This window comes from Neodothiora populina, assembly GCF_041146345.1.
Source record: "Neodothiora populina strain CPC 39397 chromosome Unknown canker_contig_12, whole genome shotgun sequence".
NCBI classification, from domain to species: domain Eukaryota; kingdom Fungi; phylum Ascomycota; class Dothideomycetes; order Dothideales; family Dothioraceae; genus Neodothiora; species Neodothiora populina.
In genome coordinates this window covers 1-243,007 of record NW_027191404.1, presented here as the reverse complement: position 1 = coordinate 243,007, position 243,007 = coordinate 1, and the positions used below count along the sequence as shown (strand labels likewise).

At 51.1% G+C, this 243,007-nt stretch overlaps 58 protein-coding genes across 68 annotated transcripts; 33 read left to right on the top strand and 25 right to left on the bottom strand.

The window, feature by feature from the left end:
• Positions 1 to 9,958: 9,958 nt before the first annotated feature.
• AAFC00_000812 (uncharacterized protein) lies at positions 9,959 to 13,565 on the bottom strand (the record flags this gene model as incomplete). Its single annotated transcript, XM_069347531.1, has 5 exons — positions 9,959 to 10,114; positions 10,172 to 13,138; positions 13,201 to 13,341; positions 13,405 to 13,431; positions 13,530 to 13,565. 5 exons carry the CDS (start codon positions 13,563 to 13,565, stop codon positions 9,959 to 9,961), a joined length of 3,327 nt encoding a protein of 1,108 aa, XP_069203377.1.
• A 769-nt stretch (positions 13,566 to 14,334) lies between these two features.
• Positions 14,335 to 15,934, bottom strand: AAFC00_000811 (uncharacterized protein; the record flags this gene model as incomplete). Its single annotated transcript, XM_069347530.1, has 3 exons — positions 14,335 to 15,275; positions 15,344 to 15,809; positions 15,902 to 15,934. 3 exons carry the CDS (start codon positions 15,932 to 15,934, stop codon positions 14,335 to 14,337), a joined length of 1,440 nt encoding a protein of 479 aa, XP_069203376.1.
• Positions 15,935 to 16,348: 414 nt separating this feature from the next.
• Positions 16,349 to 18,495, bottom strand: AAFC00_000810 (uncharacterized protein; the record flags this gene model as incomplete). The annotated part of the gene is made up of 2 exons (XM_069347529.1): positions 16,349 to 16,865; positions 16,925 to 18,495. 2 exons carry the CDS (start codon positions 18,493 to 18,495, stop codon positions 16,349 to 16,351), a joined length of 2,088 nt encoding a protein of 695 aa, XP_069203375.1.
• Positions 18,496 to 19,204: 709 nt separating this feature from the next.
• Positions 19,205 to 20,761, top strand: AAFC00_000809 (uncharacterized protein; the record flags this gene model as incomplete). The annotated part of the gene is made up of 1 exon (XM_069347528.1): positions 19,205 to 20,761. One exon carries the CDS (start codon positions 19,205 to 19,207, stop codon positions 20,759 to 20,761), a length of 1,557 nt encoding a protein of 518 aa, XP_069203374.1.
• A 3,026-nt stretch (positions 20,762 to 23,787) lies between these two features.
• On the top strand, positions 23,788 to 24,414 carry AAFC00_000808 (uncharacterized protein; the record flags this gene model as incomplete). Its single annotated transcript, XM_069347526.1, has 1 exon — positions 23,788 to 24,414. The coding sequence occupies one exon, from the start codon at positions 23,788 to 23,790 to the stop codon at positions 24,412 to 24,414; it is 627 nt and encodes a 208-aa protein (XP_069203373.1).
• A 604-nt stretch (positions 24,415 to 25,018) lies between these two features.
• AAFC00_000807 (uncharacterized protein) lies at positions 25,019 to 26,191 on the top strand (the record flags this gene model as incomplete). Of its 2 annotated transcripts, XM_069347524.1 has the most annotated exons (3): positions 25,019 to 25,042; positions 25,097 to 25,537; positions 25,583 to 26,191. In XM_069347524.1, the coding sequence occupies 3 exons, from the start codon at positions 25,019 to 25,021 to the stop codon at positions 26,189 to 26,191; spliced, it is 1,074 nt and encodes a 357-aa protein (XP_069203371.1). The 2 variants fall into 2 exon arrangements, with proteins under 2 accessions (XP_069203371.1, XP_069203372.1); XM_069347525.1 differs by lacking the exon at positions 25,019 to 25,042 and having other exon boundaries at positions 25,253 to 26,191.
• An 870-nt stretch (positions 26,192 to 27,061) lies between these two features.
• Positions 27,062 to 27,509, top strand: AAFC00_000806 (uncharacterized protein; the record flags this gene model as incomplete). The annotated part of the gene is made up of 2 exons (XM_069347523.1): positions 27,062 to 27,164; positions 27,259 to 27,509. The coding sequence occupies 2 exons, from the start codon at positions 27,062 to 27,064 to the stop codon at positions 27,507 to 27,509; spliced, it is 354 nt and encodes a 117-aa protein (XP_069203370.1).
• A 1,815-nt stretch (positions 27,510 to 29,324) lies between these two features.
• Positions 29,325 to 32,154, top strand: AAFC00_000805 (uncharacterized protein; the record flags this gene model as incomplete). The annotated part of the gene is made up of 2 exons (XM_069347522.1): positions 29,325 to 29,563; positions 29,631 to 32,154. 2 exons carry the CDS (start codon positions 29,325 to 29,327, stop codon positions 32,152 to 32,154), a joined length of 2,763 nt encoding a protein of 920 aa, XP_069203369.1.
• Positions 32,155 to 32,668: 514 nt separating this feature from the next.
• On the bottom strand, positions 32,669 to 35,256 carry AAFC00_000804 (uncharacterized protein; the record flags this gene model as incomplete). Its single annotated transcript, XM_069347521.1, has 6 exons — positions 32,669 to 33,228; positions 33,291 to 33,595; positions 33,657 to 33,747; positions 33,807 to 34,536; positions 34,592 to 34,976; positions 35,030 to 35,256. 6 exons carry the CDS (start codon positions 35,254 to 35,256, stop codon positions 32,669 to 32,671), a joined length of 2,298 nt encoding a protein of 765 aa, XP_069203368.1.
• A 9,260-nt stretch (positions 35,257 to 44,516) lies between these two features.
• Positions 44,517 to 46,532, bottom strand: AAFC00_000803 (uncharacterized protein; the record flags this gene model as incomplete). Its single annotated transcript, XM_069347520.1, has 3 exons — positions 44,517 to 45,511; positions 45,564 to 46,367; positions 46,520 to 46,532. The coding sequence occupies 3 exons, from the start codon at positions 46,530 to 46,532 to the stop codon at positions 44,517 to 44,519; spliced, it is 1,812 nt and encodes a 603-aa protein (XP_069203367.1).
• Positions 46,533 to 47,619: 1,087 nt separating this feature from the next.
• On the bottom strand, positions 47,620 to 49,420 carry AAFC00_000802 (uncharacterized protein; the record flags this gene model as incomplete). The annotated part of the gene is made up of 3 exons (XM_069347519.1): positions 47,620 to 47,925; positions 47,994 to 49,009; positions 49,066 to 49,420. The coding sequence occupies 3 exons, from the start codon at positions 49,418 to 49,420 to the stop codon at positions 47,620 to 47,622; spliced, it is 1,677 nt and encodes a 558-aa protein (XP_069203366.1).
• Positions 49,421 to 52,108: 2,688 nt separating this feature from the next.
• Positions 52,109 to 57,751, top strand: AAFC00_000801 (uncharacterized protein; the record flags this gene model as incomplete). Its single annotated transcript, XM_069347518.1, has 2 exons — positions 52,109 to 57,379; positions 57,440 to 57,751. The coding sequence occupies 2 exons, from the start codon at positions 52,109 to 52,111 to the stop codon at positions 57,749 to 57,751; spliced, it is 5,583 nt and encodes a 1,860-aa protein (XP_069203365.1).
• An 874-nt stretch (positions 57,752 to 58,625) lies between these two features.
• Positions 58,626 to 59,675, bottom strand: AAFC00_000800 (uncharacterized protein; the record flags this gene model as incomplete). Its single annotated transcript, XM_069347516.1, has 1 exon — positions 58,626 to 59,675. One exon carries the CDS (start codon positions 59,673 to 59,675, stop codon positions 58,626 to 58,628), a length of 1,050 nt encoding a protein of 349 aa, XP_069203364.1.
• Positions 59,676 to 60,246: 571 nt separating this feature from the next.
• Positions 60,247 to 62,676, top strand: AAFC00_000799 (uncharacterized protein; the record flags this gene model as incomplete). Its single annotated transcript, XM_069347515.1, has 1 exon — positions 60,247 to 62,676. The coding sequence occupies one exon, from the start codon at positions 60,247 to 60,249 to the stop codon at positions 62,674 to 62,676; it is 2,430 nt and encodes an 809-aa protein (XP_069203363.1).
• Positions 62,677 to 63,819: 1,143 nt separating this feature from the next.
• On the top strand, positions 63,820 to 64,341 carry AAFC00_000798 (uncharacterized protein; the record flags this gene model as incomplete). Its single annotated transcript, XM_069347514.1, has 4 exons — positions 63,820 to 63,862; positions 63,957 to 64,030; positions 64,128 to 64,186; positions 64,284 to 64,341. 4 exons carry the CDS (start codon positions 63,820 to 63,822, stop codon positions 64,339 to 64,341), a joined length of 234 nt encoding a protein of 77 aa, XP_069203362.1.
• A 1,298-nt stretch (positions 64,342 to 65,639) lies between these two features.
• On the bottom strand, positions 65,640 to 67,055 carry AAFC00_000797 (uncharacterized protein; the record flags this gene model as incomplete). Its single annotated transcript, XM_069347513.1, has 1 exon — positions 65,640 to 67,055. One exon carries the CDS (start codon positions 67,053 to 67,055, stop codon positions 65,640 to 65,642), a length of 1,416 nt encoding a protein of 471 aa, XP_069203361.1.
• Positions 67,056 to 70,147: 3,092 nt separating this feature from the next.
• AAFC00_000796 (uncharacterized protein) lies at positions 70,148 to 74,193 on the top strand (the record flags this gene model as incomplete). Its single annotated transcript, XM_069347512.1, has 4 exons — positions 70,148 to 70,170; positions 70,296 to 70,425; positions 70,772 to 70,920; positions 71,205 to 74,193. The coding sequence occupies 4 exons, from the start codon at positions 70,148 to 70,150 to the stop codon at positions 74,191 to 74,193; spliced, it is 3,291 nt and encodes a 1,096-aa protein (XP_069203360.1).
• Positions 74,194 to 74,946: 753 nt separating this feature from the next.
• AAFC00_000795 (uncharacterized protein) lies at positions 74,947 to 75,524 on the bottom strand (the record flags this gene model as incomplete). Its single annotated transcript, XM_069347511.1, has 2 exons — positions 74,947 to 75,343; positions 75,412 to 75,524. 2 exons carry the CDS (start codon positions 75,522 to 75,524, stop codon positions 74,947 to 74,949), a joined length of 510 nt encoding a protein of 169 aa, XP_069203359.1.
• An 869-nt stretch (positions 75,525 to 76,393) lies between these two features.
• AAFC00_000794 (uncharacterized protein) lies at positions 76,394 to 77,202 on the top strand (the record flags this gene model as incomplete). The annotated part of the gene is made up of 3 exons (XM_069347510.1): positions 76,394 to 76,785; positions 76,840 to 77,048; positions 77,114 to 77,202. The coding sequence occupies 3 exons, from the start codon at positions 76,394 to 76,396 to the stop codon at positions 77,200 to 77,202; spliced, it is 690 nt and encodes a 229-aa protein (XP_069203358.1).
• Positions 77,203 to 78,281: 1,079 nt separating this feature from the next.
• AAFC00_000793 (uncharacterized protein) lies at positions 78,282 to 79,520 on the bottom strand (the record flags this gene model as incomplete). Its single annotated transcript, XM_069347509.1, has 2 exons — positions 78,282 to 79,088; positions 79,152 to 79,520. 2 exons carry the CDS (start codon positions 79,518 to 79,520, stop codon positions 78,282 to 78,284), a joined length of 1,176 nt encoding a protein of 391 aa, XP_069203357.1.
• Positions 79,521 to 80,257: 737 nt separating this feature from the next.
• AAFC00_000792 (uncharacterized protein) lies at positions 80,258 to 82,204 on the top strand (the record flags this gene model as incomplete). The annotated part of the gene is made up of 2 exons (XM_069347508.1): positions 80,258 to 80,705; positions 80,766 to 82,204. The coding sequence occupies 2 exons, from the start codon at positions 80,258 to 80,260 to the stop codon at positions 82,202 to 82,204; spliced, it is 1,887 nt and encodes a 628-aa protein (XP_069203356.1).
• Positions 82,205 to 84,298: 2,094 nt separating this feature from the next.
• AAFC00_000791 (uncharacterized protein) lies at positions 84,299 to 86,772 on the top strand (the record flags this gene model as incomplete). The annotated part of the gene is made up of 5 exons (XM_069347507.1): positions 84,299 to 84,433; positions 84,495 to 84,570; positions 84,626 to 84,747; positions 84,802 to 86,546; positions 86,607 to 86,772. The coding sequence occupies 5 exons, from the start codon at positions 84,299 to 84,301 to the stop codon at positions 86,770 to 86,772; spliced, it is 2,244 nt and encodes a 747-aa protein (XP_069203355.1).
• Positions 86,773 to 88,580: 1,808 nt separating this feature from the next.
• Positions 88,581 to 90,496, top strand: AAFC00_000790 (uncharacterized protein; the record flags this gene model as incomplete). Its single annotated transcript, XM_069347505.1, has 2 exons — positions 88,581 to 89,611; positions 89,677 to 90,496. The coding sequence occupies 2 exons, from the start codon at positions 88,581 to 88,583 to the stop codon at positions 90,494 to 90,496; spliced, it is 1,851 nt and encodes a 616-aa protein (XP_069203354.1).
• Positions 90,497 to 91,016: 520 nt separating this feature from the next.
• AAFC00_000789 (uncharacterized protein) lies at positions 91,017 to 91,979 on the bottom strand (the record flags this gene model as incomplete). The annotated part of the gene is made up of 2 exons (XM_069347504.1): positions 91,017 to 91,321; positions 91,457 to 91,979. 2 exons carry the CDS (start codon positions 91,977 to 91,979, stop codon positions 91,017 to 91,019), a joined length of 828 nt encoding a protein of 275 aa, XP_069203353.1.
• An 8,732-nt stretch (positions 91,980 to 100,711) lies between these two features.
• On the top strand, positions 100,712 to 102,010 carry AAFC00_000788 (uncharacterized protein; the record flags this gene model as incomplete). Of its 2 annotated transcripts, XM_069347503.1 has the most annotated exons (5): positions 100,712 to 100,785; positions 100,839 to 100,932; positions 100,990 to 101,026; positions 101,091 to 101,258; positions 101,340 to 102,010. In XM_069347503.1, 5 exons carry the CDS (start codon positions 100,712 to 100,714, stop codon positions 102,008 to 102,010), a joined length of 1,044 nt encoding a protein of 347 aa, XP_069203351.1. The 2 variants fall into 2 exon arrangements, with proteins under 2 accessions (XP_069203351.1, XP_069203352.1); XM_069347866.1 differs by lacking the exon at positions 100,712 to 100,785 and having other exon boundaries at positions 100,909 to 100,932.
• A 1,584-nt stretch (positions 102,011 to 103,594) lies between these two features.
• Positions 103,595 to 105,066, bottom strand: AAFC00_000787 (uncharacterized protein; the record flags this gene model as incomplete). Its single annotated transcript, XM_069347502.1, has 7 exons — positions 103,595 to 103,959; positions 104,040 to 104,069; positions 104,127 to 104,194; positions 104,254 to 104,334; positions 104,385 to 104,501; positions 104,561 to 104,751; positions 104,815 to 105,066. 7 exons carry the CDS (start codon positions 105,064 to 105,066, stop codon positions 103,595 to 103,597), a joined length of 1,104 nt encoding a protein of 367 aa, XP_069203350.1.
• A 2,937-nt stretch (positions 105,067 to 108,003) lies between these two features.
• On the top strand, positions 108,004 to 108,998 carry AAFC00_000786 (uncharacterized protein; the record flags this gene model as incomplete). The annotated part of the gene is made up of 2 exons (XM_069347501.1): positions 108,004 to 108,076; positions 108,151 to 108,998. The coding sequence occupies 2 exons, from the start codon at positions 108,004 to 108,006 to the stop codon at positions 108,996 to 108,998; spliced, it is 921 nt and encodes a 306-aa protein (XP_069203349.1).
• Positions 108,999 to 109,890: 892 nt separating this feature from the next.
• On the bottom strand, positions 109,891 to 113,285 carry AAFC00_000785 (uncharacterized protein; the record flags this gene model as incomplete). Of its 2 annotated transcripts, none has more annotated exons than XM_069347499.1 (6): positions 109,891 to 110,260; positions 110,322 to 110,620; positions 110,684 to 110,981; positions 111,031 to 111,447; positions 111,498 to 112,367; positions 112,417 to 113,285. In XM_069347499.1, 6 exons carry the CDS (start codon positions 113,283 to 113,285, stop codon positions 109,891 to 109,893), a joined length of 3,123 nt encoding a protein of 1,040 aa, XP_069203347.1. The 2 variants fall into 2 exon arrangements, with proteins under 2 accessions (XP_069203347.1, XP_069203348.1); XM_069347500.1 differs by having other exon boundaries at positions 112,417 to 113,276.
• Positions 113,286 to 115,890: 2,605 nt separating this feature from the next.
• On the top strand, positions 115,891 to 117,894 carry AAFC00_000784 (uncharacterized protein; the record flags this gene model as incomplete). 2 transcript variants are annotated; one of them, XM_069348527.1, is made up of 3 exons in its annotated part: positions 115,891 to 116,575; positions 116,626 to 117,790; positions 117,840 to 117,894. In XM_069348527.1, the coding sequence occupies 3 exons, from the start codon at positions 115,891 to 115,893 to the stop codon at positions 117,892 to 117,894; spliced, it is 1,905 nt and encodes a 634-aa protein (XP_069203346.1). The 2 variants fall into 2 exon arrangements, with proteins under 2 accessions (XP_069203346.1, XP_069203345.1); XM_069348412.1 differs by having other exon boundaries at positions 116,350 to 116,575.
• A 1,880-nt stretch (positions 117,895 to 119,774) lies between these two features.
• Positions 119,775 to 121,295, top strand: AAFC00_000783 (uncharacterized protein; the record flags this gene model as incomplete). The annotated part of the gene is made up of 3 exons (XM_069347498.1): positions 119,775 to 120,215; positions 120,576 to 120,670; positions 120,746 to 121,295. 3 exons carry the CDS (start codon positions 119,775 to 119,777, stop codon positions 121,293 to 121,295), a joined length of 1,086 nt encoding a protein of 361 aa, XP_069203344.1.
• Positions 121,296 to 123,650: 2,355 nt separating this feature from the next.
• On the bottom strand, positions 123,651 to 124,148 carry AAFC00_000782 (uncharacterized protein; the record flags this gene model as incomplete). The annotated part of the gene is made up of 1 exon (XM_069347497.1): positions 123,651 to 124,148. One exon carries the CDS (start codon positions 124,146 to 124,148, stop codon positions 123,651 to 123,653), a length of 498 nt encoding a protein of 165 aa, XP_069203343.1.
• A 1,699-nt stretch (positions 124,149 to 125,847) lies between these two features.
• AAFC00_000781 (uncharacterized protein) lies at positions 125,848 to 127,109 on the bottom strand (the record flags this gene model as incomplete). The annotated part of the gene is made up of 3 exons (XM_069347496.1): positions 125,848 to 125,910; positions 125,973 to 126,287; positions 126,345 to 127,109. 3 exons carry the CDS (start codon positions 127,107 to 127,109, stop codon positions 125,848 to 125,850), a joined length of 1,143 nt encoding a protein of 380 aa, XP_069203342.1.
• A 943-nt stretch (positions 127,110 to 128,052) lies between these two features.
• On the bottom strand, positions 128,053 to 128,711 carry AAFC00_000780 (uncharacterized protein; the record flags this gene model as incomplete). Its single annotated transcript, XM_069347493.1, has 3 exons — positions 128,053 to 128,268; positions 128,322 to 128,588; positions 128,670 to 128,711. 3 exons carry the CDS (start codon positions 128,709 to 128,711, stop codon positions 128,053 to 128,055), a joined length of 525 nt encoding a protein of 174 aa, XP_069203341.1.
• A 6,372-nt stretch (positions 128,712 to 135,083) lies between these two features.
• On the top strand, positions 135,084 to 136,951 carry AAFC00_000779 (uncharacterized protein; the record flags this gene model as incomplete). Its single annotated transcript, XM_069347492.1, has 6 exons — positions 135,084 to 135,190; positions 135,247 to 135,370; positions 135,427 to 135,585; positions 135,643 to 135,901; positions 136,005 to 136,167; positions 136,267 to 136,951. 6 exons carry the CDS (start codon positions 135,084 to 135,086, stop codon positions 136,949 to 136,951), a joined length of 1,497 nt encoding a protein of 498 aa, XP_069203340.1.
• Positions 136,952 to 139,313: 2,362 nt separating this feature from the next.
• AAFC00_000778 (uncharacterized protein) lies at positions 139,314 to 141,785 on the bottom strand (the record flags this gene model as incomplete). Of its 3 annotated transcripts, none has more annotated exons than XM_069347491.1 (4): positions 139,314 to 139,996; positions 140,076 to 140,500; positions 140,559 to 141,420; positions 141,485 to 141,785. In XM_069347491.1, the coding sequence occupies 4 exons, from the start codon at positions 141,783 to 141,785 to the stop codon at positions 139,314 to 139,316; spliced, it is 2,271 nt and encodes a 756-aa protein (XP_069203337.1). The 3 variants fall into 3 exon arrangements, with proteins under 3 accessions (XP_069203337.1, XP_069203338.1, XP_069203339.1); XM_069347865.1 differs by having other exon boundaries at positions 141,485 to 141,746; XM_069347490.1 differs by having other exon boundaries at positions 141,485 to 141,728.
• Positions 141,786 to 146,753: 4,968 nt separating this feature from the next.
• Positions 146,754 to 147,173, top strand: AAFC00_000777 (uncharacterized protein; the record flags this gene model as incomplete). The annotated part of the gene is made up of 1 exon (XM_069347489.1): positions 146,754 to 147,173. The coding sequence occupies one exon, from the start codon at positions 146,754 to 146,756 to the stop codon at positions 147,171 to 147,173; it is 420 nt and encodes a 139-aa protein (XP_069203336.1).
• Positions 147,174 to 149,689: 2,516 nt separating this feature from the next.
• AAFC00_000776 (uncharacterized protein) lies at positions 149,690 to 151,437 on the top strand (the record flags this gene model as incomplete). Its single annotated transcript, XM_069347488.1, has 2 exons — positions 149,690 to 149,882; positions 149,954 to 151,437. The coding sequence occupies 2 exons, from the start codon at positions 149,690 to 149,692 to the stop codon at positions 151,435 to 151,437; spliced, it is 1,677 nt and encodes a 558-aa protein (XP_069203335.1).
• Positions 151,438 to 151,785: 348 nt separating this feature from the next.
• Positions 151,786 to 152,874, bottom strand: AAFC00_000775 (uncharacterized protein; the record flags this gene model as incomplete). The annotated part of the gene is made up of 3 exons (XM_069347487.1): positions 151,786 to 152,184; positions 152,280 to 152,785; positions 152,865 to 152,874. 3 exons carry the CDS (start codon positions 152,872 to 152,874, stop codon positions 151,786 to 151,788), a joined length of 915 nt encoding a protein of 304 aa, XP_069203334.1.
• A 2,957-nt stretch (positions 152,875 to 155,831) lies between these two features.
• AAFC00_000774 (uncharacterized protein) lies at positions 155,832 to 157,385 on the top strand (the record flags this gene model as incomplete). Its single annotated transcript, XM_069347486.1, has 1 exon — positions 155,832 to 157,385. One exon carries the CDS (start codon positions 155,832 to 155,834, stop codon positions 157,383 to 157,385), a length of 1,554 nt encoding a protein of 517 aa, XP_069203333.1.
• Positions 157,386 to 158,579: 1,194 nt separating this feature from the next.
• AAFC00_000773 (uncharacterized protein) lies at positions 158,580 to 160,573 on the top strand (the record flags this gene model as incomplete). The annotated part of the gene is made up of 3 exons (XM_069347485.1): positions 158,580 to 158,843; positions 158,903 to 159,127; positions 159,182 to 160,573. The coding sequence occupies 3 exons, from the start codon at positions 158,580 to 158,582 to the stop codon at positions 160,571 to 160,573; spliced, it is 1,881 nt and encodes a 626-aa protein (XP_069203332.1).
• Positions 160,574 to 167,985: 7,412 nt separating this feature from the next.
• On the bottom strand, positions 167,986 to 170,275 carry AAFC00_000772 (uncharacterized protein; the record flags this gene model as incomplete). The annotated part of the gene is made up of 2 exons (XM_069347484.1): positions 167,986 to 169,044; positions 169,109 to 170,275. 2 exons carry the CDS (start codon positions 170,273 to 170,275, stop codon positions 167,986 to 167,988), a joined length of 2,226 nt encoding a protein of 741 aa, XP_069203331.1.
• Positions 170,276 to 173,305: 3,030 nt separating this feature from the next.
• AAFC00_000771 (uncharacterized protein) lies at positions 173,306 to 175,426 on the top strand (the record flags this gene model as incomplete). Its single annotated transcript, XM_069347483.1, has 3 exons — positions 173,306 to 173,972; positions 174,103 to 175,085; positions 175,172 to 175,426. 3 exons carry the CDS (start codon positions 173,306 to 173,308, stop codon positions 175,424 to 175,426), a joined length of 1,905 nt encoding a protein of 634 aa, XP_069203330.1.
• An 874-nt stretch (positions 175,427 to 176,300) lies between these two features.
• AAFC00_000770 (uncharacterized protein) lies at positions 176,301 to 182,333 on the bottom strand (the record flags this gene model as incomplete). Its single annotated transcript, XM_069347482.1, has 1 exon — positions 176,301 to 182,333. The coding sequence occupies one exon, from the start codon at positions 182,331 to 182,333 to the stop codon at positions 176,301 to 176,303; it is 6,033 nt and encodes a 2,010-aa protein (XP_069203329.1).
• Positions 182,334 to 184,635: 2,302 nt separating this feature from the next.
• Positions 184,636 to 186,798, top strand: AAFC00_000769 (uncharacterized protein; the record flags this gene model as incomplete). The annotated part of the gene is made up of 4 exons (XM_069347481.1): positions 184,636 to 185,901; positions 185,953 to 186,044; positions 186,108 to 186,412; positions 186,464 to 186,798. The coding sequence occupies 4 exons, from the start codon at positions 184,636 to 184,638 to the stop codon at positions 186,796 to 186,798; spliced, it is 1,998 nt and encodes a 665-aa protein (XP_069203328.1).
• A 2,898-nt stretch (positions 186,799 to 189,696) lies between these two features.
• On the top strand, positions 189,697 to 190,701 carry AAFC00_000768 (uncharacterized protein; the record flags this gene model as incomplete). Its single annotated transcript, XM_069347480.1, has 1 exon — positions 189,697 to 190,701. The coding sequence occupies one exon, from the start codon at positions 189,697 to 189,699 to the stop codon at positions 190,699 to 190,701; it is 1,005 nt and encodes a 334-aa protein (XP_069203327.1).
• A 1,588-nt stretch (positions 190,702 to 192,289) lies between these two features.
• Positions 192,290 to 193,515, bottom strand: AAFC00_000767 (uncharacterized protein; the record flags this gene model as incomplete). 2 transcript variants are annotated; one of them, XM_069347478.1, is made up of 4 exons in its annotated part: positions 192,290 to 192,880; positions 192,941 to 193,147; positions 193,209 to 193,368; positions 193,433 to 193,515. In XM_069347478.1, 4 exons carry the CDS (start codon positions 193,513 to 193,515, stop codon positions 192,290 to 192,292), a joined length of 1,041 nt encoding a protein of 346 aa, XP_069203325.1. The 2 variants fall into 2 exon arrangements, with proteins under 2 accessions (XP_069203325.1, XP_069203326.1); XM_069347479.1 differs by lacking the exon at positions 193,433 to 193,515 and having other exon boundaries at positions 193,209 to 193,301.
• Positions 193,516 to 194,431: 916 nt separating this feature from the next.
• AAFC00_000766 (uncharacterized protein) lies at positions 194,432 to 195,711 on the bottom strand (the record flags this gene model as incomplete). The annotated part of the gene is made up of 5 exons (XM_069347477.1): positions 194,432 to 194,788; positions 194,851 to 194,967; positions 195,022 to 195,505; positions 195,594 to 195,616; positions 195,685 to 195,711. The coding sequence occupies 5 exons, from the start codon at positions 195,709 to 195,711 to the stop codon at positions 194,432 to 194,434; spliced, it is 1,008 nt and encodes a 335-aa protein (XP_069203324.1).
• Positions 195,712 to 196,481: 770 nt separating this feature from the next.
• AAFC00_000765 (uncharacterized protein) lies at positions 196,482 to 199,547 on the top strand (the record flags this gene model as incomplete). 2 transcript variants are annotated; one of them, XM_069347476.1, is made up of 2 exons in its annotated part: positions 196,482 to 199,384; positions 199,439 to 199,547. In XM_069347476.1, 2 exons carry the CDS (start codon positions 196,482 to 196,484, stop codon positions 199,545 to 199,547), a joined length of 3,012 nt encoding a protein of 1,003 aa, XP_069203323.1. The 2 variants fall into 2 exon arrangements, with proteins under 2 accessions (XP_069203323.1, XP_069203322.1); XM_069347475.1 differs by having other exon boundaries at positions 196,668 to 199,384.
• Positions 199,548 to 201,319: 1,772 nt separating this feature from the next.
• On the top strand, positions 201,320 to 202,528 carry AAFC00_000764 (uncharacterized protein; the record flags this gene model as incomplete). Its single annotated transcript, XM_069347474.1, has 1 exon — positions 201,320 to 202,528. One exon carries the CDS (start codon positions 201,320 to 201,322, stop codon positions 202,526 to 202,528), a length of 1,209 nt encoding a protein of 402 aa, XP_069203321.1.
• Positions 202,529 to 203,917: 1,389 nt separating this feature from the next.
• Positions 203,918 to 205,101, top strand: AAFC00_000763 (uncharacterized protein; the record flags this gene model as incomplete). 2 transcript variants are annotated; one of them, XM_069347473.1, is made up of 4 exons in its annotated part: positions 203,918 to 204,026; positions 204,101 to 204,376; positions 204,434 to 204,526; positions 204,605 to 205,101. In XM_069347473.1, the coding sequence occupies 4 exons, from the start codon at positions 203,918 to 203,920 to the stop codon at positions 205,099 to 205,101; spliced, it is 975 nt and encodes a 324-aa protein (XP_069203319.1). The 2 variants fall into 2 exon arrangements, with proteins under 2 accessions (XP_069203319.1, XP_069203320.1); XM_069348411.1 differs by having other exon boundaries at positions 203,921 to 204,026.
• Positions 205,102 to 207,157: 2,056 nt separating this feature from the next.
• On the top strand, positions 207,158 to 207,987 carry AAFC00_000762 (uncharacterized protein; the record flags this gene model as incomplete). The annotated part of the gene is made up of 4 exons (XM_069347472.1): positions 207,158 to 207,184; positions 207,279 to 207,498; positions 207,565 to 207,830; positions 207,889 to 207,987. The coding sequence occupies 4 exons, from the start codon at positions 207,158 to 207,160 to the stop codon at positions 207,985 to 207,987; spliced, it is 612 nt and encodes a 203-aa protein (XP_069203318.1).
• A 7,074-nt stretch (positions 207,988 to 215,061) lies between these two features.
• Positions 215,062 to 216,785, bottom strand: AAFC00_000761 (uncharacterized protein; the record flags this gene model as incomplete). Its single annotated transcript, XM_069347469.1, has 2 exons — positions 215,062 to 215,736; positions 215,793 to 216,785. 2 exons carry the CDS (start codon positions 216,783 to 216,785, stop codon positions 215,062 to 215,064), a joined length of 1,668 nt encoding a protein of 555 aa, XP_069203317.1.
• Positions 216,786 to 218,545: 1,760 nt separating this feature from the next.
• AAFC00_000760 (uncharacterized protein) lies at positions 218,546 to 223,048 on the top strand (the record flags this gene model as incomplete). The annotated part of the gene is made up of 4 exons (XM_069347468.1): positions 218,546 to 218,716; positions 218,776 to 218,961; positions 219,057 to 222,732; positions 222,786 to 223,048. The coding sequence occupies 4 exons, from the start codon at positions 218,546 to 218,548 to the stop codon at positions 223,046 to 223,048; spliced, it is 4,296 nt and encodes a 1,431-aa protein (XP_069203316.1).
• Positions 223,049 to 223,884: 836 nt separating this feature from the next.
• Positions 223,885 to 225,616, top strand: AAFC00_000759 (uncharacterized protein; the record flags this gene model as incomplete). Of its 2 annotated transcripts, none has more annotated exons than XM_069347467.1 (3): positions 223,885 to 224,115; positions 224,184 to 225,160; positions 225,211 to 225,616. In XM_069347467.1, 3 exons carry the CDS (start codon positions 223,885 to 223,887, stop codon positions 225,614 to 225,616), a joined length of 1,614 nt encoding a protein of 537 aa, XP_069203315.1. The 2 variants fall into 2 exon arrangements, with proteins under 2 accessions (XP_069203315.1, XP_069203314.1); XM_069347466.1 differs by having other exon boundaries at positions 223,939 to 224,115.
• Positions 225,617 to 225,755: 139 nt separating this feature from the next.
• On the bottom strand, positions 225,756 to 226,696 carry AAFC00_000758 (uncharacterized protein; the record flags this gene model as incomplete). The annotated part of the gene is made up of 2 exons (XM_069347465.1): positions 225,756 to 226,605; positions 226,677 to 226,696. The coding sequence occupies 2 exons, from the start codon at positions 226,694 to 226,696 to the stop codon at positions 225,756 to 225,758; spliced, it is 870 nt and encodes a 289-aa protein (XP_069203313.1).
• A 1,827-nt stretch (positions 226,697 to 228,523) lies between these two features.
• Positions 228,524 to 229,474, top strand: AAFC00_000757 (uncharacterized protein; the record flags this gene model as incomplete). The annotated part of the gene is made up of 3 exons (XM_069347864.1): positions 228,524 to 228,603; positions 228,652 to 229,141; positions 229,196 to 229,474. The coding sequence occupies 3 exons, from the start codon at positions 228,524 to 228,526 to the stop codon at positions 229,472 to 229,474; spliced, it is 849 nt and encodes a 282-aa protein (XP_069203312.1).
• Positions 229,475 to 230,338: 864 nt separating this feature from the next.
• AAFC00_000756 (uncharacterized protein) lies at positions 230,339 to 231,934 on the bottom strand (the record flags this gene model as incomplete). Its single annotated transcript, XM_069347464.1, has 3 exons — positions 230,339 to 231,253; positions 231,307 to 231,863; positions 231,919 to 231,934. The coding sequence occupies 3 exons, from the start codon at positions 231,932 to 231,934 to the stop codon at positions 230,339 to 230,341; spliced, it is 1,488 nt and encodes a 495-aa protein (XP_069203311.1).
• A 6,506-nt stretch (positions 231,935 to 238,440) lies between these two features.
• Positions 238,441 to 239,731, top strand: AAFC00_000755 (uncharacterized protein; the record flags this gene model as incomplete). The annotated part of the gene is made up of 2 exons (XM_069347863.1): positions 238,441 to 238,899; positions 238,955 to 239,731. 2 exons carry the CDS (start codon positions 238,441 to 238,443, stop codon positions 239,729 to 239,731), a joined length of 1,236 nt encoding a protein of 411 aa, XP_069203310.1.
• Positions 239,732 to 243,007: the final 3,276 nt, after the last annotated feature.

Sequence of the window (243,007 nt, the reverse complement as noted above, 5' to 3'; positions counted from 1 at the left end):
TTAGCAGGGATAGTCAACGGCATCAGTATTCGATTGTCGAAGGTGAAATTACTGGCTTTGCTGGAAACTAACTACTGCGAAAGCATTTACCAAACTTGGTTGCCATCCAAGTCTTAGGATTCCGGAACGAGTATGGTTGCAGGGCTGAGGCTTCAAGAAATTGACGGAAAACCCATCCCCGAGAAGGGCGATACATGGCCACTTCAACGCGATACATCGCCCTCCTCTGAGGTACTCGTAGCATCGGTAAGTCTGTATTCTAGGGTGTTTCTGTCGGCATCCACGGAATCGTAATGACCAGCAGCACTCGATGCTGGTGTTGGGAGATGGTTTGTCGACTGTTGCTCCTCATCGGAGACCCCGACTGTAGTACAGATTAGCGTGGCCCGTCCGAGATAGAAGACCGACTTGGCAGGATCGCGTCATCTTACGCTCACGGCGTGAATAGTAATGTTATAGGGAAAACAATATACTAACGCACTCTCCTCGTTCTCCCCATTTCCCATTGAAGCCAAAGTCCCACGACGCCAATTATAGTAGAGACCAGACCAAATGCGATCGAGACGGCGACATCGCTGGACAGCTTTGCATGTGTGGGACTTGAATGGGCATGCACGGTCATTGTGGTGCTGCTTCATCATGAATTAAACGGATCATGATGTGAAATCATTGAACACATACCATCCTAGAGCAGAGCTTTCCATGTAGCGATTCATGGCGAGGATTCAGTTAGATGCTGTGAGGGTGATGCCCCACACTCAGAAGATAATAATTAGTGACACTGGCTGAATGCTCCCGAGTTCGGAGGCGCCTGTGTGTGTCGGATTGTGTGACCTTGTGTACTGTGCACTCTGGAGTACACGATGTGGACAGGGGATCAGTCTGAAAGGAAGGCGGAACAAGGTCGTGGCTAGCATCCTAACAAAAGCACGAATTGACGAGTGATCTTGCGCCGCAGAGGCTCAGACGAGTGCAGCAACCACATGATGCGATCGATAACTATCATGCATATATGCAGTGCTAAGACTCCACCTTCAATATAGAAGTGTGGACATGACGCAGTTTGACAATGACTGTCTCTATCTCAGTATAGATTCAGACCACGCTTTCTCTTCTCACGAAATGCGATTCAGTTTCGACATTCAGATATAATTGATTCTCTCAGTAGCTCCATACGAGTAGGATGTAGACTCACCCGAGTACCCTACATATCCTATTGTCTTTCTGTAAGCACTCGTAGCGTACCCAAACGGACACGGACTTGATTATTCGATTGTAGATATGGGTGGAGCATGATGAAGTGAGCGGTGCAATAGTGTCGAGGCGTCGGAATCAGCTGGCCTCCGCGGCTTGCCACCCTGAGTACCTTTGATATGATATGATGTACGGTGCAGTAGCCATAAACGATCAGCAATATTCCTCACAGTGCCATTGACTAAAGCCTAATAGTGCAGGACAACACACCGTAGCAGCAAGCTAGGACCTCTGACTCCACTTTATACCAGAACATGATCAGGTGTACGCCGACATGGAGTGGCTAGATTGAATGTGGAATTGTAAGGTTCCGGACGAGCTGGGCCCGATGGGGCTCTACGTTGGTGGTTGTGGTGCAGACGTTCTTAGCTCCGTGTGTTCATCAGGGTAGATCAATCCCACGTGGTACCTGAGTTAGTGGCTCATTCTCCACCGTGTAGCTACTTTGCCGCGACGTAGCTACTTTTCCTGCAGAGCAGTCTCCCCAGAATCTCCAGGAAGCGAAAGAGTCATTCCCTCGTGAAATGAACGCTAGCTGCGACTTCGGTCATCGCTTTACCAAAAGACCCTGCTTTTATGTTGTCGGATTGACCTCGACCAAGGATTGTTCTTCGCCGCGTACGTCTGGAGCGCGTCTATAATCATACAAACAGGATTTATACTGTCGCAGTTTGGTATTCACGGTGGACTGTTAGTATCATGGGTTGAATTATGGTTGGGATAGACGCAAGCAGTGATGATAGGATCATCGGCGAAAAGTGACCATGGCGCTGAGACTGCTAATGATTAAGTGCTGTGACATGACTGCAGTATATGATAGTGACACGATTTCTCAGGACGTCACGTCCACTTGTAAGTCAGGCAGGCCTCCATAGGGCTATTTTATACTCTGCACTTCTAATCAAGCATGCTAAACAACTTCCTCAACGCACAGCATCAAAACGTTGTACAAGGATAGTATCGAGATGCACTACAGCAAGCACACGATCCGTACGGCCCTGTGTCTTTCTACCTATCCAGCCATGATCTCTGGACCAAGTGATGAGATGGACGTGAAGCCTGGGAGCGCCGCCTGGGACGACCGATGTTTCCGCCCTACACTATACCAGCAGTCCCGGTAGAAACATCTTATTAAAAATGATGTAGCCACGAGCGGGATGACAAGCTCGAGAAGATGGTATGACCACCAACAAAGTCGGGTGTTGCATCGAGCCATAACAGGTTTCGAAGTGCACGTATTGTGAGATTGGCGGATACCACTTTTGCCTTCACGGTGCCGACGTAGATTGGCTCCTGCACATCCCAAAGACCTCAGATGCATGCGGTACGGATGGCTGGTACTCAACCCTACCAAAATGGCAAAGATCATATGAAGACGGTTATCGCTTGGTTACTAGGATGTCCGACGAACTTATGGGCTTTCCCAGCCTAGGCAGGGTCTGGCGCTTGGAATCGCGCTCCGAGCCCGCGAACATACTTCGAATTCATCAAATAATGTTGAGTTTGACCTTTGGGAAGGATTGACTGGATTCTATCTTCTATGGTGCTTGCACGAATAGAGATCTACGAACATTACTCACTGAATGGAGCAAGCTCGGTACAAGCGCGCCAGAAGAGTAGTCAGGGAACATGGATTATATAGGGTAGCTGATCAAAAGCTCTTTTGCGTTCATGCATTGAGAAGCAGTGACGCACGTGAGGGGCTGTGCAGTCGCGGCGCACTGGGGTCATGCAATGTTGATGTAACACTAGCGACATCCGGCGTGTTTAGTAGACGCATGGAAAGATTCTTGTTCTCATAAAGATGCCGGTATGAGACGATACGTGAGGTAAGGCACCCTGTAGATGTCTTGCACTATTCTACCCCTTCATGTTGAGTTTCGCGGACACGGGCCGTAGTAGCGAGCATTGGGATTGGGTTGGGTACAGTATATAAGTGAGGTACTCTCGAAAGGGAATCTCACGCTGCTGTAGAGCTAAGGCTTCGTCCACGACGTCATCGCGCGCGCGAGCCTCCAATGACAAAATATTGAGGATGTATGCTGAACCTAAACAAGGTCCTTCTTGTGTTCTTCCTAAAAACTGTTGGCGATGACACATTCACATACATCTTCTACTATTTTTACGGAGCATCAATGACCTCTACAACTGAATGACTCTGTAGATTGGAGTAGTAGTAGTTCCTACCAAGAGGCTAAATCTGGCATCTTCGAGGCTTTTTACATCATTCATGAGCAACTATGTTTATTCAGTGCCCTTGTCTACCGAATACAACGAGATGCATAAGGCTATTCGAAATAGACCTTGAAAAGTTACACCTGATCATTGTACATGAGATCGATTGTTGACAGCATGGCGATGTGGGGTTACACCCGATGAGTGTTGCGAGGCATGAGGTGGATCAATTAAACTAGCGCGGAAAGCGCGGGTAAGCTTCGGATAAACAAGCGGCTGCACAAGTCAAATAGACTTCTTCCGATAGATTATGCAGTTACACCTAATCAAGTCACATCATTGATTCAAACAATGAGGTGTATTCCAGGTCTGGGGTACCGATAACCCAAGGGACGGAACAATGCATAGACCCGCGGCCCGGTCCGTACCGCCCGAGAAATAGCGTCCTCATTGACGACTTTATTATTGAATTCAGCTCTGACCATTGCGACGCATACAACTGTAAGGCAACGAGGGAGACAGGACGAAGAGCAGCTTCTATGCTGGTTCATGTTGCATATCATGATACGATCAATCGATATACGGTGCCTTGAAGAATAACAAGATATGCCAATATGTCATTACTCCCCCTGCGGTCTTAGTGCCCATCGCTCTGTGTATTCCTTGTGTGTCGCAGCTACCCTCTCATGACGTTTCTAGTACTCCAATCCATACCTTGTCCCTGTCTATGATGCATCTACAAGGCGGGTGTCTCGTCTGCCTCGATTTCGCATGTCTGCGTACCTCTGCAGATAAACTGCTCATCGTCAGTAGCACCTGTGGTACAATTATGAGCGGATGAGATCAAAATTCCTAAGGTCGGAAATATACCTACGTTGACGTAAAGAGCGGCTGAACTGCCACTGAACCCAGATGCCTATAAGTCCTATGATTGTTGCGATGATTCGGAAGACAACGGAGACGATGATATCGGATCGCAGCATAGCTTCTGGTTGGCAGCGGGGAACAAGATTGGCGTTACAGAGTCGTAACGTGGAGGGGCACTGGCGATGAAGTATCCGAGTATCCTCTAAGTATTCTGGACGTCACAAACTGATGATTGTTGAACCGACCCCAAGGATACAGAGACTTGTGGTATCTTAGAGAATGTTACTCGAGTTCAGGTCTATGAGAAGACTGCTAATATGTACTCGAGAGATGCCTTAAGGGGTATCAGAGTTATGTATCCTCCTGTCTACTCTTTACACAATACGATTACCCGCTTGGACCAGGAGGGGCCATGCGAGTCGAGGTGAGGGCCGCATCCGCGGGCGCAAGCCTCAGAGTCTTGCATGGGTCGCCACGTTCAAATAACGGCGTAGCGGCTGCGAGAGGTGTCCTCGCGGTTGAATGCCAAGAAAAACATTGAACGTCGTTGGACGGGGATCTTTCAGATCATAACATCTCCAATAGGAAGTGATGCATGAGGCTATTATCGTCTGCGATGACAGTAGCCACGATAGAACCAGATGACCCTTACAGTTTTCCCATCGAAGAAGGTCCCATAAGAGTGTGGCAATCTCTTCAGGAGAAAACATGGAAGCTATAGTCAATCTATGACTTTTGGGCGTCGAAAATTGGTTCCTGGGTCCCTGTAGCATACTAGATACGATGATTGGCGGAATTCCCAATAGGGGAGAAGCCGGCTCAAGATCGATGGCCGCCACTGATAAGTATGCGAAGCTTGCTAACCTCTCTACAGCAATGGATCAGATACTGCGTCGCCCATACAAAAATTCCATACAAGCAGGTACAAGGTTTCAAACCTCGGCTGTCGCCATGGCATCAATGCAAGCTCCCAGACGCTGCTGATAGACCGGTCAGTGTTGAGGATAGTGTTCATCGACAGCTCAAATTGACATCGTGATTGGCTAAAAGATCGCAAAAAAACGAAGATATTCGACCACTCAATCGCCGAGGTAGTCCATGGACACAGGCGAACCCAAGCGAGCACGATTAATTGTCAGATATATGACTACACAGCACATCGAACTAGTCCTCAAGTTCACTGGTTTCTTGTGGAGCTATTAACAATGTTCATTATATGTCAGAGATTAGTGATGGTGAGAGATCAGCTAGTCCCCATCTAATCACTATATTTGATGCTCCTCCAGTGAGGATGCATCTTGGACAAGAGCACAGATGCTGTCGAAGGCCTTGGAGGCGCTCAGTCGAAAGGCAAACCCTGTGGCGCCGCCGATATGGGAAGAGACAACGCTCCTGATATTTTGAGGGTGTGAATGGCTCAGATATATACACAACTTAGTCGATTTCGCCAAGGTAATGAAATCAAGCAAGCTTGTTAAATGCTCGAGATGATTCGAGACAGAAGCACTTGAAACGACATGGTTTGCCTCATAAACTCGACCCTGTGCTTTAGACTCGGGCCTGTACATCAGGTACCTTAGTACAAGAACCTGATGTACGAGCTTCCACGTGCTGAACCGAACCTTATAAAGTAAGTCAGAAAGTTTCGAGGTCAATTTTCGAGAACTAATAATGAGCTTGCGGCCGTCTCTCTCTGGAGTGACTGCATATCTCCCAACACATCGTAATACGTGATGAAAGCATGAAGAAAAAGCAGCCGTCACGCTATAATTATACTTCCCTCGTTACTAATCTAGCCCCTCATCTGACAGCTAATCGAGTTCTACCTCCAAACATGTTCTACGTCACTAGATGTGAAATGCATATACTCTCATGATCATACTTATGCCATGGAGTATGTTGTGACCTCTTTTGCGACGATATCTTCTCCCATCATGTCTTCTTCTTCTACAATATGATCGGAGATCAGGGTAGCCAGAGTGATTGCACTAACGCAAGACTCTTCAACAACCACGCTTATGGTTTAACATCTGATCAAGATCCGAACCAGATCCGAATGCAAGTGATAACCGACACTAATAGATACTACGCGGCTGACAGGAAGATTGTAGTATGGTCATATGTAGAACGGCATCATTGGAACGATGTAGATACCCTATGGAACATATAATTATCACATGAGTGCCGAGAAGAAATGTAATGATAACATTAGTCGAGCGATAATCGATGGAAGGTATGATGAACCAAGGCAGGGTCACGTCAGGGACGCGTACAAGTTGACAACACAGAAAAACTTGTTTACTGGTACATGGGCATTCTAGAAGAAAACGAAGGTAGCAGACGACCCTTAGCAAGGGATACGAATGAATAGGTATACTTGAGTTAGCACTGGGAATAATATGTCCCTTGATGACCAGGTTATGTTTATGATAGTTGCACACTCAAACTTTTCGGAATTACACTCGAAATGCTCACTTGTCGTATGAAGAGTAGAGATCTTTTGAAATCTGCCAGAGAGAGCAAAGAAAGACGTGTCTACGTGATACGCTCGGAAGGACTCTCTTCATTGGGCAGAGAGGTAAATCAGGTACTATAGCTAAGGTGATACAGCGAGATTTCGGAATCGCATCGCGTCAATGGGATAGGCTAAATGCTCGTCATCGATGAAGAGGGGAGAAGGGAGCAGAGATGGCTCTTTACAATGATCCACGCTGCTATGCGTCATTTTTGGACGTTTGCAACCTCACACAGCATCTCGAGTTACCGTCGTCTCGGACAAACCTCAAAAGCTCATGGACGACGGGATACAAATAGAAAGTGTACAGGACGATCTTCCATGTTTATCTTGATATCCCACATCTTGAAATTATGGCAGTCTTTCGATTCTCAGCTTCAGTATCGCTGTATATGGAAGACAACACATGATTGTAGACATCGAGTAAAATGACCAGTTCCGTCCTCCAATAAGGAAGCATATTCCGTGTTTAGCAGAACAAAGAAGTGCTTGAGCTCCACATTTCGGTACTCGGAACACGGCAGCGGGAGATAGGGTAAACCTTATCTGCCGTCCCGCTCGTTTCGGGCCGTATAAGCGGAAACGTGCCGCCCGCGGTGATTCACCGTCAATGCCCACGCTTACCACACTAGGTATGTACCGTTTGACACGCAGTTGCTTCAGTACTATTGTGTGACTCGGCTTTTTTATTAACTCCGTGAATTGGGCTAAATGGTACGCGGCACTTATGGCTTGTTTCTACAAGATCCCAAGTTTAGTGCGAATCATAACATAAAATAGTCCTACATAATGCCACAAATGATAGCCAAAGGAACACATTTAGTCTTCAGTTCTCTCTACATCTCGAATCCATGATTCATTGCTTCGTGAACGTCCTGTAAATCTTGCTCGCGTCTCCGAGGACCACTAGCTTGACGGCGACGACGTAGTAGTATCGCTGGCGGTGGCATGCTCCACAGGATTAGACGCTTCATCTTGAACAATCTGGCCAATTTCTTCCATGAGTCGTTCTTCGTCGGCAGGGCCTGTCGTATAGTTGTGAGCAGACCCCTTACCACATTGATGTCGGCACAGCAAGAACATACTTACTTTGCCGTATTGTATCAGTGAACTGCCATTGGAACCAAATTCCTGCAAGACCGATGATTGTTGCAATGATCCCGAAAACCAGCGATACAATGGTATCGGGCGACATCATCATATGTCTGATTGCGGCTGTCTAGGTGCTCTAGAGGATGGGCAGAAGATCGCAGGTGATCGTTGTGAATTATGTTCCCGAGCAATATGATAATCCGAAGACGAACAATTTGTGCATATGAAACCAGATGTGTAGCTGTAAAGAAAAATATGCGAGTTTCGTTGTCCTTATGTCCTTAAGAATGTTACTTAATGGTGCTAGGGTGTGGAGGGGTGGCACCAAGATCAGTGGAAACTATAGGATGGGAGTTAAAGTTGATCGGACCTGTTACGGAAAGGTACAATTGTACCTTAGTACGTTAACAAGCCTGGTAGAAGACGCAGGCGTATGCCTGACTTGCACAATGTTACGATCACTATGATCACGGAGACGTCACGTGACCAGCACGGACCAAGCGCTCAGTAAACACCTGAAGCTTGGCACTACTGAGCAAGACCACGACCCACGCTACCAGGAGCTATACTTAGCACTGAGCGACTTACTCGCTCAGTGATCAGTACTGCTTAGTCGCACTGATTAAACTGATCACCACTGAGCAGTCACCACACTACAGACACTCACTTACGATACCGTAAGGTATATAGCAGTAGACAATGTTCCCCTATGGAACATTGTGTTCAATTTCATATTCGTTACCAGTGATTGGAATTACCTCTTCACGTGTACCTTGATACTCCTCTTCACGAGTCCAACCCAGGAGAGACTATTACGTAGCCTCACAACCAATCCTTAACACACAGATTCACAATGTCATCGCAAATCGTGACACAATCATGTCGCTATATTCTCAAAACCACGTTTACTTTGTTTACTCCAGCCCAGAACTGAGAGCGAAAAGTCAAGTAAGCAAAAGGCTGCCTAAAAGACTGTAGATTCAGGAAAACAAGTCCCGAACGCCGGACAGAACGACTCGAGATACGTCCAGTTGTAGAACTGTAGATTGTTCGCCCTTTCGCGGTTTAATTGGTCTGGTTTGTCTAGTAAGGTAGGTCTACTTTGCCCCACGGGAAAACCGCGGAGGTCTCTTTTTGGCCACTGGTGAAGCTCGCTTCTGTCCTTCGATGCGCTCTGATACCCAGACGTCAGTTCGGCACAGGGTCACGAGGGTCAAGTGTCATCGACCAACCGTGTGAGCGTGTGTAGAATAGACGTCTGCCACGCCCCACAGTATGCTGGTCTGTGCTGCGAGATGCAAGGCGGCGAGGGTGGATTCCCGTGTGTGGACCAGACGTCTGACACGTCCCACAGTATGCTGGTCTGTGTTGCGAGATGTAAGGCGGCGAGGGTGGATTCCCGTGTGTGGACCAGACGTCTGACACGTCCCACAGTATGCTGGTCTGTGTTGCGAGATGTAAGGCGGCGAGGGTGGATTAGTTAAGACCATCGCCCTTAAAGCGGGGCAGTATGGTCCAAAGCGGACCAAAGGTAGGTGGGACCAACCTCAGGTTCCAATCAAGTCACATCATTGATTCCAACAGTCTGGCACTTTTCAGCCGTGACTGGTCTCTGTGGGGATGTTGCTACAAATCCTCCCAAACACAGCACGACTCGGCATTTATGATTGACTAGCAGGAAAGAATGCAGCGAGGTACTCGAGCTCGATCACCCGCAATCTCGAAGGTAGGTATGAACATAGGAGACAATCGTGCAACTAGAACCTTGCACCAGGAAGTATGAAAATTGATTCTTTGTCTTTATCTCCATTTCATCCACCAATCATCCTACCCGTGATCAGTCATCCGATGATTTCTTCCAGTGAAACGCCTCATTGCCAGATGCCGTGATTTATTTGTATGTTCCTACAGCGCAGACCATACCGTATTGTCCAGCCCCTTTGGAACAAGACCGAGAAAGAAAAACGCCCGCAAGCCCATGATACAGAGTGAAAATTTAATAGCAGTAATCGAGAGTCAAGCAAAACCATGGCCGAAATAAGAATGCTTCAGGCCCTACTTGCGACTCGTCCTTCTACTACTGCTTCCGCCGGATTTAGCTTTGGACGTGGTCGCATTCGAGGCGGTGGTACTCGTCACACTGCCCGCACGACTAGTGTTGGTCGATGAACCCTTGCTGGCAGCGCCCTTGACATTGTCCAAGGTCTTGTTCTGTACGGCAACGAGTCAGCATTTATACGGTTACGATGTTGCTGCAGCGATCCTCACCTTTGCAGTGCTGCTGGTCTTGGCCTTCTTGGGCTTGACATCTTCCTCGCTCAACTCCTCAGACTCAGTAGTAGCTCTCTTGCTACCCTTCACGCCGTTCTCTTTCTCGCCATTGAGATCCATCATCTCACGGCTGACAGTAGTGATAAGAGTGTTACATCTGCGGCCGATCTCCTGAGGCGTGCGAGACAAGAAGAACCAGTCGAATCTGAAGAGAGGACTATCGCGAATCTCGTCGCGGATCTTCTCGTACAGGCCCTCGGTCTCCAGACCGAACTTATCAATCTGGACGAGTAGGAACCGATCTTCTTCTTCGGTATAAACCTTCTTGTTGGTGGTTGACACAGTGTAATTGATCTTCAACTGTTGCAGAGGTACGCGGTACATGGCCATTTTCTGCTTGAGCAGTTGGCCTTGCTTAACGATCTTGGCTTGACGCTCTTCGCCTTCCTCGATGGTCTGAATGTGCTTCTCCCAGTTGGAGATTTCCCGGTAGCGCTTCCAGAAGACCTTGGCGTATTTCTTGATGTCATTAGTCGTTTTGGAGTCGATCTCTTGAGCAATGCCCTCGTGATTGTTCCGACCGTACTTGGCACTGCCATTGATGAATTGCTGGAAGTCGCGCTTGTTCCAGTCGCCAAATCCTTCCTGGGCAAGCCTTTCCTTCTCCTCCTGCTCTTCAGCAGTCAAAGGCTCAGCGTCGTCGATCGCCTGCTGTTCAAGTTGCTGGTCCTGGGTGCGCTGCTCGAGATCCTCTTCAGTACCGTCAGCCAGAGGTGCCTTGATCTCATTCTGCTTGCGCCAATAGGCGGTTTCCTTCTCCTGCAGGTCGGCTAGCCTCTCGTCGAAAAATTGGTAGTCGTGCATAGCTTGCTGCTTTGGTGGACGGGGGACCTTGGGCTTAGGGTCGACCGTACGTCCACCGGTGTGTAAGACGCCCTTGTAGTAATCGTTCTCGCTCATGTTGATCACCTTGCGCTCACGCTTGGTGGGGTTGATCCATGAAAGACCAATGTCCTTCTTTTTGGCATTAGTGAAGTCTTGACCATTCCATTCGTAGGCAGAGTCGGAGGTGAACTTTTGCAAGTCATCGATACCGAGCTTCTCGTACTTTGCGTTAAGCTGCGCGGTACGTTCCTCTCCTGCCTTGAGGATAGCATCAATCTCATCGTCTGTGATCTGCCCTTGCTTGCCAAATTTGTTGTCGGCATTGCCCTCGAAGACCTTTTCTGCACCATGTTGAATCATGTTCAGGAGCTCGTCTTTTGAGGCAGCGGTCTTGGCTTGCTGCTGCGCACGGCCCTGTTGAATGACAAGTTGATCAAGCCGGAGCTTCTGTGCAGCTCTCTCCAGCACCTTCTCTTCGATTGCATTTTCTGTAATGAATCTGAAGACAACAACTTGCTTCTTCTGACCGATACGATGAGCGCGGTCCATAGCTTGCAGATCTGCCTGAGGGTTCCAATCACTGTCGAACAGGACAACGATATCCGCAGAAGTCAGATTGATACCGAGACCACCAGCACGAGTCGTAAGAAGGAAGAGGAACTTTTCGGAGTTCTCTGCGTTGTAATCGTCGATAGCGGCAATACGATCCTCGTGAGCAGTTGAACCGTCGATACGGCAGTATTGATATCCGCGGAAGACGGAATAATCCTCGAGGATGTCGAGTACTCTGCTCATCTGCGAGAAGATCAAAACACGACTGCCTTGGGCTTTCATCCTGGAAAGTAGCTTGTCAAGCATGACCATCTTGGCGGAGTTGTAGACAAGATGCTCGTCGGTCGTGTACGGGGGACCGGGTTCGGCACCATCGAAGAGGTACGGATGATTACAGCACTTGCGCAACTGCATGACAATATTGAGTAGACGCGTCTTGGACTCTTTCTTTCCAGCGGCACCGTTCACAGCATCGATATCCTTCTCGAGAATCTTCTTATACCAGTTCACTTGCATCTCAGACATGCCGATGTACAAGTTCAGCTCCTTCTTCGGTAGCAAGCTCTTTTCCACGTCGCTCTTCACTCTTCGCAACAAAAAGGGTCGAAGCACTTTGTGAAGCTGTTGTACCACGGTCTCTTGGTCGGACTCTTGGTTGTTGAACCACTGATCAAAAGCTTCCGAGTCACCGAAGACATCAGGAAGTAAGAAATTGAGCAAAGCCCAAAGTTCGTGAAGGTTGTTCTGCAGCGGAGTACCTGTGATGAGCAAACGGTTGCGGGAGTTAAACATGCGAATGATCTGCGCAAGGGAAGACTCTTCGTTCTTGATGCGGTGGGCCTCGTCGATGATAATGTATTCCCAGGCGAATTTCTTCAAGCTCGACTTCTCGCGCAAGATCATTTCGTAAGATGTGATGAGGACATCGAATTTCTCCTCGGTCAGTCGCTCGTTGATGATCTTTTGACGCTCTTCCTTGGTTCCTTGGAGCACTAGGACGTCGATCTCTGGAATCCATCTTGCAAACTCACGCTTCCAGTTGTCCAGGGTCGATTTTGGGACAGCAACAAGATGCGGGCCGTTGATGCCGCAAACAAAGCGCAAGTAGCCAACGAAGGAGATCGTCTGAAGTGTCTTTCCCAGACCCATCTCATCGGCCAGGATACCAGAAATACCGTTCTCGTGTAATGAGACGAGCCAATTCAGACCAGCAACCTGGTAGTCGCGCATCTCTCCCTGGATGTAGCTTGGTGACTCGCGGAAGATAGTAACTTGCTCGTTCGTCTCGGCTTTGCCGGTCTTGAGAAGCTCGGCATCCTCCTCTTTTTCTGTGCGCCTTCTCCTGTCGCCTCCTGCGCCACCTTTTCTCGCAGTTGCCTTGCCAGCCTTTTTCGCGTCTTCCTCGTCTTGGCGGTCAATTTCGGCCATGATCTTTTTAATCTCGGGGTTAGGGTTAGTATCAATAAAGTGACGGAAAAGATCAGTCAGGCCTAGGAGATATCGGAATCGTCGAATGGAGTCGTCTTCCTGTAATGGCATTTAATTAGTCAACCGCTGCATTGAGCTGGTGAAGAGGCAGGCCCATGTACCTTTGATTCACCCAGTCTGTCATGCTTCTTGCCGAGCACGCTCTTCCGGAGAGCATTGCCCTCCCATCTACGCTTTCGGCCATCTGCTTGTACATCACCGGCAATACTACTCTCGGTGGTGTCTGCTCCTGGCTCGGTGTCCTGAAGTAACAGATTAGTTCCAGTCGCGTTCTGAATTGCGCTCTAGCTGAGAGGTCATCCTACAGTGTAGTCGGGGGTATCTAGCGCGTCCTGTGGCGAATTGTCAGTCCTGGAGTTCATAACAATCATCTCCAATGATTGAGATTGATGATAGTAGAGCAGGATAGATAAAATGCGCCAGAACTTACCGTCATTTGCTCGTCACGGTCCTTGCGGCCGTTCATGATGAAATACTGCGCGCCTCGCCGATGCCAGATCACGCGCTATGTGATGGTGTTGTGCTGCGTGTCCGTAGGGGGTGCAACACGAAAAGAAGTTCAAGTTGCTTTTCCGGATGAGAGGAAAGATTGAATCTAGTGTTTATATCCGCGCTTGATCTCCGGGAGGATGCGATAGTCCTTGTCCTCTATCTGGGTGTTGAATCTATTCACTAGGTATGCATACAATTCCTCAATCGGATGAAGAAAAAGCAACGAGATGTAGATAACGGTGGGACTGGTGGGGGAATGAGGGAAAGAGCGAGAGAAGGGCAAAATAGAAAGCGCGACTCAGAGCAGTGCAAGCACGTAGCTGCCAATCCAATCGCCAGTAGTGGATGGCCGACAGGAAAGAGCCAAGACTTGGAGTGCAATTGCAGCAAGTCGCGCGCGTTCGCTCTTTCCTCTACTCTGAGAGCGCGTCACTGCACGGTCCACTGCTTGAATGCTTTCTTGGCTCGGGCCGGGTGGAAGCTATAATGTCTGCACTGCTCGAGATGTAATTCAATCACAAATATCGATGATTATTTACTAGCACAGTATAGTCGAATGCACTACAGAGTGCTGTGTGTGATCGAGTCAGGACATAACGAATCAAGCTTCTTTTAGTCGTACAACGGCAGCTTGTTAAGACGGCTCATGATGTGAGTGAACTTTGCTTATGAGAGTGCCGACTTCATCTCGGTCCACATGAAGGTGCTACACGTACGCCACCGTATCCTTGCCTCGCTTGGGTTCAATGCAGCTTAAACCCTCCAGGCACCTGACGCTGGGAGAACCCCTTTGGATCATAGCGCTTGCTCACGCCCTTCAAGAACCCATAGTTCTTCCATCCGTAACTCTTCAACGGCTGCTGCCAAGGTCCAGCATAGTTTGTGTATTGAAACTTATGCAACAAGCCGATCTTGTCAGCTGCAGCATCCAAGTTCGCGAGAAGCTCTTTGTCCTTCGCAGTGACCAAAGTCGATGAATTAGAGGAAGTCCACAGAGGCGATATCAGCAATATCATGCTATTGCCGTCGGCAGGAGAAGTGCCCAAGACATTTGCTCCTGCACCCTTTGCTGTGATTGCGGTAGGGAATGGCTCGAAAGCCAGGCTCCAGACGACCCACCCCGCTGGCGCGTCAAAATCATACAGAGTGCTGTTGCAGATGTCGAAGAATTGGCTCATCAAGCTTGCAGATACACCATAGGTGCCTGTCTCAAAGAGCCAGTTGAGAGGTGGTATTGCAGGCTCGGCGGAAAAGGTAGATGCGTTCGTCACCTTGATTGTATTGGAAAGCTGAGGTACAGCAAGCAACTCCTGATATACCGGAGGAGTAGCATTGGTGGTAATATTGGGACCAGTGTAGACTGGTGTGCTGGCAACACTCCAGCCCTTACTGGTAGAGTTGAAGCTGATGCTAGTCACAACTGACGCGTACTGATCGTAGTTTATTGCTCCAGCGATATCAGTGAACGCCTTGAATACAGCCTCCCTGTCAAAGGTGTTGTGTGCGACCGAGCCACCCAGAATATTTCCCTGAGGTATGGTAGCCAAGTCGACTCGAGTGACAAGGCCAAAATTGCCCGCTCCACCCTTGAGCGCGCGGAAAAGATCAGAATTGACACTGGCGTTAGCATTGACGACTTTGCCATGTGCGAGTACGACTTCGAAGTTCGTCACGGTATCGCATGCTGTCTTCTTATCAGCTTGCATGACCTCCAAAACACAAAAGGCTGTTCATGTAACTGCCGCGACTTACTATAACCGACCCTAGGCGAGAAATAAGATATTCCACCACCAAGTGTCAATCCACCAACGCCCACGGCACCATTTCTGCCTCCAGCAACGACCAAACCATATGGATCCAGATAATCATAGACTCCAGACCAAGAAGCTCCAGTACCCACGCTGACCACTTTCTCATCTGCACTCAACACAGTCTGGTTCAATCCCGTGATATCAATCGTGACGCCATCCTCGATATTTGCAAAGCCAGCCGCTGGCGCATGCCCTTGGGACTTGATAGCCAACTGACAACTCGGTCCCAGAGACGAGAGGATATGTATGATGGCCCCTGTGGTATTGGTGTCGAGCGGTGTGGCGATGCAAGTTGGAGTCAATGACGCTTCTTGGATGGACCAGTATGAGGATTCCGTTGTCTGGTAACTCGCGTTTCCAGGGAAGGAAATTACTGAGGGGCCAAGAGCTGATAGTAGCTGGTCGCACTGTTGTGTCGCGTCGAATCATAGTATCAGTTCACTGTTACAAAAGACATCTAAAACAAAATATGGAGAAGACAAATAGACGATAAGCTTACACAGTAATTCACAGACGTCGCCACAATAGCCATAATGATCCCCTAGTGGTGAAATAATTCCTAGTCTTTGAGATAGAGTAAAACAAGCTTATCGCCAAGGTGTCTCTCACAAAGCTTGTCCTCTGTCTCCGATGAGCAGATCTTATTCACTACATATATATATGTACAGAGATCGGGTACATGCCTGAAGTGCGCCTGTAGATCGTTACCGACCATCTCTTTGTCTGCCTATTTCCCCGGATCGCACGGCCAGACAGCGGGGTAAAGATGACCTGTGTGGCGCGCCGTTACACGGGCTAGGAGCAGGGAATCGGAAGGATTGATGTATTAGACGAGACTCTAGACCAAGTGATGGAGCCAGAGTGGGTATTATTGGCAAGGTATCAAGAAGATCATCTGCTGCTGTTAAGCTGTAGAACGGTATACGACAAAGCCCCGAGATTGACTTCATATATGTTCAACCCCCACAGGATCACCGGACGGATTCCGTCCTTCTGAACTTTGAAAGCCACTGCTACCACCATCTTGGTCATCGGTACCCAGGAACTCCTTCCTTAGCTTCGCTTTGTCCTCTTCACACAAATCCCTGCCCTCTGGATCTCTCATCTCTCTTCTGCCCCATGTGTCGCCGTCTCCCCACTCGCCCTGTCCTTGGAAATTGATTTCCCTGTCCATCTCTTCCATTAATTCTTCACCGGGCAATAATACAGCTCGGTCGACCGCGTAGGGCAGACCTCTGTGTCTGCCTCTGAGCATGACGACAATGAGCACGAGTTTTGAGAGTGTATGCCACACACCGCTGAACGAATAGTCATCGAATGGGACGCCCAGCGAGAGTCCAACGTTTCCGTAGCCACTGAAGACTTCAAACATTATGGTCCATATATTGAAGAATTTCATGTCGTCGTTCTGGATCTCGATTCGTTCAATGATTGAGATTAGCCAGATTGCTAGCGCTAGCCACCTGCAGTTTTCGAGATTAGCGTGAAGTGTTATAGATAGATTACCTCAGACCATACATACCACAGATCGTAGGCCAATTGCCTTCTGACATGCATAGAAATACTGCTGCCCTTGTTTTCGTTGCTGGGATCATCCGCACTTTGATGTTCAAGTCCCAAGCTGCGCTCCTCATAGACGTTCGTCTGCCTCAGAGACACAATGATAGGAAAGGCAGAAATGTACATGGCAATCAAATACATGATCTGCAATGCAGGTGCAACGTTGCTGAGCAGTACCACGTACATTCCACCTACACGCGCACCCAGAGCTTGGAACAAGCCCAAGGCAGTCTCGCGACCTGCAGACATCGCCTCGAATTCGGGAAGACCAATGTTCAAGATGCCGAAGAAAGCCCAGAGTACATTGCCAAGCGTGAATTGTACAGCCAGAAGATACCAGGTATTTATCGAGGGAAACAACAGAATGAAGCACCGACGCGGATGCTGGAGGAGGAATGCGCAAGTGTGGTGAAGTTGAGAGTCGCGTGGAACCATCTTGAAGATTGTCCAGATGAAGAGGCGTAGGAATATTGGGAAGAATTGGTTCCCTAGAAGAATAAGAGCCCCTGTTACAATCAAGATGAGATAATATCCTTGAAAAGGGACCAGATTTGCGTCCAGAGGGCTCATTCCACAGTTTCCGAAGGCAGAAATGACAGTGAAGGTCGCCCACCAGCCGGGACTTAGGTTCCCAGGTTGTGATGTTTGAATGATGTTCTCGACATTGCGATCCACGGTGCCATAAGGCACCAGGATAACGATGCCTATAATGACCCAGAACAGGATGTATGCTGGTAGAAGCCAGCTGAGAAGTTTCAAGGCCCGGTACTCGACGCCTCCTAATTCTGTCTTCTGTCTCTCGTCGAGAGAGTAGATACGTCCCTTCTTATCTAAGACTGGCTTGAATGATAGATAAGGGTGCGTTGCTGTCTCTGGTTTCATACTGAGACTCCGGAAAGGATGCTGGACCGCATTTCGAAAGCGTTGGGTCTGCCACGGCAGCGGAAAGCCGCCGTGGGCTGGGGCATGAAAGTCCCCAGTTCTCCTCTTACGCAGAGTCTCCGCGCCAGTGGGTGCTCGTGAAGGCCTCTCTGGCCGGAAGTCGGTCTCACTCGCTGCGGCAGCTTGGGCGGCGCGATAGTTGGGGGCTCGATGGCTCCCAAGGTTAGCTTCTTGTCGCTCAACATCTTTGGCGATTACGCGTCCAGTTCTTGAGTGCTCCAGAAATTGGTCCATCTTCTTCCGAAACCAGTACCGCCTGATATATACCATAGATGTAGACACTATGATAACATTGCCAAGAGGTATCAAGGTGAACAGCACTGCTTGCTGAAATCCTGTGAGAGAACCAAGATTTATAACATTTAATCCAGCGCTTGTCATAGCACTGGCACACAAGAAAAGTGCATCAATGTAGCGGAGCCTGAACTCCTCCTCGGCGTTCCCGCTGTTGCCATTTGTTGTGCTGCCATATAGAATGACTGAAGATAAGAGAATCACGAAAATGAAGTAGATGAGATGTAAGCGATAGAAGTTCAGCTTGACTTTAGAGACTAAAGACAAGAGCTGTTTGATGGGGGAGGTTTGCTTCATGGCAGTCCGAGCCTGGCAAGGGTCATAGATCGATGTAACAGAGCATCGCGAATAGGCGTTGGCTAATGTATGAAGGTGAGATACGTTGACGTCGAAAAAGAGGCAGTGCAATGTATGAGAGCTAGCATGAGATCTCAATGGTTCGAACGGTATCTACAAGACCTCATTTAGCTTTGCCTTGGTTCAGCCATCATCCTTGGTCGTCCGAGGTTCCGATACAAGTAGAAGCGGTTTCATCCCAAGGCTTGGAAGGCGAACCTCGAGTCAAGCAGTGACGTCAAGCGTTGACACGTGTTTCCGAGCTCATCCATAGTAAGGTAGGAGTGAAATTGCGATGGGACACTGTGACGCTGGCGGGCTGCCCAAAGACATGACACATGGACTTTTCAATTAACGTCAGCGTATAGGTGAAGGTATTTCAGTTTGTGTCGTTGTTTACTGACGTCGAAGTAAAAGTATAGTAGGACATTGGAGAGTCGGCAAAGATGATCGGACTGTGACTGAATAATGTCCGACATGTTCTGCCAAGACTTTCGGCGGGGTGATTTTCCAGGGACGGAGGGTCGAGGTGGTCTGGGTCATTGGGCACATGCGACAAAGATCATTGTGTGACTCGTATATCACAATCGAAAACCTATACTCCCAGCAAGATCGCTAGGGGTCAGAGAGGAGGTCGTCAAACAAGGTCAGCTAAGGAATAACGGAAAGCATGGCAGCCCCAGCGGAAGGAGCACCGCACACCGAGGAAGCGGTGGGAGCCCCTCCTGCCGTAGAAGAAATCAAGAAGGCTGCGGCAGAGCAGCTGATTGATCCTTATAATGTGTCTGGTGGAGTAGATGACGAGGGAAATGTCAAGGCTATAGATTATGAAGCGCTACGAAAAAGATTCGACACACCTGCCCTGACTGAGGAGCATCTGGCGCGGTTCGAAAGAGTCACAGGAAAACCACCGCATCGCTTGATGAGAAGGAAGCTCTTCTTCTCCCATCGCGACTTTGATAAGATTCTGGATTACTATGAGAAGCATAAGTTCTTTCTCTTATATACCGGTCGTGGCCCGTCCAGCGGTTCCATGCACTTGGGACATGCTGTGCCCTTTCTCTTCACCAAGGAGCTGCAAGAGATATTCGACGTGCCACTTGTCGTTATGTTGACAGATGATGAGAAGTTCCTGTATACTCGCAACAAGAACCAGGGCAAGGCGACAAAAGGTGCTGCTCTCGGTGACTTTATCAAGTATGCACATGACAACTGCAAAGATATTATTGCTCTTGGCTTCGACCCCAAGAAGACATTCATCTATACCGACTACGAGTACATGGGCGGCCACTTCTACCAGAACATCTCTGAGTTCGAGGCTCTGCTCACCAACAATCAGATCCGCGGTGCGCTAGGATTCGATGGCAGCACCAACATTGGTCTTAACGCATATGCCGCAAAGCAATGCGTGGCAGCGTTCGCGTCGTCCTACCCTATCCTCTTCGGGCAGCCAGACTTCCGTGCTCCTGACTATGCTGCTTCTCGTCCACAGAAGCGCATTGCTGCTATTCCCACGCTGATACCTTGCGCAATTGACCAAGAGCCTTACTTCCGTATGCTGCGCGAGAACTGCGACAGGATGGAGAACCCTTCGCCCAAAACCGCTCTTATCCTCTCCAAATTCCTGACTGCTCTTCAAGGCCCCGGCGGAAAAATGAGTGCTTCGGATCCCAACTCCGCAATCTTCATGAACGACCCGCCCAGCACCATCAAGAACAAGATCAACCGCTACGGGTTCTCTGGAGGTGGTGCTACGAAGGAAGACCACGAAAAGTACGGCGGTAACCCTGATGTTGACGTAGCTTATGCCTACCTGTCTTACTTCCTCGACTCGGACGAAGAGCTCGCCGAGATTGAGACTTCATACCGAAAGGGCACGCTGTCGACCGGCGAGCTCAAGAAGAAATGTATCGAGGAGCTTCAAAAGTTCGTCACTGCGTTCCAGGAGCGCCGAGCCAAGGTCACCGAGGATATCATGCGCGAGTTCATGACGCCGAGGGAGCTCCAGTTTGCCGGCAAGGAGAATTTGCTGGCAATGGTCACGCCCGACAACGTAGGAAACAAAGGTGGAAACGCTGGGAACGAGAGGGGAGGCAGAGAGAAGAGCAAGGGTGAGCGCAAGGCAGAAAAGATCGCTCAAAAGAAGGCAGAAAAGCTCGCAATGAGAGAAAAGGGTGGAGATACTACACCCGACGCTGAGAAGGCAGGCGAGAGCGTGCAAGATTAGGGTGGAATTGAATTTAGAATCGAAACAAAATGCTGCAAAGAACGAGAACAATGAATCATTATTCACATCAACATGATTGGTCCAATCAATAGATCACAACTCGAGGATAATCACTTGTCCGGTACCACCCGACAACTTCATAGCTCCTAGGAGAACAAAGGAATGGCTTTGATCTCTTTGTACTTGCCTTAATAATTGAAATACCAATGGGAGATGGAAAATTGTTCCAAACAATGATCGCCGCGCAGGACCAGCCCACGCGACATATCGGATACACAAGCGCTAAACGAACGAAAATACTAAATCAGAGACGAAGACAAGAGCGCCTAAGGAAACATGCTCAACCTGCCCATATCAAGCCTCGACCACCTCAAGCCATTTACCCAACAGTTGCAATCTGTCTCCATGATGATGGCGAGGTTCTTAGGTACAATACCGGGCACAGACATGTCTATGCCGTGCATGATGACATCCTCACCTTGGATAGCAACAGGATGAGCCTTGTGATGACAGGTCTCACAACACATCTCGAAGCCTTTGTAAAGTAAGATACCTGCTGAAGGAACGCCGAAGTAGTGACCTAAACCATTAGCGACATTGTTCCATAGTCGAGTAGAGATGTTTGTGCCGATTTGCACGCCCAGTTTAGCAAGGTTGTAACCTAAGATATGGTCATCCAGATGTGTAACAGCACGAGGCATGACCTCGAATGTACGAGTCGACTCACCCGGATTCGGGTGCTGACAGATGTCGTGGGAATGGCCGCGACATCCACAGGAGGCGCACATTAGTGCTGAGTTAGACCACAGGATCTTACCGGCCTGATCACGACACTCATAGGTGTTATGCAGGATGCTATTGCAGTGTTCGCAGTATCGGTAGATGGGACATGCTTTCGACGAGTGAGGTGAGATTGCGTTCAGAGCACCACGAGTTTCGCAACGCTCACAGCGAGGAAGCTCCTGCTGTTGTTGGCTTGGCGAACGTGCCTGGGGAAGTGCTAAAAGTCGAGACATGGCAGTCAGATCGTTGCTGATCGGTGCATCGGGAAAGACGATCTCATCCATTGGTTCGTATGCTTGTCCCTTCGAGAGCGGGTTTTCACATTCGACCTCCAAATGTCCTCGAACATTGCAGTTGAGACAGACCTTCGTGCCATGTTCGCTTTCCCAAGCGATTTTTCTGCTATTCCTAGTGCAGTCAATAGACTTGTGGTTCGACATGTTACAATACTTACATCTCGAACATTGGTCTAGATTGTGCGTAGATTCGTTGCAGTCCTCGCAGTATTTTAGCACCTTCTCATGATGATGAACAGCTGGGGTCGGGCATTTCGACACTGTGTGACCTCTAAGACCACACTTGCCGCAGGGAGCATAGCACTCTCTTTGGTAGTGCCCAGGTTTGTTGCAGTTTCCACATACGCTGATGTTGTTGCTGTTATTAATCTTCTTCTTTTTTACGATGTTCTGCTTTTTGTTGTTAGTGTCCCTTGTGTTGGAGTTCTTGATTTGGCGTCGATCTTGTTGACCTCTACGGTCCCTACCGTGGTGATCATGCGCACCCTGGGTGATTCTCTTACGGTTCATGATGACGGTTGGCTTCGTTGACTTCGGATCTTTTGGGGGAAAGTAAAAATAAATAAGATTGAAAGAAGTGACAAATGAAATAATGACTATCTGCCGGCAGATGTCTGATACTTACTACTTTCGATGTAGATAAAGTGAGATATGGAAGGTGGTTTGACAGAAAGATGCAGACTGCAGCGAACGAGCGGGATTAAATGCACAGAGGTTCCTTTGTCCAAAGCTCTTTGCATTTCAACAAAGCTCTTTGATCTTCTTTCATCTTCAATCTTCCAAGTCTTGAAGACAAGGAAGTCTTTGATCAGCCCATACCTCGTAAAGAACCTGAAGGTTCATCTACGCGGACAAAGAAGCGCTTTCATTTGCTCAATGGATTGCCGCCAAGAGGGTGAGGTTGTCAGAAACGTTATCTGGTCCCTTTATCAAGCGAGTTGAGGTTCGCGTAATGCAGTGGATGATAACGAGGGATGTACTGTCTGAGGTGAGATGTCAAGATCAGGCTATAGTCGAGTAAGGTGGAGTTGGAGAAAGACCCATAAATGCATCTCAAGTGGGGAGGAATTTGCTATTCTTAGCTGGCTTTACCGCGCCAAGTATGCACATAATTAATGCGCTTTACACCACTATCGCCGCAACCACTTCACTTACTATCATCCGTTAGCGAGAGCAGTGCCTTGTTGATACTTCCATCATAGCACTAGCTGCTATCATATTCGAGTATACTACGACAAAACAGTGCAACGAAGTCTTCTCTTCTGAACACCACAAACGACGATTGTTTGTTCGCTGCTACTGTCCGGCTCTGGGATATCGACGATTGAAACGGAAAGGCTGCAGAAGCACTGTATGAGTAGATTTAAGCGCCGCTAAGGAGCATAGTACATGTAGCACCGGTCTCTCGGGCTTGACATTGCATGCACCTGACCCAGATCTAGTGAGATTGACAACTACTCAAGGTCACTAAATTTAATACCAACGTGTGGAGGAGTTGGACCACCTGGTCTAGGTCTACAAGAATCGACAGCTATTTCTGGCCAGTAATCTAATCTACGAAAGCAAGCAGGCTTTCGGCTCATCTACCGCTTCCTCAAGATAATCGCTTAACATCGCATGTCAGTTATAACCTCCCATATCAACGCCTGTCTCTGTCCGTGTTAGGAAGGCTGGAACGCTGGCCATGTGGAAGAAGCGGTTCATGCATGTAAACGCGCGAAAGTGTAAGCGTCCTGTACCTACGAACGATTTCATATCCGTGTCTATTTTGGATGACATTGTCCAGCCGACGTTCCTGCCACTGCATAAGGACCGAGTGCCAATCTAACACTGAGAACTGCGTATATAATTGCCATATCACCTAGCTAAGTATTTTGTGTCTTTCATCATTTCCAATCGATTCTTTGTCTTACTCGAACTACCAATCAATCTCCGAGTACCTTCAAGATGTCTGCAGTACTTTACTTCCTCACTATGGCAATGGTAACTTTTTCCGATGCATACCCGGCATCTTCATTACCATACGGGTACACGAAAAGATCCGTAAAGCTATGCGATCCTCCACTCAATGGACTGCCCTCTCCCGTGCAACTGCGTTTCAAATATGTTGCATTGGGGCTTGGAACACAAAACTACACATGCGCCAACACATCTTCTTCGCCTGTTGCCACAGGCGCTGTGGCTACTCTATATGATGCTACCTCACTCCTCAGTAACGCTCCTGAGGTAATCCCCGTGCTACCTCCACTTGCTTATTCGACCTCTTCATCATTGGGTCTCCCAACGCTTGGCCACCACTTCTTCAGCGCCTCATCGGTACCCACCTTCGATCTTCAGGCAGCAAACCCGCCCGCATTTCTCAGTGCAAAGAAGGTGGCCTCAGTGAATGCTCCGTCAGCGAGCGTGCCAAACTCAGTGGCCTGGCTGTATCTTGCGGACGACGGACGGGGCGTTTCGAAGGACTTAAAGGCTGTATACAGAGTGGAGACAGCGTCTGGAAGTCCTCCCGAAACCTGTACGAAAGTCGGACCTATTGAGGTCAAGTACTCTGCCGAATATTGGTTTTACGAGTGAAAGGTTATCGACGATTTCATGTTAGCTGGGTTGGGCTGAGGTGTAGATATCGACCAAGTATATATTCCATTCGCTCTCATAGAGCGGTTAGATAATGTTCACTCCATAATTGGCAACAATTCTTCTTCCCGTCAATTGAACGTGTTGTCCTCGTCTTCTTCCAAGCATGTCTTTGTTCATCATCTTTGCTGCTGCCGCTCTGTGTGTTGGAAAGGGAAAATACAGTACTACAAAAGCGAGGCGCCAAGCCTGCGTAAACTAAGGCACCTCACACGAAAGCGTCGAGTGGCATTCGAGCCGTCGAATTTCTCCATTTTTTACAGTCCATGTATTAATTGCCTGCAGGTCTGTTACAAGTTCTAGATTTCGTTGCAAGTGGACTTGTACAATTGCATGACTGTCGCGGTCGACTAGCACGTTCTTACATTAGTGCCAATCCACTAGAAATATGAGGCTTCTTTAGATGAGGCGTTCACGCTCTATCATCATTACCGCGTTGTTCCCCTGGGACCAGACAAAATCACGTATGGTGTAAAATAGCCTGTTTGATCAGGTATAATCACCATTAGTGAACTCGATCATTTCCGTATAAGTTGATGAGCCAATGGCACCCACGCCACCTTCTGCAGTAACGCTCACCCTTATGCTAGACGGAAGCCATATTCTGATATTTGTACATTAGTCTCACAAGAAGTCCATATTCAAAAGACCGGACAATATTATTGAAGATGAAAACAACGAAGATGATCAGCCTAGGGATGGGGAAATTGCGACGTACTCAGCCACCCAACGACAAGGTGCAACGCAGTTTGCCTCCATTCCTCGGTTCGCAACACACATGACATCGTCCTTTAGCCCAGCGCGTGCAAGCTCTTTTCCACCACGATTTCATACTCCGATAAAGGCTGGTCCGTACAAATCTATACTTGCCACATCGTCCGCTACGCCTTCGTACAAGCGAGAAGATGTCGACGACGCGGGAAACAGCGGAGAAGACGAAGATGAAGAAATGCTTGACAACGATGTTTATTTCCTTGATCTGAAACCCTCTGAGCCTTCATACACAGCCTTTCAAGAACCCGAGGATCCTTCAACCGTACAGCTGTCACGAAAGCGCGCTCGCGTAAGCGTGGTAGACTCAATTGCGACCACTGATGCCTCCATTAAGGCTTCAGAGCTATCTGAGCCAATGCCTGAGCCAATGCCTGAGCCCACGTCCTCTGTCAAATCAGGTCCTGCACGTTTCCTGATACCTCCGTCACGGACTCCCTCGACAGCGTTCCGCAGGCCTGAAGGGTCCAGCACCTCATCAACGCTCAGTCGGCCTGCTTTTCTTAAGCCATCTCTACCGAAACCGGAGGTGTCTTCAGCCTCAGAACCACTACCCGAGGCCTTTAGTCCTCACCGGAGAGGTCAACGATACATCCCAGGGGGTATGGCTGGCGAGCTATCAAAATGGGTAATCGAAATTGGACAAGCTGCAAGTCTGAGTAGTAGAGACCCAGGGCAGTTCCAGGGTAATCAATTTGTCCGGACGGTCAATATTCAGAGCATTTCCGGTGCTTCTCGAGGCTTAGATGGCGGACCAATCTTCGTCGAGGGTGTAGATGGCAATCGATTAAGTATCAAAGGTATGCTCATACAAGGCGGGATGAATACGAAAGTGCAACTACAACCCGGAGACACCATTGGCATCAAAACACCCACGTGGGATATTCTCACCGACCTCAACGAGACATGGGCAGTTTGCGTGGACTGGAGGATCATCAATAAATGAGACAGATTATTGTTTTCGCAGCTTGGGTATTGTGTATCGAGTTTCCATCGATAGCACGAGAACATCAGTCGGCACCATTGATCAGTCATACCTACGAGACACTCGGTCCAAGACTGTCTGTCAGTGCCCATGTATGAGGCAGTTCAACACGTCGGGATGCGACTATAAACGAATCACAATCACATTTTAGGATACAGGAATGTGAAATAACTGCTTACGATCTGGGGAACCACTGCGACTGGCACATAATCCAAGTTGACATCGCAAAACAAGAAGAAGGGCGCAGCGATATCAGAGCAACTCCACAATGTGCAATGTCACCATCTGCTCCACTACAATGATCGCATCATCACTATGAGACTTGATATCCACAACCACGGACAAGGAACGATCATATCAGCGACCGAGATTTCGCCACTGCGGAGATGATAATAACTGCGCCGCGATGCTGCGAAGAATCCACTGGATGGGTAAGCCACATGGCATCTTTGCGGCTGCCCGTCAGTTTTGTGGACCTACCTACCTCAAGTGTATTCAACGGAAAAAGACACCGCATACAAATCGTGAGATCGGCTTTACAGAAAATTATCGAATAGCATAATAGTGGAGAGTCGAGGTGTAGCTGGTAGAGAGAGACTTCAGTATAGTCTTGGCGTTGACGTGGGTCTGACATCAACCGCTGCAATGATGCCCTCATGTGCTCTCCGTAGTAAGTGGGACCCTGCATGCCACCAATGGAGGAGATCCTGATGGATATATTATATGGTATGAGGATGTTTCTTCTTCCAATTCAAACCAGCATTTTATTACCAATACAGAAAACAAGCTTTACACTTTTGACACCCAGAAACCCATCTCATCAATCTCAAAATGTCCGGCTTCGAAGGAAAGAACCCCATTGACATCGCCAACGAGGCTGAGAGAGATCTCAACTCGACTGCTGCAAAGACTGGAACTCCCGCAAGTGATAGCAGTAAGTTTGCTCTACTTCAATGCAGTGCACCACGTCACCAAGTGGCGCTTGTATCACAGATGGTTGTAAACATACGGACCTGACCTTTCAATAGCCAACGAGTCTGGTGTCGACCAAGGTGTTTCCAACAAGTTCCCTGGAGCCTGCGTAACATATGGCAGCGCAGCATCTGGGGCCGGTGACAACCGTGATATTCCTCTTTCCGAGGGCGGCGACATCGACCCTACGACTGGCAAGCTGTTCAAAGCCCGCGATTTTGAGGGAAGCGGAGGCCCTGAGGACAAGGCTCGTCAATACGTCGAGGACAATGGCGGCAACAACGACATCAGAGAGAACATCAGGTAGAGCACCAACATGGACACCTGCTGGCTCTTTAGCTCTGTCCAAGGACATCGACAACAAGTGCCTGTTTTAGAGGCAAACAATATTGCGACACGATTTGATGACCTATCAGGATTTTACTTGTAAAGCGAGAATTGAGGCTGGATGAGCAGCGTCGAGCTCATGTATGCTCCGCTGGGGATCTTGTATGATATTACAGACGAAAAATATATTATACAGAAAAGTATTCAAACACTGACATGCCTTTAATAATCGCATACTGTGACTTACCACTTCTCCGTGTCCCCGGACTTTAACGAAAACACCTTTGTGGAAGCAAATATGTTGACAGACGGAGTGACATGACCGGCAAGACGAGCCAAGAATATTGGGTATGCCGCTGTGGTGATGGTATCGAATATTGACCGGTGTAATTGATGATCCTCGGCTCATGACTTCAACAACAACCAAAGTCTCTTTGACAAATATCTGGACAGGGCGTACGCATCGGACATCACAGTGCCTATGCTCATGTTTCGCCATTCAGGCCGCAATCGTCAGTAAGTGACAAGGATGATGACATGGTCAGCAATCACTGATCGCATGGACGCGATCCTCGACCAGTGCGTTATCATACGGTTGGAGATGCCGATGCATGTCAGCAGAAGATGAACACAAAGAATCAATCAAAGTTGATCGCAAGGATTGATACGGTCCCGAGGAGTGCCCAGACCAAGCATAAATTGAACCTTGGAAGTGATAAATGTAAACGTGGGGGGCGCGCCACTGCAACGCGTCTCGCCAATCTCTTCTGCAGACGGAGCAACTCTTCCCTGCGAATATATCGCATGATGCCTTGGCATTAGATGTGTATTTAGAGTAAATGTCAGCCACAGGATTTATATGATATTCGATTGCCGGACGAGCTTGAGCCAGACGTGGACTCTTGCTGTGTTGTATGCCCTGTGTCTTGATTCGTGTTGATTGTAGAGGGTTCCGCGCTCGGGGATGGTTCACCAGCCACGGATTTTAAAGGTTGGTTGGCTGCATGAGAAGCGCAGGTGGTTCTGCTCTCTTTATACTGAGCATACCTGTCAGAAGCCATTGGAAGCAGGGATCACTCAACCTTTTTGGGCTCATGCTTTTTTCTCTGCTGAACTCGAAATTTGTGTATCTTGTGCAACATAATTGTAGAAATCTCGAGGAGAGAAGATAATTACCACGACCATAACAACAGCCTTACATCAGGGTTCCCGCAAATAGACAGGGAGGACCGAGCTTTGCCAACGTCCCGCGACGAAACACAGCACCCCCAGAAGTAAACAGAACAGACCAGACCTTTACGAAATCGAAACCAAATTACGCTGTCGACAATGCTGATGACAGCAGCCTGAGTCCATTACGAAGGCACAGACACACGTCTGACACCATTCCCAGCCTCAGGCACAGGCGCGAGAACAAATCAAAGCTGTAGCTGGGCGACCGGTGTATTCATGGCGTAGATCCACAATCATTTCATCCCCACATCTTTGCACACATAGACCATCAATCATTTGGTCGACATCATTGTTAGCATTACCTTCGCTTCGATACATTACATCTACCAGTCAAGCTTGAGGACACTCCCAGGATCTCTACAGGGTCTCTCGCTTCACCTTCTGGATAACTGGTCGTCTTGTCGTGTCTCTCTGTAACAACAACTGAAATCCTTCGCAACACCAAGCCTCGATCCAAGCCGGCCGCGTATTGAGGCTGTCCGCTCCTTCCATTTACAACAAGACCTTCCTTCGAGACCACAAGTCTGACTATACCGCACCTTCCACAACGCAAACATCCACAATGACATCGATAGTACCTGATTTCGCCGCTCTTGGGGGAGGGATGCACACAGCGGGCATCTTCTCAGACATGACCGTCGATGGACCTGAAATAGGCACGCTGGTCGTCATTGTCGATCGAGCTAAGAACTTGCCCAATCGGAAGACAATGGGCAAGCAGAATCCCTACTGTGCTGCCAGACTGGGCAAAGAGGCGAAGAAGACGGAAACAGACAAACGAGGAGGACAGACGCCAAAATGGTAGGCAGCAGCTTTATCTTTCTGGGTCCTCCCAGCTGGCAATATCTGCATACTGACAGTATACTAGGGATCAGGAACTCAGGTTTACTGTGCACGAATCACCTGATTATAATAATCTAAAAGTCTCGGTGTTCAATGATGACAAGAAGACGGATCTTATCGGCGAGATGTGGGTCAATCTCGAACAAGTAGTCATCCCGGGTGGAGGCAAGAAGGACGATTGGCATCAACTTAGCTACAAGGGCAAATATGCTGGCGAAGTCATGCTTGAATTAACCTACTATGACTCGCGTCCCGACGAACGGGGAGATAAACCCAGAGAGAAGGCACATGAAAAGAAGATCAAGAGACGACCTCTGCCCGCCGAGCTGCATACCACACCTCTGCCTCATCAGATGGAGAACACACGGACTGCGGGGCCTAGAGCGATGGGCAGTAGAACTAGAGCTTCGTCTTCGATGACTAGCGCATCGCATCCCAATGCACCACCTGTGCAGTATCCCAATGAACACCACTATCAGCAGGAGCAGCCCCAACAGCAGCAACAATATCCACCAGATATCCCACCTTACCATCCGCAATCACATCAACAGTATCAACCGTACCCTCATCAGCAGCACCATCAGCCGGCAGTAGAAGATCTAGATTATCATCCTGGCTATCGACCGCAACACCAGCAGCTGCAACAACAGCATCAGCAGCACCACTCTATGCCCTCTCTGCCTGAGCTGCCACCCTCAAGATCAAGCAGAGGAGCTTTGCCACAACAACTACGAACCTCAATCCCGGATGCAGCGTCTTATCATGCACGCTCACAAGGTCATCCGGAACTTCCTCATTCACATTCAGCACCCACCACAGTTCCTCAAACTCACGATCCCTATGGCTATCCACAGGCTCGTACTCCGCGAAGCAGAGCTTACGATGCCTCCCTGCAGCCAACGGTTGAAGACGAGATAGAGGACTTGCCTCCACTACCTCCATCTCATCGTATGCGAGGTCCCCCGCCAAGAAGCCAGTCCGTCGACGAATACGGCCCTCCACCCTTGGGCTCAAGTCAAAGCACTCCTAATTTTCGAAAATCATATTCTGGTCCACCACCGCCGCAAAGTGTATATGCACCGTCCAACGCTGGCTCATCTCCCGGCTATCCCCGTCCTTCCTCGTCGAGCCAGCGAAATCCACGTCACATCATGGCAGACCCCTATGATACCGTTACACCTCCTCGTACTCATCCGCTGGCAAGTGAGATGCGTCGCTCTGCCAGCCCAGCCCCTTATTATGCGGAGCAGCAGCAACAACAGGGCTTTGAAGATCCATACCAGCGTGGCTATCCTCCGGACGGTGCCCCCATGATAAAACCCAGAGCCATCTCACCCGCACCTGCTCCACAGCCGCGTTCGTCTCTTGCATCAATCCGACACCCTGTACAGACATATGCGGCCCACGATTCAACATCTGGGGCCTCTGCACCAAACCCCAGCCCTTCTCCCTTGCAGAAGATGCCAACGCGGAAATCAGTCTCACCTCGACCTTCCACGTCAGGTAGTGGCTCTGTGCCCTTTTCACCTGACGACTATGGCTCTTTCAATCCGAATGCAAGTCAGACATCTCGCTACACGCATTCGCAGTCTACGAATCCTCGAATGCCCTACCACATACCCAACTCTCCACACGTCGGAACAGAGGAACAGGAGCCGCCGCGACCTCTGCCTGATCCTGATGGACCCATCACGACTTGGGATGGTCGGACGGTGGACCCTAGCGATCATCTCCCTGTGCATTCTTGGGCACCCGAACCCGTAAAGAAGACACCAGAAAAGCAGTACGGCGCTGGTGCTTACGATCCAAACCGTCCTCGTGGTCTCAGCGGTCCTCGTCACAACATTCATAATGTGCCAGCTACTGGCGGACGTGTTGGACGTGATGTCGTCGTCAATGTCCGCTCCAAACACGGTAGCCCTAACCCCAGCATGAATTCGTTCGACTCTCCGTCGGCGAATGGCACTCCGCCCTCACGCAATCGACTTCTTAAGAGGAGAAGCGATATCCCGCAGAGTAGCCTCCCACACGATGCGAGCAATTACCCTCTTAACGAGATCGAGATACCGAATCCGTATGCTGGTGGACAACACCGCTACTCTGAGGGATACGCAGACAATCAGCACGTCCGTCACAGGTCTCGAAGCCCAGCCCCTCCTGGTTACCAACAGCCTCCGCCTCCTCAGCAACAGCAGAGACATTATGGAGACATCTTCGGCGGCGACTACGAGAACGCGAGCCAGTACGGAGGACGCGGGGCCGACAAGGCTAGCCAATACGGGGGACGTGGGGGTGACGATCAATATCACAACGGATACGGCAACGAAAGAGGAAGAGCAGCTCCACAGGCGGGATACTATGGCCGCTCTCACGCCTACTCGGAACCTCCACCTGAGCTGCCCCCCAAGATACCTTTTGACGACCACGCATATGGCGTCTCGGCTCTTGAGAAAGAGCTTTCTCGAATTGACATTGGTGGTTCGACGCTGTCGCAGCGAGGTGGTGGAACCGGCACGGTCGTTGCGAGGAGGGGCAGATGGGCCCGTTAATTGTTGAGTATCTGAAACTATAGACATTTATCGGGCAGGCGTTTTTTGTATGATTCAGGAAAGGAAACGGAGGAATTAATAATGGCTTATCATGTTTGTCATGGGCAAAATGTCATGGACGAATAGGAAAGTGGTGTCAGGGTTTCTAGAAAACGAGAACAATGGATGGGAGCCAACTCGGGTTCCACATAATCGAAGCTCGACGACGAATACACAAAGTAGAAGCATTCCAATCATTTGATGTGTCTCTGCTGTGGAAATTGTTCAGCCTCAAGGGACATCGTAATACGCGAGATGTAGCTAACTGATCGTGTGACTTGTGATGTGCTCAAGCCGTCAACCCTCCATTGGTTGTCAAAGAATGATGATAAGGATGAAAAAACCAAAACGATATACCAACAAAATTTGCACGACATTCATCAAGTGCATATCAGGTCAAGCCCTGACCGTCGCCCAACCCCTCATAATTCATAGCTCGAATCAAAAAAATTCGAATACTCAACCATCCACCCCCTCAAGGCTGCGCGCCGGCAGGCAGGTTACCAGGAGGGAAACACCTATCCGTGTACCCACTCGCATCATTGCCCCACCAATAAGGCATACTCTTGCCGGCCAGGACGACCGCAAACGTCAGAACCGTAGTCATGAGCTGAGAGCCACAATCCAGTCCGACGCCTAGGAGGTAATTGTATTTCCTCCACCAGACGGGCTTGTATCTGTATGCCCAGCCCATGAAGACGACGGAGAACAGTGCGGACGTGACGAGGTTCGTGGTCTGGTAGACGGGGAACAGAGTGCCGCCGTAGAAGAGCAGGACAGGGTTGAAGCGGGTCTCGAGGTTCCATGAGGGGAAGCGGCGGTGCAGGAGCCAGACGGCGGCGACGCACACGGGTCCGATGATGAAACCGTAGTATACGAAGGAGTAGGAGCTTCCCGAACTGAAGAAGCTGTGCGGGCCCAGGATGCCCCAGAGGACTGAGGTCGAGTAGAAGTTCTTGGTTTTGAGCGCTAGCCAAGTCGTGCTGTGTTTTTCGCCGGTCAGAGTCTCTGCTCCGACGCTGTCGATTATGACGCCTGTTGGTTGCAATTAGCTATGCTTTTCCTTGATTTCAAGGCGGGGAGTGAAGTGTACATACGCATAAGTCCGTAGTTGACAAAGGGCCCCAATAGGGTTCCGTAAACTTGGCCCCAGAACATCTCGCGCTCGGGAATCTTCATGTAGAACCCGAATTTGTAGTCAGAGATGAGGTTGAGATTTTGCTCAAGGATTTGTCGGCCGTATACCATGCAAGTCAAGACGGAAAGAGGTTGGCCTGGAAACAGAGAACCTGCGATGACTTCACTCAAAAAAGCCATGCCGACTTGCATGTTGGCTACACCCCAAAGAACGCCATTAGGGAATGTGAAAACCCACGAGATGAGGCAGATGACGATGAAACCCCTGCGGCAATCAGTATGTGGTACTTGCCAGGCCGATGAAATTTGTTTAGGCCATGACTTACCACCACGAAAGCTGGAATCCTCCTTGGTAAATCGTAGCAAATGAGAGCGCGAGGCAGATCACCAGAAGGGCAATGTACCACCAGTGTGGAACTATATGAGTGTCAGTGAAAAGCATGGACGACAAAACGTTGCCAGGGCTCTTAGCTCACCTCGAGGGTCGAAACTCATAACTTCCAGATAAGGATCATCCTCGTGTGATCTCCTGTTCTGCCAGGCATTCTTGATCGCGATGTACGAATCATATCCATAGTACAGAGCTGCATACATCATTGCTCCAGTGCTAGCTGCAAACCCCCAGAAGAAATACATGGCATAGGTCATTGACCAATGTGGTTGAGAGTATTCTGCCAGCGCAGTAGCGTTCAGCGTCAGATTCGGATTGAGGATCCGAGATGTGTTGAACTTGTTGCCATCCGAATCAAAGGTGCCAGAGGACATTGGAGCAAAGGTTTTCGCGCCGAGGACGTTGTAGAAGTATAGAATTGGATAGAGACACCAGCATAGGAAAAGAGCAAACCCCCATTGGTGTGCCGACGCCCAGAGAGGGGTATAGAGTGGGGAGAAGAAAGACGCATAGTTCCAATCTAGACTGATATCCAAGAGGCCGAAACCATAATTGCCGGATCCTAGTATGTATGCGATCCAGTTTCCATGGCCAAAATAGCAGAGAAGAGGAATGGTCGTAAGCAGAGGAAATATAAAGGAGGGGAACCATTGCCACACGAAGGTAGCCACTGCCACTATGCCGAAGAACTTCAATGAATTTTTAGCCATGCTGGGGTTCTTGTGCATTGCATTGAGTAGAGCAACATTTGGCAGCACACCAGGATAATAGAGCTTTGGGGGTCTGACAAGGATATCACGATAGATACCCGCAAACTGTCGATACGTATATCAGTGATGGCTTGGAGTATCAGACGTGACATCGACTTACACCATATCCAATCAATTGAGTACTGATCAAGAATAGTATGCCCCAGCCTGCGTTGACCTTCTTGCCATAGTACATTTCCATTGCCGACAAAGGTCCGAGGCCGTACGCTGTATAGCAACTACCCCAGTATGCTACCACGACGAGAGCGTGCTCCTTTGGGTTGAATGGGGCGGGATTGAGGGACCACTTGTATCCGAACGTGTTGAATTGACGTGTAGGAAGATACTTGGCCATTGCTACACCCATGCCCCAGGACAAGAGTTGTACGGCATAGCTAGTCAAGGTCATGGAGTAAGGCTTGAAATAGTAGAATGTTGCAATAGCACAACCGACTACCACCCAGAAGGTAGAGAGGAACCAGAACCTGAAGGTCAAGATAGGCTCCCTGAGAGAAGTCAGTGGACCTGAGTAATTGTCATAATAGCACAGGGTACTTACGTTGGATCATTGTGCAGACTAACGGTTTTGGCGACAAGCTGAATCGGATAGTTCTTGAGACGAGGATCGATGACCTCGTCGGTGTCGTCAGGTACAAAGATCTCTCCTTCCGAGACGTCGAAGTTCTTCTTCTCTTCATTGTAGGTAGGAGGTGGAGGATCTGACTCCTTGAAATCTACAGGAGACAGCTTCGAGTCATCAGGTAAAATCTCATGTACAGCACTCATGGCGACTGGCAGTAGACAAGGAGGAATTGCAAGTGCCTGGATGGTTTCAGGCTGGACTAGTCGTCTCTTTTATAGGACCCATACTACACCTTTTAGACTGTCCAGAAGATGCAGATCAACCATGCGGAAGCTCGTATCTTCCCTTAAGGCCAGAGATAAGAATGAGTGAGAGTATAGTCTACTTGCCGTCGGGTAATCACATGCTGGGCAGAGAGTCACTTGGACTGTCACCATCTCAGATACCACTCAGATGCAGGAGAAATCGTATCAGACGGTTTTGTTATATCATCTTTACAAAGCCGAACAAGGAAGGTATATATCCAGGGAGCATACGATGGCTGGAGTAAGGTTGGACTAGCGTTGCAGCTTCTCGATTTATCCTCCGCAGTAGACTTTCGTCAAAATTGATTAAGATTAACGGCTCACCAAGTCCCATTGCCACAGATAGCCGTTTCGTCGCGAGTAAACCTCGTTGAGGTTGCCCGAGTGTGTTGCAGTAGCTTCGATTATTCCAGATACCGTCGAGCGTGGACCGACATTCAGTCTTGGATCGTTGCGTACGCGGTGATCGGGAGATGCAGTTTCGACACAATGGTGCCATCGATATTGACTATCGTGTAATCCAGATGCTGCCAAATGGGGCGGGGTTCATCATTCGGGATATTCACTCGCCATTGGCAAGTGTTTTTCCTATCAGTCTGTGCCAGCGACACATTGCGACGTCGCGAATAACCGATATCAGTGCTACATTAGAGCTGGGAGATCAAATCATGTTACATCGGGAGCCATTTGAACAGGCTGTCTTGGATTCGTAACCCGAAGTCTCGCTTCGGAAGCATTGAACTGCAAGATTTAGAGATAGTCCTGCTCTTGGCTCGCAGAATTGGCTTCCTTGGCTTCCTTAGCTTTGGGGCATTGTTCGACTACTCGTTGTTGCATTGATATGGTGATCCGTAGCTCTTTTGTTGAGACTACTGCTAATCTCGGTGTCTGATTGGTTGGTCGCTACCTTGACTCGACTCGAGATCTGGCCAGACTACAAGAACTGGGGGCAGACTCAGCGGCATACTCGCCATATATGGCATGTGCCTGAGATAGGGCGGTCTTCGGGTGGGTCAGATAATGCGAGTGAGAAATTAACAAGCGCGCGATCAACAGTTCACGCTGGAAAGACAAGGCGAAGTCTTACGCTCAAGTCTGCCCTGAGAAGTCCCCATGGTGCTTATCGTCAGAAACTGATCTGAAAGATGTGGAGAAAAGGACCAAGCGAAGGTGTACGAAAGCCCGTGCGCGGCCACAAGATCTTTGAGCTACCACGTGTGACAGAGGCATAGTACGTCGTCGAGACTTGTGTTGAACTTCCGGTCTTGGTGTACTAAAATCGGCTCTCCTTCATGTGAGTACAGTCCGCTCCTGTCGTGAAGTCGACAGCATAGCCGTTAACTATGATTATTAGCTGATGATCGTGGACAATATCACACGATCTCAGGCTATCAACCTCGTTTAAGTGTGCATGTATTGCACTTCTTCAATTAAGGTGCGGCACACCAATACTCGCAATAAGCCCGAGTGATACTTGGTTGGGGCGTAGACAGGGTTACGAACATACGTGCAGACCTAGAATAGCATGCTAGACGCGGCGGGTTACGAGCTTTTATGTAGTTTACCATGGAAATAGGCAACCATGTCTGATAGCGTGCGGACCACAACGCAGCTTATCGGTACCTAAGGTACTGTACCTTACCTTACTGTATGCAGACCATAACTCCGTATTCTTCCTTCATCATGCCTCATGATAAGCCCACGACATCTCCCATCTCGGGATTGTGTCATAGTATCTTCTATCAAAAGGTCCCCCCATATCTGCTGTATACAGTTTGTTGAAGACATCAGAGACATTATAAAGACGGTCTATAGTAACCTGAGCTTTTACGACCAGGCTTCGAGACTTTCTACTACAGGACAAGTTCTTTGTTGTGCAATTACCAGCGTTAATAATTATGCTTGTAGTAATTCTCTTGTCTCCGCAATAACCCAAGATCCGAACAAAAGAGTAATACTTAGCATGCAATCTTTCCAGCATAAGAGATAATCATGCTACAACCCTAGGCTGAACGACTTCCTTATTAAAAACTGACGGGGAGTGAATCATATAAGCGACTATCTATTTTACTGTCTAATTTTCTAACGGGAGTCTCTATGTTGCTTCTAGTCGCGAAGTTTTCTGCAGTTATGCATAAGAAACAGCTCGAGATGTTGCCTTTCAATAATAAAGGTTGCGCAGGCTGCTTTGTTTAGGACAAAGAACAGCCGCAACATAAGAAACTCGTGTCCGGACCTGAGTCTTAATAATAAGCCTGTGAAAAGAAATGGTCGGTACTACAAATCGACTGACTTGTCTGATTGATAAAGAGGTCGATAGAACAAAGGGAAGATCATCCGAATAATCGAAACACAGACATAAATTGTACGATAAGTCTCTGCCTTCACTTTATAACCTCACCTTAATCCTTATTTTCACCATAATTACCGTCTAAGAACCTAAAAAGGCTCCAAGACCCGACAATAATGTATGCCTACGGATCCAGTACCCTTATCGAGCTTGCGACACTGACTCTGCTCTGCTATGCAAGCTTTGTTCACTTCATTAGTATGGTTCTTAAATACCAGAAACAAAAGGACGTAGACGATGCTGACTTATTCCATAAGAGTATGATAGAGATTATCGATTTCTTGCCTCTCGATTAGAAAGCAATAAGCACCCTTGGTACGAGTCAACATCTCTTAAGCACAAAGGTAAGCCCTATGAGCAATTTCATCATCACCGATTACAGCCATCAGTCTAGAGAGCAAGGTGCATCAACGATCAGAACGGTGTATACACTCTGGCCGATGAACTTCCACCTTTGCTTCTTAGGAGATCTAGGCCTTTTCTTCTACGGACTCGAAATTAATCCATACAGTGGTCTGAGCATTTGTATTCAGGTAATCCAAGGCTAGACCCTACCACAGCCAGTGCTCATAGCGATAGCTACAGTATATAGACACTGGCGTCTAGACAAGTAGCGAAATATTAGGCGACGTTCTTTCTCTATGAACATCTACTACCCCATTTTTCCTTATGATCATGATATTTCTTAAACATCCGTAGATTATCACTATCACATCAGTCACATTTGCAAGAGCTAATAAGGCTGTCGAGTCCACTAATACTGTCTGAAGTAAGAACAAAGAGCCAGGTCATTGTTCCAACCTAACAAAGTGATGAATGTTAGTCAATGGTCACAAAGGCAGTATGCGATGCTTTGTCCCACTCGAGGAGTCCAGTCTATAAATACTCCTATCATGCAGTCATACTTTAGTCTTCTCCTTCTCACTACCGCAAAACCCAAGGCTTACACAAGCGAGATCATACCCAATCGAAGATGTCTATCACCCACGTCGAAGCCGTATGGCATCTCTTCCGCAGGGTCCTGGGAATGAAGAACCGCTACGCCTACCGCATGGAAGCGCCTTTCGAAGACCCCATTGAATGGGCTGTCTCGCGTGCAGGCGTTCCTCAAGACGTCGTCGACGAATTGGCTAATCTCAAGCGTATCGCGCGTGCTGCTCTTCTCGTCAGTCGCTACTACTCGTACCGCATCCAGTACCAGCACGCCATTGGTACCCGTTACCAAGGCGATTCGCAGAGATTCATGCAGGAGGCTGAGGAAGAATTCAACGAGGTCTTTCGCGCTCTTCCAAGCATGGAGTTGTCTGTCATGAGTACCTACTACAGTAAGCTTCTCGATGAGTTGGAGAAGGTCGATTAGACTGACACTCTCACAGCGGTGAGCGTCCGTGTAGGGAAGCCCATCAGGTCGCTATCCAACCTCAGCAATCTGTGAGAGGCATGTTCTCGCCTGTAAGGTTTGTGTATGATCAATCAGATTGCCATTTAACATAGTCAATCACGGGATTTGTCTGGATTTAGAGCAGCCCACAGTACTGGCACGATCTATTACTAGGCATACATACTTGTCTGGAGACCTTTCGGTCACTATGTAGTCTTGCATCCACGGAGTTTAGGTATCAGTATCGAACTCATAAAATTTGCAAAACATTCATTATATGTCTTTCCTTGTAGAAAAATTCTTCTCCTTCATAAAAAGATGAATTCGAGTATCGCTAGACCAAGTACTGTGGCCATCTACCACGACTCGTCCCAGCGCATTTTGTCAACTTCCCTTCTCTGAGTCTATATCAAGCATTATGGCTTAAGTGAAACCACTGGCCCATGCTCAGGAAATACCTCTCTTTTGCATTACACAATGAACCATTATCCATCTTCCTTTGTTCGCGTTTCTCTTTCTCTATCTTCCATCGTCTCATTTCGGTTCGTATCGTTGTCTCTTTCTTTCTTTCTTTCTTCTCGTCATTCCTTTGTGCAAAGTGCTCACCTTCGCGCCTTTGTCCAGACCTCGCAGCAGCCGTATATAATAACCCAAGACCCGACTCGTTCTCGGAATTCTTCTACACTCAGACCGCAACGCAACAAGGTAAGTTCCCAAACCCATGCCATGCTTGATCTGACCCCCATCGTCCCGCTAATACACCACCTAGTGGACCTGGAGTCAATCATCAAGCACGACCTCCTCTCAACAACCAGCACCATCGATGACCACCCCACCCGCGACCAAATCTGGGCTCACGCGCGCCGCATCCATCCCCACGACGCACTAGACATGCACTACCTGCACCGGCTATCCAATCTCAGCATTGCGCTCTTCGACACCGCGATCCTGCGCGAAGCGATTGCCAATCCAGGAGATGTGCAGGAAGAGCTGTTTGTCCATGCGAGGCTCAGGAGGTCGAATATCATGTGCGAGTACAGAGAGGCGGTCAAGGCGCTCGGTGAGTATGTGCAATTGGCTTCTGTGGCTGTTTATTATCGCCGGGTGGCGGATAGGCTTGTGCACAGGCTTGAGCAGAGGTTGGAGACGATGCCTGAGATCCGGCGGCGTTGAATTGGGGGGTTTTTTTTCTTTCTGGTTTTTTTGTTTGGATTGGGGCTAAGTACTGCGGCGTTGGATCTGTCTGGTTTGAAGCACGCTGGTCGAGCTGAGCCTTTAGGCGTTTCGCGATATCTGCCTTCAAACATTTTCAGAGTTCCTTTCAATTTCAGTTCTTTCCTTTAGAATTCCAGTGTTCCAGACGTTGTTCTTTGTAAGTAAATTCCGGCCATAATTATCTTTTATTTTAGGACAAAGAACTATGTAGATGTAGAATCTCACTGACTACACTCGAGACTGTCATCAGTGGCTTTGTCCTTAGTGGTGATTAATCATATTCTTGGTCACTGTGAGTTGAGGATTCATTCTCTTTCAGGAATTTGTCTTCTCTTTGTAACTTCTGTCTCGCGCTTGTCTTACTCCTTGTATTCCCTGCTGTCTCTCTCTGACTTGTGCGCTGTCCTGTCCTTTGTCCGGTACCTTTGTCGTACTGTCTTTCATCTCAATGATTCTGTGTGATAGTTCTTTGACAGTCTCGCCATTGTCTATTCCCATTGTTCATATCCGCTCACTTACTTCCTACCAGCGTATATAAATAGACCCATTATGATCGTATATACCTGTCACTCTTCCCTTGACCTACTAACAGCAACAGCAGCGACCATCAGGATACCAGGTAAGTATCCCCCACCCCTATCATGTCCACTAACAGCAGCGACAGCATCGTCCCTGACGAGTCGGCAGTCACTCTTCGTGATCATGAAGACGAAGTCGAGGGAACGACCGGCTACTTGCCCATCATCCTCGACATCACCGACAAGCCGCACGCGTCCGACGACGCCGACGACTACGAAGACCCTCCTCCCTACGACGACTCGTATGTCCTCTACCCATACGCGGAAGCGACCATGACGCTCAACGAAAGCACTCCCGACGGCCACCTCTACGCGTCCATCGCGCAACGCTTCAACTGCGTGCAAGACTTCACCGAGACGGTCTTCCCTCAGCTCGTCGACATGCAGAATTGGGTATCTCCCAATTCTCCCGAGTGGCAGACGATCGAGCAAATGCTGATCGAGGTGCAGACGCGCATCGAGTCGCTGCGTCAGCAGATGGAGAAGGCGCGCGCGCTGGCCGAGCGCATCGAGGTCGCGGCCGAGTTGACCGAGGAGCTGCGCCAGCAGAGCGAGAGTTCGGAGTCGTTGATTGGTGGCGATTTCAGACAGTATGTGGCTCATCGCAATTGGCTTGTCGAGTGGAGATTGCAGCTTGCTGAGCTGTACGGGAATGTCATGGGATTGACTAATAATCTTGATGCTGACTTTGACGAGTTCAGACACAGGGTTACTGAGGTCAAGTTTGGCATCTATGCGGACTGGTTCCGCTATGGTCGGGACTATGATCCAATGGATGTCTATAACGGTATGGACGTCTGAGGGAGGGGTTTAGTGACTGGGGTGAGTCGAGTTCCTTACTGTGCTGTTATTTGTGGGATTTTGGGGTCACGTATTTTGCAAGTTGCATTTTTTGTCTTGAAGTCAGAGGATTACTAGGGCTAGTGACTGGTTTCACGCCCTATCTTTCCGCTTTTGCTGTAAGTCCCTTGGTCTCTGATTGCTGTTTGTGTTTCTCTGTCGCACGGAATGTTCTTTTGTTCTGGCGCAACATATAGAGGTTGATCATGCGTTCTGCAAATATAAAACAACATAAACTCCTGAGTATTCTGTGTCTTCTACTGTTATGTCTATCTTGGTGAGTGTAGAGTGTGTCGTCGTATAATCTTAGAAACCTAGTACCTAGCGCTTCCTATCATGCTGCATTATTATTCTTGCTTGGAAGTGAGCTAAGACTTGTAATCTCCACTATTTCCGACTATGAAGTAATCTCACAACCGTCACCTACTAGATCTAGGTTCGAACTGCTGCCTCTAATGTTGTTAATAAGGAAGTCGCGAAATCGAGCCACTAGCACAAGCATCTGTGGACCATCAGTAACAAAGCTAACAGCTAAGAGCAAAGTTAAGGCAAAGCCTCAGACGGCGACGACGAAGACCACCAGGACGACAACGAAGACTACGAAGACGACGACAGACGAACGCAAGGACAAGAACAGGGCAACGACCGCCGCGAACGAGAACCGGGCTCTCACCTATCTCAAACTTCTCTATTACGGCTTTATATCTTCGTGAAGGCGCCGCATGTCTGTATCTTCTGTAACATAGCAAGATGGTCTAAGCTGCGGGACTGGAACCTCAGATGCGCAGGGCTAGTGAGCATGAAGCGAATATAGCATCAGATAACAAAGAGGATGGACGACAAATACGGAACAGAAGAGGAAATACCGAGTACTCGAGCCATCAACAGCATCAAGCAGGCAGCCTCCTACTATACGTGACCCTAGCGACGCTATACAGGCCCAGCGTAGCCAGGCAGAGCATGCAGGCACGCGAAGAAACCCTGGGATATCTCACAGATATCCCCAAGATAGATATACACCTGTGACTGATCGCGGCGCCTCACATCCCAACATCACATATCACTGAGATCACCGGATTGTAAGACCTCATGCCTGGGCCTGAGTAGTCGCAGGGCTCATCGGGTTCATCGGATCCTGGGAAACTTTGGCCTCGTTCATGCGAGGAATGACGTAACGGTTGTCCTGATCGTCAAAGATCGTCACCCTTTCCTGAGCGTAGTCCTCGACTGCGCCTGCATTCACCAGATAGTCGCGACCCAACAACAGGGTGAAGGCTCCCTTCTTCTGCAGGACCCATGCCCTGACCCAAACAGCGAGCCCTCCTGATTCAGAGTAGAATTCTACATACTACCTTAAGATGGCACGATCACCGTTAGCTGTAGTGATCATGCAGATAGTCTGCGGGTTGTGCAACTCCAGGTTAAGGTGCTTCGCAATGTCGTACGGCATCAGACTGATGCTGGATCCACCGTCCACAAGAACGTGTTGCTGGAAAGCGTGACTTTCCTCTCTCTTCGACATTCGTCTCCCCCTGATTGTGAGTCAGCTGCGTTCTCGATCTGCATTTTCGATCTGCATTTTCGATTTGCGAATCGGCTTTGGATTGCAGGAAGGGTGAAGACCTGATCTTCGACCCCATGATCGGGAGTTCTGGCGCTTAGACATGTTAGACTTGAGATTGATTGAGAGCATTGACAATTTGTAGTCACAAGACTATGGGAATAGTCGTCGACTGACAAGTGAGGTCGTGATGATGAAACCGCCGCTTACCTTATCTCCGGTAGTAGAATTCTGTTGTCTGAGACCTCACCAGGAGAATTCTCGGCTTGAGGAGTTACTAAGCAAGCTTCTCTCACGTACAACACTGTACGCCAAGAAATACTCCTTCCCTACAGTCAGGTACATACGACTTTGGTCATTTTAATCCTTTGTTCACCGTAAGAGGTTCAAAATGACCTACAGTAAGTCACATGTAAGTAAGTCATATTACTATACTGTACTATGCTCTGCGCACTGTCTCTTCATTGAGATCATGACGGTCATCCGACTCTACAAGGGTACAGTTCTCACCAAGTAGCCAGCTCCTCACCTTACTTCCTAAAAGCAGGGAGCAACTATCTATGCTATGCACGACCGACCACCTCAGCCATGCGATCTGAAAGAGACCAGAAGTGGGATAAATGAGTTTATTCAATGAATCCCTCGGTCATGAAAGATGGCTGCGTTATGTGTATATATATGTAGGTTTTTCAATCTCTATCAAGCGGTGTGGTGATGGTAGTAATGAGTAGGAGGGACGGGACATGTGTAGTAAGAAGGGAGGAGAGGCCGACATGCGAGCAGGGGAGGGTCAAAAAGGGGGGCGAGGGCGGAGAAGACGGGCCAAAGCACACATTCGCAAGAGCGGAAAGGGGTTGTTTTATACTAGTCCAAATCAAAGATAAAGCATATTCTGAACAGCAGAAGGAACACACCGACAATGTAAATGCAAAACGACAAGAAACAGCAAGAACAAAAACGCGAGACTGCAGAGACAAAGAGTGGGAAGCTCACTGTGGCCACGCCAATCCTCGCTCAACTATTCATTCCGGTCTTCATTTACCGCAAGCCTAGGTTCTTGTGAAAAAAGGAACGCATTGGCCTGCAGTAACCGGAAGATGGTGATGTTGCAAAAGGGGATGACTGACCGCCGCCACTCTCCTCTTCGAACAGTGGAAAGACCAAGATGCAGAACAGGAAGAAAACCCCATGTCAGCAATCACCCTGACATGGTGCGACAGAAGACGGCCGACCTTAGACACGAGCGGCAGTCTGCGACACGACCTTGTCCGGCGGTGGCGGCGGGTCGTTAGCAAACTGCCACTGCACGCCGGGACGCGATCTGTCGGGCATCTGATGAGGTGGGGCGCCGCCTCCACCACCACCGCCGCCGCCACTGTCGTGGGGTTCGACGGGATCGTAGCCGTCGTCGTAGTCATCGTCAAAGTAATCGTCCTGGCCGTCCTGGCTGTGCGGGGGATTCTGAATGGGGTCGCCATTGTGGTCGTACTGCTGGGCACCCTGGTGTGCAGAGGTCTGGTTTGCTGCTGCGGCTCCGTTGTTTTTTCCTCTGACGTTCTTCTTGCCCTTCCTGCCCTTCATCTTGGCCTTTTCCAACAGTCTTCTCTTCTCTTCGGCCTTCTTGCGCTCCGCCCTGTCCTTGATCTCGTATTGGCGGATCAGAGCGAGGGGCGGCACACCCCAAATGTCCTCGTATTCGCAGAACTCGCATATCCACATGTTGTCTTTGGTCGGCTTGTGATGGTAGTTGTTGTACTCTTGCTGCAGACGACGCTCGCGGGCGGCATGGGCGTATTCGCGACTAGGACGGCGTCTCCGTGGCCTCCTAGGCGCAGGGTTGCCGGCGGGGTTGCCGGCAGCATTGGCTTGAGGGACGTTCATGGCACCGGCGGCTGTATTGGGCCCTCTCATGGGTAAGTTGGTCTGGGTGCCTTGGGTGGTGTTGGCGTGGACGAGGGCGGCGGGAGAAGGAGCGATGGGGTAAGATTGGTGATGAGAGGTGGTGGGGACTGGGGTCGAGTACGGCGGCTGAGGGTGGCCAGGCCAGAGCATCTTGTTGGATGAGTCGGACTCGCAGGTGAAGGTGAATTGTGTCTTGGGAGTGGCCGACTTGGGAGAAGGTAGCGAGAGCAGGCTGACGTTCTCTCTGCCCTTCTGCGGCGTCGTGGGTTGACTCTGGGCGTTGGCGATGGCGTTGGAGATGATTCTGTGTTCCTGAGCGGGGGCATCTGCGGGAGTCAGCGACATTGTATGTCAGTCCAAAAACAAAGGAATGCTTACGGATCTTGGTGCCGTCGCCTTTGTAAGCGCCTCCGCGTTCCACACTCTGCTCGACACCGGCATAGGGATAAGCATTGGCGACGTGTGAAATCGAGACTCTCTCTCTGCCCCGCATCGGCGACGACTTGCCCGCTCTCCCACGACCTGCGCCAGCGTGACCCATTCCAGTTGCTGAGGGATACGAGGTGGCGGCGTGAGCAGAAGCGTCGTCGCTGGTTCCGTCCAGACCGTGCGAAGAGATGCCCATGTTGGCCAACTCTGCCGTCAAGCTGGACTGGTGCACCGCGGAACTGGCAGAGAGGGGTATTTTCCGTTTCTTCTTGTTGCTTGTGTTCTCAAACGACTCGTAGCCGTCAGCCGAGGAGGCGGTCGAGGCAGGTGGCGCTGGTTTCGCTGCTCCTGCTGCTGTTGCCGTCCCTGTTCCTCCTGCTGTTGCTGCCGCTGCTGCCACTGCTCTTTGTTCGCCCAGCATCCTGCGCTGCTGCACTCCCTCGACCGGAGACTGGACCCGGAAATTCGGGTGATCAAAGACAATCTCGTCCTCGTCGCTCTCCTCTCCATGCTCCGCTCCGCAAGTGCAATGTGTCACCTGGTCTCCGTAGTGTGCGGCATGTCCCCCGTTGACTGCTCCTCTGCCGTCGGCCTTGTCTGCAGCGCCAAAGGGGAAATTGAAGGACAGCGACGAGATGGGAGGGTCGGGCGGGTAGATCAGGCTCGCTGATTGCTCGGGGGATAACCTCGACTTGAGTCTGTTCTTGGGCAGAGGGCGGATGGGGCGATCGGGATAGACGGGCGACAGCGTATCTGCACTGCGTGTTAAAATGGGTTTGTTGTCTGCACCACCGATTCAGCGACTCTTTCTTCGTCTCCTTCTGTTTCTGGGTTTTCCTGCTCTTGCTTGCCTTGCCTCTCTGATCTCTGATTGATTTATGGCTGTCCCCTCCTGCAAAACTTACCTGCAGATGCCATCCTCGCAGATGGCGACGAGAGGCGCTCGCCAGTAATGGTTGGAGACCGCAGACGACGAACGTCTGTCTCTCTTGGGTGTTTGGTCTCTCTCTCTCTTTGGCAGCAGCAGGAAGATGGGACTTCGGTTGCCTTCTCCGGCCCGCTGCGGCGGTGAATTGCTGCCTTTGCCTTGGTTTACGCGAGCTTTACCCGATGTATTTCCGTCCAGCTCTTTTGGTTGCCAACAATAAGGTACCTTTGGGTTATGATTAATCAAGAGTAATTGATAATGATACCTTGATCAAGAAGGGGGGATGCAAAGAGAGTCCACCAAAGAATCACTGATTTGGACTTCTGTTATTGTTGATGCACGCAATGCTTGTAGAGACAAATGTGATGGGCTTTGACAGCTAAGAGTAATTCTGGCTGGTATTACTAATCACGTCTTTCGTCCTGCTGCTACAGTGCATGCCCTCATGCCATGCCCTGTCCACCTTACTGTACCTTATTACTCAGTAACAGTGACGGACGGCAGAGCCCAAAGGACGGGGAATGAAACTTGTCCACACTTGTCCCCATCCTTCTCATCATCATCATCATCATCAGCATCATCATCATCATGACTTTGCCCTACCTGACCTAGCTCACCTCAGGCATCTATGCATCGAAGAGGAAATGAAAAATGCACGACTCATTGATCCTGCCCCCGCTGCCTTGGCCTTCGGAGCTTCAGGGCAGAGTCGCCGTGCTGATTAGCTCTTCCGTCGTCTTTTTCGTTAAAGCTTGTACTGTATGTGTGACTGTCGACTGGCAATGTGAACTGGAAAGCTTCAGATTGGTGGCACCGTATCTGTATTATAGTACAGTATATTGCCGCCGTCTGTGCTGAATAGTAGATTTGCTGATATACTGATCTGTACACCACTTTACTTCTTGATACTGCACAGTATAGTTGAACATGCCGTCCTTCTGCCTTGATGCTATATAGCTCCTAGATAATCTGCCGATAAACAGCCATGCTAAATGCTTCAAATGTGCTTCTTCTTTATACGCATACTCAAGTCTCAACAAAGTGGGCAGTGATAGTGGAGACAAAGAACAGCCGCGCTCACCCAGCACCTGCCCTCTTCCTCGCGCTCTCCCTCCACCGGTCGCCAAACTTCATAATCGACCAGATCACAAGTGGCCCACTTATCAGCGTCCAACATCCCAGAATCGTAAACAGCCATCCATTGCCAATCGCCTTGATTATCGGTTCTGCAACGAGCGATCCCACACACGCAAAGATGTTGCGAATAAAGTTGTTGAGAGCTATACCGTGGGATGCGCGATCCGGCATGAACTCCGTGAGCATGGTCGTCACTATGCCGAAAACCAGCATCGTGCCAACTCCGAAGAAGAAATTCGCTATCATCTGTTTCAAACCAAAAGTCAGTCGCAGGTTCATCGCATGTACACTGCAGCAGGCAATCCAATGCATACCGGACAGATCCACAAAACCCCTGCCTGCGCTGACCAACCATACCACAACAACGCGGCTGGGTACATGAGAGCGCCCAGCCATGCATTCTCCCGCATGCGATCTTCAGGCTGCAATATCAGTCCTCCTTCACTGTCGTGGCGACCTGCTTTTCTCGCTTCTCGATGCATAATGTAGTCTACCCATTTGCCGCCGAGTATGCTGGATACTATATACCCCAACGAGTTGGGAACATACAAGAGACCAACGATTATCGTCGAGTAATTATATGGACTTGCTTCGAACGTCTGCTGAACCGACACATTCAGCACATAAAGACTTCCAAAAGTGGCGCTCGCATAATAGACCACCAAGGCAACCGGTGGCGACCGAAGATTGAGGATTATCGCCAAGGGATCGATGAAGCATGTGCGAAACATGGCGGCGTATTTTTTCGTCTTCAACTTGACACTTTGCCGAGTCGTGGTTCTCGACAGTGTATGCATCTCTTCGTCGGCGGTAACTTGCTGTTGCGCCTCCACAGCGATGGCTTTCCTGACTTTCAAAGTCTCCGGCAGAAAGAACAGAACAAGAAACCATATCACGACTCCGTAGATAACTTGGAACCACATGGTGCTTCTCCATCCGAGCCCCTGTGCTAATGCGCCGCCAACGATCGGAGCAATCAAAGGACCGCAGAGGGGTCCAAGATAGAAGATTCCCATGGCGCGACCGCGCTCCTTGACTTCCCATATGTCAGCTATTGTGCCTGCACCGACTGCTTGCACGGAAGCCGATGCGCCACCAGAAAGTATGCGCATCACCAGAAACATTGCGATGTTCTGACTTTCCGCTGAGAGCACGTTAAACACAAAGTAGACCAGAAACGACGAAAGGTATATTGTCCGCCGTCCTAGAATCTCGGAAAATGAGCTCCAGAAGAGAGGGAAGATGGCCATGGAAAGCATATAGAACGATACTGAGAGATTAGTGACGAATGCCGTACTGTTGAACGCTTTTGCGATATCAGTGAGCGCCGCTGTCGATAAAAATCAGTGACCATGAGCAAGCAGACTTGTTTTGTGAATAGCATACGTAAGACTATGCCACTGCCAATCGGCGCTGCAGCTGCTGCAACAGCAACAATGAAGGTAATGAACCATTTCGTCCCACGCGCATAATCTTTGGGCTCTTCTACTTCGGCTACCACAGACAGCTTGGCCAGCCAGCCTCTTCTCGCGAATCGCGGTAAGGCTCTAGGACCCTTGACCTCGATCGTTGCAGGTTCCGGTACCTTCGACTCATCTTCTGGCTTCACCACAGACGACGGCGAAGGGTCGGCATCGAACCGATCATTGCTTGCGGCTTTGATGTCGATGGACGCGTCTGACGTGTTTCGAAGGTCAAAGGACTGTTCGATATCTTTCTCTTCTACGTCCTGCACCGCCATATCCGGAATGGTTCAGGGTCCAAGCGTGACGTCGTCGACCATGTGCCTGCTTATCGATGGCTTGGTAAGGTAGGTATATCTGATGAAGTGGGGGCTTTGTTCAGTCAGGCACGCGGCGCATTCGAGACAACTATCAACTGCTGTTTTCGACTCATGAAGGGTGTCTGAAAGCGAAGAGAAGAGCAGATCAACCATTGTTTTCCATTTCGTATGCGCATCTTGGCCCCTAAGGTGTGCTGCTCTCCCACCTTTAGGTGCAAGCGGTGGAATCATTAAATCCTAATTGCGATAAACTGTGCCGAGAGCCGATTACCTTACAGTACCTCCAGCACACCAGAATTCACCGAGCGGTCACCTTCCCGATTGGCCGTCGTCGGCCGAAGAGACATGTATTTGATAGAAAGTGTCGGGTTCGATGTTATCCTACTACCTTATCTCGAATAGCCATGTGCGCTTGCTCAGCCTATCTATCATATTGCATGCGCCTCTACGAATATCATCTTCTTGCAGCGTGAATGCTTGATGGAGTCATGGTACCTGTCAAGCTAACGAGCTGATCAGGCTTCATGGAGTAAGAGCCGCAAGTGGTCAAAGCTTGCACTGTAATCGCATTGTGCTGTATCCTCTATCCATATAGTATGACTTGTTTTTAAGTCTTTGCCGTCGATTATTCCGTGTTCATATGAAGCTAATAAAGAATAAAGGGTAATTTACAGCTTCTGTCTAGCATACCGCTGTGCATCAAACAAGACATCGAAGTTTAGGTATAGCTTAAGGCAGCAAAGCCCATGTCCAACTGCTACTTACCTAATCACAAGCCTACGTCTAACCGAGGCTCTACATTCCCGAAGCAAAACGGACCCGGCACCTCATGTCACATACAATACACGCACGACATCGATTCAAGCACCACAAGTGAACACTAAGATCAGTCACCGTGATGATATGCGGTGCTTCCAGAGGTCCGATGGTGCGTCTTTGATTAGGAACTTGTTCTGAAGAACATGGGGCAACCCTGTTCAGTCAGGTCTTCGGGTTCAGAACATGCATGCTCAAATTCACAGTACTACGATTCACGGGTTGGGTATGGAGCTTGCCGTGTTGCACAGATATCCCCGCATTGAGGTGTGGTAGCTGTGCTTCGCGGGATCGTAGCAAGATGACGATGGTTGACAAGACATTCCCTGGAAGCATATCAGGCATCAATCGAGCCGACAGATAAGTACGCGAGGGTGGTTGTTATATCATACGAATTACAGGCAAGGAAATCAAGCCACTGGTGGACGCAAAAGCCCAGCCACCTACGACGAAGATGGAGCAGGGTATGGTAGAAGCATCCTCGTAAGACCGGGCGCGGAAGAGATTTGGGCCTCCGGAGCCTGAAAATGCGGGTGCTTGGTTGGCCACACCCCGTGTCCCGCAGCGGGTGTGAGTAGACGTGGTAGGTGGTGGTTCGCCAGAAATGGCTCTCCAAAGATATTCCATCTGCAAGTTGAGGCGAATTTGTGCCGCTGTACGATTGAGGATAGATACAGTATGTATAGTGATTTTGCGATAGCTACTCTATCGTTGATATAGATATGGAGAGCATCTTACGTCACATTTCCTCTGTTGTCGCGTAGAGCTGAATTAATGATCGCGCTGAGAATCGAAGACACACACTAGGTACCTTACCCGAAAGCCACGTCAAAAAAGATTGCACACCGACATATAATCGACAGTCCTTTCCTCTATCTTATCTACCTGGTAACGAGGATCCTGGTTCCTAGGGTCCGAGCGTGTCGGGTTGCCGTGGCGGCGAGCGAGATCAGCCTCCTCGTGTGTTTGGTTCTAGCGCGCGGGAGGTCGTGGGTTTAGCCTTTGATTCGCACAGCATTGCCATTCGCCCAGCCACATGCGTGTACAAGAACCTCGAAAGCCATCTTGGTGGGACCGATTGTTAATCTAGGTCGAGGCTCGATCCTCTCATTGCTACTGCAGTGCGTCTTGCTGTTCAAGTTTTTCGTACTTTTGCGACCACACTGCAGCACCTTGAATATTCACCGTGGCAGGAAGCTGTTGCTTCTGAATCAGCAGCAGCAGGTGTTCAAGGTTCGAACGAACAGCGCGGGCCGACTCCGCCCGTTGGAAGCTACGGCGATTTACAGGTCGGGCGCTTCACGATTCACGCTTATCCTCTCCACAAATCAACAGAGAAACGTGCGAGACGTTGACCGTTGTTGTATGCATGCTTTCCTTGCCTCTTTTTTCTTCTACTTTGACTCTTATATCAAAGAAGTAGCCAACTTAGCTAGCTTGTCTAACCGTGCCGCAGGATCTTGGGAGCATCTCTGCTAACCTCTCGACCTGTACTGCGAGACAGCTTCCATTCAAGGATCGAATACCCCAATTTCAGTCAGAACTAATTGCTCTAATACCGATAAGCCGCGCGTTGACTTCAGTACCTAAGCACAATCGACTGCACACTCATTGGACGACTTACTGCACTGCCTCACCTGATACAGCATACGGTTTCGCGCAGTCTCGAACTTGTTGTTTCTGCAATCAGCCTTTGTTATCTATCATCGTCTTGGGCGATCTGCATGCTCAGTCGTGACCAGGTACATCTCCAAGTGTTTCAGAGAAGAAACCCCATGTCATCAAGCTCGTTCCTTCCCTAAGTTTGAGGCGTGTTGCAAGTAAAAGCAAATGGGCGTTGCCACAAAGCGACCACCTCTTCCCGCACCCACTGAGGATCCGACGGACGAGAGTGTCGTCCATCTTGCGCATATGGATGTTGATGATTCGGCTACCGATCTAGCTACCAATGTGTCGCGCCGTACAGACGCAACTTCTTACACCGTCCCTGAAGACGGAAGGTCCATCACTATACCCACTGACAAGAGGACGACGGTGCTGGGCCATGGGCGCAATAAATCACAGACCTCACTTCTAATCGAGTACTTCGAGGCCAGCAAGAACGGCGGCAGCAGCAACGGAGGCCGCCCAAGTGTTCGTGTCAAGGTAACGCCTTCGTCGAAACGTAAGAACAAGTCTGGATCAGGAGACGCAGTCCAGATCACTGGTATAGGCAAGGACAGAAAGCCGTCCTATACCCGACGCATCTCTTTGGGTAGCCGACAGTCAGAGAAGGACTCCATCGCTCCGCCAATCGAAGGGACGGAGTTGTCTCACTCATCCGAGTCGAATCTATCAAACAGGCCACCGGTCGAAGTGGAGATTCTCAACAACGGGAGCGATCTTTCAAGTGCCAACCTCCGCCTATCACGGGATTTGCAGTATATGACAAATCCTTCAGACATCTCTTCCATGCCTCCGGATAGTCTGCTCGACGCCAGTGACATCAGCACACGACCTCGTAGCCCATTGATCGAGCAGGAAACCAAAGCTGCGATTGACGAGCACCTGCGTGCTCCATCAACAAGAGACAGGAGTCGTAGCATCAGCCGTGAACGCATCACACAGAAAGTCATGGAAAAGCTCAAACAACGCGCTGCTGAGAAGCCAGTCGAGTATGAGCCGGACAACAAGCCCTCCAAGGAGCGACGACGACGGTCCTCAAGATCACATCATACCGAGGAGTCGATGACCAACACTGAGTCAAGTTTTGTCTCTTCAAGTATCACTCCTTCTTATCGCTCTGGCGCAACTTCCAAGGTCTCACTGAACAATCCAAAACTACTTGAAATGGTTGAAGACACCGTCCGCAGACTGATCCTACCCGAGATCAATCAGTTGAAGAGCGAAAAGCGAACAGAAAGGAATCTTCACGATTTTGAAAGTGGCAATCATGAATCTTACATTGACAGCAGGGATTCATATAGCGAAGATCTGGGTCGTCGTCTTTCGAAATCTTCAAGTTCTCCAAACATATCCAGCAAGCCCAAAGTAGTGTTGAATCGGTATGACGATGACCCTGGCGAGGTACTCTCACGTGGCGACTCGGAGCGGCGAAGTCAACGAAAAAAGCACCGTAAATCTAGTCGCGAATCAGTGCCGACATCTTCTCGCAGCGAGCGCCGCTCGTCGAGGGGCGAAGATGAATCTTCTGTTCATGAGAAGACCAGCAAAGATAGTCATCGCGCACGAGACGCAGTTGCCGCCGGTATTGCTGGAGGTGTCCTGACCGCTGCCGCATTACGCCATCATGACTCCCGTGACGGTGACAGCAGGGAGAAGCGTAAGAAACGAGCGAGCAGCAAGAGCCATGGCAGTAGAAGCAGATCTGCTAGCATTCAAGAAAGCGTGCAAGAATCTCACAATAAAGTCGAAAAAGTGGACATCCCGCCTATGCCTTTCGCCAGCGGTATCAACGAGTCCGATATTACCAGGACCTCCCTATTGACTGAAGTGACGGAACGACCACGTTCGAGGCAGTCCGACGAGCTTCGCACGCCGGTGAAGGAGGTTTCGCGGTATTCGTTCAACAACGACAGTCAATCTCCTTCCTCCCGAACGCCCACTCAGTCGACCCATCAACTCGGCCATAATCACGGCTACCAGTCCTATGGTAATGCGAGCCCCACAAGTCCAATGAGCCCGATGACCCCAGAATCGATCTCGACAAAAGCAAGGATTGCAGCGCTCGCGGCTGCGGGACTAGGTGCTGCACGTATCCAGAGGAACCTTGATGAGAAGCGCAAGAGCGCTTCGATTGACGCTACTGGAAGCCCTCGCTCTGCAGGCCGGAGCCCGGCGCAAAGTGTGTCAAGCATCAGAGACGACATGCGAGACCCTCTTGTTCCTCAAGGCTTACGTCCCAGAAGTCGACTTTCCCATACTACGGCGGGTGCAGAACGTGATTCAGTACATTCCGAGACATCTGCACGTGAGGCTGAGCATGAAATGGAAGAGCACCTAAGGCCCGTCTCCGATGTCACCTATGACGACCCAGGCACTCCGCGTGGCGAGGAGATGGAGGAATGGTTCCAAAAGCAGCACGAGGAGAATGAAAGATATCGACAATCTATTGCCGGGTCATCTCTGGATGATCCTTCGGATGACCGTCGGCATACTCACTACACTGACGATACCTATAGTTCTAACAACGGCGCTATCACTGAACGTGACATCCGTGGTGTCTCTGCCCAACCACAAATCGTCAACGAACACCATGCTGTTGAATCCGCTGTAGCTTCATTGCTCGACCCTTCAATGCTTAGTAGTAGCGTCCGATCCGACGCTTATAGCAAGGTCGAAGAATCCAGTCATGACCATCATATGGAGGAGAATCTACGTGATATCACTCGCGCTTCTCCTGCACCCCATGAGATCGCCGCTGTAGCCGTGTCAGAGGAAGCCAGCCCTGTAAAGAGTCGCTGGAGTGCGTTGCGCGAACAAGCCGAAGCTCTGTCAGGAAAGAACTCCCCAGGCGATTCTGATGCTGTCTTGTCTAAGCGCGATGAAACCCGCCTTCTACAGGATCACCGCTCTGAAGGCACATCAACACCAATCAAGATGGGAGCTAGTGGTCTGCCTCTGATGGACGATCCGTTGCCCGAGATTGGACATGGCTTGGACGATGTCTCTGAAATCAGTACGAATCCTCCTGAGATCCATGGCGCAAAGCCCCAGGGTGACAAGGAGCGCTGGTCGTATGATACCGATGGTTTCCTGAAGGATCGCACTCGAAGCCCTGACATCCTATCCCCGGGTAGTAATCATCATGAGAGGACTGCTGCGCTGCTAGGTGCTGGTAAGGCTACTGGTGGAACTCTAGCAGCTGAGCACCTGTTCGGCCGCAGCGAAAAGCCATCGGTCTCACCACTAGACACGACCTATCGCAATAGTGTCGAGGATGCTTACAATCGAGGCCCTACACCAGGTGTACACCAGGCAGAGGCTGTACATTTGGATCACATGAACGCCACTCCTTTCAGTCCCAACGCTCAACTTGGCGACGAAGGCTATTCATCTGCCGCGCACGCTCGATCTCCTCGAGGTGAGAGGATCAAAGGTCACCACGATCGAGAGTTCACACCACAGCAGCTAGCCGAGTACGAAGCTGCCATGGGTCCCGACGATGAAGAGTTTCTCCGAGCAGGAACCAAGCATGCACGTCACTATAGCGCCAACTCTCATGGCCTGGCATCGCCACCATACGATAGCGCGACCGGAAAAGGTATCGACCGTATTCAATCTGAGGATGTGGTTGCTTTGATGGATCACTTGACGGTACGCGATGCCCAGCGCAACGCTCGCGATACGGAGATACTTGTCACTCTCGTACGCAGTGCAGCCGAAATGAGGCAAGAATTCGATGCTCTGAAGAAGTTTATAGCAGAGGAGGACCGCATGATCATGAAGAACACGGACCGCGATGCCGACATCACTGTACAAAAGGTCCTCAGTGGGCCTCGGCCAATGCCTGCTGGCGCTGTTCCCGCACGCTCCCCGCGTGGTAGCTACGACAGCGAAGAAAGCGCCACTAAGCGTAAAAACATCTTCAAGCGCGCTCTCAAGGGCCTCAGCAGTAGGAACAACAATGACCTTGCACGCATCGAGGATATGCTGAATCAGCTGCTCGGTGATGTTGAAGTCCTCAAAGTCTCGCAAGGCGCCGGCGCAGTCAGACCGCCCATGTCTTTGCGGACGGACAGTCTCGACTCATATGATTATGAAGAACGACGAGCTGGTGTGAGCTCTGGGTACGAACCAGAGGGCGAGGCAGGGACTTCTTCTACGCCTAATCAGTCTGGTGGTCAATTGTCTTTGACGCCAACTAAAGACAAGCACTTCCATTCTGGCTATGATGGGCGCAGAGGCAGTGTGAACCGTGTCAGCACTGTGATGGAAGAAGGTGACGAGGACGAATCTTACCTTAATCCTCACGAAGAACAGATATTGGACGACCACTTTGAAGGAAACCCGAGACTGCTGACCCCAACACAAGAAAGCTACAATAAGCGAAGCCCTCGCTCAATTGGAACGCCACCTCAAGCTCGTTTCGTTGATGATCGTGACCGTACACCTGAACGGTCGCCAGAGCAGCAGCGAAAGCACAAATCAACAAGCTCATCGCTGTTTGGCATTCCAAAGTTTTCCCGTTGGTCCAAGACTACTGCATCAACTGATCAGGACTACAAGCGCAAAAGCTACCAATCTAACAACTCCAAGGCGTCGAGGAGTGGCGATAGCATCGATAAAGATGTCTACAATGACGATGACTATCGCCTCAGGTCCGACGACAGACTTCGCTCTACCCAATCTCTGGCGAGGGAGCAAAATGCCGAAGCTGCCAGCTTACGAAGCGGCCGCAGTACTCTGACTCGCACACCGTCGCCACTGTTGCCCTCTGAGAATGGATCCTACCATCATGAGAAACCTCTGATGAGCGGAGGTGCAGGCCACCCCTCACCGAACAACCAACTTCGTCAGGAAGACCTCCAACGCTTCGATCAAGACATTGATGATCTGGATGCCATTTCTTTCGATGATCCGAAGTACCAGGCATATCGCAATTCTTTGCTTCTTCAACATCCACAACCGAGGCCAGGCCCCACACACCGCCATCAGACGAATCTCGAATCACAAGCACGTACTTTCAGTGGAGAGGAAGTCAACCCTTCCTCGGGCCTGACCGACTCTGATCTTTCGGCCAAGACAACAGACAGCGATTTTGACCCGGCTCAATGGGGATCGAACCCTTCGCTTTCACTCGCGCGCACGAGCAAAGTGGCAGGTTCTGCAGCTGCCCGAGACGATGGTCCGCTCATTCCACAAGCGCAGCCGTCTGCGCGACAGCAACAGCAAGAAAAGGAGAATGCCGAAGCGGCCAGACGTAGACTGGAGGAGGAAGAAGAAGACGCTAAGAACAAGCAGCCGAGACACGCGTACGATAGGATGTACTACTCATCGCCTCTCGGGTCCGGACATCTGCTGGAGCCAATCCCAGAAGTACGGTACTCACTCGAGACTGACTCGCGTTCGATAAGATCATTGGCATCTTCCAAGGGTCATGTAAGTTGTTCTTAATTCTTTTTGCAGGGTTACGAGGAACTAATTTAATCTTCTCTACAGCGCTCTCCCGATCCATCTGCCCGGCCTTCTGTTGCTACAAACAGCGCTTACAACAACGAGAACTCGAACGCCTCGACTACTCCGTTCTCTTCACCGCCGACTGCCCAAGGGTCGGCACGCAAGATCACTGGACCGAGACCTATGGGAAGTAGGAGCCCTAGCAAAGAGGCCAAAGTAGCAGACCCCAGCTCCAATGATGCCGGCAGGAACGACAGACCGACGGGTACCGTGAGACGTAAGCCTGTCGCTTCGGGTGCTGCTGTCGAAGATGAGACCAGTTGGGGATCAAGGAATGGAAGACAAGGGCGATGATTTGTCCCACGACAAAGTGCGAGTCTTCTCCCACCGGCCGTGATATCAATGCTTACTGGATCGATGAACAAATCGCGAACAGTCGGTGGCGAAGGATGAGTTGACAGAGGACAACTCAACAACGATCTGAGACGAAAGGCAAAGCAGAGAAGGACAGAAGTCCGACAGAGATGCGGGATGGTTTGATCGTCATGACTTCGGCATTCTTTCTACTGTTCACGACATGAGACATGCGACTCCGCGATGAATAAGACGAAAGACAGAATGAAGAGGGCGGGAAAAGGGATGTAACACTTCGAATTACGAAAGGACGAATGTCGGGACAGTTCGAGAGGAACAGGGGCAAATACGGGAACAGCAAAACAACACATGAGACACGACAGAGGAGAGATGTGTTACAATAACGACAGGGGGAGGACGAATGACACTTTTATGTCGCTTCCTTTTCTATCCTTCTTTTCTTCGACCTTCATTAGTAGTATACCTCTTTTATTTTAATCAAAGACGAAATGAGATGTTGATGACCACACGACGACTTTAAAAACCGTTTTCCTCTCGCCGATGTCTTACGAATGAAACTTTTACTGAATTCGCTAGGAACAGACCAGGAAATATGCAAAGCAGGAGGAGATGGATACAGTGAGTTGTTACCATCGAGTAGGTAGCTAAGTGGCCAGTCACGGTCCCTCGAACGGCAGGGGGGTTTTCTGATGATCAAAGGAGCAAGTACATGACTTTTCGATCGGGTATATAAATATCTACTAGTCCAAAGAAAGGAAGCATTCCAGCTCCAGTTTTCTGCCTCTTTTTGCTTGTGCTTTCGTGAGCACTTTGTTGCATGTTCCACTTTTCGTCACCCACCAAATAAGACGCTTCAAGATGAAGACGAGGCAGCGGCCTTGTGCAAACTATTATAGTGCTCGCCCAAGCCAAATCCATGTCGATAATAAGCCAGCCAGATTCTTTTGTCTCCTTCCTTCTCCGCTGCAGCTGCCGCATCACCATTCTTCCCAGCGCCAGCACCAGAAGACTCAGAAGACCCAATAATATCCTCGACCCGCCCATCACCCTGCAACACAGAGATGTCCACACCGTACGTCTTTGCCAAAGCCAGCAATTCCAGCTGTCCGCCCCACTCACCTGTGTTGGCGACTTTATCGACGTATCCGGGCAGCGGCTCTTCTAGAAAGGCAGAGAAATCATCCGGATGAGAAGAGATATACGCCGCAGCCGCCTTGCGGACCTGCCGATACGGAAGCACAATCCCCTCTGCGCCTGCGTCCCCCTTTCTCGCCAAAAACGGAACCGACATTCCACGCCCTGAAGATGCAGGAGCAGTAGTCAAGGGAATCCCGAGCTCAGACAACTGGTCCGCGACAGCAGAGTACAAACAGTGACCATCAGCGCGGATTTCCTTCTCGCGTAGGTTTCGACGCGCGAACTCGGACAGCATGCGGCTGCGTTCTTGTTGTTTTAGGTCGGGGAGATTGGTTGCTTCGCGCTCGGCGGCGGCGAAGAGGGCCTCTTGCTCTGCTTGGCGGCGGGCGAGGCGGGCGCGCGCTCGGTTGGGTTTTTTGGGTTGAGGTTCTGATTGAGAGGAGGTGGAGGTTGGTATTGAGGTGATGTCTAGTTGTTTCTCTGCTTGGTGGCAGAGGGCTGCGTCGTCGTCGTTGTCATCGTCTGGTCCATTGCTTTCTTCGAGGTCTGGTTCTTCATCTCCATTTGTGTCGTCGGTCGCAGTGGATCCTGGATTCGTCAAGGCGAGCAATTCAGCTGCTTGTCGTTCCTTCAGTTCGAGCTCGAGTTTGTCGCATTCGTCGTTGACGCCCTTGCGCGTCTTTTTCGTCGCTTGCTTTTTCTTCTGCGTGATTTTGTTTTGCAGTTCTTTCAGTTGCTTGCGGTGGGTCGCTTGTATTTCCTCCATGGTGATAGATATATATTTTGTGATTCGTTATTGGTAGTATCGTGTTGCTCATTCAAAGGTCATCCGCTGAGCTGTAGTTGTATGTGCCGTTCTATGTGTCGTTCTATAGATGATGCTCAGATGTCAGAAGACACACGACAATCTTCGAGACGACCGGACCTGTAGTTTGTGATTCCTCTATTATATCAGAATGGTCGTGGTAGAGAAATGAGGCCGTCGGATGGCAGAATCCAGGCCATGGGTGCCTTGTGGCCTCACCGCCTTGCATCATTGGACCCCCGCGGCTGCCTGACGTAAGTCGAACCTAAGGTATGCTCAGGAATACAGCCACTATACCCCAATCTACGTCATGACGCGGATGAGCCGGTGTGTCTTAGCTTACCATACCTCTATCTATTGTATCTATTAGTACTACCACTATGCACTCGCTGCACCTGATGTGCTGTCAAGGTAACAGCCCAAATTCAGTTATTCTCTTCTCTTGCTACTCTTCCAATCGACCAGAGAATGACTCCCACGACACTCGCATCTAAATGACTGTAGAAACCTAATTTACTCCTCGCCTTCCACCATGGCACCCCCACATATCGCAGTAGCCTTGACGGCTGCTTGCTTGGCCCTGGTGGCAACATTCACCGCAATATCAACTTTTGGTCTGCCAGAGCTGGACTACTGGCATTGGAAACCAGAAATCGTCTCGTCTTGGTGGACGGAGAACGATCATCAACAAATCCTTGACCATCTTCCTGTTCCGTCATGGAATCCCACTGCTGGAACCGGGGATCAGTATCTTGTCGGTGCAGGCAAGGCCGACATCACTGGCCCTGTTGTTGAAATCAACATGATGGGTTATGCCGACCCAAATCAGCTGGGCAGTGGTCTGCGTCAGCGTCTTTACTCTAGAGCTTTCATCATTGGTAGCACAGACAAGCCACAGGATCGCTTCGTGTATCTTGTTCTTGACACACAATCTGGAGACACAGCCGTCCGCCACGGTATTCTCGACTCGCTTCGATCCATGGGCCCGGAATATGCTGTATACGGCTCACAGAACGTTGCAGTCACCGGTACGCATTCTCATTCTGGTCCTGGCGCTTGGTTGAACTATCTGCTTCCGCAGATCACCAGTCGAGGCTTCAGTAAGCAGAGCTATGAGGCTATAGTCCAAGGTGCTGTTGCCTCCATCAAGCGTGCCCACGACAGCCTTACGCCTGGTCGTCTCAACTTCGGTACAGTCCGTGTTGATGATGCAAACATCAATCGCAGTCCTTATGCCTATCTCGCAAATCCCGAGAGCGAGCGTGAAAAGTACCAAGGCAGCGTTGACAAGTCTTTGACTCTGCTCAAGCTTCGCAGAGACTCGGACGGCAAGGATGTTGGTGTGCTCACTTGGTTTCCGGTGCACGGCACCTCAATGCTTGGTAACAATACACTCATTACTGGTGACAACAAGGGAGTCGCCGCATACTTGTTCGAAAAGTATGCCGAAGGTCTTGATTCGGCATCTGATGGTCTTGTTGCGGGCTTCTCCCAGGCTAACGTTGGAGACACTTCGCCTAATGTGCGTGGCGCGTATTGCGAGTCCGGCGAAGATGCTGGCAAGCAATGCGACTTCAAGTCAAGCCTTTGCGGCGGCAAGAATGGGCCTTGTCACGGTCGCGGTCCTCACTGGGGTCTTGACGATGGCGGCACCGCGTCTGCGTTTGCGATCGGCCGCCGACAGTATCTCGGTGCACGCTCAATATACGAGTCGATGGTCAAAAAGACAAGTGACGAAGTCGAATTTGAGTCAGTGCGAGGAACTACTGTCAGGTCTTTGCATACGTTCGTCGATTTTGCGAACAGGACTTTTGTGCTGTCAAACGGTACCCTTGGCCGCACTTGTGCTGCTGCGCTCGGATACTCATTCGCCGCCGGTACCACTGATGGTCCCGGGGCCTTTGACTTCAAGCAGAACAATCCCGGGGACCCCAACGCGAATCCCTTCTGGGCTGTCGTGGGAAATTCGCTGCACTCCCCTGGACCTGACCAAATAGATTGCCAAGGCGTGAAACCCATCTTACTTGATGTCGGCGAGACGATGAGTCCATACCAGTGGTCTCCGAATATCGTCGATATCCAGCTTCTGAGGGTGGGTCAGCTGCTTATCATTGTCAGTCCAGGCGAAGCTACGACCATGGCAGGACGTCGTTGGAAGGATGCTCTCGCTTCTTCCGCCGTTGGCTCGTGGGCCGAAGGTTCCTCAGAGTCTCCATTTGTTGTACTCGGTGGTCCAGCAAACAGCTACACGCACTACATCACCACCGAGGAAGAGTATGGAGTCCAAAGATATGAAGGTGCCTCGACATTGTACGGACCGAATACCTTGGAAGCCTACATTAACCTCACACTCTCTCGTCTGCCCTATCTGTCGGCTGCTGCTCAAACATCAAACGACACTTCTCTTCCGCCTTTCGCTGCCTCGCTGCCTAGACTCAGCCCTGGTCCACAACCACCAATCAACACAAATGTCTCTTTGTCATTCATCCAACCCGTGGTCCTGGACAGAGCGCCTCTCTTTAAGTCTTTTGCAGACGTCGTCGACGACGTCCGACCCCGCTATTCACTTTCGTCTTCTTCAGCACCCGTCATCTCAGCTACCTTTGTCGGAGCGAACCCTCGCAACAATCTTCGATTAAACGGCACCTTTGCCGCCGTCGAAAAGCACAATCAACAGCTCGGAATCTGGCAGCAAGTCCGAAGCGACGCCGACTGGAGTCTGGTGTACGAATGGAAGCGCACGAGCAGCGTCGCAGGGACTTCGACGGTGCGTCTGAGTTGGGAGCTGGGATGGGAAGTCGGTGTCTGGGGACGTAATGACAGCGATGACGATGATGTTGACGAAGGCTTGATCGATGCTTTGAAGGGGCGGTACCGTTTCAGGTATTTTGGTGATGCTAAGTCTATTGGTGGTACTGTTACGGCGTTTGAGGGGGTCAGTGGCGAGTTCGAGCTGGCGTAGAAGATCTCATGCATTTTGTCTCCCTCTGGCTCTATATTATGTATGCTGCTTCTACATTCGAGATTTGCGCTGCTGTCTCTTCTGTCGTCTTTGCACTTGTGATACCATATGATACTCGGCTTGCATCAAACAACCTACGGAGTCATCCTTACCGCCGAAAGACATCGAGTCCATAGAAGACTTTACAGCAAGAATGCAAATGTATATACTCTGTATGAGTTGTTATGATTACATTTTGAACGCAACCAATATTCATACTGTAGTAAAGAATGCTATATGACTTGTATGGTATACCTACTGTGTCCGGAGCGAGATGGAGTCATCTCCGACTCGATGGGCTTTACTGTGAAATACGTCACCACCACCTACACACTGTTCCTTATGCTAAAAGGTACGGTAGGTGTAGAGAGCGTCGGGCAGGTGAGCCTCCATTCACACATTGCCGCGGTAGGTATCCATTCCAGGCCCTTCTTAAAACAAGCAAGCAAGGATAGGTATTAAGGTTGAGAGAACGACAGAAAAGGTACAAGCAAACACGAGGTTATCAAAGCGCGGACGGGGCCCCGGCAAGCAGAGTTACCCGTTTTACTGAGTTCGATCAGTGATCTGTGATCTGAAGCTATGTAAGACGCGCTTTTTCTGCCTGGCTGGCTGGCTGGCTGCCCTGCACACCTAATTAAGGTAAGGTAGCTGCAACAGTTGTGGTTGCTTTTCCTGCGTCATCAGTCGAGAGTCCTGCCGTCGGATTGGAGTCTATCGCTTTTTGGGTTTGCTCTCTCTCTGTCTGACTCTCACCTCTCTCTCTCTCTCCACTTTCTGCAAGTGTTGAGTTTCCTGTCACCGCTTGCGTGCCGCACATAAGCATCTTCGTTCTTGGCTCTTCATCTTTGTCTTCTTGATATCTTTTCTTCCAAGCTTTTGTGTATCATACTGTTAGTCCGAGTATCCGAACAAGAGGAAGACAACTCAGTAATTATCCATACCTTTTACTCCCATTGATACCACTCGACCTCGAAAAGCAGCTTGGCTTGCTGTCTCACGTCATCACACCTCGCACACCCATCCATATCCGGCTATCCGAAGCAAGCAAACAGCTCTTATAGACCAACAACACACCGTCTATAGCACATAGCACACGCAAAGATGTGTGATTTCCTTCCCATTCCATTCGTCTGCTTCCAATGCGGTATGTGCATCTCGGACAATTAAACAAATCATCCGAAAAATACAAAGCAAAAGTGCGCTTGTTCGTTCACTACTGACAGAGTTTCGCAATAAAGGAACCGACCAGAACCCGTGCCACTGCAAAGTCGTCGGTCCTACCATTGGATTCGCCAGTGCGATTGTTCTTGCTGTATGTGTCTTCTCTCCCAGTTCTTGTCGCCCCTCTCATCATCTTTGCGTATCACTGTTGTGAGTTTCGAAACAGAAATGCTAATGGCGAATGACAGGTCATCTGCTGGCCGGCATCCATCTTCTGCGGATGTTGCGCGACCGAGACGGGCAAGAAGTATGTGTTTTCCTCTTCTGTTTCCTCTCCTTCCTCTATCGTTCCAAAACCGCGTGTTTGTGTGCATTTCAGATGGACTGACAGGCTACCTAAACAGGTTACTCGCCGCCCCGGCTGATGGGTCCGGCGCGATCAGTAATGCTATACCTTTCTAACACCCGCCTTCTTCTTTGCTGTAAAAGGAAGAATAGGTGGGTGAGGGACGGTAAACTTGTTGATATGGCGTTGAGGATTGATTATCCTGTTTTTCTCTTCTTCCTCTTCTTACTCTAATGATGTATGTATGTACGTATAGACTATATTGCGGCAGGGCGGGCGATAGTGGTGGAGAACAAAGACAGGCAGAGGGCATGCTCGAAGACTAGACCAGCCAGCCCGCAGTAAATAATTTTCCAGTCTTGTGCTCTCATACACTAACACGACCATCTCACGTGTCTCTTTTCTTTTCTTTTTTTTTCTTGTTCCTGTTGCAAGAACTATAGAGTCCTTCCGCCTCTTCTCGGGTCATTCCATTTCCATCCCGGTGCATAGGTCCAATGTGTTTGATTTCCAGAGTGAGCAGCACCTCCACAACCAGCAGTAAGCCCCCGTCTCTGGCAAGGTAGAGAGGCAAGGTAGTAGGGCAAGGACGGATGTTCTCCTTGGTCGGACCCATGGACTCTGATCTGTACTGTAACACAACCAAATCTCGAGAAGCAGACTTGCTGGTCGAAGAGCTCTTTCGCTCTTCATCCCTCCTAGAGGCTACCGAGGTTTTTAAATCTCTATTCCTCTGCCCCCAGGATTCACATACGAGGCAGAGGACACAAAGTGTGCAAGGAAAAAAGCGGATGTGTATGTATCTGGGCGAGGAAAATAAGAAAAGTAAAAAAAAAAAAGGCCTTAGTGAGTCTCCTTTTCCCCCCGTCCTGAGCTTCACATTCATGATGATGGTCTCCCCTCCCTTCCTTTCCTCCCATTTCCCTCCTTGCTCTCCCTGTCCCGCCCATCTTGCTCACGGAAGTGAAAAAAAAGACCCCCACCCACCCCTTTCCTTTTTTTTCATTCATGAAGATCTTCAATAATCTCTGGTGCTGTTGTTGCTGCTGCTGTTGCTGAAGGCGCTGGCGATTTCGGCCCCGAGAGATGATATTATTGCCTTGCTCTTGAATGTGCCAATCCTTGTACGTCTGTAAATGTCTGGAGGAGTAGTGGTGGTGGTGGGAATTACGCCCCTTCCGCCTTCATCATCATCGTGGTAGTCGTCGTCGTCCGTGTCTGGTCCGTTGTCGAGTCCAAAGGCACCAGGAACGACGATTCGTTTGCTATAATCCTTCTCCTTCCTTGCAGAACCGACAAAAACACATGGATGGTCTGGGTCAGCGATCCTGCTTTGTATCTGCTGTATTGACTGCTTCGCTCGAGCGAGGTCTCCCTCCTTCTCTTGTTCCTCCTTCGTGTTCCCCTCAGACTTCTAAGCGGTCGGGGAAAAGGCGGCCGTCTCGGCTCTTGCGGCATCGACCCCCTTGCTCGGGTCGTCTCTGCGCATGATGCTCTCGACGGGTCCAAGAAGTCTCTGGAAACCGTTCTTGCCGAGAGTGGCAAGCTTGACTTCGGTGTCGGCGACGACGGATGCAGCGCGGGGCTTGTCGTCGAGAAGCGCCAATTCACCGAAATAATCGCCCTTTTGATACGACTTCAGAGGCTGAGAGTGACCGTGCTTGTAGGCTTTGGCGGTTCCAGACTCGAGGATGTAGAATCGGTCACCGACGTCACCCTCGCGGATGATGGGCTCTCCGGCGGGGTGCTTAGTGGTCTCGAGAGCATCGGCAATCTTTGAACGCTCGTAAGGAGTGAGGGTATTGAGTAGCGGCACGCTGTCCAGGAAGGACTCGTACATGCGACGACGTTCGAAAGCAGAATCCATTAGGATGCGACGGAAAGTGACGCGGTCGAGCTGCCACACGATGCTGGGACCAGTGCTGATGACAGTGGCGGCACGCGGGGCGTTGTACATGAGAGCGAGCTCACCAAATGAGGTGCCAGGGCCCGTGGTGCTGACCTGCTTGCCCATGCCGTCGGAACCGGGCTCGATCTTGCCCGTGGGCGAGACGAAGATGTCGAAGGAACCGCTCTCGACAACGTAGAAGTAATCGCCCTGGTCGCCCTGGCTGATGACCTTGACGTCCCTGGCAGGGATTTTACGCTCTTGCATGGCGCCAAGCACCTGTGCGGTCTGGTCGTCGTCGAGGTGGGCAAAGAGAAAGTTGCGGGAGATGGCGGTGCGGAGACGAGTCTCTTGTTCGGCCGTCTTGGGGAAGGTCGGGGGCTTCCAGTTGCCCTCGTCGGCACCTGAGGGGTTCATCGACTCGGCCGAGACCGAAGTACGACGGTTCATGTTGTAGTTGTTTGGGAACGTCTGTGGAGCGTCCATGGTGCCGGTCGAGGCAGAAGAGGCAGGGCCTGCGCCAGCTCTACTGGCAGAAGACGAGGCGGAAGAGAAGTTGAAGTTTCCAAAGGCGGAATTGGAGGCGGAAGCAAATGGAGAGGCGTCACGGTTCATGGCGCCAGAGGGGAAGTTGGAGGCGGTGGGTGAGGCAAAGGTATCCGTCTCTTCCTCCTCTTCAAGACGCTGCATGGGGCCGGGGGTGGACTGTTGGAATGGGTTGGTGCCCGGGAAGTTGCTCTCGGCCATTGCCGGGCCCTTGCTGTTTGATGTGGAATGTTGTTGTGCGAGAAGCACCTCGGCTCGCTGCGACTCGAGGCGACGCTGGAAATGATTGGCGCAGAACTGAAGCACGTCGTTTGGCTGATGTTTGAGCACTTCGCGTTCCAGGGCGGCGATCTCGTGCGTGTATGCGGCCGGAAGCGACGAGGAGAAGTTGGCCATGGTGAGGATATTCCGTCAAGTCAAGAGCTAGAGAGAAAGAGGGAGAGGGAGAGAGAGAGAGAGAGGGCAGCTTCAGCTTCGGCCTCGGCTCAAAACACGCTGCTACGTTGCACTGGTTGCGAGAGTAACTAAGGTAACTGTTACCCAGTGGAGTGCAGTGGAGTGGAGCTTGTTCTGGTGGTACAGTACAGTGCAATGTACAGCTGTATCCCTGACGTCGTGAGTACAGTTGCCTTGGATTCAGATGGTAGTGTGATGTGCTGTGCCGCAGATGCTGGATTGTACGGGTGGAGTAGAACGATATGATGCTGGGCTGATGCAGTGCCGGTTGCAGCAAGCTGGAAGCAGGGAGCAGGGAGCAAGGAGCAGGGAGCAGGGAGCAGGGAGCAGGGAGCAGGGAGCAGGGAGCAGAGAGGCAGGGAAGTATGAGGCGGACGGGGACGCGGGTGCGGGTACAAGCGCAATCGAGAGTCAAGTGGGGTGGAAGACGACGAGTGAGGGGCGGCAGCTCGTGTACAGGAAAGAGTACAACTGCTACTTTTTTGCTTCAAAGTAAGAGCTTCGAGCGATGGGGTTTGATGGATCAAAGAAGAGGGAAAGGGAGACAGAGAATGGGCGAGGTCGAGTCGTGGTGTCTCGAGTAGTGAGAGCTAAAGAAAAAGGGACGACAAGAGATGGAACGGACCAAGTAGTGACAGCTGTGTCTAGCAGTAGGTACAAGCTCAGAGTCGTGCTCAATCTTCTAGAATTGTCGTAATACACTTCAATTTGCCACTGCACGATGCTTTACGAGTTGTTGGCGATACAAGTTACTGCAATGTTGGCAGCGGCGACGATGAATGGCAGCAAGTAAGGCAGCAGCAGCAGTAATGGTGGTAGTAGCTGCCTGCAGTGGTAACAGTAACAGCAATAGCTTATTTACCTTAGCAGCACACACAGTATCACTCGTCAGTCAAACCCAACAAACCGTCAGCCCTCTCCGTGCTGAACCTATGATTCAAATCAAACCAATCCGCTCGATAATCCACTCATCCAATCCAAAGACACCGAAAAGGCTCTAGCTTGGCTGTGGAGAAGGGGGGAAAGAGTTCACTGCACCTGTTCCATTACAAAAGTATCCTTGTACCGATGTTGACGTTGATGCTGTTCCCTCCTCTTTACCCTAATCAGCCACACTAGACACGCCCCACTGTCGCGTCCGCGCTGTCGATCTACAGTAGGTACTTCCGTGGTAGAACAAGCCTGGGGATGCTGATGGCTCTTGTGGTTTCTGAAGATGAGCAATCGACGCTCTGGCGTGATATTCAGTAACGTATATCACTGCGATAGACTTGTGGCCAGGTCACAAGATTTGAACGTACAGTATAGGTACTTGGGTTGTAAAGGTCGAATATGGAAGCATCTAACACTGCTCGATTATGACTCGTTCCAGGCGCCAGGCCGACCAGGCAACAGCTGCCAATAGTCTGAGCAATCGAACACCAACAGCTCCCTAATGCGAGTAACCCCCGGTTCCAGAACCTTTTTTCTTCTACTGCTGCTACTGCTGCTCTTTCGTAATGATCCATCTGCATCAACTGCCACTAAATACAATGCGGCATGTACATGGCCGTCTTCTTGATTCGCTAGTAACACTGCACTTCGGTCCGGTGTAGCTTTTCCCTCTTGTTCCAGGCTTCTTCGAGAATATTGCCTCTTTCGGTGTCTTGTGTTGCGTCTCTCTCATCAACGTCTTCGACTATTGATTATAACGGGCGACGAGTTCGGCACCATCAGATGTGGTATGCGATTATAGCATTTCATAATCCCATTCGACATGTTCATCACAAAATCTGAGCTTCACAAACGTCATCACCTCTACCAAGCAGCTTTGCGGCTCTCTTGATCGTGGAATTATAGCTTAGTACTAGTATCAAGGGAACTCAGCCCATCTCCATTTGACTGCCGCGCAGAGCGCGAGCTACGCCGCCCCTATGCGGCTCAAGGACTAGAACAATGAGAACAATAGTGATTGCGCCTTCGTATCGCGTTGGTCCTTCCTAGAGAAGTGCAATAGCATCGTCGGCAGAAACCACAAAAGGGTCGTTGTATGTACGGCAGGCCGCCCCTCCTCGTGCACGTGTTCCATCACCTCATACTGATCATGGAAATCAGATCGTGAGGGACAAAGCTCCCGATGATGTCGGTAGCTCTCGTAATGACGTAACAACGCTAACCCGAGCCAGGAATCAGACAAGCTAGATGCTCTAGGTGAATACCAAGAGCAGCGATCCTCTACACAATCTTATGATCGGCTCCTATGCTTAAGTACTCTCTGGCGACACTGAATTAAGTATCAGAAAGGTGAGGAGAGTGTCAATGGCCAGTCCGTATAATAACTGCACAGATGTCTCGAGAAGCCACAGCTGTATTGCGCTGAACTTCTTGCGGGGGAGAGCACCCAGAACCCGCTTAAGTGCATAAGATAAGTACCTACAGGTACTGTGACCCTTGGCTGCGAATACAGTAAGTCCACGTGTAAGCACCTTCAAGCTGCACCGCTGTCAGAGAGTGAAAAAGGCCAAATTTGCTCAAAGATATGATGCTTGTGATCAGGGTGATGTCTGTAATCGCAACGAATACAAGTCACCTGCGACTTCTGCTACTGGTGGTATGGTAGCGTACAATAGGCTCCGTACTTGTACAACCATTGGACAAGCTTCGCATCCTCCTCCTCGTCCCGCACTCTGTAAATTCCAGCCACACGTTTTTTCTCTATCTTGCCGTCTCTCTCTCTCCCTGTCCGGCCACCCCTCTCCCGCAGTCGCATCTAGCTGGCGCACAGACACGTGTGGCTGCATCTCGGTGCTCGGTGGCTCTCCTCTTCTCCCACCAAACCCAACCTCGTAAGCGCGAGCGGCATCTTACTCTCTGACATTTGCCCTTCTGTAGTTTGGCAGCCTTGAATACAACCATCATTGTGTTTTTTCCTTCCTGTTTTTGATACCCAATAGTATTGCGCTCGCGCATACCGTAATTACAGAACATAAAACCGCCCTCGCGACAGCTTGCTACCTACTCCTTTGAATACCGACCGACTGGTGCGCGCCGCGATGGGAAGTCATACGTTCAAATGGTCCGTCCGACGTCACAGGTTTGCGTGCGATGCGATGGCAGCTTCGCAGCAGCAGCGCAATGTGCGCTCGCGCGCGCGCGCACGTTATAGCAACCCAAGAAGCTAACGTAGTTCCCAATCTCCAGGCCTCATTACGCCAACGAGGTCTTCGTGACCGGCACTTTCGATAATTGGCAGAAAAGTGTCAAGCTCGACAAGCATGGAGACGTCTTTCAGAAGACGGTCGACCTGCCTGCCGAGAAGACATTGTACAAGGTAAGCCCGCGCGACCTCTCTTTTTCCGTCTTCACAACAGATAGTACACTTTCTTCACAAGAAAGGTCATGGCATTCGTCACGTCATGCCTCTTCCTTCCGAGGATCAGGCAGTCGAGTAATTTACAAACGGGGGATGATCAAGGGTCATTAGTTATTGGGGTTACGTTAGGTGAAAAGCGCAGGGAAAAGGCCGTGCGGATGGTGGGATTGTGTTGGCAAATGCGCTGCGCGCGAATCAAGGCACAAAAAGCACAAGCATCGGGGACATCAGGAAATACGCAAAGTGGAACGAACAGCGAGCGAGAGAAAAAAGGCTAATGACGTGGTATTATTGTTTCCTTTAGTTTGTTGTCGATGGAAACTGGACAACCGACACCACCGCACATCAAGAACAAGACGACCAAGGCATCTACAACAACGTCTTGACTGCAGACGACATCAAGACTTCTCCCACCTCGAACGCTTTCTTCTCTTCAGCCGCTCCCGCCTCAAGGTACGTGTTCTTTGTGCTTTTCTTTTTTTTTGCTTTTTGCTCTGTTATTGCTCTGCTTCTCCACTGGGCCGAATGTCTCTATTGACTCGGTTTTGAGCTCTGGTCTGACGCGCTCTTTCCTGTCTTGGTGGCTGCTTCCTGTCTTGACGCGAACAAGCTTCAAGCACGACTGCCGCCTTCTCTGTCTCTCTTCTTCTTCTCTTTCCAACTACGCGCAAATGATTGCCCGATAGCCCCCAACCTCGCGAAACACCCAGCAAAAATACTCACGTGTCCTTCAACAGCACTGCTGCAATGGCCGGCGAAGCGCCTCTCGAGAGAAACTCGCGCGAATCACACCTCGAGCCTCCCGGCGCCTTCCCCGAGACTCCTGCCAACGAACTCCAACAATTCTCCGTCAACCCCATTCCTGCCACCCACGACGCACCCGTGCCTGGCGGTGAGGGTTCAAGCAACCCCGTCAAGCTCGCCGCCGGTGAGCCCGTGCCTGAAACCAGTTCATACACCAAGAACGACATCGACACCTTCGCCTCGTCTACCGGCCCCACGTCAGGAAAGAGACAAAGTGTCATGGACGTCGCCCACGACACCGAGGGCACAGTGATGACCAACCCCGCAGAGGATGCCCAAAAGGCTCTCGGCGGAGCTCCCATCCCTGCCGATGAGGAAGAGAAGGCCTTTGGCGTCAACCCTCTGCCCGCCACCTCTGGCATCGGCAACCCGATCAAGCTCGCTCCCGGCGAGCCCGTTCCCCACCCAAGCACCTTCACCAGCAACACCGTCCACTCCACCGTCGGCGACATGAAGAGCGACTCTGGTGCTCCTCAGCTTCCTCCCATCAGCCCGCAGACTGAGCGCGAGGCCAACGGTGCCGGTATGTTCGACCTTCCCGCCCTCGGCAGCGGCCCTGGTCCTATGATCCCCGAGTCCAGCCTTCCCATGGGCGCTGCAGCCCTCGGCGCCGGCGGTGTCGGTGACGCAAGCATCTCATCGGTGGCTCCTCAGAGCACCACTGCTCAGCTCGCTGGCCAGGTACCCATCAGAGAAAGAGGCGTTCCCGAGGTGGTGACTGAAAGCGAAAAGGCGGCCCACGAGAGCCCCGAAGCTGCAGCATACACCGAGCCCGTGAATCAGAAGAGCGCAGTCGAGGATGAGCTCAAGGCCACGATCCCCGAAGCTGCTGGCGTCGACGGTGTCGGTCACGGCAACGCCATGGGTGTGCCTGCCGCTGTCACCGAGAGCCAGCAACGTGCTCACGCTGACCCCGAGGCTGCCGCTTCGTCCACCGCTGTCGACGAGAAGTCGGCCATGGAGGAGGAGCTCAAGCAAAAGGTTCCCGAGGAGCCTGCGACTTCTTCTTCTGGCGTCTTCGGCAGCAGCGAAAGAGGCGTCACTGGCGCCATCGCTGGTGGTGCCATGGCCGCTGGAGGTGCACTCGCCGCCGCCGCTTACGCTGCCAAAGACAAGGCGCAGCCCGCTCTTGATCAAGCTGCTGAATATACCTCGCAATACACCGGTGCTGGTGCTACCAGCGAGAAATCTGTTCCCGAGACCTCTTCCGGCTCCGTCCCAGCCGCCGTGGTCGAGAGCCAGCATTCCGCACACGTCGATCCCGAAGCTTCAGCCGAGCCCGTCGTCGTGTCCGAGAAGGCCGACATGGAGGCAGAGCTCAAGGCCAAGGTTCCCGAGGAGCCGGCCACGTCCGAGTCTGGTCTGCTTGGCAAGAGCGAGACTGGCATCACCGGCAAGGCCGCCGCTGGTGTCGCCGCCGGCACTGCTGCCGCTGGGGCTGCTATTGCTGGTGGCATCTACGCCGCCCGCGACAAGACGTCCGAGGCCACTGGTATCCCCAAGGACACCATCCTTCCTCCCACCGTTGCATCCACCCTCGACAGCATCAACAACAACAAGGGTACCACTGCCCCCACTTCTGGCTCAGGAGTCCCCGAAGAGGTTGTAGAGTCGCAAAAGGCCGCTCACGTCTCTCCCGAAGCATCTGCAAACCCCGAGGCCGTCGCCGAGAAGAGCCAGATGGAGAAGGAGCTTCTGAGTGAAGTCAAGCCCTCGACCGCCACTGGAGCTGCTGGTGTGGCCGGCGTCCCTGAGGAGGTCACCGAGTCGCAGAGAGCCGCTCACGTCTCCCCTGAGGCTTCTGCTAACCCCGAGGCCGTCGCTGAGAAGAGTCAGATGGAGAGAGAGCTCCTGTCCGAGGTCCAGCCATCCGCCGGGTCTTTCGGCGGCGCAGCCGTGCCCGAGGAGGTCAAGGAGTCACAGCAAGCCGCTCACGTCTCTCCCGAAGCTTCTGCCAACCCAGAGGCAGTCGCCGAGAAGAGCGCCATGGAGAAGGAGCTTCTCAGTGAGGTCAAGCCTCACAACGAGGCTGGCGAGCCCGCTCCCACGGCCGGCGCTGCAGCTCTCACCACCACTGCTCCCGGTGCGACCACTGGCGAGTCTTCGCTCTCTTCGCCTGACGGCCTCAACGCTGGTGCCAACAGCCAGGCTCAGAGTCTCTTTACCAAGACTGGTGAGCTAGCACATGCCGAGAAGGTCGATGCCGACCCCACCTCTTTCCCCACTTCCGGCACTGATGCATCTGGAACTGGCAACCTTACCGAGTCTGCCAACCAGAAGCACGCAAGCGCAAGAGAAATCGCAGAGCGCGCCCTTGGCGGTACCGTGCTAGGCGGTGCTCTCGCAGGTGCTGGTGTTGCTGCCGCATCTTCTTCTGGCAAGGAGAAGGAGCCTGTGGCTGCCTCAAGCACCACTGCTGCTCCTGTATCCGAGGCCAAGGAGGTCCCGGTTGCTACTTCCTCCGCTCCTGTGAAGTCAGAGAGCAGCATAGCCAAGCCCAGCGAGCCCGTCGCCGCTGCTGCTGCCGAGCCCATCGATGGAGGAGTTGTGAAGAAGGAGAGATCACCCTTCGACCCCAAGACAAGGCCCGATAACCTGGCCGCTCCTGCCAACATGACTCCTGGTGACTCTCGTGACGTTTCACCCATGTCAGGTGCTCGCAAGGACGGTGACGCCCCTGCATCTGCTTCGTCTGCCGCCACTGCCGCGGCCGTTGCCGCCGCTTCCAGCCCTCAGACCCCTACCGGTACACCGCAACGTGAAAAGAGCACCAAGCGCAATTCTTTCTTCAAGAACACTCCCGAGAGTCAAAAGGCTGGAACATCAAGCGCTCCTCAGAGCCCTGCACCGTCTTCGACTGCCGATGGTAAGCCCAAGAAGAAGGGATTCCTCAGCAAGCTCAAGGACAAGCTCAAGGGTTGAAGAAATGCGTGATTGCCTTTTATTTCTGTCGCATCTTCTCTGATGATACGAAAACCACAAAAGAGCATTCCAGGCGCGTGCAAGTCGACATCTTTTCCTTGTTTCTGTCACCTCTCCGAAGAACGAATTCGTTTCTGTTATCAGGCATGAGGGTTTAACGCCTCGTGAACATGAGATCAAGAGTGTTGGATCAGAGTGGTGACGGGAGGAGAGGGGCAGACATGGGGAAAGGAATGTGCGAAACGGATTGGGAAATTGATGTTTCTTTCTGTTCTGCTTTCGAGAGGAGGTTGTGCTCATATCCCATTCGCATGACTTTCCTACACACAAACACGAATGTTTTCCTTGGCTTTTTTTCTCTTTTTGTTTTTGTTTTGATCTCTTATATACTCAATTTTTTTGCTTGCTCACTCTTTTTTGTTTCCCGCGCGGAAAAAGCTTATTCCCCCCATCTTCATATACCTACCTTAGTAACATGTCGGGATGAGTCTCTCTCACCTAATCTCTTTCCTCTCTTGATCTTACCAATCCTAATGCTGTTGAGCTCTCTGTACTATACTCTCTTATATATAAATATACCTCGCGAGTTTCACTTTGAAAATTACAAGAACCATAAAAATCCACACTTGGCCTCTCTCTCTCTGTCTCTCTCTCTGTCTCTCTCTCTGTCTCTCTCTCTGTCTCTCTCTCTGTCTCTGTCTCTCTCTCTCTCCCTCTCTCTCTCTCTCTCTCTCTCTTCGCTTGGTAATGATATCACGTCCCCGTCATCTGCCTCTCACTCAACGCACTCTCGTACGCACTGAGGTTGACACTGCCCGCGTTCCAGAGCAGGATAGCTTGCACCGTGGGGATAGATTTCTCTCTTCTGCCCGAAGAGGAAGAACGGTGACGATGATTAGAAGAAGAAGAAGAAGAAGAAGAAGAAGAAGAAGAAGAAGAAGAAGAAACAGCAGGCTCAGAGACGTAACCCATGACATTAACCCATGATCCGACGTCGAGGTCCGTAGGGCGGGCTATCGTATCGACGATGGCAGCGAGGCTGACATGCACTTTCTGTCGCGGAGAAGACGTCTTCTTGGCGTTGTCTCTGCTGCTGTTGTAGCTGTGGAATAAATGCAGAGTCGCAGTCTGGGGATCATAGTCTGAGACGCTGTCTGTGATGTCAGCATTTCTTTCTCTTTGAATACTATAGTATGGTTTTTGATAGTGGGGGTTTACCATGCTAGAAAGCGGACTTTGTCGCCGCGGGGTCGCGAGTGCAGTTGGTGCACGAAGACTAGAGTACTGGGCAGGGGGGATTTGGTGTTTGTGAGCTTGTCGAGGGGGGGCATTTCATGTTTTCGGGCGCAAGCCTAGGACTCCGTCATGGCTCGGTTTTTGGTCGAGATGGAGTGGCTATAATACAGTTGGTTCGTTACACAGGACTGGGGAAGTGGTATTAGTGTAGTATATAGCGTAGGCCAGGGTCAGGGTCAGGGTCAGGGTCACGGACACTATAGGACGACTGACAGAAAAAGCAAGCGTAAGCGAGCGTAATGCCAACCATGTCCGGCAATCGCCGACAGACAGACAGACAGACTAGAGAGACTAGAGTAATCCATCGTCATACTGTGGTTCAGAAACAGCAGTAGCGGGCGTGTACCTTCCTGACCTACTGATGCCCTCCACATCTTGCTGTCTCTGCTCCGTGTTAATCTGGTCCTTTCCAGAAGACGTCGATCGGAAGAAACCACAGCTCTGATCGAAGATAAACAAGAACAACACCGTAACACTTCGATACACTTTCTCCGAGATCTGCAGCTCCCAGAACTGTTCCTGCCGCCCGCCGCATTCGAAGAGGAAAGAGGGGCACGGACACACAGATACAACCAACCCACTTCGACCCAGGCAACAACTTTTGAGCAAGCAACCCACCTGTCCACCACCAACCCCTGTTCTCCCTCTCCGACGGCTACCTGATAAAACATCGCCGCCGCCGCCGCCGCCGCCGCCGCTGTCTTTGACATCCAACAACAACTCGAACAACAAACAGCACCGGATCGCCGCTCCTCCTCCCAGCAACCACTCGATCCAGCACCGGCAGCAGCAGCACCAGCACCAGCACCAGCAGCACCAGCACCAGCAGCGATCCCGGTGAACGAAAACTGTCCTTCCACTCCCATTTCTATACATCAGCAGCATCATCATCATCATCATCATCATGTCTGGCTGGGGGCTGGGCGGCTGGTTCGGCGGCGGTCAGACCAAGAAGAAGGACGCCCCCAAGCATGCCATCTTGCAGCTACGGAGCACCCTCGAGATGCTGAACAAGAGAGAGCGACACTTGCAGAACCAGATGGACGAGGAAGACCAGAAGGCCAGGAAGTTTGTCAACACCAACAAGGCCGCCGCCAGAGCTGCTCTGCGCAAGAAGAAACAACTCGAAGCCACCCTCGAACAGACGTCCGCTCAGATCATGAACCTCGAGGGCCAGATCGCCAGCATAGAGACGGCGAACATCAACAAAGAAACCCTTGACGCCCTCAGCAATGCCTCCAAGGCCATGAAGACCATCCACGGAGGTCTCACGATAGACAAAGTCGACGCCACCATGTATCTTGTTCTTGTCCATTCATTGAAGTTCCAACTCACTAATCATCCCCACAGGGAGGACCTCGAGGAACAACATGCCATCAGCAAGGAAATCGCCACAGCCCTCACCCAAGGCTCCACCGCCAACGCCGTCGACGACGACGAGCTCGAGTCGGAGCTGGCAGATCTCCAACAGGAGGAGCTCGACAACAAGATGCTCAACACCGGCACCGTGCCCGTGTCCGACCAGGTCCACCGCTTGCCGAGTGTCGCCACCGGCGAGGGTATGTCTTTTTCTCGTCTCCTTGTCCTCTTTTCGATGCAACCTGCTGACCCGTCCCCCGCACAGTCAAGGCAAAAGCACCGGCTCAGGCACAAGAAGAAGACGACGACGAAGAGGAGGAACTGCGGAGGTTACAGGCCGAGATGGCCATGTAGCCCTGATTCTTTTTTCTCCTTTATTTTCTCCTTTTCTATCATGCATGATTCTTTCTGTCCTGTTTCTGTTTCTGTTCTGCTCTTGATCGACCCTGACGCTTTTTCCCATATCCCCACGCCACGACTTACTCGGCCGCTGCTACTACTTCAGATGCTACTGCTATGCTAGTGCAACAACTACAACTACATATACCAACCCCTCTGTGTTCTGTCTCAGCCGCAGACATTCGGCTCTGTCTCTGTCGTCGACGTACATCTGGCCGTTTGACTTTTCTCTTCCTTCTTGTGCTGTCCTTTCTCTTGTTTGATCTTTCGCCCTGGTTTCGAGGTTGGCGTTGGCGTCGTATGAACTCGATTGAATGATGGTGGGACGAGTGCATGGCAATTGCCCGCTCATACACATACATATACACAGACACTTGGCTTTCTGATCGAGATTCGGAGCGGGGTGGTTTCCATCGGGTTTTGCTCGATTGCTTTGTCTTCCAACATGTATCTGGTGGGGGTTCCACAGGCTCGGGTCTAGTTCTGCTACTTGAGGTACTTATCGGAGCGCAACGTACCGTAACACACTTCACATGCTGTGCCTGGGCCTCCTTTTTATTGTCTGCTGATGAACTTGCATCTTCCCGCCTGATTGTCGAATAAGGTTGGATGTATGGAGGGGTCAGGCACTATCATCGTCTCCTTCCACAGATGTAGAAGAAAGTCAGTCAGTCAGGTAGGTGGGGCGGGTCACTAATGCGTGCTTTGCAAACAGTGGACATTTCCCATTTCATGAGGTACTTTTCTACGGTGTGTATTTTTGTTTCTCGGTTCTTGCATCTTGGTTCTACTACTGTTCTTTCTCCTTTACTTGAGTCATCCTTCTTCTTATTCCATGTTCATGTCATTCTGTTTCGTACATTCTAGATACTGGTCATCTGATTTGCACATCTTTCTCGTTGGGTTCATCTCGTTTCGTTCCTAGCGTTCGTCTTTTTCCTTTTCTTCCTCCTCTGTAGTGTTTTGGTCTCCTTGTAGCCTCTGCAACAGTAGTGGCCCGATTCTGCCATCTCCCTCGAGTGCGAGAGTAACGACTACCATTTCCGACACGGGTGTCTAGAGCTCATCTTTCCCCCCGCAACAGCAGTAGCGTTCTTATCCTTACTCATAAGCGCCAGAATATCAACCAGCAGATCCGCCGCCGCCACACTCGTCGTCTCGGCCGCCGTGTCATACGGCGGACTGACCTCGACCACATCGGCGCCCACCAACCGCACGCCTTCGAGCCCTTTGATGAACCTCTTGAGCTCGCGCGTCGTCCATCCTCCGCTCTCGGGCGTGCCTGTTGCGGGCGCGATCGACGGGTCCAACACGTCGATGTCGATGGACAGATACGCAGGCGTGTTGCCCACAGTGTCTCTCACCCGCTTGATGATGGCGTCCATGCCGCCCACATCGTCGATTTCCTGCGCTTCGATGATAGTGAATCCCACCACGTCGCGGTCGATCTCGTAGTCCTTTGGTCCGAAGAGCTTGGTGCGCAACCCGCCGTGCACGGATGTGCCGTGGGAGATGCAGCCTTCGCGCGCGGCGTGCCAGAAGAACGTGCCGTGCGTGATGGCCGATTGCTCCGATGCGATCCCTGTGTACCCTGCGTAGGGGTCCCAGGTGTCGAGGTGCGAGTCGAGGTGGATGACGCTTATGGGGCCGTAGATGGGCTTGAGACTGCGCAGGATGGGCAGCACGATGCTGTGGTCGCCGCCGAGGGACAGGATGCGCGGGTGCGTCCAGGTGTTGGCGGGTGTGGTGGCGTGGTGCAGGATTTGGCGGTAGCCTTGCTCCATTTGCTTGAAGGCGTGGGCGGCGTCGAAGGGGGTGATGGGCACGTCTCCGCAGTCGATCTTTTGAATGTCAGTGTTCTTCCTCATCTTTTGCTGTGTTGTCGTTCAAAAGAAAAAGCTTACAATGTTCAGTCCTTCTTCGTAAGGGTCAACGCCCCAAACAGTGTTATACGATCGTCCCTTCTTCTCTCTTGAACTTCCTGACCTGATACCTCTGGGCCCAAACCTTGCTCCAGACCGATAGCTGGTCGAAGTGTCATAGGGAAACCCCAGAATAGCAATATCGAGCGGGGCATCGTGTGTCTCTGCAAGACATCGCTGCCACTCGAGATGGGCGAACGTGACAGGTTGAGAAAAGGGCAGGTCTTTGTCGAGGTCTTCAACAGGCCATTTGTAGTCTGGTCCCACATTCACATTCACTCCGATAGCTCTTTTTGTTATGACAAATATAAGAATGCAAAAGACATGAGAAAAGAGAGTTAGGAAGAACATTGTGGGTGTGGTACGTTACTGTCGGGTTCTACCACAAAACCAATGGGATCTTACTGTTCTTCTTACTTGTACCTTTCCAATCGCTAGAGGACAAAAGAAGAAAGACTTGCTATATGAGAGGTGGGGGGTCATCACACTTTTCTATATGACCTGGACCGCCAAATGGAGGGGTATGCCAGGTAGCTTGGGACCATAGCTGCCTACTTTTCTCACCTCACTGCCCACACATATGACGGACTCACCACTATGACTGGAGATAGGCTTGCCGCACCTCGCTGTGCATTGAAGCAGACAAAAACGAGCATTTAGTAAAGTCGTCGAGGCCGATGACCAAATCGACGCTTTGAAGCGGCGATAAGATAGGCCATTCTGCGCCATCACTCGATGATAAGAGAGCCCCGCTAGCTCCGGATAGGTAAGTGGGCGCGGTTGTGCTTGGCGGTGAACCTCGAGTAGGCCGCTTCTCCCTCTATGACCAAGTACAGTGCCCGGCGGTGGGTTTCTTCCTCCTTCTCGTCCACTTTCCCTAAATGAAATGCAGAGAAACAAAGAGTCCATCTGATGTTGCGTCGTCGGTCGTACCTTGCATGAGCGTGTCATGCACGACACATGATTCAGGGCGCCCTGCACGTTAGATTGAGTGACACAGCTGGTGTCATAACGATTGACAAACAGTTGTATTTTGACACTTACTCACACACGCACTCCCTCGGTCCTTAAGTTTCTATGCGGTCATAATGCTCGCTCCCGCTTCTGCTTCTTCTTCTTCTTCTTCCTCTTCTTCCACAACTCCGGCCAGATTCAATACAAAGTCTAGGAAAGGATGCTCCGAGTGCAAGCGCAAGCGAGTCAAGTGTGACGAGACCAAACCCGTCTGTGTCCGATGCCAAAAGTCACGGCACCCTACGCTATGCGACTACAGTCTGAAGCTGTCGTGGAGCGAAGGCAGACCATATAAGAAATCCAGGACCGAGGGTCCTGACTCTTCGGTCGTGCCAGATCTGACTGTACATCATGACTCAACGGACGCCCGCTCGCCGTCTGATGCCTCCTCCCGTGTGGTAGTGAGCCCGGCACAGCATGTTCAGCAAGTTGTAGAACCGTCTTCATCACTGCCGTTGTCGTCAGCTCCATTACCTGTAGCAGTGCCGCCAGTATCACCGCCGTCGTTGTCTAGCCATCCTTGTACGTAGAAACACCCAGAAGAAATGTGAGTCAAGACGTAATCTCATTGGTGTGTCATAGCAATACCTGAAAACACCACAAATATCAGTACGAGTGCCGGAGTGCCCATCAATGAAGTCGACACTCCGTCCCAGTTTGCAGATGCTCCTGATGATGATAGTCTCCTTGATACACACACCGTCGGCACTTTAGCTGCCGCGGCTCAGGATCAAGAGGATGTAGATGACTGGGTCAATTCACCTCTCGTTTCACTCCAGAAAAGCAAGTCTATGACAATACCGCCGTCAATAAGCGCTTACCCGACCCTATGTCCAAGCGAGTCCCCTAATGCCTATTTCTACCTTCATCACTATAGCGTGCATACAGCTACCACCCTTTTCCCGCTTCTACCTCCGGCTTCTCGGGACTCGCTTCTGTCGGTGGCAGCCTCAAATCCGAGCCTACTTTCAGCCCTTCTCGCCATTTCCGTCGACCAGTATGGACGGCTTCGGGGCGACTCGTCTCCAGAGATTGAGAGAAGGGCGGCTTTCTACTCTCGCAAAGCCCTGACAGGCCTCCAAAAAGCCATGATGGACCCTAACCAGGCGACGACTTTCGCCACCATATCCACGGTTTTGGCGCTGTGCACTCATGATGTGCTCATGTCGGGCCATGTGCAAGGCTGGAAGACACATCTGCGCGGGGCTGAGCAGCTCCTGACCATGTCGATCGGAAAATCCAGAGAGTCTGCGACAGTCACTGACCCTGCAACATTGTTTCTAATCAAGTGGTTTGCTGCAATTGACATCTTTGCTGGAATATCGAGTCTGGAGAGAACGCTCGTCCCGGACGGCAGATACTGGTCCATCGGCTTCTCCACAGATGGATCGACACAATATGTAGACGATTTTGTCGGCTTTTCCCTCGAGCTGATGCCAATATTATCGCGCATCAGTCGTATGGCAAGACTACAGCAGAGGAAAACATCACTAGCCGCCTCGCTCGGCACAGACTACGCAGAAGTAGCCGACGACCTCGACTCGCTGCTCTCAGACAACGTGCAGCACACGGAACAGCAACTCATTTCTCTGCTGTCAACAGTATCCGCGCCGCCGCTAGCCGGCACCTCGCCCGCGATCCTCGCAGAAGACACACAACACACGCATCGCCTATTCGTCTACGCCGCTCTGCTGCACCTCTACCGCCGCGTACAAGAGCTCCCCAAAGACCATCCCAAGCCCGAACACGCGACGTCCAAAATCATCGATATCCTCGACGACTTACGGCCCGACTCACCAGCGAGTATCGTCATCCTGTGGCCGCTGTTTTCAGCTGGCTGCGAGACCATCGATCCCGAGCGCAGACGTATCATCAAAGCTCGCATGATCGGTCTGCGACGCTGGGGCATGGGAAATGTGGATCAGGCGCTGGAGGCTATGGAGGAGTATTGGCAGTCGGATACGAGCGAGCGGTGGGATGTGTTTTTAGGTCGGCTGGGAGTCGATTTGGTCCTGTTTTGATTGGGTTTGATTAAATGAGAGAAGAGATGATGAGGCTATATGTGATTATGGAAGATACTAAGACTACAGTATTAGATGTATATACAATTGCAAGAAACGTACTAAAGTATGGCCCACGAGGAGGCCCGTCACAGAGGTTCTAGCTACGCCGACCAAGGGAAATCAACACTGGCAGCATAACTTATGAGTTGAAGTAGCATGACTCAGCAGCCCTTACATAGGCTCAAATATATTCATAGGATATGCGGAGAGACAGTGCGACCTCTGACTCCTATTCCGGCAGCAAAGAAGCTGTGGTACGACGAGCGCGACATGATGGCACAATTGCAGACGCCAAAGCGGGTTTCGGATCTCCTGCTTTCTGCGCGTTGCCGTGTCGTACCAAGACAGACCGTGCTGTGCGACATAGGAGCACAGCAATACAGTACATCGGATAGAATACCTGACAGTAGTATCTCGGAATAGATGTTGTTAGTAATGCCCTGCAGGGGGCTGAAAGGGATGAAAACTACCCTATGATGCAGCGAATACACGCAAGGCGTACCTGCCCTCTCACTCAGCTGCCTGTCTGTCCGGACCAAGTCCGAACCTAAGACAACACAAATCACGAGGGACAATTCGTCCCGGCGGTCGCTCCTTGGAGGTTCCACATCTGGTCAGAAGAGCAGGACCAGACACGAGACATATCCGTCTCTCTGCCTCATGGGCGAGGTGTGGATGACAGGCAAGCAAGCACAGATTACTATAATCAGCTGCCTCCGGCGAGTGGTGATCCGAGGCGACGGAATGTGGCAGACGCAGTGTGTGCGCATTGCATATATGTACTTTATGTAGATGAGACACACGAGAACGACTGGTCTGTAAGGGAAGGTAAGGGGTGCCTCGTGCTTTGTGCGTTGCTGTACTGTACCTTACCTAATATCTCCCTTTTCGGAGCCTTGCTCGCGACCAATGAAGGAAATCGTTAGTATGCAGGGAGCACAGGTTCGGTCAGAGATCCGGGATTAGGAAAGTGGTGCGAAGGGCGCGAGATCGCCTTGGGGTCATGGGCTGCATCACTGCATATTACTTTCCCGAGTACGAAAGGTGTACTTTATGCACGTACGACGGTCAAGGTAGGCTGGCCTGGAGGCCTGGAGACATCACCTCTGAGCTTGTGTGCAGTTTTTTTTTTTTTTTTTGTTTCTTGCGATGTGAGCTGGTAGGAAAATGTTGCTGGCTGACATAGAACCAACGTCACTGATGTCAGAGCTTACTCTGCTTCTATAGGGAAGGGTCCTCTTTTTCTGGAGTTTTTTAAGGGTCTCTTGTGCCCACCCCTCCGGTGTGCCCCCCCCCCCCCCCCTCCGGGTGGGTTTTGGTGGGGGCAATAATGAAGAGAGTTCTAGTTGTTCTTGAAGCTCTGATGCGCGCCTGTGATATCATCTCCTTTTTTTCATTTTTGTGAACTGGTAAGGTAAGGTACTGGACCGCATTTCTCGCTATACGCTGTGCCTCCCCTTGCTATTCTCCCCTAGAGTTGCTCTTTCCAGACTTAGGACACACGGACTACGGCTACTCACACGATACAAATTCTCTTCATTTTCTTCCTCTCAGCCTCTTCCCGTCAACTCACTCATCATCCTTGCACGACATTGTAGATCTTCTTCATCGACAAGCTGAAGCACTCGAAGAGTTTGCTGGCGAAACTACACCCTGTCATTACCTACTTTCCTCGCTATCTACTGCACTCTCAGAGAACCCTGTTCAATTTTATTATCATCCACCTCCGTCATCGACCAGAGGGACCTGAGCTTCCTTTGTCTTTGCCCCCCCGCAAATCTCGAGATAACCAGAATAACCGCCCCTAAAGTACAGTATCTCCGATACGCACAGCGTCGAGCGACGACGTTTGCTCTCTTGACCGCTATTGGTGCTTCTCAGCAAGGAAATTGATATTGTCTCGCCCCCTGTGCCTGTGCATCTTTTCTACCTGCATTTCCAGATTCCATCAAGTCTCTCTGATCCACCAGACAAGCGTGTCTTCAATTGCTTCCTTAACACCCCCCAAAGTAGTTTGTACGTGTTCTGGTCTACATTGATCCCCTGCATAGCATGAGCTTGCAACCAACCACCTCTGGACACTCGAGGAAGCCATCGGGAGACCTCGACCCTTTCTCGTCATCTGAAGTGTACTACGGCAAATCTCATAGAGAGAGAAACGTCGGCAAGACCAGAACATATTCTTCGGTATGACGAGGTTCTGTACATGATGAACAGATCGTTGCTGACCACCGTCTTCGCCACCCAGGTTGATCCCTCTTCGCGCGCGAATGCAGCAATCGCCCTCGGCCGTGATGTCGCTACCGCACGCCGCATGAGTCATGGTGAGTCTTCACGCTGATGACAAGACCAGAATATGGAGCTGACAGCAGGTTGAAGATGTCCAGGGAGATTTGCCACGTAAATTCCTGATTGACGTCGACTCGACATTGGCGGCGTTGTTGTCCCGCGAGGACTCGGACGGAAATTATCAGATCACCATTGAAGATGTGGGCCCAAAGGTGAGTCCAGCATAGACGATCAGATGTGTTCAATGCTGACTGTCGCTGTCAAAGACACTCCAACTGGGCACTCTCGGCTCCGGTGGCTACAAGACCTTCGACGTTCGGGGCACGTATATGCTGTCCAATCTTCTTCAAGAGCTGGCTTTGGCAAAGGAGCATGGCAGGAAACAAATTGTCCTCGACGAGGCGCGTTTGAACGAGAACCCGGTGCATCGTCTGTCACGTCTGATCAAGGACTTCTTCTGGCCAAACCTCACGCGGCGAATCGATGGCTCCAACATTGCAAAAGTCGGGAGAGATCCCAAGGACTGGACGGACAACCCGAGACCACGTATATATATTCCTGTTGGCGCGCCGGAACAACACGCATACTACACGCGCATCGCTCGTGAGCATCCAGAGATCAACCTCGACGTCGTCTGGCTCTCCAAGACGCCCGGTGACGAGAAGTACGTTCGCGACCTGAACGATGCACCTGGTCTGCTTGCCTTGGAGATGGAGCGAGTCCAGGACACGCCATCTGGAGAGATTGACTTCAAGGGCTTGCCGTTCATCGTTCCCGGTGGCAGATTCAATGAGCTCTACGGCTGGGACAGCTACATGGAGACGCTCGGCTTGCTCGTCAATGATCGTTCCGATCTGGCAAAGTCCATGGTCAAGCATTTCTGTTTCTGCATCAAACACTACGGCAAGATTCTCAACGCAAACCGCACATACTATCTCGGCAGGACTCAGCCGCCCTTCCTTACCGACATGGCTCTGCGCGTGTACGAGCATATCAGTCACGAGCCTGATGCTTTGGACTTTTTGAGAAATGCCATCTTCGCCGCAATCAAGGAGTACTACAGCGTCTGGATGGCTGCGCCTCGTCTGGATCCCGAGTCCGGTCTTTCGCGCTACAGGCCTACTGGGCTTGGAGTTCCGCCCGAGACCGAGGCCAGTCATTTCGAACATGTCCTCGAGCCATACGCGAAGAAGCACAACATGACCTTCAAGGAGTTCGTACAGGCCTACAACCACCAGAAAGTTCATGAGCCCGAGCTCGATGATTATTTCCTACACGATCGCGCGGTGCGCGAGTCCGGCCACGATACCTCTTACCGTCTGGAGAGGGTCGCCGCCGACCTCGCCACTGTTGACCTCAACTCTTTGCTCTACAAGTACGAGATGGACATTAGTCGCACCATTCGCAATTTCTTCAATGACAAGCTGGCTATCCCTGACGAGTTCCTCTGCATGCACCAAAAATCGGGACACACCGAGACCTCTGCTGTCTGGGACCGTCGTGCTCGCAAGCGCAAGTTGACCATGGACAAGCTCATGTGGGACGCCGACGAGGGCATGTACTTTGATTACAACACCGCCGAGAAGAAGCACACCGGCTACGAATCCGCGACCGCCTTTTGGACCATGTGGGCAGGCGTTTGTTCTCCTCGTCAAGCCGCCGATCTGGTAGATAAGTCCCTTCCAAAATTCGAGGAGCTCGGTGGTCTTGCCTCGGGCACCAAGAAGTCTCGAGGCGAAACTGGTCTTCACCGACCGAATCGACAGTGGGATTACCCATTCGGTTGGGCACCACAGCAAATCCTTGCTTGGACCGGACTTATGAGGTTCGGCTACGTCGAGGAGGCCCAGCGACTCGCATACCGCTGGCTCTTCATGGTGACCAAGTCTTTTGTCGACTTCAACGGCATTGTGGTCGAGAAGTATGATGTGACGCAACCACTTCATCCGCACAAGGTCACTGCCGAGTACGGAAACCAAGGCAGCGACTTCAAAGGAGTGGCAAAGGAAGGGTGAGTTTCACACGAACGTCGGATGCGCATCGATGTCGATATATACTGACTCTTGAATAGATTCGGCTGGGTCAACGCATCCTATGTGTATGGACTGCAGTTGGTTAATGCCCACATGCGTCGGGCTCTCGGCACCTTGACGCCTTGGGACGTCTACAAAAAGGCCACCGCTGATCCAATAATGGCCGCTGCCCTGGCTGACAAGGCCTCAGACATGAGCATCTGATGAAGCAGGGACGGGCATGACGAGTTGATGAGATTTGGTAGCCTGGCGGAGCCCCTATAATCATTTATTATTCTATTTTTCGGCGAGGGAAGGTCTCTAGGTCGACATCAACATTCTCCTAAGCTATTAACATCACCAGCAGCATTGCTTGAATGAAATCAATGCGATAACAAGTACGACTGAGGCTGCAAGATGATACCAAGCGCCCTGTCATCGACGAGGACCAAGCCTACCTAAGGTATTGTTGTATCACATTAGCCGCCAGACATCCTGACCGATTACTATAAGCCTGCGACTTTCGTGACTGCTTCATCTATAGCCGCGATGACTGTACTGTATACGGCCCCCACGTATTGCCAGGACTGTAGGTGCCGTCTTAACCGGTGCTCCCTGCATTCGGTAGATTAGCGCATAGATAGGAGCACGGAACTGGTCCGCACGCGGAGAGACGTGCAGTACCCCAACAAGCCCAATCGCAACTTCAACTGTTGTACAATTCCGCTTTGTGGATATCGCGTCTTGGACAATAGCTTATACTTTGTAAGTTTGCTTGGAGGGTGTACGAACACGGTTCCTAGTATACTCGAGTCTGCAATGATATTCACAAAGTGCTCGACGGTAAGCAGAGAAGGAAATGAATCAGACTAATATAATCAAGTGCTGCTGCTTGAAGATTTGAGGTCAGGATTGCCTCGCCCGACGCTAAGCGCGCGTACCTGTATCGGTGGATTCATTGGCCGAAAACCCAAGACTTATAGTGATCTCGCCAAAAGCTTGATCTACGCTGTGCACTGTGCTGCGAAGTGGGAGTCACCAGAATGCACCTTCTCTCTATCTCTGCGGCGTAAGGTACACCTCGTATGTGCGTGCGTGCGGTGTCAAAGAGAAGAAGAAAAAAGTAGAGGCCCCAACGTCTGGCCATCCTTGATACCTACGCTTATAACTTCAGCCGTCGAGCCTCTTTTGTTCGCCTTCTTCTTTTCAATCCATTTAATCTTCCTCATCTCGAGCCGGTTTGTCTTTTCTATCTGCCGAGCCGACGTACTTGCTTGCATACTTTTTGCTTTTCGGGATCAGACTGTGTCTGTCTTATTACTACGCTGCTAGTCGCTCATCATTGGACCATTCCCTCCTCGGTCGCGACGAGTGCTGAGAAGCAATCACACAGTCCTATTGTCATACGTTCCAGATCTCCTCTGACTCGTTCTGGAGGAGCATTACTCGTCTTACTTTCGGCCAGGGTCTTTTTCCTCCTCGAGGTACAAGCTTGGCGACGGCCCACTAGAAGGACGGGCAAGCATCCCCGCCCGCTTATCGACAAGTCGGTCATACGTCCGGCTAACGGCAAAAACAGTCAGGCACGAGTACATTTATTGTTACCTGCCACTTTAGGTCATTGTCCTACACCTAGCTTCTTGCCTGCCACGACAGTACTGCGGTACGCTTGCCTCCTCGCGGACTGGTACTTTTAAGGATTTCATACTGGATTGGTTCTTTGTAATCTGTATGAATCACAGCTTTCTCGATTTCCCTCGGCGAATCGATTCGAGAGCCCTTGCGGTCTGCAGAGAAGACTTTCCTTTTGGCTCAAGATAATAAAAGTAGTCGCGATCTCTTCCGACTGGATTGACTGGATAGAGTGAGGCGAGAAGTGTTTGGTCATTTCTACGAAGAGACGATTTAGACGGACTGTTACGAGAACAAATATCACTCTATCACGAGCTTCTTCTGTCAACGGCCAGGAGTGCACTCTAATCAACACCATAATCATAAAATCAAACAAATAGCCTCGGAAATAACATTTCGCGATGGCTGAGGAGAAAGAAATATCGGCCACTCACCAGACTTCTCTGTCGTCTGCTCCGACTGCGACTTCATACAGCCAATCTGTCAGAAGCGAAGATGATGACATTTCGATACATACTATCCAGGTAGAAGGAGCGCGTAACGGAGAACCTCGAGAGCAAGCTCTAGAAAAGGTTGTGAGCTATGCATCTGGTGCTGAAGGATATGCCGATGCAGCATTGAGACGCAATGCTACCGGAGCTACCATAATCACAACACATACCACGGATCCTGCTTTCGAGATCGACTGGGAAGAGAACGATTCTGGCAATCCCAAAAATTGGCCGTTATGGTACAAAAGCTTCATCATTTTCGCAATGTCTTATGGAACATCTACAGTCGTCCTCTACAGTACTTCTTACACGTCTAGTATCCCGGGTCTACAGGTCGCATTTGGCATTAACGAAACCACTGGTATCTTGGGAGTCACCACGTACTTGTTGGGTATGGCGGTCGGATCCGTCATCCTTGCGCCCTTGAGTGAGATGTATGGACGGCGACCAATCTACATCATGGCTATGGCTCTTTTTGTCGTCTTGGTCCTACCATGCGCTTTGGCCAAGAACATCGAGGCGATATTGATCACGCGATTCTTCGGCGCTTTGGCCGCTTCAGCTATGATATCGAACGCTCCAGGTTCCGTCAATGACATTGTGGTCGAGGAGTACCGTGCACTGGCCTTTAGCATCTGGTCGATCGGACCCATGAACGGACCTGTATTTGGTCCTGTCATCGGCGGCTTTACCTTTCAGTATCTTGGTTGGAGATGGACGAATTGGATGGTCATGATCCTCAGTGGTGCTGGCTTCTTCCTGATTGCCATGGTGAAGGAGACTTATGCTCCAGCACTCCTGAGGAAGCGAGCTGCACAAAGAAGAAAGGAGACTGGCGATGACAGGTGGTTCAGTCGATATGATGAGAAGAAGGAGTTCTTGCCGCTTTTAAAGGTCAACATGAGTCGGCCTTTTGTCATGGTGTTTACCGAGCCAATCTGGTATGTTATGAGTTGCTATCTGCTGTAATGTGCTCCATGTGTCTGCTAACTAACACACTGCGCAGTATCTTCTGGGATGTGTACATTGCTATTGTCTACGGCGTGCTTTATCTCTGTTTCGTCGCCTACCCTATCGTATTCACCGACCTACGCGGCTGGTCTTACGGCATCTCTGGTCTGGCGTTCTGCGGCATCGGTGCTGGTACTCTAATCACCATCGTCTGCGAACCTTTGTTACGACGCATGATCAACGCTCATAAACGAGACCCGGAAACCGGCGAACTACCCCCCGAGGCAATGGTGAGCGTCGTGTGCATCGGCGCCGTGCTGCTCGCGATCGGCGAAATCTGGTTCGCATGGACCTGCACAAAGAACGTCCATTGGATCGTCCCCATCCTCGCGGGCATCCCGTTCGGTGCAGGAAACTCGGCTGTCTTCATCTACTCGAGCAACTACCTTGTGCACAGTTACAGCATCTACGCAGCCAGTGCCTTGGCCGGGAACGCGGTTCTGCGATCGGTAATGGGCGCCTGTCTGCCTCTGGCTGGACCATCAATGTACGCCACCCTCGGACCCCACTGGGCAGGCACGCTTCTCGGTCTCGTAGAAGTGATCTGCATTCCCATCCCGGTCATCTTCTACTACAAAGGCGCAGCGATCCGAAAGGCAAGCGCGCTGATCTCAAGAATGAGAGAGGATCAAAAAAGACAGGACGACAAGAGGCTGAGAGCTGCAGAGAAGAACATGGAGAAGGAGGCTATGCAGCGAGGAGACGCGGAAGCATACGCTGGCGGAGTGGGCCGGACCGGAGCCGCCATCTATGAAGAGAGGGACATCGAAAAGGGCAGAGCTGGCGCCGTCGCTCGGGAGGGGTACGAGAGCTGAGAATGTTGAAAAAGCGCTTTATCATGGTGTTATAGGATCATGCGTGGTCTGATACATCATTTCGGATCTCGGAGGTTTTTTCGTATATAGTATGCATGCCGTCACTACTCCTTACGCACAGAGTGTAACGCTGTATACTTTGCTTCACACAGACCAAGAACCAATATATATACTGAGAATATAGATATACATATCTTAACATGCCATGTCGAACCTTTCGGGAAAGAGAGTAGCAAAAGAAAGTACAACATCTCAAAGTCAAGGCCAAAATCGAGGTAGAGTGAGTGGTGAGCGGAAGACGACATCGTTGTGATGCATACGTAGGTATATAGACGTTGGAACAGTGCACTCTGCCAGACTAGACGGGAGTAAATACCAGTCATCACGAGTCCTATCCTCCAGAACAGCCATCCGCAGCAAAACCCAGCGCAGCCAATTCCAAGCCTTGCCCAGAGGAGAACATAAGGCCTTCCATTCAACCCCCCATCCATCGGCTTCCACCCCAAACGGTCCATCAATCCTACCGTCTCACGCACAAATCACTTCTGAGCACCCACTTCTCGCCACCCCTTACCTCCTTGCCCTCATGCAACATGCACTCGCCCCCATGTCTGTGCAACAGCGCGAGCCCGACCTCCGGCGCGGCTGATATGGGCGGCGCGCTTTTGGTGCGTTTCCCTGCTGGTGGGTCCGGGTAGAAGACGGTTTCTCCGCCGGAGCAGGTCGTTAGGTAGAGCAGGAGGGTCCAGGTTGTTTTTGCCGGGAGGGGTTTGCCTGCTGGTTGGGATGGGGAGGCCGGGATCAGAATGGTGTTTGAGTCGTCGTCTTGGGGGAGTTGTTATTAGTTGTGGCGTTGGGGGCACATGGGTCTTTTCCCTTTGTGTCGGGGGAAGAGGAAAGGGCTAGGAGGTTTTGAAAAGGGAGAGAGGGAAAGAGATAGGAATCGGACAAAATACATACAATGCTGATCGAAGAACTGGCCCTCGGAATACCTGTAAATCCTAATATTCGGATTCAAGCCCACGACCTCTCCGCCCCAAACCTCTCGTCGCCTCTTCTCCTTTTGCGCCTCATCATCGCCGTCGTTCACGCCATCGCCATCGTAGTCAACGTCCCCTTGCAGCACAAGAGACTTCAGCGCCGTCTCCTCCCACAACCGGCGCGCAAACTCCGCATCATCGATTTGATACCGGTCGTTGACCCGCACGGCGTCTCCGCGCTTGGGCTTCCCTGGCGTCGTCACCAGAGGCAGAGACTTGAGGAACGAAACGTATTTCTGACACAGAGAGGAAGTGAAGAGATTGGGGATTGTGAGGATTTGGTTTGGAACTAGAGTTGTGAGGGTCAGGTCGAGAGGGGAGGGCAGGGGGGTTAGTGCGGGCCAATTCGGCCGTTGGGGTGGTTGTTGTGGTTGCTGCTGTTGCAATCTGGGAACTCCGGTCGAGGCTTTGGTCGTTGGTTTTGACTTTGGTTTTGGTGCCATTCTTGTGCTGTGTTGGTGTAGCCTCTGGACTAGGTATCTAAGATAGAGGGCGACAAGTATATTGGATAAGATGTATGTGAATATCTGCAATGGCTTCTTCTGTCTAATGCACGAGTTGATTGATATGATGTGGTGGCGTTCTCCATAATCACATGTCTTTCTCCAGTGTATAAGCCTGCCTATAACAATTATATCTACTGTCCAAGAGTCATTCGCAACCAATGAACTCAGCAAAGAGCAGAAAAGGCCCGAGTGGAGTCTCAGATCTGAAGCTTCAACTAAGGGCTTTTGCACAATATAGCCGTGACCTTGGCATCCATCAGAGCCTCACATCATGTCGCATGTGATATGGGCCGAGCTCAGCATCTACAAGAGACAGCGTTGGCTGCCTAAGGTAATCATGGTAGCATCTGGCTGGGATCAACAGAGTCAATTAGCCAAGAATCATCGGCTGTGTCATGGTATGCACGACTCATAGAACGAATGAAAAGGAAAAACCCTTGATAGAGACCATCATATACCAGCACCATCACAGAAACAACCATCCTAATTGTCAGATAAAGTTCGAGGTGGCGTGGTGGGTCTATGCGGAGTCAAGGGATCGCAAAGTCCGATTCTTCTTTTCTCACCGCCCGCCTCTGCCGCTTTAGCATATGGTCAATGCGAGCCTCCCATTCGTCGGAACGTCTTTCTCCAAACTTCCTAAAGAACTGGAGAAAAGTTATAGACGGCGGAACCAGGCCATTTCGGGTTTTTTGGTAACTAATCTCGAGAATCAGAACCAAGCAAAACGAAGAAGAGATGCGACCAGATGGTATTCGGTCGATTTAACCAAGTCTCTCTTGAAACCAAGACAGAACAACAAGAAATGTACAGACTCTCAGTATCCGTGTCGCAATCGCAGTCGCAATGGAACTTCAAGTGGAAGCAATCACGCATGCGCCGCAGCAGCATGAATCAAGGGCCGGAACAGTACCTTCCACGCTCGCACACACCTTTCCATTACCTGTGAGCGATGGCGCTGACAGCGAGCATCGTGCCGAGACGCTGGACAACATGCAGAACTCCTCTTCATCGATATATACGACCGCTGAGCCACCAGACGGAATAGCACCTGCGGCGAGTTCTTTGGAGGAAGAAGCAACAAACGCGGACTCTGCGAACTCGTTATCACCGGATGACACTGCTCCTTCCCATCCCTCTGGTCTGGAAGATGTTGCGCCTTCTCCAGCCGCGTTGGGCTCGGCAGACCACTCACAACAGTCGGTCGCGCCTGCCTTATTAACATCTTCCGGTTCACCGCTAGCGCCTACAGGGAAGGAACAGACATCCTCACTTCCACTTTCGCCGGGACAGCAAGAACCCACACTAGCAGTGGGCCAGATCTCATCGAACACGCAGTTATCAGAGGAAGGACAGAAGCAGGAGCAAGATCACGCATTTGGGCAAGAGAAAGAGGATAAAGCAAAGGAAACGGATGAGTTTGTTGTATCGAACGGACAGGCACAAGAAGGGGCGCAACTACCACAGCAGTCTAATATGACTTCGGCCCCCGAGGTAGAGAATGTACACCAGTCTGGTAACGCGTCAGATCCATCGCCTGTCTTACCTTCAACCGCCCAAGTACAAGCGACGAGCTCTTCGGCAGCGATTACGATGGATGCGGCGGATCTAGATACAAGCGTGCCTCCCTTTCCCTCGACCGAACAAGGGTTGATTTCAACAACCGAACAACCACTGCCTGAACTCTCCGAACCCAATCCTGAGCCGACAATGACCCAGGCCGAATTAGTGCAGCCTGCTCCTGCTCAGCCAGAATATGCGCAGTCTTTACCGCCTACCTCGGACTTGGCACAACCAATGCTCGACGCGCAGTCCGGATCGCTGCCTCCACCGACAGTCCCTCAAACTCCTGTCAAGGCACTCTCCGAGGCTCCACCGATTACTGAGGACTTCTTTAAAATCGATGGCATTGATGATGCCACGTCCAGTAACATCTTAGCTCCGGTAACTTTGACGGATGCTGCCCCCGTATCTATGTCTGCGGATGCCCTTACAGACGCCATGAGTATGCCCGACGCGCCTGATCTTCTCGACTCGTTAGAACAACCCCAAGAAGAACCCGACCCAATGCAAGCATTTGCTAAATTGTCATTTCCTGATGGTGACTTCTATGTCCATACTTATGCTGTGGAACTTGGTCGCGACGTCAATGCTCACAAACATGAACGGAAGCTAGGCAAACTACGGAAGAAAAGAGAGAGAAACGAGCGGAAAGAAATGGCTGAAAGACGGAAGAGGCAGCTCGAGGAGGGGCAGCTGATGGGCGACGAAGCCAGGTCTCCACGCGACACCGGCACCGCTTCTCTCGAACGAGAGCGGGATCGTTATCCAGCCCCGGCTATGAGCGTCAGCAATGTCAGTGAAGTCGGAGGCATCATGGGTGTCAATGTCTACTCCTCCAGTGAGGAGGCTGGGTCGCGAACCAGCAGGCGAAAAAGAAAGAAGAACTTTCGCTCCTCTAATTCTTCCCATTCGCTGGACCCGAACACGCTACATGCCAATCCTCTCGACCTTTTGTGGCATCACGAAGCTGTCACGCCTCCCAGAGGCCTCCCAGAAGGTCTTCCGGATCATGCGTATCAGTGTCCACTTATTCCCATTCACCCACAGACCGGTGCCTCCTTCAAGGGTATCTCGAGACGACATGTGAGGATCGAATACAACCTGGAGCAAGGATACTGGGAGATGTTTGTCACTGGTCGCAACACTGTTTTCCACAACAATGAGCGCATCGAGACGGGCGGGTCTACCAGGCTATACCACGGCAGCGAAATCATCATCCAGACCATCACCATAATCTTCAAGCTACCGGACAATGCTAGAGACGGCGAAGACGAAGACATGCAAGAGCTGTCCGATTCTGACAGTCCTTTGTCCGACCTCGATGATGATATCGAACTTAACTCGTCCGACGACGAACCACTCCGTGTCAAGCGGCGATCAAGTCCGCCCAAGCGAAAGATTATCAAGTTGAAGTTCTCAAAACGGAAGGACAAACTCGCCCAAAAATTCCCCTCGAGCTTGAAGAAGGATAAACCGGAGAAGGCTGAAAAGTCGTCCAAGTCTGGTAAACAGTCCAGTAAGACCGAAAAGGTCGACAAGAATGCAAAGGCGGAGAAAACAGTCAAGAAGGAGAAGGTTGATGTTGCGGAAAGGTCAAGGAAAGCAGAAAAGGAAAAGACTGAATCACAGAAGGCCGAGAGCGAAACGGTGGAGAAAGAAGTAGTCAATCTCGTCGATCCTGTCGAGGTGGTTGAGATCCCTCAGCCGGCACCTCCCATCCCTGCCCCAGAAACCCCGTCAATGCCCCCTCCGTCATCACTCCCTCCGGACGTCAAGCAAACGGTGGAGAATGACGAAGACGCCGCAATGATCCAAGCCTTGAAGTCTGAGCCTGGCCCTTCAGAGACACCTCCAGCAATACCTGCTGAGCTTCCGCCTGGCTCGGTACTTGTGGGCGTTGCTCCTGAGGATATACCTGCTAAGCGCAAGGGTCCAGGCCGACCTCCGAAGAATGGTGTCATGTCTAAACGCGACGAGGCTATCATCAAGCGTTTGACCAAGGAGCTACAGAAACAGGGGAAGATGGTGCCCTCGCTGAATGAGCTCCTTGCTATGGCTCGTGCCGAAGGGGGAACTAAAAAAGACAAGGAGGAAAGGTTTGGGGAGGACGGTAAGCTTATTCTCGAAGGCTCAATCACTCCTGGACCCTCTGTGTCTATTGATCCTAGTATCATGCAGTCGGTTGAAGGTGCATCACAAGGCACGCCGCAGATTGCCAACCAAGCCACACCAGACAAGGACTCTAAACCCAAGCGTGTTGTTAGGACGCCTTCGCCACAGAAGCCGGAGTCAGAATACACCGAGGAGGAACTCAAGAAGCCTACTCAAACCTATGTTGTGCTGATACACGAGGCTTTGTCGAAATCCACGACTGGTATCATGGACTTGCAACAAATATATGACGCCATGCAGAAAATGTATCCCTTTTTCAAGTACAGAGCAGGGACGTCTGGTTGGCAAAGCAGTGTCCGACACAATTTGATCAGCAGCGAGGCTTTCCAGGAAGCCGGCAAGATTGGCAAGGGTCGTCTTTGGAAGATCAATCCTGATGTGTCTATCGACAAAGAGAAGAAACGCAAAGCGCCTACTCCTCCGCCGCAGACCCCTCCTCAATATCCATACTATGGCAACAACCAATACCCATACGGACCACCACAGAACGGGGGACAGCAATATCCACCATATGCTAGGCCTAGTCCATATGGCACACCATACGGCCCCCCCGCTGCACCCCCAGGCGGACGCCCACCCGTTGCTGCTCCCCCGCAAAAGCCTGGGACATATTATTCGCCCTATGCATCAAATCCAATGGGTGGTGCGCATGCTTCACCGTATGGCCCTCCGAGCAGACCACCATACGCAGCTTATCCGCCACAGACCCCAGGTCAACCCGGTCAACCATCTCGGCCTGCCCCTGGGACGTATGGAGCACCGCCACCGGTAAGACAGCAGCCGATGGGGGGTCAACCACAACAATCCATCAATGGCCAACCACCCCCCATGGGTCAACAGCAGCAACAGCACAAACCGAATGGTCAGCCACAGCAAGCTCAATACCCCCAGCAGCCAAATAGCCAGTTTGCTCCCCGTCAAGCTGTCCCACAGCAACAACAGGGTCAATATCAACAGCCTACGCAATACCAAAATTCGCAAAACGGTCAAGGTCAAGCTCTTTCTCCATACGCGGCACCACAGAATCAGCCTCCACCATCGCAGCCACCGCCGCCTACACAGCAGCCGGGCGGAATTGACATTTCCAAGGCAATCTCCAACATCATGGCTTATCAGGCTCAGTACATGGCGGGGTTCACACAAGGAAAGGAGTCAGACGATGCGCGAGCTATGTTCACCAAGGCTATGACGAGAGCAATCAGTGGAGGCAACCAGACGGGTGGCTTCGAATCACAGGCGGAGGAAAATCTCACGAAGAAGATTGGCGAGATTTATGCTCAATCTCGATTCGATCCAGCGCCAGCTCCCGCACCGCCAGCACCTACTCAGGCGCCTCCACAACAGTCCACGCATCCTCCGCAGCCGTCCACGCAGTATACAAGCACGCATCATAACCCCTCTCCAGCGCCGTCTGCTACGCCTATGCCTCACGCGCCTGCTGCACGACCCCCTCTTCCAATGAATACAACACCCGCGCCACCTCAGGGTAACATCCCAGCCCGTTATTTGCCTGCACAGTATAACCCCCAAGCCAATGCCGGTGCAGCGTCTCAGCCGCGTACGACACAAGCATCACCTCCGGGTCAAGTACAGCAGCCACAACAGCAGCGGCCTGGATCCTCATCGGATGCTCATTTGGCGCAAGCCCTAGGGGGCTACACATCCTCCCAGCCTGCGCCTTCACCTGCTATGCCAAGACAAGTCAGTGTGCCACAAAACCAGCAACAAACACCAAGCCAGTACCGACCACAGGGACAAACACAACACCCGACGTCTGCGTCACCGGCACCGATGGCACAATCGGCCGGCCTTGGTCAGCCAAATTCTCCTGGATCGCTAGCACAAGCTCCGATACAGGCTCCCCAGCAAGGACCTATGAGCACAACGCCTTCACAAACCTCGGCTACTCATGCTCAGACGGGACATATGCAACCCAATCCTCAGTCAACGGTTGTGAACAATACGAGTTCAATGCCATTCACTGGAACGCCGAACCAGCAGCCACCAAGGCCAACTTTCACTCCTACACCGCAATCAACACAGGGAAACAACATCCCTCCACGACCTACTTTCGCCCCGTCGCCAGTAACGGGATCGAGTGTCAATACTGCATCACGTTCTACCAATGTGTTTAGTGGAAGATCTGAAGCAGCAGGTGGGCCAGCAGCTCCTAACACCGCTTCCGCCATGCCGGCATCTACTCCTGCCGCAGTGCGATCATCGACTGGATCGGCTCCGCAAGCACAAGTTCAAGCCAGCCCTGCACCAGCACCCGCTTCTGTTGCAGTTCAACCGTCTACTGACTCGGCTCCACAAGCACAAGTCTCGGCTAGCCCCGCACCAACGCCTGCTTCTGCCGCAGTTCAACAGCCTACTGGGACAGCTCCACAAGCACAAGTTCAGGTATCGTCGAATCCAGAGAACGAAACCTCGGTCAACGGTAGTCTCAAACGACCAATTGAGCTTGATGGCGATGACTATTCAGGCACGAACCCCAAGAAAGTCAAACTCGACGATGGCAATGGTGGAAATAGCAGTACGCCTGCTCCTGCAACGACGGAAGCGCCAGCTGGCGATGCGTAGCCCTATTATGGTATAGCGTGGAAATGGAGGATGTGATGGACTCTTGGATCTACTTTATGGATGTGTGTGTACTTACAGCGTGGCGTTTATTGTTGTTTATTTTGCATTGTGGCATACCGGGGTTCCTTCACTAGTTTCTGTCTTGGTCAGGCCACAAGGTATACACATTATAGCCGAAGGTACCTTTTCATAGACACAGTCATGGCGACTGCTTCGTCAACTTCTTTGCGTGGCTGTCAGGCATACACGCCAATATCATCTGTCTACGAAAGATGCACATTCTCGAGACAAGCATCATCCGTCTTTTGATTGAGCCGCATGTTTAATCCAGCTTTTATATAAACCCAGCCACTTTACCAACTATTGCAAGTTACCGTGTCATGACATCATGAGCCTCTATGCAAAGCATGACCAGAAAGACTTCAAACACCGTGTTGCGGTGCAGCATCAGTGAGGCACATACTGATCGGATCTGTGAAAGAAAAAATAGAACATTACTCGTGAACATCGTACAAGAGAGCCAGCGTCGCAAAAATAGCCGGTTCGGTATATCTGCAGATACCACGAACCACGACAGATCGCTTTCCGAATGAAGATGGCCATACGAGTTCGCCAGATCTATCTAACACGTTGCAACGTCTTGCAAGTTAGCGCCGTTGAGAAAGTTTCCCTCCATGATGTTGAGGCAGAATTCGCCGATGGAGAGAGGTCTACTAGTAAGTCTCTGTGTGAGAGGCACAGATGTAAGAACGAACCACCCTTGTAAGTAGAGGCTGCGTGGTACACGGTATACGATGCATCGCCCGGAGTCGATATGGTTCGTGAGATCTGTACAGGGTCACCCATGGTGATTGAGCTGCTTACGATGACTGTCGCAGGTCCATTATCATATCTTAGAGTTACGCACGTGAGTCGAGTCAGGTTTCTCATCAGTACTTTTTCGACAGCGCAACGGCAATAGATCGTAATGCTAGGTCCAGATGGCTTTTAAAGCTACATTGTTGCTTCGGCCGTTACCTTACTCTCGGGCAGCTTCACGCCGCGGAGGAGAAACAGTTCTGCGACTATTTACAGCCCCAGCAACCACTCAATTGGGGACTTAACCTCAAGGCCTTCATCAATTCCAATTCGGCCGAAACGGGTCATCTGAGACCCGTTACGAAGGATCACGACGCAAGCGAGAACGGCCCAGCCTGCATCCATACCACGATCACATTTTGCCTGATGTCTCACCAACTATCTCCGTATCGCTCAGCGAGAACGACAGACAGGTTGGAGTCTTCCTATATTGGGTGAAGACGTTGATGCTTGGACCTTTGAGACACCGGCACAGGGCAGTGTCATCACCTAACGCTCTAGTTGTGTGAACCACCAAAAGCAAGTCGGGCAACTGTCCTGACGATGTGATCTCGGACTGCACCCTAGGCACGTTGACCATTTTGACAGTTCTTACCACCACTACGGTATCGGACTGTTTTTTGTCAATGCCGTAACCACGTGGGATGTGAAAATATACTGTACCATCAAAAACAATCCTTTACTCCCTATCCGAATTCTCATTCTTTTTGCTCTTCTTATCTTGTATACCAGACTGCCTCTTTACACGGCAGCTGGTCTGCCTGATATCAAGATTATGCAGGAGCAAAAGGTTGTCAATGATGGATCTACTCCGGCCATTCGCGTGGGAACGATGATAATCAGTCTTGTGTCCCTGGCTACAGTAGTGTTCTGCTTAAGTGTGTACCCGTAGGGAATTGGATACGTGCTTATTACGACATGCGTCGAGGCTGATCCACAAGCAGCTCGGAGAGTCCAACGAGTGACTTCATGGTCAGCATTGCCTGTACCCGGTATACGTACGTGATGAGACTGCAACATGCCAATGGTATTCACACCCAAAACTTCAAATTGACCGCTGACGAACGAATCCGCCATCGAACAGTTGTTATAGCTGTCTATCTCGTTTTTGGGCTGTTCATTGTCAGCTCTGCGCTTCTGGTTCGAGGCTATTCTCTCGACTCATCAGAAAGAGTATGCGAATCGGCGATAATGCTTGTCAACTCATTTGGCATATCTCTGATTAAAGTTCTAAGTATTGTGCTTTATGTTTCAACCAAGGGTGTATGCGACTTCCTTCCTCGTCTGTGGCAATGTATTGGGGACTAACGTTGCCTCGCAGTTTATGTATCTTTTCTTCTCGGAGAGAGTGGTGAGTAGCAAAGATTACTCATGCTCTGAGGTTGTGAACTGACAACCTTCGAGCGGCTCGTTCGATTGCCTATGAAGCCACGCAAAAGTGATTGGCTCTATCTGTTCAATACCTTTGGAGTCCTTGGTAGTATCCCAACGCTATGTTTTTCAGAAGAGCACCTACTAATATATGTGAAGGCGCGTATGGCGTTCTGATCATTTTCAACCTGATATAGTAAGTAGATCGACTTTCGACTCCCTATACAGCACCCGCTAAAGTCATCCCAGTCAAGAATCATATTTTGACGGCAATAATCACTGTATCATTGGGATGAAAAGAAAGGTCCTGATTCCACTCATGATAGTCGATGCACTTACGAACGTACGAAAGCACTGTACCCGTCTTTCAATTTGACTTTAGCTAATGTGGCGATATTAGCTTTCATTAACACTACTTTTCCTTCAAGCTGTTCGCCGTGAGTCATCCGGAATAGGACTGTATACATCGCAAATGCTCAGTGATATTGACATAAATGGCAGAGCTCATCTCTTTCAAATCTTCTAACAACTCTGGTATACGCCATATGGCATTTCGCACCTTCATTGGTTGTGCTATCACTCTCGCCTCTGTATTATGCAACATAACGGTCGCGATTGTCTTGGATGGGGAACGAGGCTGGTTGTGTCTTATGCTGTGCAATATTGATAGTGAGTACTTATCCCACTTCTTGAGACTTGACCCTATCGACGATGATCCGAACTGGAAATACTAATCTTGACGCTCTCCAGCAACTGTCGTGGTTGCGAGCCTACATTGGGTGTCTTCCATCGATGCCTCCAAGAGAACGTCACCTACATCTAGCGAAGACGTCGAGACAACCATAACAACAAGGAAGCCATCAACATTTTCAGCAATCAGACCCTCATCAACACGACAGAGCAACTCCGATGATTTCTATGCCGAACTGCCACCGCGTCGTTTGAGCCGGCAGACTCGACTCAGTCGCAATAGTAACAGCGCTACGAGTCAACGTCAATCCGAAAACACACTCACAAATTTCGACAAGAACTCAATGATGACGCATATCACTGCCTCCGACAGCAATGCTACCACTCCATTTGAAGCTGGTATCCATCCCTGGGACGCGTTCCCTGATCTCATCGATTCCACGGCAGATGGGCTTGAAAAGTCCTCTACTAAAATGTTCGAGACGCATGAACGGAAGATGTTTGGGGGAATAGTAGGTGTGCGGACGCAGGTTAGGAGGAACTCGTCGGCTCTACAGTTGACCACAGCGGGAGGAACAGGATCAAGACTATACACCGCTGTCGACGGTCGTCCGATGCCTTCGCCACTTCTAGCGCCACCAGCAGCGCGATTCTTCGATGGTTCACGCGCTCAACCCTACAACAGCGGGGTTGGCCGCGATGGCAGGATCGTCGCCCCTGTGTCCAGGTAACGACGCTGATAAAGGCGATCATCTTAGCATGCTGCGAGCTCGTCCATTTGGACGGCTGAATACTTCTGAGCATACCCTATGTTTTATTCCAATCGGAGTGGCGACATTTCCTCAACCACGAGAGACCAAGCAATTTTTCGAGCATAGAAAAGACAGGCGAAAGCTTGATCGACATATAGATCGTTTCCACGTCAACCGATATAATATCCCTTGTCTCTGAGATATGGTACACATCCGTCAATCAATAGCGAGTTCGTGTCGTCACCTCGGTTCCCCATGTGAGCCTGGAAAGAAGAAACTGTTAATCTTCCACCGTACCCAGGATAGACATAAAAGACAACAAGAACAAAAGCGAGAAAATGATGAACCCCGCTTGCGCTCGTGCATGGGATGACGGTGTCAAATGATATACTATGCGTGAATTCGTGTTCAAAGGAGGTAGACAAGCGGTCGTCGGCGGAGACACGTCCGAAGAATATCAACCCGACCGTACGGTCATTCCGAGTGCGCTAGGACGACGACGACGACGACGACGACGACGACGATACATGATCAGTAGACTTATTTTTACAACCCTGGAAGGACGACAGTTCCCTCTTGTCGTCGAGGGGAGCTCGAGGTTATGGGGTACCGCAAAACATCCAGTGGTCGTGAGAATGAGTTCGCGTGATTGCACTGCTGCTGCTGCTGCTGCTGCTGCTGCTATCACGTCGTGACAGTCACTTGTTGCTCAAGCAAAGAGACAGAGATGGGGTTGTAGTTCCCTTTGCGTCCCTCATAATTGTTCGTTTGGGATGAGAGAGTGCAGTCGTCACGTTCAAGTAGCATTTGTCATTACATGCGAATGGGCGGGGGGAGGGGGCGATGAAATACTAGTTTCAAACCAACAATATCGTTATCACTGCACTGACGACGCGCCCCCCCATCTGCGTGTGCCATATCAAAACAAAACAAAACAAAACAAAAGGGCTTGGAAAGCACTCTCGTTTGTACGGCAGATTTGTTTTGTGGAAAATCGTTTCGAGGGGAAATAAAAGAGGAGCGGGTCTCACTTCGGCTGTCTCGGTTGCTGAGTACCGAGCTTCGGGGGGAAAAGGCTGTAAGATCGACGGCGATATTGAAACTTGCTTCGTTTGCGGGCTTTTCTTTTCCTTTTTCGTGCGTTGTTGTTTTGCTTGATGTAGAGTATTGGGAGAAGATCTGTCGTCACACCATTTCGTCGCACTTGGAAAGGCACAAATCAATGTCGTTTGTAAGAGATCGGGGAGAGCGGGGTGAGACGTAGAACCTTCATGGCAGAAAAAGAAAACAAATGAATGTATTATGTGAGTTGTGTAAAGTGTGTTGTGGGGCAGGAAGGGAGAGACAAATAATCCCCTGCTGTTGTTTCGGGCTTGTCTCTCTCTTCTTTTCTTCCCCGGGTATCATCTATCCATGGCCTGCAAGAAATCGCTCGCTGCCTTTATATCCTGAGAGCCTTCAAATCCAAAAAAAAAAAATGCTGAACCACAGCGCCGGTGATTTTCCTTGACTGCTTCCCTGTTTCCCAATTTGCCAGCCATCCTGTCATCCTGTTGTGTCCGTTCATGGCAAGCTTTGCGCCAGAATCGATTCATCGCTGGTTTTGCTGTAGCTGGCTTCCTGAAGCACGGATCGACTAATCTGGATGCCGCCGACGTCGCGTAGAATATGCTCTTCGCTGACATTGTCGGCCAGATCTGAGCTGCGTCTCGCTCGGACTGTCGTTTGGGCGTCAACCTTGTCTGATCGCAGCTTGTGAGGCATCTCGTAGCCACTCTCGAATTCATGATACGCACGGCGGTCGCTTTGAGGCCACGTTTGTTTTGCGCTCTTTCCATCGGTAGATCCGCCGAGGTGGAACATACGACGGAAAAGCGGTCGTAGGGTACTGACACATCCGACGACGAGACCAATACCATTCTCCGCATCTGTAAGACAGCGAAGTCAGTCATTTGTGCCACAAGAATGAGCCTTGACTTTAGTAATGGTTAGGCATCATAATACGTACATCCCCAGATGACAATATCACCAACTCCGTCTGAAAGAAATGTGAGTTAGCGGATGCTCGCAGCTGCATAGATCGCATATCACATACAGAGGTAATCGTTGGATTCTGTAAGATTGATGGTGTAATTGAGACGAATGCAAGCGGATAGACTCGCGCTGTTCCAATATTAGCGATGATGTCGGCCACATTGTTTGATGGCGTAGTGAGTACGTACAGTACACCTAAGCTGAGCAAGCAAGCAACGGAGACCTTGGCGTTACGGTTGAGCTGGACACTCCATAAAAGGGGGACAGGCCTGGAAAAAGGTGAGTATTTTGCAAACATCGGAATAGAAAGTGAGCGTACAAGACAGCGCAAAACCAGTCAGTAGCGATGTTGATTGCCGTGGTCGCATAGTATACGTCTGCAAGATCATTTGCTCTCCCACAGCTTCCTCCCTCGATGGTTGTATCCCAGGCGAATCTGCATCAAAGTTCAGCATCCATCTTAACATTAAACACGGGAGCTCAAAAGGCGCTTACTGGACCGGCTTGCAATGGAAGAGAATAAAGAAAAAGGCGATTGTGCTCATGACTGAGAACAAGATGGAAACACCGTACAGACTCCAGACATAAGATCGTCTCGGTGACGCAATACGCATCAACATGAAGGAGATGCTAAGTTTGATAGGAATGATAGCAGCGCAATAGAAAATCTCGAAAAAGAAGAACATCTGAGTCGAGGAGTCAGCATAGATTCATTCGTCTGTTGAGTACATAATCAGATCGCGCCTCACCATAAGGCCTTCTGAGATTTCGTCGGCGTTCATCCGGTCCTCATGCACTCCAAGACCCTTGAAGCTACCGGCAAGACAGAAAGCAGATAAGGCTGAGAAAGGGACGATGGCAACTGCCATGCACGTATCATCGAGGCCCCATGTCTTGTTCCTTAACCTTGTGTAGAACCGCATGGGCAGAAGCACATAGGAGAAGACCATGAGCGTAATGACAGTGCCCGCCACTTTGGGCGCATTATCGTAGAGACGCATACTGGCGTTCCCGTCTTCCTCGAGCAGCGATAAAAGACAAAAGAAACACGATAGGTGCTGCTGGAAGGTCGGACTGGAAGTTGTTTTTCCAGAAGATGGCGAAGCGAAGGTATAACAAGATAATCATGACTACCGTGCGTCTCTCGGAGAGAGGGAACCGGTATTAGAGACGAAAAGTTGGATCATCGTTGCATGACTAGTAAAGTACATACACCATCCCAACAGGGATATGGTCTGGCGTCTGGAGTTCTTCGCACTGACTGCTCTTAGACCAAAGTCGCCGAGGGCCATATGAGGTGCCTGCATGGCGCGGACTTTTAGGTCGGTAAGTCGTTGTATAAGTGTGAGCAGTACTGCAGGCCACCGGTGTTAAACCGGGGTCCACATAGCTTAGCCGCGAACTCAGAGCACCCCATCCGCGGACGGCGTATAAATCTACCAGATAACTGGGAAAAGCAGTCATCAAACCTTAGTCATGGCATCGTGTGCACAAGGTCAAGTCGTCAAGCTGCCGTCTGGCCTGCTGGTGAGACTATTTACATCTAAGATGCTAGAGCACGGATGGGCGGATGGCCACAGTTCGTCATTGTGTTTCAAGAAGAGTGTTGTTAGCTTATGAGAAGATCCGGGGCGTGTCACTATAATTGCTCTTGTGTGGTATGCAACGTGCAATAGATGAAGTGATGTCGCTCACTATCTGCCTGTCCATTCATTGGACATGACTGAATAAGGTAGGTATTGCAGAAGGAGAGCAAGCGGTAGAGAAACGGTTGTGGGGTTGCCGAACATGCACATAACGTAGAACTTCTGTACATTCTTTACAGGGGCAGGGCTCGTTGCTGTGTCTTGACTCGCGTGTGGGGCATGCAGAGCCTTAGAGTGTGTTCCCTGGAAGCAGCGGATGTGAGCACCAGCATAACCCATCCCATTTCATCTCCCGTATGCACGGTTGAACCCTTGATCGTCGTTCTATCAGCGCGAGGATAGAAATGAAGAATCGTAAGGTTGATGGCGTTAATTTGTGGTGATGATCGTTCACAAAACAGGCAGTGTTGTGCCGAGGTCACAATTTGTGAATTATAGACCAGCTATACCAAGTTTCACTTGCGTTTTTTCACCTCGGCGATTGATTGCCTCATCTCGTAGGGCAGACAGCGCTACACTGATCTTCTACGGCTTTAAACTTGGAATAAGGGCCACGCCAGATTCGTGGCTAAATGCAGCGATATTCATCAACGTCTCTGCGTGCACGTAGCAATGTCTTATTTACCACACATCGATCAAGATTATGGTATCGTGCGCGTGTCCGGTCGCAGATGGTCTGAACTGTCGGAGATCTTCCGCCATCATCTCTCTGTAGCCCTCAATGCCACATGTTCAGAAGGATCCCTGTCAAACCACTGGGCCCATATTGACAGGGAACTTGTGGATCCACTGAGCCACATTATTGACCTGTAAACACAAATCGCACTATGGTTCCCAGCTTCGTAAAGGGTAGGGATTGTCAACGACAGACTTTGCGTTGTCATCTATCTGCTGTATCATGTATCGCAAGATCTGAGTTTACCTGGAAAGTCAGTCCCTTCATCGTAAGATATCCCCATGCGTTGTACGAGCACAGGAAATCGCCATAGAGTGCGGTTGTGATGCCGGGGTTTAGATGCTATAATTCTACCTGATCATACCCCAGCGCGGAGGTGGATAGCTGGACGAACGCCTCCTCTTGACAGAAAGGTTACTAAATTGATCATCCTATAATTGCTTTCATCGCTGTCTAAGCTCGAATCGCCACGCGAGTTCAAGGCCGTGAGACTTCGTCGACTGTTGACTTTTCCAGCAAATGGTCCGCAAGCCCTTGAGTCGTGTTTTGCGAATAGGGATTCGCCCTAGAGCGCATAGATCAATTGATATTGTCCTCATATCTACCGTATTCAAAAACAGTCGAAGACCTTACTCAGGGTCCTGCAGATACAGGTACATCTCCTTGACGTGTCTCGCGGGACATGTCCCGGGTCATGCTACCCGCAGACTATGATCGAATGAAGCGACACCTGAGTAAGGTACTGCACGCATAAAGCATGGCGTTGTAACACATAGGCAGATCTCTCGCCTAGCACGCCACCAATCCGTTCCGCCCGGGCAAGTGCGTTTCCTCATACGATCCAGAGTCTGTGAGGTAATGTGACCACGCCGCGCTAGATGACGTTTAATCGCTGCCATACAACAGCTCGAACAGGAAAATGATGTCCCGCTGCAGTGGTCCGGGACGTGGTTCCGTCCAGCCAAAGTACCTAGTCCGTTTCTTGACAGTACTGATGTACAAGCAAGCACAGCACGTACCTCAATACCAAGGCCGCTGTGAGCATGAGCACAAGATCAGCAGATGCTTGTAACACACTTATTCTTCGAAAAGAGCCGCTGTTCGCAAGCTGAAAAGCATTGGTGAGCGCGCCGTCCTTGGCAGTGCTACTTAAACCGCACGAACTCAGTACCTACTTTCGACCCTGTCCAAACGCTGCATTCACTGCTTTCAGAGTCATGGGCTTCGGCTGAGGTCTGTGTGTCAAACCTTCACGATTCGAGGACAAGGATGTCAGGCGAGAGAGACAAGGTCTGCATGAGAGCCGAAAGGTATGCCGCTGCCTCTAACAGAACCTGATGGAGAACCAGCAATGTTCTGAACCAGGGAGACTGTCAACCTGGCACATTAACGCAGTTGTTAAAGATTGAGTTTGCGCATAGAGCAAACATGCCGTTTAGCTTCGTTAGCATCGACGACGTGATGTAATCACAACACCACGAGCTGTAGCAAGCTCTAGAAAGGCCAGATAACAGTGCAGCAGTAGAACCCTCAATTGAATATCCACAGCAAGCAAAGACCTTCCAGCCCTGAGCAACGTACACTCTCGAGAGCCCCACGCAAACCTCCAGCTCGAAATGGTTCATACCAACTTCAAACCAGATAGAGACATCCCCGATCTTTCGGGCAAAGTTATCCTTGTCACGGGAGGTTAGATCCCCCCCCCCCCCCGAGTCCTGCAGGCATCTACTTTGTTTGCGTGCGATGGCTAAACTGACAGGAAGGCAACTCTGGACTGGGTGCCGAATCATGTCTTCGCTTCGCCGAGCACAACCCAGCAGAGATCTACCTAGGAGCTAGATCAAAGGCGAAGGCTGAACAGGCAATTGCTTCTATTAAGGAGACCTCACCAAACGCCAAAATCACGTTCTTGGAGATGGATCTCACGAATCTAGCCTCGGTCAAGGCCGCGGCCGAGTCATTCATGGCTTCCTCAAAGCGTTTGGACGTGCTCATGAATAACGCAGGCATCATGGCATGCCCCGCAGATCTGACTGCAGATGGATTCGAGATCCAGTTTGGCACCAACCATGTTGGCCATTTTCTGCTGACCAAAATCCTGCTACCCGTCCTGCAGGAAACCGCCAAATTGCCTGATACCGATGTGCGCATCGTGAATATCAGTTCGAGAGGTCACAAATTCTCGACCAAGGGACTGCTGCTTGAAGACGCATGCACAGATATGTCGTCCTACAATACGTTCACACGCTACGGGCAAAGTAAAATTGCAAACATCTTCTTCACACAGGAGCTCGCCAAACGTTACCCTGGAATCAGATGCGTCAGTCTGCATCCAGAAGATGTCAATACCAACTTGGTGTCTGGTTTCAAAAAGTCATGGCCATGGGTTCCCGATTTCGTGTGGAATGCCGCTGGTGCTTTGGTGGCTACCAATGTACAGCAGGGTGCCTTGAACCAGCTGTGGGCGTCTGTCAGCCCGGACGTGCGCAGTGGCGAATACTACGACCCTGTTGGCAAGATTGGGTCCATCAGTGCTCCAGTCAAGGACGCAAGCAACGCACCGAAGCTCTGGAAATGGACCGAGATGGAAATGGAGAAGCGTGGCTACTGAGATCCTTCCAAGCACTATTCATTTCCTGATGAGGACAAGGCATGTCTGCATCCGATCAAAGGCTTTTCTGCTTTGATTTTCCATCAGTGTTTCAAGGCACTGATAAAGTTGACAGGGGCGACGAACTATGCCCCATACGAACAGTCCAGACTTTCCTGGATAGTTAGACGTGCTGTTCGATATGCGCGACTTTAAATGCAGGTAGCATCACACAGGCCATGCTGCTCACCCTAGGTGCGTGAAAAGACGGTCACAGCGATTCATTGCTACCACACCGAGAACACCATGATAAGGTTTAGTAGGTTGAATCGCAGTTTTGCGGTCCGAGAATCTGTGTGATTTACTTCGCGCGTAACCAAATGAAGGCGAATGTTGGAACCACAATATTTAGAGTTCACATCAGCGGCATGAAGCGTCGGACGGCGGTACGAGGGACCATGGGCTTGGCGTGACCAAACTATAGTATACTCCGAGAAGAGACAACGCACGTCGTTCCTCGACTGTGCACATAGCCCGGTATAACACCTTATATGTTACATGAAACACGGAATGGCTGGACCTCGCCCTCAAGATTTTGATAAGTCTTCATCACGGGTGGCTACCCAGTCCTCGACCGATCTTCATCCTTTCCTTTTGTCTTCTTCTCCAGCTTGCTTCGCTTAGATTCTTCTGCTATTGTAGTCATTAAGTAATTGCCGTAACACCTTATCCTACCACCTTCTCGCAAAGTACCACCACACACATTCGTCCGATCTTCCGCGAAGCATTTCGCCCGCTCATCTTTACTCGATTCAGAGGCTAACAAAAATCAAAGTCATCGATCATAACGTCGTCATTGTTATTATGATTGCAAGCAATCGAAACCCTCCAGTCTTGCTCTGGTCATGAACCTCTACGCTGCTTTCGCTATAATCGAGTCGATTAATGTCACCAACTCTGGCATGCGGAACGGTTTCGAAATGATGTCATCCATCCCAGCAGTAAACGCATCATCGACTTGCTGTGGGCGTGCATTTGCTGTAACTGCTACTATCGGGATATGAGCATGGATGGATCCAGCTTTCTGTAGATCCCGTATACGACGGGCGCAGTCTAGACCGTTCAAGACTGGCATCTCGATGTCCATGAGTATTATTGTCAGGTCATTACCAGTGTTGTTATTATTGGTCCAAAGTCGGGTGGTCTGAATATGTGACAAGGCTTCCTCGCCGTGGTTTGCTATATTTACCTTGTAACCACGCTTCCGGAGCTGCTGACCAAGTCTGAGGTGAAGTATCAGCAAATGCTGGGTGCCGCAATGTCTTCGGGGCAAGGTGTACTTACACTCTCTGATTGATCAAATTATCCTCAACTAACAAAATGTGGATATGATCGGCTGCGGCATTAGGTGGAGGTATGATCGAAGCCGCTACTGCGTCGAGCTTAGTTGTCGACGTGTCGGATTGAAAGATATGAGCAGAACTCAGAACTTCTGCAGCAGTGATCGAGTTGACTCGCATTGCATTGGTCGGGATGGAGTCTGACGGGGGGCTGACTCGGGCAGTCTTCACAAAGAATGCGAAGGTGCTTCCCTGTCCCTCTATCGAGTGAAAGCCCATCTGGCCTCCTTGTAGCTCACACAACTGTTGTAGAGCACAGCGTTAGTATGGCCAAGCTCTAGCAAGCACATTTACCAACCAACGTACCTGACGGGAGATGAACAAGCCGAGTCCGTTGCCACCATATTTGACATGCGTCCTGGTCGAGTCTTGGGTAAACCGAGTAAAGAGTATTCTCTGGCCGTCAACCGATATCCCGCAGCCAGTATCCTGGACAATATATTTCAAGTACAACGTCTGCTCGGGATCAAAGCCATCATCGACGGGATCTTTCAGTGGTAGCAGATACTGTATTGCCTCGTGCTCAGCTTGTGAGGGCTTCGTCGTTGTGGCGGATAATGTTACTCGCAATTCGCGTTTGTCTTCGAATTGAGTAAATTTGACGCTGGCATAAGTGAGTTTGCGATACTGTTGACAACGACATGGACACCCACCTATTACCGATCAAATTGACTAGGATCTGAAGGATCCGAGAAGTGTCTAAGCTGACCCAGGTTACTCCCAAACGATCAAGGGAAGCATCTATGTCCATCTTCCATGTGATATCAGCCGCCCGTAACTCTCCCTCGAACATCTTCATAGCATGCCCCACTGTCCTCTTTGCCTCTGTCGGAATCAACGAGATTGGTAAAAGGTTAGAGTTGAGCTTAGAGAGACACAATATGTCATCAACGATTCTCCTACTGTGTTGCGTACAGAACAGTATTGTATCTGCAGCCTCGATTGCGCTGTCGAGTGCTTCTGTGCTGATTGATTTCCGCCCTTCGGATACGATAGGGAGTTTGCTCAGACATTGCAATATTTCGTCGGCGCTGTGAACAATACTGCTTAGTGGATTACGGATCTCGTGGCTGTGTCAAATGTCAGCATATACCTTCGCAAGTGTGATATCCATGATTACCTCGTCATGTCAATAAACGCTTCTTGGCGCTGTCTCGCTTCTGTGACATCTACAACTCGTTGTCGTTGTAGCTCTTCGGCCTCTTTTATGGTGGTGACATCGACTACGCAGACAGTCACATGTCTGAATGAGCCATCGCTGTTGCATTCGGGAATGCCAGTGCACACTATCCATCTACGTACACTTTCCTCGGGATCATCGGTGGTTCCAAAGGTTTTCATGCGTGCTTCAATTGTTGAAGACTTTTGGTCGTCTACAACGCATCTCCAGAATTCTTTGGCGGCAGGCACATCGTCAGGAAAGAATAGCGTATCCCAAGGCATGACCTCTGCCGGTAAGTCTGAATCCATATTGAACATCTCGAGAGCTTTATCGTTGGCGTACAGTCTGTGGCGATTGTCGTCTGAGATGAAGATGCCGAATGGCATTAAGTCAGCCAGTCTTCGGAACCGTATATCGCTTTCACGTGCTTCGCGTTCCTTGGCCTGCGCTTCCGCTACTCGCTTATTGAGAGCCTCGAGGAGCGAGGCACGCTCGACAGCTTCTTCAGTCTTGCGTTTCTGCACGCGCTCGAGCCATTTTTGCTCTGAAATATCCTGGATGCAGCCGGTCCCGCCAGTGACTACGCCTTCTTCAGAGAGATCAGGATATATCGTGGCCGAGATCCATGTCGGACCTTCGTCTGCCTCACCATCAACATGGAAAGGTGGCTTCCATGGCGTCTTGAAACGAGCTTCGAACTTCATCGGCCGCGCCTGAATCATGGTCGTTTCCCAGACCTCGTAAGCCTTTGGCAGATCCTCCTCAAGGAATACGTTCATCCAAGCTAAAGCACTGGTTACCCCCTTGGGAAAACTGCACATCCTGTACCTATATGTTGTTAATTACAAATCCCTTGATCAAACAGACACTTACACACCATTCCTCATTCGCAAATACCAGCTCGCCATCAGCGCTGATGACGGAGATCGCAACGGCTTCAATGGCGGAGATTCGATCAAGTAGGTCTGTCCTCTTGATGGTCTCCTCCCTTTGTATTCTGAGGTCTGCCAAGGTCTGCATGTAACGAGACACTAGAAGGTCACGCTCATAATTGGACAATTCATCTGTTGTTGTTGGGTTCGACACAGAGGTGTCCAGAAGCAGCTTATCAGACAAGAGTGGCTCCGACTCTTCAGGTGTATCCCTTTCCAATGTGCTGCCTCCCGGGAAAGGAGAAAAGTAAGAGACCGAAACACTCCGCGAATGATGAGCAGTCGGGTCTTCGAGGCCAGTGCTTGACGGCCCGCTCAAAGGAGTGTACCTATTTCTCAAGGAGCTCAGGCCCGGAGAATATGTCTCACCAAGATCAAATTCGCTCTTAGCCGGTCCAGTCAAGAGAAGTGTTTCCATGAAGCTAGCTGTGTATGGCCTGGCTCCCAATCTTGCGCTGATGACATTAAAGTGTCCCACTGTGATGGCATCCCAAGTCATGGCCCTAAAGTTTATTGGCGCGTAGTTTAGATTACTGGCATGATAGTGTTGGCAGATCCAGCGTTTGAAGCTGCCATATGACTCTAGATGCGGCAGGTTGTGAGCTGACTTTGCGGTGTCCTTGCAAATAGCCTCCTGCAGCGCCGGGAATCTGCGCAAGCTCTCGTTATAAAACACTGGCTGAAGAGGAGCTACAGTATATGCGGATTCGATGTCCAGGTCTATGATGAATATTGGTCTTCTATCATTCTCGAGGAGCTCGACCATAGGCATTCCCAGCCAGGACTCCGCGCTAGAAGTAGTCATGTCTACCATGTCTCTACTCTTCTAATAATTCCACTTTTACCAGCTCTTTCATCGCGTCGATCCTAGAAGTACAGGCGATCGCATACACTTGCTGCTGATTTGGCAGTGCGCCCTTGGGTTCGACCGGGCAATACAGCTGTCTTTGTTGTGTTTGTACGCGTAAGGATATCTCGCTAATCAAGCTTACAGCTTCTGGCTTTCTCCTGTTAGGCTAATTGTAGACATCTCTGGATTTAGGCGAATAAGCACAACTGCTTTGCGCGTGTTACTGGTAGACTGTACAGTAGCTGAGTAGTCACGTTCAAACCCTTCGTAAACACTTAGCTTGGATGCGATAAAAGATCATGTGGAAACGTGAAAGGTACCTTTTGCAGATCGATCTGGGGTGCGTGATGCCGGCGGTCTCGGTGCCATGAGACGGAGCCAGACTAAACTGCGGAACGGTGGGCCAGCGGCTTATTCTAATAACGATTACCTCTGTATAGCACCTAAATGATCTTTATATATTCATTCTTGTCCTGACAGGGTCAACCCTCGTCAATTCGAGAAAATGGTACATATAGCTCTACGCGACAGTACCGTCGTGGCGTACAGCGTCCGATCATACAGTAGCCCAGGCATGTGTGCTGAGAGAGCGATCACAGGATGCTCAAAAAGGATTAGCGAGCGGCCCTGAACCGGGCGCCATGAACTGGGGGCTAGTCAGATACCGAAAGCATGATGCACAGATGCTCACATCGAAAGCAGTTTACTTGTACACTCGACAACGTGTGGTTCTAGACTACGCTCTCCTCTATCTGTCCACCTTCCGACAACGCGCCAGCGCGACGTGCTTATGGAAGCGTAAGGTAGGAATCGAAGTCGAAAGAGAGTAGATCATCGAGCATGGGGGTCGGCTGGACACACGAGCAAGGTCAGCACCAGCAAATGACTGGTGAGGTAAGGTAAATGCCCACTTCGCAGCCAGGGTGCGGCGGTCGTTCGACTCAATGGATACGGTCATCAGCGATAGATGACATCGTTGGCATTGTCGCTGGTGAGAAGAATCACTGCAGAAGGAGTAGGACAATGAGGCGTGCCCGAGCCACCGCAGAATATCAAGGCATATCGTGTTGGTGATCGATGTCATTTGCATTTTGCGAAGATTTCAAAGAAGGCAGGTGGGTAAGATAGGTCGTGATAGCCGTTGCGTAACTTACTTTACAGTCTCTATCACCAGTCGCGCCTGCCACAGTGAATGCCAACCCTCATGAACTTCCTACTTAGGCACGGTCATCGCCACACCATCTACTTGCATGGCTCTTCCATATGTCACAGTCAGGTCAATCAACCGGGATAATTGTCTCAAGGTGAAGTACAACCGTCCTCATAACGTCTGTTCTTCCACGATCGGAGTGATCGAGTTGTCCTTCTCTCAAGCATGGCCTCCCAATCTGTTGAAGAAAGCCTGAGAGTACAACGCTTTCTCCAGGGCGAAGAGACTGGCGACGACGCAAGGTGAGGCGTTTGAGCAGTGATGAGGTTATCAGGCTGAATGTAGGTATACAGACAACGTGAAGTGTACAAGTACTACGGACCATACAGAGAGTTCTGTGATTCCACCAAAACCAGCAGGCCAAACACATACCAGTCCGTGAAGGGAGAGTTTGGTCAGGCTACCGACCAACCATATGAGTTCCTTCCATCACCGGATCCGTCCCTGACTGCATTTGCGCAGTCAGGTGCTTTACGCCTTGACTGTCGCCGCGTCTTAGTCTCTTTGGTGGATGGCCGCTATCAGCATGTGATTGCTGAGGTAACCCCCAGATTTTCCATACACAAGGCGACTGCAGAGGACAGTGAGGATGCTCTTTGCTTTGGTCTGAACCAAGATCTAAGGTTTGGAACCTCGTGCTGTGAGTACACTGCCGGACTCATCCCTTTTGCTTCAGGAGAATCCCCGCATCTCCAGGCCGGCGATGTACTTGTCGTGCCCGATCTGTCCGAAGACGCACGTTTTAAGCATGAGCCTTACGTCCGTGGCCCGCCACACTGTCGATTTTACGCAGGGACGCCCATTGTATCACCAGAGAACTACATCATCGGCACATACTGCGTCCTTGACGATAAGCCTCGGGCAGGTCTGTCAGCCGCGGAACTCACATTCCTTAAAGATATGGTAGCATCTATCATGTCGCATCTGGGCGTAATACGCACCAATTCGGAGCTCCGTCGTAGTCGAGACATGGTTGCAGGTATCGGAAGCTTCATCGGTGCTAGATCTGAGATACAACAGTGATGGGAAATCGATGAATCTCGCGAGGATACAAAGCGCAGAACGACTCATCCCGTTCCTGGCAGAAAATCCAATCGTCGCACAGTGTCCGCTGACATTCCAAGACGATCACTACATTGCTCAGATGTGCCTACAAGTGCTTCAAGCGATCGCTTATCTGAGCCTTTGCTCCAACGTTCTCCATCGTCACCTGGCTTATCCACGGAACTGTCGGAGTCTGGCAACACAGACAGATGTTCGTCGCCTTTCACATCGGGACAAGCCAACAGAACCAACTTATCACCAGAGGAAGTGACGACTGCCAGCATCACAGGTATAATTGAACGGGCAGCCAAAATAATGCGCGAAGCACTAGAGCTGGATGGCGCGATCATTCTCGATGCCTCTATCGAAACCTTTGGGGGCCTTGTCCAAGAAAACCCAACATCAGGATCCTCGACAGACACCTCACAATCTAGCTCACATACGAATAGTGGTGAGAAAGGCCCGCACTCGAAGAGTCCGTCGACCGAGATGTGCACTGTCTTGGGGAAGTCTATCGCAAGGACCGGCCGTCCCGGTAGGCAAGATGTGGCCGAACCCTTGTCTATTCCCGAGAGCGTGTTGCAGAGTTTGCTGGAGAAGTTCCCAAGAGGCCAAGTCTGGAACTACGGAATGGACGGAAGCAGCGAAGAGAGCCCGGACCTCGTGAGTGTAAGTGATCATACTGCTCCATGGGCTCATCGAGGTAGGCGTTGGAGATTACGAAAGCTGCTTCATTTGCTTCTCCCAAATGTGCGAAGCCTTGCGTTTGTTGGTATGTGGGACAGCATCAAACGGCGTTGGTTCGCTGGTGCTATCTTGTGGACGTGTAGTCCTACACGTTCTCTTACTCCTGGAATAGAACTGAATTATCTTGTTGCTTTCGGACAATCTATAATGTCTGAGATTGCAGCATTAGGTGCTAAGCAAGCGGATCAAGCAAAGGGAGCATTCATTACCAACATCTCACATGAGCTCCGAACCCCACTTCATGGGATCCTAGGTTGGTTCTGCTTCCAGCATTGCGAAAGCTCGATACTAACGATCAGACAGGCTCGGCTGAGTGCCTCCAAATCACGACACGGGACGATTACCAAGCTGGTCTGGTACACACGATTGACATGTGCGGCAAGACTTTGCTTGACACTTTTGACAATCTCTTGAGCTTTGCCAAGATCAATCCATTGTCCAGAAGTAATGATACCACAAGCAGCGAAGGAGGTGGCGTTCCCAAGATCACGATCATCGGCGAGGAAGAGCAGGTGAGACTTGGCGTCCTTCTCGAAGAGGTCATCAGTACAGTCTTTGCTGGCCAGGAGTACCAGAGGACCTATGGTCAGAGGTCTGCAGACGCAGATATCGGTGGTCTCATCACACGCATCTCGCCTCATACCTTGAATCACGGAAGGGCGAAAGGAAATCCCGAAAGCCTGGACAGAATTGCAGTTTCCGTGACATATTTCAATCCGGAGAGCACTTGCTGGAACGTTCTTACGCAACCTGGTGCCTGGCGCAGAATTGTCCTGAATCTCGCTGGAATTGCCCTGAAGTACACGACCCAAGGCTTCATTAGCGTGACTTTGAGGAACACACGTATCTCTGGAAACCCCGATGCATCGAATTATATCCTCACAATCGCCGACTCTGGCAGGGGCATGAGCAAGCAATTTGTCGATGAGAGTGTTTTTGCTCCTTTCGTCCAGGAGGATCCACTCAGCCCCGGCACAGGTCTTGGTCTGTCCATTGTGAAGCGGATTGTCGACAATATGAACGGTACTATCTCGATCAAGAGCAAGCAAGGCCGAGGTACTACATTCAAAGTTACCGTGCCTCTTATGAGAGGCACACACGTATCCGCGGCATCCGCCATTCACATTGTTTCGGATCGTAGGCATGACCTGAAACTAAATGCAGTTCGAGACTCCATTATCTCAAACACCTCAAGTGACTTAGTTTGGACCTTCGCCGAGATAAGCGAAAAATGCTTTGGGATGGCCACAGACTTGACGACCGACCTCGGGGATGAAAGGCTTTATGTCACATCAGCAAAACACCTTCGACAGCTTCCTGGCAAGATTATCCCTGAATTTTCTAGACCTGACGAACGTCCAACCAGGGTTCTCATAGTGCTTTGCGCGGACTCAGTCACTGCACGAGCCCTGGAGAGCTTCAATACTACCACAACCTTCTCTTACAGGGTTTTCTGCATATCTCAACCGTGAGTGGGACTTCAAGGCCAGCACGGGACTAGCTGACTTTCTCCACAGTATCGGTCCAACCAAGGTCGCTAATGCGCTGGCAGCAATCATGGGCTGGGTGTGACACAAATGCTGACTTTCCATCCCTGCAGCTCAATCCACAACACAACGCGACAAGACCATCGATCAATCCTTTGAGTGGAGTGGTGCCTCAACCATTGCATAGTGATGCTGACCAGGATGCTCATAATCTACCTTCATTCACCGCATCGACGGTAGCGAACCAGAAGAAGGGTGATGTGGCCCCGAATGACTGTCCGATGGCTGATCCCATGCCTCGCGATCCTTCGCCAGCTCTCATGGGGTCAGGTCAACAACCACTCATCCGACTGGAAGACAGTACTCTCTTAGGCAACACAGAAGCCGTTTCGAAGGATAGAGTTCCACCACAGTTTCCTTCTGCTCATGAGGCACTTCAACCTCCTTCTTCAGAGCGCAAAACACCCGTGAACCAGGATCAGCTAACAACTGTGCTATCGTATGATGTGTCATCGAAGACCGAGCACCCTTCCAAAGCTACAATACTGCTTGTTGATGACAATTCCATCAATCTACGGCTGTTAACAACATACATGCAACGGCAACGGCGTACATATAGTGTGGCAGAGGATGGCGCTCAAGCAGTCGAGATGTACTGTGCAGGTGTACCGTTAGCATTTGCAAAATCGCCAGAGCTTTCAAAGGATTATGAAGCTTACAATTTCATCTTCATGGATCTGAACATGCCCGTCTTGGACGGACTAGAGGCTACTCGACGTATTCGAAGATACGAGCGTGATTTGGGACTCAAGCCGGCAAATATCATAGCTCTGACTGGGATGGTCACGGCGGAGGCCAGACAGGAGGCGTTCGCGAGCGGCTTCGACCTGTTTCTGACCAAGCCAGTGAAGCTGAAGGAGATTTCACAGGTATTGGACACGATGTGACATCGACGCCGCTCGCACGACAAGTTTCGATCAACAAGGACTAGTTTTTATGCAAAGAAGTATCTTTTAATGGACTGGCTCAGCCGGCTCACGACAGTAAGCTCACATGCCATTACTATTAACAATCAAAGTATAAGATGTGGCCCACCAGTAGTAATATAGCGAAGCAAGATGAGTAATGCAGAGCCGGAGCTTTGTATGATGTTATTGCATTGCCTATACATTATGTCTAGAACCGAGCTTGTTTCTGAATCAGATGATCCTATGAGACGATTTCAATTTCAGGTTGTATATGGTGTATTGATCGAACAAGCCTAGACCTAGGCCTATTGTGGTAGGCGAAAACGCACGCTTCGACACTGACACTGTACATATATGCATTACAGATGGGGCTTTCATCTATTTTCGCGCCGAATGCGGCATTGATAAGAGATACCCGCCTACTTTAATTCAATCCTCGGAACAACACTCACTCGCAACTTTACTGCGTACAGGACGTTGTAGAAGTCCGCAACAGACGCGGGTAGATCACGGTCTTGCTAGAACGCAACTGCCGTCCCACAGCGCCATCGATCGACTAAACATAAGCCAGATAGTACCTTACGCTGTGGAGTGCTTCTTCACAGGGCTCTTAGCGGGATATCACAGACGTCCCCGCCGGTCTCTACTTTGCTTTTGGTAGTCTGCTGCATCTCATATGGGCGGTGCATTAGCTTGCTGTGTTCTTTAATATCCACGTACGCGATATGTGTGGACCTTGGCCTCGCCTCGCCACACCTCGCCGCGCCTTTGTGTGTATAGTATGTCTATCTGCGAAGCTTTTGCACCCCTCGAGTGGAATAGTCAAGTGGGTGGGTTATGCTTGGAGTGGAGTATATATAGCTCTCTCTCTGATGCTTCTGTTGTGGGTTGTATTGCGAATGTTCTCACTCGTTTCATTTCGTATATGTACTTGGATAACGAGATTTGCTCGCTTTTGATACTCATATACAGTAGCTTCAGTTCTGGTCCAGTCACGATGCTTCTTAGTACAGGTGGAAGTAGAGGGTTCTCCTTTGCTCTCCTTCTGTCCATCTTCCTTGACCTCTCCTTTCTGGCATCTACAGTATACTGTGTCCTATCCGAGGCTCGCACAACTCCTCCATCAGGCGCCATCGTCGTCGACTCATCGGCCTCATCCCACGGCTCGTCCACCGTCTACGCCACGATCCAAGAAGGAGTAAATGCCCTGAGCACGACAGAGACAGGCGATCAGTACCTCTTCATCTACCCTGGGGTGTACAAGGAACAGGTCTACATCGCGCCTCGCAAGGCGAATCTGACGATCCAGGGGTATACTGAGGATGCGTCGTCTTGGGTTGCGAACAGGGTCAATGTCACGTATAATCTCGCGTTGCAGGATACCACTACTGACGACTTGACTGCTACTGTGAGGATTTGGGCGGAGAATGTTAAGGTGGTGAGTTTGTTGCAGCTTTTCGTGTTGACTGTTTTTGCCTTTTTCTTCGATCTGGCGTGTTTTGCCTTTGATTCTCGTTTTCGGAGGCTTTGTCTTGATGCACCTTTTCTCTGTTTCTTTGTTGTCATTCAGGGGGTGTATGCGGATCCAGTCCCAATGCAAAGAGTTGCTGATTCAGGCGTCTGTGCATCGTGCGGGCGATAACATTACTTTGGTCATGTTCCCACCAGAGCACGCCTCGGTAGTGTTGTCACATTTGTGATTAGTACTTTGTGTTTCTGTCTCCTTGACTTGTACTCCTAGGAGCAGCCTCGAAGTGGTGTCACTGCTATAACGCAGAGAAAGCTGATCGTGAGCTAGTACAATCTCAACATCCTGAATACGTTCGGACACACAAACAGCAATGGCCAGAACCTTGCTCTCAGTGCGCAGGCCGCAAATCAAGGATACTACGGGTAAGCAAGAACGTCTCTCATCCATTGAAAGTTCACTACAGCTATTCAGCACAGACTTACTGACTTGTGGTATAGTGTGGGCCTCTACAGCTACCAAGACACGCTCTTGGCAGAGACAGGAGCTCAGATATACAGCGTGTGTCAGATCCAAGGCGCGATAGACTTCATCTTCGGCCAACATGCGCAGGCCTGGCTGCACAACATCTCCATTGTGACCATAGCCGCAGGCAGCATCACTGCATCTGGCCGGGCGTCAGCAGACGATGCCAGCTGGTACATTATCGACGGCAGCAGCATCCACGGCATCAACGCGTCCGTCGAAGCGCAGACCGGCCTCAACTACCTAGGCCGACCATGGAGAGATTATGCGCGCGTGACGATCCAGAACACATATCTCAGTCCCGTCGTCAACACGAAGGGATGGAATATATGGAACAGCGGCGATGAGCGGACCGATCATGTTCAGTTCGAGGAGTTCGGTAACACGGGGCCTGGCAGTTACCCTACGGATGGCAAGGCGAGGGCGAGCTTCAGTAGTCAGTTGACGAAGCCGAGAACAATCGAGGAGATCATAGGTGACAGGTACGAGCGGGAGTGGTATGTCGACGCAGAGTACCTCTCTTGAGTTGCAAAGCTAGACAAAGACCGAGCAAAGAGGAAGTGTTGATTCAATTGCGAGTATGAAACCGAGCGGAAAGGCCGAATCATCCTGAAAGAGGGGTGAAAGTGACAGCGATGGACTTTGTGTCCCAAGGTCTCGACCACATAATCGATGTGTTAGAAATCCATCAAACCAGAAGCGCGCGTGGCTGTCACAAAATTGTAGTGCAGGGACACGATCAGTAAAACAGCCCAGCCACAAGTGCAATGAATTGATTGTCCTCTGTTCTGCGGTATTTATTTACAGCCGAACAAGAAGTGTGTGTGCATGCGCAACAACAGTGCGTCTGCTTTGATTTCGCGGTGGTGTGTACACTGTGCAATAAGGTGCGAACCAAAACGCCACCAGAAGAAACAGACGATCGACCTCGGCGAAATATCCATCCTTCTCGAAGGGATGAATCGATGAACATGAAGCAAACACAGAAAGCAACGCAAAGCGAATCACGCAAATCTCGGAACCTCTTCATCAATCCCCCCCCCCTCCCGTCGGTGGAGATCATCATGTGTGCTCTGCGCCAAGACGAAACAGCAGCACAGCACAGCACAGCACAGCCAGAGATGGCCAAGCAATCGAGAAGCGAAAGAGAAAGAGAAAAGACTGCAGTATTCCAGAGATAAAACACAGACACATATAGTACGCGCGCGTGTGTGCGTATGTGCGTGCGTCAGGCGTCGATGAGATACGATTAAATACGACTACGATCACAACCACAACCACAACCATCGACTGAAAGTGACACGTGGAAAGTGCCATCGAAAAAAATCATTAAACTCATCAATGAAGTCATACCGTACCATCCAGGGTCTACGAATTTTCTCTTTCTGTACCAGTGAACAAAGAGTGGAGTTGGGGTGCTGGGTGCCTTGTCGGCTGCTAACCTTGATGTGCTAATTTTATTTATTTTTCTTACTTGCGCGGTATTGCGCGTTGCTTGCCGTGCGAGATCCGAGAGTTTGTTTGTTTTGAATTTTCGGGCGTGCCTGACTGATGACGATGTCCAGTGGATGTGCCGACCGAATCGTCACTGGAGCGGGACAGGACTGCCGATCTCAGGGCGCTGCTGGAGGGCGACCCTGTTCGATTTTGTCGCATGCGTGTGTAGTCGCTTGATCTGATCTCAAGGCGAGCATGCTTCTACCATGATCCGTGATTATTGTGCACATTCTGGTCTCAATGGTTGTTCGAAGCTGTCTCGTATGTGATGGTGAATTTCAATAGAACCTACGAAGTGTTGTGAAAGACAATATCGGCATCATTGAAGATTGTAGCTAGAATACAATAGCTGGACGAGCTCTCCCTCCGTTTTGCTTTGGCTCAGGACTTACTGCCAATATTGGATTTCTGGTAAAATTGCATATACCAAGAAAGCAAGCACGGTAAAACTCAATCTCGATGTGGAAAAAGCTCTTCTAGTACGTACGAGCTTAGCCATACCATTCCGAGATCAATAAGCCGAGAGAAGATTTCTATCGAGGCTGGAAGGCAAGAAAAAATCGAACAGTCTTCGATCACAAGACACGTAAGCCGTACGGCATCATCATAAGTCAGGCCGCTGCAGTCGATTCGGAGTCCACCTCGATGGCGCAATCGAGATCTGGGATGGCCTAACAGAGATCACTTGGAGAGCAGCTGGCGGATGAGTGGAAAAAGGCACAATGTCACTTAATCAGGAGGAGGTTCAAGAAATGCTTGGTTCGTTGATAGTTGATCATCAAGTTTCTGATATTGTTGTTATGCCAGAAAAAAAAAGAGCTGGCAAAGTGTTTGAGCCCAGTATTGGGTGTCTCGGGGTATAATGCTACTTTCGTCGTCCGCTTAAGACCAGATCCGCCCCCCGAATAATTACATATATTGTATCATGTGACAAGAAAATAAATACTGTGTGAATCGAAGGGTTTTGGTGATGTGTGAAGAAGAAAGAAAAAGCCTCGCCGCCGTTCGCTGCGCCCAATTGTGTTGGAGAGGTGAGAAGAGTATATGTGCAGAATGCACAGCGCTATGCTGTAGCCGAGAAACCAAATGCTAGAAAACAGATAGAACTTTTTGTGTTTATCGTCGAATGCCGACGCGGGTCGTTAAAGAACCGATGATGTCCAGACGCCATTGTCATGTCGTGAACCAAGGATGCTGTAATGCAGAGTACCACCGCTTTGCTCTGCTTCGCGATGATCGAAGCCATGATGGGCATAGTGGAGACGCCAGCAATGATGCAAGGTGGGATGATTGAATAGTAAGGAAAACGCTCGAACGCAGGAAAAATGAGCAAGAAATAACTCAGAAAAACACTAAACCGGTGGAAAAGTCTCCCCCACCGGTCTATTGCTTGCTGTCTCTGCTGATCGTTCGACTGAGGGTTCTGAAGATGCTCCTCGCCCTGTTCGATACGTTTGACGACGTGGAAGCTCTGCTGGATCCAGAAAGCATAGATCCGTTCCTGCCACCCTTGGGCTCCATCTCGTTGATGGCGTTGCCAGCTCCACCGCGACCGATGTGGTAGATGGGCGTCTTGGACATGTTCTCCTTGATCATCTCGTCGCGCTTGAGTTCTTCGTCGAAGCTGAAGATGGCTCGTTGCTCAGGGCTGCGGGTGAAGGTGTTACCCGCGCCACCACGGCCGGCGGTGAACTTGGCAGTAGTCGGTGGGGGAGAGAGATCAGCGCGCGAAGCTGGGCCTGCTGCTGCCGGGCCATGCGTGAGCTCATGTGAGTTATAACGCTTGATGTTGCCTGCACCACCACGACCAGCTTGGATGTATGCTGGACGTCCCCTTGAGGGAACGGTGGGGTGTGGCTCGCAGATTGAGTATCGAGTCATGTTTGGATAGTTATGTGAGGGTGATGTGCAAAAGTATAGATGACTAAGTGTATATATCTATAGCAAGTGGATGTGTGATTCGCGTAGAGCAAAACAGTAGTAGAGACTCAAAATTGTCTGAATTGTTAGGTGTTGGGTTTTGTATTGACCTACCGTAGACAAGTGGCGGAGGGGAGCATGGGTCTATATAGGCCGCAAGTGACATGTTTTCCAAGTATACCTTACCAAGAAACAAATACGCAAAATTGCAACATCGCGAACAAAATCTGAGATTATCCCTGTAAGAGTCATCTCGCCCGGTGCAGAGGTCATGCGTGCGCATCGCACTTCAGTTAACGGCAAGCACTTTGCAGCTAGAGGTTAGAGGGAGAACGTTCGCTGAAAACCTTGACGTAAGCGTTGCAAGGGGCGTCGTGAACTCCGCCCGGACGGAGCCTTGGCTTGGTCTTTTTTTTCACAGACTTTTTTTTGCTCCTCGCCGCCCAGCAACCTTGTAGGCTTGGAGTGTTCGAGCCGACTCTGGCACCTTCGGTCGGTGCCGACACAGAGGTCCTACCTATGATGCAGAACTATTCGTCATCAATTTTGCCGCCCTCTGCGGCGCAGCTGTAAGCAACAAGAGCGGCGAGGGAGAACTATTGCATCAGCAGTACTCGTAAACGAACCCATGTACCGTGCAGACGCGAGAGGAAAAAAACCCGCAGGTAAAATCATAGTACCATTTCTGGAATTTCCTGGGGGTAATAGCGTCGATTTCAGGAGGGCCATATTACCCCCAGGAAATTGAAAAATGGGCCTTGGCAGATGGGCGGAGAGCATGATGCGATTTAACGTGCGAAAAGGCCCACAACGAGCAACTTTGAGGCTGGATGGCTTACGTCCGAAACGGACTCGATACGTGGGGTAACACACGCAGCACACCTACCTTAAGCATAGGCATGCGTTGGACAAGAATATGCTAGCCACTACCCATGCAGCACGTGGACGAAGGAGACACGGCAATTTGACGCAAGGGTAACGTTCTGGTCATGGGGCTCTTGTTTACAACCGCAGCAGACGGCACACTGTATGTGCAACAAGGTACCATGGCTGAATCTGGTTTAATTGTACTTGACCGTACTTTTCTCGTAATGGTGAAGAAACATCATGGAAAGGGGAATCCGGGGCTTCAGCCGAAGGAACTCGCGCCCACAGAAGTCAAGTCTTGACACGACTGCTGTGACAGCTAGACTAAGGTACAGTAGCTGAGACCTTCCAAGTGCTCGTCCCCTCCTTCTGTAACAGACTATTTGGTAATACATTCGGAACCCCGGAGGGGTAGATGCACGCCTTTCCCCACATTGTTGCTCCTCCCCGTTCACCGACCCCCTCAATGTACAGGTAGGTAAGGTAGGTAAGTAGAGGGTATGTTGCCTGAGCTCGAGCTTTTCTCCTGCCAGAGCACCTTCTTCATCAGGAACCATCATCAGCTCGACCGTGCCATTTGACTTTGCGGGGCTGAGATCACGAGATTCGAATCAAGAGGACCTCGAAGGTGCGGTGAGCCAGATGAATCGTTGATCTTTAGGACTTTCCAAAAGCGTCTATTAGTAGCCGCGAATGGCGGCGGCTTTGTCATTGTTGTTGCCCCGTGAAAAGCAGTGGAGCCAGCCAGGAGCAATTTCCACTGGGCGACGAATGGTTGTCGAGGAGCGAGAGATCACGCGAATTTGGTGTGAATGATGTCTGGGTTCTCGTGCCAGTCATCGATGCTCACCCACATCTATGCCGTGTCAGTGTTGAAGCTGCAGAAAAGACTTGGCATGCTTGGAGAATTGCACTCACCCTTCTAAACGTGCTCAAACCTGCAAGGATACTGCCTCCTATCCAGGTCGAGTACTTGCGCTCGGGTGGAGCGAAGATCTTGATCCGCATGTCCTTGACCGCCAACCGTTGCAGCTCGTGGAGAAGCCTGTCGCCGAATCCCTTGGTCAAGGTCGATCCACCGGACAGGACAATGTTGCCGAAGAGAGACTTGCGGAGGTCCATGTCTGTACGACCTATTGCGTCTACGACTATTTGGTGGATGCCGGGATACTCAAGACCAATGATCTCTGGGTCAAAGAGGATTTCCGAGGCTCTGAATCGCTCTGGACCAATCTACGCACCGAGTCAGCACAACTCGACAGTCAAAGACAAGACGTTGCAGCAAATCACCTTTAGTTTCTGTCCATCTGGCAAGACATATTCCACAGTCTTGTCGTTCTGTCTGCCGCCTCCAACAGCCCACTCTTTCTCTTCCTTCTTGGGATCGAGAGCGACGTAGCTCGTCTTCTCCTTGATCTGCCGCACGACCTCCTTCTCTGCACTCGTGTGGAATATGTAGCCACTTTTCCGTAGTAGCGTTTGTAGATGCTCTGTCACGTCCCTGCCTGCTACATCGATTCTTCGTATACTGTTGGGGATGGCGAAACCTTCGTAGACAGGCACAGCATGCGAGACTCCATCACCCGAATCGAGCACGATTCCGGTGGTCCTACCCGAGGCGTAGAGCGAGAGCACAGCTTGTATCGACGTGAATAATGCAGGTACGTTGAATGTCTCGAACAGGATTTGGGCGGCTGTGTCACGATTTGATCGCGGATTGAGAGGGGGCTCGGTCAAAAGCACGGGATGCTCTTCGCTCAGCGTCTTCAGCTCTTCAGTATAGACATGCTGCCAGATCTTCTCCATGTCGTCCCAGTCGGTGACAATGCCGTGCTCCAGCGGGTATCGAATCTTGAGCAAGCCCCTCAGCTCTTGTGCTTTTTGCCCGATGAAGACGTCGCCCTCCAGCGCGCCTGCCAGCACCCGTAGATGTTTCGGTCGTCCCACGTATGAAGGGAAGAAGCACTTCGGCGCGTCTTCACCTGCGAAGCCAGCTCGTATCGTTCCGCTGCCGTTGTCGAGCACAATGGGCGCATTGTGCAGAGTGTCAGCCATGCCGTCCGGGGCGAGATCGATTTGGTCTCTGACTTGCGTCTGTCCGCTCTTGCGTTCGTCCGAAGAATTGGTGTCAGGGATTCTTTCTAGTCTCGGATGCTGCTGGTGCTGCTGCTCTTGCTGTACATGGTCGTCTAGTCGTGATCAAAAAGAGAGAATTGTTTGTTTAGTTGCGTGGAGCTCCTGGAAAGTTGACGCGCTGGAGCTTCACCGATACCGAATCGCCAAGATGTTCTTGTCCCAATCGAGACTACTGCCTGCTATTTACAAAGGTACACACCCAATTCTAATGTGCCTTGCACTGTGTGGTATAGCATATTAATCACACAATCCACTGTCTTATCGAGATATCACCTTGGCCCGGTCTATAGTCGGAAGACGAAGAGGGACTTCATGGGGCGAATTGGGAGATATACATAAACTCAGTATCTACCTACCTTAAGCTTCAGCATGACTACCTAGCCTTGAGGTACGGACTCTTATGGTGCTCGGTCGTACGGTTAAGTTTGCGGTTTTGTTTTTGCAGTAATGAGCACTACACCCCAGATCCTTCCATAACAGTGGTGTTGAAGTGTTCGTTCGTAATTATACACATTAATTAAGCTATTAAGCTAAACTTTCAAGGCTGAACAAGCAGCACTAGCCATCGCGACGCCACCATCCTGCTCCGTCGTCTGCGTCGTGATAGTGTACAAACATAAGTAGAGGTTAAAGGAAGTAAAAAGATATAGGAGATACGAGAGTTGCAGGCATCGAGAACGCTTCGTAATTGTGATCGCGTCGCAATCGGGTCAAACATATCCTGCCACGGTCGCAAGGACGCGGTATCATGTTGGTACCAGCCCGTCTCCACTCAGTGGCGTCGACGCCTTGATAGACGTTGATCGAAAGCAGATTTGCGGCCAAATGACCATGCAAAGGATATGGACGAGGCTTTGGAGGCTTAAACTTGGCTCATGGCAGGGCCCTTTCTGATGCCACCAGCGCCACCACGGCGCATGTTGAGGCTGGAACCGCTGCCCTGCATACCCGAGAATACGGCAGATGCGGTGAAGGCAGCGAAGCCGAACCACAGGAATGCGGTCGAAGCCTGGGCCTCACGGCAGCGCTTCTCAGTGTTGTGAGAGCCGTTGGTAATGTGGTTGGAGAGGGTGTAAGACTGTTGTCTGTTAACTTATCATATTACAATAGACAGGGTCTGTTTAGACGTACTCGGTTGCTGCAGCTGTGCACGTGGAGCTCAGCAGCCATGGCGACAGCTCCGCAGAAGAAGAAGATCGCGTTGAGTGCGTCGAGAACAACCATGACGAGAGGGTGGCCTTGGAACGACTCCTTGAGGGTGGCCGGGATAAGGTAGAATAACGACACCATGGCAAATACCGACACGAACATGTCGTAGTTGACAAGAGATGGGTTGCCAGCGTAAGCAGTTGCGATCATGTTACCAACAAGGGACATGATGAGAAGCGCCCAAATGAACTGCCATTTCGTTAGTAAATCATCTCACATCTCAATGCGATTTCTCAGTCGCAATGAGCGTTGACTGGACCGGGCGCATACCTCGAAGCCGCGCATCGCCAAGTTAATCGCCTTTGCAACCATTTTTGCGGTGTTGTGAGGAGTGGGGAAAAACTAGGTGATTGAGGTGGCAAAAGATTTGCTTTCTGAGTGCGGACTGGTGAAAAAAATGTCGCTAGATCTGGAGAAGAGCAAGATTTTGAGATACAGGATACCTTCGATTGCTTATGAATGGTCCAGCTGATCTGGATGTTGGAAACGTACGGATGACGACGTCATCGGCGTGATGTCAAGGTCGAAGCTTCTGCGTTCTGCAACCCGCTGTAAGACAGCTTGAATCGGACCACACGGCATCATCGTCCACCTACATTCACTTATTTCTGCAGCTAATCAAGGCGCTAAATATGTAACTGACTTCCTTGAGACTGCTTTTGGATGCGACATACTCTTGGTTCATGACGGTATAGCTAATTGGGTGCTTCCAGAACGCTGGACAGACCTGTTTTTACCACTTCGGTGACTTCTCGCACGTCCAGTATAGCGACACTGCGGAGGATCCCCCAGCTTTTCCCGCGGATCCTCACGGCAACAGAACGTTATGTGTTGTCTCGCGTGTACTCATATGCTGTCTCCCGTTATATTGTCTGCTAACACCGTGCAACAAACAACATCCTCAGGCAGATAATTAATTAGACGGCGACGTTTCTCACCCGTGCCAAATCATAACACCAATCTTCCATGTACTCAGGGTCGTGGTATCTAGTACAGGGATGGATTAAGGTTGACAAAAGCTACAAGACAAGCATTTCTTGCGCCATAAGAGTTAGTTCCCGTTAGGTCGTGTCTTCCCGAGTCACTAGCGCTTAGTGATGAGATCATTTGACCTCGAAAAAAATTCTTTGTAGGTGTGAGGACCTTTCAAAGTGACGATGAGATGGTTAGGGTACTGGCAGTTGAGTCACCAAATATTTCGAAGATACTGCAGAGCCTCATGATCGCATGACAATTTCAGCCCAAATCAGGTAAGCCTCTCACGAAGGAGTTGCAGACTTTCGTGTGATGAAGCACAGCGATTTTTCTCCCGCGGCGTTTGCGGAATTGATGACGGCTTAAGGGCCCATTCACATGTGAAATGCAGGGCATGGCAACTCAGGCCGCATATCTCACACCTTTCGAGCTGCGGAACACGAGGAAGTCTGCGGATGTTCAAGAAACCGTATATACATCAGACGGTGCATATGTGAACTACCGGAGCTAAAAGTCGACAATACGCAACAAATCAGTAGATGTATAGGCGTAGTTGCAAGAGCACTGGTATCATCTTCGGCGTGGCCAGATCAGATCATCAATGACAAAGCAAGTACGGAGTATATAACAAAAAGCACAAGTGTCGACACCGCAAAGCATAGACTAGACAAGAATCTCTGCGTATCGCTGACTCGTCTCAGGAGTATCAACAAAGGGTAGGTCGTTGATGTAGAGCCTTTACAGATCATACCTTGGACCACACCCATGGTACGATGGTCGGAGCTATGTCTGATGCCCGAAATCTGTTCCCGGCCCGACCTAGCGCTACACTTCCGTTGTCAAACTCGACGACTTGCTTTACCGCCTATTCTCCTCGCATATCGAACACCGTCACATTACTGTCTAGTCACGCTTGATTTAAATCTCAGCAATGATTATCACCAAAGTGTTGCATGCGCGACGAGTGCTCTTCGACAATGCATTAGCACTGTCGACGCATGCAAGCCTCTATTTAGGGGCAAGGTATTCAACATGGCCGCGAACTCCAATGCGGCCCACTTTCCAAGTCCATACACGAAGGTGCCGCCAAACATTTCCCGTTCAGGATGTCTTCCCCAGGCGCTCCTGGCAAAGCGATGGTTACACCTATATGAATTGACTATGTTTCATCCGTATATTTGCTGTGGGTGGAGAAGTCATCCATCCGCCCGACTCCGACCTATCCGCAATAGCGCCATCAACTTATACAGTCTCTTTGCTACAGAATGTGACAAAACCTCAATTTCGCCATCGACTCTGCGCGTACAGGTGACGAGGCTGCTGTCCTAAATATATTGCCCAGCTAGCTCATCTACTGGCAATCACGTAAGCATACATACGTGAGCAGCTGGTGTTATGGACGATGAAACTCAAGCTGCCTCTTCGCAGTCAGATTCATCTGTAAAGAGAGGCACGGGAGAGTGACAATCACTGGAATGGCACATTGGACCTCTACCTGCATCACGAGATTCAGGTGCGCCTGTCGCGATATGACCCAGGCGCACATCCTGAAGGTGACTTGCTAGCAGTCTCGGGTCCTAAAGCGTAGAGGTAGGAGAGCTTCGAGGATCTATATTGCACAGAAGTGTTGGTCCAAGCACTATACATGATCTAGCAGCAGCATTCGAGGATGGTGCGTTAATGCGGTACACAGCGTTACTTGACCTCAGAGAATACTAAAATAGAGGCAAAGCTAGTCAATGGTCTTTTATATGCGCGAATCACTGGGACCTATGGGGCCTCATCCGAAGAGCTCCAACGACATGGTCTACAAACATAAGATTGGACCACTCTCCGCTGTTGATGTTGCCGTTGAACCCGCAAGAGAGCTGGATCACAGTCCTTGGTAACCTAACTACGAATGATCTTGAAATGATCAGTGAGTGGCATCCGTGTACCGGGATCGAATATCGCTCGAAGCGCCGTTACTCCTGGGTATCCGCTGTCCGTACAGCGAATCTTGTCGCACGTATGCGACGGAGTCGAAAGCTTTGAATGAAGGGAAGCGGACTGATATGAGGGGTTGAACGAAGGGAGCACTAGATCAAGTACCTACGTCCATGAACACGACACCTAGTTCGCAGTACTGTGAGGTTCCTTCTGCCCGTGTAAGCAACCCCAGCTACAGAGTGGGAACTACATGCTGATGCAATCTCAGCTGGCGTAAGCTTGCCTAACAAAATTGGTGATTCGAAGCACTTGTGCTCAAGAATCATCATTCTCCGCACGTATACGTTGCATACGACCACGAGCGCATAACGTAGGCTGGCTGGATGTTACAACATCCTTTCTGCGCACCTTGATTGGTATCACAGCGTCAGTTATGTACAATCATGAGTACAGGCGCTGTCTTGTAGCAACACCAATACCGGAGAAATTATAGGACTCCTCCTGCTTCGCACAGGACGGGGGATATTTGGGAAGATTGTTACACCTGGAGGTCCACCTGCCGAACACATTGGTTCCATTGATGCCCAAAGACAACTGAAATCAAGCTGGAAACGCAGTCAGAAGTATTGCGCCGTTTATCGCTTAAAATCGATGTACGTCGGAGTATCGCTAAAGAGCCGGTAGATCACTTATGCAGGGTAAAAGGAGGAGCAATGCCATCAGGACTGTCAGCTAGGGGACATCCTCTGTTCGACATGCCGGTGCTACAGCCTCCTTCAAGCCTCATCCATGCAATAATCGGCACTGATGTGTAGGCAGGGATTGTTGCTCTTTTGCTACGCGTCGGATCCTTAGGTGTGAGATACTGTATGTACGTGCGAACATGCCGAGGCTTCGGCGTTATCATGATTACTTGCAGGTGGGTTACAGTGTTGCAACATTTCGAAGTATGCATGGAAGCAATATACCTGAAACCAATCAGACCAACATTTGGGAATGTTAAGCTCTGGCTCGGCCAGTCAAGGTCGAAGAAGTGGTCGCACAACGATGGCCAATGGAGAATGTATTTGATGTGACAAGACGTCCATTGGCTCTCAATTGCCGGTCAATCGTTATTACACCCACATTCATCACAAGCTAAACATGCCACAAGCATAGCGATCAATATACAAGCAATACAAAGAGGAGACGTTGTGGTAGAGCGCCAACGAGACCACAGTGGAATATGTTCAGGGGACCGACCGTCGACATCGAGGCACATTCTTGGACTTCCACCTAATGACCTCGGTCAAGAAGGTATGGAAGGTAAGGTATGAGAAGGTGTTGTGTACCTACCTTAAGTACTGCATCCTTCACATATACACATACAATCAGCTAGGACACACTCACACTACGTGCATCGTGTGATCTGTCATCCAAAACTCGTAGATACACTGAGGCACAAGATTGTCGTGATCGACGAGCATGTAATCAATGCATTCTGTTCTCCCATGGTAGCTGCCGTGAGGCGCATATTCTGGCCATCATTATGACCGTCACGACTTCGAGTCATAAGTCGTGGGAGCTTACTTGCTACCTCAACATCTTGACTCTCTACTTGTTGCTGACAGCACAGCTTATCACTCTACAACAGGTGGGTACTTTGCTATCGACGTATTCTGGGATCCGCTCTCACCTGGGTGTCTGATCGACTCGGTGCATCTTTAGTTCCTCCTCTGTGAGTCGCACATGAGGGGCAGCACGTGTAGGAGCCGACATACACACGGTCGCCTGCTGTACTGGGGCCATCCAGAAGCAATGTTTCCCGTCTAATCACCGATGGACCACCTTCCCAATATACGACTCCACCAAAGCATCAAGGTTGCTTTGCGCCAGAAGCCAACAATCTGCAGCCTCATATTTTGCTATAATAGCAGACGAGGCTTTACCTATGTCTCATGTCTTTCTGAGTCTGAGTCAGGTCTCAATATTCGACTAACACATCATCAAAGCAACGGAGTATCACGCCGAAGCAATCCGAAACATGTATCATTCACATTCGTATTGCCAAGGTACGAAGTACTATACCATGCAACACGCTTCTACGTCTCGCAGAAGATAATATGAACGGAGCACCGACATGTGCCTTTGCTATCGAAGGCTTTGGGGCCGAAGAGCCGGCAGAAGGCTCTGGTCGCCTAAACGCGTGTAGTCTTGCCACGCGCATCGCCTGCCCTGCGGTCTGACGAAGGTGTGCGGTTCCATTGAACGCCATGTAGTGATATGTTCCGACAACATTCTCCGGATGAGTATCCTATCGAAGGATACAGATACTCGCCAGCTGTACCTATGCCGCAATGGCTTGTTAAGATGCAGCTGGTGGCTAAGATGCAGGACATGCTCTTCAGTCTCGGCTCTGCGCAGCCATCCATCGCATTCCCAAGAGTATTTCCGTGGATATGATACTGTCGAGGACGAGCGTGACGCCTAAGGTTCCTGATCTAGGACGGCAAATACCTTCTTTCACCCGGCCCTAGTAGTGGAGGTTGCCCATGTCAAATCTGTAAGGCGCATGGCAAGGCAGAGGAGCAGATCAGTGCGACATCTGCACTCTAGCAAGGTAACCCCATGACACCCTTGATCGTGGGGCGATCGAGCACATGGCTAATGTCTGCCGTGAGACTTCACTAGTAGTAGTTGCGCACACTGTATGCGACGTTGCAGCAAAGCCAAGATACTGTACTTTACCCCGCAAAAAAAGCACCAACGAAGCCATGCGAATGGACAACTGGAATGGTTCCGGTGCGCGCAAAGAACCTTCTCTAGCCTAACAATTTCTCTATAACAGCCCGTTTGTTTTGACTCGACCGAGATCCTCCAACTAGAGGACAGGATTGTGTTGTACTATAACGGTCACCGGATTGTTACTCGCTGATCCTATGCGCCAATCATTGGGGCTCAATACGCGCTTTTTTGCCTCTGGGGCTGGCCATAAGCCAAACCCGTGACTCTTGGTTGCGCTTTGCCCGATAGTATAGCACACCAATGTAAACTTCTCAGGTTTGTCCACGTTGAATTGTGCGGGCCAATGATGACCAAATTGGTGCTTTCCTTCCAGAACATGTCAGCTGGTAATACAGCCTGCCGATGTACTCCCCGTCAAACGCCGTAAGATGATGTGGCAGTGACATTCGCACTAAGTGCTAGAAGCCTAGGTTGGTGGTTAAGGAAGGAGGTCTCGTACTCGTAGAAGGTAGTTACCTTATACTTTCCCATTGTGCTTTATTCCGTCATTTTGATTTGCCTATAACAGTGGACGCGACTTCCTTTTCCATTGCTTTCGCGGCTGATCGGTCGATTACATTTGATTGCCTTACTCTAGTTTCGGCCTTCACTGACTTCTGTCCTTGTGAGCGAGATCTACGCTGCAGGCAAAGTGTCCACGCGGTCTGAACAGGGCCACAACGTCCTGCTTCTTCTCGGCCCCGACCAGATCTCGCTACAACGCAGAGACCCGACAACACGAGGTTGCTGGAAGACCAAGTGACGCACATCGGACCTGCGCCGGATCGGTCCACAAGGTTACAACTGAGCCAGACAGGACACTGACTGGTCCTGTGTTGTATACATTATATAAAGGATCCTCCGCCTCATAGGCTTGTTCTCCCACACATCAGCTCGATAGCTATCACATGCCGAAGTGACAAAGCCGAAAGTCTACCTCACTAGCAGCTGATTATTCCTTCACCTCAAATCCTTACACATAAAATTGAGCAACACTCACATTCTTGCTCGAGCAAAATGTTATTTCTACCTCTCAGCATCATCTTTGCCCTTTGCGGACAAACCATTGCAGCCTCCACGGCAGACTGGCGTTCAAGGTCGATATACCAAGTGTTGACCGATAGGTGGGTTTTCTCGTGACGTGACAACAGCTTGGCTGATTGTCTAACACATTGTTCAGATATTCCCGTACAGACGGCAGTACAACTGCACCATGCAATACCGAAGATCGCGCGTACTGTGGTGGTACCTTCCAAGGGATTATAAGTCACCTCGACTACATTCAGGGCATGGGGTTCACGGCTGTAAGTAATTCGTCCCTTATTCCCTGCGGTGACTGCTGACACGGATCCTTGTCCAGATCTGGATCTCACCTGTCACCTTCCAGGTCCAGGGGACCACTGATGCAGGAGAAGCTTATCACGGCTACTGGCAACAAGACCTTTACCAAATCAATTCGAACTTCGGTACTGCCTCCGACTTACAGTCACTGGCAAGTGTTCTTCATGACCGAGGCATGGTACGTGTCATAAACATGTTTTTCTCGAGACTACCGGTTGATTGACAAACGCTGCAGTATCTTATGGTAGATATAGTTGTTAACCACAATGGATGGGCTGGCGACTCCGACAGCGTTGATTATTCCGCCTTCAACCCATTCAACAGCCAAGATGATTACCACCCTTACTGCCCAATCGACTATGACAATAGCACTAGCCTTACACAGTGCTGGATGGGTGACTCATCTCTTGAGCTGGTTGATCTCAAAACAGAGAGTGATAGCGTCGCTTCCGGCTATCAGACTTGGATCTCACAGCTTGTCTCGGAGTACTCTAGTAAGTGCCACTTGTGATTCTTCTTCCCATCTTGCATGATCACAGCCACCAGCATGAATTAGCACGCCGAGAAACGGTTCACTAACATGTCAACTCACACCAGTCGACGGACTTCGCATTGATACTGCTATGGAAGTGAACCGCGGATTCTGGTCCGGCTTCATGAGCGCGGCAGACATGTTCGCCACCGGCGAATACAACAATGACGATGTCAACACAGTCTGTGAGGGGCAGAATTACCTTCCAAGTGTTCTGAACTATGCTATGTAAGATTTCACTTCCCTTCAATTCTTCACATGAGTGTCCAAGGTCGCGTTTTCACTTTTCTTGTCATCGTCAAACAATACTGACCGAATCCGCACTAGTTACTTTCCTCTCTTCGCAGCATTCTCAAGTACATCAGGTGACATGTCCGCTCTCTCGAGCATGGTAAACTCGGTCAAATCTACCTGCTCCGACGTCACAGCGCTGTGCACTTTCTCCGAGAACCACGATCAGCCCCGTTTTGCCTCGGTGACTGGCGACATGTCTCTCGCACAGAACATTCTCTCGTTCACTATTCTAGCAGATGGCATCCCCATCGTCTACCAGGGACAAGAACAACACTACGATGCTCTCGGAGGTTCGAACGACCCCTATAATCGCGAAGCTCTATGGTTGAGTGGATTCGATACCACATCTGCATTGTATACGCTCACTGCTAAGCTGAACGCTTTGAGGAATCATGCCATCAGCGCAGCGTCTGATTATCTGGATTACAACAACTACGTCATCTACGGGGACACGTCCACCATAGCTATGCGCAAAGGCTACGATGGCACACAGAGCATCAGTGTCCTGACTAATCTGGGACTGGACGGTGGAGACGATTACACGTTGAGTCTGGGCAACACAGGATGGACTTCTGGGACCCAGGTCATGGAAGTGCTGGGTTGCACAAGCGCTACTGTTGACGACAGTGGCAACCTGCCTGTCCCCATGTCTTCAGGATATCCGAGGGTTTATTACGAGCAGAGCGCTGTCTGCGACTGGGGACTTTGCTCATGCTGATGATTTCGTGCCTTTTCTTTTCTTTGCTCTTCTCTTCTTCACTTTCAAGTTTTTTTCTTTTTCCTTACCAATTGTTCTGTCCTAACAAGCGAGCCAAGCGGCATTTCTGCTACTCATTACGATATATGACATGGATGTGAGCAACACAAGTCTTACGACCATACAATTTGTCTTTCTCTGTTCACGTTTTCGTCTGTACTTTCCATTGTACTTTCCATAGCTCAATGGATTCACTGCAAACATCCAAGACATCACCGCAAATCAAGGGGAAAAGCCCACACCCGCTAAAAATAAAACTATATATACCGCAGAACCTGACCGACGCAACAAGTCAATTGCAACCAGCAAAAGCCAGTCCTCGCAGAGCGACTAACTTGATCAATTCAGACCTTGCCGGGGTAGCTCAATCGGTAGAGCGTGTGGCTCTTATTCATACAGAGACAACCTCAAGGTCGCGGGTTCGAGCCCCGCCTTCGGCTATTCCTACTATTCGCGCTGGTTGCGAGCGACCTTTTTGGCGGCTGTGATTGTGGGTGGGCCATGCCTTTTGTGTTTGAGTCTTCGGGGCTGGGTGTGATGTTTTTGATCTCGTCGAGTTATGTACAGTAGACTACCTTACGCAAGTAGGACAAGAGCAACCGCTCCACGCGCGCATGTTTGCGTGTGACAAGAAGAGCAGCATGTATAGACGAAACCCAACCACCCACGCGCTCGGTATCGGCAAAAAAACCCTCGACACTGAAACATTCAAGCAGATGCATCTACAAGTAAGGTACTGTATGTGTGCTAGCTACCCTACTTCGCCTTGCCCCTTCAGCTAATAGATTGGCCGATACCCGAGGAGAAGATCTCAGTCCGGTGTAGCAGTCGTAGTAGGAGATTGACTTTTGGAGCTAGCAAGCCGTTGTCTTCGATTTCGTCCAAGGAGGTGGGTGTGTGTGTGTGATTCATATTGGCGTTCTCATCTCTTTTTGTCCGTTCTAAAGATGAGAGCTTGGGACCGTGTAGTTGGGTCGGGCTGTGGTAGGGTTACATGAAGTATCTCTACTACTGTATTACCTTCCTGACGGTTGACTCGGATTAGCTGGGCAGGGGACTCGTTAGGGCTGCTGCTCTTCTTCTTCTTTGTCTGCCTTACTTCTGCATTGCCCTCTTTGAGAAGCGCATAAAAGGGAGTCACTACTGTCAACCATCATGTAGAAAAGTAAAACACCATCGTGGGTGGAGACCGCTCCGGGCCCAGCCATCTCAGACACATGTGTAGAAGCTGTGATGTCAGAAAACCGAGATCTACTACCAGATTCACATGTGATGGCTCCACGCACGCGGTCATGTACAGATTTATTCTCCGAAAAGTCTCTCTTCTCCATCGTCATCTCGCCGACCGGCCGGAGGTTACTGTCTCAGATCTTCGTGGGAATAAGACGTTAAGACGCTTCGGGTTGATCTTTAGGGCTTCTCTCGATGTATGGATGTATGGATGTATGGATGGATGGATGTCTGTGTACTGTACTCTACGTATTCTTTAGGTAAACAAGCATGTAAACGCTCAAGACACACAAAGATATCAAGATGCGTGATCTTGATCATAATCTAGGTGTTTGAGGCGAACGTGCAGATGCGCTGTAGAATGTAGCATGGGAAACTATGGTTTTGTATGTGTAGATAACGGGAAATGTATGCTGAGTCAAACAGTGTGCGAGAGACAGATAGAGAGACATTTCACGTATTGCCTGCCACGCGCTGCTTCGTAGTTGATCAATAATTCGGTTGGAGAAGTCGCGAATCGACTTGATCGTTCTTACGGCTGGAACACCCTACAAGACGAGATTTACATCGTGCGTGGGTATAGGCAAGAAAAGCTAGTATCGACAGCCAGAGGAAGTCGGTATCCACAAGGTGCGACGAAGCACGGGTATTTTCGATTGATACTGCGGATCTAGTGCTTGCGGGGTTACAGTGGCTTGGTTATTAATTGAGAGACCCGTATTCGCTCTCGCTTCGATAGATTGCTCCAACCATGTATCCGTATGGAGGATAGCCGGTCTGGTCGGATCTGAACGGTACCAGCGGTACAGGAAGGTGTCCGATATACCATTGTGTTGGCTGTGATACTTAGTAGATGAATGTCCTCCACGTGGCGATGCGAGCGAGGTCAATCGGCTGTGAAAAGTCCATGGGCAACACGCAAGATCGATGAAATCGGATGCGACGTGTTGTTGAGTCGCCAGTCTCAGCTCTCTAGCTGGAAAAAGCTTTGACGAATGCACACCATGAGTTGCTCAGTCACCGAGCCACTCCGTCACCACTGCATTCGCCTGTTTGCAGCTTCGTGTCCATTTAGTCAATCTGGACAATCATTTTATTGTCCGCTATGAAATTGGGGATTCTGATCACCATCGAATGTAGGCGGCATCCAGGCATATGCGTTCAGGTACTCTGTCATGTCTGGCATAGCAGGCGTGACGAGATTATCGTACGTCGGGGTTGCGCCTTGCCATGATGTCAAGGGTGTTTGTACAACCGATGCAGTGTTCAACCTTGTCGTCCCGAATGCGGCCGAGTCAAGACCAGCTGGAGGCGAGAAGCCATAACTTGCGCCTGAGCCAGTCGTGGCTGGGCTTCCTCCGACCCAGAACTCTCCCATGCGCTTTTGGCACAACTCGTCCGGATCTATGATCATGGCTGCAAGTGCTGGCTTGATGAACTTTGCGCCAGCTTCTCCATTCAGTTTCAACGTCCATCGAAATTCTTTCATCTTGTTAAGGTAGAATTGTCGCTCTTCGGGATCAACAGCCGAACCGAGTAACAAGTTACCAAAAGAGATCAAGAGAGTCATCGAAGCTGTAGAGCTGAAGTACCAGAATGAAGTCAGATGTTGTGCCTTCAGACTGTCAACAAATTCGATGGCGCTGAGGAAGCGGGCACGGGCTGCGGTGCGGCAAACTTGCAGAAGCTGTGGCTCTATATCGACACTGCAAGCCTGGCAGATGATCCGGCGATGTATGCTAATCTCCAGCGCTAGGTAGGCTAGACGAAGGTAACCTAGGTGCGAACTTGTCAGAACTAGTAGCTCATACACGGTGCGCAACCGACATCTAATGCTACGATGGTCAACACATACCTGTGGCTGATAATTTCAGAGCGGTCGCATTGTCCATACGCAGTGTCTCGCGCATAGACGCATACCAATCCTTGAGTCTGATTTGTAAGGGTTGAACGACCTCGAGAAGCTTTCGCAAAGGATCGGGCGCGCTTTGTATAGCGTAATGAGCCCGGAGGTTGTGAACGCCGTCCAGCAAGTGGGAAAGAATCTGAGTCAGATGGACCATCTGGAGAAACATTGTGCGACCCTTTTCCACCTCCGAGCTTCCTTCCTCGTCATGTTCCTGGATTTCAGGAAAATCATGTAGTTGGCACATACCAACGCACCAATTTAGGTCGGAGATCAAGGGTGGTCGGCCTTCCACTAGCGCCACCCATTTGTCCTGCATGTAGAGAGCCCAAGCCAGACGTCGCCGCAGGCCAACTTCCCATTCGGGAATGTCCCTATCGAAGAGGTTAGCGAAAGGATCTTGCGGAGATGATGGAGCGAATGAGTCCACACCAATTGGTAGGGTCGAGATGAAGTCCCACTTTGTGAGCGATGCTTATGAGATGCGCAGTAAGTTTGCCTCGAGATCCGTTGGAGATAACGCCGCCGTCGGTGCTCTCATATTGCGCTAAAAGTAGACCCGCTTGTACAGATGACAACTTCGGGCGAAATATAGTGTAGTCGAATGACTCCATAGCAAGGTGCCATAGTCGAGTGAAGTCAGGTTTAGGAACGTCGGCCAATATCGGACTGTAGGCCCAATATGATGAGGCTAGCAGATACATTGCGCCAAGGGAAGCAGCTGTAAACTCTCGCACGCTTCTGTCATACTTCTCCAACCAGACGCCTTTATGGACGATGGGGAATGAGGGGTGAACGACACGAAAGTAGAGACGGACTAGCTCAGGGCCATGCGGACCAACGATGTCCTGTATGGCATCGCGCCGAGAGTCTTCGCTGTCGTAGCCCACAGTGCCTTGATCTTCGTGGATCGTAAAAATGGTCTCCTGACCCACCTTGCGGATGGTTACCTGCCCGCCTTGAACATTCTTGAGGCTGGAACCCACGGGCAAGCAGAATCGAGGAAAGGAAAAGGGCTCAGTCATACCAACGTAGTGAGCGTGGTGCTTGTTCATCAGGCCGAGAGTTTTGCGCAGAATGGTCTGGCCATGATACTCGTCATACTCCTCAATGCCAGGATTAGCACGGGTGGACAGTTTGGCCTTTCGCGCACGCTCAGTGGATGCTTTGCGCTTCCTATTTCTGGCGACAGGCTCATGGAGATAGGTGCACTCCTGGGCGTGGAAGTTGCACAGAACGCATTTCTCGCGACCCTCATCCTTGACGCATCGAGTCTTGCGACGTCGGCACGCATCTGCAGCGACAGGTTATTATCGTGATCTTGACAGAGCATAGCTTACATGGAAGTTGCTGATTACCACAAGGACGATCTCTGTGCGGACGAGCGGAAGAATTAGTAGCGGTAGTAGAAGCAGCGGCAGCACCAGAAGTGGTTGTATCGGCGTGACTGTGATTAGCAGCTGCACCAGATGTAGACCCGGAAACAACCTGTGATGAATCAAACTGTGGAATTTGTTGTAGTAATTGGCCCTGGACCTGTTGATTATGGGCGTCGGTGTCGGTCGGGTGTGAGGGCTGTGACTCGTGTTCGGACCAGGTCATGTCTTGCGACGGCGCCATAGACTGAGCATGGGACCATTGGCCATGGCTGGTTTGCATCGTCCCTGATTTCCCATTCACAGTGGTGGTCAACAATACCTTTACTATGAGGTCTGCATGACCCTGATATGACGCTGTAGACAGAGGGTATATTTTAGTGAACGGCGGGCTAGCGGCTCCGCGGAATATAAGAGAATCGGGTAGCTTTGCACGATAGACTTTGCCGTTCCCCGCTAAGCGTCAGGTGCGAACAGCGGGAGGATGCTCTAAAAGAACAGAAAAGGCGAAAGAGGAAGAGATTGAGTTAGACGGATCCGGAAACAGAGACTCAAGTGGGACCACAGGCCGTGTAGAATTATACTACAGTACGAGTATCGAAGAGGATGGGAGATGGAGGAGATTGGGCTTAGTGGATACAATAGTGGCTTTTGGGTCTCCTGGAGTCTTAGATCTAGCCTGGGCGCCTCCTCCAATTGTACATCCGGGATACCACAGCACACTTGGTCCAGTAAGGTAATGACTTCCAAAATCGCTGGAGCATTGGAGTTATGGGATATGATGAGGTAGGATGGAGCACTGGAAGCGCCGGAAACAAGTGTAACTGAGTCACTGAACCCGTGGAGGAAGCTCTGCTCATCCCGTGGTTGTCTGACGCATGGACGGCTGGGCAAGGGTAGGCATCGGAGTATAGGCACATTATACGAAGTCGACACCTGAGATGCCTCGCGATGCTGCAATTATCTTAGGTTACCTTGTTATTACAGCATCTCGAGACGCGCCGCGCACGGACGGCTTAGCATGATGACGTCGATATCCCTTTGATAGCCCTTTGATAGACCCCAACTCTACTCTTTTTAGTGCAGATTTCATGATTTCGTGACAGATACAGCCTGTCAGCAGGTCGACGATTGCAGTCGAAACGTCGGAATTGGACAAACTTAATGTAAGTCAGGCGAGTAAGTATAGTAGGTGTCTACGGTAGGTTATGGAACGAAGAATGATTCCAGAATCATCATATCGAGAATGGACAAACAAAGGTGACGCACTCTCCGTTTTTGACTTCGTTGTGTCAATATCTTGTCTGCCTCCAGCAGCATTCCTCAAATTCCTGTTTTTGTCTATAGTCCTTCTAATGCACTGCGCTGGATGTTGCAAGAGCAGAGAGATCGACAGAAAGTAGGATCAGAGGTTTCGAAGAGAGTGCAAAGCGCAGCATCTTGTTCACTAACAGCATTGACTCGAGTCTCTGTACAATACCTTACTGTGCGTGGCCACAGGCAGGAAGCTGCTACTCTCTTGTGCCGGATTGACGATTCGCTACTACTACTTTTCTGTTTCTGTTTGACTTCCTTTCGGTCATCGTTACAGGTGACGCAGCTCCTACCATTCCTATATCTCGTTATCGTCACCTGATCGACATTAATCTCCTTTCCGTTCCATCATAATCATAAATATCAATCAAGCAGCTATTATGTCATCCTCATTGCCATCGCAGTCGGTATCGTCTGAGATACCACAGTCCAGGACAGGAACATGCGTATTGTGTGATAACACTGGAACCCCAATTATACCGACAGAGATACCCCCGGAAACACGATTCCCTCGGACCCCCCAGAGGCAAAAGCACACTCCATCAAAGAACGAGGATGACTCGCTTCCACAAAAAGCCGAGTACTTTTCCGGATCTGCATCGGCGATACAAGGAAATCCCCGAGAAAGCAATGGCATCGCGATTGCAGACTACGCTGAAGATGATGGCGACGTCTTTGCTACTCCACCAACATCATTACCCTCTGTTCCGCGACTTGCCACTTCAACTACTCCCAACCATGCTACTCCACCCTCGAAACCTGTGCCTGAGACTGCATCGCGCACCCACAGGCCCAGCATTGAACGAACCTGGCAGACAGAACGTCCTCGGCTCGCGCCCAGAAGGTCGACGTTGGTGGGAAAGCTGAAGAGAAGGACGACGGCATCGCACACCCCCGGCTCCATGCCAGGGCAAGCGTCCAATTGGAACTACAGTAACGATCACAATAACAGCAACAACAATCAGGACTCTGACAGCTGGAGCTCATCCTCGTCAGACAACGAAGCTGTCAAGCACAAGGGTCGCAGAGGCAAGGCGCGTTCGTCTGACAAGAATTACTCTTCTTTAAACGTCGGAAACGCCAAATATCGCACCAAAGGCCAAGTGTCGAAAAAGGACGGTAGACTGAACATCTCCATCAACGAAACATCAAACGCAGGCTACATTGCCAGAGCTATGGGACAAACCTTCAAGCACCATATTGACGCCCCTTCCCGCCATCACCATGACGAAACGGCAGAACACGACAGTCGTGAGCATGCAAATCGTTCGGATCGTGCGGACGAAGATGAAGCCGCGTCGTTGGTTCACGAGACAGTCAAGCGGCCTCGCCTCAACATTGTCATTATGGTCATCGGCAGTCGAGGTGATATTCAGCCTTTCATGCAGATTGGCCGAGTGCTCAAGCGCTATGGGCATCGTGTCAGAATAGCAACACACCCTGCATTCAAGGAGTTCGTCGAGAAAGACGTCGGACTCGAGTTCTTTAGCATTGGTGGCAATCCATCAGAGCTGATGGCCTTTATGGTCAAGAACCCTGGTCTCATTCCTAAACTCGAGACCGTCCGCCAAGGTGAGATTGCTCGTCGCAGGAGCCAAATGGCAGAGATGTTTGAGGGCTTCTGGCGTGCTTGCACCAACACCACAGATGACGAAAAGGACAAGCAGAATATGAAATTGCTTGGGGACAAAGGCCCCTTCATCGCAGATGCCATCATTGCGAACCCCCCTCCTTCGCTCACGTCCACATTGCCGAACGTTTGGGCATTCCTCTGCACATTATGTTCACCTTCCCCTATACTCCGACTCAGGCTTTTCCCCATCCACTTGCGAATATCAAGCCACAAAAAAGCAACGTCGATGAAAACTACGTCAACTTTATGAGTTATCCCATGGTTGAGATGATGACTTGGCAAGGTCTTGGTGACCTCGTCAATCGCTTCCGTGTCAAGACACTTGGACTCGAACCCGTCAGTAGTCTGTGGGCACCGGGTGCACTGTTCCGCATGAAGGTGCCCTACACTTATATGTGGAGTCCTGCCCTCGTATCTAAGCCCAAGGACTGGGGTCCCGAGATCGACATTGCTGGATACGTCTTTCTCGATCTTGCCACTGACTATAAGCCCCCACAAGATCTGCAAGATTTCTTGGATGCTGGTGAACCTCCTATTTACATCGGCTTTGGCAGCATCGTCGTGGACGACCCAGACCAGTTCACTAAGCTCATCTTCGACGCCGTCAAGATTGCCGGCGTTCGTGCTCTCGTCTCTAAAGGTTGGGGAGGTCTTGGAGGAGATGACACACCGGATAACATTTTCATGCTCGAGAACACCCCTCACGACTGGTTGTTCCCGCGTTGCAAAGCCGTCGTACATCACGGTGGCGCAGGCACGTGCGCCATCGGTCTCAAATGCGCCAAACCTACCATGATCGTTCCTTTCTTTGGAGATCAAGCCTTCTGGGGCGCCATGGTTTCGAGCCACAAGGCTGGAGCGCACGAGTGCATACCTTACAAGCAGCTGACTGTGGAAAAGCTCGCCGAAGGCATCAAACAGTGCCTTACGGATGAGGCGCAAGAAAACATTCAGAAGCTTGCCGACAGCATCAGTCAAGAAGGTGACGGTGCGGAGAATGCAGTCAAGAGTTTCCATCGCAGCTTGCCTTTTGCGGGTCATCGGAATATGAGATGTTCGATCCTGGAAGACCGTGTCGCGGTCTGGCAGCTCAAACACTCGCACCTCCGGCTCAGTGCGTTAGCTGCTGACATGCTTGTCGACAGCAAAAAGCTCAAGTGGAGCGATCTGCGTCTATTACGGGTATATGACTGGAATGACTTTGATGGACCGGGTGAGCCTCTCACTGGCATCGGTGGTGCTCTCATGGACAGTGGTACCGGTCTCGCCAAAGGATTCGGAATGGTTCCTATCAGAATGGCGAAACATATCAAGAAGTATGAGAAGCACGAGGCCAGAAAGAAGGAAAGACTGCAAAAGAAGGAGGCCAGGCAAAAGGCCAAAGATTCCGCGCGCCAGCATGTTGAAGGGAAGCAGCAACAAGATGAGTCGCAAACACGACCTGCTGGTCCGTCTCACCAAGACACAGGCAACTCAGTTCAGTCAACCATATCTGCAGATCCCGAGGAGCCCTTGGCTCAAGAGCTCGCGACAGATGCTGGTCAGGGAGTCATGACATTTGCTGGTGCTTTGGCAAGCTTGCCTCTTGACCTCGGTCTTGCCATGGCTCAAGGTTTCCACAACGCCCCCCGTTTGTACGGCGATGCGTCGGTCCGTCAACCAGTGCGCATCACAGGCATGCACTCGGGAGCCAAGGCAGCTCGAAACGAATTCGCGTATGGCGTTTACGACGGTTGGACCGGTCTTGTAACACAGCCGATGCATGGCTGGCAGGATGCTCCAAGCAAGGTAGGCAAGTTCACAGGGTTGGGAAAAGGTTTCGCGAAAGGCATTGGCGGCTTCGTCCTCAAGGACGTGACTGCCATAGTTGCACCTCCAGCGATGCTTGCGCAAGGAGTACGCAAGGAAGTCAAGAAGAAGGTGGGTGGGCCGGGTACAACTTCATTCATCCGTAAAGCACACATAATTCAAGGCCAGAAGGACCTGGATGCACTTCGTGAAGCCGATCAGAAGAACAATTCCAGCTACCTCAGCGAAACGCAAGACGCAGTAGACAATGGTTGGCGGGTCATGAAGCAGGTTTGGCACGAGAAGTCAGACTACGAGAAGAACCATGGCGGCCGCATGCGAGGACGATGGTCTATGCAAAAGGAAGAACGGAAATGGGTCGAAAGCGGGGCCCTTGAGAATGTCAAGGCCGCCGAACGAGCATTGGAGGCTAGAAAACAAGGCAAAGACATGGAGAAGGTGTTCGAAACACGAAGGAAGGAGCTTGAAATCGCACAGCAGCCTAGAGCATCGGCTATGGACCAACCAGTTGACTACGGAAAAGGGTCTGTTATAGCGCCAAACGGACACTTCAAGCGCAGACCACGCGACTCCGACGAAGCAGGGGAAGGCATACAGAAAGATTCGAAACATCATACCGAGGTCAACGGTGCGAACACAGGACCAGCCGTTGATTCCAGTGGCATGACAGACATCCGTGACGAAGACGAGAAACGACAGGACGATGTAAAGGCAGCAGAAGACGGCGAGGACGCAAGTGACACAGCCGTAGAGTCACTGGACGAAGAGCGGACACAGCCAACGTCGCACACTAAATCTGGCGAAGCAGGCCACGATAAAGATTACAGAAACACGCCGGCTGGCCATCTTAATGATGTCGAGATCGGCAAACACGACGCAGACAACTATGCAGGACGAACAGCTGTCGCGGCATAGAAGATTGTTAGCAGAAAACACTTGTACAGTGTGTTGGGATGATGTTTTACTTGATCACTTTTCCTCTGTAAAGCCCGCAAATGCTTGAACGACGTTCAGATGAATAACGTACTGTACTAATACTAAAATTGGCATTGGCGTGGCAAGAGACTTTTGTTTTGTTCTGTATAGATATCATAGCTTAATTAATGAATTGAAGTAATACCTAGACCTGGACTCCGCTGCCACGAACTATGGTAACACACCACATTTGAACCGACTTGTGCCATCAGGCATCCAAATCGAATCTATACTGTGATTGGACGCGAGTCTTCCACCACGTTGTAAGAGATGAGGAAGATCTACTTAGCTGAGACGGTCACAATGTGGGCGAAATAGCGGCATATACTCATCAAAGAGAGAGAAAGTTACCACGAGCAACGACAAGCATCGTGGCATCGTTCCACACTGTCTTATAAGTAAACATGTGTGCCCTTGATCTTACTTTACTTTTTTGACATCGAACTTTGCACAAGCTTCGTGAGACCGCGTCGACCGTATACCAATGTCACTCGAGTCGAGAGACGGCTGCAAGGCCTTGATTCGAACACTGATCTTGTCGCGGCCTCGTACTTGTGGTGCTGCTTTACGGATCTTTCCTCCCTCTTTGTCGTGAATGATGTCTTCTTCCTAGTCGTATGTGGTATGTAGCGCTGCAGGCGTACATATGTACCCATTCCTCGCGACAATTGCGGTATTCAGCACGATCTGCCATTGCATGTCAAGACTTCGAGATCTTCGGCTATCTGCTACGCCGTCCTCGATACTCATTGTCGAAGTTGTAACTACTCGAACCATCCTCACTTCTTGACACTCGGCGCTCTGAACGCAATAAGGCAATGTCTGGAAATCCCGCTTGCCTGACCAAGAACGTGGAGAGGACGACTTCTGCCCGCTTGGTCCGTTCATTTCGCTCGGTCGCTTGGTCCGTGTGTTCGTGTCTCAAGTCTTTTATTGCGACGACACGACCAAGACGACTTACATGCGTGAAGGTCTCCTGGATGCGAATGGAAAAATTGTTGATCGCCGTGATGAGTAGACCAACGTAACAATTATATTTGGAAAAACCCGCGCGACCATGACGCGATTTTAGATAGAATAGATTGGCTACTTGGCTTATCAGTTTCTCTTACGCCGACTAGGTACGATGTGCATTCACAGATCTCTCTCTTCTTATAACTTTAGGGGGCTTGGGCCCCCCGTCTTGAAGCCTATCTTATCTCTCTTCCCACCCCTGCCATAATATCTCGGTCAGTCTCACCACCAGCACTGCCGGCCCCAAGCAACTAGAAGATCATGGTGTTACGCCTCCAAGCTTGGCAACTGCTGAGCAACCGCCAATTGATCAAGAAAGATGATATGGTCTCGGCCTAACCAATGCAGTTGACTGGGCGAATCAATGATCTTGGAGGTGAGACGATTCTAGGTTCGGCTCCGGTGCGGTGCATCCTCGCCATCAGTGGCCACCATTCAATTTGTGCGACCAAATCGCATGCCAGTCAAAGGTCATGAGTTTGTGGAAAGCAAAGGTAAAGTGGTTCGAAGAGGTCTGGAAGCATTAAGATACCTAGAAACCTTCTGATTGGTCGTCAAGCCTCCATGTCCCAACCTTTCGGTCTCAATTTACAGGAAATTGTAGCTGCTTGAAGACAAAGCGCCCTGCGCATCATGCTTCATCGGGAAAGCAGACAGACTGAAGAAGCAAGGTCACGGTCGATGGTAAAGCACACTAGGGGAAAAGCATGGTAAAGGTATGTTATCTCACGTAATGCTATTGACATATTGTATGCTCTCTGCTCTGTCCTCCATAGATGGCCCAATTGCTCGCATATCTGGTCGCGACAATCTGCGTACGGCTTACGGATATTCAGCTTACCTGCCTTATCTTTCGCCACACGTCTCCTTGACAAGGCTTAGCGAATGATGGGCACTGCAGTCTCGGCCACGGATGCTTTTCTCCCCATGTCGTCGGGAACTGCAGGCCCCTCTAGACGAAGAGTGTACCGATGAATCTTCGTCACGGACCTTGTTTTCCCTATTCTTCACACGTTCTACTGCAACGTCTGCCGAAAAAGACGAGTCGCGATCGCCGAAACTCTTATCTCTTGGCCCTTGGCTTGTATGGTTGGTATCATTATCCTCACCTCATCGAAGTGAGTACAGTAGCGGGATGTCGCGTGAAACGCAAGCAAGGTAGGTTTTGTTATAAAGACCTTGTATGGCCCAGACTTGCTCGGCTCGTCGAATACGAGCAGCGTAAGCTACATTCTCTGTTTCATCATCCTTGTCTTACTCTTTTTCTTCCACCCTTTCGGCCTCTATCTTTGACCACTCACACTTCTGCCTTTTGATGCAGTTGGTCTAAAGGTTGGACGCATATATACCACTCTTCCCGATCTGCCCACCGCGGCATCGACACTAAAGATCCATACGACATTCGGACCCATTCATTTATCCGTTGACACGTAACTATAACCATGGATCGAGTGGGAACCCATGACGGCGGCAAGGCCCCGTACGAGCTTCATGAGAAAGACAGCATCGACAGGGTGGTGACGAAGGGCTCGGTAGCTAATGGCGATATCCTGGCTGGAGAAATGTATGATGAGAGATATGGTGGCACTCAGCGTGGTCTCAAATCGAGACATGCTCAGATGATTGCACTGGGAGGTACGTCGCAGGCGCAAGCAAAAAGCGCATGATTCCAGATGGGACACAGCTGACCAGACTTTGCACTGCAGGAACCATTGGTACTGGTCTCTTCGTTGGTTCGGGTCAAACGCTCGCTCGCGGTGGTCCAGCTTTCATCCTCGGAAGTTACTGCTTCATGGCCGCTCTGATCTGGATGATTGTCACTGCCATCACTGAGATTGCCGCTTTTCTTCCCACCCGTGGTAGCTCCATGAACTTCTTTGGTTCCAGATATGTCAGTCGCTCGCTCGGTTTTGCCATGGGATGGCTCTACTGGTACTCTCTTGGTATTCTTGTTCCTTACGAAATCACCGCTGCCGGTCTAGTCATCGATTACTGGGGTAGCGATATCAACATTGCGGTGTGGATCAGTATCATGATGGTCGTCATTGTCGCTCTCAACGCCCTCCCGGTCAAGTTCTACGGAGAGACCGAGTTCTGGTTCGCCTCCCTGAAGGTTCTAATGATGATGGGACTTTTGATCCTGTCCTTCATTCTGTTCTGGGGCGGTGGCCCCAGCCGCGACAGACTGGGCTTCCGCTACTGGCAAAACCCTAGAGCAGCAAACACATATCTCGCAGAAGGCAACACTGGACGTTTCCTCGCTCTCCTGTCGACCTGGGTCCTTTCCGCCTTCCCCTTCACTTTCGCCCCTGAACTTCTCGTCGTGACGGGCGGAGAAATGGAATCGCCCCGTCGCAACCTCCCTATCGCAGCCAAGCGCTACTTCTGGCGTCTCATCATCTTCTACATCGGCTGTGTCCTCTCCATCAGTGTCATCTGCCCCTCCGATGACGCCCGTCTCACCGATGGAGGGGCCGGCGCCGGTTCTTCCCCCTTCGTGGTCGGCATCAAGAACGCAGGCATCCCCATCCTCGACTCCATCATCAACGCTGGAATCATTCTCTCTGCCTGGTCCTCCGGAAATTCCTTCCTCTACCTCTCCGGCCGAAGTCTCTACTCTCTCGCCCTCTCAGGCAACGCCCCATCATTTTTCAAAGCCTGCACCAAGAACGGCGTCCCGTACCGCGCCGTCGCAGTCTCCGCCCTCTTCGCGCCCCTCGCCTACCTGAACGTCGGCTCCAGCGGCTCCGTCGTCTTCAACTGGTTCGTGAATCTGACCAACACCTCCGCCTTTATCTCGTGGTCCTGCTGCTGCATCGTCTACCTGCGCTTCCGCAAGGCTCTCAAAGCCCAGGGCGTGCCGGACTCGGAACTGCCGTATCACAGCAAGATCATGCAGCCGTGGGGCGCATGGTTCGCCCTCGTCATGTTCATCATTCTGTGCCTCATCAACGGCTTCAACGTCTTCTGGCCTCAGAACTTCACCGCGTCGAGTTTCCTGACCGCCTACGTCGGTATCCCTATCTTTTTCGTCATTTACTTCGGTCATCGCATCTATGCCTGGAGCGATCCCTGGGCGTATGATCCGCTCGAGGTCGATCTCAAGACGGGCATGGACGAGGTGCTGGCGGGCGAGACGCTCGCCCCTGTCAGGACGAAGAGACATTTCTATAGAGCTATTTGGGAGTAATTTGTAGAAAAGAACATGATGTCATGTAGGGGTTTCTGTAACATTGTTCATAGTTTTTCGGCTTCGGCTTCAATAGAGATGATAACATGAAGAAAAAAGCTTCTTCTTCTTCCCGCACTCCTTCGATCGATTTTGGCTCTGTTGAGTGACTTGATGTTCGTCTTTGTCAAAATACATGAGATGAACATGTTGGACCAATCCTATATACATGACAGTGTCGCGCTACGAACGATGAGAGAAAAGACACGGCTTATATCGTCCAATATCTTGATCCATCCATCGAAGGCCTATTGCAGACCTACAATATCGAATCCTCTCTCCCACAGCGAGGGTCACTCACACCCACGTTCAATGTCTCCATACACTGATCCAATCAGTCTCCTTGCCAATCTCATGCGTGCGTTCCGGTCTCCAATGCGCCACGCGCAAAAGCCCTTTCTCAGTCCTCTCGACCCCCTCGACAACCTCGACGCCAGCTTCCCGCTCGGTTCTCTTCACCAGTCCGACTTGTTCATCGTACTCGTACCCGTTCTTGAGGTTCCCTCCGTCGTCATATTCGATGGCTTCGCCCGGCCGGCTCAGCAGCGCGACGTAGAATGCTGGTCGCACTGCCCAGGGTGGTCCGCCTAGTGAGGGGGCTTTGTAGGTGGGAAACTCGAGGCAGACTAGGCGGCCTGTCGGCGAGAGGAGGCGGGACATTCGTTGAGCCCATTTGGGTCTTATTGCTGGGGGAAGGGCGCAGAGAAACTGTTGGCTTGTATGAGCACTACAACATATGTAGAAGACTGAAGCAGAGCACAGGGTAGGTAATATAAGTTGAGAGGATAGAGCGAACAACCTACCGTATAGTCATAGATCACATCAAATCCTTCCTTCTCACTTCCCTCGATCTCGTCCAACCAGTCGTCCTCGAAAAAATTGCCGTACAGGAACCTGGCTTCCCCGCAACCAACCTTGGAGTCGGCAACAGCATATTCGGGTCTGGATTCGTGATTGGCTTTTGCTTGCTCGGCGGCTTCAATTGCCGTTCGTGATCCTTCTACACCATATGCATCGTAACCAAAACTAGCGAACAGCAGGACATCGTAGCCTGCCCCGCAACCAGGTACTAACGCCTTTCTTCTACGTGTAGTCGTACCGCCTTCAGCCGCAACAGGAGTTGGTATCAGGTCCTTTGGTTCGCGGAGGAAATCAACAAGAGCTGGATTCGGAGTGCCTTGGTCCCATGGGGTGTCTTTCTTTTGCCACAGGGCATCCCAACGCTCTGGATGCGTGCTTGGATCTCTGTCGACGAAAGTGGCCTTTAGCCGCTCTCGTGCATCCTTTGGTTGCGCGGTTTGTGTTGGGTCTATAGTTGGATATGCTCGGTCAGTAATCTTCGGGTCAAGTCGAAGTGATAGTCTTCCGAAGATGCTGCGGTTTCTGACCTTCAGACATGATTTCACTTTGACGCGGGTGCGTGGCCTCTGAGAACCGTAGAGATTGCGATCTGTTGTATGACTGGATCGTTTGGTCCGCATGCACGTACTGTAAGGTATACAGCCAACGTTATCGTAGACGTGGGGAGCGGCTGAGGAGGGGCACAGCAACGGAACCTTTCCGCCTTGGAGCCTCTTGACCTCTGCCAACTATTACACCTGACCCAGATATCTCCATTCTCAACTTTCCAGCATGTGTTGTATGGTCGGATAACTGCAAGGAGAAATCGTTCACGGTGGCGTTCCAAATGAACACATGCTCATATCAGTGGTATATTGACCAGCATGTAAGAAGTACAGTTCTCACTGCCGAAGGCCTCGCCGGTCTGTCAATATCAGGGATACTGCAAAGTCGCGCGTGACATCCGTCGTCATGATCCGAAACAGATCTCACCCCACGCTTGCAAGGGAGATGGCGAACGTGCCATGTCCAGCCATTCTAGACACTATGCCAGAAAGCACGTTTCACCGACTATATGGACTGGCCAGTTTTCCTGGATGAAGTATTGTTTACCGCTCTGGATCTAGATGATCAAAGGAATTCAAGTGGGGCTCCACTGTTTTATCACTGCGGCATCTCAATGTTCCGTTGGACACTTGTGTATCTCGACTACGCAGATACTCCGTAACCCTTGTTTGGACGAAGCAGTATGGACCGTGATGCACATGGTCGGTAGCAAGTCCGCCACTCGACTCTTCTTCCGCCTTTGCCGGTGATAACACACGCCGTAATCCAGTGAAAGCCACATTCACCGTGCTGCCTTGCTGCATCACGAAGACGGCCTGGACCCAATTATTATGTAGTGAGAGAATGGGAAAGGAAAAGATTTCAATATCATGGGTGCCTCGTTGCAGGGAAGCAGCGGCACGGATATACCGCTGGACAGCCTGCAGATTGTTATCGCCAGAAAGGGTCAACAAGCGCTCGAACCGTCGGCGTGGGTATCGTCTTTGCGGTCTTCCTTGCGACAAAAGGCGTCCTTATTATGCGAATTCACGAGGTTTATTGAAAGGCTTCAGCAATGGAAGACGAATTGTTGGTCACGATACCGATACCATGATGCAAAGCTGCAGGGAGTATACAGTACCTTAGCGTCAGCTCGGATTCTCGGGACCGACACTGCATCAACAGACAATATATTATTTGATCAAAAAAGACATTCATCTCCGGATGTGCTGTGTCAAGGATCAACGGCGCAGGATTGACTGTTTGAGGCTGTATGTACAGCAATAATATTCGCCCGCAATGTGCTTCCCCCAGGTTGGGGTGCATCTCTGGGGATTCGGGAAAAACAGGAACGAAAACGAAGAGGAACGCGGAGGCCCGCATTCCCTCCACATCATCACGAAAACGAAGAGGCTGAATGAGCAAGCTATATTGGCTTTAAGGTTATTGGTCTCTTCAGACGACACATCATGTCATGATGGGAGCAGTTTCGTCGACTTCAGGCTGTTATATCTCGAGAACGGACACGAGTTGGAGGAAGTTGTGATGCTTCAGGTCGACAGTGCCCCAAGCATAATTCACAAGCGAAGTTATGCACACAGCTGCCTCGGCTCGCTTCGCTAGCCTGCTTCCTTTTTTCTCGCTGAGGTCCGAAATTCGGACATCACTTTTAGACCCAAGTCAACATACCGCTTACTGGCACCACTGCTTGCTACAAGTATCTCCGCTACGATAGACCGACTGACATGTGCTTATGACAGTGCAACAAGTAATAACAGCATGAATCACGTTGCTGGTGGAACCACATAGCTATGCCTTATATAATTTCTCCGTTCTAAATCATGCAAACTTGTTGAGGTAACAAGTCTTGGGATCCCTGTAACACGAAGGAAGCACGACGGATTAGCCAACATATGCATACAACAGCGTTGGCCTCCCCTAGGTAGCATTGACCGCCGTGTCAGCCTTATCTGTCTGCAAACCACTCCTTGATTTGGAAATCATGCGTGCGCTATGGAGACACATATTGTACAGGATCAATGATGTAATTTGCTTCCGTTCGCTTGTTGACTGTGTAACCCTGCGTGATACTCCAAACAACCCATCGACACAGGCCAGCTTTCGGCAATAGACCATGTATTAGGGCAAATATCCCACTACGAACTGCAAGATCCCATGCTTAGGTAGGTTGTGAGTGTGAGAAGTGTTGAACTGATGGTTCATCCTGGGGAATTCGGTCCTAACGTCCGATGACTCAAAAAGACCGCTGATATGCCCTTACATCAGTCCGTGACCTGCTGATGGGAGAGGAGATCGCGGCATTGAGACGAGCGCCGCACAGCTTAGCCGACTCATGCGCAGCCGCGGCGCTTACAATATCAATATGCACTTCTTGTTCACGGTCTTCAGTATCGCTTGACAGCGTTACATTGTTGGAACCGCAATTCCCAAATTAAACCCGCTCTCTCTACCAGATTTATGCAGATAAAAACTGCGGGGATGGGCACTCGTGTGTGCTCTTGGCATCACCATGGTCGGCAAAATGGTAAAAGACCGTGAAACGGCCGAGATCTGCTCTACAAGCATCGTCGGAAACTTCATATTTTGGTGATCCCAGTGACTGTCTGCTCAGCGGTCCACCATTCTTGGCCCAACGCCGCTGATCCCGAGGTGGTCATTGCATGGTCACTGCTCTTTCTCGAAACTCACCCCACAAGGGCTACCAAGGATTGCGTTGTGGAATGAAAATGCGAGGTGGAGCGCGTGTTCGGCTCGTGTCGATATAAGATGGGAAGCAAGTCTACATTTTGTTGCCATGTGGTTTTTCTCCTAGAGCTCTTGACAAGGCGGACTTAGCTACATAGAACACACCTTTATCTCAACTTGGCTTTTCTTGGCTACAGCATCGACGTGCAGCATCTCAGCATACCAAGAGATCTTCAGTCACACTACAGGCCCACCGTCTTGGTATGGGCAGAAACTCATTCCTTGGCCTGAGGGGCAGTGCTCTCTCCCTGGCCCAAATCCTCACAGTCGTCGCACCTGCGTTCATTCTCTTCGGATACAACCAATCAGGTCTCGGTGGCCTCCTCACTGAAGAAGACTGGGTGAAGACATTTCCCGAAACCGACACTGTCAACACAAAAGGCGCCCAGAAAAGCCACAACTCCACAATTCAGGGCCTCACTGTCGCAACCTTCACTCTCGGTGCTCTTATAGGTGCTTTGACTTGCAGTTACAGCGGTGACAAACTCGGAAGACGATGGGTTATCTTCATTGGAGCCCTTTGCACACTTATTGGTGAGATCCTTGAATGTTCCTCTTTCAGCCTGGCACAATTCATCGTTGGTCGTATCGTCCTCGGTCTTGGCGTGGGCCAGCTCAGTGCTACCGTCCCGGTCTGGCAGAGTGAATGTTCAAGCTCGAAGAACCGCGGAAAGCACGTTGTCTTAGACGGAGCCTTTATCTCTTTGGGCTATACTCTCGAATCATGGATCGACCTCGGCTTCTACGAATTCAAGACGGGTCCCGTAACTTGGAGACCACCAATTGCCATTGCGTGCTTCTTCTCCATCATGACCATGGTCACCGTCTTCTTCCTGCCAGAGTCTCCTCGTTGGTTGATCCGCAAGGGCCGTGTTGATGAAGCTCGCTTTGCTCTCTGCGCTTTGAAAGACCAGCCATCGGATTCTCCAGAAATCGAGGCTGAGATTGTGGGCGTAGAGCTTTCTCTCGAGGACACCTCAGCGAATGGAGCTTCTCTCAAGGACCTCCTCAAGAACGGACCAGAGAAACTCAGGACAAGATTCTTCTTGTGTTTGCTGTTGCAAATGTATCAGCAAATGTCGGGTTCCAATGTTGTCTCTGTGTACTCGACGACCATCTTTCAACAAGGTCTCGGCCTGGATGGCGAGACTTCTCGCATCCTCTCGGGTGGCATGCTTACCTTCAAGTTCCTGAGTTGTTTCGTCGCCTTTTTCACCATCGACAGGCTAGGACGTCGCATGTGCTTCATGGTCAGCGGAGCGGGTATGGCTTTGTGCATGGTCGCTCTCTGCGTTTCCACATCCTTCACACACAGCGAGAGTGCATCCATCGCAGCAGCATTCTTCGTATACCTCTTCTGCTTCTTCGTCCCGATTGGTTTCTTGGGTGCCAACTTCCTGTACTGCGCCGAGATTGCGCCTATCCGTCTTCGTGTCGCTATGGCATCTATTTCGACTGCCAACCACTGGCTTTGGAACTTTGTCGTGGCTATGATCACCCCAGTCGCCATTGACACCATCGCCTACCAGTACTACATTGTATACGCGTCGATCGGAATATGTATTCCCATCTCTGTGTACTTTTTCTACCCAGAGACCATGGGTCGCTCGCTCGAGGAGATTGACATCATCTTCAGAGACACCCCGAACATCTTCAGTGCTGTCAGCTATTCGAAGAAGAAGCCTCAGCTTACGGCCGAGGATGTGCCATTGCCAGCAAGCAAGACCGATGAAATATACATCGAAGAGAAAGCATAGAGTTGTTGAATTGGAATTTAGACAGACATAGATCTCACGGACCCACATATAGAAATGATATGACTTTTAACGTTCTTCACAATGTTACTTGCTTCCTCGAGAGATTCTCTAGCCGATTGCATTTGTTGAACGAGGTCTTGCAGGAGAAGCCGCTTGTGCGTAGCGCAATAGCGGATAGCTAGCCCTACATCAGCAAAGCTTTAGTTGTCATTGTAGACAGCGTTTCCGAATCGGTGAAGTAGATAGGCGTGAGGGGCATGGTGTTAGCTGAGGTACAAGTCAGCCGCTAGACCAGCTCCGCCACTCTTCACTGTGGAATCCCATGAGTCATAAAATTGCTCTTTCAGTGCTCCTACAGCTTTTTATGACTCGTTTATTCAGACATCGATACTTCATCGTGCTCCGTCGAAGCTAGGTAATCATTCTTGCCATGTGCACGTGTGGATACTGATCTCAGTACGCACAAATACATAGCTTCGGGCACCGCCGAGAACGAAGAAGATTACTACCACAAAAACCCCAGAAATTGTCTTGACATTTCAATCTTGGCGTGTCGTTTGCTGGTAGTGCCACCACAATTTCCCTTGCCTTGACAAAGACGAGAGACCTTGGCGGCTTGGAATCTCATAAAGCTTCCTGACGACCCTGGTAGCTATGATGGCGAAACCTTCTCCCTTAGGTAAGATCGCCGACAACAATGGTACGACCTACAGTACTGAGTACTGTGCCTACTTACTTCCTCATCTGCCATGCCGTTAATAGTGGGATGCCACACTACCATGTCAAACATGTTTCAGCGTGCAAGGTAAGGTAGGCTTGACTCGATAGGATATGGAAACGACATTCCCATCTTTGAGAACAGGGTGCGGATACTTGCTCAATGCAAGGTATCTTTCAGAGCTAAAGAAGGGTAGCAGTAACTTTGTGACGACCGACCAAGCAATTACAAGGTTTGGGGAAGGAGTTACCACACCTGCGCCGAGTAGTCTTCCCATTCTACTAACGTTGCGCCGCGGTAGATGTTCTTGGGACAGCCAAGTGATGGCCGTGTCTAATCAATCAGAAAATCTAAGTAGGTGTACCGCTGTATTTGCCTTTTCGTTGCAAACGTTGTTTCCAGTGACTTGAAATATTCGTCCTCTCCTCTTCTTTTCTTCTCTTCATTTCTTTCCGTTCTCCATCACAGATACCATCATGTCGAGGTCCTCCGACTACAAAGAGCCAGAGATCGGGGGGCGTGCCACTGGCACAGCCCAGCCTGGTGTTGACGATCTTCCTTCAGACCTTGCTCACGACAATGGTCAGACAATTCTCATGGGAGAGAAAAGCCCTGGTGTTGCACGTATTGAAGCTATCAGCAAGCATATGACCTTGTACAATCGCGTTGCGTTGTTCATCAGTGTCTTTTTGATTGCATATGCATACGGCTTGGATGGTACTATTCGATACACATATCAGGTAATCAGATGACGCTAGAACACAATTGTGTCGTCATGGTCGAGTCTAACATTTGTTAGCCTATCGCGTTGGGTACCTTTGGACAGAACGCCCTCATCTCTACCATCACTGTCGTGCGCACTGTCATTGGCGCTGCAGCACAGCCTACAGCTGCCAAGATTGCTGATGTATTCGGTCGCGTCGAGCTCCTTTACGTCTCGATCTTTTTCTACGTTCTCGGCACTGTTATCGAGGCAGCGTCGACAAATGTCAGCGGCTTCGCTGCTGGTGCAGTCCTTTACCAGGTGTGTGTACTGTTTGCTTGAATGCTGTGTTCCCTTTACTTACCTGTTCTCTAGATTGGTTACACTATTGTGACCCTTTTGGTCGAGGTCATCGTTGCCGATGTTACTTCGCTTCGCTCGCGTTTGGCTTGGTCATACATCTCAGCGACCCCGTTCATTATCAACACCTGGGTGTCTGGCGATGTGACGTCGTCTGTTCTGAGCGTTACTTCGTGGAAGTGGGGTGTAGGCATGTGGGCCATCATCTATCCTTTCATGGCACTTCCTCTTGTCTTGTCTTTACTCTTTGCTTCGCAACGAGCGAAGAAGAGCGGAGATCTTGCCAACTACAAGACTCCCTATCAACAGTACGGCTTGAAGAAAGTGGTTGTAGGTCTGTTCTGGCAATTGGACGTCATCGGCATCATTCTCATGATCGCAACCTTTGCACTCATTCTCGTGCCATTCACGTTGGCCGGAGGAGCATCTTCGACCTGGGGTCGAGCTCACATCATCGCGCCTCTCGTCATCGGCATCTGCCTGATTCCCTTTTTCGTCTTGTGGGAGCGAAGGGCGCTGCACCCACTTGTTCCGTTCCGTCTGCTCAAGGACCGCGGTGTCTGGGCCGCGCTCGGTATCGGCTGCATGCTGAACTTTGCATGGTACATGCAAGCCGACTACCTGTACAACGTCTTGATCGTGGGTTTCAACCAGAGCATCAAGTCCGCCACCCGCATCCTCTCGCTTTACAGTTTTGTTTCCGTCCTGACAGGATGCGGACTCTCTCTTGTCGTCAGATTCGGCGTCCCATACCTCAAGCCATTTATTCTCCTAGGCACAGTACTGTACATGATCTCGTTCGGCATCCTGATCGCCTTCCGAGGCGACACAGGAGGAAGCAACGTCTCCGGTCTCATCGGAGGGCAATGCCTGCTAGGCTTCGCCGGCGGTCTATTCTCCTACCCGACCCAAGTCTCCCTCCAAGCAGCCACCAAGCATGAGCACCTAGCCCTCGTCACAGGCCTCTACCTTGCGCTCTACAGCATCGGCAGCGCCTTCGGCACCAGCGTGTCCGGCGCGATCTGGACCCAATTGATGCCGGGCAAACTCTCCACCCAGCTCTCCCTCGTGTCCACCAACGCCACAGCAGTAGCAGCAGCCGCGTACGCCGACCCAGCCACATTCGCGACCGCATACCCCGTCGGCAGCGTCGAGCGCACCGCCGTCATAGAGGCCTACAGAGAGGTCCAGCGCCTCATGTGCATCACCGGTCTGTGTCTGTGCGTGCCGATCGTTTTCTTTGCGCTGGCGCTGCGAAACCCGCGTCTTGGCAAGGAACAGAGTCGTCCTGAGGCTGAGGAGGGGGACAGTATCAGGTCAGGTGAGTCGGCGGCGGGCGGTAGTATTGAGAAGGCACCTCGTGGGAGTGGTGGGGCTATGGGGTTTGCTCGTAAGATGTTCAAGTAGTGGCGTAAGTCCGCTAAAGTGGGGTCTACGAGTGTGCTGAAAGGAGTTCTGGGGAGAATATGTAGCTTGGATTGGTTGGACACGCATTGTGTGAAGATGGAAGTCTTAGTCCAGGCATTCACTCGAGGTCACTTGCGGAAGTGCTCTGGATTGACGAGTGTCGTCAGATATCGTCGAAACGGCTTGTTGTAGTCTTGTAAAGAAAGAAGAACAAAAGTTATAAATCAAGGTATTCATGGCTTGTTGAAAAGCAGCAGCAGCAGCAGCAGCAGCAGGAAGATAGAGTAATCTAGCACTATCATGCCTGTATTCTTTCTCCGCAAAAGTGGGAGAGAGATAAGTGTCACCGTCCAGAAATCCACTCCAAGTACTAGACTTACATAAGTCCTTCTGTATCCACGAGAGCACAGTCAAAAGCGTGTGTTATACTTTCGCAGAAGAGGGAGAAGAACCAAAAAGGTGTAATTCGATCAATAAGAAAGGACTGGTGGAAAAGTACGAGGTGAGACTTGGTATATAGTGAGGTTATAGTATTTCACCGGTATTGGTTTCATTATGTCATCTTTGTATATTTGCTGCAGGTATCCATGTCAAATACATTAGATAAAGACGTGAATAATCAGAATAGTAGCAATCAACATAATCAGACGAAGCTTCGACCAAGGCTCGAAGGAAGTGCCAGAGACAAGGGTGGCTATTCGTACCAAGAAGTGAAACGCAAAAGCTGGTTCGAGATAAGAATAGTATCAATACTCATCGTCATAGCAAGATCGAGACAGGAACAAGAAAAAGACTCACCATTACTATCATAAGCTGATGGCAAGAAGCATAATCACCAACAGCATAAACCGGTGAAGACGAAAACCAGAAAGAAGCAGCTAAAAGTGTCAAACATAGACCCATGATCACATCACATCAGAAAAGAATGAAGAAAAAAGGCCAGTCCTCAAGAGCTCAAACCCCCAAAAGCCTTCTTCAGCCCTCCCAAAAACCCTGACGATCCATGACCCCTCCCACCACTGCTCGCGGACGAAAACGACGCCCCGTTAGCGGCAGCAGGGACGTCACGATGCGAGTCTCGGCGATGAGGCCGCTCTCTTTCTCTGTCTCTGTCTCTGTCTATGTCCTTGTGGTCTTTGTGTTCTCTGTGTTCTCGGCGATGACGTCTTCTGTCTTCGTCGTCGTCGTTGCGGCGACCTGATGATGAGGAGGATCCTGCTGCGGCTGCTTCGTCGTGGGTTGTCGAGGTTCTGTGACGTCTGGGTTTAGGCCTGTCGGAGGGACCGTCGTTGGGTGCGTCCAAGTCAGGTGGATAGCTTGATGGAGATGCAGCGGCTGCTTCTTCTGCTTCGCGTCTCTTGCGCTCTTCGTGGCGGCGGCGGCGTCGTCTTCTGTCTTCTTCTTCCTTGAGCAGTCTTTCCCTCTCGAGCGCTTCTTCTTCTTCTGTAGCGCGTCGCTCGCGTTCTCGTTCTTGCTCTCTTTCCTTCTCCTTGCGGCGCTGGTGTCGTCGTCTGCGCTCATCTTCTTCTTCCTTTGCCCGCTCGGCGCTCTGTCGTTCCTTTCGTCGTCGTCGGATTTCTTCTCGCTCTTTTTCTTCTTCGCGCTCTCGCTGCAGTCTTTCTTCTTCGAGGCGCGAGAGCCGTTTCTTCTCTTGATGGCGTTTTCGTCGCTCTTCGTCTTCTCGTTCTCGCTTCAGGAGCTCTTTTTCTTGTTTGTGCAGTTCGCGCGCTTTGGCCGCTAGTTCTGCTTCTTTGCGTTTAAGGTCTGCTTCCACTTCTTCTGTTGAGCGTACTGAGTGGTGGCGTGAGGAAGAAGGCCGATGGTGTCTAGAGCTTGAGCTGGAAGGCGTTTCGCTTGTGCGATGCTTAGAGGAAGAGTCTTTGTGTTCTTTTGGACGGAACCAGCCTGCAGGACCAAAGGGGCTGGATTTGCTACTGGACTCTTTGGCATTACGTGTGGAGTGGGTGTGGCGTTTTCGTTCCTTTTCTTTTGTGGAAGCTTTGGTCAGAGGAGAGACGTCCGAGTCCACGTCTTCGTCTGCGTCTGGACCGGGTGCTTCCTCGACTGGTGCTTCTGCCGCTGGTTCAGGTGCTGCCGCTGCCGCTTCTGGGGCTGGCTCTGGCTCTGGCTCTGCCGCAGGTAAGGGTTCTGGTTCTGCGGCCGCAGACTCAGGCTCAGGGTTGGCTTCTGCTGCTGCGGGCTCAGGCTCAGGCTCTGCTGCTGGAGCTGGTTCTTCTACCTTTGCTTCCTCGGGCTCCGGCGCGGGCTCAGCGGCAGCAGGCTCTTCAGCAGCAGGTTCCTCAGCCTTGGGTCCGTCGGCAGGAGGTTCTTCAGCTTTAGGTTTTTCGACAAGAGCATCATCAGCCTTTGTTTCTCCGGCGCCGAGCTCTTCTGGTCTTGGTTCCTCAGCAGCAGGCTCCTCGGTCTTAGGCTCCTCGGTCTTAGGCTCTTCGGCAGTAGGTTCTTCCACCTTAGGTTCTTCTACAGGAGGATCCTCGGCTTCCGGTCCTTCAGCAGGGGGCTCCTCAGCTTCTGGTTCTTCAGCAGGGAGATCTTCGGCCTTTGGTTCCTCGGCAGGCGTCTCTTCAGGCTTCGCATTCTCAGCAGAAGCCTCTTCTTTAACTTCCTCTTCTGCTGGAGCATCAGCAGCTGGCGCCTCTTCAGTCTTCTCCTCTTCAGCAGGAGCGTCAGCAGCAGCAGGTTCCTCTGGAGCAGCGACCGCTTCGCCAGGTTCGGCAGATGGTGCGACGTCCGCTTCTCCATCTGCTGGCGTGCTGTCAGGCTTCTCTTCTTCTGCTTTGGTTTCGTCAGCCGCTGCTGCTGCTGGCTCGTCCTTTTCGCCTTCGGACTGTTTATCGGCCGCAGGATCTCCCTCTGGCTCTACGGCGGGAGTATCTTCAGTAACAGCTGGTTCGGCGGAGGTATTAGCCTCTTCGGCAGGTTGATCGTCCCCAGCCTTGTCTTCTGTAGCTGGTTCTGATGCTGGTTCCTCTGCGGGCTCGGCAGGTTTGTCTTCTGCTTTTTCGGCTTCGTCGCCTTCTTTCGTGGCGTCTTCGTCTTTCACATCTTCTGCTTTCGGTTGTTCTTCTTCTTTAGCAGCATCGCTATCAGCCTGGCCTTTGTCGTCGTCACCTGCTGCATCATCACCTCCTTCTGCTACATTTGTCTCTGCATCCGCTTCGCCACTTGGCTCCTGTGCCTCAGAATCAGCTTTCGAGTCATCACTACCGCCACCCTCGTCTTTCTTCGTGTCGCTCTCAGCTGTGGGCTCAGTAGATTCCTCGTTCTCTGGCTCGGCTAAGGCATCTCCAGCATCTTCTTCTTTAGTTGTTGCTGCAGTGTCCGCAGTCGTCGATGACTCTGTTGGTGTAGTGTCTGGAGTCGAGTCTTTGACACCGGCAGATGAGGATGCTTCGTCGGATGCGGAGGCACTTACTGTCGATGCATCTTTTGTTTCTGTCGACTCTTCGGCTGGAGTGTCGCTGGCCTCGGGTTTATCCTCTGCCTTGTCGTCGGTATCTCCAGAAGTAGCTTCAGCGTCATCTTTCTTGTCTTCGGCAGGGGTAGCTTCTGCTTGAACGGTCTCGGTCGTATCGGTTTTGTCGTCTGCTTTCGGAGTATCATTCTTGTCAGCGTCGGCCTCTTCTTCTTTCTTATCCTCGGCGGGTGCGTCTGGAGCTGTTTCCTCGTCCTTTACGGGCTCGGCGGCGTTGGCCTTTGCTGCTTCAGCACTGTCGGCGGGTGCTGGAGCCTCGTCTTTTGCAGCTGTATCGCCTTCACTACCTTTGTCCTCGGCCTTCGAGTCGTCCCCGTCCTTGGAGTCGTCCCCGCCCTCGGTCTCTGGCTTTGCGGGTTCTGATGCCGCTTCGGACTCTGGCTTCGAGTCACCCTCCTCTGCGGGGATGGTCTCGTTTGTTGACTCTTCTTCCGTTGGTAGCTCACCTTCGGTCTTCTTATCATCGGCTGGAGTGCCTTCTGATGAGGGCTCTTCCTCAGGCTTATCCTCTGAGGCTCCGTCCCCTTCGACTACCTTGTCTTCGTAAGGTACTGTATCGCCAACAGTCGATTCTGCTACAGTTGCATCGCCGTCCTCTCCGGCCTTGTTGTCTGGAGGGCCCTCATCTGTCGACTCTGGAGCAGGTGGTGCGGCATCGGACTTGCCGGCTTCTGCCTTTTCTGGTTCCTCTGCTTCCTTGGGTGCCTCGGAGTCTGTTACTGCTTCGACAGGCGGTTCACCAGGTGTATCAGCAGCAGTGTCTTTGGGTTCATCGGCTTCTGGCGCAGGAGCTGCTGGCTCGAGGGGAGAATCCGCGGAGGGATCATCGGTGGATCCCTGGTCTTTGGGAGGTTCGTCTGTAGATGGGGAGGGCGCTTCGCTCTCCGCGGCTTCACCCGACTTGGTTTCGTCTTCGGCGGTCGCACCAGCCGTCCAGTCAGTCTTCCCTGCGGAAGTCTCGCCATCTGCACCAGCGCTAGGAGGGTCGTGTTTAACTTCATCTGGAGGAGCCTCTTCGTTGGTTGCAGATGCATCAGCGGTTTCTTCCTTGCCGGTGCCGCTTGAGGGTTGCTCGGTTCCTTCAGGAGGGGCCTCTGCTGTAATCTCTGGCTCTCCCTTGGCATCACCTCCCGCATTGGGCTCTGCGGGAGTTTCAGGGGGTGCAGGAGGTGCATCTGCGACCTCGGCGCCCTCGTCTGCACCAGGAGGAGCTTCTTCAGGCTCCTCGACGGCGGGCTCAGTCTTGACAGGACCGAGCTTCTCCTTGCCCTTCTTCTTGTTTTTCTTTCCCATGATGGGCGTAGGCTCAACAGCTGGTATGCTCACAGGGGCTCTATAAAGATATTTGCCACTCCAAGTCTTGGACTTTTTGCGAAGTTTCTTGACCTTCTTGTTAGTGGTTGCGTCAGACCACTCTTCGGCGGCGAGAGCTGTTGTTGGTGTTGCTGTTGCGTCGATGATTATATGTGGCGGGTCGGGTGCTGCAGGTGGTACTTCTCCTTCATCTATGATCTCGACTATTGGGTCGTCATCGTCGACTGTAGCCGCGGTAACGTGCCCGAGCTCAATGTTGCCAGAGTCTGGATGGAGATCTTCGCCGGCTTCAGCTTTGTCCAGCACAGCATCAGATGATGTATCTTTGTTGTCTTCTGCAGTTTCCGTAGGCGCTGAGTCTTCGGTCGTCGTCGTTTCCTCGGCACCCTCGGTGACAGCTACAGGTGTGTCGACATCGTCCTTGACGGAACCTTCCTTCGCCGCGGGGCGTTCTTCTTGGGCTGTTTCTGTGAAAAGTGAAGCATCAGTAATCGCCGTAGTGGCAGTTTCAGAGGTAGATCTAGTACCGGGTGGGTCATCCGGATGTGCTGGTGGATCTCGCGTTGGCGTCGGTGCTGGCGGTATATCATCAGCACCGCGATCTGTAGCGCCACCGCTTTTTGACGTGTCGTCCAGCACATCTGTGGCGGAGACGGCCTCACCGCCCTCTGCCCCAGCCACCGCTATAACATCATCACCGCTACCACTTGCTTTATTGTCTTCCTCGTTCCCTAATGCTACCTGCGAGCTCGAATGAGAACAGCACGTCGATTTTGGCTTGTCGTCCGCCAAACAGTAGGGGCATCCTACCTCTACGTGCACGTCGCTATCACTCTCCTCGCCGTCGGCAGCCTCATCAGACGAGTCTGTTTTCGGTGGTACTGCATACCATCTCCTTTTCACAGGCATGTATGGACGATTGCTCACAGGCCATGGTGATGGCCCCGAGGGATGTGTGGCGGTGCCGCCTGGACGACCTCGTTGACTGTAGACCGGGGTCCAATTCGCAACCCGCACTTGTGACCTGTCGTAGGGCATGATTGTATCTGTATGTCAATTTGTAGATGCTGCTGAGTGGGTCCTACGATTGATTGGGGGCAAGTATACCACGATCAAGAAGGCGCTTCGATCATTGAAGAATGGAGATAGAAGGAAAGAAAAGAAGAGAAGAATGTCTTCGAGCTGATGGGGAGGCAGATAGACCACCTTGGATTTCTGATGTGTTGTCTTTTGTTTCTAAGGCTATGAATTGTTCGATGATGATTATAATACTATCGACGCTCCGTCTGAGCCCATCGTGTACGTTACCGTGTCCAATCGAGGAAGAAGGCGAGATAGAGGAGCCAGAGCAGACCAATTACACATGTCTGACATTTTCGTCGCCGTCAACGTGTATGCATCTCGCAACAATGGCAATGGTGCCACGACATGATCAGACACGCCTCGGGTCGAAGAGGGTGTCAAGAAGAAGGGGGGACCCTTATTGCATGCATGCATGTTTGCGCGATTCCGCGACTCTGCTTTGCGAGATGAATGGGTTGTGCCAAGTCTTATCTTATGTTGATGAGGTTGTCGGGTCTCCATGCATTGCATAATACTGACGAGCGACGTCGAGTGGAGACAGGTTGGTATCAGCAGCAGATGGGAGGGTCTCTTCTGACGTGGCCAGTCCGTGACCTTCTAATATACCAGATGAGCCACTATAAATGGAATGTCGTCAGAAGTGAGCAATGTTGTCATTGATCTGAGAATAGGACTGACTGCCCGTGGTAAGGCCAGGCATCGAGTAAAATACCCGAAAGGTAAGCGAATAGCATCGTGTTGTATATAAAGAAATATTGCTGCTGCTGCGTTGCCCACGCATCTCGTCTGTTTCTGCATGTCGCAGGGAGAAGGAGTCTTCCTGCAAGAGTCGTACATGCACGGTGAGCGAATCGGCGCATAGCAACAGATCCAGTATGATCATCAGATCGTTTCACAAAAGCAGTGTGTTATGTGTGTTTCATCGTATGACCAACTCACCTACCTTTACCGTAGCTCGTAATTTAGACATGTAAGCATTTTGCAAACATAAAACGTACCTTGGTGATGATCTCCCTGTGATGGGGGCACGACTAGAAGACGCATGCATAACGTATCATTTCAGATCATAAAGCCTGGAGGATATGAGCTTTTGGTGGCTCTGATTCTAGTGACTATCCGAAACAGAGGATATGTAAACCATCACTAGGGAAATGTGCGGATGGTCTGGTTGAGTTGTAAGAGACAAGGAAAAAAAAAGTGGAAAAATTTAAGAGAGATAATAAAACGCCAATCACGGGGTATATGAACCCGATCCCACTCCACCGAAACCCTATGCAGCCCCGTACTTCGCGTGTCGCGGCCAGGCCTTTCCAGTAGCCAGAAAAGAAAGCATGCTATGGTTGTTCCCAAAGAGTACTCCGGATCGCAATAGAAAAAAAGGTAAAGCGACTTTTCCTAATGGTAGTACATGGCGAGCACCCCATCGAGTGTCGCATCATAACCTGGCGGAGAGGGGAACAGCGGGTGCAAGTCATGGACTTGAGTGCCATTATTTGTTGAAGATATGTTTTCGTAAAGCTCAGTGGTCGTATCCTGCTCCGCGTTGCCACGGGCTAGGGTTGCCTTGTCCTGGGTTGTCACGAAACCGAGGAGCGGGGCTACTCGTGGTACTCCGCGTATCTACATTGGAGTATGGGGCTCCCTTTTCGCTGGTGTACATTGGCGGAGCGTGTCGAGGCACGCTATTGTCGCTCGGGAAGCTGACTACGCTGGGGTCGACAGGACTGCGAGGCGCCTCTCCGTAGCGGCCAGCCATCGACGAATTGTTGCCTCCAATGCGAGCCTCGCTCGAGGATGCGGACCAACTCTCCTCGTCATCTTCGATCCTGGCTCCCTTCCAGCCGTTCTTGCCTTCGCCACGTGCAGTCGCGCCGAGAGCGTCGAGCTCGGTAGTTCCGAGGTTCGATTGTGACTTGATGAACGAGCCACGGTCGTCACGCATAGGCTGGTATCGTGTATCAGGGTTCTTGGAGAAGATGGCGTAGCCAGAAGCGACCATGACAAGAATGAGTAGGACAAGAGAGAAAACTGCATTGTAGACGAAGAAAATGACACCCATGACTCCGGTGACGATCCCAGGCTGGTCGAAGATGGCGGTGAAAACGAGCAAGAAAATGGCGCTGATGAAGTTGATGACGCTGATGGCAATGTTGAAACCATTGGTCTTCTTGTCCATGTAAGGACGGATGATGCAAAGGACAATCAAGTAGATGCCCTCGATGACAACAAGTGCGATTGCCTGAAGATTGCCGTTGTCCTGGGCGAGGGCGATGAACATGCCCTTGATCAGGACGTAGGTCAGTGTGGCGATGACAAAGTAGTATGCCGTCGCCTTGAACTGCACGTAAAGGAAACCCCACTTGTTAAGAGAGACCGGGTCGGAGTACAGGATGTAAGCAGGGTTCTTGTGCATAGCCATAGAGCGACGTGCCAGACGAATGACCTTCAACGACGCCCAGGCAAGGACCGCAATCATGGTGAAGACGGTGAAGCAAGCAAGGACAACCTCACCCGAGGAATCGCGCTTAGTGAGTTCCCAGAAGCAAAGCACGCACATTTGGGGGAAAGCGATCAAGACCTGTGAGTTTTCATCATCAGCAACGGAATGACTCGAGCGATTGGTGTTTTTTGGGGGTTCTTACCACACGGAAAAGAACACCCTTCAAGACAGTAGTCCAGCCATTGCGGAAATCCTGGAACTGGTCATGTCTGAGTCTGCCAGCCTTGGCGAGACCCTCGAGAATGAGCTTGAAGAGAAGAACGCCAAGGACGACGAAGATGACAAAGATGACAAGGAAAATGTAGCCGGTCATGAAGATGTTGGTGAGCTCGATCTTGGCACGGAAGCCGACACGTTCGATTCCGCGGACGATGACGGTTTGGGCGGAGCTGTCGCTGTCCGTGGCGCGCTTGGTCAGCTTGTCGTGAAGCATCCACATGCTGCGCTTGGCGAGCTGCTGGACGTATTCCATCGAGCGCTTCTCGACCTGGACGGACTCGGTCGAGAGATCCGAAAGAACCTGCGAAGGAGTACCGCCAGTTGAGCGCTGATACCAGGTGGCGATGTTTTGAAGGAAACCGAGGCGGATTATGCCCATGCTCCACTGGAAGTTCTGGGTCCAGGATGCCACGATGGGCGGCAGCGGAACACCGGCCATACCGATGAAAGCCTGCGACTGAAAATAGCCGAAGAGAGCCATGGTGTTGGCAGCAACGTGAGCAGCAGTGTTGGAGTGACCCAGACCGGAGGTGATGGCAGAAATCAACAGGGCCAGGCCGGAAATGACGGCGACCGACCATGCGACACCCTTTTGGTCGACCGTCTTGCCGTTGGAAAGCTCTGCCTCGACGCAAGCCTCGAGCGTGTTTGTGTCGGTGCTGTTGACGTAGACTCTGACGGTCGCATCGAGATCGGGAACGGTGTATGCGATGCCCGGGATGACAGCGACTGCACTCGCGGGCAAGTTGAGGTTGGAATTGAGGTTGATCTGGCCCTCGTTGATGGGGCACAATCCCTCCCAGCCCTCCTCGCAGGGGTCTAGCGTAGCCTTGTAGACAGACAGACCATAAGCCTCGATGACGAAGGAGATGGAGATGTTTCCGGTGATGGTCGAGGTGCCGACGACGTCGAAGGCGAGCGAGCCGTTAGCCGGAGTGAAGACGACATTGAACAGAGAGGCGGAGAACTTGGAGTTGTCGGCGCATTCGTTCAGCGACAAGGACTGGATGACTTTTTCTGCTGATGTGAAGGGTAATATAGCGAGAAGGGTGGCTATTAAGATCCCCACCGGGGACTTCGAGACGCGCATAGTGGCGAGACAATTCGATTACGCAGCGATTAAGATACTGCGAGACAGGATGTGTAGGTCGTTAATATGCCTCGACTTGCAGGGTATCAATGAAGGGAACGAGTGAAGGGCGGCAACACTTTCGGACGCGTGCTGCTCTCTGCGTGACAAAGAGCGGAGCAGTCCGATTGGTGGCGTATTTGCCTGAAGTGATTATGACCTTTAAAGACGAGCGATCGATCGCCAGTCGCAAGTTTAGTTGATGAAGCGACTGTGATGGACAAAAAAAACAAATACGATGCTATTGAGTCGTCAAAGGCGGTTGGCGGAGAACGAGCGACGACAATTAGTAGAAAATGCGGAGGAAAGGGTTTGGTTTTGTCGAAAATCGGTAGTAATGGGGTGCCTGGATTGAAGCAAGAAGGTCTGCGGGTGGGATGGATGAGAAAGGTGATGATGATGATGATGATGATGATGATCAAAAGAGAGAGAGAGACAACTGCGGTTGGTTGCTTTCCCTTGTGATCCGGTACGGAAGGTTAGGCACAACGTGACCGTGGATTAGCGCCTCAGCCGCGCCAGCTGAATGCTAATGTAGTGGGTGGAAAAGGTATTTTTGCGTTGTACCTTGGTTTCCAGGATATCAAGGTGACGACTGTTGCGAAGTAAAAAGGCAAGCGAGCGTGAATGTCTTTCTTTCCCTTGAGATCAGACCAGCCACCATCAGAAGGAAAACACGAAAAACCTGGCAATAAAAGGGTGGTGGAGGTGGAGAAGGGGAGAAACAAAAGGATGTCGACACCGCTTGTAAGAAGAAGAGATGGGATTGGACGATTGGGGAGGGGGGAAGGGCAAAAGAGAAACAAGGCAAGGCAAGGCGGGCCGGAGGGGGTGGAAAGAAGGAAGCGCTGAGATGATGTTGACAACCGCCGCGAACGAACTAGGAGGCTGTGCAAAATGGCCTCAGAGAAACGAGGAGACGAATTAGACAAACAGGACAGACAGACAAGAGGCAGAGCAGAGCAACAGTGAAAGGCGGCCTGCTTGGCCCTCCTTGGAAGGACTTCTCAGGGGTCTTGGGATCTTGTCAGCTCTGACTACTGAGGAACAGAACACAGACACGGACAGGGAGAGGGTTCGTAGAGTTAGCCGGTGCCCGTGATCGTCTAGCGCCATGCAATCAATTACGCGTCCAAGTTTGGAAATTCAGAAGTATCAGTAAAATGTGGAGAAGTTCGTGAAACAGCACAGGCGAAAGAGGATTGCGGGAGGGCGCAATACGACTTGATTCGCTGGAGGGCTTGGGTCTGCCTGTTGTCTCTGGACTATTGTGCGTTGTCTGGTTGTCTTGACCACAACACACATCGGCAGATCTTCTCTCTCTTTTCGCAGACGACGTCTGCTTGTACTCCACGATCGTGTGTTTGCATGGCCTGGCCTCCGCATTGCTGCGCTCGCCGGGCCACGCGCAGGCGTAGAGCGAGTCACGGAAAATGCATGTATGACAGCAGCGTGGCACCCTTGATCAGAGGGAACATCGCCATCTGACACTGGCACTGACGAAGCCGTGCGTGCGCATCTACAAGACGAGTCGAACGGCTCCGCATTTCTCAAACGGTACCTTACCTTATGATATTGTGACCCGCTGGTCTGATGCATGGTGTTGTACCTGCGTACCTACTTTTTGTCTATATCTAATTGTCTGCGGGCACTACTACTCAAAAACCACGACTACTCGCAAGCGTCGCGTCATTTCATCCGTCGATCTGAGTATACAAGTATATGCAAGTAGAAAGAATGTTTTCTTCTTCTTCGCATGAATAGCTGGAGGCGACACTTTTGTCTTGCGTCGGTGAGATGTACTTGTAGCTATTATTAGGGCTGGCTAAGGTACGTAGCCACCAGGCCTATTTAAGGGCATAGTGTTCCAGTGTTCCCAAGCATATACCTTCGTAGACAAATACGATAAATACGGTCTCAGATCTCGGAGCAGTCAGATTGGGGGGGGGGGGCGGATTGGGACTTTCTGTCACGCCTTGCCCACTGGATGACGTTCCCAGCAGCGCGGCGCCAAAGTCTATTGGACTCGGTCGACTTGTACGTTTGCGCGCTGGAGTGGCAGAACAACAGAAGGATCGAATACGGGAAAAGGATTTGTCTTCGGTCTTCTCTCAGCCGATCGGGGATAAAAACGACCAACGGGCGCAGCGAAATCTTAGCCCCAAACGGTCATATGAGCATTTCAGATTGCAGCGGGTCTCGATTGTGTGATTGTGTTATTGCGAAGAAAACGTCGCGAGCGCGCAAGCGACGTCGCAGGCTCTTTCTTGTTGTTGGTTATCGTATCCACACTTGGAGAGGTATAAACGATAAAAGAGTGGATGGTTGTCAGCCGTTATATCCGCGCGGTCGGAGGCGGAGTGTAGGCGTAGAGCCAGGAGGAAATTGGACCCCCGAATTGACTGACGGTACGGCGGACAATAATATAATATGGTCTACAGGCAGAGGCAGAAGCTCGGACGACGGGCGCCTTTCATTTGTGTATAATGACTGGCCTGGGCCTCATTCTGTTCTATTGCTATAGTCGAAATTGACAGAACCAGTACAAGTGCAGTAGAGTAGCATAGTACAATACAGTGCGTATCCATCCATCAACCTGTAACAGTGACAGCGAGAGTGAGGATGCATCATTGGTCCTTGTATTGCATTGGAGTGGCAGACTAAGAAGCGATGATGTGATTATCTTGGAGGATTGTGTTTATTGCAGGAGCCTTGTGGCAGATCTGACAAGGCCTCGTCTCATTTATTGTCGAGATTGTCTGTCTGTCTGTCTGTCTGTGTCTGGATGGACGAATGCCAGAATCCCGGTCATTCTGCAACGATTGCAGTGTAGTCTTGGCGGCGCTCGCTAATGATAAGAAAAGATCTTATCGCAAACTCCAGATGGTCCGAGCGGCGAACTTTCAGCGGGTTTTTGTTTTAGTAAAAGTTCAAGTCTTGGATTCTTATTTTATTTTATTTTGATTCATCGTGAAACCCACCCGAGCAATCATGTCCAACACCGATCTACAGTCGAAAAAGCGCAAGAGAAAGCACGGCTCGTCCAAGGCCGCAGAGGCCGCTGCTCCTGTCGCCGTGCGGCAGCCCGAGGCCGAGTCGGAGGCTGTGGCCGAGAGTGAAGAAAAAGTCAAGGCCAGGAAGAAGGCCAAGAAGGAGCACAAGAGCAATGGATCCGTCGACAAGAAGACAAAGGCAAAGGTAGCGGTAGCGGCAGCATCGGAATCAGAAGATGAGGATGACGAGGAGGGGGTGAACGAGCAGTTGCGTGCGGCCGCAGCCCAGTCAGACGTCGCCGCCGAAGCCTCGGGATCAGAAGAAGACGACGACGACGACAACGACGACGAGGAAGAGAAGACGACAAAGAACAAGACAGACATGGGCGAGCCCTCAGACCTGCCTTCTGCCCTCGGTGTGTCGCTGCCCGGCCAGGATGACGAGCCGCAGAAGTTCGCCGAGCTCAACCTGTCCGACAAGACAATGGAGGCAATCAAAGAGATGGGATTCGAGAACATGACGGAGATCCAGCGACGAGGAATACCTCCTCTTCTTGCCGGCAAGGATGTGTTGGGTGCGGCCAAGACGGGTTCGGGAAAGACATTGTCGTTTTTGATTCCTGCCGTCGAGATGCTGCACTCGCTGAAGTTCAAGCCGCGAAACGGTGAGTTTTTTTTCTTCTTTTCTTTATTGCAATTAAATTCACAAATGAGAGAGGACATGAATGAAAAGAAAAGAAAAGAAAAGAAAAGAAAAGAAAAGAAAAGAGAAAGAAAAATGCTGACAGTCACCAGGCACCGGCGTCATCGTCGTCTCTCCTACCCGAGAACTGGCGCTCCAGATCTTCGGTGTGGCACGTGAGCTCATGGCTCACCACTCGCAGACATTTGGCATCTGCATCGGGGGCGCCAACAGACGCGCAGAGGCGGAAAAGCTCCAGAAGGGAGTGAACCTGCTCATCGCGACCCCGGGACGTCTGCTCGATCACCTGCAGAACACCCAAGGATTCATCTACAAAAACATCAAGGCTCTGGTCATCGACGAGGCCGACCGCATCCTCGAAGTCGGATTCGAAGACGAGATGCGCCAGATCATCAAGATCCTGCCCAAGGACGAGAGACAGACCATGTTGTTCTCCGCCACCCAGACCACCAAAGTCGAGGATCTGGCTCGCATCTCGCTGCGCCAAGGCCCGCTGTACATCAACGTCGACCACAGGAAGGAGCACAGCACAGTGGAGGGCCTCGAGCAAGGATATGTCATTTGCGAGTCCGACATGCGCTTCCGGCTGCTGTTTACTTTCCTGAAGAAACACCCGAAGAAGAAGATCATTGTGTTTTTCTCGTCATGCAACTGCGTCAAGTACTACGCCGAGCTGCTCAACTACATCGACCTGCCCGTGCTTGACCTGCACGGCAAACAAAAACAGCAGAAGCGTACAAACACCTTCTTCGAGTTCTGCAACGCAAAGACGGGCACCCTCATCTGCACCGACGTCGCCGCCCGCGGCCTCGACATCCCCGCCGTCGACTGGATCGTGCAGTTCGACCCCCCGGATGACCCGCGCGACTACATCCACCGCGTAGGCCGCACCGCGCGCGGCGCAAACGGCAAAGGCAAGAGTTTATTGTTCGTGCAGCCCAACGAGATCGGCTTCCTCAAGCACCTCGACGAGGCCCGCGTGCCGCTGTCGCAGTTCGAGATGCAGCAGAAGAAGATCCTGAACATCCAGAGCCAGCTCGAGATGTTGATTGGAAAGAACTATTATCTGAACAAGGTATGTCTTTCCCCTCACCCCTCCTCCTCCCCCCCCCCCCTCTGTTCTTCCAGCCCAGCCCAATACTAACAACCAACGAACAAAAGTCCGCAAAAGACGGCTACAGAGCCTACCTGCAAGCCTACGCCTCGCACTCGCTCCGCTCAGTCTTCAACGTCAACGAGCTGGACCTCGTCAAGGTCGCAAAGTCTTTTGGGTTCGCCACGCCCCCGCGCGTCGACATCTCGCTCGGCGCGAGCATGAAGAACGGCAGCAGGGACAGTAAAGTGCAGGGCAGGCGCGCGTACGGCAGTCAGCCGAGACAGGGCGGGAATTATAAGATGAAGAATAGGTTTGATTAGGCCTTTTTTCTTTCTTGTCCGCTCTTTTATTGGGCTGTTGGTGCGTGCGATGCTGTTGGGAAAAATTAGTGGTTTGGTCGTTCCAGCGAGGGCGAGGGATTGAGGGATTGAGGCTCGAGGTAATACCTACATTACTGTACTGTACTGTACTGTACACTGCGGGGCGTCTTTCTCGCGTCTTGCTCTTTCCCTTTTCTCTTGACTTGCGCTTTGCTCCCGAGATGACGACCGCCATCTCCATTCCGAGTTTTACTCTCCCAGAACCTGACTTGACTCGACTATTACCACAACGTATATCAAACACCGGAAGAAAAAGTCTCAAAGTCTCAGAGTAACAAGTGAAGCAGTGGATGGCCAAAGAAGACAACAGCCGCCTTTGTTGCTACTGGTTTCTGTGTGGTGGATACCTATACAGTACATACAGACTTGTGGAATGCAAAATTTCTGCCTGGTTTTGGTGACGCTTCTTCGAGTATAGTTGATTCGCCCCTTGACCCTTTTTCGCCGGTGCCTATGCCTTCCTTGCAAAGAATAAGAAAAATGCAAGATGGTCCTCCTCTTTGGTCGGGACGTAGAAGAGAGGTTAGAATGTAATAAAATTGACAGTCATAACAATAGTACAATGGCTTTCTCGAGCCACTGTTTGGAAAGGGATTTCGACGCTCTCTGCTCTCTCGATCCTAGCTCTATCGTCTCCTCCTTCCTCTTCTCTTTCTTCTTCTCCTCGCCATTCGGCTTTGACGCCGTTCTTCGGATGATGCAAAATTCGCTCAATCGCTGCGATTCTAAAGTCAGTATGTTGTATCAAGATGGTACGAGGTAGATCGTCCGAGCTGGAAAAGACGAAAGAAGAAAAGAAAAAGACAAAAACTCACTAGATCTCCAACGGAGCTAACTGGTCGATATTGTAAAGCCAGTTGCCGCCCTTCTCCTCCTTCTCCAACCAGTCATACGGCCACTGCACAAGATGGCCTTGCACCAGTCTGAGCAGCACCTCGGCCTCGTCTTTTGACAGCACTTCTTCCGTGTTGATGACGGGTTTTCCCGAAGACTTTGTCGTGGCTCGGCGGCGGCGGCGCTGCGATGTCGAGTGGCCTGACAGATTGTTGCCGTTGTTCTGCACGGGTAAGGTCGTCTGCGTGGCTGTCGTCTCGGAACCCGTCTGCTGCGGTAGCGGTGCTCCGGCTGGTCCTCCGTTGATTTGAGCGTTCGTGTTCGCGAATGCTGCGTTGGCTCGCTCGGCGGCTTTCGCGTCGTCGTCTGCGTACTGCACTGTGCGGATCTTGGGGATGGTTCCTGGCGTGGCGTTTCTCTCTGTCGTCGTGCCATCGAGCACGGTTCTGTCGTCGGCGAAGTTGGCGTCTGCGTCGCGTTGAGCGGCCGTCTTCTCGTCTTCTTCGACTGCAGTGCCGTTCGCGACTGGTGATTCTGAAGCTCGCGACTCTTGCTCCAGGCGGACCTTTTCGTTGAATTCCGCAGAGGTGGATGTGGACGAAGCGTTGCTCTTGCGTCGGTGAAGGAAGTTACTGATACCAGACAGGCGTCCCTTTTTAATTGAGCCTGTCTTCTCAGACAAAGCCGTGACGCCATGGCTGAGCGCATCGGTGCCTGATGATCCTGGCGGCCCGGAAGTCGAGGGAGCTTGACTGGGCTGCTTGGCTCGATTGACCCCGAGCCCTTGTGACTGCATGAATTTCTCGCTGTAAGCGCTGAACTCTCTGTATTCTTTCCACGACTGCACTTCGGAGTCGGGCATGCAACGGAACGTTTGACGGTAGAGTCGGGTGTTGTTTTGTGCCACTCGATGCCAGATGTTCTCGTAGAAAGAATCGACCAGAGGATCACGCATGCAGTCGTCTTCGACCAGGGGACGCGACATCGACTGCAACAAGGGGTTCACGACGTGTGCGTTTCCAGTGGACCAATTCGAAAGCAATGGTGGTCCGCCAATGTCTGTGTCGTCAGCTGCTGGCAGCGCAGGAAGCTGGGACAACTGCGTGAGGCCAAGCTCACGGGTGTTCATTCTAGGAGGCATGCTCGGAGGAAGCAAGCGCGAAGTGTCCAGGTGTTGATTCTGATGGTGGTGCGGTTGGTGATGTGGATCATCCCGTTTCGAGCCCGTCGTACGAGGACGAGCGTGGTCGATCAAAGCAGAAGTCCGCATGACCTCGTGTCCGTGGGCATTGATATACGAGTCCCGGCCGTCAAGATCGCCAGTGGTCTCCAGCTTTTTCCAGTTGTCGGTGCCAAAGCCGGCGACATCGAGATCATGGGGTCTTTCTGCAGAAGCGGTACTCGTCTTGCCGGTCGCTCCATCCATGACGTCGACGTTGCTTGCGCTGGCGGCAGACTCGCTGACCCAATTGTGGACTGACTCTTTGGTCGTGTGTCCTGCTTCAGACTGCTCTCTTGCAAGGTTGGTCTCGGTCAGTTCATGAGGTCGCGAGTCAGTCGGTGACTGCTCGTCACTGGGTTCACCGTAGATGCGGTCCATGTCTTGGTCAATCTCGTCCTCCTCGTCGGCCTCCCTCTCCTGGCGATGGAGCTCATCGACGTCAATGCCGAGATGCTCCCTCATCAGACGCATGCGAAGAGTGTGCGGGAAAGTTCCGACCTCGTAAGGCTTGCCGCCCATATAGGAAGGCAGCATCTCTGTGTCTGTCACGACGGCAGCAACTTCAGAGTCACGGGAGCCCAGCATGGATCTTTCGTTGATGTTCGCAGATCCGATAATGACTGCACGATCATCGACAATCATGCACTTGGCGTGAATGTACAGTTGCTCGGTGGTCAAGCACTTCTGAGGGCCAATTTTACCCCATTGGCGCAGAGCATAAAACTCAATGTAGTTCTGGGGGTTGATACCCTTTGCACGCAGTCTGCCAAAGATGGACGACTCCCCGCGACAGATACTGCGATACTGGCACTGCATGATCAGGCGAACACTGGTGCCATCTTGAGAGTCGACGCTGTTTTGGAAACCGGGCATGAGGGGAATGACAATGCATGCTCTCCACTTCTCACCATTGATATAAGCGGCCTCGGCTCGCTCGACCAGGGCGTCGCCGATCTTGTTGTTGATCTGAGTACCCTCGACCACGCAACTTGTTATGAAGAATTGGTTCTCGATGTACACAAAATGCTCGGAGTTTTTGATCAGTGCGACGTAGGCATTCATGATGCTGCATTCCGTCTTGTTCGGGGTGCCGATGGACCAAGTCGTGCACGAACGGAGGATTTGTATGGTGCATGTGCCGGTCATTCCGAGTTGCTCGAGCTCCTCGTGTTCGTACTCGGGAGGTGGCAGCAGTATCGGCGTGGGCCGAGAGGGCACACGCTGGCGGAGGATGTAGTTCCAGCGTTGGATGAAGTGACGACCGACGTCTCTCGCGGGCTGACCGACGAGGGTCATGGAGATGTCGTGCCACGGCATACGAGGGACCTTGGTGCGATCGTACATTTCCTCATAAGGCCTGTCCAGGGCGTAGAAGTCTTGGACTCTGGGGTTTGAGTAGTCCTTGCCGGGCCAGACTTGACAGTTGTCAGCGTTGCGGGCCATGTCCATGTCGAGCTCGAATCCAGTGAGCTTGTCATCAGTGACGGAGTGGTTCGGGTCGTCCCATCTGCCAAAGCACAAGTCTATGCCGCCGACAAATGCCATGGCGTTGTCGACGACGACGAGCTTCTCGTGATGGGCCCAGAAGAACTGGTTCTGTCGGAACTGGTTGGGAGATCTCTGCACGCAGATGTTGGGATGCAGGTCGAGCAGGGCGGCTTTTGTGTACTCGGAGTCGATGGGAATGGCAGACTCGATGTTGCGGTAGACAATGACAAAAATCTTGACTCCCTCTTGTGCCTTTCGTAGCAGAAGCCGATCGAGACGCCATTTCTGACTGATGGCGGCGGGTCGTCTCATGTACAGCTCCGGACTCAGCCACCAATCGTGGATATAGACGAAGCTGCGGGCGTTGTCGATGGCGCGCGAGACTTGCCACATGTGGTCTCGGCCGTCGACCAGCCAGCGGGCAAAGACGTTCTTGCGCACAGGGGCGAAGCTGTCGAAGCGGTGGTTCTGAGACCATATCGTGTTCTTTTGCATGATCTCGATGGACTCTTTGAACTGCAGCAGCTGACGCTCGTTCTTGGCCAGACACTTGAGCTTTCGCTCCGAGTTGTACAGCTTCAACATGTGATGCTTGGGCTGAGCGGTGGCGGCGGCGCTTCTAGCCATCTCCTTGCCGCTCTGATCACGCATGTCCTTTTTCTTGCGCTCGGTGGAGAAATCGGCGTCGACGAGAAAACACTCCTGCGGCACGAGCGACTCGGGCGAGTCGACAGCGACAAGATAACTGTGCCTAACCAGAAACCACTTGGGAGCATGCTTACGCTTGAAGGCGCTGGCCGAGGGAGCAGTCGGCCGTCTTCGGAGATCGATCTTGGGCTTGGAGACTATGGTCAGATGGCCTTCTTTCCCGTGGTAACCTCCCTCGACGGCGAGCCTCATGGCCAAGGCGGACAGCTCGAGAAACTTGCAGAGTCTGTTGGCATCGGGACGGAAGATGAGCCATTTGATCATCTGCTGCAGATAAATCTCGAGCTTCTTGCGTTGTCGATCCGTGTACAGCTCCTTGGCCCGCGGGTTGTTGGCCGCCAGACTGACGGCGCCGACCATGCTGCCTGCTCTGGTGAGCGCGCCTGCCGCACTGTCGGGCACCACGTGACTTCCGCTGGACTTTCGCCTGGAAGGTGCCAGCGAGGACCGTCTCGTCTTCTTGAAGCCAGGTCTCTGGTGTTGTTGTTGCTGCTGCTGCTGCTGCTGCTGTTGTTGCTGCTCGGGACCACTGGCCTCTCCCTCCGGGCCGCTGACTTCGGCAATGGCATTATCATTGTCGTCCTCGCCCTCGTCGTCGCCGAGTCCTCGCACGCCTCTCAGGTAGGGAAAAGCAGACCTGGGGAAGCGCGGCATCTTGAGCCCCGAGCGGTCGTCGCTCTTCAGCAGGTTGTAGCGCTCGCTCTGGCTCTGGAACTTGTACTTGAGATGCAGATTGGCAAAGTCACGCAGCGAACGGTGGATGGTCCAGGTCATGCGCGACGGGCCGTTGCCGTACTCGAGATTGATGGTGAAGACGGTGTGGCGCTCGCCCTTGCTCTCGCGCGTGTGGCTGGTCGGGATGTTGATCTTGAGCTGCTCGAGCAAGACGGGGATCTTGCGGCGGCCGTGCTCGTCGCGCTGATACATGCTGGCGAAGAAGATGGCGGCGGGCGAGCCGGCGAGCAGTTCGGCCATGAGCTCGGCCGACTTTTGGTGGTCCACAGTCTGTCGCTTGTTCTTCTCGCGCCGGCCCAGCATCTGCAGCCCCGCCTTGACCTGGCGCCACTTCTGCGCGCTGGCGCTCATCTGTCGGTCGCCGCGTGTCCTCCAGGGGGAGCTGCCGTTGCCGCTCTCGAAGCCCGTCATGCGGCGCATGCCACTGAGCCCCGGTCTGCGTGTGTCTGGCGTCTCGGACTCGCCGGGTCGCTTGTTGCCGCTGCTGCTGCTGTTGTGCGCCGCATAGCTCAACCCCCTGGCGTTGTCCAGTCCTCGTCTCCACGCGCTCTTGGCCAGCCTGTCGCGGCCCTCGTCCTCGGACACTCCAGCTCTTGCGTGTTCGGGGATCTCGCTCATCGTGTTGGAGCGGCGAGGAAGGAAGCCAGGGGGCCGCTGGTCCATGGACGACGAGAGACTGGCATTGATGGGACTGAAGTAGTGGTCGGCGCGAGGCTCGTGGCGGTTCATGAACGAGTGGAAGCGAGGCGTCTTGGGGGTTGTGGGTGCGCTGGAGGGAGCGTCGTCTGTGCCAGCCGCTCTCTTTCTTCCCCTCCGTCTCTTCTTGGGTTTGTTGGCCGGGTCGGCGGCCGAGGCGGTGGCGGCGTGGGTCGAGTCGTCTCGTTCGCTGTCGTCGACGTCTGCCTCTGCCTCGCTTCCGTCGAGGTTGGAGGTGGGGTAGCGCGGCTCGTCCAGCTCTGAATGGGGCGTCATGACTGGCGTGGTGTATCCTGTTCCTGCCGCCGCCGCACCTCCTGCTGTTGCTGTTGGTCCAGCTGCTGCTGCTGCTGCTGCGGCGGCGGCGGCGGCTCCTCCTGCTGTCGTCATCTCGCTGGCTTGACGCGAGTGTGTGGGTGTGAAGCTGGCCTTGAGCTTGCCGAAGAAGGAACCTTTCCTGCCTCTTTCTCCCTCTGCTTCCGTGGTCTCTTCGGCCTCGTCGGGCAGATGCAACGTCGATGCCAGTGAGGCTTGCAGCTCGGCGAGTGATATGTGTGGCTGGCCGTCGGCGGCGGTCGGCTGTACGGACGACGAGGCGGCGTTGGCGCGTCTCTGGGCCAGTGTGGACATCTGCGGATCCGAATCGTGACGCAGGGCGAGAGGCCTCGGTCTGCCAGAGAGTAGCGAGGGTGAGGGTGAGGGTGAGGGAGACAGAGACGAAGAAGGAGCAGCATCGCCGTGTGACGACGCGGCGAGATGGAAGTCCGAGGGGTTGGGGGGACCAGGATGCACACGATGCACCAGATGGTGTCTCGGATGGTGAAGATGATGATTCTGATTCTGCTGCTGCTGCTGACCCTGACTCCTGTTCTGTCCATTGTCGTACACGTGCTCGTCATCCAATTCACCGCCACCGGGCGCCGTCGATGGTCTCAAGGTGTCATCTCCCGCCGTGTCAGGAGTAAAGGCAGCTCGCAAGGGTGAGGCAGGCAAGACATAGCCTCCGTTCGCCTCTGTCGCCAGAGTCTTGTCTCTGTGGTCTTCTCTGGACTTGGATCTGGATCTGGTGGTCGCTGTCGTTGGTGATAGATTGCGCGGACTCCGGTCTGGACTCGTGTCTCTTGCTGAAACCTGTTCGCGGGGTCTCTCCACAAACAATTCCATCCCTCGGTCTCTCTTTCTCTTGTTCTTGCTACACTTGCGCCTTGCTTCTCTGATAGTAAGAGCGATGAAGATATCCAGAGAAAAGTACAGTCGGGCCTGATCGTCGACGTCTGAGTGTCAAGGGTGCTCGAGTGGCAGAACCAGCTGCCTTGTGTCGTTGCTGTTGTTGTTGTTGTTGTTGTTGTTGTTGTCGTCGTCGTCGTCGTCGTTGATGACGATTTGCGTGTGTTCAGACGTCTATATGTTGACGAGGTAATTTTATAATGGGATAATTATCGTTTCTGTTGCATCATCTTGTTCAATGGCTATAACTCTCGGGTTTGTTTCCTCTGATTTATCGAGGACGATGAGGCGACTGTGAATATCCCCTCCCAATATATTATCAAGCGCCGACTCCTCTGACACGCTATGTATGGACAGCACGCTGCAGGAACAAATGGAAAGCAAGGACGAGGGCTCGGGAAAACGTCAAGTGAATGAATACAGCAAGGTAAGGACGAAGGAAGGGGGGATTGAAATGCTAACAAAGTATGCTGCGCAGCACAGTAAAGCATAAGCATAAGCATAAGGTAAGGTACACGTAGTGGCTGAAGCAAAATAAATCAATCCACCTTTCTGAGCTTTTACAGCACTGCTACAGCTACCACTACTGTGCTAAGCTATCTTCACAACAAACCTCAAAGTGTGTGGAAATACGGAGGCACTGCACTTCACTGTACCTGACTGACGCCGGCATGGATCTTGACCCTTAATTCCATCACGAATCTATCCTTAATTCCCCAGCCGCCGAGATTGGCCTATGCTTGCGTTGACATCTTCCTTTTCCACATAACACTCTCGAGCTAGAACTCCCTGAGCCGCCTTTTAATCTGCCCCCCATATTCTCTCTTACTGTGCAAGTAATATCCCACACGTCAATGCTGCCTTCTAGAAAGTGTACGGAGTATAATTATGTCGTGTCGAACCTCTTCCCGAACGACACAGACCCTGTCCAACACCTGGCCCTGCCCGAGATCAAGTTCATGGGTCCCCCTTGTACATAGCTAGGTAGTACCATGGTGGGAAAATTCCTGAAGATCAGGTAAACACCGTACCTCTTTGTGTACTGTCGACTATTCATCTACACAAGGTACTTTACCTGACGTTACCATGATGGACATTCTCGTGGCCACACCATTCGTCAAGTTTCTAGGGCCGTACTCGAGCCCCGGCGCGTTTGGCATCTGTGGCTTCGTTGGGCATGCTACACAAGTATAGCATGTCTCGAGAGGCTGCATCGTTCTCGTCGTTTAGAGATCCTTTAGATCCTTCCGTTGGCTATCTGACACAGTACCAGTCGTTGGTTATTTGGACAGATCAAAGAAAGCTTAACCCACATCCATGACCAGGTAGTGCATCATCCGAGATACATCCGAGATACATTACTTCCGGCTATTCTCCCCCCTCCCCGAACATCACATGCAGCGACACTATTTCCGCTTTCTAACGATGATGATTCCTCGCAGTCACAATTATCACTCGACTTGCGGCTTGCGGCTTGCTCCGAATGTAGAACATTGCATTGTTGACCATATATGATGGCTTGTGTCCAGTGGTCTATCCCATCTCACTTTATGGCACTTTGCGGCACTCTGCATGCGAGATGTTTTGCACGAGGCCCCGAATTATAGTTCGTGTTCCACATCCGGCTTCACTGAAAGAAACCGCACCGTTTAGCCCTGTCGAAAAAAGTGAACCTGTCAACCCTGTCGACGCAGGCGAATTCGAAAAGCTAGTATCGATGCTTTCGGTCTATGCCATCCCTACAAAACACCAGTAATTACTATCGTAGAGTGACGTTTGTGCTGCTGCCCACTTGAGCAGCGCGCAGCAGAGGTTCGCCTTGACGGGCTTGGTAAGCAACCACTCTCAGCACAGTCAAATGGCTCGCTCGGTGCCAGCCCCGAAGGATACAGAAATCATCTACTTGACAATGATTATATATGGGTCGGCGAGCATGGCGCTCTTGGCAACGCTGCTCTCAAAGATTAGGTATACCGTGAGGTAGGATGACAAAATAGTGTGGTGATGGTCCCCAACGACTCAAAGTACAGTGAATGTAAGGTACGATTAAGTACGTATGCCTGCGTTTACCGACTTCGTGTACCCCGGTTCGGTACCTTAAGGTAGGTAAGGTATTCATCCATCTCAGATTGATCACCGCTTTATTTATAACATGGCTTGACTCGGACATCTGTGTGCTGCCACAACCCTCGTCCTGTGATTCATTTGGCCCCCCCACATAATTTTCCATGTTGTCGGAATGAATGATCACACATGTAAGATCTGCAGCCTGTCCTTCTCGAGGACCGACCATTTTCGGAGACATCAGCTTCGTCACACGGGTGAGAAGCCGTACAAATGTGAATTTTGTACAAAGGCCTTCACTCGATCGGAAAAACTTCGAGACCATTACAATGACTGCAACGAGCGGGGCAATCGTGAGATCCCCAGGTCTGCGCCCAAGGGCCGACGTCGCCACGCTTGCGAGCAGTGCATCACCTCCAAAAAGCGATGTGACGGACATCAACCGTGCAACTGGTGCCGCGAGAAGAGTTACACCTGCCGCAGGCAACCCGACACTCGCACTCCCACTCCTGAGTCTATCGTGATCGAGCACGAAAATGAGGTTCCCGACCGCGGCTCTATCAATTTCCTCTTGAATGCCGGTACCGAGGGCTGGTTGGTGCCCTTCAACTTCCCTCGCCCCATCGATCACGTCCGGTCCGCCCCCATCGTGAACGACATTTCGCACTATGCTGGTGCTACTGCCGGTGCTACTGCTCCTGTAGTCGCGCTGCCTGCTCGTTATATACGTGCCTTCCAGATCCCCACCACTCAGCCACTCGACGGCTTTCAGACTTTCGACGAAAATCTGACTTCTTACTTCAGCAACCCCTTCGGCCTTTCTGTACCGCAGGATTTAACGTCGAAACCCTTTCTGATACCAGGCGGAGAAGATCTGACCAACGTGGCCGCTGATCCGGCTTGTCCAGCCGCGCCACCGAACCAAGATGGGTTGTGCTCCAATCTGATTTCTTCCATATATTCCAATTGCTGGAAAATCGGCCTTGACCCCGCCGGGGAGCAAGCCATCCTCTCGACGCTAGAATTTCTCTTGACTCCAGAGAGGGTGACCAGATTCACCGCCCTGTTTTTCTCGACTTGGCAGCCCAACTTCCGCACAATCTACGCTCCGGGCTTTGACATCAACACTAGCGCAACGACTTTAGTTGTTGCCATCGTGCTTATGGGTGCCATGTTCTCTGACGACGCCGTGGAGATGGTTTCCGTGCGCCGCATACTCGACATCGCCGAGGTCTTCATCTTCTCCACCTCCATGTACACTCCTTACCAGTCCATCCGCAACGCATACCAAGGCATAGCACCCTCCAAGGAGGACTACTCCTGGGAAAGGAATGGTCCAGATTTGCAAGCCGCGTTTCTGATGTTCATCATCCAGTACTGGGGTGGCAACGGGATCGCCAGGAAGCGCGCGTTAGAAATGAGGTTTCCCCAGCTCGTCACGGTGAGCTTGCTTATATCAAGAAACCGAGATATGTGACTGACAAAGCCTCAGAGAGTCCGCGAAATGGGCCTTACACGAACGCGACATCTCCCTGAAGACTCCATCTCGGAACAGGCGTGGATACGTAAAGAGTGTCAAGTACGGTACGCAGATCAATTGACTTTCATTTGCATTTCACCCGAGCCTTCTGACTGACACGAATACAGCATTATGAACTGCATATGGCTGGTCGATTGCTCTTTTATCTTCTTTGTCAATTTTCCGCCCCACTTCGACGTGACAGAGATGCAGTGTGATCTGCCAAGCAAGGACTCGTTATTCGAGTCCCTCCATCCTTTCTCCTTGCCCGACTTTTCCCCGTCGCGTCGCACCACCATCCTCGACATCTTGCAAGACTACCTGCACCCAGAAAAAGACGTGGATGGCAGGTGTATAGATCCATTGTCCAAGTTCAACGCAGGTCCCACGGGTAAAGGCATGCTGGCTTTCGATACCTTTGTTGTGATTCATGGTATGTCTCGACCTGCACATTGAAGCTCATTCGCCTGCTGACCGTGTCAAGCCCTGTATGTTGTACTACACAGCCGTATGCGTTTGCGCTTCCTTGTAGGCGCAGAACATGACACTTTTGTTAGTGGTCATCGACAAGATCATCCCGATTTTCTCCAGCCCATCAGGGCCGCTCTCGATTTATGGCACCAATCGTGGCAGAACATGCGTGCATCATGCACCCCCTCAGAATGGGAGAGCCTGGGTTTCTGGAAGAATGGCTACCCATATTGGCTCATCATGCAGCTTCTGTTGACCAAAAAGGCCAGGAACAACTACTTCATGCTCGCTGAGCCTTGCATCGACAAGCTGGCAAGGCTGAGGACCCTGATGCAAGATGAACCTTGAGACGAAAAAGCCTGTCTCATGCTGTATACGATGCTAGCCTGACGTCTGAGTCTGGCTCTTTTCCGGTTTTCGTGTGTCTGGTTCTTTCTCGCTCCTGATTGGCATGCACTGAAAACGGGTACGAGCAGCCCCTGGGGAATGGCAAAGCTGGCTGCTGTCACATCTGATCGGCCACAACCGACGACCATGATAATGCGCTCTCATTGGATGACGCTGTTTAGCATATGTCAGAAATCTATGCAGGTTCGGAAATCATCTATTCCTGGAGACTTCACGTTGGCAGGAAAGGCTGGGCGAGATGAAGAATCCATCCATGCCGCTTCATAATCTTCAGTTGAAACTCCGCCACCATCACCACGGGCTTGTGGTCTAATGGTATGACATCTTCTTAGCATCTACAGCTTCCCAGCTGTGATCCTGAGTGGAGAAGGTTCCGCGTTCGATTCGCGGCTAGTCCACAGAAATTTCTTTTTGGGATTCTTTTTTTCCCCTAATCCGTATCGATACGAAGCGATCACCGAACGGCTGTTACGGAGTATATTCTACATGATTGCAATGTGCTCTCAGAGATGTCAGGGTTCTACGGCTCAAGGTGAACCCGAGCCGTCTCGCACGCCAAACGAGTGCCACCCGGATCGGCGAACGAACTTTTGATACTGGGTGAAGACCCTGCATTTCCGCAGCCTTGGCATAAAATTTTCTGACTTACAGGACACACCTCACCGAATAGGCATTTGTCAACGAACCAATCCTGTCATGTCATTCTACGCTTTGAAATAACGCAAAATAAACAAAAAGACGATTCCGATGCGGGGAATTGAACCCCGGCCTTGCCGGATCTTCTTGCTGTAGAGCCATGAGAGCGGCAAATCCTAGCCACTAGACCACATCGGATTTGATGTAAGACCGGAGACAGGTTGTGCTACAAGTATTAGCATTCTTGCGAGAAGTGCTGTACCATGGAAGAAGAGTAAGCGTTCTACATGCGAATACTACGAAGAGGAGGTCACAACTGGTCTACTGTAGACATAACGCGCCCGGATCAATGGTAGTAGCAGAACCTTCCGATATGTTGCTCACAGCTCGCGAGTTTTGCCCCGACGCATGTTGACTGTGTGTATGTACATTGTACAGCAAAAGATACCGAGGCCAAAAACGTGAATGATAAGATGTGCTCCTAAGAGATCCACAGGTCGACATCTGAGCACTGTCACCAAGGTCCCTGCTAGATCGACGAGTTGCAGTTGATCAGTGCCGTGCCGGTCCCAACCACAGCGGCAAGGGGGATTACATGAGATGGAAAGGGGGTCGCGCGCTGTCCATACTATGCGACTTGCTGTAGAAAGACAAGAAATGCGTTCATCAATTCACTTGAGGAATGTCCATGTCCTAGGAAGGCTTCAGAAAGTCCCGCATTGCAACATGGTGGGGGGTGTCTGTTGTACTTAGTACGGCTTTAACAATGCCATGGATGGAGTTAACACCCGAAGAGCAGCAACTTTCTAGACTCGGCACGGGGAGTTTCCCACGTGCACATTTGCCTCGGCTAGTGCGACTACCTTATGTTTTTACCTAAAGGCTGACTGCATGCGCAAAATGCACAGATGCCTTGTCCACGAATCTTTCCCGAATCTGTCTTCTGGCCTAGATGAAATAAACTTTCAGCGTCGTACCGCTTGCCGCTTCTCTAACCCTGTCTCAGGGAGCCAGACGTCACTGTGGTCAAAACGCCTCTCGGGGCCCATCGTATCGTCACAGCAAAGTGATCCGGAGAGCGGTCAGAGGAGTTTTGTGACCATTGTCGAGAGAAAGACCGCGGTTCGACTTGTCGACTCGTCGACCTTTTGCAGTGTGTCTATGTCCCTTGCTTCTGTACGTGGCAAGTGGCGGCTCTACTCCTTACGACTCGCTGTAGATCTATCTAAATTCTCGGTCTCAACCTTTTTCCAAATGCCCTTTCGTCTCTCACGCAGTAAATCAAAGAGTGACTCTTGTGAGAAATCTCGTCGGGTAATTGACTTACTATCAGAGCAAGTTAGATGCCTTTCATGGTGGATGGCGTTGGGTTGCCCACGCACTACCCTCTAGCTTCCTGGCTGGGCTGATGACAACCGTCTTGCTACCTACCGTACGCATCGATCTATCAGCGCCAGTTCATTCCCCCAGGACCAGAATTGCGAGCGCGCAAGACGAAAACCTTCTTCCCGCCTTCGAAAAGAAAGCTATGATCCAAGCTTAATTTCATTTGCGCGAGGGTGAGACGAGAGGGAGGTGATCGGAACCTCTTTGGGACGAGCCACGGGCGATGCACTGACGTCTGTCGGGTCCGCACTTTGGAACTTCGAATTGGAGACCGAATTACTGCCCTGATATCTCTATGATACCAAGATAATCTATCACCACAGTTGCAGTGCTGTATTGTACTAACCGCGTGCCAGCAGCGCACCGTCGCCCAGTTCGCCGCCAACGGGAGCTACTGTGCTGTGTCCACGGTCGGGTGGACCCACCCGAGCAACGGCTCTTGGATCTGCTGGACGTCATTGTCAACGTGGAACAGCGTCGAAAATATTCGTGGTTTCAGTGTGGTCCTCTAGGCCAGATGGGTTTGTAATCTGGCAGCTTTGTCGATGCTCATTGGGAGGTGCACGCTGTTACCTGGAGATAAGATGATTTTCGCCCTTGCTTGTGTTTCTAATCCGTTGGGTCGTGGTGAGAAAAGTGGTTTGTGTCTTTGCTCCCATAAATAGGGAGCCCCATTTGCAGAAAAAGTTCCGAGCTCTCCCTTCTATATTATATACTTGTTGTCCCTCTCGCAGATTGATCCAAATCCTTCTTCCCTTACCCCTTGAACTATAACCCATACCTCTTCCTTCAATCCTCCAGAAACAAACAATCAAAATGCCTGAGCACACTTTCAAGGTCTTCAAGGGCACCGAGTCCGGTGCCATCAAGAGGGATACCACCACCAAGCCCGCTCTCTCCGGCGATCAATGCTACATCCGCATCACCGCATCTGGACTCTGCGGTACTGATGAACACTACCGCAGGGCCGGCATGGTCCTCGGCCACGAGGGTGTAGGTATTGTCGAGGAGACTGGCCCTGCCGTCAAGAACCTCAAGGTCGGCGACCGTATCGGCTGGGGTTACCAGGCCGACTGCTGCGGTCTCTGCCAGCAATGTCTCAAGGGCTCCGAGACTTTCTGCACTGAGCGTCAACTCTACGGATACCACGGCCACGACCAGGGTTCCTTCGCCGACAACATTGTCTGGCGCGAGGCTTTCCTCTTCAAGATCCCCGAGTCGATCCCCGACGAGGCCGCCGCTCCCCTCCAGTGCGGTGGTGCCACCGTCTTCCAGGCCCTGAACTTCTACAACACCGAGGCCCACGAGCGTGTCGGTGTCGTCGGTATCGGCGGTCTCGGCCACTTGGCCATCCAGTTCGCAGCCAAGATGGGTTGTGAGGTTGTCGTCTTCTCCAGCACCGAGAACAAGAAGGAGGAGGCCATGAAGTTGGGCGCCAGCCACTTCGTCGCCACCAAGGGCGCCAAGGAGCTCAAGAGCCCTCTGATCGACCGTCTCCTCGTCACCACCTCGCAGCAGCCCGACTGGGACCTCTATGTTCCCATCATGGCCCCCGGCGCCACCATCTACCCTCTTACCGTCACTGGCGGCGACTTCAAGATCCCTTACATGGGTCTCCTCGCTTCCGGTCTCACCGTCCAGGGATCCATTGTCGCCACCCGCTTCATCCAGCAGCGCATGCTCGACTTTGCCGCCCTCCACAAGATCTACCCCATGACCGTCCACTACAAGATGAACGAGGAGGGCATCCAGAAGGCCATGGACGACCTCGAGGCCGGAAAGGTCCGCTACAGAGCCGTTTTGTTCCCCGAGGGAAAGTAAACAGTCGACTTGTGACGATTCAATTGTTTGCGCCCAACCAAAGCTTTGTTGACGGCAAGAGTACGACCATGACGATTGTCTGACGACGACAGTCTACGCGGTGAAGAAAAACGGAAAAAGAAAGGGGGAGATGTCCTGTACATACATTATACCTCTCGTCTCCTCCTTCTTTTTCCATGTCTCCCTGTTCGCAAAAGTCTTTGGGAACGAAGGGGGCGCCACAACCACTACCATCAACACCACTATCCACCACCGAACCACTACTACGACATATATATACCTGGTCTCATCTCTTCTCTCCCTTTACGAAGCGCGATCGAGAAAAGACCGAGACCAACTCCTAGAGATTATTTGGAGTTTTTTTCTTTTTAGACAGTGGCACAAGAGAGGGATGGAGAAGTGAAGTGGTGAGGGGGTGGTGAGGGGGCCGGGGCTGAGAAGTGGTGTCGATTTTTGTTATTACATGTATATACACATGGAGCACATGCATGTTGAATGAAATGAAATGAGAAAGCTATATGAGTGTGTTTTCGCTGTGTCCTTTCTATTGTCTTGTTGGGCCTGGTGTGAGATTTGTGATTGCATGACTTACTGCATCTTTGCGACCTTGGTCTTGAACGAGGTATCATGTCTGTCTGCACTATCAGTAGATGTACAAGTAAGGTAGATAAGTCACGAGATGTGGGAGCAAGAAACATGACCCCGGGCCTTCTAAAGTGGCACCATTACTTATACAAACGACCACTGAATGTGAACTCGGACTCGAACTCGAACTCGAACACAAACCCAAGTAGAACAAAGATACATGAAACAAGACCCCACACAGCACCCAAGTCGCAACTCCAGATACATACATGGAGCAAATAACAACAGACGGAACAGTCCAACCATCATTATCTCTCTTCACTCGTTCGTGCATGAAATACATCTTAATCACTTCTGAAGCAACTTCTTGACATACTCGATCTCAGGTACCGGCATCACAAGCAAGGACCTTCATCCTGCAGAACGTAAAGCAAGAGAGACTGACGGAAAGGAGTGAGCACAGTGGAAGGCAAGGTATGGATCGAGGCTTAGTCCTCGTTTTCTGTTTTTAGACAAGGCAAGGTAAAGAGTTGGAAGTCGAGATGATTTGTATTCGTAGACGAAGAAGGAAGGGGTGGCTGTGCTTATCTTGCCTTTGTATCTGGACTGTTGTCTGCGGATGGATCTGTCTGTCTGTCTGTCTGTCTGTCTGTCTGTCTGTCTGTCTGTCTGTCTGTCTGTCTGTCTGTCTAAGCCGAGGCCATATCTCAAGATGAGGTAGGTCTTCAGACAAGGCACGTCCGAGGCGCAATGACAATCTCTTTCTTCTTCTCCTTCTTCTTGCAGCTACCTAGTCTGCTTGAGGCATCGAAAAGTGTAAGAACATTAGATGAAGAAAACAAATCAGGCGCACTTCCACCCGCCTTGTGTTGTCAAAAATATAGACGTCGGATCAGTAAATCTTTGCTCTCTCTCTCGCGCCCTCGATCCCGCTCCGTATCAACAAAAACGCCGACCCAATGCATGAATTATGTATCAAGAATAAAACGCGACAAAAACACTTCTACTGCTTTTCGACCTTGACGAAAACAGCCATGGCCCCACCCGTCGGTAGCGCGAACGCTCTGTGCCCTATAGCTCTCAAGATGGCAGCCGTGCTCCCCGAATGGCCAGTAATGGAAATAAAGGCGCTGTCGGGCTCGTGTTCGAAAATGTCTTCCAGAGCGGCGTGTAGCCTTTTGGTCATTTCGCTTTCCGACTCGCGCTCGTCTGGTCTCCATAGCTCGTCGGATTCCGAGAAGCCGGACTCGAATTGGTAAGTCAGAAACTCGGAGTGGATGTACGAGGCGTTACTGCGTCTGTCGCAGGTGTGTTCGCCGTTGGTCTCTCGTAATAGTTCCTTTATCACGGGCACAAAGGGCTGGTTCGAGGGAAGATCTAGGTCAGAAAAGGTCAGGTTGGCTGTGGCGCAACACCGATGGAATGGACTCGTGTAGTATTTCTGTGGCGCCGGCATCTTTGCCACTTGCAGACTCTCGCGCCAGAAGGCGTTGACTGCCAGCGCGTCCTGGATTCCTCGGGCTGTCAGATGCGCGTCTGACCATGAGACTGTCTCGCTGTCTATCGTGCCTCCTTCTAGCTTGGACCAGTATCGCTGTGATTTCACGTCATTAGTTGCGCGCTTCGGACAAGTAAGAGAGAAATATACACTTACATCCCACTCGGCAGTCCCGTAATACGATTCTGCCACATTGTGCCAGCCTTGGCCGTGTCGACCGAGATACAAGACTCGGTAGTCGGCGTCTTTGCGCAAGTGCTCCACGTATCTGGCGAATCGCTGCCATTGCGTGAACTTGCGCTCTGAATCGAACTCGGCATCGGTTTCGTAATTCCGATCGATCAAGCCGAAATTCTTCTTCGCCTGCCGCATGTCAGCCAGAGTTCGTTTTCGACATAGATTCAGAACAGGGATTTTCACATACGTAGTCAAGAAGGGAGACATCAGTGTTGGTCTCTGATTGCTGAAAGAATCCCGGAACGACGCTCAATCTATATTTGGGATCAGGTAACGTCATTTTACGGTCGTCGTCGCCACTGAACAGCAGGCCACAGATGTAGTATATAGCAATTATCGAGATAAAACTATGAGTTTGGTGGTCAGCCTGTTGTGGTCGTCGAACCAAAAAAGGGGGGCTGTCTTGCATACGTTAGGATAGCCTCGGGTAAATGATATAACGGACTACGAGATTTCGGACGTAGTGATTTCAGAGGCGAATGTTTCGCATTCATCTCCCTATCATGAAGGAAAAACTCTATTCCTTGCTTTTCTTTTCTGCCTAGAGGAGACCAAGACGACGACGACGACGACGACGTAATAAACAGAAAAGAAAGCAACGACGGAATGAGAGGCACTCGTTGCGATTCTTGGGTTCCCGACTCGCGACTATTGGTGCAAAGTAGGTGCCCATGCCAAGAGGTGAAGTTGCACCTTAATGAAGTCGGTGCGCATGGAGAGAAGGGTCGGCGAAGGACTGGCAAATTTCCGCGCTTTTGTGGGAGGGCGACCCTGGTCGACAAGGAGAGTGGCGGTGGAGACCCCTTCCATCGCAACTGGAGCCATGGTGCAAGTCCCAGCTTCTAGGTGGAATATCGTAATCAATTGGAGCATGGCCTTTTGTGAGACACTTTGAAGATCTATGCATATCAAAGGCAGACGGTCATTCGTTTCCCTTTTGGGTGCTGCCGACGCAAGTCCGATAGTGGTTTCGAGTGGAAGGCTGCTGCAACAGGAAGCATAAACGTCGAGACAAGGCGGTCTGTATATTCGACAAATTTGAGACCAAGTCAACCTCATGCTTACTGCAATGAACAAACGAGAAAAGAAGCAAGAAATGCAAGGTAAGAACCAAACAAAATGATCAACGAGTCCTTGGATTCATTGCTTCGGTATCTGCATACGATCTCATCATCTCATCTCGGCTTTTGTCACGCCGTAGACCACCAATAAAACAAATCCATGTAGAATCGATGGGAATTAGACCACGATCAGTCCCGTCATCGCGGATATTCAACTTTTTTGTTTCTCTCTCTTTTCTACAGAAACGATATGGAAAGAAATGTTTGTTCTTTTTTTTTTTGTCTCTGTCATTTTGACGCCATAACGCCATGCCGTGCCCGTCATGCGGTATAAGTGAAATCAATCCTCTCAATACCTAGTCTCCCTCTCGACCTCGAACTTGAAGTCAAAGTAAGGAGGATCGAAGTGGTGCACACGCACGTAACCGTCCTCACCGCCGGAGCAGTACATGGTTCCGAGAGGGCTGACAGCGACGTAGTTGAGGGGACCGAAGTGACCTCTGACACGGCCAATCTCCTCCTCGAAGATCTTGTGGTAGAAGCGGGCCTCGAACTTTCCTTGGCGTGCCGAGGTGGTGGTGACATCCATGGCGGCCTGACCACCTCCTAGGATCACGTAGTCCTTGACAGGGGTGATTGCTGCCGAGTTCAGGGGAGTGTCTGCGACGTAAGTCTTGAGAACCTCGAGGTCGTCTGCGGTGATGAGCTAGTGGGAAGCAAGGGTCAGTATTCCGCTGTCTGAGATGTGGGGAACAAGAAGGAACAAACCTTGGCGGTCTTGTCCTTGCATGCGGTGATGAAGTAAGTGCGGTCGGCTGACCACTGAAGGTCGGTGACGAGCATGTCTGCGTCGTGGATGAAGACGTTGTTAATGAGTTCACCAGTCTGAGGGGGGATAAGTCAGCATTTCTGGAATTGGAAGCAAAAGCGAAAGCGCACCTTTGCATCCCACTGCGACACACTGCCGTCCTCGTGTCCAGAGATGATGTATTTGCTGAGGTATGAGAAACCGGCGACCGTGACCTTGGGGATCTCGTCGACGACGATTCTCAGCGTGGGCTCGCTGGACTGTTCGGCCTCGGGGTCCTGGTCGATGTCGTAGACGATGATTGTGCTGAGCTGTCCCTGACGCTTCTCCGTCACACCCAAAAGCTGCTTTCCATCCTCGGAGAACTCGACTCTCTTGATCGCCGTGCCGAACTCCCAGGTCTTGAGCAGCTTTCCGGTCTTGACCTCCCACAGTCTCATCGTGTTGTCGGCGCCCCCGGTGGCGAGAAGAACGGTGCGCGGGTCGACGTCGACGGTCCAGAGGGCACCCTGGTGGCCCTTGTAGACACCGAATCGCTCGCCGTTTGCCGAGTACCAGGCGCATGCATTGTGATCCTTGGACACGGAGAAGATGAAGTCGCCCTCCTTGCTGAATCTGTGAGGCAGCATGTGTCAGTGACAGTGTCGAGCGAAGTGGCGATAAGTCTGCGCAGCGGAGGGGCGGTGATGCAAGAGAGACTGACTTGACCTGGGTCAGCGCACGTTCCTAGACGAAGAAGAAGAGTCAGCGAGGCCGGTCGCGCAAGTGTGTACATGTCTGGCTGAGCGACATACGTGACCGGACAGAAGAATAGGTCTCATCTTGGCGTGGTGTGGTTGATGATTTGATTCAAAGACGAGAGAAGACAAGAGGTTGTCTGTACGGCGGCTGCTTCTGCGGCTGCTTCTGCCTGTTCGCTCCTTCCCAATAATAATCCACCAATTCCTCCACCACCTCCAAAATTCACTGCGCACAGACCCCGTTTCCGCCCGCCGACTTTCTTGCTTGCCAAGACTTGCATCTGCACATCTGCTCCAAATCTTGGCATTAGTTTTGTTCAATTGCTCAATCCTCTTACGAAACCCCGCCGAAGCTTGTGTCGATGATGTGACTACCTCTTCGCTCCTGCATGACACTAGGTAGGTACAGCACCTTAGCCAGATGACACGCTCGTCTCGCGCTCTCTCGTGCGAGAGAATAATATCTCGTTGGAGCCACCGAAAGGCAAAAAGATACCCTACACAAGTAGGCATACTGGTTCGATAAGATAAGATCGACACTTCTCTGCTGCACTTGCATCATCCTTTCTCGCCGTTACCGCTGCCCTTTTACCTCTTAGAAAGCTCCGACACTACCCTTTTTTTTTGTGTGCTTGCGAGTCACTTTTCTGTGATAAAGCCAGGGTCGTAACAGAAATAACATAATATAGGCACCCATTTCCCGTGCCCTTTTCGTCTGCCGATTGTGTAGATCTCTTTTCCCAGTCATTCTTTTGCCTGTACGTTACCTTATCCTTATCGAACACTTTTTTCCCGAATCCTTTGCTCTCTCTATCTATCTGTCGTCGCTCCACCAGTCATTTCCTGTAGTAATGCGCGGTCGATTGATCAGCGCCGCCCGTCTGTCCCTGCCGCGGGGCCAAACTCTGCATCTGCGTCTGACTCTGAATTCAGCTTCTTATAGAAGTGGCATTTCTTCCTTTTCCTCTTTACCAACACACTCTGCTCTGACCATTGCCTCGCAACACCCTCGAGGCTTTTCGTCAACCCTGCGCGCCATGACTGCCGACAAGATCGATGGCAATGCCATCGCAAAGTCCATTCGCGAGCGAATCGGCCAGCAGATCAAGGCCGATCAGGAACGCAACCCGCGTTACATCCCCTCTCTGACCATCATCCAAGTCGGCGATCGCTCCGACAGCAGCACCTATGTGCGCATGAAGCTCAAGGCCGCCGAGGAGGCCAACATTGTCTGCAACCTGCAGAAATACCCCGAGGACATCACCGAGGCCGAGCTGCTGAACCACATCGAGGCCTTCAACAACGACTCCTCCGTGCACGGCATCCTCGTCCAGCTGCCCGTCCCCAAGCACATCTCCGAGCACGCCGTCACCTCGGCTGTGTCAGACCAAAAGGACGTCGATGGCTTCGGCGCCATCAACATCGGCGAGCTCGCCAAGCGCGGAGGCCACCCTCTCTTCACTCCCTGCACCCCCAAGGGTGTCATGGTCCTGCTCAAGGAGAGCGGCGTCGACCCCAAGGGCAAGAACGCCGTCGTCATTGGCCGCAGCGACATTGTCGGCAGCCCTGTGTCGTACCTGCTCAAGAACGCCGATGCCACGGTGACCGTGTGCCACTCCAAGACGCAGAACCTGCCAGAGATGGTCAAGCAGGCCGACATTGTCGTCGCCGCCATCGGTGTCGCCGGCTTCGTCAAGGGCGAGTGGCTCAAGGAGGGCGCCGTCGTCATCGACGTTGGCACAAACTACATTCCCGACGACACCAAGAAGTCTGGTCAGCGCCTCGTCGGTGATGTCGACTACGCATCCGCCGTCGACGTCGCTTCCAAGATCACCCCCGTCCCCGGCGGTGTTGGCCCGATGACCGTCGCCATGCTGCTCCAGAACGTCGTCGACTCGGCCACCAGATACTTTGACCAGCAAAAGGCCCGTCACGTCGCTCCTCTGCCGCTCAAGCTCCAGCAGCCCGTCCCCTCGGACATCGCCATCTCGCGCGCCCAGCACCCCAAGCACATCAGCAAGATCGCACAAGAGGTGGGAATCACACCGCACGAGCTGGAGCTCTATGGAGCACACAAGGCCAAGGTCGAGCTCAGCCTGTTGAAGCGTCTCGAGCACCGCAGCAACGGTCGCTACGTCCTCGTCGCCGGCATCACCCCGACCCCTCTCGGCGAGGGCAAGTCGACCACCACCATCGGTCTGACCCAGGCACTCTCTGCCCACCTCGGCCGCATCGCTTTCGCCAACGTGCGCCAGCCTTCCCAGGGTCCCACCTTCGGCATCAAGGGTGGTGCCGCAGGAGGTGGCTACTCGCAGGTCATCCCCATGGACGAGTTCAACCTCCACTTGACCGGCGACATCCACGCCATCACCGCCGCCAACAACCTGCTCGCTGCCGCAATCGAGACCAGAATGTTCCACGAGAACACCCAGAAGGACGGTCCCCTGTTCCGCCGACTGGTGCCCGCCAAGAAGGGCAAGAGGGAGTTTGTCCCCATCATGTTCCGCCGCCTCAAGAAGCTCGGCATCGACAAGACCAACCCTGACGACCTCACCGACGAGGAGATCCGCAAGTTCGCCCGTCTCGACATCGACCCCGAGACCATCACCTGGCGCCGCGTGCTCGACGTCAACGACAGACATCTCCGTGGCATCACCGTCGGCACTGCGCCCACGGAGAAGGGCCAGAGCCGAGAGACGGGCTTCGACATCTCCGTTGCCTCGGAGTGCATGGCCGTGCTCGCGCTCAGCAACGACCTCGCCGACATGCGCGAGAGACTCGGCCGCATGGTCATCGGCAGCTCCCGCAGCGGCGACCCGGTCACTTGCGACGACATTGGCGCTGGCGGTGCCCTCACTGCCCTCATGAAGGACGCCATCAAGCCCAACCTCATGCAGACCCTCGAGGGTACCCCCGTCTTCGTCCACGCTGGGCCCTTCGCCAACATCTCCATTGGCGCCTCCTCCGTCCTCGCCGACAAGCTCGCTCTCAAGCTTGCCGGTACCGAGCCCGATGAGGACCACAACGCCAAGGTCGGCTTCGTCGTCACAGAGGCTGGTTTCGACTTCACAATGGGAGGTGAGCGTTTCTTCAACATCAAGTGCCGCTCTTCCGGCCTCAAGCCCGACGTTGTTGTCATCGTCGCCACCGTCCGTGCCCTCAAGACTCACGGTGGTGGTCCTCCCATCGCTCCCGGCGCTCAGCTCCACGAGATCTACCGCACCGAGAACGTCGACATCCTGCGCAAGGGCTGTGTCAACCTCAAGAAGCAGATCGAGAACGCCCGCCAGTTCGGCGTCAAGGTCGTCGTTGCCATCAACAAGTTCGAGACGGACACCGAGGCCGAGGTTGCCGTCATCCGCGAGGAGGCTCTCGCCGCCGGTGCCGAAGACGCCATCCCGGCCAACCACTGGGCCGAGGGCGGCAAGGGTGCTGTCGACCTCGCCAAGGGTGTCGTCTCCGCCTGCGAAAAGGCCGACGCCGAGGAGTTCAAGCTCCTTTACTCGGTCGACGGCTCTGTCCAGGAGCGTATCGAGGCCATCGCCAAGAAGATGTACGGCGCCGGCGCTGTCGAGTTCAGCGAGCTCGCCCAGAAGAAGGTCGACACCTACACCAAGCAGGGTTTCGGAAACCTCCCCATCTGTATCGCCAAGACGCAGTACTCTCTGTCTCACGACCCCGAATTGAAGGGCGCACCTACCGGCTTCACTGTGCCGATTAGAGACGTCAGGATGGCTGCCGGTGCTGGTTACCTGTAAGTCACATCTGAATCCGCACTTTTTGCACTCGCTAACCGAATAATCTACAGTTACGCCCTCGCGGCCGATATCCAGACCATTCCTGGTTTGCCCACTGCTCCCGGTTACCTCAACGTCGATGTCGACACCGAGACCGGCGAGATCGACGGCCTCTTCTAAGCGTTCGGACGGACTTGACCTGTGCTTACAGAGAAGCCTCGTCTACACAAAACAAATCATTCAACAATCTGTTTTCATTTCTTCAACAGCGACGGTGTTCCGGATCAGGATGGGTTATTCAAAACAGCCGGCTCTTTCAACAGCCGTGGAAATGCGTCAACTTAACTTGACAAGGAAACGAAAGGCGAGAAAACAATCACTTGCGAGTTTCAGCAAGCTTATGACAGTCATGTACGAGAATCGGCTGTATGTAACAAGTGCGTGCGGTGCTGCGGATAGCGTAGAGATAGCATGTCCACCGAGGACCATTGGACTGCGCGTACCATAGTAGTCTTGCCACACATACGAAGCGTGGTTTTCCACCGCCCCTCAGTCCCCCCTGAAAGAGAAGCGTGAAAAGCGAAGACGGAAGATCGCAATGCTGTTGATTTTTTTCATCCTTGCGCAGACACGAGGGTCATCCCCGACAGCCTGGATTCATTGCGAAGCTCATACACTGGCCACGAGCCCACCAGAGATACAGTCTCCATCATCGACACCAAGTACAGCGCCGATGCTGACCACTTTCACATGCTCGCGCTTGTCTCTGTCATCACGGCCCGGCACCAACCGAAAACACTCGCTGAACTCTTCGTCCATGCCCTATACAATGCGCTGGGCCCGGTCGGTGTTACCTTGACACTGACCGCAGGAGACAGTAATCCTGCCCGAACACCAATAACCCACGGCCACGATCCAGACCATGCCCGACGTATTCCAGACCATCAACGTAAACATGACATGCAGGGTTAGATGAAGACCTGCGTTGCCAAAATCTATTTCCAATTGTACCTTGCAGGGCATTCGTCTGCACAGCACGCAGAAGTACAGCAAGCACTGTCGATCCGGACCCGCAGGCGTCTACCCCGACGGCCCCCGTCTGTTCGGGGTGTGTGTTTTCAATATCCGCACCTTGTTCAGATAAACCTCCTTGTATGTCCAATCTATATCTCGACGCAATGGCGACTGTTCCGCACCGTGCCTTGCCGGATCACCTGCCGCAGGAGACGGCCACTCGCACTCTGTGCTCGCCCGGGCTCGAGCTCGTCAAGATGTAACTTCAACCTTCACCACTTGACTCGGCCTGCGAAAGCGTCGACAGAAGATACCACTGCAGCAAGCGAGGGCTTGATCCAGCGCCAAGCCGTTCATATTATGGTATGCCGCACCCCTGTTGCGAATTCCACCTTTGTCTCCTTTAGTCGTGGGCCCAGCATCAATGTCATGATCATCCGGCACAGCGCCGGAACCCTTTGCGCTTGTGTGTAACTCTTACATAAGCGCCATACCGCACGTGGACTGGAGCCCGGAGTTCATGTGGAGAAGCTTGAGCGAAGCTTTGTTATGGTTCATCCCTGCCGCACACTCCTCTTCAACATGTTACAGAATGAGTGCGCTGAACCACCGGATCAGACAGCCAACATGCTGCGCCCATTGCGAAATTCGATACCGCCGCAATGGCTCGACGTTCCCAACCCATATCAGAAAGAAAAAAAAACAGCTCAATGTGTAGTGTGTGTGAGAGCCACGAATCGGCAGCTCGGCAGTCAGAGCTCAGAGTAGAGCCCACCAATTGCAATACCATGTGTTTGATTTGGACAGTATCGAGCCATGCTGACTCGTGGTTATACCGCACCACTTGCTGCTGCCCTTCCAGCCCTGATGTCGTGATGCTTTGTACATAAAAGCAGCGAAGTCCTGCACGACTCGACCCTCCATACCCAAAACCACCGATGTCGATCTCAACATTAATTCTCTGCTCGGGCGTCTTCTCCGTGGCCCAGGGGACCCGCGTGGCTTCCATCAACGCGGAGAATGCTTATGTGCTCACGCCCACCTTTGAGGGCAACGACACCGGCAGCTTCAACAGCTGGACCACGACCACCACCACGACAGATGCCTCCCTGAACACTCTGTTTGGGTCTACCAAGAATGCCAGCTTTCTGAGTTACGACGACTCTTTCCTGGACATCATCGGCCAGACTGCAAACTTCCAGCTCGTCGAGCAGCGAGATGAGCCCTTTGCCTCCGAGGGTGGAGCCTGGGCATCCGACAGGAATGAGGTGTGGTTCAGCAGCACCGTCGAAGGAGTGCCGGCCAGTACCATTTCGATCCTGAACCTGGTGAACAACTCTGTCTCGACGCCAGTCTTCACCGGAGACCCAATTCCCAATCCCAACGGTGCTTATTACTACAACGGCACCATGTACTTCACCACTGCCGGAAACGCCACCCACGCCGGCGGCATCGTCGCAATCGATCCCGCCACCAAGCATGTCACCACCGTCATTAACTCCTACTTTGGTCTTCGCTTCAACTACATCGACGACATGGCATGGGTGAATGTTGGTGGCAAAGACTACATGTTCTTCACCGACCTCGGCGCTCCTGCCTTGACCGGCACTTTCCCTGCTCTCAAGGACAACCCGGCTCCTCTTCTGCAAAACGCTGTCTGGAGATTCGACCCAGCCAGAAAGAGCCTCAGACCTGTCATTCCGAGATCTGACGTTGCCATCCCCAACGGTGTCAGAGCCAACGCGGACGGCACCAAGCTCTACGTCGGGGACTCATCCATGTCCGGACTCTCCGGTGCCGCCAATTCCAGCTGGGGCAACGGCGCCATCTACGAGTACGACCTGAACGCCGACGGCCTTCCTGTCACCAAGAGCATGTTCGGTCTCACCCGCTCTGGTCTCGCCGACGGTATGAAGGTCGACGACGCAGGCAATGTGTGGACAGCAGACTACGCCGGCATCTGGGTTCAGGCTCCTGACGGCAAGACCATCGGAACCATTATTTCAACTTCTCTTCTCGTACCCAACTCCGCTCTGGCCATTGCGAACTTTGCTCTGGCAGGCGACGTCCTGGTTGTTCTGGCTCAGCAGAGACTCTACACTCTTAATCTGGCCAAACAGATTGTCGCGCCAGGCAACTTGTCTTGACTTTCGAACCTGTGGGATTTGCTTACAGACATTGTACATTTATAGATATTTAGTAACTGAAGCAGCTAATTTTGCCCACCATATTTGGAAGCGGGGGGAATAAGAGGTGTAATATGATACTATATGTGATCTGCTTGGTAGACTTCGTGCCGTGTCTCGGTATATGTGCTTACCCCTGACTTGTCTATAGCGTTGGAAGATAATGTGAAGCATCGACGATTATGCTTTGTTAATTGTGTTTTACCGTGCTATGTATGCAGAGCGGAGCGTCTTGTATTCCTTTTTGATCCACCTTGTCAATCATGCTTAACATTTACTACAATAGGACATAGTACGCAGGCATCCATTCACAGCATTCTCGACGTTGTTCATAGGTACAGACATATGTACACGATATCCCGTGTCCCCTTGCTCGTCCCTGGCATGCAAGAGACTCTGATCATCTCGCATAATTGATTGGCTACCGCACCTTAGCATACTATCCCTCGGTAAGACACCTACCTTACCGTAAGTCAGTGCATCAAAGAATACCCTGACATCATGCGTTCGCCAAGGACATGCGACTCGACCATCCAACCGAGCCAACCGAGCCAACCATCTTAAGCGAACGAGCGACGTGCTGAACGAAGGCACCTTACCGAACAGTACGAGTAAGGTACCTACCCCTAGGGTAAAGTGGTCAAGCACACAGCTTTACAATAAAAGGACATCGGAGCACTCCGGCGGTAAAAGAACCTCGTCTCTCTGGCCTCTGGCCCTCTGAACCTCGAGAGGTCCAAGTACCTTCCTTGTTGAGGTTGCTTGGCTGGCTGGCTCGCCGTCATCGCGCGCGAAGCCGCGGCTAAAAGCACCTCATCGTTGCTTCAAGCATTGAGTTATCATCATCGCCAATCATCTTTATCTATTGCTGCACGACCTCCGGCTCTGCTGGTTCCTGGTCTGTGTTTTGTTCTCTTGTTGTCGTTCGCTTGCGCGGAGGCGGAGATAGGAAGATGAGAGATAGAGATCTTGGTTAATGTAATGCAATGTAGGTCCTGAACCTTGTTTTCTTTTATCTATCTCTATCTGTCTATCTGTTTATCATCTGGCTGGGTTGTGGGGCCGGCCGCCGTGCCTCTCATGCATGCATCATCTTCGCAAAGGGCTACCTATGATAGCTCCATTATGCATTGTCAAGAGTCAGGTAAGGGAAGTTGGTAATCGATAACACAAGAAAGCATGGGGTGGGCGAGCGGGCGAGTTGGCTTTACTCTTTACGATTTCCATGTAGGCAAAACTCTAAGAGAGGAAGAGCATAAATAGAGAGCCGACGATCATCATGTCTTTTTGTTTTCTGCTTTTGAAACCAGAGATACTCTTTCGTTTGTTCTTGGGTGATCAACAGGAAAGATGATGTCGGTCGTTGCCACTACCGCTGCTGTCGCTGGACTTTTGGCGTCTACTGTCGCTTCTGTTTCCCTGTATGGCGAGAGCAATGTCAATCATACGTGCCAGATAAGTATGTCATTTGCTCCAGAGCTTCTTCTGACCTCGTTACTATAGAGAAGTCAAGCTTACACTGATCATCAACAGCCGACTCGAGCGCCGTCCTATCCTGCTCGAGCAAAGCCAACCCTTCCCTCGTCGACTCTTGCTGCGTCGAAACATACGGCGGCCTCTTCCTCAGCACCCAGTTCTGGAGCATATACACCGGGCTCGAGTCCGAGGGACAGCTGCTCCCGGCGGACTCGTGGACTCTGCATGGTCTGTGGCCCGACTATTGCAATGGGAGTTACACCCAGTACTGCGACTTGGATAGACAGTACGATCCTACGCCGTCGCCCAACACTACCAACAGTCTTCCCAATGGTAAAGTGATCTCTTTAAGGATATAAAGAAGAGAAGCTGATGTGTAAAAATCAACAGGCACCGTCGTTCCTCCTTACACCGGTCCAAACATCGGCACTTTCCTCGAGCCCTTTGAGCGTTTCGATCTACTCGCCTGGATGAACAAGTACTGTACGCTGAACCCGCCGAAGAAGAGCATATGCACGAGCAATGTACGAAGAACAAGAACCTGACACATGACCCCTACAGGGATCAACCAAGGCGCGCCCAACTCAGACTTCTGGGGCCACGAATTCAGCAAACACGCAACCTGCTACTCGACCTTCGACGTGCCCTGCTACGGACCGGAATACGTCGAGCACGAAGAAGTCGTCGACTTCTTCCAGACGGCAATCATGTACTACCGCCGCCTGCCGACCTGGGACTTCCTCGCCAGCGCGGGCATCAAACCCAGCAACACGACGACATACTCGCTCAGCAGCTTCCAGTCCGCCTTGAACAAGGGCTACGGCGCGCTGCCTTATATCGGCTGCAGCGGACCTAGATACAACGAGACTGCCGCCGGCGCAAACTCGACGGACAGCGGCCGGACTGTGATTTCTGAGGTGTGGTACTATTTCCATGCGTATGGTCGCCCTCAGTCTGGTGCTTGGTTGCCTACCAATACCACCGGATCGGGCTCTTCGTGCGCAAAGGCTCCTGGTGCACTGCACTATTACCAGCGCAGCAACGGTTCTGTTTGGTAGAAGATCTAATCAAGAAAGAGAAGTGAGGGAGAGAGTGGAATGGGCGGATGTACTGCTAGACCAGAAAAGTAGCTTATGGACAAGTAAACCACCTGTAATGTATGTAAATGTGTCCGGATTATGGAACGGAGAGAGTAATGTCTGAAGCGACGACGAAATGTCCTGATCAACTTCACGAGACATAATATCACACAAAACATGAAGACACTACTCGATGTCAAAGTGCCGTCCTTGACGTGTGCTGTCTGCAGTGGTGTGATTCCATCTACCGTAAGACCAAGGCGAAGCAAAATCAACATAATTGATCCATCAGTTCACTCCCTCTGTCTTTTATAATTGTCGTACGTGTTTCTGTAACCATCACGAGTAAGTGCAGTATGCAAGTATGCATGTATGCATGTGCACCCCGCCCATCAAGGTGCCTTTTCCAACGACGACCCTGTTCGGAGAAATACAGTAAGCTCCAACGGATGGAGGAAAGAGCTTACCTTGTTCCGCGTATATCCGAGAAGGAGAAGAAAGCCTCTGCTGTTCCACTCACAGGCATAAGCAGGACATGCAATTACAGTATGAGCAAGTTTGACACACGTAAAGGGAAAGACACAAATTCAAGCGGAGCGACCAGGCAAAGGGACAAAGAAAGTGGTACTATCGTCCATCACACAGTGGAGTGGTACATCAAGGCATCATGCTTGTGCCATTAACATACGATAGTCGACGATGATAATAGCTCAAGGGTCTGAAATGGCGACATCTAATGGAAGTATGGACGGGTTAACTGAGGCAATGATAATCGTCTGTTAGGACTCCACTGGTTTCTCTTTGTTCTTTCCTCTGTACAGCAAATTGTGGCGGCTGGCTGGCCGGCTGGCGCGTCGTACGTTTTCTTCTCGAGCGGGGCCAGAATAATATGGATACGTGTACTGTAGATTACACCATACCAAGGACCTCGAGATCTGCTCTTGCGTGGTCCTCTCCTCATGTTCGACCCATCGGACCCCACATGTCTAGGTAGGTGGTGTGTAACCTAAGGCACGTCACGTACGTCTTTCTTTGTTGATCACTTTGGTGATGATTATCAAGACTTGCTCTTAGCAGATATTATTGCGTTGCGATGCTTCTATCGCGTCATCAGAGGTCAATTGGGCGTTGAAGCCATGATGATGAACAAAGAAAAGCAGAAGAGCAATACGTGCACTGCTTACTATCGATTATTGTGGTATAAGCGGTGTCTGTACGACTAAGAGGACGTTTTAGATGCGTAAGAAAGGCAAAAGCAGGGTCAAGCGTGGCTTGCGGTAGATGGGCCAACAGAGAGTGAGAGAGTGACCAATCAACCGACCAGCTTGTCAATACCAAGTCTAGATCATTCGAGCCCCGTTCGCTGTGTCGCTCAATGATGCTGCTGCAAGGGTCGAGAGAAAAAGGTGGTCAAAAGGACGCTAGATGACCACTATGAGCGGTAGTGCCAGGTACAGTACCCTCAGAGACAGACAGGGTAGTCCGGATGGCGGAATTACGGAGCAGCTGTGGATGAGGCATAGTAATGCGAGCAGCAGCAGAAAGAAGCCTGCAGGCAGCGTCGTCGTTCCGCTCTCCAGCCAACGACGACGATCCGAACCAGACTTTCTTTCTCTTGCTGATTATAAACATGGCGCCAACGGGCAACAGGCAACGGGCGAGTTATTGGCTTTTACTAACCGCCACTTAGCACGCATTCCTCTCTCCTGCTGTAAGCCTGCCAATGCTCGAACCACAGTCGCTTTACTGTACCTGCGCTATCTGCTATTCGCTACTAGTGGGGTGATTTGATTGGGGAATGCAGAGCCGGATCGTGGGGACATGAAATTACCCTTAATTATTCGGTAAGCTCCTATTATTACAGAGAGCAACAGAGAAACAGACAGAGCTCTTGTCTTTGCGAGATCGATCCCTACCGTCCCATAGTATAATACCTCCCCCGTTTCTTGTCTCTACTTTCTCTTCCTCTCCCGTCCACATTTGTTTTTTTGACTCTCTTCTATCTCCACCCAAACAACACACAAACACCGCAAACATGGCTCCCAAGATCGCTATCGTCTTCGTATGTCATTTCCCTTTTCGAGCAGCTACTGAGCTCGGCGACACCTGAGCAGTGGCATGGCATGGCACATTGGTGGCGACTAACATCCATACAGTACTCCATGTACGGCCACATCACCAAGTTGGTCGAGGCCGAGGCTGCTGGTATCAGAGCCGCTGGTGGTTCCGTCGACATCTACCAGGTCCCTGAGACTCTCCCCCAGGAGGTCCTGACCAAGATGTACGCCGCCCCCAAGCCCGACTACCCCGTCCTCAACGACCCCAAGATCCTTGAGTCATACGATGCCTTCCTCTTCGGTATCCCCACCAGATTCGGTATGTTTGTTTTCCTCTTCTCCGTGTCCTGTACAAGCATAGAAGCAGTCAGCTGACAGGAAACAGGCAACTTCCCTGCCCAATTCAAGGCCTTCTGGGACCATACCGGTGGCCAATGGCAGTCTGGTGCCTTCTGGGGCAAGTACGCCGGTGTCTTCGTCTCCACCGCTACCCCCGGTGGTGGCCAGGAGTCCACCGTCGTCGCCGCCCTCAGCACTCTTGCTCACCACGGCATGATCTACGTCCCTCTCGGTTACAAGACCGTCTTCCCTCTCCTCGCCGATCTCTCCGAGGTCCGCGGTGGATCCCCCTGGGGTGCCGGTACCTTCGCCGTAAGTTGATAAAATCGAGCCATTGATGCTGTTGACAATACTGACACGACCAAAACAGGCCCCCGACGGTTCCCGCCAGCCTTCCGCCAAGGAGATTGAGCTCGCCACCAAGCAGGGTGAGGCTTTCTACCAGACCGTCGCCAAGGTCAACTTCTAGATTACGAAATCTGTCAGTGGTCTAGACTGATTTGACTCTTTTCGAGCTGGGGTGTCATCATTGTCAAATAAAAAGAAATGGTTATTGCCCCTCACTCGCTAAGCGGGCAAAGAAATGTCGACCGGGTCTCTATTGGCATATACAATCATTCAATTGGATCTATTAGAAGAAGAAAACGATAGACTCCGAGAGATTAATTGTTGAAAGAAGAAAGAAACAAAGTGCTTGTTTTCGAAAAGAATGCCACCGATGTTCAGCGCGTCTAGGCCTGGAACACACAACGTAAGATTATAATATAATTTATTATGAAATAATTGAAAAGAGTAATACCCCCAGACCCTCTCCAACAATCTTGTCTTTTTTTCTCTCTTCTTCATGTGTGAGATGGGCATTCCACGTGAACCATAGGCAAGGAAGCTAGGGATATACCTTACAGTACTCCTCAAGCATGTCAGTATAGTCTCACGACGACCAGCTCCGGTGCTTTGCGAGTCATGCCATTCATAAGCGTTCTGCAAGAACATAGCTTTCACACTCACTATCAAGCGAGCCCTCGGCGGCATTGAAGACTCTCAGAGATTCAATTTGTTCACGGACGACCTGAATATGCCGGCTTTGACAAGGCACGAAGACAGACACAACGAATGAGTTCTGTAGTACTTGCTCGAGCTGAGCCAATATGAAGGCTATGTTCTACTATAAGGTCGTCTAGGCTCACACTGCACAGGATTCACCACGTGGTATTGACCTTAGGCGTACACTCGAGCCTCGGCACGTAGTTTGCCAGGCTTTAAATGTCCTTGGATCAATGTCTACCCGAAAAGGAGCACTGAAGATCATCTCATCAGCAACAATGTCGATGCCCAGTAAGTGGATGTAGATATCCCACCATCGACAACCTAGAGTTAACGTCGTAACGTCGCTATACAGAGGGATCTCCTAGAACCAATCCCCAACTGCTTTGCCGCCTCACTATCTATATCCTTGCCCGACCGGTTTCACTGATCTTCTGCCCGGTCCAATACTAAGATCCTGAGGCCTAGGAGCTTTGATAGAAACGAGGCTGACAGGAGAGAAGGCTAAGCTAGCTTTCGCAGTTGCAGGAGTAGCGATGGTCGTTCACTTTTCTCTTGTCGAGGCAGAGATGGACGGTCCAGCATCGACTTGTGATACACCCGCTATACGACTACCAGGCTGATCGTGCTGAACGCAGGTCCAGCATGGCATAGATGTGATAGCCATCAGTTGAGTTATATGGCAGCCTTGGATAGGCGTTTATCTTCGTATAAATAAGCTTGGCGAAGCTTACAACATTTCAGGCACAAAACTTCGTTTACATTAGCACAGGAAGTTCATACAATACATTCTCACGGTACTCGTATTTCGCCAATCTTGGGATCTTATCAGAAGCTCAACAACGCTGTTCTGGAAGCATACCTGAGTCAACAGGCTGCTTTCTTTAACAACATGGAGAGTCTCTGCAGTTATTAAATTGTTAATGGAGATGGAGAACGATATTTCCTGTTTCGCTAGAGCGGACACGGCATCGTCAACAGTCGGCATAGAAACCCTATCGTATAATCAAATTCAGTTGCAGAAGTATTGTCGAGATCAGTCCAATCTGCTACCAACATGATATCTGATAGGGCGGAATGGTATGTGCCATCAGAGACGTGCACGGCTCCCTTCAACTCCCCAGCAGACGCTTTCACCCGCGCATAATCCACGCTCGGCAGCACCTCTGACGCGATATCAAAAGAGTGAGAACGATAGGTAGGAAAGACAAAAACAAAACATACAGCAGGTGGGATTCCCACGTGGTCACCCACCGTAGTACTAATCAGCCGGTCAACTGCTTATGTCTGGCAGAGCGGACGGGATGCCCAGTTCTCAGCTGCCTGTGGCCGTATGTGCTGATTTGTCCAAACAACTTGGATTATATCATAAGATCCACGCGTGAGTTCAAGTCTACCGAAGTGAACATCCTCGAGATCTCGACAGCCCAATCTTTTACAGCTATGAGCCAATCTTCGACCGAGGGCGTATCGAGTCTTCGCTCGCGTTGATGGCGTTTTGGATTCGATGGCTGGGAGAAGGATTCCATAATCAGAGTTTGCAATGGACGTCTCCCAGTTGCCAGTCGTCGAGACAAGGGGGAGCTTGTGTGTCCAGCTCCTTTTGCGAATGGCAGATGCAAGACTTCCTGCACTTGATTTATCGAGTTACTAATTGCGCCTGTCATTTGCTCTTCTTGGTAAGATGTGTCTTGTAGTATCTGATGACTCCGTACATACCTTTATACTCGACGGAGAATCAAGCATGGCCCTGGTGACGGCAGTATCAGCACTTCCAGAGTCTGACCTTCATATATGGCGCGAGATGGAGGCTCTAAGCGCCATTCCACTTGCGTGATCGTCGTGCTGAGTTTTCCAAGCACTAATCTTATCACCATGATTGAAGCCAACTTTGGAACCAATGGCTATACCCCTCGAAGCGCAGTATGCTCCATCATTTCTCGAAGTCACGACTCAGTCATCTATCCGGAGTATCTCAGAGAAGGCGGAAAGGTCGTGTACTTTGACGATTGTGTAATGTCTTCTCTTGCAGCGTCAGTGGATCCCAATATATCCGAGGATTACATAGGCGCCGACATGGCGCTATAGCATCCTTCTTGCGCTGATGTTGATGGAGCGCTTGTAAAGGTAAGACTATTGGCTGCTATCAACGTACATGTATGAACAGAGGGGTCTCTCCAATTTACGACTGCTAACGCTATGAATTGAGTAGTCGGTTAGCAGGCACTGCGACAGAATCTGATATTTTTTGAGGCTAGATAGTTTATTCACTCTGGCTTGGATATGCAGGGTGTTTTGGTCATACAGCAAGAACGTGCTGGACTAAGAACTCGTTGCAGCATCGAGACAATCCTATGTGCTAAATACCGGGTCCCCTGGCAATTAGTTGTAGAGATGTGGTACCACATCTTCCACAAGAACATGGGATCACCTACAGGTCCGGATAAGTCTCTACATTGGCGACAAGATAGAATGTGTAATGGATAAAGTGGCACCTAGAATAAATCCGATGGCAATGACATACCGATATCAGAGGCCAAATAGATGAACGCGGCTACTTATCCATAAGTTTGTAGCAGACGTCCTATGTTCGGAAAAGTTAATTGCGAGTTTTCACCATTCTACTACATTAACGCTGGGAAAGCCGTTCTGCCTGTTCACAAGACTGCGCTTCCCATGATCTTTGCTGTTGTAAGACGCGTCCACTGTTTGAAGAAGCAGACGAAGCCATGCTCTCCTTACGACGTGTTCGCAAACAGGCTCTCATACCGGCAATAGTGCTCTCTCTTGTGTCGGTCTATTATCTCTGGACATTTACAACCCCCAGTCACACCCGCCTGCGAATAGCCAGACACATTCCTGCGGACCATCTCTGCTCTCAGGATGACAAGACAGACATCTCAACAGCGTTGAGCCAAGAATATGCTCTACCCGAGCTCGACGACGAGGTCTGCGAATCCAAATACGGGCTTTCATATCTTGATGACATCTCTCGCTCCGGTGCATCTTACTGTGAGCCTGTGGAAACACAGTCACAACTCGCGTGTTTCATGAGTCCTTCTCGAAACAAGGAAACCGACATCTTCTGTACCGCTTCTCGACTGCTATGGGATCCGGAAACACGCAAGTTCGAGATCAATTGCCGGCTTCGGAACTGGAACTCTCCAGACTTGACGGGAATGCCGCAAGTGAATCATTTGCCTCACCATTGGTATGAAACTGGGCCTGGGCATGTGTTTGAACATCATATCAGGGTTGGCGATGATCCTGACAAGATCGCCAATCAGAACTGTACGGACCTGGAAATCCCGGGAAACAAACCTAAGAGCTTCGTCTTGATCAAACGAGAAGGTCCTTACAATCTTTGGCACTGTCTCATGGAGATTTTCTCATACATGATCACCATGGATGCAACGCAGATGGTAGCCTTTAGCAACGGCAACATGGCCGTCTCTGGAGATCGAACCGTGTTCCTGAAAGACTCTCAAGTCTTGATACTGGACGACTTCGAGCCCGGCCCCTACTTCGAGCTTTGGGGACTTATAACGGGCCGACCGGCGACCCGTCTCGATGCTATGCAGAACACATCCTCGCTGTGTGTCGACAACGTTATTGTCCCGCTTGCAGGTGCTAGTAGCCCGTTGTGGGATGGGGACTGGATACCGCATAACTGCGACAGATCCGCGCTGCTTCGCGGCTTTGTGAATCGGGTTCTAAGACTCTTTCCGGCTATAGAGCCCAGGGGCCTATCTGCTCCGATTACAGTGACCGTCATCGATCGAAAGTCGACACGTCATCTACAGGAACAGGACACCTTGATCACATCCTTGAAGGCCAGATTTGAACATGTCGTTATACAAAGTATCGACTTTGCAGCAATACCTTTCGCCGAGCAACTGGCGATAATCCGCAAGACTGATGTTTTGGTCGGTGTCCACGGCGCTGGTCTGACGCACACCATGTTCTTACCTCCTGAGTCTACCGTTGTAGAGATACTTCCTAATGGGTTGGCGCATAAGGGATTCCGCAACCTGGCTCATATGACTGGACACACCTACTTCAGCACCCATGGCGCACGAGATGAAGTCCCAGAAGGCTCGGACTGGCATGCTGAGGAAGTTCGGATGGAAGATGAGAGGTTTCTAGAGGTGGTCAGCTTAGCTGTGAAGAGCACATATCATAGGGGTTTGCTCCATAACGATGTCAATTAGTTTGGTCAAGGAGTCCATGGTACTAGCTAGAATTAATTTTGCATGTAATTATTGAGACATATACCATGGGAAGCAGGTCTGCTGCTCAAGTGACAAACATTTGTCCGGTCTACCATGTAACAAGGCCATTATTGATCTCCTTTCTTGGTGACCTTCAAGACATCAGCGTTGACAAGAGGCACAAGGCGATCAATCGTCCTATCAATCTCCGTGAAGTACAAGATGCCTTTGCAAATATGCTTTATAAGACTTATGTCATCTCAAAGGCACAGAGAGCTTATTCCTTTGACTGTTTCTCCCTTTGCTTGCCCCAAGGATAGAACATGTCGAAGATGTGTCGGATCTTGGAAATAAGGTTGCGTGCCTCAGCTGGATCACGGAACATCGTCACAATCGTTGGATATGTTTTAGCCAAGTGTGAACGAAGGGAGGCTTGAGTTGACGGACAACTGGTAATTCTTGTCCCGATTGATTCCTTAGAATTCGTGAGGCACTTCGTCTAATGTTGAAGTAGGCGAATTATGGCAATACATGTCAAGCATAATATGGGATTGTTTTTGCGGCACATCAAGAGACCGGAGGGGTTCGACGTGTGCGTAGTGCTTCTGTCCCGTTTTGCCCATTTCATAATCGTCCGCTGAATACCCGGCCCACTCCAGATGAGTCTTTATAGCATCTGGGTTCTGCTGCCAATGATGGCCGTTACTGTCGAAATCAATCACACGGAGTCTCAAGATCACTCGTCGTGGAGATTCCTTTGCAGGAGACTGGGTGTTGGATGACGCTTCAGGGGTTGTAATCGAAGCCATCGGAGAATTGTTCGTTACGACAATAACGAAATGTTCAGGTAGACAAAAGTGTGATGGACGGAGGGTAGAAAGGTGTTCCCAGCTAATAACGTAGCCGCCTTGACTTGATAATCACCAGCACCTGAGGCTCACTGCTTGGCCAATGCTAGCACTAAACTCGGTTCGAATGGCGATGCATGACGGATGTTGGCCACGAGTGATCTCTCATTGGCTACAAGGCTCTCTGGTTTGTGCTCAAGCATGTCGAGGAATTGATATCACACGGCGCTTCGCTACAGCGCTGCAGCGATGGCGGGGATCTCTATCAGTGTTGTTTCCGGCTCGAGCTGTGGACGGACATAGAGGTGCAATAATTATACTTTACCGTGTAGCAGGATGTTGGCCGATGTCCGGAAGGACAGCTTCTCAAGCGCGCGCCTTGGCACCACTGCCCATCGAAAGTCAAGGTAAGGAGGGCAACCATGTCTTTCACCAGTGAGTATCATCCCAACCATAGGTCATTATATCAGAGGTACATAGCAGCACAGACCGCATGATCTGACGAGAAAACAGATAAGGCTGAACCTTTCCTTTCACTTTCTTAATGAATCCTCCTTGTATAGTCGGGCTTTCATAAATCAAGCGGATTGGAGTATCCTTGCTGGTGTTTAGTTGCATAAAATCACATTTCGAGACGAGAATGAGCCAGATTATTGCCATCTTATAGAATCGACAGAAGTAGGTGCTTCATACAAAGCAGGGACGTTTCTCGACAGTAGACCAGAGAAGAGAAGAAAATAAAATAACAGTCAAGATCTAAAAGGTGGAAACGTGTTCATTTTGGGTATCGAAACCACCGAATGCGTTGCTTTGCTTTGCTTACTCGCTTGCTTGCTCGCTCGCTCATTCATATGCGCGCTGGCAATTGACAGACAAGAAGGAAAAAAAAAGAGTGAAACGGGAAAACAAGAGACAAAAAGCTTGTCCTTCTGAACAGATTGATGCTATCATTGCTACCTCTGACATGGTTGCAGCAGAGTGCTTGTCGATGTGTACATCTCTTCTTTTCTTCGAACAAAATGCTGGTCGAACACATGTGACGACCTTTCTCCTCTTTGGAAAGTAGGTGTTTTTGACGGACATGATGGCTACAGCGGCGCGTACAAGAAGATCATTCTTGACCGTTCATCTATCGAGTTTGTTATGGTCAGATATGCGGTCGGTTGGTCCAGCCCTTGGCGTTCCCTCTGTGACGTTCGGATGCAAATACCATTCCCGGAATTATGCGGCTCGATGGAAGCTCGACCTAGCAAGGGTAAGGGACCTGTAGACTCCTGTCGCCAATGGAGCGTAATATCTGCGAGCGTCTGGCGTATTGGTGACCGAACGCCGTATCAACGCCGAGAGGGATCCCTGTTGGCTTCGCGCTCGTGAATATGAAAGATATTTTGTTTCAGAGATTGTGCATCATCATCATCATCATCATCCATTACGGCGCCTCTAAAATCGATCGTAGATGTTCCTGGCAGTCGAGGGAATATTATGGTGCGAGTCGCCACCGCTGTTTGGACCACCGCCGTCGCGCGAATGTGATGACGAACTCGATGCGATATAGCCGTCTCGCGAGCCGGGCACAGAAGGGTAGCCACCGTTTATTCTCGGGTCTGAATAGCCCGATCTCACCATGTGTCGTCTCGGGTCGACCGCCTCGGCCGTGTCGGGTCGTCTGCGGGGTGGGATTGACGACAGCTGGGGAGCGGGGCGGACTGGCAGGTTCATGGTTTGACCTCCCTGCATGTGCTGTGGCACTTGACCGGCCGAACTGGTGCGGAGAGGGTATGCGGGTCTCGTGCCCGGTGCTCGTCCGTTGGCTGATGCCTGAGGGTCACGGGTGATGACAATATCGCCACTCGTCGGCGTCGCGGCGAGTGATGAAGCTGTAGAAGATGTGGCGGACGAGGGTTCTGCTGGTGGGGGTTTTGGTCGTCGCTCTCGCTCTCGCGAAGGGGTTATGGTGGAATTGACATGTTCGCCTCGGAGCAGGGCTTTGCTGGCGGGAGACATTTGTGGGAAGGCGAGGTGAGACTTGCGGTTGTGACGCTCCATCATGCTCACCGCCCATGCCTCTAGATCGACTGGTGTGCGTTTGGCGGCTTGGAGGAAGGCGTCGTGTTCCTGCGCGGTCGAGGTCAGTGAACAGCAAAAGGAAAAGAAGGAAAAGAGGAAGATACGAATAGTTCAGCCGGCGTCGGTCTCTCGTGCGGGTCTTTCTTCAGGCATTTGTCAATGACCTCGTCGAGTATGACAGGGAAGGCATCTGATTTAGGCAGCTTCGGGCTGGGCTCGCCGACGATCTGCTGCAGTAGATCCAGGATGCCCTGAGGACCCGAGGGCTCGTCGTCGTCGTCGCCACCTTCTGAGCTGCCGGCATGGAAGGGGAATTTGCCAATGGCCAGCTCCATCAGCGTCAGACCGACACTCCAGACGTCACTCTTCACCGTGTACGGGCTGCCCTGGATACGCTCGGGGGCCATGTAGGTTCCGGTCCCGACGAAAGTGTCGGCGACGGAGTTGTCGAGTTCGCTGCTGACTCCAAAGTCGCACAGCTTGATCTGGCCTTTGCTGTTGACGAGGACATTGCTGGGCTTGATGTCTCGATGCATGATGCGGTGGGCGCGGTAGAGATAGGTCAGCCCTCCCAAGACCGCCTCGGCGATCTTGCCCAGCACATCGACTCGCACGGGACCGAAGTTGCGCGAGATGCTGTCGAGGGAGCCGACGTCCATGTATTCCATGCACATGATGACGTCGCCCATGTCGTTCATGAAGGCACCGTAGAAGGAGACAATGTACGGCGAGTTGCAGTCGTGCATGATCTGGAGCTCCCTGACTATTCGCTTGCGCACCTCCTTGTTCTTTTCCACATGGATGATCTTCCTGGCCATGACGACTTTGGTCGCCGTGTGCATGACCTTGCTGACCGTGCCTCCGTTTCCGGCGCCGAGCTCTTTGATGACCTGCAGGTCTTCGTTCCGGAGGTCCAGTCGGAACTCGACACCGATCTCCAGTGTGTCGCCTCGTCCGTCGTCCTTGTTGTTTCCCAGAGCGCCAGGGACCTGGGTGTCTGCCGACGAGGGAGAAGCGCGCATCGAGGGGGCGCCGAGAGCGAGGCCCTTGACGTTCTTCCTCTTCATCGTCTTTGGCTTGAAAGCGTCGGACGACATGGCGGGCGATTTGTGCTTCTGGTCTCTTGTTTCTGACAAGTCGTGGGTGGGAGAGAGGGTGTCGCACCACCACCAAGACAAAGTCTCCTTTCTGGTGGACACAGGGCCGAAGTGCTATGTAGATGAGCGGGCGGCACAAGGTCGAGCGTGATTCGTCGAGTCAGGGAAATATGATCAGACAGGGCAGCAGTCAGTTGTCGGGCGGCAACGTAAGGTAGAAAAGTGTGGTGTGGTACCGCAGGTACGGTGAGTATGAGAGAAGTAGCGGCCGGATTAAATGCTAAGGTTTCATGTGTCGTTGTGTCGCACGTAGATCGTATTATTGTCGCGCGATCATGAATTGCAGACACGGGAACGGTACCACAAAACAACAGCAACAGCGGCAGCAGCAGCAAAAAGGGACAATGTATGCACAGAGTATGCAGTAAGAACAAGAAGATGAGAAAGGGAGTGTTGGCGGGTCCAGAACACCAGAGACACCTTATTGGGCTTATGGCGGGGCAATTCAGAGGCGAGTAATGAATAGCGAATAACAGATGAGAATACCGTAATATCGATTGAATGATGGTTGATGGCGGGCGGCAACGGCAGCGGGACGAGCAGCGGCGGCGATGGATAATAAAGCGACAGTCGACAGGGGTTTGTCTAATGCTGTTCGGCTCGCGGAGAAAGCAGTGGTGATATTATAGGTACTCTGCAGCCAGAGTGTACAAGTACATCAGAGAAAGAGAAAGAGAAGATAGGTAATAAATACAGCAAGCCGAGTCACAGTACACCAGGAAACTTCTCCCCCTGTGTCTCGTTACACGTTACGTGTCAGGAGGTGAAACAGCTGTCTCTGTAGCAAGTACCTTGAGGTGTGATACTGCGACTGCACATCCGCCTGTCTACAATGTCTTGTGATGGTTATGATGACATGTCGACCCGAAATACTTTGCTAGACTGGGCTCGAGTGTTTCGGCGGGTTGCTATTTTGCGGTGCACAAGTGGAGAAGGATGGGAGAGCGACAATCCTTTTCGTGCTTCTACATTACGACGCTTGGGGTCAAGTAAAGCGACAAAAAGCAAGAGGTGGTAATGCTAGGTAGATCTCCCAGACGAGGTGATCCAATCGTGGTAATGGTCATCACAATCTCTTTTGTCTTTGTTGTATGCCACCTCAGTTGCCCTGAGTCGTACAATAACCCTATCTCTATTGCACTCTCGTTAGTCACTCATTCAGACAGAACACAGTGACTATAATTAGACAGTGGATGAAAGAATACCTACTGTACCTTAGCTGTAATCCGTAGACCGTAAGGTAGAGGCAGAGTCAGGGCAGACTTGACAAAAGTGCAGATGCAGACAGATGCTTAGGGCTCGGCGGCAGACTGCCGACTGGACAGACAAGCGCAGAAGAGAACAAACGCGTCAAACAAGAGTGATTATCCCCAAAGAGGCAGTAGACAAGAGTTGCTCTACAACTCACGGCAGGAACGCTTTGGCACAGTGGATGAATTACAGAGACGACACAAGCTCCATCCACCACATCCCCACGCCAACTCCATCTTGTCTAGACGTCGCTCCTTTTCGCCTGGATGAGCGCTTGATCTACTTGCATCCTTCTCTGTTCGAAGACAGAAGACGGCGAGAAGCGCGCCCCGCTGCGTCACGGCCCAGAGCCACCTTTCTGTCCACCACTCTCCCCCTCCATCATCGCCTGCAATCTCGCCTACACCATCGCCTAGTCACATCGGGTAGTCAAACACCCCTGCGCCATCATGGCTACCGCGAACCTCTTTGATCTCGACGCCGAGCTCGGCAGCGAAGAAGACGAGGACTACGACGAGCAGACGGGCGCGGTCAAGACAAAGACCAGACCCACCAATGGCGCCAACATGGACGACTCGAGCGAGGAGGAAGAGGACGACGACGAAGAAGCCGAGCGAGAGGTCAGCCTTTATCACTGTCAGATACAAGAGCGGTCATAGTTGACAAGATCAAATCACAGATTCGAGAAGGTTTCATCGTCGACGAAGACGAAGACGTCGACGAGGAAGAGCGCCGAGCCAGGAGACGCGAGCGCAAAAAGCGACGAAGAGAAGAGCGAGAGGAGGAGGATGCCATGCTCGACGATGAGGATTTGGATCTGATCGGAGAGACGCATCCGGACTACCAGCGCCGACAGGACGAACAGGTATCTTTTCTTCTTTTCTCTGTTTCTTTTCTGCCCTTTTCTCTGCATCATCCTCAAGTGTGGCAAGACGCAAGACTAAAACAACCCAAAACCAGAAACAGTTCAAACGCCTCAAGCGCGGCCACCGCGAAGACCGAGAACGCGCCGAAGCTCGAGGCATCGACGACATCTTCTCCGACGACGACGATGACGCCGGCGCCGACGACCGCCGCCGCGAGGCCAGAGGCATGCAGGACGAGTTCGCAGACTTCATCGAGGAAGACGAGTTCCCCGACGAGGAGCGCGAGGCCATGCGCGACGAGGCAGAAGTCCGCAGACCCGCCAAACACGGCTACGTCGACCCCATCCGCATGCAGAGCGGCCTCGACGAGTCGGCCCAGGAAGACATGATGGCCGCCTTCGGTGACGGCACAGAGTACGACTGGGCGCTGCAGCTGCAAGAGGAGGCCGACGACGAGCAGGACGGACTGGACAAACCCCTCGAGCTCAAGGATGTCTTTGAGCCTTCGCAGCTCGTCGACCGCATGTTGACCGAGGAGGACGACATTATCCGCAAGGCCGATGTGCCCGAGCGCTACCAGATCGCCCGCAAGGCCTTCAGGCCCGTCGACTTGTCCGACGAGGAGATGAGCGCCAGATTGCTCGAGGAGACACGCTGGATCTCCGATTTCCTCTTGCCCAAGAAACGACTCGACCGCGACCTCATCGAGCCCTTCCGCGCCATCGTCGGCGACGTCCTGCGCTTCATGAATGTCGACGATCTCGAGATGCCCTTTATTCTGCACAACCGCAAGGACTACCTGATCCACGAAGAGCGCGTTCGATCTTCCCCTTCGCCCGACGACCCGGATGGCGAGCGCACAGAGATCAAGGCCCAGCGATTGCTCGTCGCCGCTGATCTCTGGGAAATCGGCGAACTCGACTTGAAATATCGGGCATTTGCCGAGAAGCGCGAGGCTCTGTCCAAAGCCGTCGATGGCCTGAAGCAGAGACCCAACTTTGAGGACAATGTCTTTGACGAAATGATCCCCGCTGCCGTGACCATGGAGGAGCTGCAGGACGTCCAGGATTACATGCATTTCCAGTATGCCGAGCAGCTCAAAGACGCCGTCGTCTACGATGCCGAATCCAACGGCACCCAGAAGCGCGCGAGAGGCGCCCGCAGCGTGTGGGAACGCATCCGCCAGAGCAGAGTCTACAACATGGTCAAGGCCTTTGGCATCTCCCCCGACGCTCTGGCGCAGAACGCGCTGAAGCTGGGCAAGAAGCACTACACCGAGGACCCGCCCGAGCGACCCGACGACATGGCCGATTCACTCCTCGACGATCAGTATTCTACGGGAGAGCAGGTCACGAATGCGGCAAAGGCCATGTTCGCCGAGGAGCTGGCCTTGAGTCCTCGCATGCGCAAGGTCATGCGCCAGACTTTCTACATGGACGGTCTGTTCGATGTCTACCGCACCGAAAAAGGTCTGAGGAAAATCGACGCCGAGCATCCCTACTACGAATTCAAGTACATCCGAGCCCAAGGCTTCGGCGCCATCGCCCGCCGTCCCGAGCTGTTCCTGCGCATGCTCAAGGCCGAGGACGAAGGCCTGGTCGAGGTGCGCTTGTCTCTGCAAAACTCCAAGCGCTTCCGCGAGGACCTGTACAAGCACATCGAATCCGACAACTTCAGTGAGGTCGCCGACGCATGGAACATGATGCGCAGACAGGTCTTGGACCAAGCCATCTCCAAAATTTCCCGATCCATCATCAAGGGTGTCAAGGAGAACCTCAAGACCGAGTGCGAGTCTCAGATTGCGCGCTCGTGTCGTGCCGCATACGCCGAGAAGTTGGACCAGGCCCCTTTCAAGCCGCGAGGCATGGTCCTGGGCACCACCCCTCGAGTCTTGGCGCTATCCAACGGCGCCGGCAAGAGGAACGATGCCGTGTGCTGGGTCTACATGGACGAGAACGGACGAGTGCTCGAGAACGGCAAGTACAGTGACCTGCGCCTGGGCAACGAAGAGCGATTCCTGCCAAACGGCGCCGACGTCGCTCCTCTGGTGGACCTCATCGAACGTCGCAAGCCCGATGTCGTCTCCGTCTCTGGCTGGTCCGTCGAGACACGCAGGCTGTACAAGGACCTCCAGGACATCATCGACAGATTCGATCTCCGAGGAACCCCTTACGAGGACGACGATGGCAGGGAGATGAGCGAGAAACTCGACGTTGTCATCACCAACGACGAGGTCGCCCGTCTCTATCACACCAGCGACCGTGCCCAGTCAGAACACCCCACCTTGCCGCCACTCGCCCGATACTGCGTTGCCCTCGCTCGCTACATGCAATCGCCCCTCAAGGAGTATGCCGCCCTCGGCCGTGACATCATCTCCATTTCCTTTACGCCGAACCAGTCCCTCATCCCGCAAGAGAAGATCATCAAGAACCTCGAAATGGCCATGATTGAGACCGTGAATCTCGTCGGTGTCGACATCAACGAGGCCATCTCCGACTCGTACACGGCTAATCTATTACCCTACGTTTCCGGACTGGGTCCCAGGAAAGCTGCCCAGATCATCAAAGTTGCCAACCAGAACGGCGGCGAAGTTTTAACCAGGGATGAACTTGTCGGCGACATTGAAAGAAATAAGCGTTCTGCTGTCGGCCCCAAGATCTTTGAGAACTGCGCCTCCTTCGTCTACATCACCTACGAAGACGCCGAAGTCGAGTCCGACTACCTCGACAACACCCGTATCCACCCCGAGGACTACGAAACAGCACGAAAGATTGTCGCAGACACCTTGGACATGGACGAAGAAGATGTCAAGGCCGAGATTGACGAATTCGGTCCCAATGGTGTGGTGAGAAAGCTCATTAAAGAAGAGCAACAGGAGACTCTCAACGAGCTCATTCTCGACAACTATGCAGAAGAGATCATGCGAAAGTTGGGTCTCAAGAAGAAGGCAACTCTCGAACTCATCCGTGGCGAGCTTCAGCAGCCATACGAAGAGCTACGCCAGTCATTCTATCTGCTGAGCAGCGAAGAGATCTTCACCATGCTTACGGGCGAAACGAAACAATCGCTCATGGATGGCATGATTGTGCCTGTTCAGGTCAAGCGCACGTTTGCCGATCACATCGAGGTCAAGCTGGACTGCGGCATCGACGGTGGCATTTCCGAGATGGAATACCCTTCGGGCGTAGGAGGCGATGGTGGAGTCGAGCCGCGTAATGTGTGGCAAGCGCACCAGACAATCCAAGCCAAGCTCTTATACATCGACCGCAAGAAATTCACCGCGCAGCTGAGTCTACGGGAGGATGCTCTGCGCAGCGGCTTCACTCGCGACTTCGATCACGAGCCTGGCGAGTGGGATGACCAACAGGAGGCTCTGGACAAGAAAGAGGTTGACAAGGAGAGAGACCGCGCCACTGGACGCGCTCAACGTGTCATCAAGCACCCTCTCTTCCGACCTTTCAACTCCGCACAAGCAGAAGAATATCTTGGATCTCAGTCTCGAGGCGACGTTGTGATCCGCCCTTCGTCGAAGGGGCTGGACCACTTGGCTGTCACCTGGAAGGTTTCAGAAGGCGTCTTCCAGCACATCGACGTGCTAGAACTCGACAAGGAGAACGAGTTCTCCGTCGGTCGTACGCTCAAAGTCGGTGGCAAGTACAGCTATTCTGATCTCGACGAGTTGATCGTTCTTCACGTGCAAGCGATGAGCCGAAAAATGGAGGAGATGATGACAGACGAGCGCTATCAAAACGGCTCGAAGGCGCAGACTGGTAAGTCTTGACTCTTTGACTCCTATCTCATTTTACTGACTTCTCTTCCCCAGAACAATGGCTCAACACATACACCGAAGCTAACCCTAAACGTTCAATGTACGCATTCTGCATCAACCCCAAATACCCCGGCTACTTCTATATTTGCTTCAAGGCCGGTCAAGCAGCACCTCTGGCCTCGTGGCCCGTCAAGGTTATCCCTAATGCATTCGAGCTACAACGACATCAGTACCCTGATATGCGCGCTCTGAAGAATGGCTTCAAGCTTTTGTTCCAAGGCGGAGCGGCAAGGATGAACGGTGGCGTGAGACGATAGACTTGCTTTGCTACTCTTTGTAAGCAGGGTCTCGTCGTCTCGTCCTGCCGAGGTGCGGCAGGATCGTCTGGAATGGAAGGGGTCGAGACCCTTTGACGATGGTACCTATTTTCTTTATTCCACATTTCAAGCGCTTTATCATAAAACCACCTCTTTTATTCGTCCTGGAAATTCATGATTCGGAGCGAACAGAGCAAGGGGAAAATCCGAAAAAGCAAACGATCCATTTTGAGCGTTCAATAAACAGCAGAAAAAAAGTCGCGGAGGGTCTTTACATTTACATTGTACCGATGAAGAGGTTTTGGGTGTCTTGAATAAGGATGGGAAGAAGAGGGTTTCTCCTTCATCTCGGCAAGTTTGAGATACTAAGAGAGAGGGAAAAACAGAGGCTGCAAATGTACAGTAAATCATCAGAATCGATCGATCAATCAATCAATCAACCAATCACACAATCAAAACACTAAAAAGTGCGGAATATTGTTTCTGCTACTGGCCCCCTGCTGCTGTGAACCATCATCTACAATTACATCTTGTACCAGGCAGCAAGGTAAGATACCTCATACGCTTCTGTACCGATGGGAATCGTCGGGGATCCCCTCTCTCGACTTGCTTGAGTGAGCTGAATTCGACAAGTGAACCAATCGCATGTAGCGTTATCAGCCTCGACGCAAACGACCCCGCTGGGCTAGGCAACTACATATCATTCACCAATTCACGCATATAAAGCTGTGTAACCCAGTCTTCGGGCCACAATGCATCGCGCATACTTACACAACCCTTGAATAGCATTGAGCGGTGAATGAAAATATAATATATCAACGACCCCATCTTTGACCATGTTTCCAAGTCGCAGGAGTGTAGCGGTGCGTGGATTCATCATACATTTCATCATGCTGTCCTCAGTAGGAATTCGCAATCTCGCTCTGTGCACTCAGATATTTCTGCAAGACTCGTCGGCGTCCCCTTTTACTGCCAGGTTCAACAAGACTGCCAACAGTCTATTGGAAGATCTTCATATCCCCGGTTTCTCGATCGCTGTGGTTCATGGTTCGGAAACATATGCCGCAGTAGGTGGTGACTTCCTATCTTATCGCTAGCATCCATCGCCCGAGCAAGCTGACAGTGAGTGCCAAAGGGCTATGGATTGGCAACTATTCCGGACGTGCCTGCCACAGCAGACACTCTCTACTATCCGGGCAGTACCACAAAAGCCTTCACAGCAGCTGCCGTCTCCTTGCTCGTAGACAACTCCTCATTCAATTGGGACACTCCGTTATCGACCATCATACATGACGACTTTGTTCTTTCAGATGACTGGGCGACTAAACACATCACTGTTGAGGATGCCCTGTCCCACCGTACTGGACTTCCCAGACACGATTTTGTATATGGCGGGAAAGAAGGTACTGCACAAAGCATTGTACGACGCCTCCGGGATCTGCCGTTGACTGCGGAACCGAGAACTCGTTTCCAGTATTGTAATTTGATGTTCACCACCATGGGTTATGTGGTCGAAAAAGTCAGCAGCTCATCCCTTGGAGCCTTCATGCGTGAGAAGATCTGGCAACCTTTGAATATGACCAACACTTATTCGTCCGTCGATGATGCCCTGAACAGTCCTCGGCATTTCGCCACAGGCTATGCCTGGAAGAATGACACCAGCCAATTCATAGATGTTCCCTACACACCAGTAGGCGAGATCGGCGGCGCCGGATTCATTATCTCTACAGTGTCCGATTACGCAAAATGGCTTCGTGTGATGATATATCAATCGCCGCCTCTAAGCAAGAGCGGTCACGCAGCCGTCATCTCAGCCAGGACTCTGGTGCCAATGGATCTCGAATCCATGCTACGTCAAGGCTATATTGGTGACGTTACGTATGGCTTGGGATGGGAACGATTTGTCTACCGAGGCTATCTAGTCATTTCCCACAGCGGCGGTATCCGTGGATTTGGTACGCTTCTTCTTTATGTCCCGCAACTTGAGTGGGGGGCCGTAATGATGGGCAACAATGTTTTACAAGTATCTGTAGCCGAGCAAGTTGTAATTCTTGGCCTGCTAGACGATCTCCTCAGTGTAGCAGAGGAGGATCGCTTTGATTATGTCGAACTGTAAGCCCTCCGCGCTTGCTGCTGATGGTCATGTGTACTGACAACGGCAGATACCGCAATCAGACTGCTGAGAAAGCAAAATTACTCGAGTCCGCCGAAGAAACACTGTATCCCGACCTGCCATCCTCAAGACTTCCTAAGTTATTGCCGTTGACCAAGTACGCTGGCTCTTATCATCACCCAGCGTATGGCAATGTCAGACTGAGTGCCAAAGGATCTGGACTGCATGTCACCTTCAACAAAACACTTGTAGCGGGTTCTGATAGTTATCTCGACCACATTTCTGGTGAATACTGGATTGTCACAGTGGTGGACTCGGATACGAAGGAGATAGAGAAGAAGACCAAAGCAGAATTCCGTGTTGGTTCGAACGGTCACGTTATGGAGTTGGGTGCCCAGATCGATGACGAGCTGGCTGCACTGAATCGCAAGACATGGTTCAAAAAAGTGGAGTAACAAAAGGTAAGCGCAAAAGAGGGTGGAAACCGAATATGCTATACGGAACGATGTCGCGCACTAATAGAGAAAGTATGTCCATGAAGCCTTCGATTCGAAACTTGAGACACACCGAAATCAAGTCTACTTCCTTGGCTTACTAGTCTGCTATCTGCTGGAGGATGTCAGTAGCAATCGAACCGTCATCTGTTGAAGCCTTTTTAAAGATCTTGTTTCTGAGCAAGTCGGGGAAGTGGCAGGCTGCGTACTTCGCCACAAGCGCCCGCAAAGGGTCTTGCGAACCTTGGACATCGGCGGTATTATCATATGTAAAAGTGATAAGCTCGATGATATCCCCAACCCTCGCCTCGTATAGGCAGAACCTGGCAAGCGTAAGGTGGAGCTTCTTCAATGCCAACTCTTGCAGCAGAGTCATGCCGTATTTGTCACCAAACACATACAGCCTGGCGTGACCTAAGAAGACTGGCACATAGTTCTCGTCCGGTCCAGTGTTAGTACGTGGCTGCCAGGCTAAGGTAGTCTTAAAGGTGGGCGCAGATTCCCGGAACTTATTCAAAAGTGCTGTCCCGCTCTGGGAATAAGAGCCGTTCAGCTGAGCATGTTCAACTCTTCTTTGCTGATTCCATTGTGCAGGGACTCCTACCTTGCGCCAACTTTTTCCATTGTATCGACGATCGACTGTGTCCTCATCATACGAGTCATTATCTTTGTCCTTATCATCCTTCTCCTCGGACTGATAAATCTTCTCGATAATTGGTTCCACCGCGGTATAGTCGCCTGTGTAGACGAACTCCGCAAAGCAAAGGAACGTAGCGGACGTTACGTCCTCGATGGTAACACATTGCTCTTTCGCCTCTTTCATGGACCCTTCGATCATTGCTTGGAACGTCTCGGATTGCTCGACCATCAGGTTCGCGTGGACGTAGAAGACTTCTGTCTCTGCTTCCTCGTCGCCCACGAGAAATTTTATGGGCGGTGATTTCATGAAGCTGGCGATAATTGTGTTTAGCTCGTTGGAAGATACCATCTACAGCATGTGTTCATGTAAAGGGAGACTAACTTTTCGTACCGGACGCTCATTTTCACTACCTTACAGAGTGAATATATACACCTTTTGACTTCGTAGAAAGTGAACTATCCCTTCCTGTTGAACTCCAGACTTCAATTCTCACGAGAGTGTTTCTGTTCGGAGGAAGACTAAATTGCTTCAACTACATGTACATCTACGGTGGTGGCGTGATATATGGACATCGTGTATCATATCCAGCTCATGGTAAGCGCGCGCGTCTGAGACCCCTCAGCCTCACCTTGTATGCATGTATGCGTATGCGTATGCATGTATAACTGCCCGACGACGACTGACAACACCCATATACATATCTACATACAGCACATCGGCAGCGACAGCGGATTCTTGTATAGTACTTAGACAGCGAAGGGCGTGCGGGGCAAGAGATCGGCACAATAGACTCAGCACTCAGGGGTGTTCAGCGCTGTTTGTGGGCTCCTTACTAGATCAGAAAAAAGCTGCAAATCAGCCAGGAGGAATGGGAATAGGGAATGGGGTCTTGTGTGAGGTACTTTCGGTGCGTTTTCTGGTGTCTTTGGTTTTGCCGTCGATGGCGGTGGCTTGTAGACCTCTATATCTGATAACCATAATGCCCACTGTTGGTATGGTTTCCTGTAGACATGAATGCCTTTTTAGGTCAAGATTTCAAAGATCGGTCTTCAACTTGTGGTTTAATAAGCAGCGGATCGTGCACGAGTAGAAGCTCAATATGGAGCACCAAGTATAGTTCGAAAGTACCAATGCGCTCGCATGGGCATGGCTGACTTCACGTGCTTTCCAAGTCAGGACTGGGATGTGTCGTAGACACTCAATGCGAGGAGTATCTATCTGGAAGCTGGCATTGGCTTGAACCTGCACTGACGTTCCAGGCAACTCCATCTGTATGCCTCACTGGAAAATGCGCGAGGCAGATCAGGAGAGATGTCGGATGTATCGACATACATAAGGAGTTCCACTTGGACTATCGAGCCGCCCTCGGAATAAGAAATGCCGGACTCTGCGATACTTGAAAGACTACGGATCATTATCTGTGCCGAATAGTCCTCTGACAAGCCCAGCTCGGAGAACATTGCATTTTGAGAGTGCGTATGGGCTTCTCAGATGCATGTGTGAGGTGGTGGGTACATTGCTGCAAAAGCGTCCGTTGTTGTTCGCTGATTATGGAACGATACGCTGTTTGTTCTTAGTGGCTCGACTTGTAAACCGCGAATACTGCTATCGTCTAAGAAACCACTCGAGTTTCTCGAATCAGCCGCAGGCTCGTAATTCGCATGATCTAGATCTAGACTTGGGGGACAACAATTCGCGAATTCGCTTAAGTATTGCTACCTGTCAGGCGTGTTATCCAGACCTCGTCGCAGGGACGGCAGCCTGGAATCGCGAGCAGAATCGCCTGCAATGATGCATTGTCCAGAAGATAGGGCAGCTCCTAATAATAAAGATTTAGTCGGGGATCTAAGCGCAGCTTCATGCAGCCTACCTACTCTATTTTACGATAAGGATCAGCCAGATCCTCAGTTCCTATTGTCTGTGCCAAGTCATGGCTAGACTAACCGGAGTATCTACTCGCCCTATCTATCACTTTTGAAAGTATACTTGTGCTGCGCATCACTCAGGCCATTGGAATAGGTACCATCATCATACCATGCCTACAGTAACTGGGGCTAGATGTTATTATTTAAAGAACCCCACATAAGCTGTTGCTGTCGGTTCGCCCTCTACCGAACCACCACAAACGACCATTGTCACCCTTACAAATCTTTGGAGAACCTAGTATCCAGAGTCTACCTTTCGAAATGGTCTTCTCATATGGTCGGCCTTGATTTGAACTTGACAAGATGCTGGTAAACGGCTTATCTCCCGAGGTCATGTTTGGTTCGTCTGGAGTCAGCCGCTTTAGCGATATGGTAGGAACAACGTAGGGCTTCCTCCATTCGTATGTTGCATGCAATACTGACATTGTCAGACAATCCAATGTTATCACACATTCTGTTGAGACAGGAGTCAGACTCGATGCTGCAGCAGAGCTCGTGCGTGGCCTCAAGGAATGCTACATCAAGCGCAATCCGCTGTCGAGTGAAAACAATACTCGCGCATGCCGTTCTCTACCTGGTGGTAACACGAGATCTGTACTACATTTCGACCCATTTCCCATCACTTTCAGGGGCGGCCATGGTTGTCATGTCACTTCTATCGATGGCGGGGAATATCTGGACATGGTATCAGAATCCACAGCCAGTCTAATGGGTCATTCGCATCCTGTGGTACAGCAGGCGATACTTGACGCTACAACATACGGCATGAACCTTGGAGGTTGTAACGAGTACGAAGTGGAACTGGCTGAGGTATTAGTCGCACGGTTCAAATCAGTCGATTCGATCAGGTTCTCTAACTCTGGAACCGAAGCCAAAACGATCGCTCTAGCAGCTGCAAAACACTATACCGGTAAATCCAAGGTTCGTAATAGTGAGTGAAGCGCGTAATAAGATCGTCGACTCAACATCACCCAGGTACTCGTTTTTAAGGATGGTTATCATGGCAGTACACTTACCTTCCATGAACTCGATAATCCGATGAACATTCCGCATTCCTATATCATGGCCGAGTTCAATGACTTTGAGTCGACGCGGAAAGTGTTACTCCAAGACATGGCTGCAATCATCGTGGAGCCGATACAAGGAGCGGGGAGCATGATTCCTGCCTCAAAAGACTTCCTTACGTTTCTCAGAGAGTCCGCAGACAAGATCGGGGCAGTGTTGATCTTCGATGAGGTTGTCACCTCACATTAACACATGGGGGGTCTCCAGGAGCATTACGACGTATATCCTGACATGACCACGCTTGGAAAGTACCTGGGTGGAGGCTTCTCATTCGGTGCTTTTGGCGGACGCCAGGATATCATGGAATACTTCAATCCTCGACGCAGCGCAAAGGACGGAGGCGTATCCCATGCCGGAACATACAACAACAACATCTTCAGCATGTCTGCCGGAATTGCAGTCAGTAAGTTCCTCACCTCTGAAAAGATTGAAGGAATGAACTCGCTCGGGAACGCCTTGCGTGATGGGACCAGAAAGATACTGGTGGAGAGTGGCGTGGACTGTATACACCTTACAGGCTTTGGTAGTCTGGTAGGCGTACACTTTACTGGCGATTCGCCCGAGCTCTTGAAAGAAGCTCTCTTCTTCCACATGCTTGACCAAGGCATTTACGTCGGCAGAAGAGGGTTTATGAATCTCAGTGTCGTTCACGAGGAGAAGCACATCATTCAGACTCTGGAGGCTTTCCGGGGGTTCACGACCATCTTGCAGCAGCCTCGTATTTGATGTAGACTAGTTTGAGAGACATTGGAAACATCAACGTAAAGAAAGCTTCTCGGTATTACTTTTAGACGGCAAAAGAATGTACTTCGAGGTCATGCGACGAGAACCAAGTCAATCCTTCCCATGGTAAATTATGGAAGACTCTTTGAGCATACAATTCTGACACGTCTGCAAGTCCCGAACGTATCTCTTTAGATAGGTCATGCAGCTGCAGTATGATAGTCCACAAGACTGCATAAGGAACGAGGCCAGGTCGCATAGGCTGGTGCCGTATAGGTTACAGTATGATGTTCTATTGCATGTGATGAATGGTCTATCCGAGTGCTTCCTCTATAGCCTACTAGTCCTGCTCTTGCTCGGCAGGTCCACGAAGAACGAAAGATTTTTGAGCGTCTCATCTGTCGTTAGACGTTTCTGCATGCGACCTTGGCTCAGTGCGAACACCTCCCCTGGAAAGTCAGTATCGACGGCGTGACCAAGGATCATATTGGCGACAGCTTCTCCTGACAGTAAGCATAAGCTCATGCCAACACCGTTGAACCCAGCGGCGATCCATTCGCCACTACCCTGGCGAGATGTGACAGAATTGGGAAGAGGCCCCACCATGGGGAATCCATCGGCAGTGAAACCCATGATACCAGTCCATGCGGCGACTAGCTTGTGCGCCAATGAGGGCTCAAGTCCAAAGAACCTGGCTAGTTTCGCTCGCAAGTAATCTACAGCTATTCCATCTGTAAATGAGTCATCGGCAGTAACAGTCATTGAAGCTTTCTTGCATTCGCCAACAAACCAAAAATGCCCTGTGTGCGCGTTTTGCTGGAGATAGAACGCGCCCGTGGCGATTGCCTCGAAATCTCTGTCGACTTTGGGCTTATGGTGAATACTCCAAGTCTTAGCATATCCATGATTTGGTACCGCACTACTCAGGTCTTGCACTGTCATTGTTCCGCGGTACGGTATGACCCTACCACGAAGCTCTGGTACCAGATGGCCGCTGTAGCCATTGGTGGCATGCACTACATGCGTGGCGCGTGTGGTACCTCGAGGAGTGGCGACAAGATAGGGATGCGAGGGGTCTCCATGAGCTTCGTAAGTGATGGCAGTGGCTGGAGTGTTGGTCTCAATCGAGAATCTCGTTCGATACTTTTCGAGCAGACTTTGATATAACTTTGAGATGAAACGGTATGGCCAACATGCTGCTGCTGGGAATACCATTCCACCTACTGCGCCGTGTATACCGTGTTCCTGTAGAGATTGTCAACTGAGACAAGCTCGCCCACATGTACATGTCTTCTTACCTTGAGCAACTCGTCCGACGTCTTGAAAGTGTACATGCCCTTGTGTATGCTCTGAGGATTGTCTTTCTCATATTCTGCAACACTTCGCTTGACCTCTTGGAAGTAGACATCATCGGAGAATGTTCGCACTCTGTCTACTTTGCGGTATTCCGCGTCGACTGGGACATATTCTTCCATCAACGCAGCCAGCGCCTCGACATTCTTCAGCGTGAAATCTACAAAGCGGGTCGCGGCTTCTATGCCAATAAGACTCTTCGCTGATGAGTACAACGCAGTGCCATACGTGGCGATCTGACCGCCATTACGGCCAGTTGCACCTGAACATAATGTTCGAGCTTCTAACATGGCTACTTGAGCGCTGGCACTCCCTTCCAACAATGTCTTTGCGACACTGGCTCCCGTGATCCCAGACCCTACGATGACTACATCAACGAGGCCAGGCAAAGTCTGTGACTGTACTTCAGCAAGCCGAGATGGTTCTGCTTGCCACCCAGCATGGGTAGGAAATCGAACAGGTAGACCAGGATCAGAGGTTGCCAGGTGTTTTAAGTTGTCGACTGCTCCTCAAAACATCAGCACAACTCTCGGGCGAGTTATTCGAATCAGGTATACCAGTTATTGACTCCATCTTGAATCCAGTATTGCCCGAATGGCAGAAGCCCCTAAATATTTAGAGAGACGGTAGTGGAGTTCAAGATCGAGATACCGCAGTCAGAAAGCTGTGAAAGAGTAACATCACGAATCGAGACCACAATCATGGCTGATACTCATACGTAGACAAAACAATCCGACGGCGTATTGAGACATGTGAGCCAAGGAGATAAGCAGGCTGCACTCGGAAGCTCTAGGCTCGGGAAGATAAGGTAAGGTAGTCTACCCCCACTCAACCGAGACATGGTGGGGGTTCATTTAAGTTGGCGACAGCTGGATTAAACTACATTTCGACCTTCTTATAAGAATACGCTTGTTCTCACCCAATGACGATGGGACAGACAGTACGCAGACTATTCATGCGTAAGATGAAAGTACATTTGTGCTTTGAGCAGATTACTTTTCAATGTTAACTTCCAGTTATGATATCTCGAACTCGTTCCCTCCTGGTGTTTGATATGGATGCAATGTCCTCATAACAATGCAATGTCTTACTTCCGAAGAGCGTACACGCATCTACCACGATAGCGGCCATCTTCTCCGCGAACGCCTCATTTCTCTCGGTCTGCTCGTCAATCTTTGCCAACTCGCCGAGTTGTTCAAGAAAAACCAAATCAGCTTCCGAGTCTAGTAATGACAACCATGAGACCAACTGATAGATTCGTCCACTTTTGGCAATCGATTTGGTTGAAGTAATAGGAGACGTATCGCGATCATGCTCCGCCTGAGCGCAATGCTGTACGAGCGTGGTCACACTCCGTGCACGGGCATCATGGAATAAGTCTGCGTCCGAATCCCGTACCGCGATAGTAAGTCTGATAAGGTCGACAACGCAAACATAATGGGCATAGGGACACAGTTTCCACAGTCTCAACAGCAAAGACATAAGTCTGTGTCGCGAGACGATGTCTAGCAGTTCATCTGGGTCCAGTCCTCTTATGGTGTTGGTACCGGGTTGTGGAAGCACAGCTAGACTTGGGCGCGGAGTATCTGGGACGTGTGAAGCGGATGAGCCCCTTTCGTCAAGTTCGTCACTTGTATGTGCATGTGCAGCTGTGCTATGCTCGCATATAGGCGTGGTGCACTCCTTTGCACGCACGTCCTTGCATGACATACATGAGAGGGAGGGATATGGCGCAACGAGACGGCGTGCAAATGCGGAGGCGGTCTCGGGTGAGGACGACGGGAACACTACGGTAGGAGACATAGATGGTGAAAGTTTCTCGGAACCACGTGGAAGTCCAGCCTTGCAATGTGGAGGTGTAAAATTGGTATGGTAAAGCGATGGCAGGTTAAGGTTAGCATTGGGCTGGGATATGTCACCGTAAGTTGAGGAGGTTGCGCTATCACTATGCCTCGTTGAAATCGCATCGTCCGAAGCATTTGGCAGAGCTTGTTCATCAATCCGAGTCGCGGCGAAAGAAGAACAGTTGATGCTTGCACGTGTAAAAGCATATCGGACTGAGCCCCGTGGCACACCGTGTTGGGATGTTACGACACGCTGAGGTGCTGAGGGAGACAACGACGATTCTACAGAATCCCTAACGGGAAACAGCAGAGAGAACATCGAGTCAGTATCTCCGCCTTCACTTGTGCGCTGACCTGGCTGGGCACCGAACATTCCAGCATCATGACCTGCACCTTTAAGATGATCCGCATCCGCGAGAAGAGGTGGAGAATTGGACGCCTTGTAAGGCGGAGGCAGTGTATCAGCAGCAATACGTTGGTCTAGATCCACGACGGGGTCTCGTTTACGTTTCAGAGGTTTTCCCGTGCCAGGCAACGTAGCATCCGTCGTCTTTTCATGCCTTTGCTCAACATTGTCTTGGATTGGACGCCAACCCTGCGCTTCCCAAGCATCGACGACTGCATCGCGACCTGCGGGATAGAATTGCGCATGGTCAATCGTAGGATAGGATACCTTACGCCTACTCAATAGTTCTTGTATGACGCAAAAGCTTCTCTGGACCCAGGAATTGTGACAGGTGAAGAGATCAAACTGAGGTGCCTCAGACAAGGCTTTGAGCTTACGGAGCAGCGACATTGCTTCAAGAGAGACAGAACCGGTGTGAGGAAAGTTTGGCATTATTACCCAGCTCTTGTTACGTCCCAGGGACAGGGAAACTCGCAGCAGTCTGGCAGCCGAGGTAGAGCCCATATTGCCTGAATTGTCGACTGCTTTAAGCGGCACAACGCTGTCGGACATATTCCAGAAAGCAGGTGGGAAGGTGCTGAGGACCAAAGACTCAACGGGAATGCAAAAATAGAACAATCGGGGCTTTCTACCAGCTGATACCACGATTCGTTGAGTCATGGCAATGGCCAGTCGGCCCTGGTTGTCGTCGAAGCCAACCCAGAGACGGAGATCCTTGTCTGCAGATTTATGCGGAGACGGTTGTCCCAGATACTCACGGTCATACTCGCTATACGCTGCTTTCCGCGATGGAGAGAAGAGAGCGACGACTGGTTGTCCATAGACCAACCATTCCAAAGCTTCATGATGCGCCAGTCGACACTTGAGAAAATCAATGTCTTCACGTGCAGGGCGCATGGCTTGTTTTAATATCTGGGTTGGAGGAAGGACCGAGCTGTAGTGAGGACCATTAGCTGCCTATACGTCGCAACGTATACTGTACCTTCACTGAGCAGAGATATACTCATGTCCCGCACAAATAGCTTCGTGCGAACCCACCCACCCAGGCTTTTGCGGAAATTGGTGGAGTACAGGCAGCCTTGACCTTATTCCAATTGAATGCACGTGGAAATTTGCTCTGTATGCGCATCAACGTCCTGGATGCGAGGCTACTGACACTACCAGGCGAGTCTATAGCAGCAATCGCGACGAAGCAACCCGACTCGCTGACACAATTCGGGCAGAGAATGACCCTCCAGAAGGACGATGCTACTGTATGTTCAGGAGTCAGTGAGTACCGAGCACACTCTTGCAGGAAGCATGCGGCGGTCCAAACAGTCGACCACAAACGAGATCGAGCAAGTCCTATGGAGAGTCACACAATACAGCGATAGGGTCAACGAATACAGGACGCGGTCGAGCGATTCGGAGACTTTCGCGGTGATAGGATGGACAGTGGCTGACACGACCGAGCGAAACTTCCTTTGTAGAGAGAATTGCGGCGACGTGAAGCAGCTGTGAGACACTCGCACAGGAACGCGTCAGTCGTGTGGTGAGAGCTTCCTTGCAAGGTTGGATTCTGTGTTGTCGTATCGTCGGAAAAAGCCCTATAGTTGATATTGAATGCCACTGCACGTAGTTGAGTAAGATGTCAGGATGCAATAAGAAGTGCACGTTGTCGGGAGATGATGATGACAATAAACAATGAGGCGGTGGTGCGCATGGAAGATTCAGATCACGTGATCATCTAGATAAACTCCGGGTCCGCCAAGTCCCTCGCATATCTTGTCTTGAGGTGCTTACCCTTCTTACTGTACCTTGGCTTAGCCACCAAAATTACAATGAAGGGGATCGAATCAATTGATGAGGGTTATGGCTCAGTCTTGGTCACTAGGCGGCAAGACGATCATATTTGATCGATGACCCCTCTTTGCATATCGGACGAAACGCTCGGAAGGCTCTGTTGACTAAGGTGATTAGGTACCTTACCTAGGTGGGCTTCAACAGCCACGGCTGACTTGTAGCTTGGCTTCCGAAGCCGAAACCATCACTGCTGCTAAATGTAGACCGTAGCAAGGTACGCATGCTTAATCTACGCAGCCTTCGTCAATGTTCTGGGTACATCGTTATACTTGACTGGATTGTCTGTTCCTGCCTTGCCGTCAATTCAGTGACCTCTCGACTGCTGTAAGCCGATGAAGCGGACCCTCAGGCAGGTCCTCTAGCGAAAACTTTCTCGTAGGCATATTGTTAAACATCATTAAGATTCTGCGTTCTCGAGTGGCATTCCTTCTACAGATGTCCAGACTGGTAACCTGCCAGGAGTCTGTGTCAACCGCATCTGGCATACTTGTATGCCGAGTAACACAGTTTATCAGTGAATTGCAAAAGTCAGCTAATTAGGGTAATTAAGCTCGTTCGAAAACCCGTTCAAAAGCAGTGAAGCCACACTTGGCAAGATAGACCCTTTCGTTGTGTACCTAAGGTACTACTGTAGTAAGCATCCAACACCAACGGTCTTAGCGGTCGCCTCAGACTAAGGTACTGGATAATTACAAGAGGGTCTGACACCATCGCTCCTCTACGGTCTCTGACCTTACTAAGACGCACAATTGACACGTAAGTATGAACACGGTAGAAAGAATCGAATTCTTATATTTTGTTTCCTCGTGTATATCGGCACAATCCTAGGCGCGGAGACTGTCTCATACTGTACTAAAGTAGTAGAAGATCACGCATCTATAATGTCGCAAAGGAAAGTTGATCAGCCTTTTTTTGCTGGTCGAGTTGGTGGTAACCAGGCATTTTCCAACAAGAAAGTTGACCAGCCATTGTTTGCTGGTCGAATTGGTGGCAACCAGGCATTTGTTGCTTCATCGGATTCTACAGAAGAACACCTTATCGAAGAAACACGAGACGCTGCTCCACTAAGTCATCTAAAGGATGTCTTCGATCTGAGTGGCTTCTTCAACCCTATAATATGGAGGGCAGCCGTCATTGAGTTCCTAGGTAGCTTCTATGCATGCAAGAGACATGACGGTGGTGTACTTACTTTTCCATTTCAGGCACTGGAATGTTAGTCTTCATTGTGGGCATGATCGCAACGTCCAGCGGACCTTACGTGGCTTCTACATCGCTGCAAGTCCAATTAGTGGCTGGTCTGACTACTTGGATCGCGGTGACACTTCTGGTTTATGCGTGTGGTCCAGTCAGTGGTGGCCATTTGAATCCACTCATTACCATGGGCACCTTCGCTGGTGGGCTATCGACATTTCCTCGTTCAGTCATTTATGTCCTCGTCCAGAGCATTGGCTCTTTATGCGGAGCTTTTATGTTGAAACTCGGCCTAGGAGGTGATCTTTATTACCCTGGAGTGCGTTTTCCCACCCTATGCAGTCCTTCTCCTTCCTTCTCCGCATCTTATTAGAGCTACTACCCTGGACATCGTGGTCTCTTGCTTGATGGCCTATCGTGCTTACAATTCTTTAGGGAACAGTTGCTGGCTGCTCTATCGATACGAGTATGATCAGTAATGGACAAGCTTTCGTGCTCGAATTTATGTCCGCCCTTACTTTGCTATTCATAGCTTTTGGCGTTGGTCTAGACCCGCGACAAAGCCAAGTGTTCGGTCCTGCATACGGTCCTGTGTTGGTTGGTCTGTCGGTCGGTCTAGTCAGCTTTGCTTCAGCGTTTACAAATAACGGATGGGCTGGAGCCTGTGAGTCATATGTACCTTCGCGTTCCCCTCGATGTCATAGTATGGGCTTTACATTTGCGGCCCCAATGCATGCCTCACATCTTTGGTCGTCGTTTGAACTACAGCGGCTAATTACTTCCTCTCCTGACCACAGCACTCAATCCTGCAAGATGCTTTGGCTTAATGGCTGCAAATCTGGACATGCATGCCCACTGGATACATTGGTTATCTGCATTCTGTGCCTCTTCTGCGCACGGTTTGTTATATTACACAGTACCGCCCTATACCAAAAAGTAATGGGCGTTTGTATGGCACCATTGCAGAAATGGCTCGACAAATAGGCCAGCAAGATTGATAATCTTGGTCCCCATACACTAACACACGAACTTCGGTCATGGACCCCGATCTGCATATACGGTGTTCTACACCATGTGGATACGAAACTACCTCACGTCAGGCACGAGGTGTGTGGTCGTGACTGGTCAGCCGCAGTGCAGAAGATCCTATGGCTCGTAGTGTCCTATGCAGAAGTAGGCTTTGCTCTGCTGCATCAGCGATGACACATACATTTCTTCAGCTGCGAGATTAAGATCTGTACTCGACCCTGACATCAAATTTGCTATACCTACCGGATACAAGGTGGATTTTACACCTCCACACATTTTGCAATTGTACAATCGTACCCGGACTACGCAAGTTTCTTCTCAGCCCGTGTCCGGTCCCGAAAGAAAGAAGTGGTGACGATTCGGGCGTTGTTATAGCCAATTACACGTTCGCTATCCGGCCAAGCTACTCCGACCATCGCCCGCCAAGCATCTCCACGCTACAAGGACCAATCACTCAGCATTAATCTCGTCATCGGTTCTAGGTCCTGTAAATTTATTCTCGAGCAGTATGTCTATCCTGGCTGCCTAGTCTAATGTTACTGATGAGGTATTCTTGTATGTATACCTTAAGTAGTCTTGCCTGATATTCAATATGGGCTATCCCACTAGCAATCATAGAAGGTCATTGACCATCGGGTGTGAGGATCGATTTGAAAATCATGAAGGAACCTTCAGACAAAACAGACCTCCCAGTCAATATCACGAATAAGAGCACTAAGGATGGTGACGAAGACAAAGACAATGCCGGCTTCTCAAGCTACTGGCGGATGTTCACATACAATGACACGACTGGATGGATCCTGAACTCGGTCGCGTTAGTCGCAGCCATAATCTCAGGAGCGCTTCTCCCGTTGATGGATCTTGTTTTTGGTAAGACAGTGACCACATTTACCGACTTTGGTACTGATAGGATATCACCGGGGGAGTTCCGCGCGAAGTCTGTACCCTGGACGCTGTGGTTCATCTACCTGTTCATCGCAAGATTCTGCTTGACATATATCTGGACATTGGCGCTCAATATATCCGCTTTGCATACTACTAAAAGCTTGCGGATTGACTTCTTGCGACAAGCCCTACGGCAAGACATCGCCTTCTTCGATCAGTCAAGCAATGGTGCAATCACCGTACAAATAACCACCCACGCAAGCTTGGTGAACGTCGCTATTGCGAAAAAATTCGGACTTACTATTCAAGGATTGGCAACCTTTGTTGCTGCTTTCGCAGTGGTACAATATAATGGCAAAATCAGTCTCCCGCGTCAAATCGACTAACCGCCACTAGGCGTTCGCCGTTCAGTGGAAGTTGACATTGATCACATCCAGCATTGTGCCAACGATTATGATTGTCGTTGCTATCTGTGTTGGTATTGATATGAAGATCGAAGCAAAGATGTTGGATATCTATAGTATAGCGGGTGCTCTTGCTGAAGATGTTTTCTCTAGCATGCGAAATGTACATGCCCTCTGGGCTCGTCCTCGCTTAGCTGACAGATATGATGCTCTGCTCCTCAAAGCTAAACGCGAAGGGCGAAGGAAGAGACCTGTATACGGGGTAATGTCTTCCACCGAGTTCTTCTGTATCATCGCGGGCATCGGCTTGACCTTCTGGCGAGGCACTCATATGTATGCCAATGGCGAGATCAAAGCGTCGGGCTCTGTCGTTACAGTTGTTTTCGCCGTCATTGTGGCCGCGACAGCTCTTACGCAAGCCGCTCCACAGATCATTGCGATCGCAAAAGCCGCTTCAGCTGCGCATGATTTATTCAAGATTATTGACAGGCCCTCTGAAGTCGATTCAATGTCCGCAATCGGTCAAGTACCATTGCAATGCAATGGCGAGATCGAAATCCGGGATCTCGCTTTCTATTACCCATCGAGAGCTGACGCACCCGTGTCGCCTTCCCAATGCACTCCTGTCCACCGCGATTATCAGCAAGAATATACAAGGCCTCAGGTCCAGTCTCATCGAATACATCTTGTCCTGGCTTTCGAGATGCGAGATGACAGTGCCCTCGAAATCTATAGACCCGATCATGACTATATCTGCCGGCTGTTTTAAATGGGGTCCAGCTGGAGTCTCTTCTCATAGAGCTGCAGTTAGAACCTCTCGTTAATCTGCTAAAGGCGATAGTAGTGCTCAGCTACAAGCGCAGGACAATTTAGGACACAGATTGGTAGACTAAATGTTATCCTTGAAAACACTACGGGACGATCGAATTCTAGCTAGGCTGTCTAACAAAATTGTATCAATATGCAGTAAGGATCTAAGGTCGAATTATTCTAACAGTGTACGAAAGGACTTTAGCTACAATGGCTTTTGTAAGAGCATGATTACGCCTGTCTACAAAGCCGCTTGAAGATAGCGATTCTCTAACCCAACCGTAGAGAAGATCGTTAAAAGCACAAATGCTTTTCTAAACCTGGAAATTGTCTCTGTAATCATTAACGCAGCCCTTCGTACTTTACCACCTGATAATAGTATCTGAAGTCGCCGACATCGACTAGAGAAAGAGAAGCAGTCCGCGGAACACGTGAAGAAATGATCGATGGATTGTTCACCGCTGATTCGAAGACTTCAGCTTAGAATGCGCTCGTAGGACCTCTTGACTCCGGCCAACCTTTTCTCCTATCCCTTGAGACTAAGCAAAGACCTTCTGGAGCGCCATGGTAGCTACGGAGTACTGTACCTGCAAATAGACTGGGAGAATCTGACCAGTGCGCAAATCTCCCTACTATGCGAAACGTTTAGATCATCCATGAGCCAACGCTACCCCACCAGCCCAAGTAAGTAGCTCGACAACTACAAAGTGTGCATGAAATTGACATTTGCGGATAAGGTTACAAAATTTGGTGCGAAGAGAAACAGAAAGTACAATACAGCAGCTAGTCCCTATATCTACCGGTAGTGAAACTGCTGTAAGAGCTTGTACGTACGTGAACAGTAGGGTTAGATATTGCTATGCCGCCTCTTGCATCTGCATAGTTTCATATGTATGACATATGCATCTTAAAGCGACATCAACATGCACGACGTCAGTCAGATTGACGCTATGCTGGACAAGCTCTTATCTAACTCAACCGTGCTCTAACAGCACCGATAATATATAGAGGTACGCTGCTCCACGCAGCTTTGCATAACAGACATAGATTATCAGCGAGAAGCATTGCGGGGCCAGCAGCTATCGACGTCGACAGATCTGTAGACAAATTCAGGTGAGCTCGCCAGCTTGAAATCATTCTAACCATTTAAGCCTCCGAGCTAGATGTCGATTTAGGATTTCACATATCGTGACACTTTCGAGAATGATGTAGCAGCGCTTCATAAGAAGACTTCGCCTTAGAATCATCGACTCATAACTTTACCACCGAAGCTGTCGCAGCCGATTCCTGTGCTCCAGGCTGTAAGCACTACTGTCCTTAAGGCTGGCATGGAACGCCAGCTCGCGGAAGACTTTGCTTTTTTTGCCTCTTAGGAAGGAATACCACCTTATATATCAGTAGCGACCGTCACGCAGATAAACGACATTGGTGGTATCTGTTAAGGATTAGTTGTGAGGCTACGTAATTGTCGAACCAAAAGTGTCAAATCCAGCGATGGTAGACTGGATTTAGAAGCCCATACAAATAAGGTTTTACGGGGGCCAGAGCCAGGTACACTAGATTTAGGGTACGTTGGATTCAGAAAATTTTATTAGATAAGGCTAAGAGTAGATCCGTTAAAGATTTGATTTGATTTGATTTAATCTATAAGCTATTTGTAGGCTTATGCCTATATGAGCTGTCTGTAACGGAATAACTGTAACGGAATAACTAAGTGTAGCAACGTATGGTCCTCCTATAGGAATAGATGTCCTATAAGATCAAGACTAATCGTTGCCTTCAATAGGCAATGAGGGGACACCCCTCTCATATAGTGAATACCGCGCATGCGGCCCGCATGCTACAAGCATGCGGTACTGTAAGCGGGGTTCGGACAAAAGGGTCGACGCCTAAGGCATCTAGACCCCTACTTAGCGACCCAAAGCACGGGTCACCTATGCTGTAAAGCACAGGTCACCTATGCTATTACAACTACCTTCTCTCTCTATAGAGATGTCCTCATCTTAATAGCAACAATACCATCCATTCTATAGGATAGCAATAAGAATGTAAACAAAGGTCAACCCCCCTAGCCACGCGTGCGGTGCGTAGCCCCTATAGTAGGTTATATCAACTGGTAGGTGTTGTTTTGATTTCCTTCTTTCTTTAATCACATTTCACTTTGTTCTTTTTGGATCTTATGATCTAACTGCTTTGCTCCTGCGTTTCGTTAGTCTACCTCACAGATAACTCACTCGCGGCGCCTGCGCTGCGCCTGCTTATCTATTAAACATCATCGCTGCTCCCGCGCTGCAGCAATGCCGCTAAAGTTTATCGTACCCGCGCCGCCTGTGCGGCGATAGACTCGCTCTTACGAGGAGCCACTTGAACACATGTGCGGCCGTTGTGCCCATCATGTTTACCGCATCGGCGAACGTAAGTTACTCTTTCGCAGACCCTGCGGTCCACGTGCGCTAACGACAATTCTAGCCGACTGCGATGCGCGTTTTGAGCTGGGCATGACTTAGCGTTGCTGGCGCTGCTACAAGGCTAAGAAGGGCGCCTGCGCTGCGGTGGAGCAGCGCTTTATCCCCTATATGAATAGGGTGATCGAGGCTCGCATCGAGCATAAGGCGCGCATAGGGGACCCTAGCGTTACCTAGGCGGAGATTAACGCTAACGCGGCGCACGTTAACAACTTATATCGCGAGTTCGAGTCTCGCATGCACGCGGGCGCGCGTTAGCGCACGGCGGCGGTGGATGACATCCCCACCCCGTCGCGCATTAAGACTCCCGCCGGCGCTGCTAATGCGGTGCTCCTAGGTGGCGACTTTAGCGTTAATGACGCCTTGCTTTGCGAGGCCCGCGGCATTCGTGTGGCGTTGGAAGGTCTTTACGACCTGGCGTACTATGTAAGTAACCCATGCGCTCTCCCTGCGCAGCACCTTGCTGACTTGCTGCAGTATGTCCTGTTCATGGCCGCTCTGGCCGCCGACGCGACTAACAACGCCGCCGTCGCTTCTCCTGCGGCCTTTGCTGCTGCCGCCGCCGCTCTGGCGGTCGATCCGGCTCGTTTCCCTTTCCTGGCTAATCTAGCCGCTAGCGCGCTTGCCGAGCCGGCCTATCGTGACAGGGGTGGTGATGATGGTGAGGAGGAAGAGGGTGTGGAGGGCGCAGAGGGTATTAGGGTTAGGGTTAGGGTTAGGGTTAGGGTTAGGGTTAGGGTTAGGGTTAGGGTTAGGGTTAGGGTTAGGGT